This window comes from Tamandua tetradactyla, chromosome 9, assembly GCF_023851605.1.
Source record: "Tamandua tetradactyla isolate mTamTet1 chromosome 9, mTamTet1.pri, whole genome shotgun sequence".
Lineage (NCBI taxonomy): Eukaryota > Metazoa > Chordata > Mammalia > Pilosa > Myrmecophagidae > Tamandua > Tamandua tetradactyla.
Window position 1 is genome coordinate 103,387,077 of NC_135335.1, and position 288,358 is coordinate 103,675,434.

The 288,358-nt window shown below is 38.4% G+C and overlaps 3 protein-coding genes, 2 long non-coding RNA genes and 2 pseudogenes across 18 annotated transcripts; 3 read left to right on the top strand and 4 right to left on the bottom strand.

The window, feature by feature from the left end:
• The first annotated feature begins 34,082 nt into the window (after positions 1-34,082).
• On the top strand, positions 34,083-115,107 carry MAP3K1 (mitogen-activated protein kinase kinase kinase 1). 5 transcript variants are annotated; one of them, XM_077117187.1, is made up of 20 exons: positions 34,083-34,203; positions 82,189-82,339; positions 84,476-84,676; positions 86,386-86,586; positions 86,990-87,106; positions 87,504-87,652; positions 92,743-92,864; positions 93,481-93,562; positions 93,678-93,858; positions 95,852-96,130; positions 100,236-100,357; positions 102,110-102,201; positions 102,465-102,654; positions 102,953-104,234; positions 104,719-104,871; positions 105,557-105,719; positions 106,652-106,783; positions 107,702-107,844; positions 108,516-108,647; positions 112,453-115,107. In XM_077117187.1, exons 2-20 carry the CDS (start codon positions 82,196-82,198, stop codon positions 112,600-112,602), a joined length of 4,035 nt encoding a protein of 1,344 aa, XP_076973302.1. In that variant the 5' UTR covers positions 34,083-34,203; positions 82,189-82,195; the 3' UTR covers positions 112,603-115,107. The 5 variants fall into 5 exon arrangements, with proteins under 5 accessions (XP_076973302.1, XP_076973299.1, XP_076973301.1 ...); XM_077117184.1 differs by lacking the exon at positions 34,083-34,203 and adding an exon at positions 34,974-35,456; XM_077117186.1 differs by lacking the exon at positions 34,083-34,203 and adding an exon at positions 35,578-35,765.
• On the bottom strand, positions 58,451-72,239 carry LOC143647330 (uncharacterized). The gene is made up of 3 exons (XR_013157981.1): positions 72,157-72,239; positions 60,370-60,686; positions 58,451-58,860 (listed from the first exon to the last, which is right to left on the bottom strand). It is a non-coding gene; the product is annotated as an uncharacterized LOC143647330 (long non-coding RNA).
• On the bottom strand, positions 112,468-140,301 carry LOC143647331 (uncharacterized). Of its 2 annotated transcripts, none has more exons than XR_013157982.1 (3): positions 139,378-140,301; positions 130,879-130,986; positions 112,468-115,815 (listed from the first exon to the last, which is right to left on the bottom strand). It is a non-coding gene; the product is annotated as an uncharacterized LOC143647331 (long non-coding RNA). The 2 variants fall into 2 exon arrangements; XR_013157983.1 differs by lacking the exon at positions 112,468-115,815 and adding an exon at positions 124,721-124,927.
• SETD9 (SET domain containing 9) lies at positions 139,944-159,290 on the top strand. 6 transcript variants are annotated; one of them, XR_013157979.1, is made up of 7 exons: positions 139,944-140,100; positions 141,600-141,967; positions 143,278-143,401; positions 144,199-144,314; positions 145,121-145,226; positions 157,773-157,920; positions 158,776-159,290. XR_013157979.1 is itself a non-coding variant. In XM_077117196.1 (7 exons), exons 1-6 carry the CDS (start codon positions 140,003-140,005, stop codon positions 157,394-157,396), a joined length of 852 nt encoding a protein of 283 aa, XP_076973311.1. In that variant the 5' UTR covers positions 139,944-140,002; the 3' UTR covers positions 157,397-157,428; positions 157,773-159,290. The 6 variants fall into 6 exon arrangements, 4 of the variants coding, with proteins under 4 accessions (XP_076973311.1, XP_076973310.1, XP_076973312.1 ...); XR_013157980.1 differs by having other exon boundaries at positions 158,779-159,290; XM_077117196.1 differs by adding an exon at positions 157,357-157,428 and having other exon boundaries at positions 157,773-159,290.
• MIER3 (MIER family member 3) lies at positions 152,112-186,539 on the bottom strand. 4 transcript variants are annotated; one of them, XM_077117189.1, is made up of 13 exons: positions 186,437-186,460; positions 184,957-184,981; positions 181,751-181,896; positions 169,455-169,589; positions 168,005-168,125; positions 167,085-167,170; positions 166,814-166,886; positions 162,517-162,668; positions 159,705-159,786; positions 158,164-158,258; positions 156,332-156,459; positions 156,105-156,247; positions 152,112-156,010 (listed from the first exon to the last, which is right to left on the bottom strand). In XM_077117189.1, the coding sequence occupies exons 1-13, from the start codon at positions 186,443-186,445 to the stop codon at positions 155,553-155,555; spliced, it is 1,653 nt and encodes a 550-aa protein (XP_076973304.1). In that variant the 5' UTR covers positions 186,446-186,460; the 3' UTR covers positions 152,112-155,552. The 4 variants fall into 4 exon arrangements, with proteins under 4 accessions (XP_076973304.1, XP_076973307.1, XP_076973305.1 ...); XM_077117192.1 differs by lacking the exon at positions 186,437-186,460 and adding an exon at positions 186,340-186,359; XM_077117190.1 differs by lacking the exon at positions 186,437-186,460 and adding an exon at positions 184,236-184,508 and having other exon boundaries at positions 184,957-184,983.
• Positions 162,721-166,308, bottom strand: LOC143646377 (leukotriene A-4 hydrolase-like; annotated as a pseudogene).
• LOC143647329 (large ribosomal subunit protein eL8 pseudogene) lies at positions 176,304-177,086 on the top strand (annotated as a pseudogene).
• Positions 186,540-288,358: the final 101,819 nt, after the last annotated feature.

The following is a 288,358-nucleotide window of genomic DNA, read 5'->3' on the forward strand; positions in this document are numbered from 1 at the left end:
TTCCCTTAAACACCTAAGGGAAAAGGCTTCTTTAACAACAGGTTAAAGGGGGTCCGAGGGTAGTTCAGTAGTAGAATTCTCCCCTGCCATGAGGGAGACTGGGGTTAGATTCCTGGCCTGTGCATTTCCCAAACAAACAGACAAAGAAACCAGCAAAAACAGACAGACAAACAAATTCAACAAATGGTGCTGCAGTAACGGGATACTCACATGGAAAAAGAATGAAGTGTGACCCTGTCACACAGCATACAAAGAAGAAAAATTAGAAAGTAACAAACTTTGTCTTAACTGTTACTATGATATAAAATATCTAGAAAATTATAAAACAATGAGGGACTATTAAACAAAGAAATGTAAAAAAACTTTTTAGTCAGTTTTGGAATAGGGTGGATGGCAAAGATCATTTCCTGTATCTTTATCTAGTGCAAAAATGGACTTGAAGACTATGAGAGAAAAATCTAGAAGAGAACATGGACCATAATGTAGAATACACTGTTGCGATGAAAACAGAAGCGGCTGCCCAAACTTGGGGCATTTTAGAGGACGGAGATGCTTTACTTAGATATTTCAAACAAGATACCCAGTTTTCACGTACACCTAGGCTATAATTCCAATTGACTTACTTCTGGTAGCATTAAGTTTTCCCATGTTCTGCTTTTTTTTTTCCTTTTTCCTGATATTTTTCATTGAGAAATCTTTACTTGCATACAGTCCATCCAAAGTATATAGTCTATGACTCACAATATCATCACATAGTTGTGTATTCATCATCATGATCATTCTTTGAACTTTTCATCACCCCAGAAAAAGAATAAAAAGACAGAACTCATAAATATCATACCCCTTACCCTTCCCTCCCATTAACCACTAGTATTTCAATCTACCCAGTTGTTTGGTTTTTGTTAGTTTTTTTTTTACCTCTTATCCCACCTATTATTTATCTATTTATTTTTCCTTATTTTTTTTTTACTCATCTGTTCATACCTTGGATAGAAGGAACATCAGACACAAGGCTTTCACAGTAACATGGTCACAGTGTAAAAGCTCTATAGTCATACAGTCTTCTTCAAGAATCAAGTCTACTGGAACACAGCTCAACAGTTTCAGGTATTTCCCTCTAGCCACTCCAATGCACCATAAACTAAAAAGGGATATCTATATAGTGCATAAGAATAACCTCCAGGATAACCTCTCCACTCTGTTTGAAATCTCTTAGCCACCGAGATTTTATTTTGTCTCATTTCTCTCTTCCTTCTTTGGTCAAGAAGGCTTTATCAATCCTGTAATACCAAATCCCAGCTCATCCCAGGAGTCCTGTCTCATGCTGCCAGGGATATTTACACCCCTGGTAGTCATGTCCCATGTAGGGATAGGGCAGTGAGTTTATCTGCAGAGCTGACTTAGAGAGAGAGGGCACAACTGAACAACAAAAAAGATTCTCTGGGGGTGACTCTTTGACATAATTATAAGTAAGCTTAGCTTCTCTTTTGCAGGAATAAATTATGTAGGATTGAACCACAAGATTCAGGGTTCAGTCTATTAAATTGGTTGTTCCCACTGCTTACGAGAATATCAGGAATTTCCTATATGGGAAAAGTTTAGTATTTCCTCTTTTCTCCCCAGTCCCCCAAGGAGATTTTGGAAAGACTTTTTATTCTCTACCCAAATTATTCCGGGATATAATGGGGCATCACACTAACCAGTACAACCTACAAGATCTCACGCCTATTCAAGATGCCATGTACTTATGATATTCAACGAAACTGACCAAACAAGTTAAATTAAGGAATGCACTACCCAAAATATAAATTTTGCACCAAATAAACTTCTCTCCCTTTGGTCTCACACAGAAGTTGAAGTTTTAAAATATGGCATGTCCTGCTTTTGATCATGCCGTCTTCAGTTTCCTTCAACTTCAAAAACATCACCTCAATTTTACCTGCAAAAATTAGATTATCCAATCTATGCACGGGAGTTAGAGAATCTTCACTTGGCTTTGCACTTATAGTCTCGAGACTTCTTGAAGCTGGGGCCTGATCGAGGCCTTAGGAGTCACTAAACATTGAAGAATACAGAGTTTTGCCACCACTCCATTAGTAATTCAGAATTTTATTTTTCAAAATGATACAAAACTTCCATGACTGCTGGCATTAAAATAGTTCCTTTCTACATTTGCAAGCGCAAAATTCGGAATACGTGTGTCGAAGCTAGGATAATTTTTAGAAAGTGGGTACCCCTGCCTTTCTGGTAATGTCTATTGGGTAGACCCTGCATTGTTCTCAGCAAACGGTTCTTTAAGGCCACACGTTATTTTAAATCCGCTGTGTGACTAGTGAAAGCTATTAGCGGTCGAAAGTTTTCTCACTGATATAAGAACTGACTCCAGTCTGAAACAGCAAGCATCCAAGTAATTGAGTGAGTAGTACCACAGGACTGAGGCCTAAGGTTGATATTTTCATCCACACTCTCCCATCCTCTGCCACAAGTCTAGAATGTAAGACATCAATGGAATTTGAACCTATGACCTACTGAATATGCTGGATGAACCCTTTGTGAAAGGGCTGTTACTCCTCAGCTTCAGGACTGCTTTTGTTGTGTCTGATATGGTGCAATTACTAAAATAAAATTGCTAAAATGTCTTCCCCAAACAATATTACATATCTCCCTGCAAACAAAGTTCATGTAGAAATATGCACATCAATGGTTCAAAAACAAGGATAATTCTACCAATTGTTATGGCTTTAAAGCAATTAATGTTAAGCTCCTGCAATTCTTACCAAAAGGCTTTATAATGTCATTAACTGGCTTTAATAAACTTGCTGAAGGCAGACTGTCTCTCTAGGATATTTTGTATGATACCCAATAAAATGATGAGTGAAACACTCAATTGTTACATTGCAAATCATAAAAATTCACCTGTTTTCAAGCTATGTAAAAACTAATATGAATTAAAAGTCACATAAGTCTAAGAAGGGCAATATTCTGGCTTAAACAACAACAAAAAATAAATGCACCAAAGATTCATATACAATACTAGAACGGGAAACATTCAGCTGAGACTTACTTTAAGAAAGTACATTTTTTTGAGCCTCCAAAGCAGTTTGGTAAATCCGAGAACACTGTCAATCAATCATTCAATCAGTCAATGTTTATTGAAGCCCTGTCATGTGAAAAGCATCATAACAGCTATTGTGAGGGATATAAAAAGGCATAAAGTTTAGGTTTTGTCCTCAAAAGATTTATAACTTAATCAGGAAGAAAAGACTCAAGTACTCTAAAACATAAATTGCAAGGTAAAACACAATACAAGGACAGACATAAGGCAATGCATGATTATAGTCAAATCATATGAAAACAAATACTGCTTTTAGAAAAGGAAGAAATCACTGTAGAACAAAAGTAGATATATGAAAAGTTCACTATTCAACCATGAAACCCTGAAGATTAGACAAACCTAGGAGCCACCAACTAGTTAGGCAAAAAGGTTCCCTTGCTTCAATTTTACAACTAAACTAGTGGGTCAAAACTATTTGGGAGCTTCTTTGGAAAATGCCCATGTTCACCCACTTTGACCATAGACTTTCTCTATGCATTTTTCAAACTTGGCTGTAAAAAATATATATATATTTGGGTGTTTAAATGACTTAAAAATTAAGGTCCTCAATTCAGTTGTAGAAACTGGTTGTAGGACCATGATGCAGGGCGTCCCTTATACATCCTCCTGGGAACAGGAAGTGAGTGTGATGAGAACAGAAAATGGTAGAAGACCAGCACAGATATTTTGGTGTGGACCAGCCAGGCAGCAGCCAAGGGATCAGTTCCTGTGGAAAGCTAGAATATGTATCCCTTGGAATACTGAAAATATGATGCCATTAAGCTCATTTTAAAAACATTGTATTTTCTCTTAAGTCAAGAGTAGAAGGGTAAGTTACTCAAACTCTTTTTATTGTACTATTTCCCATACTATGCTCATTTAAATTATTTACAGTTGTACATCTAGTCCCATAATCAATATTAGAAAACTCGCATCACTCCAAGAAGAAAACCTGAACCCTTAAGCTATCATAGTCCCCTAAAATTTCCCTAATTCCCCCACCTCTATCCCTAGGCAACTACTAATCTACTTTCAGTCTCTATAGATTTGCCTATTTTCATCAGTTCATATGAATGGAATCATACAATATGTGAAGAAGACTGCTTCTTTCATTTAGCTTAGTGTTTTTAAGGTTCATTCATGTTGTATCATCTATCAGTTCTTCATTCCTTTTTGTAGCTGAATAATAATCCATTTTATCAATATACCATATTTGTTTATCCATTCAGCAGTTGACGGACATTTAGGTTGTTTCCACCTTTTGGATATTATGAATAGTGCTGCTATGAGCATTCATGTACAAATTTTTTGGGTAGACAAACATTTTCAAGTCTCTTGTATAAGCACCCAGAGTGAAATTGTTGGGTTATATAGTAACTTTATGTTTAACTTTTTTAGGAACTGCCAAACTGTTTTCCAAAGCTACCATATCATTTTATATTCCCTCCAGCAATGGATGAGGTTTCCAATTTCTATACATCTTCCCCAACACTTGCTATTATCTATCTTTTTTATTATAGTCATTTTAGCAGGTATGAATTGCTATTTCATTGTGATTTTGATTTGCATTTCCCTAATAGCTAATGATGTTGTGCATCTTTCCACGTACTTATTGGCCATTTGTAAAACTTCTTTGAAATATCTGAATATTTTTAAGGGTTTTCTCTGTGTTTGTTTAATACATCTGGATATAATACACATACTGTTCAGACATGAGAAACCATTGGTTCATCACTAATGAATCTACAAGAATTACAATTTGAGGACTATAGAAAGATTACCTTAACATTAAAAAAAAAAATGGAAATGACAACCAAAATATGCTGATAAAATACCTATTAACACTAATGAAGAATCTTCAAATCTCTCCATGATTTTTATTATTTTAGAAGAGCCTCTACTTGCTACATTAGGGCTTCATACATGCAAAACAGAAAGAAGGTGTGCTGGTTTGAAAGGATGTATGGCCCCTAGAAATCCATGTTTTAATCAAAACCCCATTTCATAAAGGCAGAATAATCCCTATTCAATACTGTATATAACTAGATCATCTCCCTGGAGATGTAACCAAATGAAGAGTGGTTGTTAAGCTGGATTAGGTGATGACATGTCTCTACCCATTTGAGTGGGTCTTGATTCGTTTCTGAAGTCCTATAAGAGGAAACATTTTGGAGAAAGGGAAATTCAGACAAAGCAGAGCAGAACGACATAGCCATGAGAAGCAGAGTCCACTAGCCAGTGCCCTTTGGAGATGAAGAAGGAAAATGCCTCCCAGGGAGCTTCATGAAACAGGAATCCAGGAGAGGAAGCTAGCAGATGACGCCATGTTCGCCGTGTGCCCTTCTAGATGAGAGAGGAACCCTGACTGTGTTCGCCATGTGCCTTTCCAGACGAGAGAGAAACTCTGTGTTCGCCATGTGCCCTTCCACTTGAGAGAGAAACCCTGAACTTCATCAGCCTTCTTAAACTAAGCTATCTTTCCCTGGATGGATGTATTTGATTGGACATTTCTATAGACTTGTTTTAATTGGGACATTTTCTCAGCTTTAGAACTATAAACTAGCAACTTATTAAATTCCCCCTTTTAAAAGCCATTCTGTTTCTGCTGCATTCTGGCAGCTAGCAAACTAGAACATAAGGGGATTGCCCTGACTGGTCCCCTTGTTCTTTGGTGTTCTCCCATCCCCAGCTTCTTCATGAAGCAGGCCTCAGTCCCCATCACTTGAAAGAGGATATGAATCATTCTATACATCTGTCTTCTAGCACCCATCCCCCCATATTTCCTCTATATGCCAAGTCTTCAGTTGCATTCTAGGAACATCATATCATATGTCATTAAGCTACACATCCATGTTAAGCACGTTAAAAAATGACCGACAGAAAAAAAATTGTGATGATGAACTTAATCCATTTAGTGTAGTTCAAACTGTGCAATACTATTTTTCTCATTTATCAGTAAAATAAGTCAGATATTAACTTCAAAAAATAACCAACAAATGGTAAGTAAATTTTCTTGAAAGTCACAGTCACATATACAGTACATCCTAGAAAGCAGGAGGGTCAAGACAGGTTCTACCCATTTTGATGAGTGTCATTAAATATTAGACCTACTCCGTGGTAGCTAGAAAAGGCAAGTTTGAAAAAGGACTGTGTTACATATGATGGAATATGGTGTGGCTACAGAAAGGAACAAAGTCGAGAAGGAATGCAATGAGATGGATGAACTTTGAGGACATCATGTTGTGCAAAATAAGTCAGAAACAAGAGGACACATATTGTATGGTCTCTTTTAGAAAACACTTATAAGAAAATCGGGGCCTATATTTAAACTCACATTTATTCCTGAACATTAAAGTGTTATTTCTTGATTCTCAGATGCTGTGCTATTTGTGTATAACCTGGTATTTCCCTGGAGCTTTGGGTACCTGTGTGACACCTAAGACTCAGAGTTGGAGTTCTGCAGCTCTAAAAGTCAGCACTGCTATATAGAACAACTTTAAAGAAACTGAAAAGAGATCAGGTGTCAATTAGAGATAAGAATGAAGCCTCTCAGATCAGGGCTAAGGTAGATCAGAATACAGCGTAAAGGGGGACAGTGTCTGCATTTCAGAACTTCAACTACTGTATGAGACAAAAAGAAGAGAGCTTCATTTTGTCCAAAACATAAATTTTCTGTAGCACACAATCTGACTCAACCTATTTGGATAGTTTATGTAAACAACCCAAATATATGGAGCCCAGAATGGGAATGAGGGCTTATAATTCAGTATAGCTTAATATAATACCTGTATACATCCCAGAGTATGTTGGACAGATAATTAAAAAGTATTGGGCAGGCCACGGTGGCTCAGCAGGCAGAGTTCTCACCTGCCATGAAGGAGACTTGGGTTTGATTCCTGGTACCTGCCCATGTTTAAAAAAAAAAAAAGGTATTGTCAAAGTCCCTTGAGGGACTGGAGAATAAATAAGGAACTATTAAAGTTTCCCACCTGAGAAACCTCTGATATTCTCTCAAACACTAGGGTCTCCCAAGCTAATAGGCTAAATCCTAGATCTTGAGGCTTGCTCTTATGAAACTTATTTCTGTAATGGAGAAGCTATACTTACCTATACTTATGCCTAAGTGTTACTTCCAGAGAACTTCTTTCGTTGCTCAGATATGGTCTCTCTTTTTTGAAGCCCAACTCTGTAAGTAAACTCATTACCAACCCCACCCCACATGGGACATGACGTACAGGGGTGAAAGTCACCCTGGCAATGTAGGACATGACTCTCAGGGATGAGCCTGGCCCAGACACGGGTGGATCAACAATGCCTTCCTGACCGAAAGAGGGAAAAGAAATGTAACACAATAAGGTTTCAGTGGCTAGAAGAGTACAAATAGAGTGGAGAGGCTATTCTGGAGGCTACTTTTAAGCCAGCTTCAGCTAGATATTGCTGATTGTCATGGTTTGCCAAACTCCAACCAGTATGGTTCTTGTTAATCCTAAAGAACACCCAGGGCTCTATCTGAGGCCTACAAAAGTAGCCTGCACTAAATTGACTGTTCAGAAACCTAAAACCTTCAGATGGGTCCTAGGCCAGATAAGTTCTGAAACTCAGAGGTGCCGGTCTCTCCAAGAATATTAACCAGTTTCACCCCCTATCCCATATTGTCAACACCCCTTTCCAACATGAAAAAGTTAGAATGGGCATAACCCAAATATTCCTAAAGATTGGGAGAAGCATCAAAGGAGAAGGAATTTTAACAGAGAAGATAGAATTTAACAAATGAGTATGACTACTGGATCATTAAACTGATAATCTCTGTTTAGTCTCCAGTGTCTTGGAGTAGCTAGAAGGAAAAATCTGAAATTGTGGAATTGTAACCCATAGCAAACTCTGAAATCTGTTTTATAACTACTTGTTAAAATGTACTTTGAAATTTATTGCTTTTTTGTATATATGTTATTTTTCACGATAAAAAAAAATTTTTAAGGAGTATGTTATTAAATGAGGCATTTACTAAGTGCCTTTCTAGAAGCACCAGATGGGTAACATGTTTTCTAAACCAGAGTTAGGAAGTGGAATGTGTAATCAATCCTTCCTCCTTCCCTCAAGGGCTGACCACTGGTTAATGAATTTAAAAACAAGACTAAATAAAAACATATGCATTGTTCTAGTTCGCAAGTTGCTGGAATGTGATATACCAGAAACAGAATGGTTTTTAAAAGAGGGAATTTATTAAGTTGCTAGTTTATTGTGCTAAGCCTGCAAAAACATCCCAATTAAAGCAAGGCTATAGAAATGTCCAATCTAAGGTATACAAGGAAAGATACCTTGATTCAAGAAGGCCGATGAAGTTCAGGGTTTTCCTCTCAACTGGAAAGGCATGTGGTGAACATGGCAACATCTGCTTGCTTTCTCTCCAGGCTTCTTGTTTCATGAAGCTCCCCCAAGGGCGTTTTCCTTCTTTGTCTCCTAAGGTCTCTGGCTGCACGGCTCTGGTGGTTTTCATAGCTTTGCTTCTGGTGGCTGTCTCCAAAATGCTTCCTCTTTTAAAGGATCCCAGTGAACTAATCAAGACCCCACCTGGAATGGGTGGAATCACATCTCCCTCCAATGAAAGGTTAATACCCACAATTGGGTGAGTCAGGTCTCCATGGAGATCACCTAATCAAATTTCCAACCTATAGTGCTAAATAGGGATTAAATGAAATGGTTGCCTCCACAAGTGGATCAGGATTAAAACATGACTTTTCTAGGGACATAATCCTTGCAAACCAGCACATACATCTACCTCTTTACCCCCAAAAATTGAAACAAGAAAAACCCAAGACACTATGATGTCCTATCTTACTTTCCAGAGGGGAGCCAGAGAGCAGTCAATAATTCAAATTAGTCTGTGACCGAGTCATCACAAGCATACCTTGTTTTTAAGCCCCTCTCCCCAAGTTTTTTTGGAAAAGCAAAGCAAAGACTAGTAATTATCACTTTTCTGACAATACGTAATTACTCAAAATTAATTAGCTTGGGGAGGAGGAAGTGGGGACAGACCCATGAGCCATGTCTCACAAGTGCATGAGTTCTAAAAGTTGTTTGTATATTCTAGATCCAAGTCCCTTATCAGATAATGATTTGCAAAAAATGTTCTTCCATTCTGTGGATTGTCTTTTTACTTTCTGTACGGTGTTTTTTATAGCAGAGAAGTTTTTAATTTTGATGAAGCCCAATTGAGCTATTTTTTTTCTTTTGTTACTTGTGCCTTTGATGTCATATCTAAGAAACTAGTACCAAATCCAAGGTCACAGAGGTTTTCCCCCATGGTTTCTTCTAAGAGATTTATGGTTTTAGCTCTTACATTTAGGTCTTTGATCCATTTAGAGATAATTTTTGTCCATGGTATGAGATAGGGGTCCAATGTCATTCATTTGAATGTGGATATCCAGTTGTACCAGCACCATTTGTTGAAAAGACTGTCCTTTCCTCATCAAATTGTTTTGACACTCTTTTCAAAAGTCAGTTGACCATAAATGTGAAGGTTTATTTCTGGATCCTCCATTCATTCCACTGATCTATATGTCTACCCTTATGCCAGTACCACACTGTCTTGATTACTGTGGCTTTGTAGTAGCTTTTGAAATAAAAAAGTGTGAGTCCCCAGTTTTGCTCTTCTTTGTCAAGATTGTTCTGGTGCATATAAACTTTTAATTTATAATGTATTTTACTTTTCATATATTTTTTTCATAGGTGATTTTTAAAATTTTAATTGGAGTTCTAATTGTTTAGAAAATCATGCAGAAAAGTACAGAGTTCCCATATACCCCCTCACATACAGTTTTCCCTGTTATTAACACTTTACATTAGTGTCATTCCTTTGTTAAAATTAATGAAACAACATTACTGTAAGTATCTATAAACTAGAGTCCATAGTTTACATTAAAGTTCACTGCTTGTGTTGTAGTCCTATAGTGTTTTTTTAATTCTAGTAACATAAAATTTGTTTAAACCACATTCAAGTATAACATTCAGAATGTAACTTTAGATTCACAATGTTGTTCTACCATTACCAGCATCCATTACCAAAAGTTGATTTTGAAACAAAGTCCTAGTAATTCTTATAAAAATCGCATTTTCTTCTTTGTGGAAGTATGCTGGACATTCTCTGCTTTGAGTTTATATAAATATCAAAGCTCTAAGAGTTATTTCTGGAGGACCTCTTTTGTGACTCAGATGTGGCCTCACTTTCTCTAAGCCCAGCTCTGCAAGTGAAATCATTGCCCTGCCTCCTATGTGGGACATGACATCCAGGGATAAAAGTCTCCCTGGCATGGGAGATGACTCCCAGGGATGAGTCCAGCCCTGGCACTATGAGAGCAACAATTCCATCCTGACCAAAAGAGGGAAAAGAAGTGTAACTAGTAATGTATCAGTGGCTGAGAGAGTTCAAATAGAGTTGAAAGGCTACCTCTGGAGGTCCCTCTTAATGCAAACTTCAGTTAGACATTGCTACCTATCATAATTTGCCAATCCCCAACCCAAACCATTCCAGTCAATCCTAAAGAACACCTAGGGCAATATATAAGATTCCACAAAGGTTACGTGCACTAGGGTAACTTTCTAGAAACCTACAACCTCCAGATGAGTCCCTGGTCCAGATAAGTCCTGAAATCTAGAGGTCCCAGCCTCTCTAGAACATCAGATTGTTCCATCTCCCTACCCCCTATTAGTAACAGACCCTTCCGATATGAAAAATTTAGAATGGCCATAGCCAAACACCCCTAAAGAGAGGGATGGAAAGATCAAAAGTAATGGTGGAGTTATGCAATGTGATAGGATTTAACAAATGAATATGAATGCTGAATCATTAAATTGATATCTCTTTTAGTCTCCAGTATCTTAGAGTAGCTTGAAATAGAAACCTAAAATTGTGGAATTGTAACCCATGTCAAACTCTGAAATATTTTTTACAACTAATTATGGTGCTGTGCTTTGAAATTTATTGCTTTTATATATATATATATATATATATATATATATATGTTATTGTTCACAAAAAAAGGGAAAAAGTTGATTATGATGATAAAAAATATTTAAGGCTTCTAGCCTACTATATTCTGGAGCAGCTAGAAGGAAAAAAATATGAGAGAATCGTATGGTAGCCCATGACAAACTGGTATTTTTCCTGTAACTACTTGTTGAAGAGTGCTTTGAAAGCTATTATTTTTTAGCTCTTTGCTTTGTATATATGTTATACTATACAATAAAAAAGTTTAAAAGCTCTGCAAATCTGAAAATATATATATATATGTATACAAAGGCTCCTTTTGCTAGACTTAACTGAAACAACTTTCTAAACAAAGCCCTTTTTGTAATGGTGGCACTTCTTCCTTCTTCCTCAAAGTTGGGTTTTAGACCAGGTCTCTGCATTTTTTTTTTAAACTCTTGAGATCTTTAGACCAATCACTCTATCTCTGATAATTCCAGTTGAACTGCTCAAACTGAAACTGAGTGTCTTAATGACAGGCTTTTTAGGAGGCTAAATTGTTTTATTATATGCATTTAAAACATGCATACAGAACCAAGCACAAATTATAAGGGTGCAGCTGTGTTCATATATTTATAATTTATGCAAATGATATTTTGGATATCTATTTTTTTTCTATTTCCTCCAGAGTGTAATTAAAACAAGCAGAATAACTAATCCCCTCCCTCACTGGGCATTAGGTTATCCTTGCTAACTGCTTTTTGTGTCTTGAGAAGTACAAGTTTCCTACACTGCACTGACTATGCCACCAACCCTGAGACCGGCAGCTCTCATCACCTGTGGCCGTCAGATGAAACAGTGACGGCAAATAATGCTTGGTGAATGAGTTTACCTGAAATGAGTGACTGGTTTATTTAAAGATATTGTCTGTTCTGAAAAATAAGACTTTCCAGAAAGCTTACAATAGGTTAAAAAACAGTGGGAAACATTTTGTTAACAAAAAAATCAGTGGGTAAAGGCGACTTGTCCACCGGTTTTGTAATAATGTCCATGCAAGTCACTACTATCCTTAGTGAACGTGAATGCCTGGAGTTTTTAGGTAAGAGTGACAGAACTTTGTAACATGAAAGACCAATCCAAATAAAATAACATGCTATTTATGCACATAATAAATACTTCATTTTATACTATTTTAGAATGCTCTGTTAGTATTTTGAAAATAAATTGAGATATTCAGCTTTTATTAGAAAAATATTACTTTTCTGCACTATCAGTAGATGACTGCTGACTAAATATTTAAATATTTATTGGACAGATGCTGATGTATTTAGCCTGCCTCAGGATCCCACAAATCTCGGTCCAGGACAGCTACAACAAAGCAAGTTTCATTTCCCATGAGAGGAATCATCAAAGGATCTGAAGAAAGGTTCTGTGGTGTCATGGTCAGGTTCATGTGTCAACTTGGCCAAGTCGTGGTACCTTTTTGTCTGGTTGGGCAAGTACTGGCCTGTCTTTTGCTATGAGGACATTTCATAGAATTAAGTCATGATCTGGTCAGCTGCATCCACAGCTGATTCCATTTGTAATCAGCTAAGGGGAGTGTCTTCTGCAACGAGTGATGCTTAATCTAATCACTGGAAGCCTTTTAAGGAAGATTCAGAAGAGACAGGCTCTGTTCCTGCTTCAGCCAGTGAGCCTCTCCTGTGGAGTTCATCCAGACCCTCCGTCAGAATCGTCAGCTTCACAGCCTGCCCTACAGATGTTGGACTCTATGTTCCCACAGTTATATGAGCTACTTTTATAAATTTTATATTTATGAATATTTCTTGTTGATTCTGTTTCTCTAGAAAACCCCTAACTAATACAACTTGGTACCAGGAGTGGCTCTTAAGAAAGAGAATCTTTTTTTTTAATTTTTTATTAATTAAAAAAAAATTACAAGAAAGAAACACAAACATTCCTAATATATGCTCATTCTGTTCTACATATATAATCAGTAATTCACAATATCATCACATAGTTGCATATTCATCATCATGATCATTTCTTAGAACATTTGCATCAATTCAGAAAAAGAAATAAAAAGACAACAGAAAAATAAAATGAAAACAGAAAAAAAAATTTTTACATACCAAACCCCTTACCGTTCCCTTTCATTGATCACTACCATTTCAAACTAAATTTATTTTAACATTTGTTCCCCCTATTATTTATTTTTATTTCCTATGTTCTACTTGTCTGTTGACAAAGTAGATAAAAGGAGCATCAGACACAAGGCTTTCACAATCACACAGTCACATTGTGACAGCTATATCATTATACAATCATCATCAAGAAACATGGCTACTGGAACACAGCTCTACATTTTCAGGCAGTTCCCTCCAGCCTCTCCATTACATCTTGGATAACAAGGTGATATCTACTTAATGAGTAAGAATAACCTCCAGGATAACCTCTCGACTCTGTTTGGAATCTCTCAGCCATTGACAGTTTGCCTCATTTCACTCTTCTCCCTTTTGGTCAAGGAGGTTTTCTCAATCCCTTGATGCTGTGTCTCAGCTCATTCTAGAGTTTTTCTCAATTCCTTGATGCTGAGTCTCAGCTCATTCTGGGATTTCTGTCCCAAGTTGCCAGGAAGGTCCACACCCCTGGGAGTCATGTCCCATGTAGACAGGGGGAGAGTGGTGAGTTTGCTTGTCATGTTGGCTGGAGAGGCCACATCTGAGCAACAAAAGAGGTTCTCTTGGGGGTGACTCTTAGGCCTAATTTTAAGTAGGCTTGACCTATCCTTTGTGGGGTTAAGTTTCATATGAACAAACCCCAAGACTGGGGGCTCAGCCTATAGCTTTGTTTGTCCACACTGCTTGTGAGAATATCAAGAGTTCAACTTCGGGAAGTTTAATTTTCCCCCATTCTCACCATTCCCCAAAGGGGACTTTGCAAATACTTTTCCACTCACTGATCAAATCACTCTGGGATTTATTGGGGCATCACTCTGGACAAACCAACAAAATCTCATGTCCTACCCAAGGTTCCATGTACTTATGTTGTTCAACCAACTATCTACATAAGTTATATTAGGAGATGAACTAGTCAAATATGAATTTTGTACCAAATAAACATTTTTTGCTTTAGTCTCACACATAAGATGAAATTTTAAAATATTATCATCTATTTTCAGCACTCTACAGTAATGACATTCCTTTGTTCTTCCTCATGCAAAAACGTTTTTAAATTTGTACAGTTATTCACTATCATTATACACTCTAGGCATTCCTAGATTATACCATCTCAATCTTTATCGTCTATCTTTCTTTGTGATTTCATTTATGTCCCCAGCCCTCCTCCCTCTATCATTCTCACATTCAGCTTCATTCAGTGAAGAAACAGAATCTTAAAAATGGGTTTTTATGAATGGTTTTCTAAACTGACTGGACTCAAAGGCACTAAGGACTCTGATTCTCATAATCAGAATGGCATTGCCAACCCATGGAGTGAGTTGACAAAAGAGATAGTCAAAATATCACCATTCAATATTTTTAATGCTTCACTTATATGAAGCCAGGCTCTGGGGGATAATGTTTTTGACACCTTTATGGAGTTTTGTGGAAATAGTAAGTTTAGAGATGTTGGCTGGTTATTAGATACACTGCATACATTAATGAATGAAAGGGATGAGCTTAAGTCTTCAAATGAGAAGCTTAAGAGTCATCTGACAGATGTAGATATTTCTGTGAGTGTCCTGAAGGAAAATCTTATTTCCTGTAGCCATAGACGTGAGATCTCTGAAAATCAGACTCAGAATCTTGTTGTTAGAGCAGCAACTTTACAACATAAATTGAAATCTCAATCTTGGATGGTGCCTGCCATTAAAGTGAGGGCATTGATTGGAAAGGAGTAGGACCCTGAAAAATGGGATGGCAACATATGGATTGATAATGATGTCATTGGAGAGGTGGAAACTCTAGGTCATTCTGAGTATCCTCTAGATAACCCCTAATAGTCTGCCCTGAGGTCATAGCCACCCCACCTCCAGCCTGGAGTTGGCCACCCAAACTCCACCTGATGGTGTTAACCCTAGAGTGATTAATCCTGTTTCCCAGATGAAGCTGCATATGAATGCCCTGAAGCAAATGGCTTGGAAGAAACTTTTAATTATTTTCATGACCTACCCTCATCACCCGTCATTTCTTCTAGACTTATAACTAGACTTAAGTCCCAACAGGACCCTAAAGGTGAGGTACAAAGTATCACACATGAGGTGGCACGTTATACTCCAAAAGAACTGTGTGAGTTTTCCAATTTATATAGACAGAAATCAGGGGAATATGTGTGGCAATGGATTTTAAGGGTGTGGGATAATGGTGGGAGGAATATAAGGCTGGATCATGCTGAATTTATTAATATGGGCCCACTAAGCAGAGATTCTGCATTCAATGTTATAGCTCAAGCGGTTAGAAAAGGTATTAAGAGTTTGTTTGCATGGTTGGTTGAAACATGGATCAAAAAGTGGCCAACATTACCTGAGGTTGAAATGCCAGAACTGCCCTGGTATAATGTAGATGAGGGGATCCAGAGGTTTAGAGAGATTGGAATGTTAGAGTGGATTTATCATGCAAAGCCTGCTCTTATATCCCAGGAATGTCCGGAGGATGCAAAAACGTTTTTAAATTTGTACAGTTACTCACTATCATTATACACTCTAGGCATTCCTAGATTATACCATCTCAATCTTTATCGTCTATCTTTCTTTGTGATTTCATTTATGTCCCCAGCCCTCCTCCCTCTATCATTCTCACATTCAGCTTCATTCAGTGAAGAAACAGTGAGAAATAAATTTGTGAGACTAGCACCATCGTCCCTGAACAGCTCTGTAGTTGCACTTCTCTGTAGGTCAGATATTACTGTGGGAACTGCTTTCACTGAGCTGGAATCCTTAAACACAATAGGGATAACCATATCCCAAGTTGGCAGAAGTCAGGTGATAGCACTTAATCACCAAAAACAGGGCAGACCTGACTATTATAATAGACAGCAAACTCAAAGCAGGAGTCAAAATAATCTAACTCACAAGAGATTTGTGGCATTGGTTAGTAAATCATGGGGTACCTAGAAACACAATAGATGGGCAGTCTACTAAATTCTTGCTTGAGCTGTATAAACAAAAGAGCTCTAGGTCAAGTGAACAGAAGTCTGACATGAATTACAAAAACACAGAGTCATGGCCCCTTAATCAATTTCCAGACTTGAGACAGTTTACAGACCCAGAGCCCCTTGAATGAAGGGGAGGCCAGGTCCCTTTGGGGGAGAACCCTGTTACACTGCCACAAATCTATTCTGTTAATCTCCCTCCAAGCCTTCCCCAAGGAGAATGACAGCCTTTTACCAGGATAAGTGTGCATTGGGAAAAAGGAAATGATCAAATGTTTCGGGGATTATTAGATACTGGTTCAGAAGTGACATTAATTCCAAAACATCACTCTGGTCCACCAGTCAGAGTGGGGGCTTATGGAGGCTAGGTGATCGATGGCGTTTTAGCTCAGGTCCATCTCACAGTGAGTCCAGTGGAGCCCCAGACCCATTCTGTAGTTATTTCTCCAATTCTAGAATGCATAATTGGAATGGACATATTGCGCAACTGGCAGAATCTCCACATTGGCTCTTTAACTCATGCAATGAGGGCTATTATGGTGGGAAAAACCAAGTGGAAGCCACTAGAACTGCCCGTACCTAGCAAAATAGTAAATCAGAAGGAATATTGGATTCCTGGAGGGATTTCAGAGATTACTGCCACTCTTAAGGACTTGAAGGATGCAGGGGTGGTGATTCCTACCACATCCCCATTCAACTCTCCTATCTGGCCAGCACAAAAAACAGATGGGTCTTGGAGGATGACAGGGGATTATTGTAAGCTCAATCAGGTGGTAATTCTAATTTCAGCTGCTGTTCCAGATGTGGTATTATTGCTTGAGCAATTCAGTACATCCCTTGGTACCTGATATGCAGCTGTTGATCTGGCAAATGCTTTTTTCTCAATAGCTGTTCATTTAGGACCTCCAGAAACAGTTTGCTTTCAGCTGGCAAGGTCAGCAATATACTTTCACTGTCCTACCTCAGGGGTATATCAAACTCTCCAGCCCTAGTCATAATCTTGTCTGCAGAGAACTTGATTGTTTCTCCCTCCCACAAGACATCACACTGATCCATTATATTGATGATATCATATTGATTGGACCTAGTGAGCAAGAAGTAGCAACTACTCTAGACTTACTGATAAGGCATTTGCATGTCAGAAGATGGGAGATAAATCCAACAAAAATACAGGGGCCTTCCACCTTAGTGAAATTTCTCGGTGTCCAGTGGTGTGGGGCATGTCCAGATATCCCTTCTAAGGTGAAGGATAAGTTGCTGCATCTGGCCCCTCCTACAACCAAAAAAGAGGCATAATGTCTAGTTGGTCTTTGGATTTTGGCAACAACATATTCCTCATTTGTGTGTGCTACTCTGGCTCATTTATCCAGTGACCAGAAAAGCTGCTAATTTTGAGTGGGGACCTGAACAAGAGGAGGCTCTGCGACAGGTCCAGGCTGCTGTACAAGCTGCTCTGCCCTTGGGCCATATGATCCAGCAGATCCAATGGTGCTGGAAGTGTCAGTGGCAAATAGAGATGCTGTTTGGAGCCTTTGGCCCCTATAGGAGAATCACAATGCAGACCCTTAGGATTTCGGACCAAAGCCTTACCATCTGCTACAGATAACTATTCTCCTTTTGAGAAATAGCCTTTGGCCTGCTACTGGGTCTTAGTGGAGACTGAACACTGAACCTTGGCCCACCAATTACCATGAGACCTGAGTTGCCTATCATGAGCTAGGTGTTGTCTGACCCACCAAGTCATAAAGTTGGGTGTGTACAGCAGCACTCCATCATAAAATGGAAGTGGTATATACAAGATAGGGCCAGAGCAGGTCCTGAAGGCACAAGTAAGTTGCATGAGGAAGTGGCCCAAATACCCGTGGTCTACACTCCTGCCACATTACCTTCTCTTTCCCAGACCAGAGTTATGGCTTCTTGGGGAGTTCTTTACAGTGAATTGACTGAGAAAGAGAAAACTCAGACCTGGTTTGCAGATGGTTCAGCACGATATGCAGGTACCACTCGAAAGTGGACAGCTGCAGCATTACAACCCCTTTCTGGGGTATCCTTGAAGGACAGTAGTGAGAGGAAATCCTCCCAGTGGGCAGAACTTCGAGCAGTGCACCTGGTTGTTCATTTTGCTTGGAAGGAAAACTGGCCAGAGGTGCATTTGTATACCAACTCATGGGCTGTTGCTAATGGTTTGGCTGGATGGTTAGGGATTTGGAAAGAACATAACAGGAAAATTGGGGACAAGGAGGTCTGGGGAAGAGATATGTGGATAGACCTTTCTGAGTAGGCTAAAAATATGAAGATATTTGTGTCCCATGTGAATTCACACCAGAGGGTGACTTCAGCAGAGGAAGGTTTTAATAATCAAGCGGATAAGATGACCCATTCTGAGGGTACCAGTCAGCCTCTTTCCCCAGCAACTCTTGTCATTGTCCAATGGGCTCATGAACAAAGTGGTCATGGTGGTAGGGATGGAGGTTATGCATGGCCTCAGCAACATGAACTTCCACTCACCAAAGGTGACCTGGCTGCAGCCACAGCTGAGTGCCCAATCTGCCAGCAGCAAAGACCCACACTTAGGCCCAGATATGGCACCATTCCCCAAGGTGACCAGCTGGCTACATGGTGGCAGGTTGATTAAATTGGACCACTCCCTTCATGGAAGGGGCAGTGATTTGTTCTAACTGGAATAGACATATACTCTGGATATGGGTTTCTTTCCCTGCATGCAATGCTTCTGCCAAAATTACCATCCATGAGCTTACAGAATGCCTTATCCATCATCATGGTATTCCACACAGCATTGCTTCTGATCAGGGAACATACTTCACAGCTTACAAAGTGTGGGAATGGGCACATACTCATAGAATTCTCTGGTCTTACCATGTTCCCCATCATCCAGAAGCAGTTGGATTGATAGAATAATGGAATGGCCTTTTGAAAACTCTATCACGGTGCCAACTAGGCGGCAATACCTTGAAGGGCTGGGGTAATATTCTCCAGGAAACTGTGTATGCTCTGAATCAGCTTCTGCTATTGGTGCTGTTTCTCCCATAGCCAGGATCCATGGATCTAGGAACCAAGGGGTGGAAATGGGAGTGTCACCACTCACTATTACCCCTAGTAATCCACTAGGAAAATTTTTACTTCCTGTCCCTGTGACCCTGAGCTCAGCTGGTCTACAGGTTTTAGTTCCAAAAGGGGGAGTGCTTCCACCAGGAGAAACAGCAATGATTCCATTGAACTGGAATCTAAGACTGCCACCTGGTCACTTTGGGTTACTCATGCCCCTGGATCTACAAGCCAAGAGGAAGATTACATTATTGGCTGGGGTGATTGACCCTTACTATCAGGGGGAAATAGGACTGCAACTACATAATGGAGGTAAAGAAGGGTTTTCCTGGAATATAGGGAATCCCCTAGGGTGACTTTTGGTACTACCATGCCCTATGATTAAAATCAATGGAAAACTGCAACAACCCAATCCAGTCAGGACAACCAATGGCTCTGAAACTTCAGGAATGAAGGTTTGGGTCACCCCACCAGGCAAAGGACCATGGCCAGCTGAAGTGCTTGCTGGGGCTAAAGATGGGTAGTGGAAGAAGGTAGTGATAAATATGAACTATGGCCACATGATCAGTTACAGAAACAAGGACTGTAATGCTGTTTTGTTCATGTTATATTATTTAAGTTTAAGATATCAAGTTTAAAAATGAATATTACCCAAGGACTTATACCCTATTCTGGAGAGATTTAATGTGTTTCCAGTTATATGCAGAACAGTTGAGTATTGTTAGGAGAGAGAAAAAATGTATCTTATTGTTTTCTATTTAGAAATTAGGTGTGGTTTAAGGTGATGAGTATAGCCACCAACTTCACAAGGGGTGGACTGTCATGGTCAGGTTCATGTGTCAACTTGTCCGAGTGGTGGTAACTTTTTGTCTGTTTGGGCAAGTGCTGGCCTGTCTTTTGCTATAAGGACATTTCATAGAATTAAATCATGAGCATGTCAGCTACATCCACAGCTGATTCCATTTGTAATCAGCCAAGGGGAGTGTCTTCTGCAATGAGTGATGCTTAATCTAATCACTGGAAGCCTTTTAAGGAGGATTCAGAAGAGACAGGCTCTCTTCCTGCTTGGGCCAGCAAGCCTCTCCTGTGGAGTTCATCTAGACCCTCCATTGGAATCATCAGCTTCACAGTCTGCCCTGTGGATTTTGGACTCTGCATTCCCATGGTAATGTGAGATACTTTTATAAATGTTATATTTAAGAATATTTCCTGTTGCTTCTGTTTCTCTAGAGAACTCTAACAAAATACATGTGGGGAGCTTTTGAGGGAACATAGCCAGAGATTTTTGGAAGGTGGCTACTGTGGCAGATTGTGGGGATAGTTGTTCTTTGCAGAAGCAATGGGTTTATGAAAAGGACCAACAGGAGCACATCCAAAGGGGTTCTCTGATGTCAGGATCATTATGAAGCCTGATTACAAAGTATCTCTATTGGAATTAGAAATGTTGGTTAGGTTTTACAATTTCTCCAACACAGTGACCTTCAATACTTTTTTACTGCAAACTACAGTAAGGAATACCACTTACAGTGTGACTGTACACACATACACACACACACACATACACACATACACATAAAGCCTAAGAGTCACAAAATACCATTACTTCAGGCAATGCACTCAGATATTTTATTTTCTGTTTTATTATTATTATTTTTAATACTGGTTACAACCCTCTAATATGATCTCTTAATTCTTCAACGGGTCATGACCTGTAGTTTAGAAAACCCTGTCATGACCTTGTTTATATAGTTCAAGGCTAATAACCAAATTAACGTGTTTAATGCTGTTTTGAAGAAAATAATAAATATAATTCCAATTTAGTGTTGCAGGATACAATCCCACTGCAGTGGAATAAGGAATATTCTATCTGCTCTAAATCTTGTTGTGGAACTATGGGGAGACTGACAGCCCCAAATTGCTGGAGTGGTCACCAAGTCCTGATATGTTATCGAGGAACGTATTAAGGAGCTGGGAGGGACACATCTTGATCCAAACATGCCTCACTAATTGTCCCCTTCCTTCTCCTTTATAAAACCACCTGTTTCACTTTCCACTGCTACAACTTGTGATTTGCCACCCACTGGAATTGCTCTTTTCCTTGTTCTACTAATAAACCAAACACCATCTTAAGCTTTTCACTTCCCCTCCTGCCCTGGAATCAAATCACCAATCCTTTGAGGTTTTCCAAAAGGGTGTAAAGCTGGTAGGTGCATATGGGATAAAATTGTGTGCTCCATTTGCCTCGCCCCTTCTATTTTTCCCTTGGACCCTGGAGAAAAAGAGAAATTGTGTGGAACCTAGCAGTGGGTTTTTAGGGGCAGTAAGCCTGCCTCATCATTGTCTTTGAGATAAATCAGACTTGGTCTGTACTGATTGGGAAAGCTAGCATGAATTATGAAGTAGAAAGCAGCAAGTCAGAGGAGAGGAAATACAAGATACAAGCAGGCAAGAGCATTGCATGCAGTGACAGAAACCTGTGGCTTTCAGGACATCTGGCTAAAACCACCATTTTGAGATATTATTTCTAAATCAATTAGTGACATATATATTTCAGAGGGAGAAATGATAGAAATACACACCATATGCTATTAAATAATGTTGCTTTATTTCACCATGCATCTAAACAAAAAGGACACTGATTTTACTTTGTGCAACATGGCTGATGGGCGTATTCTGCTCTTTTGAAGTCAATTAAAATTTTAATCATTTGATAAAAATAAGCTCACCAGGGAAACAAAATAAGCCAGAAACAAAAGAACAAGAATGGTATGGTCACCTTTAAAAAATGTGTATAAGAAAACGGGGGCCTAGATTGCAAGTTTTTAGAGCAGACACATTAAGTCCATAGTGGTGATTATTATTTCTGGATTTTGAGAGGCTGTTTTATATATACAAAACCTAATATTTAGAGATAAGAATGAAGCCAAACAGGTTGGAGTTAAAGTAATTCAGAACATAGGGGAAAGGAACACAGTGCCTGTATTTTAGAACCACATATACTCTTTGAGACCAATGGAAGAAAGGTTTATTTGATATGGAACTGAAATTTTCTGTAGTGCATAATCTAATTCAACCTATCTGTATAGCTCATTTGAACAACTGAAACACAGGAAGCACAGAATAAGAAAGAGTTCCTTTAATCCTGTATAGATTATTGTAATGTCTGGATACATCTTAGTGTATATTAAGCAGACAATCAAAAAGTATTGGCAAAGTTCCCTGAAGGAAGGAAATAAAATAAGGAACTATTAAACCTTACCAGCAGAGAATCCCCTGATACTAGGGACACCCAAATCAATAGGCCTCACCCTCGATTAGGAGGCTTATTCTTGTGAAGATTATGGAAGTAGCGGAGAAGCTTAGACTACCTATAGACACGCCTAAGAGTTATTTCTGGAGGACCTCTGTTACTGCTCAGATGTGGTCTCAGTCTCTCTAAGCCCAACTCTGCAAGTGAAATCATTGCCCTCTCCCCTACATGGGACATGACATCCAGGGGTGAAAGTCTCCCTGGTGACATGGAATCAACAATTCCACCCTGACCAAAAAGGGGAAAAGAAGTGTAATTAATAAAGTATCAGTGGCAGAGAGAGTTCAAATAGAGTCGAGAGACTACTCTGGAGGTTGATCTTATGCAAGCTTCAGTTAGACCTTGATACCTATTATAACCTGCCAACCCCCAACCAGGATCATTCCAGCCAATCCTAAAGAACACCCAGGACAATATATAAGATTCCAAGCACTAGAGTAACTTTCCAGAAACCTACAACCTCCAAATGGGTTCCTGGTCCAGGTGAGTCCTGAAACCTAGCCCAGCCTCTCCAGAACATCAGATAGTTTCATCTCCCTACCCCATATTAGTGACAGACCCTTCCAAAATGAAAAATTTAGAATAGCCATAGCCCAAACACCCTAAAGAGAGGGATGGAATGATCAAAAGTGATGGTGAAGTTATACAGAGAAGATAGGATTTAACAAATGAATATGAATGCTGAATCACTAAATTGATACCTCTTTTACCTCCAGTATTTTAGAGCAGCTAGAAGTAAAAACCAAAAATTGTGAAATTGTAACCCATGTCAAAGTTTGAAATATGTTCTAAAACTAATTGTGGTGCTGTGCTTTGAAATTTATAGCTTTTTTGTATATATGCTTTTTTCACAAAAAAAGGAAGGGAAAAAGTCGATTATGATGGTAAAAAAATATTTAAGCCCTCTAGCCTTCTATATTCTGGAGCAGCTAGAAAGAAAAAATGAGAGGATCATATGGTAGCCCATGACAAACTCTGGAAATTGTCCTGTAACTACTTGTTGAAGAGTGCTTTGAAAACTATTGCTTTTTTATTCCTTTGCTTTGTATATACGTTATACTATACACTAAAAAAAAAAAAGTTAAAGGAAAAAAAAAGAAGCACACACCAGGAAGAAGAGGTGACATTTCACTCAAGGAATTTTCTGAAATTAAGAGTTGAAGAACAATGAGATTTTTATCTGCCATTGTTTATTGGTGATGAGCCAATGCCTTTTTTTATGAGCGTATTTTGTTCACATTTCTTTCAGTTTTGGCTATCACCATTTGTCTCTCTCCAATAGACTTATATGAGGCATACTGGATGATAATACCAAAGAAAGTTTCAAAGATGAAGAAGTAAAACACTGCCAGTTTTCAGGAATTCAAATTTTCTGGGATTATATCCTTTGCAGCTGGAGCTTTCCATATTGGAGTCAGCCCAAAACTTAATTTAGGGCAAAAGTTTGATTAACATTCTTTCCATTATGAGGCCTTTATAAAGCAAAAGTGTTTTTTTGGCATCTTTGTTAGCTTTATTTTTTTTTCCTTCTTTATCCATGAGAATATCTTAAGAAGAAGGAGGAGAAGAAAAAGCTGAAATTTGAAACAAACTTTACTAAGAATATGAATATTTTCTCAGTTTCCAAACTGAGAGAATACAAAACTGGAAGTATTATTTGTATCAGTATTTAGTATCATTATGGCCTCACTGTACACTGTGGATAATTCTGTGGAATAGGTAGAATATGTTATGAAATTCCAGTCCCATGTTCTTTAGCTTGGGCTAGATGCCACAGTGAGTTAGAACATAATGTAGATGAGACAAGATAGCACATTTGGTCCCCATTCGTGTTACTCAGTATCAGTTGAAGAAATTGTTATTCTTGACACTACTAAACTCTAACCCCAGCTAAGTGCTGGGAAATTTTGTGTTACCACTGAAGATAGGACTGGTTGAGGAGTGTAGGCGGTTGCTACACCATACTCAAAAAACCTTGAGTAGATAGTACCCAATGGGCACTCAGTAAATACTTGTTGACTGATTGTTACATAAAGGATACATTTATTCTTCCTGGAAGCAAAGATGTATAGTGGAGAAATACTGAATTTAGAATTAGAAGTTAACCTGCCAATTTTCTAGCTATGTGACTTGGGACACAATAAATAATTTTCTAAGGCTCCATTTCCAATCCTGTAAAACAGGAATAATTATGACTACCTCGCAGAGTTGTATGAAGATTAACTGGGTTGGCCGTTTACAAAAATATCTGATACCGAGGGAGCCCTCAATAAATGTGGGTGAATCCGATCTTAAATTATTCATACTTGGGCACAAGTTTGTTCCCAGTTCTAGTCTTTCCCCCAACAATTTTGATGTATTTATTTTGTTCTCCAGATTATCTAGTATTCTCCCATTGAAAACATGAACTCATGTTTGGCAGAGTACAGAAGCAAGTGAAAATAAATATATCACAATGTCAATAAACAGGATTAAGATCTTCTCTGAGGTGTTAATAAGCTCACAGAGCAGCCCCAGTTTTCTGGGAGTGTGTGGGTAAGAGAGGCAGTGGATCCGATAGCTGCTGCAGCTTTTCACAGAGAACCTAATGAATGGCAATGTTATGCCATCTTCTCAAAAATGGCTCTTGGCAGTTGCCTGCATTAAAACAACCATCCTTGATTAGATTAATGTGAAAAGTTACCATTCAGGCTTATATACATCCCTTCACATGAAATAGCATCCAAGGAAAAAGCAATAGATAAAAAATAAGGGGCTAACTTATTATATGATTCCAATCACAGGAAATAGCCAGAATAGACAAATCCAGAGAGACAGAAAGCAGATTAGTGGCTGCCAGGGGCTAGGAGGAGGGGGAAATTAAGTTTCATTTTGGGGTGATGAAAATGTTCTGCAACTAAATAGTAGTAGTGGTTGCCCAAAATTGTAAATGTACAGATGCAACTGAAGTGTACACTTTAAAATGGTGAGAGTGGTGAATTTTTTGTTATGTGTGATTTACCACAATTAAAAAATAAAGGAAGAAAAGAAATAAGCTAAAGGGGATTCTGAATGGATGCTCAGGCCTCTTAGAAGACTGACAAGCCCAGGATGTGATAGGCCAGACAGTCTGGGAGCTGCCCTTACTCTTCCAGCAGACCAGAGGCTGAGCAGAAACTGTGATATGACTAGCAAGACTGGCTGTGGAGAATAGAAAAATGCAAATGTGCTGACACTCTTCAGCCAGCAGTATGGAATCTAACTCCTGGTCGGCTGTTCAAAGTATGTGTTCAAAGCATATGATTAGCCGTTTTAAGATAAAGATTTGCTTTTAAGAAAAAAGGATGGCAATTTGAACATCAGCTTAAAAATGTTCTTTTATTTCAGAAGTTTTTATTTCCCGTGATAGTCCTATACGATTTTCATCACCAAACATTTCCATATTTGAAAAAAATTTCCATCAAATTAGGTTTCGTCAATATCCTATTTCTAAAGAAGGAGCTGTATCCTTAAAACAAAGTTTTGAGAGCCTGTGAGGTACCAAAGCATTTCAATTTACATGAAAAGTTTATTTCTGTGGTCTTAGTCTGTTTAGTCCAGTGTTTCCTTACCTTCAAATTAGTTGCCATTCCAATGTTTTCATAGATACTAATAGCTATAATAATGCTCACCCATGTAACACTAGTGTATTTGGTAATAAAGGATACATAGTCTTGTGATTTTTTCAGCATTGTGAGCACTTCTCAAAGAAAAGCCATCCTTAGTTTACCTCTGCCTATGTCAGACTGAGATAGGATACGACTTGCTTCGTAGTCTACAAAATCGAAGAAAGCAAATGCTTCTGTTTGAGCTTGCCCATATTGCCAAATTTTCCTGCAACTTGACACAGCAGACTGCCCACTAAATCATCTCAAGCAACAGATGCATCCCACAAGTGCCAATAAATATGTGTGAAGGAGGGGAACTCGGCAGAGATTTCCTGTATTTGAAAATCATTGTTGTTACTTGTTAGTTTCATCTCAGACATCATTTTTATTTATAATTTAATTGGAGATGGAAGTCAATGCTATGTGTGCTCTTAGGAAGTGCCGAGCAGTACTAACCCAACTCCAAAAATCAACATAGTCTCTTTCATTTTCATAATCGGTATTTCTTTTTTTAGTTTGTGTTTTGAACATAACAAAGACACTTCATTTAATTACTTAACATACCGAAAATCATGCTGTGTGCAGAATATACGGCAAGGAGCAATGTCTTCAGTACTTTAACTTTCAATCCCTATAAAGCAAAAGCTTTTCTCTGTGTCTAGGAATCTAATTTCAAGCTTGCAGGCAAAGACTGTTATTTCATAATCAACTCACAGTCTGACCACTAAAGTTTGGGGAAAATAAGTAAATAGAATCTTTCATAAAGTTTTGTGTTTCCAAATGAGAACCTGGCTTTTTAATGGCCACCTTGCTCATTACCTCACCTGAAATGTAAACTTCATAATACATGTGAATTGGTGAGTTTCTTATAGAAACACTTTTATGCTCAAAAGTTAGGTAAGTTATGTAAGCCTAACTAAAACCTAGCCAGAACAAAGTCATGATAATGAGAGGTATGTTTTGAAGAATATATTTAGTTCAATAACTTATTATTTTTTGAAGAACATATTTACCTCAATAATTTATTATTTAAAAGAGGATACATGTTTAAGAGGTACGAATGACACATATGTAAAAAGTGAAAAATTCTCCATTCAACTCCCAGAGGTGCTATTTATTAACCATTTAATTTTTTTTGAAACAAAAATTTAAGTTATATTGGTATTATATATAATATAGTTATGTCAAGATAATATGTGTATGTATAGGCTTTTCACAGATAGGGAGGCTGGGTTAGCATGATAGCAGCTACCTCATGGGGTTATTGTGTGGATTTCATAAGTCAATATATAAAGCACTTATCCCTGTACTGGCACTTAGTAAATGTTCATAATTGTTATTATTAATTTTTAACACCCTTTACACCTGGTAACTTTCTTAAGATCCTCTTCCTACAAATTTGCAGATCTGTTTTATGTACCACAGATAATACACACACTTAGAGGCATTCTTCTTTCTCCTATCCAAACTATTCAAATGTTCAATTCCTTTTGATTTTATGACCCTCATCCCCACATTTATCCCAGGCTACTTCTCAGAGGTCCCTAAAGGGTAGTTTTAATCCTGGGTTTACCATCCCTCATCTTCCTTAAACTTTTCTGAGGCTTCATTGCAAAAATGTTTGCTCCTTTACTTCTAAACTCTTTTCTCCCCACTCCCACTCCCCAGTTCTCTCTGTCTCTCTGTCTCTGTCTGTATCTCTCTCTCTTTCTCTTTCCCTCTTTTCCAGTTATCCCCAACAAGAGAACATTCAAATATATATGAATAATATTCTCACCTTTTTCTAAATGAAAGCACAATTAAATTTGCAAGGGAAGTAGGATAATTTCAAGGATAAGGAACCCCTATTAAGGAGAGAATGGTAGGATTGAAGGCCAAATCCTAATGAACTTTAGACATTTGGTGATTTGTAACCACCTATGCCAACTCTTGCTTATTGAGCATCTACCATATGTAAGGCACTAAGCAGTGGGCTCTAGAGAGGCAAAACTGATGAAGAGGAAATTGCTCCCACACTCCAGGTTCTCACAAGCTGGTGGACAATATCGACATGGACGCAAGTAGCTCTAATGCAAGACAGACTCTGTAAGTTCCACGAAGGAAAAGGCATTGCCTCATTTTCTCTACTCACAGCACCCTAAGGAGGGCCTGCCCCTTAGACCTGGGCAGGAGGGCACTCTGCCCTTGCTGCATTTTTACAGTGCACTATGTGTCACAAATTTGGGAAAAACAAATTTATTAAAGAACACAGAGCAACCCTGGCCACTTGAATCTGGGGAGCAGAGCTCACTCAGCATGGGCCAAATCTTAAATGCTCTTGTCACTAACTCCATTCAGGCCCCAGGGAAACCCTGCTTCACACACCTTGCCCCTTGGCCTGGAAAGTCACAGAGTTTGTGGAAGTGCTGTTGACTATGTGGAAGACAGACAGCACTTTGAACGTTCAAACAGGATCTCACTGGAAGAAGCATTAGTAAGACAAGGGCCAAAATGAACTACCTTGTCAGATCTGTGCCATCAGATAACATGATACTGCACTGCATTCTGATAACATGAATGAAATGTATTCCTGAATAGCAGCATGTCTTGTCCTATAGTCTGAAAGTCCATTTTCTTACGTCTCTTTGTGTCCCATTTCATGGGTTCAGAGGTATCCACATATTAGGACAGTATTTATGACATTTGCACACATAGGCTGAGGAACACTTTGGGGTATTAAGCAACAGGTATGACTTAGATTTATATTTATGTAGGTTTAGACAAAAATACGTGCAATGTGTGTTGCTATCCCTTACACGGGCAACTGTTTGAATGAATATTTAATGCTAGAATTGCAAGTTGTTTCATTTTAATAAAATATTTAATAATATAATTAAATTTTCAAAATGTTAAAAATTTCAGCTTTATTTAAATAATTTCTATTTAAAATTTTGATGTTCATCAGGTTTACATGTTAAATTGAAGACTGATTTTTAATTATAATAGATAATTGCATAGATTCAAATGATAGAACATGACATTATGTGAAAGTCCGAATTATAACACCATAATAAGTAACTCTGTTGAAATAAAAGCTAGGGAATTAATGTCACCAAAAATATTTATTAATTGCATATGTCTTTATTTTATTCCTCACCCAAACATTGTCAGTCCATCAATGGAACACCCAGATATGGTCAATAAAATACAACTGTCTTTGATATTTTGTTATGTCAGGTATATAAAAACATAGTTTTTCATATAGTATACAACTTTGTCTTTATTAAGGTATATACCTTGCTAGGAACCTAGAACATATTTTATTTGAATTTGTCTTAACCTTAATTTTTAAATCATTACAAATATTCCATGGGACCTCTATCTGTGCTCCTTGCCTGAGCCCTGCAAATGTCAGGAATGAGCCTGGCTGAGGGATGGTGTGGTGGTAGCATTGGGAGGGAGTGAATTTAAAGAAGGGTTTCAGGAAGAGAGGGTCCCATAGGTGAAGGCATGGAAGAAAAAGAATATGATATACTACTGATCTGGGGCACAGAGATATGTGGCTGGAGCACTGCCCTCAGGAGAAGGTGGACTAAGGCGAGAACAGAACAGTCAATGGTGGAAAGAAGAGAAATGTGATAGTCTGGAAACTTCATGAGGGCAGAAAGCACGTCTACTTTGGTCTCAGTGGTATTCCTGGGCTTTGCAAAGCATGCAGCCCATAGGAGTTAATGCACTTAATGTTTGTTGAATGAATGATTGGATTCTATATGTGATGTGGAACCATTACAGAATTTAAGGAAAGAGGACAGAAACAGGGCTGTGGTTCAGAGAGATAATTGTCAATGGTGGCTTAAATTTATTTGAAAGGTTAGCTACTGGAAGTAGAAGACTATTTCCTTCTTTGTTCCTAATTTATATAGATAGTGTTTTTTACCTATTTCCTGAGCATGTACATGTAATTTTTTTTTATTATACACTAATCTGGCCTAATGAGGCATCTCACAGAACATAAAACTCATAGGTCTTAGATACTGTGACTCTAGTGCTGTCCTGTCCAATATACCAGCCACTACCCATATGCAGCTATGAGCACTTGAAATGTGGCTAGTCCAAATTGAAATGTGCTGTAAGTAAAATACACACCAGATCTCAAAGACGTAGTGCGCCCACAAACAAAAAGAATATAAACAAACTCAATAATATTTTATATTGATTAAATGTTGAAATGATAATATTTTGGATATGTTATGAAAAATAAAATATATTATTGAAATTAATTTCACCTATTTTGTTAGGTTTTTAAATATGGCTATTAGAAAATTTTAAATTACATATATTACTATTGGACAGCAGCTGCTCCAGTGGATGCCAATTTTGTATACTTGTTTAACAGTTTTGGCCCCAGAACAATTCAAATGAATTGCAAAGTGAAAGTGCAAACGTTACAAAAGATTGAAGTAGTACCAAACTTCTTGGATCACACACAAAGTCTGGTCAATAGAGGATTTGACAGAGTTGGAACAGTGAACTACAAAGGAAGGGAAAATTGACAAGGATACCAATCCAAAGAAAGTAATCTGAATATTTCAGGAGGTTCTTGGGAAAAATGTATTAAGTCTTTGAATATTTTTGCAAAAACTATAGTCCCTATTAAGCCATTAAAGTCAGCTCTACACAAAGGATATCTCATCATACATCAAAAACCAGCAAACAACATGGATCATTCAAAGAATTCAAAGAATCAGTGCAGAGTTATAAGCAGAATTTTGTTACAAGATAGATTAAATTTAATAGGTTGTAGTTTTATTTTTAAATCTAAAATTCCAATCCAACTGTATTTTATTATTTACTTTGAAAACTGGATTCTTATTTTAAGTACATGCAAACAAATGCAATATGTTTAAATGGTTGGTTATGAAAATGGAAACATAAAATAGCTTAAATATTCTACTTTCATTTAAAACATATAAATAATAGAGTTTTGTTTGGGGTTGGTTTGGGACTTTTTGCCAGTATTTGACTGCTTAGTGTTCCACACATCTTTCTCATGCTTACAATGTTCAGTTTTACTTTCTTTGACACCAAATGAGAAGTGATAGTTACTTACAAAGTAAATTATTCTGAAGCTGAGAACTTTTTTCCAACCTTCTACAATCATCACACCCACAACTAATTTGATAGATTTGTTTTCAGTGACTTGCCTTCATTCACTCTTTCGAAGCATTCAACTTAAGTTTTTGTTGGAACAACTTTCTTTTGGCACTCATCTACCCATGCTTATTAATAATCAATTTCCTAAAATTTAATTAAATTTCATAAGGACAGTTATAATAGGCTAATCAGGTTTGGGAGCAAATACAAGTGGTTCCTGCAGGGCCCATGACTCACCAGGTGGAAGCAGATGTGGGCAGGTGCATACCAGCCACTGGCCATGGACATTCATTGGGCCCTGTCACCCCTCAGCAGGTTGTACATAAGGATGATGGGTGTGTGTTAATGAATGCGTCAGCTAAGGGGAGGCTGGCTGACTTTGTACTATAATGTCACCTACAATGCCCTTCTGGGGGGACTGGTTATCTACAGATGACAAGATTTCAGGACTCAGAACATCTAGAAACACCTGGGAAGTATGGTGTCTAGAAAGAGCATAGAGAAACTAAGTCCCAGCCCTACTCTGCAAGCATTTCCTAGTAAGTATTTTTTTTTTTTTTTGGTATGGGCTAGCACCGGGAATCGAACCCAGGTCTCCGGCATGGCAGGAGAGAATCTGCCTGCTAAGCCACTGTGGCCTGCCCCCAGTAAGTATTTATAAAGCATGGCAGAACACCAGCTTTTGCCCTACTCTCAAGTTTACATTCTTACTCTTATGCCTTCCTAAGACATAGATCTCTCAAACAGAGGCATGAATACATATGTACATATTGGTAGATCTGACTTTATTAGAGTCAGCCTAATAACCACAAGAGAAAACTCTTTGTATATTTGTAGTACGTGCTTAATAAATATATGATGAACAATGTACAGTCTGCACTATTTCTGCCACTGCATATTAAGTCTGTTCATTTCAACATCAGAGATATTTGTGCACAACGAGGAAACGCACAAACATTAAACTAGATCCTGCAAATGAATGTGATGTAGGAACTGAAGTGCGTCTTAGGTGATTCCCAGAAGCACTAGAAGCAGTGATCTGTAAAGCACTGCGTAAAGGTTACAAAAATTGTTGTGACATAAACGAAACCACTGCAAGGTTTGTATCCTTGAGTGAGGATGGAAATAGTAACTGGAATATTCAGCTCCAGAAGCAATCTTTGAAGTCTCCTTAATGTCATTAAAGAAATCAAATTAAAGCAACTCAGAGTGTACAGAATAGCTTGATAACTGACCTATATCTCTGTGCAGTAATATAGAGATCCAACAAACACAGAAGCTACAGTCTTACCCATACTTAAAACTCAGAAACCATGTTAACAATTCTACGCAGTTAAATTCTCAAAGAAGATGTTGTATTTAACGTATGGCTTTTCAGTCATGCAGGTCCTTTGATTGTTTTTCTCTCTTTAAAAAGAAAAAAAAGTCAGCTTGTCAGTGTGGATGCCTAACGGCAACCAGAATATTTACATAAAAGATTAAGAGTAAAATGATTCAAAACACCAAAAACTTGGGACAGACCATCAGTCAGGTTTCTTGTTAGGGGTGAGATGGGGAGTGTTTGGTGTGCGGTAGATTGAGATGGTCAGAGAAAGTAACTAGCGTTGCATGTGGTACCCCTCTGCTTTGGTCACAAGGACATATAAAGAGCAAAGGTAAATGTTTTGCTGGAGTCCAGTTTTACCTTTGCAACTGTGCCTAAACTTCAAAATTGGGACAATTTTGAAAGGCTTCACATTTCCACTCAATTTTCTCACTTACCTGAGGATGTGTGTGTGTAAATTTAAAGGTTTTTAGATCTAAATAGGAATGTGGAAAGTTTATCCTTTTCAATTTAGGAGTTAGTGGGTGTGGCAATCCCGGAAGACCTGGGAAATAACTACTGTTTGGGTTGAATGATACACTTGGCTACCATTAAAACAGCATATAATTATAGCCTAAATGTAGACTTGAAATTTTAACAGATTTATCCAAACTTTCAAAATTTGTACCGTTGGACGTAACTACCTAAAACTCTTATGGCAGCTGGTGTAGCACCATTCAAGACACCGAGCTAATATAAAATCAGTACCCTTAAAAAATTCGGCTCCGATATCACATTTATACCTGGAAAGAGGGCTTTCATTGTATGTATTCTCAAGAATTCAAAGGAATTATTACCTAGACAGCTCAGGCTTTTGTCTAAGTATGTTTAGACTAACAAGAAAGTTCTCTTTCTGCATGACACTCCCCCCAAGCAAGCAAGCAAGCAAGCAAGCAAACAAGCAAGCGCGCGCGCACACACACACACACACACACACACACACACACGTCAGGTCAGGTCTGTTTAATTTTTCACAAAACAAATCTTAGGGGCACTCCTTCTGTCTTCTGGGAGATTTCCCAATACAGAGAAACCGTCTTAAGGAAAAGAAGGGAGAGAAGAAAAACAAAACAACTCTACCGAGCTTTTCGAAAAAACATGAACATGTAAACGGTGATTTTTCCATCCCAGGGCACCGTATCGCAGGGATTCTCCTGGGGGTTGGAGTGGTTCAAACGCCGCTGCTGACACCGCCAGGCCAGGGGGTGGGGGGAGGAACGCGCTCCGTCCCCCGACCCCGCGAGTAAGAGGGCCGCGCAGCGAGGGGCCCCCGGGGGGCGGGGAGGGCCGGGGCCAGGCTGAGGACCGCGTTGTCGAGCACTTCCTGGCACAGCGCTAGTTCCTTCTCCAAACGTGCTCTACGTGGTCCTGTACTCGCCTGCCTCTCCCAGCGACTGAGCCGAGGGAAAAAACAAAGATCCGTAGGGAACCTGCCCTTCCGCGTCCAACCGGGTTGGGGATGTCTCAAATCAGTGATTTCAGGATGTGAACAAGGTATTCCAGAAAACTTTGAAGTTTTGCTCTTTATGGTCTACGAGTGGTGGGGGACACAAAAAAGGAAAAATGTTTTTTAAAAACGCAACTTAATACTGTCATGGTCTGCGGCTGCACGTCCGCTGAACGCTGGTTTTCTTTCGCCGTGCAGCAGGCGACAGCCCTGGCGCCACCTGCACGGCCCGTACCGGGCGGGAGGAGGGGCGGGGGGAGCTGCGCTCGAGTGCCCCGACGCCCACTGCAAAGGACAGCGCGAATGACAGAGTGCAAGCCCTCTTCCCTGCGTCCTCTTCAACGCACCACAAGCCCAGGTTCACACTAAGTATTTATTTCGGGCGCTGCAGCCGCTGTCGGACGAGCTCCGAACCAGCCAGCGGGATACTGCGGCGGAGATGACACGGCGCGACAGCGCCGCCGAAACCCCTCCTCTCGCCGGTGCTCCCGGGGACTACCTGGCGGCGCGGCGGGCGCAGCGCTTAGAGCCTACAGCGCCCCCGCTGTAGTCAGCGCCCAGCCCACCTCGCCCCGGCCGCGCACAGCTCACGCCCTCCAATCTGCAGCGCCGCCGCCGGCCCGCCCTCCGCCTCGTCGGCAGGCAGGACCCCGCGCTGCAGCCGGCCCAGGCCACCGGCAGAACGCCCGGCGGGCCGCGCTCACGCAGTTGGCGTAGGCGGCCTACGCTGGCGGCGCAGTGCCCGCCCGTCCGCCCGCCCCCCGCGCTCTCCCCGCCCCCTCCCTCCCTCGCAGGGGCCCAGCGAATGTAGCCCGCGAGAGAAAATGGCGGCGGCGGCGGGGAATCGCGCCTCGTCGTCGGGATTCCCGGGAGCCGGGGCGGCGAGCCCCGAGGCGGGCGGCGGCGGGGGTGCCCTCAAGTCGAGTAGCGGGCCCGCGGCGGCCGCGGGGCTCCTGCGGGAGGCGGGCAGCGGGGGCCGCGAGCGGGCGGACTGGCGGCGGCGGCAGCTGCGCAAAGTGCGGAGCGTGGAGCTGGATCAGCTACCGGACCCGCCGCTCTTCCTCGCCGCCTCTCCGCCGTCCTCTTCCCCGTCGCCGGAGCCCGCAGACGCCGCGGCGAGCGGGAGCAACTTCCATCCTGAGGCAGTGCCGCCGCCCCACGGAGCCTCGAACCGCGGCGGCGCCCACCCTGCGGAGCCGGCGGCCGCGCCGGACAGCGGCGCCCCGAACCCCGCGGGGGCCGAGTCGGGGGAGAAGCGGGCACCCGCCGCCGAGCCGCCTCCTGCAGCGGTCCCCACCGGGTGAGCAGCGCGGCGGGGGGCACGGCGGAGACTTGCGGGACGAGTGGAGGGCAATGAATGAATCCCGGACGCGGTGCACGGCGTCCCCGGGGCTCGGCGCAGGGAGGGTGCAAGCCTCTGGCCGCGACCTGAGGTCTCTCCGCCCCCGGGCATACACCCCCTGACCCCTCCGGCGTCGGGCGAGGCGCCCTGGACCCGGCCTGGGGAACTGGACAGGGGCCCGGGGCGGGGACGTGCTGGAGAGTTTGTTATTGTTTGCGGACATGTGACAGGCGTGCGAGCTGCACTGCAGGCACCCGTGGCGATAAGGTGTGGGGGTCCCGGCTTTCTCTGCGGGTCTCCGGGAACTGGGGCGCTCGGAGGAGCCCGGGGCGTGAGCCCCCGCGCTGCACTCGGGGTGTTTCGAGTCCCGGGCCCAGGGGGGCGGGGAGCTGCCCGGCGGCGGTGGCCCCAGACTGGTGTCCCGGGGTGAGGTCGGAGCCTTCGGGCGGGCGGAAAAGGGGCGGGGTAGGTGGGGAGCGGCGCCGGGGGCTCGAGTGCCGAGGCAGGTACCGCGGGTCGGGCCGGGCCGGGGGCGGCGTGCTTCCGAGCACCGGCCGCAGGGGACTCCCGGTGTCCGGTGGGTAATGCCTGTCAAAACTCGCAGGACTTGCAGTCTCTCCTGGCTTTTTTCTGATTGCGTCCCCCAAGGGCTCCGAGTGTTCTTGGGAACGCGAACTGTCCGGGAAGACGTGAGTGACTTCTGTTTGCAGTTTGCATTTGGCCTTTGAAGTTTACATTTGGCTGAGTGGTGTAAGAGCCGGGACCGGATGTGTCAGCCATTCAGTTTCCAAGCGGTGGTGACTGCACGCCGCAGCCCCTCGGGCGAGGTTCGGGAACCGCGGCGCGGTTGCGGCGCTTCCAGCTCTGTGCAGCTGCGCGGGCCGCCCGCCGACTGCCGAATTCCTGGGGTCACAGTACTGGGAGCTTCGGCTCAGATAAGACCCGTGGTGCATTTGAAGTACGATGTATGTAACATAGTTCAGACGAGCGGTTCATGGCCTGACCCCCCCCCCCCCTTTTTTTTTGGGGCAACTGGAAATTTTTATGTTAAAGGAAATACACTAAGTGTGACAGCCTTCATTCCTGTTTTTGAAAAAGATCTGACCAGTGTCTGCAGAGCACAGAGTCTTGGTGGGGTATTTCGAGTTGCTGCAAATGTTTTTGTGAAAGTCACCCGTTGCCCTGTAGAGAAGTACCAGACCCGTACTATGAGTCGTGTGAAGTTCTGCAGGAGTGTCTGTAATAGATTTGTATTTCTTGTGAGATGAGTTTAACAGTAGGAACCTTTAGTTTGGGTTGATTTTCTAATGTGATTTGGCGCTTTTTTGTGAGCTTGATTATTTAAAATCGCCGTTCGTTTATTATTTGCAAGCGCTTTCCCCGCCCCCACCCCCAAAAAAGAACTAAATTTTAAAATATGCCCAGGACTGTTTCATGTCTAGATTGGAAGAAGGGAGATTTGTGTGCACTTGTACATGTAACTCAATCAGAGTTTTATTCCTCTGCAGTTTCCTGTTCCATGCAGATTGCACTAAAACTTAACTGGGATAATTCTTTGAAGACAAATTGTTACCACCAATGTATTCCAGATAAAAATTGTAAACTTGAGAAATTAATTTTATTTCTTCTCATGAGACTTAACTCTTTGGATACGGTAATTCTTTAGTAATTACTTGACATTCTACTATTGAATTGTGAATACAGTATTAGAGTAACCTTTGTGAAAATAATATACAGAGGTTGTTTAGTGTAGTTCCTTGACTCAAAATAAGAGGACTAAGGTAGAGACAGAACTGAGGGACTGAGTAGTCCATGCTTAATTTTTATGTTTTACAACCTAAGCTTTTTCCTGTCTTTGTTAAGGGGTGAATTAAAATTTGCAGTCTGTGCTACACTGGAGTAGTTAGTATAATCTTTTTTTTAAAAATGATTTCATTAACCATAATGCTATTTGTTCATCCCAAATGTCATCTCTAAATATTTTATTTATGGTAAAATAGTGATTCTCTGTCCTTTTAAAATGCATTGATTTTTCCAATTTCCTTGGTGATGGGATTGAAATTCACTTGGTTTGCTTGGACATAAGCACTCTAATTATAAGCAGAGTAATGAAATTTCAGTTGAACTTTACATTATACTTTTTGACAGTAGTTGCATTCGTATTTTCAGGAGGAAAATCTAATGTTGAGATTTTGAAATATTTTTATTTGAGAAGAGCCCCTCTGTCTGAAGGCCTGATGTATTTTTTTAAAGGAGAATTTTGTAATTTTGATTTCAGAATTTTCTTTAGTTTCTGATCTTGGATGTAGATTCAAAGTTGTAGAAAATACATTTGTGAGCTATAAATGGAAATTTTTAAATCTTCTTCATAGTAAAAACTGAAATCAGTAAAAGTTTTGTGCCTGTAAGTGGCGCCCAAGGGTTTGAAATTTTTCCTTTTATTACCGAATTAGGGGCTTTTTCTTCCCATGTACTGTCTTTGAAGAAAAATTACAGTGTTATTCTCCATTGAACAGGTTATTGTGAGTTTAGTAGATATAATGACTCCATCCTATTTTTGTAACTTAAAAAAAGCAGGCTATCAATTTACTGGCCCCATGAAAGAACAAGATATGCTGTACTTATTAATGTTAGTTTTTGTTTAAAACTAAAGATATTTCATTGTCTACTTTTATATCCTCATATAGCCCTCAGTTTTCACTTCTTTTTAGAAGCTGTTAGGCTAAAAATATGATTCTTAATGACCTTTTACTGGGAATAGCTACGTTATTACCTAAAAATAAGGTTTTTCAAATTAAGTTGGTGATATTATGAAACAGAAGTAGTTACATATGGTAGTCTTATGTGAATTTTTAAGTTTTGTAGTTACGAATTGTCTCCAGGTTCCATTTAAAATTAGGTAAGAGAACTAATGCATTCTTCAAAGATTAACCTTATTTAATATAATTCTGTAAGAGAAATAGCAGAGCTGGAATCGTTGCCAACTTTTGTTTTCTTTTCATATCTGATTTTGGCAAGGGTGACTGGTTAACCAGCATTCCTTAATATATGATTTCCAATACACGATAATAACTCCCATTTTGTTAGATACAAAAAGCAGGAAGTAACCCTGTTTATTGATATTCTTTCACATCTTCTATACCTCCTCCAAACATAACATTGCATTTTTTAGAAATAGTCACTGACTTGAAGATTTCAAAATATGGAAAGACAGGAGTGTTCTTTTGCTTTCAGCAAGAGTAGAACTAGCTGCAGCTTGCCTAAGCTTAGTTTGCTGATCAGTCCTTGACACTGGCTGTGAGCATTCCAAAGAAAGAAATGATGGGGTGGCAAGGTAAATTAATGGGGAATGGAATACCTGTGAAAAAAATATGGGGCATTCAAAAGTGCTCTGAGTTGGAAAGCACAACTTTTGAGTTTTATACCTCGGTCATTGGGCGAAACTTATTGGTGAAGAGAGTGATAGAAAAATGTGCCATGGAAAAATAAGTGTCCAGGGGCTGTTTAAGAGCTGTGGTGTATTGCATCTCTAACCTTGGAATGTTTTGCTTATATCAGGTATACCAACTATGTTCCCTCGGCATGGCTGTTTTTGTCAGTCCTGACTTCTTTCTATATCCTAAGTAAAAAGTCAGAGCCACTTAGAAGTGTAAATGAGAAGAAATATGCAGTATTAGGAATAAAATCCAAGTTCTCTATATTTAAGAAAATTCTTTTAACAATTTTAAACATGAAAGAAATAAACAGGAACCGAGTTAAAAGAAATGGTGCAAAGCCTTGAGGTTTAACCATGTGGCCTTTCATATTGTAAAACTATGAGAGGATTTTAGCATATATGTCTGTGTTCAGTGAGCATACAGATATCTTGGATACCTTTTGTATAGTCAGCTTCCTTGTCTTCTGCATGCCAGGTAAATTATATACGTTATCTCACTTAACTGTCCCTACAGCCCTATAGGGGGAGGCACTGTAATTTCTATTTTCAAAAGGAGGAAACTCAACTGTGATGCGAAAACCCCTTGATCACACAACTAGAACAATAGAGCTAGAATTCAAACCTGGACTTGGTCTGACTCCAAAATCCGTTTCTTTCCACCATTCTGCGCTTTATTTTCTTTTTCAAATTAGTAGTCAAAGTAATTGATGATTTTTAAGGATGACATTGTTCTGCAGGAGTCAAATAGCTTCCTGGATCTCTACCCAGTGCCACAATACATCTGCTTTTTGATGTATATGTAATGCATAGCTTTCTGTAATCTGGGATCATACATGTAATACAAGTAAACTGTATTTAGATCAGTCTATCGTGTAGGCAAAGAGGAGAAACAGTCTTGAGTTCATTAGATTTATTGTTTTGTTATATTAACTCATTAGTGGAAAGAAATAAAGCAACTGAAATTGACATCACTCATCTTAATCACCACACATATAGAGAAGGCTTCTTGTTCCGATATTGATAGACCCTGCCCCTTTGTTACTTTTTTATTTTTCATTCATTTAAGATTTGTGAGCCCCTACAAGGGTGGTGGTCAAGGTGACAAAGGAGAAGACACCAGTGCACAGTCCATGTTTCTGTGGGTAGATTGTTTCATGGTGCCAGGTTAAGTGCTGCAGGAGGGGTGGGGATGCTGAGGAGCACTCAGATTAAAGTTAGGGCTCTGAATTTCACCTACAACATTCCACAGTGTATTTCTCTGGTGAGGGAAATGAAAGTTACCTTCCCAGCTTTGTGAGGAATTAATTGATCTAGGTTAGCAATTTAGAGTGGTGGATTTGTTTTACCATTTCCTTGAACATTTGGTCTACTAGAGTTTTGCCTTTTTTCCTTTGGTGTCTTTCCTTTTTTTGTAGAACAGATATATAATGTAGTTTTGAGTCGCAGTAATGGAAAAAAAACTAGCTGTAGCACAGTTTTGTATATTGCTGCCTGTGCTTTTAAGAGGGATATATACAGAACTGCAAGTTCAGGCATGATTTTTTTTCTTACACTTGCAAGAGAAAATTAAAATGGGGGTGTGGAGAGCAAGAAATTCAGTATCTCCCTCACTGATTTTAAAATTCAGTCTTTATTATTAGTACTGGCTACTCAGAAAACAACTAATGAACTGTAAAATGTGTTCTAGGGCATATGATGATCAAAAAGATATCCTTGTTTCAGTTACTCTGTGGCATGTCAGAGTTGATTTAGTTTGGTATGGAAGGTAGTTCTGTATTAGTGATCGAGTCCTAGGGAATACAAGGCTGATTAGTTTGATTCACTAGATTAAGATGGTAGAGAATGGTCAGGAGGACTGTTTGGTTCTTCATGCCCACCAAGCGTATTTCTGAAAGTATGCTGCTTCTGTCACATGGGAATTTTTAGTGAGACCATTGGAGTCCTCAGAGACAGGAGGAAGTCCCTGGAGCCCCGCGGTATAGTACACAGTGTGTTAGTTTATCACATGTAAACCCAGTGCCAATGGAGATTATGTGGAGGGAGGAGAAGGTCAGTTGAAGCTTTGCTTTTTACTTTTATTTTAAATAATCATTTGACTGGTAAGTTACCAAATAAGCTTCAAACTGGTCTTACAGTATTTTTAATAACACATATCAGCTTGTAACAGACCAGGAACTCTGTGTTACTGTTTGTACCATCTCCCAGCACCTACCCTAGTGTCTAGCACTCATGAATATTAGGGGTCCCGTGAATGTTAGTATGAATTAATTTTCCCAAAATGGTCTTTTCAGATTTCTGTACTTAAAGATTACACTAATTTGCTCTAATGTCACCTTTCCGTGTGAAGCAAGTTTTGAAGGCAAGAACTGCCTTTGCGTGCATTGCTTCATATTTAGCAAGTAGTCATTGATAATATTGGCTAATTTTACATAAGGTAAACCTTACAAGAATTAATTTATTTTTAATGGCAAAATGTATGTTACAAAATAATTGGAGCCATGCTCGAACTGTCAAATACTGAGAAAACAGAGTTCTTGGTATTTGAAAACATCTGGTGATTTGGTTAATGGCTAAACTCTCTCATTTTCTTCTTACCCCAGACAATTCTCCTTTGATGGCCCAATAGCTTCTTTTTGAGCATTAATGTTAGAAGGTCCTCAGGTTGATCCTGGCCTTCTCTCCTTCTGTCTCCTCCATCCCACCCGAGTCTCATTCATTCCCTCGCGTCAGTTGATTACCAATCACAAATGATTTCAGAGTTTATTTCTCTAGATTCAACTGCTCCTAAACGCTAGACCTATAAACCTAACTTCCTGTGTGATATTTCCAACTTGAATCTCTGAAATATGTCCACACTCAGATATCTAAAACCACATTCATGATTTTCTTCCCTAAACTTTGTCCTTCTCCTAACACATTTTCTGCCCAGTAAACAGCACCACCAGTGCTCTGCCTACTCAGCAGAGCCAGGACCTGGGAGTCATCCTTACCCCCACCCTCTCCCTCACCTCCTCTGTGTAGTGCATCATCAGGGGCTGCTGAGTTGACATATCCCAGATCTTAACTCTGTCCACTTCTCTCCATCTCTCTTATCACATCTCTAATCCAAGGCCCCATCATCTCTCACTGTGATCAATGTAGTAGCCTCCTAACTTGCTCCTTATATCCTTCTTTCTCTCTTCCAGTCCGTTCTTCACAATATGTGGCCAGAGTGATAATTTCAAAATATAAAGCTGAACATAACAACTTCCTTCAGAAAAGTAAATAAAATTAAATCAATAAACTTTCAAATGTTTTCTATTTGGATAAAGACCAGAGAAATCTGGTCTGGCCCCTGCCTGCTGGTGCAGGCTCATCTCAGATCACCTTCACACTACTCTCTGCAGAATTGTCTTATTTCATTTCCTCAAACTCATCAGCTTCCTCTTGCCATAGAGCCTTTGCATACATGCTCTCTGTGCCTGGAAAACTGTCCCTCAGACTCCAAGTTAACTCCTCATGGTTCAGATCTTAGCTCATTGATGCTTCCTTGGGGAAGTCTTCCCTGATCCCCCAGACTAGATCAGGCTCTGACTACTGGCTGTTGTAGTAGTGTCCCTACTATCAGTGTTGTGATTTTGCATTTGTGTTATCTCATTTAATTAAATGAATGGCTGCCTTCTCCATGTGATCTGTGAGGGCAGGGTGTAAAGACCAAGCACCAAGCAAAATGCTTGGCAGAGAAAAGACACTTAGTAAATATTTGATGAATACGCGAATGAGGGAAACAATGATGTGGCATGTTCAGACTAGTGGATCATCTGTGCTTCCTGTTTGGCCAAACATAGGCTAGGACCTAGCTGAGAAGGAGTTAAGCTGCAAAAGTCTGGACTACTGATGTTTCCAAATTGTAGGCTTGTGATAGACTCGCTGGGAGACATGATATTAGACATGCTGAGTACCTCGAGTGAAGTAGGAGAGCTTAATGTGGTCTGTAGGAGATAGCTATTCTACATGATTATCTGTGATAGATGAGAAGAATTGGCTATCTATATGTATCTCCTCTAGAGCTACTTTACAGTGTGTATATATGTATAAGTATATACATAAAGGTCATGCATTAATATAGTTATTCCTTTTTTCAAGGTCTCAGGATTTTATCTAAACTTAAGATACCTGTTTTTAAATTCTTGTTCAAAACTCTACATCCCAAATTCGTTAATTTGTTACTGGTAATAATTCAACTTGGGACAAATAGAAGTTCACATTTGCATTAAAGAAAAGATTTGCTCGGCAAGTACTACATGAGATTTCAGGAACTGAGAACCCACATAACAGAAAACGTTTTAAAGTTTACTGGTGATAACTAAACCAGGCAGCCTCTCATCTAGAACATGGTTTTGCTCTGAGAAGTAAGGAGAAAAGTCCCTGAGCAGCCACAGGGCCTGTAACAAAATCTGTGCTTTGAAGTTCTTTGATTTTAAACTTAGAAGAGTTCCAAGGACATTCACTCAGGATTTGTTGACACAACTTAAAATGTTATTCTTGCAGTCCCATCTATTTGGTGTCCTTAACATGCAGCAATTAAGAGCAACCAACTAGAAGGCGTAGTGGTGTGATTCCTTGAAGGCTGGCAGCAAGAGGAGAGGAAGACAGACTTATAAAAGCAAGAGAGAGAGAGAACATTAAAACATTGCAATTGAGGGCCACCTGGTGTTGGGACAGTTAGTTCCACATACCCATCTCGCCCCTAAGATTATACATTTATTGACTCACTGCACTCTTCAACATTGTATCTTGGGCATTAATTTTCTGGTTTGTAAAATGGGTTTGATCAAGATTCTATATATCGTTTTTATTTGCAACAGTAACTGTGGCTTATTGATGAAAGGTTGCAGTGTTTCTGCAACTCAGTGAATTAAAGTTAGAAAGCTTGTAATATATTTTAGGAACATTTCCATTTAAAGAGTTGTGGAAAATATTCTGATCTTTAAAGTGATAGACCTCTAATTTCTTGGGAGTTGTGGTCATGTAGCCTTTATGATACTGAATAAATGAGGTGAACCTTAGAATAACGTGATTCTCTGTGTGGAAAACTCATTTTGCTTTATTTGTTGTCAAGTCAATTTAACATCCTGCAATTTCTTTAAAATACTTAGTAATTAATCCCCTCACTTCCTCACATATGCTCCCTTAAAATCTCATACTTGGAAGTCAGGCAGTAATCTCCAGCTTTGTAACATCAACTAAGTCATTTAATTACTTCAAGGTTTTTGGTTTATAAATAATAAATCCCTTCTTCACGAGGCTCTAATGAGATGGCTACTTGTGAAACATTCTTAATATCTAAATGCTCTAAGATGATATTTACTTGTGTTTTGTAGTGGGCATTTCCCAGTTTTGCCTTTTTCTTTTTTCTTTCTTTTTGGGAGGGGGAGGGGGAGGTTTTTCCTTCAAAATATTTTTAATCGATTGGCTATATATATATATTTGTTTTTTGAATTTCTGCTGGTGCTTCTTGGGTAATAAACCAGATTATTTTCATTGAACCTTAGATTTTAAAATCAATGTAACAGATTCATTTAAATGTTACCGAAATAGTCTTACAGTTTTAATCTAAATTTATTTTGAATTTTGAAAATATGTTTCAATTTTTCCAATACACTAGCACCTCATGGCTGATTCTGTTACTAACAAGGTCCTTATGATATTTCAAGGATTCAGAATTTATAAGAATTAAACTTCAGTAGTAAACTAATGATTTTATATGATCATTTTAATTTATCACAGCAACTGTTGCTCATTATTAAAAAACTGTCTTTTTGAAAGCGCAGAACAATTCATTTTTTAAATTATTTATATTTTTATAATTTAACAAAAAGGATCATGCTATGTCTTCTGCTATATAATTTGCTTTCATCTCAACAATGGTTTTTCTTTTTTTTAATTCTTTTTTATTTAAGAAAACAAACAATACACTTAGAATCACCAAAAATGGGTATCTTAGTTAGCTTAACCATAGACTTATTTAAATAATGTATCCATATAATCATTGTAAAGCCTGTGTTTGCATAGTAAGTTTCATAAACCAATTTAAAAGTAAGGCAACAAGGAAAAAATCTACATATTCAGATAGCAAAGTTCTTAAATTCTAAGTATTGAAAACTAACTTAGATACCATTTGATCAGCTGTCAAAACTGTGAATGGTCTCAAAATATCAAGTAGAAAGTTCTTACAAATATGTGCCCTGCTGTAGCAATATTACTAAATATTTTCCTTATTTCAGGAAAATATAGAGATACAAATATTTTTACCATTAATATATGGAAATCTTAACCACCTAAAATGGGTATCCTTGTTAGCTTATCCATAGGCATATTTAAAAAAAAAATCTAAGCAATCATTCTAAAGCCTGTTTGTACACTATGTTTCATAAACCAATTTAAAATTAAAGCAAGGAAGGAAAAAAATCTGTAAGTACAGATATCAGAGTTACTTGAACTCTAAATATTAAATAGTATCTTAAGTACCATTTGATTAGTGATCAAAACTGTGTGCTTTCTCAAGATACCAAGTAAAAAGTTATTCCAGATATCACCTTTGCTATAGTAGCGAGCTATGATCCTAACAGTATTTTAATAGTTATCTTAATGATGGTGAAGAGGACCTATTTTTTTTTCTTAATTTTATTCACAGTGAATAACAAACATTACTGAATTTTTCAAATGTTTGTCACTTAACTTCCTTCCCTTCCAGAAGGATGATTTTGCGTTTCATTATCTTTAAATCTGATTAATGTTGGTGATTGTTGCAGTTTCATACCTGTCTTGACTACTGCAGGGAAAGATTGTAATAGGGTTTGCAAATGGTGACCTCTTTGAATGTGTCCCACACTCTGTTATGCTCTGGGTATAATGCTATCAATTTAAAACTAAAGGATTTTTAAATGAGAAAGAAAGATAATCTCTGCTACCTATGTCCAGTTTAAATTGCTAAAATTTGAATTGAGTTGGTTTAAATTCAAACTAAGAACATGTTGGCAAAGAGTTAATATTAGCACTTTGCACCCATTTTTTTAATGACTGCATATTATTTCATCATATGGATGTCTCATTAATTAACGTGTTTCCTACTTTTAGGCATTTATATTGTCTGTTTTTTATTGCTGTTGTGATACTCAGTTTCAGTGACTACCCTTGTATTTTCATTTTCATCCAGTTGTGCATTTAGTTCTATAAAAAAATAATCAGAAGTGGAATTACTGAGTCGAAGGCAATTGAAAGATTGTTTCTCATTTTAATTTACATTTCTTAGCTTTTTAGCATCATTGTACATCTTTATCATATGTATTGACAATATTTTGTATATTTCCTTTCACCATCAGAGAGAATGGTTCATCTTTTTCTTATTGATTTGCAAGCATTCTCTGCATGTTAGGAAAATTAACTGTCTGACATTTTTGCAATTGTTTTCCTCCGCTTTGTCTTTTGATTTATGAGTTTGTTTATGGTATTTTTCCATTTACGAAGCTTTACATTTTTTGTTCAAATTTTAATTCTTTCTTTTATGGCTTCGGTGTTGGGTTACATGCAAGTTCTTACAGAGAGACAGTGCTGTGTAGTGGCTAAGAGTACAGATGCCTGGGTTCTCGTCAGGGTTTCACCACTGTCAGTGTAACGGGAAGTCACTTCTTTGCACCTCACTGTCCTCATCATAAAATGGGAATAATAAGAACCGGGAGTGCTGAAAGAACGTTTGTATCGCTCTTAAATAGTATTTGCTTGGTATATAGTAAGTACTACAAAAGTGATAATTGTTGTTATTCCTTATTGCAAAATTATAAAAACTCTCCAATGTATTCTAATAGTAATTTTATGGGTTTTTAAGGACATTTAACAATTGATCCATCTGAAGTTTAAGGAGCAGCATAAGGGTCTAACTTTATTTTCTCCAAATGGCTGGTTAGGTGTCCCAGCACCTTTATAATGGGAAGTATCCCCTTTATTACATACTAAGTTTTCTATTTGTTTGTAAATTTCCAAGTACATTTCTTTATTTCAGATCTTTTTCTTGTTCCTAGGGTCTCAATTCCTAAATAACAGATTTTAAGCTCTGTGCAAAGGTTCAAAGAAATCCATTCAATGACTAGCAAAAAAAAAAAGAGTACATCAGGAAGTTATCAGCTACATCTTTGCTGACTCGTTCTTGTTGATGTTTTGATGCTTAAAGTGTCTTGGCTTCAGTGACAGAAGCATCCAACTGTCTCCAGAATAGAAGGGGTAGCTCTGCCAAACACTGCATTAGCCACGTGTCCAAACCTAACCCTTATTACTCCCAACCTCACTGTCCTCCCTCTCAGATCTCCTTGTCATTTTATCTGCACATTTGGATAAAAGCTGCCACAGACCCCCTAATTGATGTGCTCTTACTCTTTTGGCTTTCTCATTCTCTCAGCAGAGAGCCGTCCTGGTGCTGCCTGTTCTGTGGTAGCCTTAGGACCCACCCACTTCTCTCCACCTCCTTGGCTGCTACCTAGGTTCAGGTCACTGTTGACCCATCCCAGCTTTTGCACAGTCTCGTTCATTCCTAACCAGTCTTTTGCTTTTGGACCTGTCTTCCTCCAGTCTTTTCTCTGCATGACGTCAGGGTGAGCCTTATAAAATGCAGGTGCGAGGTCCCAGGGAGCTGATGGGTCATAGGTAAACAAGCACATCAGGTATAGGTTCACTTCAGAATCCTTTTTGTCTGGACTCTGGGTCCTCTTTCTAGAAAAATGAAAAGGCAGCGTGCCAGGGCAAATGCCTGTCATTGGTGCTGTCATCACTGGTGACCCAGGGAATGGCCATACCTTCAGGAAGCACTTTATTAGCAGCTGCTGTAAGCCAGGCACCAAGGTGCTGGGGACCTAACAAAGAAGTCGTCTCTATTCCGAAGTCACTTACCGAATGGCAAGGGCAGTGCTGACCTCAGTCATGGGAGTGGGAGGGATTCTGGGAGGTGGGAGGGCTACTCCTGGTCTTGAAAGTGGAGGAGTTAAACTGGTGAAAGGGGCCTTTAAGTAGACTTCATGATTTGGCAGAATGTAAAATACTCACAAGCCCAGATGTTTTTTATTGTATAATGGTATGGGGAATTCCAGATATAATTGGGGGAGCTTGGTTTTGGTGGAGAGTAGGATACAGATGGCAATCAGTAACCAAATTTGGGGCAGAATTCTTGGCTGTGGCTGGGGAGAGAACCAGGCAGGAGCTCTCTGCCTCATTATTGCTCCCACTGAACGATCCTTAGATCTCAGTGCTTAGAACAAAATAAAAAGCCTCTAGTTTGACAGGCAACCATGGTGTGCTAGCAAGAGGGTCAGGAGGCCCAAGGACAGAGTTACATCAGAGCTAGTGGTACAAGACAGAGTCGGAAGTCGCAAATCCTGGGAGCTTATTTGAGATTATCCCTGGTGAGTAATCATGCCCTGACAGCTTCCCATAGTCCCAGGGGTTTACAGATTAACAGATTTTCTCATGCAAAGTTCTCTCCACTCCGAGCCCTTGAATTTGCTTTGGAATTGCACATTTACAGTTCAGAAATACTATAGGTATAGTGATTAAGAAGCTGGACTGAGCCCCATCCTGATCAAGATGATGGAGTGAGAGGCAGGCTTCAGGGCTCTATCCCCAAACAGAAGTTTTGAACAATCAGCAAGAACTGGCAGAAACATCTTTCTCAAAGATCCAGAAGACAATTAAAGGACTGCATTGACAGAGTGAGTATTGAATCAGTCAGGATATAGGTTATTTAAAAGCAGTAGAGCCTTGCGGTGCCCTGGCTTGTCCCTCTCCCATCCCCTTACCTGCTTGGAGCAGAACCCACCATGCTCCCAGTGTGGGGGGAGGGGGTCCCTGGTCCCAGTTCCAGTGGGAGCAGAGTAGCCCACGTGCTTGTGCTTGGGAGCATGTATATCTGGCCCAGTCTGTTTGGTGGTGTTCTAGATGATTCGCCACCCTAGAACGTGCCCTCCATGGAGAAGGCAGCTCACAGAGCCCTCCTATAGCATCCTGTGGGAGATCATGCAAAATTCCCACAAAAGTTAGGTTGTACTGCCTTGGACCATGAGAAAACTGTTTCCTAGGGAAGAGGGGACAGTCATAACCTCTAAATGAGGGAATTCCTCAGACCACACATGTTCAAGACAAGACAGGTATGAAAGGGTCGGAGAGGTCCCTACGCTTTTGTGTGGAGCCATTCTCCAACCTCAAGGTATGGAGAAGTTCTAAAGGAGAGCATTCACGCTGGTCCATCTGCAAAGACTAAGAAAGGTGTTTCTTTATTTCCTTCTTTTTCTTTTTTTCTATTAGCTTCTGGCATTCAAGGAAAAGCTCTGTCTTAACAGTAGATGGATACAAGCTTAAGAAACAGACTCCTCAGAGTCTAGATTCCAGCTGTAACACACTAAAATATCAAAATGCATGGGTTTCAGCAAAAGATTACAAATCATATAAAGAAACAGGAAGCAACGGCCCAGGCAAAGGAGAATATTAAAGCATGAGAAACCCGTTCATATTGGCATAATTAAGACCAATAGCATATTGGAGCTGGCAGAAAAAAGAATCAGTGAACTTGAAGGAATATTGAAGGAATATTAGACATGGGGCATTCCAGATAAAGACTTTTTAAAAATGGTCCTAATTATGCCCAAAGAGCTAAAGGAAAATTTAGACAAAGAACTAAAGAAATCAAGGAAATGATAGATGGGCACAAAGATACTATCAGTAGAGAGTTGGAAATTATGAAAAGGAAGCAAACAGCTGAAGATCACAGTAACAGAAATTTAAAATTCCCTAGAGGGGATTAATAGCATATTGGAGCTGGTAGAAAAAAGAATCGGTGAACTTGAAGACATAACAATTGAAGTCATCCACCCATTCTGAGGAGCAGTAAGAGGAAAGATTGAAGGAAAGTGGACAAAGACTTGGGAGCCTTGGGCACCATCGGGTGTAGTGATGTACATGTTGTGGGAGTCCCAGAAGGAGAAGAGTGAGAAAACAGCAGAGAAAATATTCAGAGAAATAATGGCTGAAAATCTCCCAAATTTAATGGCAGACATGAATATACACACCTAAAATGCTCAACAAACTCCAAACAGGACAAAACCAAATAAATACATGCCATACCGTGTTCTAATCGGACTGCTGAATGCCAGAGATAAGGAGAGAATTCTGAAAGCCACAAGAGAGAAGCAGCATGTCACATACAAGGGAGCCTCGATAAGATGAAGTGCCAACTTCTCATCAGAAACCGTGAAAGCAAGAAGAATGGGAGTGCTGAAAGGAAAACATTCCCAACCAGGGATTTTGTATCTGGTAATACTGTCTTTTAAAATAGAGAGGAATTAAGACATTCCCACATAAACAAAAGCTGAGATACTGCATCGCCTGTAGACCAACCCTCTGAGAAATACTGAAGGAAGATCTGCAGGTAGAAATAGAAGGACACTAGACAGTGACTGAATCCACTGAAGATGTAGAAATCTCCGGTAGAGATAATGTCATGGATAAATATAAATACCAGTACCACTGTATGTTTTATTTGTAACTCCACTTTAATTTTCTACAGGATCTAAAAGGCAGTTGTATAAAATTTAATGATAAGTCAATAGTTTTGAACTCATAATGTATAAATATGTCATTTTTGACAAAAATTACATAAAGGTCGGGTATAGAAAAGTATAGGAACTTAGGTTTTGTGTGCTATTTAAGCCAAGTTGGTATCAAAGCAAATGAGATTGCTGCAGATTTAGGATGTTAAATATAAGCTCCATGGTAATCATACAGAAACTGTAAGAGAATATGCAAACTCATAGAGACAGTAGAAAACAGGTTACCAGGGTGGAGGGTGGGGGCATTGTTAATGTTAAATGAGTGTGGGTTTCTGTTTGGGGTGAAGAGAAAATTATAGTAATGAGTGATGGTGATGGTACTGCCATATCATTAGTGTGATTAATTCCACTGAAAGATGTGCTTGAGAGGAGTTGAGATGGGAAGATTATGTTATATATATTTCTACAATTAAAAAAGAGAAACTAAAAAGATAATGACAGTTAAGTGCAATACGTGATAATGGATGGGATCTAAGAATGAAGATCTAAGGATGTACTTTGTGATGTTTCTGTAAAGCAACAACTGCTCTAATAAAAAAAGAACAAAGGAGATAAGGCTCAAAGGACATTATTGGGGTAATTTCTACTATAGGTAAAAATTGGAATATAGACTGTAAGCTATATGTCAATATTAAGTTCCTTTAACTTGAAAACTGTACTTAAGGTGTTTATGTAAGTGAATATCCTTATTCATTGGAAATGTACATGAAAGTGATGTGTTTAAGGTATATGTAGTCGGCTTTCAAATGTTCAGAAACAGGTGGATGAAATGACATGGCAAATTAGAATTGGCAGAATTAGAATTGGTAGAGATCTGGCTATCGAGTGGGCTAGGGGTATGTTTGAGTTCTTCTGCATGGGGTTTGTATTTTGTTGCAACTGTCCTGTAAGTTTTAAATTATTTCAAAAATAAAAAGTTTTCTTAAAAAAAAAAAGAACCTCAGCCCTACAAGTGAGATATGTTAGCACTCACTACCATTGGTGTCCAGGGAAGTCACTTAACTTCTCTGAACCTCAGATTTCTTGCCTCTAAAATTGAGTTAGTTTTGGTAATTAGATAAGTTAGTAAAATATGATTCTTGACCCAGAAAAGCAGCCAGCAAATATAAAGAATTGATAGTACTATTGCAACTAGCTTATGAGTATTCTTTTTAACTTTTGACTGTACAGATGAGCAGGAGGTTAAGAGACTTACTCAAAGTTACCTTGATGGTTACTGTTAGTTTAGCAAAGGCTGTTTGTTTAGATTATGCTTCATCTTGATAGCAATTTATTTTTGCCCTATTTTAAAATTAATTACTAGAATAATGGTAAACTATAAATTTAAAAATTGTGTGGTATGGAATAAAGCATCCCATCCATAGTAGTTAGATCGGAATTCAGTCAGTCTTTGACCTAAGGCACATCTCCTGGGTCTTGTTTTCTTATCTGTGAAAAGAAAAGTCTAGCCTACCTAATCTCCTAATTCCCTGAAGCTCTAGCTTTCCTAAACTTTTATTTGAAAATTATTTCTTGTGCTAAATTTAGCTATAATTATTGAAAGAACAGTTAGTTTTTTGAGCTTACAAAAACCTTTGACCAATCCTAAAGAATGCCTAGGGCATTATATAAGATTCTACAAAGGTTCCCTGCACTAGAGTAACTTTCCAGAAACCAGCAACCTTCAGATGGATCCCTGGACCACATTAATACTGAAATGCAGAGGAGCCAGCCCTTCCGTCATGATGTTCCATGGAACATCAACTAGTTCCATCCCCCAACCCACTTTATTGGTAGCCCCTCCCCAACATGAAAAAATTAGAATGGCCATAGCCCAGATACCCCTGAGAGTGGGAGAAGGATCAAGGGCAATGGTGGAGTTGTACAGAGAAGGTAGAGTTTAACAAATGAGTGTGGTTACTGAACCATTATATTGATATTTCTTTTAGTCTCCAGTATCTTCAAGCAGCTAGAAGTAAGAACCTAAAATTGTGGAATTGTAACCCATACCAAACTCTGAAATCTGTTCTACAATTAATTGTTGTGATGTCCCTTGAAATTTATTGCTTTCTTGTATATATGTTATTTTTCACACGCACAAAAAAAAGTCTTGTGACTGTTTAAAAAAATAAAGATGAGCAGGAGTGAAAAAAAAGAAATTTTGTCTCAAAACTGGCATAAAAATTAAAAGCCTTAGAAATTTTAAACTAAGGTGCCAACTATACCAAGTACTACAGATGAAACACCCTCAAGGTTCAGAAAAGAGAGGGAGATTACTTGTTAAATGACATTAAATGATGGGGAAACATTTACTTTTTGAAGAACATATAACTATATGGGGAGAATATTATTTTGCAAAGTGGAGAAAATAAATTAGGGCAAGGAAGCATGTTTGTGTTTTGCAAATATTATCTACTTAGAGAATAGTTTTGAAAATAATTTAAAATCTAATTTGATGTAATTTTGGTGTTAAAAGCTGTATTTTCTCCTCAATTTTACTTGCATTAGGAAGGGGCATTAATCAGGATAACCTCTAAACTAGTCTACTTCTTCCTATGCTTCCTATGTTTAGAAACACTTTTCCATAAATATTTTTATGTACGCAAACTTTGGGGGGGGGTGTGAAACTTTGAAAATGCATTATTCAGTGATACTTTTGGTTGCATTCCTTCCTAGTTGTGAGAATTCAAATTTAATTATATTTTGACTCATAATTTGAACAGAGTTGGCAATTCCTGGGAAGTGTGAATTTCAGTATGAATCCTTTTTCTTTTGAACCTAGTAATTTTGACCTCAAATTCTAGAAAATTAAGACTTTCCAATAGATCTAGGATAGAATATTTAAATGATTTAATCATTACTATTGCACCAACCTGAAACATAATCACGCAGACCTTTCTTTTCCACTGTTGTGAGAACTGAAGCTGCTCACAACTCATTGCTAAGTCTATGGACATCCACCAGGAATTTCTGTTTGTCTTAGATTCTTGCTAGTGAAGGATGTTTGACCCTTCCTGCTTCAGTCACAACCCATGCAGTTCCCTGGTTGTCATTGTTGTGTTCAGTTATTCAGAGATTCTGGGGCACTTACTATGTGCTGCCTGCCTGCTCACAATTTCAAAACAAGACCATGATAAGAGAGAACAAAATCCTTTTGAATTCATCATTTTTGTCTCCTTAGCACCATATTCTAGCTGATTGGGACTGTTTAGATAACTAATTATAGGTTTTGTCACCAATTAACACAGCTAGATTGTCATCTGATCATTGCAAACTTGAATCTTCCTGCAGTTTTATAACTGAATAGTAGAATATTCCCTCCACTGCAAAATTTGCTAAGAGAATCTAAATAGTGCCAAAGACACATGCGAACAAAGCCATCCCTTCTTTGAACTCAGGTCCATAAATGCAGTTTTGGCATCAAAGAGAAAAAGTTTGTGTCAAGAACTTCTTGCTTTATCTTCTCCCTCTTACTTTCTGGGCCAAATTTTGTTAGTTAGATATAAAGCCATTTGTGTCTACACTCAGCTTTTCTCTGAATCCAGCAAGTTGCTAAAGAAATGTGTTCAAAATTACATGGTGTAATATAATACTTTATTCTTGTTGGACACGCCTCAAAATACTTAATGTCATAGACTTTAATTACTAAAAACAAATAAAGAGAAATTTCTTATCCAAGTAGAGAATATGGTTGATCACACCCTGAGGCAAACTGAGATTTTTTTCAAGTTTTGGTCTCTTATTTCTTCTTTTATTTCTCTCTTCCTCTCTGTCTTCAGCACATACATATAACCCCCCTAAACAGAACACACACACACATTTTGCTAACGTGCTCCATGCTACCAAGTTATTCTGGTACTTACAGTGAATTTCGTGCTATGGCAGTCTTCCAGTGCACTGAATTTTTTTCCTGTGTATCTTTGGTGCTTTATTATAAATAAATCTCATTTTATAAATTATTAAATATTGATAGGGTTTACATTAGTTATTAAATGCTACCTATCAGCTTTGCACTTTGGATTTACCTGTATTTTACTTTTACTCTTAGGTAACTTAACTGCTCCAGTACCACTGGGTTACGTCTGCCGCAACTACATTATTTTGTGTGTATTTAGAGCATATGAACAGACTTTTATGTTGGCCAAAGCCAGGGAGTTTTAAAATCTGTTACAAAATTTCATCCAAAGACAGAAAAATTGATGTTATCAATTACTGATTTTCTAATACCTAGTCTAAGATTGATTTTTGGAAAAAAAAAATGTAGTGAAGGAGATTGCCTGCAATGAAAGCATTGATAACAGCTGTAATGGTTTATTGCTTCAGCCCTTATGTTTTGTCAAAAGCTTCTGCTTCTGGAATATATGTAAAGTGTTGAGAGATTCTTTCCCATCAGTTTAGACAGTTATATGTGTCAAATCTTTTCAGATACAATATTCTGTCTTGTTCTTTCTAGAAATCATTAAAGTGTCCTAGAAATTTCATCATTTTGGAATTCCAGCTCTATCTTCCACAATCCTTTTACCTTATGTAGTTGTTAAAGTTCTGTTGTTTTTCAGGACCGTGTGTGTGGATTTGGGCTCCGGTCCCTGTAGAGGTGGACAGCCATCACCAGCTTTCCTCCAGGAGCTGCTGGGGGGGATGGGAAATGGTGCAGTCCGTGCTCGCAGCCGCTGTGGCTTTCAGATTCTCCCCTCAGCCTAGTAATTATTGTGCAGTCTCTTTTATAACTCTGGGAATTGAAAATATCACCAGGTCTCATCTTGAATTGTAGGCACAAAAGACATCGGTGCTGTGCTACATTTGAAGCCAAGGTGGATTCTGGCATGGACTGTTCAGAGACCTCTAAGAATCATCCCTCCGGGATAAGACTTTCTTGGAAGGGTATTTTTTCACTTGCTAGAGCATAGAGGAAGCCAGTGGGACTTCTTCAGGTAGGCCGGATCAGGAATGGGATATGGAGAGCAGGAGGTGGTGGCGAGCATGACTGAAATCAGTCTCTGGAACCAGTAAACTAAAAATCTCATCAGGTTCCAGTTCAGGGTGGTTAAGGCTGAGAGAGGAAGACTGACCACAAAAGACCTAGGCCTCAATGTTTTTAAATGTTTTCTTAGTTGTTCGTTTTGTTATTCAAGTCTAATCAGACCAGCTACTGGGTAGGCAGTAAGACTACTGTTTTTAAAAATTGCTGGCATGTTAACTTCTATACTTATTAGATGATATTCAGAATCATTTAAATTTCTTTAGAATATCAAACATTTTGAAAAATGCTTTTGAACTTATTAGTTTATTTCAAGATATCTATGGTTGCTTCTTAGAACTAATGAAAAAAATTAGAAACAAAACTTTGCGCTCTCAAGAATCAAGGAGCGCTACTTTATGTGAAAGTGAGACAATGTTAGACAATACTTTAAAGATTGAAATTATTCTGACATAAAATTCCCGTTTCTTTTGCTGTTCCAGTTAAAACAAAAGGCCTAATCAAATTGCAATTCAAGTTCGAGAGACTGAGACATGCCTTATGGACACATTGATTTCCTGTTTCCCCTTTTAGCTATTAGCTAGGGAATTGCCAGGTGTCTTTATTTGGAAAGACCTCTGACCCTGCTTTCTGACTATTCTTGTGGTGTTAGCATTGGGTTAGGCCTATGAGACCTATCCCCTTTACTGTCTTCTGCCTCTGCAGGACACTAAATAAAGTTAGTTTAAACTCTTTGAGTCTGACCTCCTCTGAAATAAAAATAGTGATACTTCTCCTACTTGTAGAATTTGGGGAAATCAAAAGAGCTGATGGATATGGAACGGCTCAGGAGGGTAAATATAAACTACTAGGATTTATGGTCACAGCATTTTAGAATTCAAAAGAGCTATCTCCTGACTCTAGTAACAGAAGGAAAGCATCAGAAAACTTCAGCCATTGTTGGAAGGTTGCATATTTAAGTGCAGTGCCGGATCTGGAATGGACCATGTCTGGCTCATGTGAGACCACTGTGGCATTCTCCCGCTGTACATGCCTAATCTTGAAATAACAGCAATAGTTAGCATTGAGTGAACACTTTCTCTGCGCTTGGTACACTGGGTACATTACATAGATTGTCTCATTTAAGCCTAACACTGTCCTCAGGACATATGTGCTATTTTTATTCTCGTTTCACAAATGAGAAAGCAGAAACTTTGAGAAGTGAATTAACTGGGCAAGGTGGCAACAGAGCTTGGATGTGAACCTGGTGTTTTGACTCCAAGCTTGTGCTTTTAATCTTTATAGATCCTCTTTTATGCAGATGTTTGTTTGTTTAATTAGGAAATACATTTGAGTTTTGCCAAAGTATGAATTTCATTATTATTCAGTTTCTTGTCTTGGCTTTTATCCATCCTGCTTTACGTGATATAAAATGAAGTAAAAATAGAATCTGGTGGTAACTTTTTAAAGGATCAGTGTAGGTTTTCTAAAAATACAGAGAGCATCAGCGAAGAATTTTAACTGTGTTATTAATGAAGTTCTTATAAAGTAAATTGTAAATATAAAGAAATTTAGACTTTAGTACGCTTATGGGGCCAGATAAGAGAGTAGGCTCTCTGTTAGAAATATGAGGTTTCCTTAATGCTCAGATTTTTGCCAGCCTAGAGGAAAATGTGCTTGGTGGGCACATGTGCTAAGAATAACAATTGCTAACAGTTGTGGAGTGATTCACCTTTTACAGAGTGATTTCACAAACTTGATCTCACCATTACCCTTTGAAATAAGCATTATTCACGTATAGCCCCAAAAAGTAGGTGCCCACCCACTAATGTGATGCTGTAAGGGATCCGCTGAAAACTTCTAACCCTCTGCTTTGTGTACTGCACTCACTCTCTCCTCCACATCTTCTCAAGTCATGCGTCAGTGTCATAGAATATGCCGTGACATAGCTTCCTTGGATTTCTCAGGAATTTTGAAAATTTGGTTTTCTACAATTACATGTAGCTGTTAGAACTCTTATTTGAATGGGTCCTGAAAAAAAAAAGTTTTCATTTCCAGTGATTTAAAATGTAAGCTCTTTCAGATTTCAGCATTCTTTTAGTTGGAGTGTTTTAATTGCCAGTACTGCATGTTTCCTAATTTGAGTAAAGAGTATATTATTGAAGGCCAGAGTCCAATGTAAAGTTAGGCCTAATAGACTTAGGTTTATTACTAATCTTATTGATGTTTACTCTCTACTAGTGATATTGGTCAATAGCACCTGTCTATCAGATGTGGAATCTTCATTTTGTGTTTAGTAAGTTTCTTCTTGGATAATTGAGAGAGCTTTTCAGTTCAGAGGAAATCCAGTCATCTCCCTGACCCCAAGCCTTCTCAACAAAGAAGATTATCTTTTAATTTATCTTCATAGGAAGGTTACTGAGGTAAAACTGAAATCTCCTTCAAGGCAAGATAAATATCTTTGTCCCTAAGTGTACCTCTGACATTATATTATTTTTTTTTCCTTCAATAATTTTGATATTGTCAAAATGTTTGATATTGTCTGGTGAACCCTTTTATAGGTGTCACTTAAGGGAACTTATACTATCACTTTAACTCAATACAGATTCATTGATATCCATACTTAGCATGTGTATACTACTGTGCTGAGAACTGAGTTATCCCTATATAAAAGCTATGGGGTGGGGGAGGCAGGTAGGGGAGAAGAAGCAAAAAATTCTAATTCCTGTGGTCTCTAGCTAATTATTGATTACTGCTATCTCATTTCATAACTCTTAAGGGAAATTGAGGGGAGTTCTAGATTCTACCTAGAATTGACAGTATTCCTGTGTATACTATATAAAGGACAGCTGGTTGAATGCTGGGCTATTACTTGTACTTCTTTCAGTGTACAAATGATATAGACAATAAAAAAGATCAAGAGAAGAAAGAAAGACTGTTATGTTTTAAGTCTTTTTAATAAAAATGTGAATTAACATCTCCCCCCAAAAAATATCAGGGACGATTTTAGCCTCAAGTCTTGAGAATAGTTTTTACTTTGTATTTTATTTATTTCCAGCTTTTAATTATAATTATTAGGAGCTGGAGACCCAAGTTCAATTCCTGGAGCCTGCCCATGCCAAAATATATATATATATAGTAAAGTAAGATACAGTTAATGTTGTATCTTATTACAGTAATAATAATTCTGCTTTCAGGATTTAAGTTTCATGGCTTGTCACAATTCTTTCCTTCTGACTTTTCTCATTTGAGCCCTGCATTGCTCAGAATCTTGCACAAATGCTGAAGATTGAGGAATGACCAGATAGTTCCTGTTGGCAATAAATTTTGATTCCGTGGTGGGTCGTCCCAGGTTCATATCTGTACAGATAAAAGGATAGTGGAAGAATTCTAGCTCAGATTTTTCCCTGAGCAGTGCTAATGTTTCCCAGAAGAGGGCAGAGAGGGTCCAGCAAAGGAGCCTGAGATATGCAAAATAGGAGACACAGGTGAGCCCAAGAAGGGGACTTTTCCAAGGAGAAAATGGGCACCAGGTGTCTCTGGGTGAGGAATGCATAGGGCGTCAGTGACTGTCCTGAAATTAGCGGAGTGATGGGAGTAGGAGCCACTGAACTAGGTTAAGAGATGAAAAGGAGGTGAGGAAGGTGGTAAAGGAGGGGAATGGAGAAGAGGTAGAAGCCAGAGGTAAATAAGTGTTTTGGAGTTTTTTATGACTGCCTTTTGTTTTAAGGCAGGAAAAGCAGGGAGAATGCTTCTGTGCAGAGCAGATGGAGCAAAGAGAGGAGGAGGCTTTATCATGTTGTTTAGGGAGGGGCATGCATTTCTGAAGCACTGTATTTAAACACAGAGGAGTCTCAGAGGCCAGTTGATTGGATGGTTGGTGTAAAGGCAGTCTGCTGTTGAAAGCTTGCCATGGTTATGAAGAGTAAAATAAGAGTTTTCTCTTTATTTAAATTGTTACAGCTAATGGTTTAACAAAACCATTCATTCAACACATTTATTAAAAATTGGGTATATGCCAGACACTATTCTGGGCACTGGAATACAGCAGTGAGTAAAACAACAAAAATTCCTGCTCTCGTAAAGATGACAGTCTAACAAAAAATATGGCTGTAGATGTGCTCTGAGCCCATTTCACGGTTTCTGCTAGCACATGTTTTGTGCAGTTGCTGTAAGAATTATATAAACATTTCCTTCGAAGTGACTTTTCCTGCCCCAAATTGTTCAGAGGATGAGTTTTTAACTAAACCCTGTGGGTGTCTGTTACATTTCTCTATCTTGTTTCTAGTTGTCCCTCTCATTGCCTCATAGAAGTACTGTCACCACATTCAACTTGGTCCACATTTGTACCTAATAGCAGGCAGTCTGGTTTTCATGTTGAGGCCATAGGTAGCGACATACTGAAAGTGTTTTCATCTTTTACCTAAAAGTTTCATCTTTTACCTTTGTTCATTTGAATTTTATATTTTAGTCATATTTGTATTTTTAATCTAAAACTATCATTGTATACCATCCTCCTAATCTTGGAATAAAATTGACACTTCAGAACAGATGCCCTAGCTTGCATGCTTGTGCCTTCATTTCAGATGTACCCTACCAGCTGCATCCTCCCTAACTCCCCAAGCTTGGAGAAATCAAATTTGAGGAACTTGGATCAGGAATACTAGCACTGCCTCTTTCTTGGGCGTACCCATTCATTGACCCTTCAGCTAGTTCTTTCCCTCAGGTTTCTTCCCTAATGGGATACAATCACTTGGCTTCTGCTTCTCCCATACCAGGCACAAAAACCTTTTAGGTTTTTTTTTTCCCCAAGTCCTTTCATTCCTACTAATCACTGGGAAATCAACAGGCATTAACAAAATTACTGACCTGGACAAGTTCCAAAGTAATGGGAAGAGTTTTTTATCATTGAAATGTGAATGAGACTTGGCTCATTGTCTTTAGCTTCTTTTCCTGATCATCTTTTAGTGTTTTCCTGGGGATGAAATCTGTAACTTCCCAAGACTAGTGTTCTTTCTTTTTTTAGGTGACCGTTGGTGGATACTTGGCTTACACAAAGGCCCTGGTGAATCTTATTTACACCTTAGAGATCCCTTTGGTCTGGAGGCTCATACTGGAAATGCATTACATCCTCACAGCTTGCCATGTGCGGGTACTGTGCATCTGAGGGTCAGTACTGGTAGAACCTGGGCAGGGAGAGGGAAGATACAAAGATGAGTAAGACATAAGTAGGCCCTGCCCTCCACTAAAATACCCTTGAGAGGAAAGACCAATTGTTCCTTTAATAGTCCATATTTATTGAGTCCCTCCTGTCTACCAAGCTTTCTGCTAGGGTTGGGGGGCATCAGGTTGAGACCTGTTTCTGCCCTCAAGAATCTCACAGTCAGTGGAGACAGGTTAGTGAAAGGCCATTGTAACAGGGAGCTGTTGTGGATTGAGGGTGAACGGAGACTCCCATAGACTCAGTTCGAGGGACTGTGGCCAGTGGAGGAGCAGGAATCGTTTCTACAAGGAAAGAGATGACCCTGGAGCTGACTGATAAAGTGGGAGCTGTAGGGTGTGGGGGCAAAGGAATGTGCCTAAGAGAAACTAGACAAATTTAGTTTTCCTTTTTTGCTTCTATACACCAGATAAGCTCATATTTTATTAGCTGTCAGCTTTGTTTTCACTGCTCAAATTCAAAGTTTTGAGGTTGATAACTTTGGTTTAGTTCATCAGAATGATAATGAATTGAACCCAAGTTATTCTAGGTAAAAAGAATATTCACATGCATTGTATGAAAAACACAGGGTTGGCGTCATGTTTTAAAACAGGAATACTACACTAATGCAGTTTCTATATTACAAGTACAGTCCTTTGTCCTATTTCCATTCAGATTTTTCTTTTATATCTGAATTCATTAAAATCAGATTATGATGTCTTTTGAAGTATATACCAAGCTAAAGTCATCAGTCAAAATCTGCCAGTTTAAAATAAGTATTTATTTGAGTCTACTTAGTTGTAGCTTTTGGTATAGAAAAAGAAATTGGCATATTTATAATGAACTCCAGAATTCCATTGAAATGAAGAAGGAATTATTTAGATAAATAGAGTATAATGTTTCTGACAATATTTGAGATAGGATGTTGGAGTTAATATGCCTTCTCTTTCAAGTGACTAGTGGACGGATGGTATCTTTTATATTAATAGTCACCTAGAGGGCGGGCCGCGGTGGCTCAGCGGGCAAAGTGCTTGCCTGCTATGCCGGAGGACCTCGGTTCGATTCCCGGCCCCAGCCCATGTAACAAAAACGGAGAAACAGAATACAATAAAAAAACAAGAAAATGTTTAAAAATGTTTCCCTTTCTTCCTTCCTTCCTTCCTTCTATCCTTCCTTCCTTCTCTCTGTCTTTCCTTTAAAAAAAAAAAAAAAAAAAAAAAAAAAAAAAAAAAAAAAAAAATAGTCACCTAGGTTGCATTTTTAAGGAAAGAGTGCCACCTATTGAATGAAGATTTTTTTTCTTTCCTCTCGTTGGATTCATAGAATGTTCTGTTCACTTTGGATTCTTAGTTTTTCCAACTGTGTGCTACTGTTAACTCCAGTAGGTAGCTTATGCCAGATAATAAACAAGAAAGTTATTCTTAGGTTGACTCCTGGTCCCATCTTCCAGTGGATTGACTAGGGTGGCTGGTGCTCTTGGAGTTTGTGCCTCCAAACCAGCGTCAACATAAGCATGATTCAGCACATTCTAAGTTCTAAAACTTTCACATCTTTTAATGTACCCACTGCTTCAAAGAATTTAGTTTGTTTTCTTTTAAGCTGGATCTAGTTTAGTGGGGTAGGAATTGGTGAGCAAATGGCTGGGAAGAAATGAACTGTTTTGAGGGAAAAATGAAGACAATTGAGGACTATATGACATTGGTCAGGATTTACTGGGGAGGGCCATGGTGACTCAGTGGCAGCGTTCTCACCTACTGTGTTAGAGACCTGGATTTGATTCCCGGTGCCTGCTCATGCAAAAAAAAAAAAAAAAAAAAAAAAAAAAGAAGATCTACTGGGGAGCCCTCAGTCTTCTGGAGATAATCTTATTGTAGAGATTGGTTTGATCACAACTTGGACAAAGGTCATCTGGCGGAATTCCTGAGGTCAGGTTGCTAATTCAAAAGACCTTTGGTACTTTTTCGGTAGTTCTTAACAATAATAAATTATCTTATCAGCGAAAGAGTGAGATGGTGAACACCTGCAAACACACCATTATCAGAATGAAAGGATTTTCTTTGAGCATTTTACATTTGTAGTATATTGGCACGTTTTTGGTGTTTTGGCTTAGTTTATTGCTAGTTATCAATCATCTCCAGTCTTTTCTACTTGTTTATTGGCCTAAGCAAGTAGAAAGAGATATTTTTAAAGCGGGTGAACTATATACTAGATTGACTTCACCTGCTGAAGTAAACACAGTAACTGTAAAACTAACTCACTGAGGGATGAAGTTTTGCATCCATATCCTGAAGTGAAAAATATATATATAGTGTAAGGTTTTAGAATTCATTCATACTAAGTATTTTTTTTCTAAATCAGATGATGTCAAGTTTTGTGCTCTGAACGTCTGAAGTAATTCACCAAAGATTAGTTACTTTTTTTCTGTTTAAAGTATAAATTGCAGTGAAGTCTAAGCTACTTAGATAATGAGTATTAATTGGCTGAATGGCAAGTATTCTTGGAAAACATAGTTTTTAATAATACGAAAGCAATGTATGGGCTGGCCATGGTGGCTCAGTGGCAGAGTTCTCGCCTGCCATGCTGGAGACCCGGGTTTGATTCCCAGTGTCTGCCCATGTATTAAAAAAAAAAAATTAATTTACTGTGGTTTTGGTTTTTTATTAGAGAAGTTATAGGTTTACAGAAAAATCATGCATAAAATTCAGACTTTCCATATGCCATCTTATTATTAACACCTTGCATAAATGCAACATTCAAAAGCAGTGTTTTTGGCAGTAATTTTGTGTTCAGATTAAGCACTTAACATTAGTATGATTCATTAAATGTTAACATTGTACTCCAGCGCTTCTCCATTTAAGCACATCATAGTTTCTGACACTGTTATACAGGATTATTAGAAAAGTAGGCCATGTGGCTGCAGAGAGTACTGGACTGGGAGTTGTTAATCTGATTGGGACATCATCAGCTACTGAAACTAAGTCATGGGTGGGCCAGGGAGCCACACAGTTTCATTTCACATTTCGGGCTGCAGCTTCATATCTTTTTTACTCATAACACTTAAATATGCAAAATGATTCTGTCTTATAAGGAAGAGATACTTGTGGTCATCCCTTAGAATTTTTTTTTTAATTTAAAAAGACTAGAAGAGTTCGTGTATTTAGTGAAAAACAGCTTTAAAAGCCATGTTTTATGGTCTCTACTCTCTCAGATGTTCATCATGACAGTTGGTTAATCTTTCTGAGAGAGCTTTGTTAGAGCTCTTTGTACATAATATTTGCCCCTTCTAGTTATTAAGTTTGGGTTGTTTTTGTATTCATAAATGTCATAGGTACTGAGTCTAAGATTAGTTTGTTGCAATATTTCCCATCCTGCACAAGGGGGCTGCAGATCTACATATATACCATGCAGATAGTGGCAGGAATATTAAAAAAGGATTCTCACATTTGAAATTATCGAGAGCCGCTGGATTATAGGAGTGACAGAGAATATTTTATACAAGTAAAACTTTGGAAAGTCCTCTTCATATTTAGCAGTTAAAGAGAGTCTGTGGGTCTTTCTGAGCTTTATATTTTTTATGCTGTATTTCCCTGGCAGAAATCTAACATTTGTATAGTGGTGGTAATAAGTGAATCACAATATTCACACCGGACAGCCCTAAAATTTCATTTTGTAGTAGTCCGATCTGATTTTCCATATGCGGATCTTGAGCCTCCATTGCCCGCCCTAGACTCTCCGCTTTCCCTGCCCACTCCCCGGAGGTAAGGGAGCGCAGAGGAGCCTTGTATAGCCTTCACTGTAGCTTTCTCTAGTCTACTTGATTACCCCTTGAAACTAGAAGAAATAGTTGCAATTGCTGCTTTGGTCTGTATTTCAGGAACATAGTTTTAAGAGAAGTTAGGAAGCAACATTGTACAGGAGGAGAACACAGGGCTTTGAAGCCAGAGACCTCGTTTTGAAACCCAGAATTCTCACCTGCTCTGGATTCTTAATCGAGGTACTTAATCTTTCTGCAAGAGTATTTCAGTCACTTAATGGGGATGATGAGAATTACCCTGTAGCCATTTTGAAACTAGTACAGAGGAAGTGCTGAAGAAAGGGCAGCTTCAATAACATTTATTGTATGCTGACTCTGTGCATGGCCCTATTCTAACTGCTTTATCCATGTTCATTTCATTTCAAAACTGTGAGGTGAGAACTGCATGCTTAGAACATACATGGTACAGAGTAAGCACATCATAAATATGAGCTTTTATCTCCATTTTACAGAAGAATAAATCGAGGGGAGGAAATTAGGGAAGTTAACCTTTCCTAAGCACCTTACATCTGTATTAACTCATTTAATCCTAATAGCCATTCTATATGGTAGGTGCTGTTACCCTGATCTACAGTGAGAAAACTGAGACGTGGAGAGGTTAAATAACTTGTGCCACATCGCTAGTAAGTGACAAACCTAGGATTTGAACCCAGGTGTTTTAGCCTCACCACTCATGCCCCTGATCACTGGGGCATACTCCATGACTATGCATGTGATATGACTTCTTACCTCATTCCCCTGTTCTAAAAACACATCCTTCAGGTTGTGTGATCTCTGTTGACTGAGAAGTCCTTTTGGTTTTTTGTGTTATAACCCACGTGACTCCAGCTATAGAATGGGGCCACTTTGAGGAAAGCTACTCAGATTTTGCTGATTTGGCCAGTTGCCCTGTAACCTTCTCTAGCTACCACTGCCACTCTGGATACTGCCATCGCTCCTTCAGCCTTGCTGGGTACTGTTCTGCGTCTGCTCTCACCTGCTCTCCTACCATGCACTGCTGGTACCAACTTCACCCATCCTGAAGATGCACAGGTGTTCCTGCTGTCTCAGGCTCAGGGGTCTTCTGCAGTAAAGTGAAGTGAAGACCTTGCCCCAGGTTCCTTTTTTTTTTTTTTTTTTAATATTTTTATTTATAAAACAACATACAAACATAAAAACATTCTTAACATATGAACATTCCATACATGGTGTACAATCAGTGGCTCACAATATCATCTCATAGTTCTATGTTCATCACCGTGATCATTTTTTTTGAACATTTGCATCAGTCCAGAAAAAGTACCCCTGTGTACCTTCTTAATTTTTTATTCTGGGCTCTCCAAAACCCTAGCCATGTAGGGATTTTTAGTAAAAGGTTTGTCCAGTGCTTTTTGCTTTTTGCTTCTTTGTCTTTTCGCCAGTGGCAGAGAGTGACTGCCCTGGGCCAGGACAAATCTTAGTGATAAAACTCTGGCCTTTGCTAGTAGTTGGATTGGGCCAAGCTTGAATGCCTGACATCTACTCCTTTAGGATGGGTTCATACTAGGAGGCTTACCCATCCTTTTATCAAGTAACCGTTTCCCCCATATTTTAACTCCTGAGATTGGACCCCTAATTGCACTAAACCATGCTAAAGTTTTTTATTTCTTAGGAGGTCTTTTATCAAGACAGCTGGTGATAGTTTCTTCTCTAGATTTTTCTTCTTAGAGGTATTATTGACTTATTGGAGCCAGAAGAGACTGTAGAGTTAATCCAGTACAGATTACTCACAGTATGTTCCGAGGACCTCTACTCTATCAGAGGTGTTCTGCTAAGAAGACTTTCGTGCTAACTAAGTGTGGGAAATGCTCCATTCTTTCCTGGAGAATCCTTTCCCGTAGAGGTCCTTGTTGAAGGTTCTGAGAAGGCCTACAATAATAAACATGTATAATTTCATTTTATCTGTGTTTCCTAAACTGCAGAATCATGTTTTGTATTTTATACAGCATTATTTTCACCAAAGCTGTTTCTTTGTCTAGACTATCTCCATTCAGCCTGTATAAGCTCCGTGCCTGCCAGTCCTGTTCTTTCCTTTAAAATTATCTAGATATCACCTCCTTTGTGGCTCTGTCCACAGTTCCCCTAGATAAAATTAAGGGTGGAGTCTATTCCACCCTTGCAGCTGTTATGGCACATTAAATGCTTCTCTTAAGCATGATGGCACTGTATTTTCTCTTTTGCTGGACTAAGTGCTTGGAGGACTAGAAGACCCAGTCCTGCCTTATTTATCTTTTGTTTCTTTATTCTACTTTATATCTCTGTTGCCTAACCCAGTGCTCAAGACATAGCAGGCATGTGAACATTCATTGGACAGAGTGGTTTTCCAGCATTAGACGCGTACAGAAGAAAAGAGGTGCATTTGTCACGAAATCATTCTTCCTCATTCTAAGCATCCCGGTTAACCTGCCTTTCTCCCAGCTAGAACGAGCTGCTGTAGAAATAGTACAGCTGCTCAACCGTGTTGGAAAGAAATGATTCTCCTAGTAAAGGCTGCACTAAGGTTTTGTGTTCTAATTCAGTGTTTGTACCCTTTTATCAGTTAATCTCAAAACACTAAAAACAATCCACAGGTTTTTATTAATATAGAAGGTGCTTACTTTAAATGTTACATAGTTTTTGAGGTTTTGAGAGGGGAATGCCTGCAGTGACGGACCATTTCCCCATGTCTAGCCTGTTCGTTTGGTCTCCTAGAATACTCAGACTGACCCACCACCATTCTTCATAGTTAAGTGTTCAGTGTAGCCACACACCCATTTGGAGAAGTTCCAAAGAAAAATACATGAGACATTTACACATCAGTTGTCTTTTCAACATTCCCAACTCTAGTTTATCATTAGCACAAAAGGGGAATTCTTTAAAGGAAATACACATTTAGCCAAATACTATTTAAAAAAAAAATAGCTTCCTTTTCCTTGGTTACTGATCTACATTCAACATTTAAGGAAGAGGATGCTCACAACGTCCCATTTATTTTCAAAGGTTTCTTTTTCAAGTATCAAGGACACAACAAAGGAAGGAATAAACCGTGGAATTTTTAGCACTGAATATCAAAATAATATAAGCGTACTTATAATACAAGTATAAGCTTTTCGTGGGTTTTTGTCAGAAAGGAACATGGCTCTCAGGAAATAGTCTGCATTAAACCTGGTAGATTTTCTACAGTTCTGGATGTGAGGGAGAAAAGAAATAGTGTTTGTGAATCCTTTCTTGCCCTGGGAGGATGAATGTATTTAGAGCATCTATAATAGTGATATTTAGAGGTGTTACAAAGGTGATTACTTTGATGAGTGAGAAAAGTATTTTTGAAAAATACTTAAAGTATTAAACATTTTAGTGACAGCTAGTAACCTGTCAGCTCTATTGTTTTATGTATCATCAGTAGCAGAACAGCATTGATTGGTGTTTTTGTTTGTTTGTTTGCTTGTTTTAGCATTGATTGTTTTTATCACTAAGGTTTTCATATATTTTATGAAAGGATGAATCTTACAAAATCACACAACTGATTTCTGTCCAATTTTGACCATTCTCTTTTCAGTTGCCACTTGTCTACGTAAATATTACCAACAAATTTTAGGTCAGATTTTGTGACCTGTCAGTGAAGTTCATTGCAGTTGAGTCATTATAAAACTGGCAACACACATTGGTTTCACTTCAGTCTGAATTGTTTTCTTTTATGCCCACCTGTGAGGAGTGTTAACTCCAAGAGCTGTCTGCCCTCACATTCTCTGCTTTTTCTTCCTTGAATGCTTTTGTTTAAAATAATATTTTCTGATTTAAAATTGCTAGTCATCTAGGGTTTTCATTTCCTTACCGATCTAACTTTATTTTCAATTTCTTTTATTTCCTTTCAGATTCTTACCAGTTTTAATAATTGTTCCATATTATTGATTGCCTTTGCACTACTACCTCCCCCACCCCACTTCCCCACCCCCTAATTGTGTTGTGTGTTTGACTTGTCTGAATTATCTTTCCCTCCTGGCAGGTTTTTAACTTCAGTCGCAGTTTGGCATTTAAGTCGACCTGTCAGTTACACATTCTCTAGTGATTGATATTTAATTTCTCATTTCTTTTGTGGGAAACAAATCCATTTTCCAGATTTGGATAGAACACCTTTGTCCCATTATGAGTGTGTTATCAGTACTGCGTATTAGACTAATGTCTTTGTGGTATACAAATAGCTTGAGCGTGGTGACTTTTAATGGAATCTACCCACTGCATTTCTGAGCTACTTGGGGATACCCAGGACAATGCCTTAAGCATGCTTTTGCATTGCTGCTTCGTGGTCCTGGACCAGACAGGTGTAAAGAGGTGATTTGGAAAATCTTTTTGCATTTTGTCTTTTTCTTGGTTTATCTGGGTCACAGCTCCAGGGACCACAGTCCATTCAGTTTGATATACTCATATATAAGCATGTCTACCTGAGTCTAGCCTTGGTGTTTTACCTTAAGCATGTCAATAACTTACAAGACTATTGGCTTTGAAATTATTTACTCCCAGCCACCTTCTGCGTTCCTTGTATCCATCTGCATCATTTCTTAAATATGTTCAAGAATGTATCTCCTACCCAGCTTTCCTTAGTAATTTCTTTCATCATTCCAGGGACCAGCTCTCTGAAAAATACTTCTGATATGTTTGCTAATATTATAAGACTTTCCTCCAATGCTGTTTTAGCAAATATTCACATTTGATATGAATAAATCAATGATGCCTTATAATCATAAGGTAGTCTTAGAGTTGAGAAAAATTCAGTTCAAGAAAGAAAAAAACCATGAATCTTATTTTCTTTTCATCACTCAATAATGTAGCCTCTATGCATGATAGTGCACTAGTCAGCAGTTGTCAGTATTTAAAGCACATATTATTTTATTTGTTTTTTAGTGATATCTGAAATTTGTAGCACATTGAATTCTAGTTGCCAGTAATATTTTATTTAGCGATCTCTTAGAGTTTATTCAGTATTCTGTAGAATAGCAGTTGCTTTAAATATATGTGTACATTTCCAGCATACACTTAAGAATTTATAAAATAGAACTGCTCAGTTAAAATACAGTTTTCTTTTGCCTCACTTTTCATCTCTAAAGGGAGACTTTGGGGCATATAATTTACTCTTAGACTAGGTCACAATTAATTGACTGCGAACACACACACACACAAAATCCACATGGAATTACTGCTTTCAAGATTGGTTTGATACTGACAAGCTCTTCTGCTACTTGTAAACTCCCTGTTACTACGTTTGAACGGTGTTTAAACAGATTACTAATTTGGAAGTAGGAAAACCTTTGGAATATTCTTCCTGTTCTCTTTGAAGTTGTTTTGCACATCCCGAAAGGAACTGATTTGTGGTAGAAGTTAGGGATTGTTAAGGGCTGTGTGTGTCCCTTATATGTGATGAGTGCAATGTCTGCACAGTGGTATTCCCTGGATTTTTGTTAAATAGAAATGATAACCAACTATCCAGACTTGGGTTCAGTGAGTATTTGTCAGGCCCGTGGGAATCTGTTGCCCTGGGCACTGTGTTCGTAGCTGTAGAACATCCCAGGTGAAAGGCCCTGCCCACAGAGAACTTAAACTTCCTTCGTCTAGACTGGCCTCGCTCAGCCTGTGAACAGGCTTTTGTGGTGTGATTATCCATAAATATGTCCTTTTAATTTAGTTTTGGTTAATTTCATACATATTCAAACAATGTTTTCCAAACCATGTGTCTTGCTTGCTTTGGAAATCAAATCCTTTAATTCCTGCTGAAGAATACTTTTAATTTTAAAACTCAAATAAGATGATATTTTAATAGAAACTAATCCATGATTTATTTATTTATTTATTGCATGGTCATGTATCGGGAATCGAACCTGGGTCTCTGGCATGGCAGGTGGGCACGTGGCCCACCCTAATCCATGATTTTTGATAAATTGATATATAGCATTGCACGTGACAATTTAAAGTACTTTATAAATACGAGTCCATCAGAATCACTAAGGTGGTACTAAACTGCTTAAATTCATTGTTGATAATGAGTTATGATATTGACTGTATTATTTGACCGTCATAGCTTTTCTGTTGACTTTTAAAGAGGGGAATTTATTAAGTTACAAGTGCACGGTTCAAAGGCTGTGAAAATGTCCAAATTAAGGCAAGGCTATGAAAATGTCCAAGTTAAGGCATCCAGGAACTGCCATAGCTTTCAACATAGCTAACTAGAACATGAGCTTTTTTGAAGGTGAGTGTTGTGCCTGTATCCCTCAAAGGACTAAATAGAGGGGGTTTGCCCACAATACTAGAAATAGCCTCCCTCCCCTATAAAACATACTGATAGAGATTCAACATATTGTAAAACTGATTATACCATGCCCACACCCATGTGAAGAAATCAGCAGTCCTTTTTTGGGCTCTAGAGAGGATGTTTACTCTAAATGGGGAAATAAAGTAGTTGCCTGCTGTGCCATCTTTTAGTTCTCAGAGTCTATCGTCACTGAGCGTAACTAAAAGATCAAAACTTTGGGACCCATTTTTGCAATGTGAGCCATTTTTATGTGCTGTTACTTCCTATGTAAGCTTTAGATCTGTAGTAGATGTTCCATTATATAAAGATGGTAGGGTTGCCCTTACCAGTTGTTTCATCTAATCACTCCTTGCTCAGAAGAGAGAGAAGGCCATCAGTTGCCAGTGATAATACATCCCTGGAGAAACTACCTTCCTGGAGAGTAGATTTGTTCCAGTGTTGAGATACAGGTTTTTTGGCATGGTAGTTGTTTGCAAGTGCCTCGTGTCCAGGTCAGAACTTTTAAATGCTTATAAATGTTCATTTTGCTCACATTCTGTAGGAAACAGAGACTCTAAAGTCACGCAGATCTGATTTAAATCCTGTACTTTTCATTTATAGCCTTATCACCTTGGACACGTAATGTAACCTCCCATCTGTTTTCTCACCCGCAGAGTGCGATAGAAGGAGTCCCTGCCATAGGAATTGACTGAGTTAACCCACTTGCAGCCGTAAACGCAGTGTCTGGCCGTAGGCACTGTGGCCACTCTTGTCAGCCTTTATGTTTCATCATACTTGCTTGCTCCCTGTCTTTGCCCAAGTCAGCTCTTCTTTGCCTTTAACCTGATAACTTAAAATTTAACAGTTTGACACTGGGCTAATTTTGTTTTGACAAGCTAGTCCTCCCCTTGTTCCTCTAATTTCCCCTCAGTAACAAAGCTCATGAGTTTGCTGTGTATGAAATCTGCTGGTAGGAAAACTTCACAGGGGGCTTAAATCGAGTGGCTTTGCATAGCATCTGTCCAGAGAATTCACTGTGGTTTCCAGTGTCCCTTCAGATCCCTTGGACACCAAGATTCTCTGTATAGAGTTATTCATAATCTAAACCGTTCTAGGGATTGTAGGTTAAGTCCCATTAATTTCCAGAAGGGTTTAAGTGGTCGTTGTAGTCTTCGTTGCTCCTGCCAGAATGAAGCACTTTACTGATGAGCGGAAGTCATGTGCTGCTTTCATTCTTAGCATAAAAAATAGCTTATTTCAGAAGTTAACTATGCAAAACCTCATAAAACTGCCTTGTAGTCTCATCATATAGATATCTGAATCCTTCATTGCTATAAAAACAAAATCAGATTTGGCGTTACCTACCATAGAGATGAAGGGCACAGGCTTTAGAGTCAGACAAGGGTTTTAAATCGTGGTCCTGCTACTTGCATACTGACCGTGAGTCCCTGGGTTTGTGAGCCGAACACTCCAGGCCTCAGGTGGTTGTGATCTCACAGGGTTGCTGGGGAGGAGAAGTAAGCTAATACATGTACAGAACCTCACACCTTGCCTGCCTATAACCTTCGCTTCTTCTATTACGACATGTCCGGCAGTTATTTTTCCATATTACTAGTTGTTGACTAATGTAATGTTTCCCTTTAAAGATGAACCATTTACACAGTGAACTTAGCAGAATTCTATTTTTGAATGTTCAATTAATGTCTTTTGTGTGTGTGTGTGTGCCAAGCACTGTGCTGAATAGGTATTTTAATTAGGCTCTTTGGGGTTGCAGAGAACAGAGACATGTTAGGATTTAATTCAGTTGAACATAAAGAATCTGTGAAGAAGCTTTTCCTCCTTTACAGTACAAATAAGCAGTCTCTGGAGAACTTGGCTATTCCCCACCCAGGTGCTCTGTCATCTAAAAGCATATCGGGGGACCCAAGTACAACTGTGTTTACATTTATTGCCTCCCCACCTCCCACGCATCTATGTAACTCCATCTTCCTTCTGACGCATTTCTCCCTTTGTCTCTCTCCTCTCATTGCTTCTGCCTACTGCCTTTCTCTGTTTCTGTGCTTCAGACCCATTCTTCCTGCAGTGACCCTATCTATGTATCTTGCATTCAGATTCCGAAAGAGAAATTTGATCAAGATGTATGGTACCATCCCATATGGAGGGTCCTAGCCCACATTCCTGGGCCAGCCAACTCTGAGCTGATAGATGGGTCCAGATGTATAAAGCATGGCACCCTAAGCTTCAGACACCACCCTCTGAAGGGAGTGGGCTGTAGCAGGAGAGGCCTCCTGGCTTCCCAGAAGAGGGCTGCATGTTGGGCACCTTTTGTGGCCTGTGCAGGATGTTTGCTTGGCACTGATGATAGAAAAATGAATAGGATTTTTACTAACCTGCCCAAGAAGAGCTCTTGATATGGTGAGGGAAAAAGATACTTAAACAAATATACTATTTTATGCTTTATTATAATTCATATGTATCATACCAGGAGAGAGTGACTAGCTGCTGAAGGTCTTTACAAAGGCATCTGAGAAGGCACAGGGTATTCCTCGCAGCAAAAAGAAATCATCCACAAAGGCAGAGAGATGTGAAATGCCCTGGTGTGCTCAGGATGGGATGTTCTAGTGCCCTGAGAAGAAGACAGTGATCAATATTTAAAAGGCTCCAGAAAGGAAGTTGAGTTTGCTGTACTGATGAGGGTAGGGAATTAGAAGCAGAACTAGGAGAAAGTGGGTTTTGTAGAAGCCAAAGGGATGGAGCGTCCCCAGAGGGGCAGCACCGTCCCCAGTGTCTGGCATCACAGCAGGTCCACAAAGGGAGGAAATCGGCTTCACTGAGCAGGGGCTGTTGAGGCATCTCATTTTTCAGTAGGTAAATTCTGGAGGCCTAGAAAGATTAGGATTAGAAACCTAACCTCAGGGAAGGAAGGGTCCTTGAAATGCTAGTTCAGTCATATTCATTCTGAAGAAATGTTTACAAACCAAAAAAGCAAGGAACTGCATTTTCTAAATAAATGGGAAAGGAAGATAAAGCCTCATCTGTTAGACTGTTTAAAATTTTTTTTTATTTCCCAAAACTCAGAAATTAAAAAAATAGCCATTATTTAAGTTAAAATAATAGATGTGTTTCTAGATAGCAGATTTGACACAAATACCTCCTGAAAATGTTCATGTTTGACTAGCATGGATAAAGGTGGCTTATGTCAATTCGATTTGGTGAAAACAAAAACAAAACATAGGGCTTCCGGGTCAAGATGGCGGTTTAACAACGTGCGCATTTTAGTTCGTCCTCCAGAACAACTACTAAATAACCAGAAACATTACAGAACAGCTCCTGGGGCCACGTCAGTGACCAGACAAACAGCGTACCCCAGTCTGGACCAGCTGGACCCGCTGCGAGCACCCCCCTAAACCGTTGAGTTCCCAAAGCTGCGGCGGCCAGCACCCCTCCCCCACAGGCCACTTCCCATAGGGGAAAGGAAAGGACTTTACCAGCAGCAGGGACTGGACACAACCAAACGCCATACGTAGAACTAATTAACAAATTTTGACTACTAAAAATAGGCCCCCAGCTTAGGTGAACCTGATCAAAGTGGAGGTTGCTCATTTATGCCCTGGCGCCAAGGGGGAAAAAAAAAAAAGAAGGAAACAGGTTTTTGTGGCTGTGTATCTACAAAGGCTTGACTCCCTCTGGATACAGTGGCAGGACTTTTCAGGCTGCAGCTGCCCCAGGCATAGGCAGAAGTGAGTTCTTTTGGGGGCTTGTCTGGAGCTTGTGCCTTCCCCAGGGGAGGGGTGAAGCCCCACCCAGGTGGAATCCCTCCATCAAGGAATTCAGACACCAGGGCTTGTTAATTTGAAGCCATTAAAACCAGCCTACAACCTCTGCTCTGTCTCCACCATGCCCCCAGCAGGGAGAGTCTGCCAAAGTTAAAGGTACCACATCATCTTATGCTGGTGGGACTTGCAGTCAGACAAGTGCCACACACAGGGCAGGATAAGGAAAACAGAGTCCAGAGACTTCACAGGAAAGTCTTTCAACCTGCTGGGTCTCACCCTCAGGGAAAACTGATGCAGGTGACTCTTTCCTCCTGATAGGAGGCCAGTTTGGTCTGGGAAAATCTGGCTGGGGTCTATAATATCTAAGTAGACCCTCCTAACTGTGTGTGAGGGAAAGGCACCACACAAGCAGGGCAAGAAACAAGAAAACAAGAACTGAAAAATTCTCCTCTGTTAAACGAAACTTAAGCTAAAGGTCCAGATAAAGCTGAATGGAATGTCAAAGAACAGATAGACAACAAATTCATCCAGCAAGAAAACCCTAGATAAAAGAAGTGAAAGCAGTCTCCAGAATAAACTAATTAAGGTAATTAAATGCCTAGATGCCAGCAAAAAAATAACAAATCACACTAGGAAGATTGAAGATATGGCCCAGTCAAAGGAACAAACCAACAATTCAAATGACATACAGGGGCTGAAACAATTACTTCAGAATGTACGAACAGACATGGAAAACCTCATCAAAAACCAAATCAATGAATTAAGGGAGGATATAAAGAAGACAAGGAAAGAACAAAAAGAAGAAACTGAAAGTCTAAAAAAACAAATCATAGAACTTATGGGAACGAAAGACACAGTAGAAGAGATGAAAAAAACAATGGAAACCTACAATGGTAGATTTTGAGAGACAGAACATAGGATTTCAAAACTGGAGGACGGAACATCTGAAATCCAACAAGAAACAGAAACTATAGGGAAAAAAATGGAAAAATATGAGCAGGGACTCAGGAAATTGAAAGACAATATGAAGCACACGAATATACGTGTTGTGGGTGTCCCAGAAGGAGAAGAGAAGGGAAAAGGAGGAGCAAAACTAATGGAGGAAATTATCACTGAAAATTTCCCAACTCTTATGAAAGACTTAAAATTACAGATCCAAGAAGTGCAGCATACCCCAAAGAAAAGAGATCCAACTAGACGTACTCCAAGACATTTAATAATCAGAATGTCAGAGGTCAAAGAGGAAGAGAGGATCTTGAAAGCAGCAAGAGAAAAGCAATCCATCACATACAAGGGAAGCCCAATAAGACTATGCGCAGATCTCTCAGCAGAAACCATGGAGGCGAGAAGACAGTGGGATAATATATTTAAATTATTAAAAGAGAAAAACTGCCAACCAAGAATTCTGTATCCAGCAAAATTGTCCTTCAAAAATGAGGGAGAAATTAAAGCATTTTCAGACAAAAAATCACTGAATTTGTGACCAAGAGACCAGCTCTGCAAGAAATACCAAAGGGAACACTAGAGACAGATATGAAGACAGAAGAGAGAGGTGTGGAGAAGAGTGTAGAAAGAAAGACTATGAGTAAAGGTAAAAAGAAGGAAAATTAGATATGACCTATAAAATCCAGAAGGCAAAATAGTAGAAGAAAGTACTACCCATGCAGTAATAACACTGAATGTTAATGGATTAAACTCTCCAATCAAAAGACATAGTGTGGTAGAATGGATTGAAAAACAGGACCCATCTATATGCTGTCTCTACTCAAAGGACATGAGGCCAAGGACACAAATGGACATTTACACACCAATGTTTATAGCAGCATTATTAGCAATTACCAAGAGATGGAAACAGCCAAAATGTCCATCAACAGACAGTTGACTAAACAAACTGACATTTACATAAGATGGAATATTATGCAGCTGTAAGACAGAATAAAGTTATGAAGTATGTAACAACATGAACGGACCTTAAGGACATTATGCTGAGTGTGATTAGCCAGAAACAAAAGGACAAATACTGTATGGTCTCACTGATATGAACTGACATTAGTAAATAAACTTGGAATATTTCCTTGGTAACAGAGACCATCAGGAGATAGAAATAGGGTGAGATATTGGGTAATTGGAGCTGAAGGGATACAGATTGTGCAACAGGACTGAATATAAAAACTCAGAAATGGACAGCACAATACTACCTAACTGTAATGTAATTATGTTAAAACACTAATGAAGCTGCATGTGAGAATGATAGAGGGAGGAGGGCTGGGGACATAAATGAAATCAGAAAGAAAGATAGATGGTAAAGATCGAGATGGTATAATCTAGGAATGCCTAGAGTGTATAATAATAGTGAAATGTACAGTGTACAAATTTTAAAAATGTTTTTGCATGAGAAAGAACAAAGAAATGTCATTATTGCAGGGTGCTGGAAATAAATGATAATTAATACTTTAAAATGTCATCTTATGTGTGAGACTAAAGCAAAAAATGTTTATTTGTTACAAAATTTAGATTTTGACTAGAGCATTTCCTAATATAGCTCATGTAGATAGTTTGATTGAATGTCATAAGTACTTAGAATCTCAGGTAGGACATAAGATTTTGTTGGTTTGTCCAGAGTGATGCCCCGATGAATCCCAGAGTGATTTTATCAGTGACTGGAAAAGTATTTGCAAGCCCCCTTTGGGGAATGGTGAGAGTGGGGAGAAATTCAACTTCCCCAAGTTGAATTCTTGATATTCTCACAAGTAGTGTGGACAACCAAAGCTATAGGCTGAGCCCCCAGTCTTGGGGTTTGTTCATAGGAAACTTAACCCCACAAAGGATAGGTCAAGTCTACTTAAAACTTAGGCCTAAGTGTCATCCCCAAGAGAGCCTCTTTTGTTGCTCAGATGTGGCCTCTCTCTCCAGCCAACATGACGAGCAGTCTCACCACCCTCCCCCTCTCTGCATGGGAGATGACTCCCAGGGATGTGGACCTTCCTGGCAACGTGGGACAGAGATCCTGGAATGAGCTGAGACTCAGCATCAAGGGACTGAGAAAAACCCTAGAATGAGCTGAGAATTAACATCAAGGGATTGAGAGAACCTTCTCGACCAAAGGGAGAAGAGTGAAATGAGACTAAGTGTCAATGACTGAGAGATTCCAAACAGAGTTGAGAGGTTATCCTGGAGGTTATTCTTATGCATTAAGTAGATATCACCTTGTTGTTCAAGATGTAGCGGAGAGGCTGGAGGGAACTGCCTGAAAATGTAGAGCTGTGTTCCAGTAGCCATGTTTCTTGATGATGATTGAACAATGATATAGCTTTCACAATGAGACTCTGTGAATGTGAAAACCTTGTGTCTGATGCTCCTTTTAGCTACTATATCAACAGAAGAGTAGAACATATGGAATAAAAATAAATAATAGGGGGAACAAATGTTAAAATAAATTTGATTTGAAATGCTGGTGGTAGATGAAAGCGAGGGGTAAGGGGTATGGTATATGTATAATCTTTTTTCTCTGTTGTTTTATTTCTTTTTCTGCTGTCTTTTTATTTCTTTTTCTAAATCGATGCAAATGTTCTAAGAAATGATGAATATGCAACTATGTGATGATATTAAGAATTACTGATTGTATATGTAGAATGGAATGATATCTTAATGTTTTGTTTGTTAATTTTTTTAATTAATAAAAAAACATTTTTTGTGATAGCTGTGATATTAATTGGATAAAATGACAAACCATTGCCCCCACCCCCACCCCACCCACATTTGGTAAAAATAAAAACCCTAGGTGTGTCTGGTCTCTGAAGACTATATTAGTATTATAACAAAACAATAAAAAAAAATGTAGGAAAATGTTGTTTGTTTCTTCCCTGTTTGGTTTCCATTTCAGAGACAAATCAAGTAGATATGATTTCTTCCTGTCAAATCATAATAGTATTTACTTTATATTTCTAAGATCCATAGTTGTAAGTTGTGCCGTTATTTTATATACCACTAAGAAAGAAAGGGAAAAAACCTGTCAATTAAGTGACAGCATTTGATTGTAAGAGGTATTCAGAGCTATCGAAGTGGGGGGAGGTGCACATTTTAGAATTATTGATATATCAATTTATTACTGATGGAGACACGAGTAAGAACACTTTGGTTTATATTTGCAGATTAAGAAACTAAAAATTGTTCTAAATAGCATCTAAAATGCAGGTGTAATCTTAATTAAATACAAGATTATAAAAAGATTCATATGAATAGTGTTTTTTTGGCATGGTCCAGGAACCGAACACAGCTCTCCTGCATGGCAGGTGAGCATTCTACCACTGAATACCCATGTACCCTTAATAGTCGTTAAATGTTAGAAAGAGAAAGACCCTTAGGATTGCTAGAAATGTCAATGATTGATCATTCAGCCATGTACTTTATTTATTACTTACCCATTATGACCCAGACATTGTAGAATGTTGGGTATATAGTGCATAAAATATACGGTCCCTATGCTGATAGAGCTTTACAGTTTATGAGAGGAGGGTGATAGGTCTTAAATAGTTACACAAAGTATAAAAGTGAGTTTGCAAAATATAATGAACATTTTAAAGAAAATGTAAAAAGTGCCATGAAAGAACTAAGTGCCCAAAGAACTAAACTGGAAGTTCTTAATAGAGTTTGGGAAGGTCTGAGAAGTAGAGATTTAAGCTAACACCAGAAGAAGGGGTAGAAATTGACTAGGTAAAAAGTAAGCGGAGGAAGACACGCTTGGTGTTTTTGAGGTAGTGAAGGAAGCTGAAGGATGGGGTGAGGAGTTGTGGCAACCTGAGTTGACGCAAGACCAGCTGATGCCTAGGCTCCTGGACCATGCTAGACGTTTTGGATTTTAGTCTGGAGGATTTTAATGGAGGAAGTGATCCTAATTGCTCTGGGGCACTTAGGCTGTATAGGAGTAAAGTTTCAAAGTCTGTTTCTTGTTCAGACCAGATACATTGGCAACCTGACCTTTGGGGAGTTATGAATGGAAGTTTTCTTATCTTTTGACCAAGCAGTTCCGCTTCTGGTCATTTATTCAGGAGATAATCTTGGATGTATGCAAAAGTTCAGGTACTCATATGTTTATGCCTGTATTATTTATAAGAAAGTGGTTTAAAAGATTATAGTACTTTCAGACAAGGGCAAGGAAAGAGGCAAATTGTGCAGACTTTAAACCACCCTGTCCAGTAATATTTGTTTAGACAAGGGGGAGTCCTCTGCATGTTTGGGGGGGGGGTGCCAGGGAATGAGACAAACACTGAAAATGCAGAACAGAAAAAAAAAAACAAATTTGGGAGAGATACCTGATAAAAGAAAGGCTTTTCATGCAACTCAGGATTTCACAGCTTTGTGAAGCGGTTGGAGAATGGACAGCATCCCATTTGGGTAGTAGAAGGGAGTTCCCCCAAGACACTGGAAAGGGGAAGCTCATCTAGGGCGAGGGCAGAAGCAAGTAAGGAAATTTTCTGATTGGAAGACGTTAAGTTTCCACTTTACATAGGAGGAGTCTTTCTAAGTGGGGAGCAGATGTACCTTGAGTGATATGGTATGCGTGTCCATTCTGATAAGCTATCTCTGTTAGACGGAAACTAGTTTTGTCACCAGGTGTTGCTTATCAGCAACCCTGTAGGATATGCTCAGTTTTCTTGGAAAACCCCTGCAGGTCAGTCATTTTAGTCTTCTGGACAAGCGCTTTTGGGAAACAGGTGTCCAGGCAGTGCCCAAGGCTGAGAGTCGCCTTAGATGAGAGACATCTAAGGACAGAGGGAAGAAGCCCCATTGTTAGGAACCACAGGAGCTTCTGGTCTCACAACTCGAGTTCCTCAGTGTGGCTTACTTTTTGAGAACTAGATTGGCAACCTAACCATACTTTGCAATGTTGTTTCTGAAGGGAAAAGTACTGGCTTTTCAAAGAGACTTGTAAGTGAATTTTTGATATTCAGTCAGCCTATAAATTCTGTTGCCTGTAAATCTGAGCTTTCAGGAGTAAGTTTTGAGTGAGCAGAATGAGTTTTTGAGAAAACATTTATCTCTCTACTCACTCTCCTTCTGTCTTCTCCAGATTCTCCACACACCCTCTCTCTTTTCCCATCCCTCTCCCTAGCCCAATTCTTCCTTCCTCCCCCCTGTGTTTCTCCTTTTCTTTTTACACTTTCCCCTTCGCCACCCTCTCTTCCATTCCTCCCTCCCTCCCCTCTCTTTCCCTCCTGACACCCCTCCTCCCCCTGCACATGCACACACCCTAACATTTATATTTTAGAATATAATCAGAGCATTCAGGACAAACACTTCTAAGTAAATTAATCTTTTTTTTTTCTTTTACTTTTATTTTCTTCTCATATTGCTTTTACCTTTGTTGACAGTGATGCTAGCTTCCTTCTGCAGGTGGCAATTTTGTGTACCTGTGTGGTAGCTATGCTTTGCTGTATGGTCTTAATGCCCATTTGCCTGTTTCCAGTCATATAAAATATTATGTGCTTTTTGCATTCCTAAAAATATCTAGACCAGTCTCAGACACAGATATGTCACGATTTCCATTCCCTTTGCAGTATTGATGCTGCTGTGAAACTAGTGAACCATTTCCTTTTTGGTGTATATATGTGTGTGTGTGTGTGTGTGTGTGTGTGTGTGTGTATTTGGGGGCAGGTACGTGGTCTGAGAATTGAACCCAGGTATCCCGCATGGAAGGCGAGCTTCTTCATGGAAGGTACACTGAACCACCAGTGTACCCTTATATTTATTTATTTATTTATTTATTTATATTATTATTATTATTTTGGCATGGACCGGCACCAGGAATCAAACCTGGGTCTCTGGCATGGCAGACGAGAACTCTGCCACTGCGCCACCATTGCCTGCCCCCTTGTATTTATTTTTAAGTAGAGTTTTTGCTGGTTCTCTAAAGATACTGCTTCGTAGTTCTGATGAGCTGGAAAATTTGCATTTGACATTTTAGTAGGCTCAAGGTTATCATCTCTGCTATTTCCTTGAGTATTTCCTTTTCCTGTCAGTGTAGAAAAATCACTCTTCTGTAGCTATAGACTTTCCAAAATAGTTTCTGAAGTTAACTTAGTATTTTAAAAATTGTTACTTCTCTTAAAATGCAGTTGCTCTACTTCCTTATGAACTAGTTTTTAAAATCCATTTTTATGCATGTTGTGCCATGTTTATATGTATTATATGTATATATAACCATAGTCAGATGAGTATATGAGAATAGTGTTCACTCATTTGGGCCTCAGAAAAGTATTGTAGATCATGGAAGATGTAGTTAGGTTTCACATAGCTTATCAAATATTTATTTAGTGCATTTCAGAAAATGAACATATAGTCCAGATTCTATCTCTATTGACTTTAATAAATTCTTGGAAATACTGGGACAACCATCTGGATGTTTGTCTCATATATTTGAGTATGTTAGGATGGTGGAATGCAACAGTCGAGTAGTATATAATTCACAATATTTTCATACTTTGTTTAAATCATTTGTTGTTTTTAACAATTATTTCTTTTGTTAAATGTCCCATGGAAGTATCCAATAGTTCTATTTGTTCCTGGAAATTATTTTTCCTATATAAATTTCTCATTCTCTTTGTTTCTCCTTCCATTTTAGTCGAGAGATGGAGAATAAAGAAACTCTCAAAGGTTTGCACAAAATGGACGATCGCCCAGAAGAACGAATGATCAGGGAGAAACTGAAGGCAACCTGTATGCCAGCCTGGAAGCATGAATGGCTGGAGAGAAGGAACCGAAGAGGCCCAGTGGTGAGTGGCTGCAGGGCCCCTCTTGAGTCTATTTAATTTCACCTGCTTCCCTGGAAGATTTCTAGAATTAAGATCCAGTAGGAATGGAGAATTAAACATAAGTAGATCCTCTTGTAAGCTCTTTTTTTCTTAATTTTAAATGCAGCAGTTTTTTATTTGTTGATATTAAAACTTGATAGCTAAAACTATGTGCATTAGACAACCCTAACCGAAGTGATCAAGGAACTGAACAGGATTTTGTAGGAGGACTAACACTTAAGGCAACGCTGCCCTCTAATGCCAGCATCTTGTATTGTGCTTCTTTCTATCTTTAAAAAGGCAAATTTTCCATGTATTTTTGGTGTTTTGTCTCTTAACTCCAGAAATCTTCCAGGGAAGCAGTTGAAATTAAATAGGCTCAAGGGGTTAAGATAAATTAAAAAGACGCCCAGGGTTTGAGAAAAGAAAACTTAAATACCTGGACTGGGAAAGGCAGGCGTACTCTGTCCTCTGCCATGGTTCTTCTCTTTTAAAGCTAAGAACATCATGAAATGTGCATCTTCATGCTTTCAAAGGAAAAAATAAGTCCCATTTTTTACAGTGGCCCAGTATCAATCTGTGCCGTCAAGTTTTGTTGTTTTTTTAATTTGCCCCTCCCTCCCCCTTTTTTATAAAAACAGAGATGGCAACATGAGCCTCATTAGGTTTTAGGGAAGAGGTGATGGCAGGAGGAGTAATTGTGAAAGTTGCTGAACAACCGCTTGTTTGAGATTTGAAACTCCTGCACGACACTGGTGCCAAATGATATACTATCCAGTGTAGCTACTCATCCCATGTGCCTGTTTTAAGTTTAAATTTAAATTAATTAAAAATCAGTAAAAATAAAATTTTAGTTCCTTAGTCACATGAGTCCTCCTTCAAATGCTCAGTAGCCACTGTGGCTTATTGCTGTCTTTTGGACAGCACAGACATAGAGCATTTCTATCACCCCAAAAAGTTCTTTTAGACAGCACTGACTGTCAGCCTCTTACTTAAATACCTTGATAACCCCTGAGGCTTTTGACTTCCCTTATCGTTGAGCTCCAGTCTGTCTGCATGCTGTCCCCATTGGTTGTAGATGTAACCCCTGGAGCTATACTGAGTAAATCTAATTGTTCCTCTGCGTACCAGCTAGGTAGCTACCGTAGAATCCATGAATCCTCTCCTTTCCACCAAGCTTCTCCGGTTCTCCCATTTATTCTTCATGTGTGGTAGTAGGATGAGAATTCATCATTATTTTAGTTAAGTCGGAGGATGAAGGTGAAGAAATTAAGGGGTTGTCTTAGAGAAGAGAAAATTCTATCAAAACAGCTTATAGAAATTGACAGTTAGGCACTATAAGGAAGAACTTTGAACAACTAAAGCCATCTGAAGTTTGAATGTGCATCTTCTGGGCTCCTTGAGCTGTTGAGATAGAGTCTGAATCATTTGAGAGTGCCATAGAGCTGAAATCAACTTGATGTTTTTTCTTAAAGAAGCCAAACACTACTCTTTTTTTACATATGAACTAAGAACATCCAGTTATCTAAGACCAAATCTGTGTGGAGGATAGATGTGAAGAGACATTGGTCTTTAATCTTCTCACATATTTTTGGTATTTCTGAGATACGTATCTAAACCATGTATTGTAATATTATACTGAGAAAAATATAAAGCAAAATAGTCTGTCAGACTATTTGAACAGTTAAAATCATCCCCAGTATGGTTTTCAGGGTCCTTCATTTTAAAAATATAAATGAAAAAGAAATCATCTACTGTATTTAGTCGTATATATACTTTATCTAGTCAAATTAACTGTAGAAGTAGTATTTTCCACATCTGTTCACTGTTTTTTGTTAATTTTGAAAGGTAAGATGAGGTAAGGTATATAATAAAAGATAACACCGATACTAAAATTATGTACAATAACATTTTAACTGGTGATGAAGCCCAAATGACCGGAATCGTGTAGTTAAAAATAATCTTTTAAATTAGTGGCTTAAAGTTGTGCCAAATAAAAGTTGAGATATTATCTGGTGTATTTGTGTAATATTTTGTAATAAAAACTCATTGAGTTCATTTCTTATTCTATTACTTAAATTTCTAAGCAATCAGAATATTTTAATACTTTTGATTCAGGTGGTCAGACCAATCCCTGTTAAGGGAGATGGAACTGAAATGAATAACTTGACAACTGAGCCTCAAGCAGGCGGCGAGGCGAGCACCGCTTCACCTGCTCCCAAAGGCCGACGCAGCCCTTCTCCTGGCAGCTCCCCATCAGGTCGCACAGTGAAATCAGAATCTCCTGGAGTGAGGAGGAAAAGAGTTTCTCCGGTGCCTGTAAGTTAATGTTCTAACAAATATGTTAGGTTTCTACACATTTTACACTGCATTAAAAATAATGCAGAAGAGACTGGCCCGTCTGTTAGAACAGCACTTCTCAAAGTAAAGTCTGTAGATCCCTGGGCAAGGGCAGTGAGGTTCATTAAGTCAAAACCCTGTTTGTAATAAAACCAAGGTGCTCTGCCTTTTTCAGTGCAATGATATATGCACACAATGGTACAGAAACAGTTGTGGATAAAAGTGCTGGTGCCGGACGGGCCATGGTGGCTCAGTGGTAGAGTTCTCACCTGCCATGCCGGAGACCCAGGTTCGATTCCCAGTGCCTGCCCATGCCAAAAAAAAATAGGAAAAAGTGCTGGTGCCTTCACCCAGATCAAGGCTATGACAGTAGAAATTGTATTAGTTACTGTCATATACTATCAGTTAAGGAAAAATGCCGATTTCATTTAAGAATGCCTTTGATGAAGCAGTAGAAATTAATTTTATTAAATCTCATCCTTTGATGCATGTCTGCCTTTTAAATAATCTATGCAATAAAATGGGAAGCATGCATAAACCACTTCTGCTGCATACCAAGGTATGATGGTTATGTCGAGGCAAAGCCTTTATGTGGTTGTTATAGTTGTAAGCTGACCTGGTCACTTTTTCATAGAGGAACATTTGTATTTGAAAGAACACTTGACCAACAGACTGATTATTCATACTTGGGTATTTGGCAGATATTTTCCTGAATATAAATTGAGACTGTTGCTTAGAGAAAAATAACTGATGATATTTTAACCAGTGATAAAATTTGACATTTCAATCAAATATTAGAATTTTGGAAAATCCAGAGCCACTACTGGGAGCTTGATAGCTTCCCAATATTTAGACTTTTCTGATAAGATCAATGATGATGATATCAAATGTGATTTTTTTAATATTGTATAATATGTCAGCATTTGGAAGTTCTGCATAACTTAGTGAACCAGTTATTTCCAAATGACCGGTGCGTGATGATGCAAAATCATACATGAATAAATGATCCAAAGTTTAGCTTATACCATTTGGATTTTAATGTGACAGGATAGGAAAAGTTTGTGGATGTGTTTTCAGATCCCACATTACAACTGCTTTTAGGAAACTACTTGTGCAGCTTTGGTAGGATAGCGTAAGAGGAATATTTGTAATTTTCTGAAAAGTCTATTAAAATATTCCTCCCTTTTACAGCTATGTATCTGCATTCATTAGTTCTCTACGGAGTATACCATGGAAGGAGTCCCTTGTCAGTGTTTGTAAGTTACCAACTATAGAAATATAGTTAGTAAAGCCTTCAGCAGAAGCTGGGAAACCGGGCGTTTTCAGTTTCACAACTAGACATATCATTTTTGCCTATTATGTGTATTTTTTTAAGCTTTTTATTTTGATTTACATAAAACATTTCAAAGAACTCACATATTTATAGAAGGTGAAAAAGTACATGGTTGAGTCTGTCAGCCAAAGACTTTTCATTAGTTAGAGGGATAACTGAGATTCAGAAAGTTTACCTGAGATGCATATGTCAGACAAAAGCATTTTGCCTAACTTTGTTCCATTATATTTTCTGTACTGAGATGTTTCTTCAGAGTATAATCTGTGACATGGCTGTCTGCTATGCCCTTTTCTGGGGTAATAGTTTCTTACTGAGATGGGCAACGTCCCCCTAATAAAGAAATCCTCGTGTGCAGTTTCAGAGTGGCAGGATCACACCACCCAGAAGGGCCCCTTCTCCAGACGGCTTCTCGCCTTACAGTCCCGAGGAAACCAGCCGCCGCGTGACCAAAGTAATGCGAGCCCGGCTGTATCTACTGCAGCAGATAGGACCCAACTCCTTTCTGATCGGAGGAGACAGCCCAGACAATAAATACCGCGTGTTTATTGGGCCTCAGGTAGGAATTTTCACCATTTGGTATTTTATTAGTGTTTGGTACTAACTCAAATTTCTACACTATTACAGTCTTAAATTTAAATGAGTTAATTCCCTTTGGCGAACAAAAGTGAGTTTAAAATGTATATTGGCTAGTAAACATGTGTGTTTTTGCTGTGACTTAAATTTTTACTGTGACTTAATATACTTTAGAATATAAATTTAATCTCTTCTCATTGAAAATGACAATGAATTCAGTAGAAAGCTATGGATTTGATTTGCTTGCCTTATAAATAGGCTAATGAAGAACATACATTAATAAAAGACATAGCATATTAAACTTGGAAATATGAACAAGTGATAAACTTAGCAATTCTGGTAGACTTACGGATTATTTACCTGTGGGTTTTCTTTTAACTCTGTAGAACTGCAGTTGTGGGCGTGGAACATTCTGTATTCATCTGCTGTTTGTTATGCTCCGGGTATTTCAACTAGAACCTTCAGACCCAATGTTGTGGAGGAAAACTTTAAAGAATTTTGAGGTAATTTTTTATAAATGCTTTAGAGTAAGATTGCCCACAAATTTTCATGGTGTATTTCCCAAAGTCTCCATGGTCACCAAGCTTAAATAGACAGTGGTCATTTTGAAGGTATAAAGGTTAAATATAAGAACTATTTGATGCTTATAGGTAGTTCTCTTATCATCTGTTGACTAATAAGTTCTCTCTTCTAGTCTGAAAAAAATAAAAAAGTAAGCACTGACCTGCTGTAAAAGTGTTATCCTTAATAAGCTATGTGCGTTCTTTATTTTTGAAGCTCCTAAGTCAGCTTTGTGAAAAATTTATGAAAATCTCAGACAAATAATTCAACCCCTAGAATTCCTTCCTTATGTATAATTATGGCACAAATATCATTGTTACTGTCTTTTTCCAATGTTAGGTTGAGAGTTTGTTCCAGAAATATCACAGTAGGCGTAGCTCAAGGATCAAAGCTCCATCTCGTAACACCATCCAGAAGTTTGTTTCACGCATGTCAAATTCTCATACATTGTCATCATCTAGTACTTCTACATCTAGTTCAGAAAACAGGTTAGTACTTTTAAAGGAACTAAAAGCATTAATTCAGTGTTACTTCTTAATTTTAGGGGTGATTTTTATATATCTATTTGTTAAATTTCTCTAAAATGGTTCAATTATCGAAGTTTGGCTTTCACCTTAAAATCAAGGGTAAAGAATATGAAACGTCATCTGAGTATAAATGTGGACATGTCTGTCCTGAAAACCGTAGTGTTGGAAAATAACACATTAAATATCAGAATATAATAAATGTTCATTTTTGTCATAATTCATAAGAAAAATCAAGTGGTAGTATAAAATTCCTAGTAGCGATAAGTGGCTACTAGTCAATCATTACTGTGTGCCAAGAACCTGCTCTGTTGTCTCATACCGTTCTTAGAACAACCTTATTAGGTAAGTTTGATGTTTTCGCATAAATTATGTGCAAGGCAAAGTGGTTTTCCAAAATCACTTTCAAATTTCAGATTTTTAAATTGTACGTCATCAATTGCTTCTTTCATAGCTACTCGAGGGTTCCTCATTACAGGCTGTTTCACACGTAAGAACCTAAGCATTCTCTTCTAAACAGAGTAAATTGTAATTAAGAAGGATAGTGGCTGTTAATCACAGTTAACACTGAAAATCTGCAGTGCCTCTCAAAGTTATCCACTGTTTGTTTGCTGATAAGAATGGACTCAGAGCGCTGCAGGATCTGAGATATACCCCAAAGTGACAGGTGTGAAATTTTTTTCAAGAGTTACCATAAAAATTCACTTGGTAAAATTCAATTTTTTTCTGTTGCATAGTATTGGTTCATTGACTTCAATGTAAAATAACGTCTGAAGTACCCTCAAGTATAGTCGACACCACAGAAAGGAGTGCTGCTTCCCTTAGGAAGGCACCTCCTGAAATGTTCTCAGGGAGCCCCGGTTTGAGAAGCACCTATCCAAACAATCAAGTCCCATCTCCATCCCCTCAGTCTTTTAAGTATTTTAACAACTTCAGAATTCATGAAAAATAGAGAAGTGATATCATGACGGGGACCCAGTGAAGAGACAATTGAGAGCTTGTTCTTCCATTTTGAAAAAAGTAAATGATTAAATAAATTGATTTTAAGACGGTAGAGTTTTATAAGTTGTTTGACACATAACCTGCCTCCGTGACAGCTGAAGCCAGAAGAACTGGCTCGTTTGAGCAATGACAGAACTGGACCCAGAACCAGAACCGAGCCTGGATCTCTCTGGCTCAGGGCCATAGTCCTGCCCCTCGTCTCTTCTAAATAGATTAAAAACTTGGGCTTTGTTTCTCAAGTTCTCTGACCAACACTTGTTCTAGAGTCTTTCTTCTTTTGGATGAGATTTCCATAGCTTTTTATTCCAGAGAAAAATATTCTAAAAGCGCTTAAAACCAGGTAGCCAAAGATAAAATAGGAAGTTTCTCTCTAAGATGAAGAGAGGTGCCTTCCAAATATGGGCTGGTCACGGTGTAGGGTTTTCTTTATGTCGTTTGGATCGGTGTGTCCATGGGGAAAGCCACGTAATCCATACTCTAGATATCCTAAAATTATGCTGTGTAGCTAAGTAGGCTTTTGTTTCACATGCTCACAGATTTGTATATCTAAAGACTATAATAAATGAAAGCAAAAGAAATTTATCTAGCAGATCTGATTACATAAAATTTTAAATGGTATGTCAGAAACAGTAAAAAGTGAATTAGGAAAAATTAAAAATACCAAAACCAAACCAAAACAAAAAGCTCTGCAAACAGGGAACTAGGGTCCCAATACATAATGGGGCAAAGGGCCTGAAGAGAATATTGTTTACAAAAGAAGTTCAAGGGGCTAGCAAACATCTGAAAACTGTAGGGTCACCTTAAAAACTAAAGAACTACTCTTTAAAAAAAATTACCAGGTTTATTTATAGAATTTGTGGAGATTTAAAATGAGAAAGTTCTTATAAGGCTGAGGTCCACTGTATATAAAGTAGTATACAGCCTTTCTGGGGTTCGGGACCGGGGGAGAGGAAGCAGTTTGACTTGTTTAAACATTTTATATTCTTTGATCCACTACATGTTTAAGAAAATTTATTTAATTTGAGATATGCAAAAGACTGATATATATGGCTCCTTCTCACAGTATTGTAGTGAAAAATTGGAAACAGCTTAAACATCCAACAGCAAGTGAATTGTCAAAGTATACCCATGTTATGAATGTTTCATGTAGGCAATAAAATTATGTTTTAAAAGACTATTGAATGACACAGAAGAGTGTTTATAAGTGAAACAAAATCCAGATTATAGTACTTATATATCATACATGAACCCAGTTTTTATATATGAAAGTAATATAGGTTCATAAAGGTAATCACTGGGTGGTTCTATTATAGGTGACTTCTTTTTTACTGAGTGGTAGAATTACAGGTGACTTTTTCTTACGTCTTTAATACCTTGGGCTTTGTAGGCCCCAAGTCTCAGCCCCAATTCTCAGCTCTTCCTTTGTAGCCTGAAAATAGCCATCGTCAATATATAAACGAATGCAAACAATACAAAAACAGGCAACAGGCCGATTTGATCCCTTTGTCGTTTGCTGAATAAGCTGCTAAAAAAGAATCTCAAATGTAGAAAAAGTGCACACAAAGATGTCTATAATGGTTTCCTAAAATGTGAAAATATGGGAACAAATCAAATGTCCAGGAATAAGTGGCTGCTTAGTTAGTTAGGATCTGTGTAGTCAGTGGAAAGTTATTCAACCAATAAAAATTATGTATAGTAAGAGTGTAATTATAGTGGAGTTTGAGTATGAAATTGTGCATGGATAAGATAAATGGTCTGAACAGTGTTTATAAAATACATGTTTGGAAAAAACATGGGCAGAAAAAAAAATAACCCAGAATATTTTAATTTAGTAAGAAAAGCATTTAAGTAATAATTTGTACGTGGATTTTAGTAAATTCTGTAATTTCATTTTTTTCTTACCAAGTCTAATTTTAGTGTAATTATTTGAAAAGTTAGATGACTTCAATCACTTTTGCCATTAATATTTTTATTATATATTATTGTATGAACCATTTTTGTAATGCTACGCTTAACATTTGTCATTAATGCATGTGTATTTTGGCAGCTTTTTCCCACTCCAAGTATTTCCGTAATTATGTAAAGAGATGGGGCAGATAAATTAGGAGGCAAAGAAACTAGTAAGTGTGCCATCATCTCAAGAACCATGCATTGTGACTTTGCTGACCTGTTCGTTCAGTATTTTGGAGCTTTTTGTGCTAAAAAAAAAAAAAAAGCTGATTATTTTTGCTTTCGGTCACTCAGATGTGTTTTCCAGGAATTTTAGCCTAAGTAGTAGAAGTGCAGTATTGGGCCCGGGGAAAGCCTGAGCTTAGTAGAGAATCTGACTTTTGTAGGGACAGGTAAGCAGTAACATATTCTTCTCAAATGGTATAGTCTAATGACAGCTCTGCCGCAAACCGATTTTATGATTTGGAAAAATTTGTTTAACATCTCAGATCCTTGTCCATGTAAAGGAAATAAAGTAGTCATCATACTATAAAAGTTCAAAAAAAAAGAAAATGAACACCCTTTCCAATCTGATGCACACAAAATAATTACTGTTGACAGTTTCATTAAGCTTTTAAAAATCATATAAAGCAAGGAAATAAACTCTACTCTGCCATTCTGTGCTTATGCAGACACACATACACATATGTACACAGGCACACACGCCCACCCTAATACTTCAATACTTTCCTCATCTTGTTGTTTTTAAAGAGATAGAAAGTCATGCATGTGTTTTGGTCTGCAACCTCCTTAACTTAATCTTATCAAGAACATTTTCCCAATGCTGTGCAAAAAGGCATACTTATTTTCATAGCTTTTTCATCATTTTGATGTGCCACAATTTATTTTGCTGTTGCCTCAATTCATGGACATTTAGTACATTGTTAATTTTTTTTTTAATTTTTTTGTTTACCTATTAAGTGCGAAAAAATCTAATTTTTTATATGCTTATAATATTTTTATAGGCTAGCATCCTTGAAAATAGGATTTTTAGGTCATGAGTATGGACATTTAATATTCTAAGAAATACTAACAAATTCCCTTCCAAAAATTTCAGTTTTTGAAATTTTTTGAAATGAGAACCCGTTTTCCCCTACTATTATCAGTGCCAGTTGTTATCAGTCTGTTTAATTTTTGCCAGTCAGATTGTCAAAAAAAATAAATGAAAAATAACGTATAAATTCATTGATTTAATACTTTGTGCTTAGTAAAATTAAATCTCTTTTCCTTTTTCTTGACTGTTGGTATTTTTTATACCAATGCCTTTTAATTTTTTGCACATTTTACTATTGAAATATTAATATTTTTCTTACTGATTTTAAAAATACTTTGCGTATTAGGAATATACAGATGTATACAATATATTTGCTAATTATATTTGCATATTTTGCAATAAATGGAATCATTCAGTATGTGTTAGGCAATTATTTGCTTTTTTCCCACTATACAGTATGTGGGAACATCATTCTTTGTAATTATTTATGAATCTATTTGATCCTTTTTTAAAGGCCTCATGGTACCTGAGTGTAATACAATTTCTTTATTGGCCCCATTTGATGTTCATTTGGTCGTTTCCGTTTTTTCATTATGCTAAATAATTACACTGTGAACATTCTCATACATATATCCTTATAGATTTGTTTTGTTCCTTATATGTTCCTGGATGTCTAGTTGTTTAATCAGAGATGTGTATATTTAGAATATTGCATATGCTTCTAGGCTTGTTTCTAGGAAATCGGACTTCTTTATACTCCCACCAGAAGTGTCTGAAATGAGCCTCTAAAACCAGAGCATTGACTAGTTGAGCTCTGAGGTCTCTTCCAGTACTTGAAATCTTGAAACTGGTTAAAGGTTGTATGTTTGTTCTTAGTCAGACCTTAATACTGGTTTATTCAAAAGGAAAAATAAGTATCCCTCAAATAGCTATGTAAGACTTTCTTAATCAGAAACTTCTAGTTCGTTTGTTCATATTCTAAACAAGCAGAGATTGTTTTAAGCTTTTGGCATTCGTTTGTGTGTTATATTTTGGGGGGCTTAAGGCTTTTCCTTCCCCTTCCTTGCAGCATAAAAGATGAAGAGGAGCAGATGTGCCCTATCTGCTTGCTGGGCATGCTTGATGAAGAAAGCCTTACAGTCTGTGAAGACGGCTGCCGGAACAAGCTGCACCACCACTGCATGTCAATTTGTATGTGCCTGTTTCCCTCTCTCTGCTGACTCAACACGGTTACTCGATGAGCTAACTTAATGTTACTTAGGATTTTAACATGGCTTGTGGGGAGGTTGGTGAGAGAAGAGAAAAAAATTACATTTAGGCCCTAAGTGACGTTTTAACAAATTTGAGTTTAGGACCTGTTAGGATAGGAGAAGCAAAGAAACACAGTGCAGTAATGTACATGTGGTAATAGAAGAGGTGCAGAGAATTAGAAACACGATTCTGGTCTGAAGGTATATATGGAGGGATGGAGAAGGAAAAGGTCTGAGCAAACATTATAGAGAGGGTAACATCAAAGTAAGGTTTGGTGTGACATTGCCAGGTAAGCAAGTAGGGTAGAACTTTTTTAAAATTAGAAAACAGAGTACATGTTACCATATCATGAAAATGGTATTTGCAGAAGGTACAAGCATCAAAATAATTTAACCAGGTTAAATTATGCCGTTATGACGTTGGCATAAATGTTACGTCAAATTATTTCTGTGTTTCTCTTCATATAAATCCTATATTAGCCTTACGAACAAGGATTACATACCTAATGTTAAAGATTTGCAGTTCTGTAAGTTTTTTGCTTTGTTTAATTTTTTAGGGGCAGAAGAATGTAGAAGAAATAAAGAACCTCTCATATGTCCCCTTTGTAGGTCTAAGTGGAGATCCCATGATTTCTACAGGTAACAGTTTTGAATTAATGATCTGTAGGTGTTTAATTTTTAATAAGTTGTCTCAACGTGGTATTTAAGTTTGTTACTTTCTTTTTAAACATGCTTTATTCATTTCTTATTTTAGCCATGAGTTGTCAAGCCCTGTGGATTCCTCTTCTCTCCGAGCTGCCCAGCCACAAACCATACAACAGCAGCCTTTAGCTGGATCACAAAGAAGGAATCAAGAGAGCAATTTTAACCTTACTCATTATGGAGCTCAGCAGATCCCTCCTGCTTATAAAGATTTAGCTGAGCCATGGATTCAGGTAGGTAATTCTTTGTTCTTCATTTCTCAAGGAAACATTTGTAGTTATTTAAAGTAATTTTCCCTCTACCTCTACTCCTGTTTATTTATAATTGAAGAAAATACTTTTATTTGCCTCCATTATGACACTTATTTCATTGAAACTTTTCATTTTACTTTTGATACTAGTTCTCTTCCACTTATTAAAAAGCTTAAAGTAAACCTTAAAAATTTTTTGGAATCTAACCTTCCATCTCTAGAAATATCTCTTCCTGAGCTGACAGACATAAAAATTCATCCAAGGATGGAAACTTGAATCCTTCAATGCGAACTTGTTCCAGTGTTTAATCCCCATTCCTGCTAAGAATTTTTCTGTCATTTTCTCAGTTGCTGCCATCTAAACTTGGTTTCTCTTTTCTATATAGTAATGACATATAATAGGTGCTTAATAATTACTGAATGGATAAGTGATAAGCATGTACCTTGTAATAGTCATTTTCATTTGTAAGATAGGTTTACTTTTCCTTTTATCTTCTCTTCTGAATAAATATTTTTTCATCCTAAGTCATTCCCTGCTTTTAGTCCATTATTTAGAAAACATAGAATACAAAACCAGACTATGTCTGTAATATACATTGTGAACTAAAATAATTTTTCTGAATCTTGCTCACCAAAACTTTTAAATTTAACAGACTCATTAACTCATTCGGTTCATATATTCCTAGGATTTATTTCCTTTTTCTTTTGGTGACCATTACAGTCTTTGCAGTTATTTCCGTTAATTTAGTTTTTCTTTAAATGTATACTTTTGAGTTATTTTCTCTGAGCATGTCAGCAGTCCATTATGAAGCAAATAAAATCTGCAAACTTAATGAACACTTCTTCTTTAATCCAGTTCATTAATAATATTTCACATAGTGACACCTCTTAATGAGAATTCTCAAGTTGGTAATAAGTTATTAGATACCACTCTTTCAAGACAGCTCTGTAGTTTGTTTTGCTTAAGCATTAGGTTAGACTAGGCTATATGTTCTGAGTTTTTATTAAATATATCATGAAAGAAGACTTAGATAGTGATGTGCTGCTTAACAGTGCTGGACATAAATTCACAATGTTCTACTGATTTATTCTCCTTTACTGTCAGTTTATAGCAGAAAACATAAATAAATGTAGCATAATTTGTTTTCTCTAAAAGTGTGTCTATTCATCTCTAATACCCATCAGATGATAAATTTTCTTAGGTATTAAATTGACTTTTAGCTATTTGGCCCATAATGTCAAGCCCATTTATTCCTTTCTTCAGGGCGTGGTGACTTTGCAGGCCTGGCAGTGATGACTGCTAACGCATACGTGCTAATTGTAGGTGTATCATTATTCTTTGCTGATTTGAACACAATTTTTCTTTAATCTTTTGCTTTTTCAGCTCCATTCATTATAGTCCCAACTATTTTGTCAGGTGTTTTTTTTTTTATTATTGTTCATTTGTTTGTTTTTTACCTTTATGACCAAGATAAAATTCAAATAATTAAAAGCCTTTGACTTTCTACTGTCATCCATAAGGTAAATATTCTCTGTCTTCTTGAATTCTCTGGGGCCTTTTTCAATTTGGCTTTTCTTGACCTTGCTCTAGGTTTTTCTTTGTAAACTATCTTAATATGAATTCAAAACTAGTGTTTTTCACAAGTTTTTTTGTTTTCTCATAAGCATGGGGGAACAGGCAGCAGTTAGGAATGGATATGTATGTATATCCTTATAATTACTTAATGGACCTTACTCTTTGTTTTACTTGAACTAATGAACGTTAGTGAGTTTTGATAATTACTAGTTCAACTTGAGAATAAAGTACCTCCTTGTGATTTTTAAGTGGCCAGACGTCTTTGTAGTTCTGTAATATGATGAAGATTTAAGAAATGACCTTGTTTTCTCTTTAGTAATCAGAATTCATGCTCAACTCAGAATACTCTGAGTTCATTAGTTTTTGTTCACATTGAATTCATTGTGTTTGTTTGATGTAGGTGTTTGGAATGGAACTCGTTGGCTGCTTGTTTTCTAGAAACTGGAATGTAAGAGAGATGGCCCTCAGGCGTCTTTCCCACGATGTTAGTGGGGCCCTGCTCTTGGCAAATGGGGAGAGCACTGGAAATTCTGGGTGTAGCAATGGAAGCGGCCCAAGCGCTGGAGCCACCAGTGGGTCTTCCCAGACCAGTATCTCAGGAGACGTGGTGGAAGCATGCTGCAACGTTCTGTCAATGGTTTGTGCTGACCCTGTCTACAAAGTGTACGTTGCTGCTTTAGTAAGTAGTTTTATTCCATAAACAAATTGTGTGGGGGGGTGGTGGTGGTTTGTTTTTGTTTTTCGATGTTTTATAGCTACTGTTTTTAAGATACAGAAAATTCATTTGCCTCATTTTAGAAAATCCACATTTTATTTTTATTCCACAATGCCAGTAAATTTTAATTTTCCATTTACCCTGTTCGTTTGAATTTTATTTTACTCTGTTCATGTTTTCCTTTATACCATTTACTTTTCCCTCCTAAAATAATTTCTTACTGTTCATCTCTTTACATTTTCCTGAGCAGATGTCTTGACAATCAAAATAAAAATACTGCATGGGATAACAAAGTTATCAAAATTAATTTTTGTGGGTTTTTTTTGACAATAAAGAGAACAGATTTTTAATTTAAAATTTTTTTAAATAAACATCTTGTGTGATTTTTCGTAAATATTTTTTCTTGGCAACTTTTCATAGAAGAGGTTTCTATGATATCGGCTGCTGAGTTTTTCCAATTTCACCTGTTAGAATTTACCTTAATTGGCCAGAATGCTGAGAAGACTTGTGTTTGTAATCCTCTGCTTTCTCCTTTCTGAGTATATCTCTCTTTAGGATAGGGTTCTCGACTCATCACTATTGCCTGAGAGGTGGTTGGGCCAGATACCCATTGTGGTTTTGGGGGGGAATGTAAGGACTGTCTGTTCATCATAGGATGTTTAGCAATACCTTTGCCCTCTACCCACTCGATGCCATAGCAATCTATTCCCAGTTGTGACCGGAATATCTCCAAGTATTGCCAGATGGTCCCTTGGGTCAGTATTGCCCCTATTCAGAACCACTGCTTTAGAATACTTCTTACCTGGTCTGTGTTAAGGACTTATTAGTCTTTTTGCTTCTACTCAATCTTTTTCTAATCTATCGCATAGCACTGTGCCTAATGAATCTTCATTTTGAAAGGTAGTATAGCATGATGGTTTTGAACATGGATTTGGGTCAGAATTAGGTGGCTTTAAAACTTGTCATTCAGACTGGGACACGTGAATAGTCTGCTGGTTAAACTGGAATAAGCCCAAGCAATCTGGATATGGGGTCATGATTATAGAGACCTTAATCAAAATTCTGGTTCTCACAGTGTGACTTTGGGCAAGTTACTTAACCCCTCTTAAATTTTAGTTTCCTCACCTACAAAATAATGAAAATATTTACCTCTGAGGTTTGAAATGAAATTTTATAGAAATCTTTTACCATGATGCCTGGTGTGTTGTAAGAACACTTAATATATAGTATCATTATTTTTAGATACCACTTTGAATATTCCACAGCTGAGAAAATGTTTCGATATTTCTGTTGCTGCAAAAACATTTCCTAAAGCATGTTTATGGAAGTTCAATGGGATTATAAAAAGTTCCCGTCAAAAAGAGTTCTGTTTTCAGTTAAGATTGGTGAATGCTGGATTACACAAGAGTATATACCTGTTCACTTGTGGTTTCTAGGAACTTCAACAAGCCAATATGTATTGTAAATTTATAAAATCAGGGGTTAGAATGTGATATTTCCCAGATTTATTCAACTGTGGCCCTTTTTTTTCTCACGAGGGACCAGTATACTATAGAATATTATAGAATTAAACATGAGCATGCAAAGACCAGTGTTCTTTGTCACACTTTCCCCCTCTCATTTCTTACTGTTTTCCAACATAAGCCTTCAGACATATTTCCCTGCTCAACATAATCCTCTTTTGCCAGTCCCTCTTCTGAAATTCCCAACCAGAAATAGCCTCTCCCTCTGCAGTATTGTTCTTTTTGCATGCACTGAATCCTGCCTTACTGTCTGCTTACTTATTCTTGAGTTTGGTGTGTCTCTCAAACAGCCTGTAAGCAGGTAGAGCCCGGGGACCGTGAGAAGGATGAAATTCTGACTCCTCTGCAGCCACCTAGCGTGCCGGGCTCGGGGAGGCAGAATGAGACAAACAAGATTCCTGCTCTTAGCATTTTCCCCTTCCCCTTTTTTCTCACTTCTCTCCCTCCCTCCTTTCCTTTCTTCCTGCCCCCCATCCCATATTTAATATTTTACTAAACCAATTGAGAGTTATTTGAAGGCATCATGACACTTTATCCTCAAATACTTGGGTTTGAATCTCTTAAGAACTATTATATTCTTTGGTATAACCACTCAGGGAATTTAACATTTATAGCTCGGCGTTATATACTATATAGTCCACATTCAGATATCTCCAGTTGTCCCAATCCCAATGATATCCTTTGGAGCTAAACCTCAGTTGTTGTTTTTTTTTAAACCTCAGATTTTATTCAGACTTCACCTGTTTTCCCTTGATATCCTTTTTCTGTTGTAAGGTCCGAACCAAGATCTCACATTGCATTTAGTCTTCATGCCCCCTTAATCTCTTCCAACCTGTGACACTTCCTCATTCTTTCCTTGTCTTTCCTGGCCTAGACAATTTGGAGAATAGTGATCAGTTATTTTGTAGAATGTCCCTCAGTTTGGGTTTATCTGATGTCTTCTCATGATTAGATGGAGTTTATGTATTTTTTGCAGGATTACCGCAGAGGCAGTGTGCGTTTTATCTAAGTGATGTTTATCTAAGTCTTATTACTGGTGATACCATATGTGTCACTTGGTTAAGGTGGTATGTATTAAGGTAGTTTTCTTTACAGTGTAAAGTTACGATTAATAAATATCTTGAGGGAGATACTTTGAAACTATGCAAATATCCTACTTCTCAAAATTTTGCCCACTGATTTTAGCATTCTATATAGATCTTGCCTGCAGCAGTAATTATTTTGGTGTTCTAATTGTAATTTTCTTTGTTTGCTTCATTACATCTACCTTTCATGAATTGGAATTCTTCTATAAAAAAGAGCTGTTTCTTCTCCCCCATTTATCCGTAAAATAAATTTATGGATTTATTCAATTATTTATTTATTCATTATGTACTCCTGGGTGCCCAGATAGTTTGGTGGTAGAATTTTCACCTGCCATACAGGAGATCTGAGTTCAATTCCCAGCCCATGCACCCCCTTCAAAAAAAATACATACTCATGGGTGTTTATTTTATCCTTTGGGTAATAATCCAGAACTATTAGTATTTTGTTGCTCAAATTATTACAGCTTTGGCCATTGTGAGTTCTTTTGGTTGGTTCCTGTTCTTGGTTTCTTTAGAAAAAAGTTGTTTTAACTTTTCATTTTGAAACTCTTTCAGACTTTTTAAAATTGCAGACACGGTTTGGAGAATTCCCGCACCCTTCTTTTAGAGTCCCCAAATGTTAACATCTTACATAACCACAATACAGTGATATAATATGATTATCTTGTCTATAGACATTGTTCAAATTTTACCATTTGTCCCACTTTTTCTGGTCCAGGATCCAATTCAGAATCATACACTGCACTTAATTATATTGTCTGTAGTCTTCTTTAATCTAGAACATTTGCTCGTTCTTTCTTTGTCTTCATGAACTTGAAGCTTTTGAAGAGTACTGACCAGCTATTTTGTAGAGTGTCCCTCAGTATGAATTTGTCTGATGCTTCCTCATGATTAAACTCAGAATACGTATTATTTTAGTGAGAGTATCATAGAATTGGTGTTGTGTGCCACTCGATACATCGTATCAGAAGGTGCATGAAATTGAATTGTCTTATTACTGATGATGTCAGCTTTAATCAGTTGGTTAAAATGTTGTCAATCAAGTTTTTCCATTGTAACTTTACCATTTTCCCCCTTAAAATTAGACTGTCCTTTGAGGAGATACTTTGAGACTATATAATTGTCTGGTTTCTCGTCATAACTTTTCCCACTAATTTTACATCCACTGATGATTCATTTTTGCCAAATTCATGTTTGCCAAGTGGTGATTTTTAAGTTTTCATTATTCCTTCTGTATTCATTAGTTGGTATTCTACTGTATGGAAGAATTCCTTTCGTTTTTACCCAATTTATTTATTCAGTTATGTATTTGTATCAGTATGGACTCACAGATTCTTATATTAGTCTATGGGTTATAAGCCATTCCTGTAATTATTTTATTGCTCAGATTATCCCAGAATAGCCATTGTGTCAGATGCTTTGTAAATGTAATTAAACTGACCTCCAGTTTTTTCCCTGCAGAAAACATTAAGAGCCATGCTGGTATATACTCCTTGCCATAGTTTGGCGGAAAGAATCAAACTTCAGAGGCTTCTCCGACCAGTTGTTGATACGATTCTAGTCAAGTGTGCAGATGCCAATAGGTAAGGATTGATTGATGAGCAGCTTCAAACCATCTTGTATTAAAAGTGTCTGACCCAGGGCCGTGTGACAGTGGTTCAGTGACAGAATTGTCACCTGCCATGCCAGAGACCCAGGTTCAATTCTCGGAGCCTGCCCATGCAAAAAAAAAAAGAAAAGAAAGTGCCTGGCCCATAGTATCACACTTAGTGAGTTTTTGATACATAGTTATTGAGTGATTCTTTTAATCTTGTTTTCTGTTGTAAGGTTTGATATTAAAATGTAGCACTTAAAGTTCTTCAGAAATAGAGGAAGGAACTAGTGGCAAGTAAAAGCCACATTAACAAACTTCAAGGACCTCCACATTATTATATTGTGATTGACTCTCTTGTATTTTAAACTAACATTCTTAATTTGAAGCCCAGTTAATAAGAGCAGTAGGTAGCATATATGTCTATAAATTATAATGTCTTTTTAGAGATTGAGTTACACAAAAGAATAGGAGTCAGTAAAATCATTATATTTTATAGCCAAAGTCTTATTACCAGGAATAATTATTACCAGGACTGCTTAAGTCTTATTACCAGGGGAAAAAAAAAAAACAGTTCTATTCCATTATTTTCTTTGTAATAGTGTTTTACTCTAATTACAACACTTTTGCAAATAACAACAACGAAAATGCCTTATATTCCTGTAATGTCCTTGAAAATTTACAAGGAACAAGAATAACCCTAATTGGAGGAAAGATTTTCAGAACAGAAGTTGAGATATGGTGACAGTGGAAATAAGCACAGCTATGCTTTTATTAGAGCAGTGGTTTCTCTTTTCTGTCCCCCTTCCATGAAATGGAAGAAAGACGACGGTTGTTTCACAGTGTGCATCTCTTTCTGGCCCTCGGGGTCGGCAAGAAGAGTTGTGCCCTTTGTCTGTCTCTGCCGTTACGCTCATACAGTGCCCTTCAGACCAGCCCTTCTCTTCCCCGAGTCACACAGCACAGATAGAAGAAGGTCTCAGAAATAGGTACTTAGCTCTGACTTATTCTTTCTCATCATGAAGTCTCTTTTGCCTCTATTATTTTCTCTACACAGGCCTTCAGAGTGAAAGTGCTAGAGGTTTTCTCGTTGCTTAGAGAAAATATTGTAATGCCTGAAAAATGATGGGCAAATACATAGGGAAAATAATTTCATTTTTCAGTATTAGACTGTGTTTTTCTGAGAATGTCAGTGTTTTGGTGGCATTTGTTGTGTGCACCACTCTCTGAAATTGTGAAGTTTGGTTGCTTACTTGGCCACTCAGTTAACACCATAAAAAAATACCAGATGAATATTTTTATGCTAAAACTTTACTTTTTAATAATATTTCAAATTAATTCATTTAAGAGAATATAAGGATTTTAGATGTTTTTAGTTCAAGAGACTCTGAGTGAAAATTCAGAAATCATAACGTCTGGGTCTTCATTCTTTCTATTTTAACAAGATATAGTAATGGAAATAAACCTTTTACCTAGTTTGATATGTTAAGTCAGTAAATGCTATCTCAAAGCCATTAGTAAAGATTCTGTGCTTAACATAGAGGATGAAGTTAAGTTTTTGAAATTAGACCTAATAATGAGTATTATTATAGTGACATCATTAATGTGATAAGTGAAGGAAAAGTAAACACTCCTGAAAATGTTTTTTCCACACTTCCTCACAAGGCAGTACATTACTCCCCTCTCACTGATGAGTAGTTTACCCAAAATCCCAGGACTTATGTTGCTTTCCTTTTGTTTTTAGCCGTACAAGTCAGCTGTCCATATCAACACTTTTGGAACTGTGCAAGGGCCAAGCCGGAGAGTTGGCAGTTGGTAGAGAAATACTTAAAGCTGGTAATGACTTCTACTTAAAATTAATATGACATGTTTTCTCATTTTCTTTAGCAACCTGTCTAATGTCATAATCTGTCATGCAGCTGTTCACATGGTTTTGAAGTAGTTTTGTAAATTCTATCAGTTAATCTTAGAAATATGAATTAATCAAAGGGAAATGTAATCAGAGTATTTTTGCTGACCTTAAGACATTTGATCATGTTTTGTTTTAGATTTAAATATCACTATTTTTCAGTCATTTCTTTTTACTTTCCTTTTTGTAGGCTCCATTGGTATTGGTGGTGTTGATTACGTCTTAAATTGTATTCTTGGAAACCAAACTGACTCAAACAACTGGCAAGAACTTCTGGGCCGCCTTTGTCTTGTAGATAGACTGTTGTTGGAATTTCCTGCTGAATTTTACCCTCATATTGTCAGTACTGATGTTTCACAAGCTGAACCTGTTGAAGTCAGGTAGTTTTTCTTCTGAAATATATTGTTGTCCTTTTCCTACCTCCTCCCCCAAGAAGGACACATTTTGGATTTTTGAAATGCTTCAACATTACAGAGCATATATGTTATTAATACTTATATATTTTATTGAAATAAAAAACTTGAGGTCTAGGTTACTTAATTAAAAATTTAATGGTCCTTTATAGAGAGAGGATTTGTGAAGTGTACAAACTATAAACTAAGACCATTTCTTTTCAATATACATATATTTTGCAGCAATTTGAACTTGTCTGGTAATGGAATGTATTTTTTCTTTCAGGTATAAGAAGCTGCTGTCCCTCTTAAGCTTTGCTTTGCAGTCCATTGATAATTCCCACTCAATGGTTGGTAAACTCTCCCGAAGGATATATTTGAGTTCTGCAAGGATGGTTACTGCAGTGCCCCATGTGTTTTCAAAACTGTTAGAAATGTTGAGTGTTTCCAGTTCCACTCACTTTACCAGGATGCGTCGTCGTTTGATAACTATTGCAGATGAGGTAGAGATTGCTGAGGCCATCCAGCTGGGCACAGAAGATACTTCGGATGGTCAACATGACAACTTTTTGCAAGCATCTTCCCCTAACAACTACCCAGAAACCACAGAGAACAGTCCCCTTGAGCGCACAGCCCATTTAGAGAAAACTGGAAAAAGATTGTCTGCTACAAGATTGAGTGCCAGTTCAGAGGACATTTCTGATAGACTGGCCAGCATTTCGGTAGGACTTCCTAATTCAACAACAATGGAGCAACCAAAGCCAATCGTTCAAACAAAAGGCAGACCCCACAGTCAGTGTTTGAACTCCTCTCCTTTATCTCCTCATTCCCAATTGATGTCCCCAGTCCTGTCGAGCCCGCCTTCCTCTGCCCGGTCTGTACCCACCTGCGCGGTAACAGATGTCTCTAAGCATAGACCTCAGGGCTTGGTTCCCTGCAAAATGCCTTCTGCATCTCCTCAAACGCAACGCAAATTTTCTCTGCAGTTCCAGAGAAACTGTTCTGAAAACAAAGACTCAGATAAACTTTCTCCGATCTTTACTCAGTCAAGACCCCTGCCCTCCAGTAATATACACAGGCCAAAGCCATCTCGACCTTCCCCAGGAAATACAAGTAAACAGGGAGATGCCTCAAAAAATAGCATGACACTTGATCTGAACAGTACTTCCAAATGTGATGACAGCTTTGGCAGTAGCGGCAGTGGTAGTAATGCTGTTATTCCCAGTGATGAGACAGTGTTCACGCCCGTAGAGGAGAAAGGCAGGTTAGATGTCAACACAGAGCTCAACTCCAGTATCGAGGACCTTCTTGAAGCATCTATGCCTTCAAGTGACACAACAGTCACATTTAAGTCAGAAGTTGCTGTCCTCTCTCCCGAAAAGGCTGAAAATGATGATACCTACAAAGATGATGTGAATCATAATCAGAAGTGCAAAGAAAAAATGGAAGCTGAAGAAGAAGAAGCTTTAGCAATTGCCATGGCAATGTCAGCATCTCAGGATGCCCTCCCCATGGTTCCTCAACTTCAGGTTGGAAATGGAGAAGATATCATCATTATTCAACAAGATGTAAGTACAGGGTCTTTAAACAGTTAGAGAATGACTTTCGACCATGCTAAATCTCACTCAAAAAATGCTATTAAACTGAGAAGGTTGAAAAACTGGTTATTATACAGCAATGGAATTATTAATTATGCAACTGTGTTTGTATCATTGTTTGAAAAGAAATGTTCCTTGACTATTTTGAAGGCATTTCTAATTGATTCTTTAATGAGGATCACTTTTACATTTGGCATTGTTCACTAGCAAGGGCCACTCAGAGGTTAAGTTTGCAGGTGGTTTTGAGTGTGTGCACAGGTGCTTCAGTGCTGGAATGCTCACCTTACATGCGGGAGTCCCGGGTTCAATTCCCGGACCATGAACCCAAAAAAAGAAGTTTATAGGTGGTTTTGGAAGCCAGATGGAATAAGAGTAATATTTTGCCAGGCTAATTTCATTAAATCTTAACTCTTCTAACTTAACAGTAAAAAGATTGCTTTCATTCAATATGTAGACACCAGAGACTCTGCCAGGACATACCAAAGCAAAACAGCCGTATCGAGAAGACACAGAATGGCTGAAAGGTCAACAAATAGGCCTTGGAGCATTTTCTTCTTGTTATCAGGCTCAGGATGTGGGAACTGGCACTTTAATGGCTGTTAAACAGGTAAGTATCTCTTGAGCTTATAAATGAAGTGAGTAAAATGAAACGTGCGCAAGTAAAAAGAATAGAAGATATGTCCTTGTATGTATACGTAAGTCTTTTCAGGTGTGAGTCCCTAAATTTTAGAGTACATATTTCTGAAACCCCAGAAGCATCATGACTCCTATTATAAGTCAGAGCATGATTGTTCTAAGACACGGTATCATGATGGACTTATAGAAGTTTTTTGTTGTTTGTTTACTTTTTATAGTTTAATAGAGATATGGTTTCATACTCTATTCACCAATCTGTTACTGGTACAGTGCCGACTTCGGATTTCTGTGGCTTACTTTTTATAATGAGCATATTTATCAGGATAAAAAATGATAATTTTTTTTCTTTATAAATCATATTGCTTTTTTCCCCCATGATTGGTTTTTTCCTTATTTTTAACTGTCTTCAGACAATTGGAGTATTAGCAGGGTCCCAAATTTTTGCCCATGTTCTTAAGCTATGTTCTGATTGTCTAAGAATCTGACTTGATTTGTAAAGTAGATATCTATACTGCATCCATTTGAGCATAAATGCCATCTGCTATTAATTTGTAAGCTAATATAGATTTGTCCATTTTAGATCAGATTGTTAATGAAAATGATAAATAAAAATCCGTGGTATTCAAGACACCTGTATACATGTTTATTTGAAACAGGTGACATATGTCAGAAACACATCTTCTGAGCAGGAGGAAGTAGTGGAAGCACTACGAGAAGAGATAAGAATGATGAGTCACCTGAATCACCCAAACATCATTAGGATGTTGGGGGCCACGTGTGAGAAGAGCAATTATAATCTCTTCATTGAGTGGATGGCAGGTATGTTCAAGTTCTAAGTTATAAGTAACAGGTACGTGGAGTTACCTTCCTGCTCGTTCTTAAATTTAGGAAAAAATAAAAAGTTTAGTGATGACTTATTTTTGTTAAATAGTTTGGGTTTTTAAAAAGGAAATAGCCCCTAACATATTAGTAGTATGAATTATAAATACTTTGTTTTATGTTTTCATTTAAATATAAATACAGTGTTTGCTACTAGTACCTTTTATATTTTTCCACTGTTTCTTTTAACATGACTATGTAGCCTTGTTTTTATAAGAGGAATTTTTCTAAAAAAAACCTGATAGATACAGTCCATATTTGTCTAGGTGGCTATCAGTAATCGAACAGACTTAGGGGACTTTTTTGATGTGGCAATATAAAAATAAATTCACTGATAGCACATTACACGTAAACTAGCACTGGAATATAAAGTCGAACCTTGTCATCTACGCAAACAAAGACTGAATTTTATTTTGTTTTATACAATGTATATGATAAAATTAATGACTTGGGATGTGATGATGAATAGATTAAGTGCTTGGCTTAACTTCTTAAATTTTTTGTGTTTGATGGGTACATTAATATTTACAAACCAGTTCTTCAGCACATTATCTGCTGCTGGTCTTCATAACGACGTGCAGAATGTATGTATTATAACATGTTTCTAAATGAGGCTCCTGGGCTCGTTGTGACTTGTCCCAGGTCAGAGCTTTACAGTAATTGGGATATACAGCCTGACATGCCTCTCTCGTCTCTCCTCCCTTTCTCTTTCCCGTCATGTTTCACATTTGAAGTAAGTTATAAATTTAACATTTTAAATGTAAATAAATGTGATCTTTCATGTAGGGCAAGCTTAAGTCACTAAAGTGTGATAAATGATTTTAATTATAGATGAGGTTTATGACAATTACTATTTTATATTTTTTTTGTAGGGGGATCTGTGGCTCATTTGCTGAGTAAATATGGAGCCTTTAAAGAATCAGTAGTTATTAACTATACTGAACAACTACTTCGTGGCCTTTCGTATCTCCATGAAAACCAGATCATTCACAGAGATGTCAAAGGTAGGAGTTTTAATTATCATCTAGTGGCTGCAAAAGAAAACAAATGTAGTTTTAAAACTTGGATCTTTGTTGATGATTTCTAAGCTGTGATCAACTATGGGATTGTTTCTCCTGAATAAATTAGACTATTGGCGTATTAGAACTGAAGGGAACTGTAGTGGGTCAAATAATCTACTTTCCTCATCTAGGGAAGGATATTGAACACCAGAGAGGCTGTGATGTTTCCAGTCTTCCTGGTAGTTGGTGGCAGAACCAAGTAGGAACTCAGATCTCTCATGATGTACTGCCTCCCAGAAAGTTCCTGTTGTCAGTTGTATTTAGAAAAATTGAGATATCATAAACTTTCCCTTTAAAGAAAAATCCTTTAAAATGTTTTGCAGTTCAGTTTTTATTAAGAAAAACTTTGTTTTTTCTTCTGTCATGAATCTTTTTAGCTAGTATTTGACATGCTGTGTTTAAGTCATGTTGTAAAACTAGTATTGTATTAGCTGTGCTTGTCCGTGGTTTGAGTTGGTCTAGGTCAGAAATGCTTCAACTGAGTTTTGTCTTGATATATAAACTACACCCAAATTTAGACTTTGGGGAAAGATTTTTTTAGGAATTATTATATGGAAGTTTTCAGTATGTATTTTTTCTTTCAAGTTTCACTAAATCTCTGCCTTTATCTCCTTATGCCTTAATACTTTGTATTTTAGAATATCTCTCTGAGGCTTTAAATTTATTTTACACTATAGAGATCTTTGTCCTTTTAGCAATAGTGAAGTAAAATGAGATGGAGAATAGATTTCTCTGCACTCTAACATGTAGTCCACTTCTTTTTTTGTGTGTTGTCTTATTTCATTAGTGGCATTTTATTAGGTTTTTATGTCCATGTTTTTGTTCTTAACATACAAGGTCATGTACTGTTTTTGTTGACAGGTGCCAATTTGCTAATTGACAGCACAGGTCAGAGACTGAGAATTGCAGATTTTGGAGCTGCAGCCAGGTTGGCATCAAAAGGAACTGGTGCAGGAGAGTTTCAGGGACAGTTATTGGGAACAATTGCATTTATGGCACCTGAGGTGAGAAGCAGCATTTTGAGTTCTGTGTGACAACATTATACCAAATTATTTCTGCAGTAGTATACATTGTGCGCTTATCAATTATAAGTCCATGATCCTAAAAATAAGTTCTTAATAATATCCTTGATTTCAGCCCCTTAATCCTACCCTCTTCATATTTGTCTTGAGAGAATTTAAGAACAGTTTTAATAGATTTGCCCAAAGGCTATTTCTAACAAAGAATTTTTGGATAATTTATAGTAGCTATTTTGTAGTAAACTCAAAGTGCATATAATAAAAAATTATAAAACATTAAGTGGTTATCTCTCGATTTAAAGAAGAACTGACCACACAGAAGCAGGTCTTATCAGTAGTGGAAGAAGTTTAGCTTTGCGTTGCTCTTCTGAACTTGGCTGGAATGTTGTATTCACAGCTCTTCCCATTAGTACCTGGTGTTGATTCGTCATCGTCGTGCCCCGTAGTTTACTAAGAACTTTGGGGCTGCTTTGAAATGGCTCTTCTTCAGAATCTCACAACTTTCCAAAATAATTTTGTATCACATAGGAGGTTAAGCTTTTTAATGAAATGTGAGACATCAGATAATCCACATAATTGCAAATCCATAACTACTACAAAATGGAGTCCTCTTTTTTAATGGGGCTTATACCAAATTAACTCTCTACTTTGTTTAGGTACTAAGAGGTCAGCAGTATGGTAGGAGCTGTGATGTGTGGAGCGTTGGCTGTGCCATCATAGAAATGGCTTGTGCTAAGCCACCTTGGAATGCAGAAAAACATTCCAATCACCTTGCTTTGATATTTAAGGTAATTATGAAATAAAAATTGCTTCTTTCTACTAAAATTGACAGAAGACAAATTTTTGCAGGCTCCTCTTATCAATCTAATGTGAAAATATATCTTCCTTGAAATAAATACACATACGTGTTTCTCCAGGAATTTATGTGATGTGGTAAGCATTGGTGGCATTTAATCTAATGGAAATAGTACTTTTGTATGGAATCTTTGTAATTTAAGCTTCAGAATTTTTTCCATTTGACTTATCTTCAATTGTATGCTGAATTTACTCAATTGAAACTTTAAAAACCTAAAGCTCTTCCTTATACACAACACACACATTTTAAATCTAATTTACTGCTTACTGTATTTAAAACATTTCACACCCAAGTCAGTTGCCAGATTTTCTCCCTTCTACCTTTTTGACAATTCAAATCCATTCTCTCTGTTTGCACCAGAGGTTGAGATTTTTAGCTTTTGAGTTACACTATGGTGGTTAAAAGCGTGAGCTTTGGAGTCAAACAAACCTGGTTTTAAATCGTAGCCCCACCCATCCCCTTAATGTCTCTACCTTCCGTATTCTCCTTTGAAAACTGGGTATAAAATTAGCACCCACTTCATGGGATTATTGAGGATTAAATAGAGTAAAGCACTTAGCGCACATAGGTACCACTCACCTGCTATAACCTCCCCCCCCACTTTATATATCTTTCTTAATCACCTCTCCAACCATAACTATTTCATACCATCATTCTCTTTTCTTCTGCTCTACCATGCTTCTTCTCCCCTGTTTCTACAGGGTTCAACTTCCGATTGTCACAAGGCCCATACCTAGCTCCCTTGCCTAAGCTTCCTTCAAACGGCCCCTGTCAGCACCTTCCCCAGACTCCTGTCGCTTCAGTATGTACCTGTGTCTGATTTCTGTTGGTCTCACAGTTACCTGTATTCCTATCTTACCTCCCTTGTCACACACCAAGTTTTCCTGAGGTCAGTTCTTACTGATTCATTTTTGTGTCTTCTGTAGAGTCTTGCACAGAGCTTGTCCAATAAATATTCATGGCTAGGATCAATTTGAAAGTTTGCTGTTATTTTCAGAGTTTTTGTGAAACCCTGAAAACAAATAGAATAGAGTTTCAAAGTGGCACTGTATTTTAGCAGATTTCATTCCACTCTTGGTTTATAGATAGAGTTCAGAGAGAATTGTACTGTAGCATTTTTAGTTTCCTTTACTTCCAGCAAATACTTTAGTATCTTTGGAAACATCATAAACAGAGAAACAGCTTTCTCAGACACTTTCAGACCTTGTTTGTAGTAATGTAAATCACCATTGCACCTTTTTTAGTTTTTCACATTTTAGGATTTTAGAATTTGAGTAAATATAGCCTGCTCAGCTGGATCTACAGTTTTCCATATTCTCTCAAATGAACAAGGTTAAGTGAATCAAAATGATCTGGTAGGAAAAGTTTCACTAAATTAATTCTATTTTCCTCCCTCCTTGCTTTACTGGGTGTTTGCTACTCTTTTTTTCAGCACAGAGAGCCATCCAAAGTAAGAAAGACTAAGCCTGGTTAGTCTATCTGATACACCAGAAACACAACTGCACTGAGTTTTTTCCCTTCAATGTTGAATAAATCCTAATTTCTTAGTATCAAACACACCAGGAAGAACTGACTTTTGATTTTTAAATTTTTTATTATTTTTTAAATTTTAAATTAAAATTTGAGTGTGTACGTATCTTTGACCAGGAAGATTTTGACCAGGAAGAGCTGAATTTTTATTTTAAAATTTTTTTTTAATTTTAAATTAAAATTTAAAGTGTGTACGTATCTTTGACCCAGTTGTACCCATCATTAGGAACTTACTCTGGATTTACCTGTAGATACTTGCTAAATTCCAGGATGTCCATTGCACCAGTGCTTGTAATCCTAAAAACCTGAATTAACAAAATATCTAACAATGAGTCAATAAATTATCCACCCACCATAAAACTATACGGAGATTTAAGAAAGCATTGTAAACCTATTGGTACTGATTTAGAAAGTGTTCCACCATATATTAAGAAGTGAAAACAGTAAGTTGTATAAAGGATACCTTTTGTAGACATTTTATAAAAAAAAAATCTAAGTACAAATATATGTTGGTTTTTTTCCTTCTCGCGAAAGGAAACATGAAAAATTTTATCAGTGATTATATTTGGGGATAGGGAAAAGTTTCATTTTTTGTTTTGTATGTTTTCTTTTTTTGAGTGTAGTGTGTAAGATACATATCTATCAGTTCGGTATATCTTGAATTGTGGGCCTTTTGAAGTTTTTCTATATATTCCCTTTGCATGTTTTTTTAACCCAAGTGTTCATGTTACTGCGGGGATGCTAAGGGGTGGGGGTTGGGCTTCCTTGTGATTGGGGGTGAGTACGTGGGTTTAAATTATTTAGCTTCATTCTTAACCTTTTTATCAAAAGTCACTTCTTCCTGGTGTGTTTGATACTAAGAAATTAGGATTTATTTAACATTGAAGGGAAAAAATTCAGCACAGTTGTGTTTCTGGTGTACCGGACAGACTGACCAGGCTTAGTCTTTCTTATTCTGGATGGCTCTCTGTGCTGAAAAAAAGAGTAGAAAACACATAGTAAAGCAAGGAGGGAGGAAAATAGAATTAATTTAGTGAAACTTTTCCTACCAGATCATTTTGATTCACTTAACCTTGTTCATTTGAGACAATATGGAAAACTGTAGATCCAGCTGAACAGGCTATATTTACTCAAATTCTAAAATCCTAAAATGTGAAGGATTCTTAGAGGAAACCTCCCACCCAGTGGGAGAGTTTTTCCGTAGGCTCCCTGATGGCAGAAAGTCCAACTACTTCTACCTCAATTTGTCTGTGTAGAGAATATGAAATAGATGCACATGTACTTCTAAATATCAGAAATCCCAATTGTTAGGCCTAAGAGTCTCCCCCAAGAGAGCCTGTTTTGTTGCTCAGATGTGGCCTCTCTCTCTCAGCCAACACAGCAAGCAAACTCACCACCCTCCCCCTGTCTATGTGGTACATGACTCCCAGGGGTGTGGACCTTCCTGGCAACGTGGGACAGAAATCCTAGAATGAGCTGAAACTCAGCATCAAGGAATTGAGAAAACCTTCTCGACCAAAAGAGGGAAGAGAGAACTGAGACAAAGTGTCAATGGCTGAGAGATTCCAAACAGTTGAGAGGTTATCTTGGAGGTTATTCTTCTGCATTAAATAGATATCACCTTGTTAGTCAAGATGTAGTGGAGAGGCTGGAGGAAGCTGCCTGAAAATGTAGAGCTGTGTTCCAGTAGCCATGTTTCTTGATGATGATTGTATAATGATATAGCTTTAACAATGTGACTGTGTGATTGTGAAAACCTTGTGTCTGATTGATGCTCCTTTCATCTACCTTGTCAGCAGATGAGTAGAACGTATGGTATAAAGATGAATAATAGGGGGAACAAATGTTAAAATAAATTTAGTTTGAAATGCTAGTGATCAATGAAAGGGAGGGGTACAGGGTATGGTATATATAATTTTTTTTTCTGTTTTCATTTTCTTTCTTTTTCTGTTGTCTTTTTATTTCTTTTTCTGAATTGATGCAAATGTTCTAAAAATGATCATGATGATGAATATGCAACTATGTGATGATATTGTGAATTACTGATTATATATGTAGAACAGAATGATCATATGTTAAGAATGTTTGTGTTTCTTTCTTGTCATATATTTTTTTAATTTTAAAATTAATTAAAAAAATTAAATAATAAAAAAAAAAGAAATCCCAATTGTTGAAAGCCTCAAAGCTCTTGCTTTTTCCTCCTGCAGATTGCTAGTGCAACTACTGCCCCTTCGATCCCTTCACATCTCTCTCCTGGTTTACGAGATGTGGCTCTTCGTTGTTTAGAACTTCAGCCTCAGGACAGACCCCCATCAAGAGAGCTACTGAAGCATCCAGTCTTCCGTACCACGTGGTAGCCAACTGTATAAATAAACTCTAAATGGCGACAGGATGCTCAACAAGAGAAAAAACTTTTGGGGGGAATTACGTTGATAATCCGCTGGCCTTCGTGCCCCTAAACAGCTAAGAACAAGGCCTGTGGGGACCCCTTACCTAAGTATGTGATTGACAAATCATGATCTGTACCTAAGCTCGGTATGCAAAAGTCCACAATTTGTGTAGAAACTGTAAACTGTGCCTTTCAAAGAACGTGGCCCTAGGTGAACAGGAAAGCAATGAAATTTGCATGACTAAATAACAGAAGCATAATTTTATTTTATTTTTTGGAGCACTTTTTCAGCAATATTAGCAGCTGAGGGGCTCAGGATCTATTTTCATGTTTCAGTTATTCTTCCATTTCATCTTGTGATCACAAGCAGGGGGTTCTGCAATTCCGTTCAGTTTTTTGTCACTGGCTATAAAAATCAGTATCTGCCTCTTTTAGATTTGAATATGCTATGAGTAGCGGTAAATACATATATTTTTAAAGTTGATAACTTCTTTACCTTCATGTTTTTTTAAATGCCTTGGCAGTTGTGGTTCATTGTGCATTTTACTGTTGGCCCATTCATTTCGTTTTTGGAAATTACGGTTCTGTATTTTCATTTCACCTTCATTTTTGTTTAATATTCAGGGAAAGGTGATCTTTTGAAAGCAGAAAAAAAATAGAACTAGGTGTGAAGTAGACTTCATTGAATATCTTGCCATTGCAAGAGTTTTTTTAATACAGGTTTAATTTTTTTTAATTGGACTATAATAAATGCTACCTTCATTGAGTCAGTCACTGCTCTTATTGTGCAGGTTAAATATAAATTAAGTGAAAATCAACTGTTCTCTGTGATGCAGCTTACAGCCAAGATCAAGATTACTATAAAATTTATTTGAACTTTTTTTAATGTATCCATTTCTTTAGTCAAACTGTAGGAAACTTCACACCATTTAAGTCTTACTCTGTATGTAACAGTCCACTGTTCATCATCACCACTGATAATATGTAACTGCTATTTTCCTTCTGCCATGCATCATCTCCTTACAGTAGGTCTAGCCTACTGGTTAGATAAAGGAAAATTAATTTAATTACTCAACTACCAATGAGTAATGGTGTGTTTTTAAACAGTAAATTTATTCTGAACTTGAAAAATGTGTCCAGGAAGAAAAATGAAATGGAATTTCATTTCCTCATTGTTTCCTTGGGTTTTTGCACAATTATCTAATGGTTTTATTTAGCCTAGAGTTGAATTCACATGCATGGACTCCTGAAGGAAAATGGCAGCTCTTTTATCCTTTTTCGTGAGTCTTTTAAATCAAGTACTGATTAAGTATTTAATATACAACTTTATGAGATGTTAAGTTTTAACTCTTCAGAAGCCAGTTAATTGTTGCAGAGTAAAATAGAATTGGTTATTCTCAAAGACTCAGGATAAACTAAATAAGCTATGTAGAGTACATTTTAAATGTACAACACAAATTGGAAGTAAAATAAGTTACAAGATAAGTTTACAGGGATATATTGCTTGTAATTTTTAAAAGGCAGTTTTTTTTGTTTTTTTTTTATGTGAACGTGTTTCTTCGTGAAATTTTACATTCCTTTGTTTTGGAAGATTGGCAATATTTGAAGAGTTAAAAGAAAAATAGTACCGAAATGTGAAGTTTGGTAGCTCTGTGTTGTACATGATTGTCTTTTTTATTTTCTTTCTTTTTTGACTACTTAGAATTTTCGCAGTTCTACTAAGATTTTTCCCATGTCTCTCATGTGCAAGCTTTAAAAGGATGCAGTCTTGCCATTTTGTGTACTGGAAGATCATTTGTCAGATTAATACTGTGTCTGACAGAAATGTAAACTGTATAAACTGAGGAACCTCAGCTAATCAGTATTACTTTGTAGATCACCATGCCCACCACATTTCAAACTCAAACTGCCTCTAGATGTCAAAATCCATCATGTTTGAGTTTGTTTGCAGTTCCCTCAGCTTGCTGGTAATTGTGGTGTTTTGTTTGTTTTGTTTTGTTTTTGTTTTTTCCAATGCAAATGTGATGTAATATTCTTATTTTCTTTGGATCAAAGCTGGACTGAAAATTGTATTGTGTAATTATTTTTGTGTTCTTAATGTTATTTGGTACTCAAGTTGTAAATAATGTCTACTGCTGTTTATTCCAGTTTCTACTACCTCAGGTGTCCTATAGATTTTTCTTCTACCAAAGTTCACTTTCACAATGAAATTATATTTACTGTGTGACTAGATTCCTAAGATTTCCAGGGCTTAAGGGCTAACTTCTATTAGCACCTTACTATGTAAGCAGATGTTACAAAAAAAAAAAAAAAATCTCTGGGTTAAGAAAATTTGGCTTAAATGTATCCTTTGTTATTTTAACTATATCAAGATATTTTTAATTAAAATTTTTACCCCATTGAACCAATTTTATAGTATTTGTACCTATTTTGGTGTTTTGTCTTTATAGTAAATAAAAGTTTTTGAACAAAGGTCATTTGTTAATTTTTTTAAATCTTGAAATAATTTCAAACTCAGAAAAAAAGTTGCAAGAACATTATAAAGAACTTCCATACATACACCTTTCATCCAAAACCCCATTCTGGTTTCAGCAGCTGCTCAATGCAGTCTTCTGTCACAAGAGAATCCAAACCAGGAGGAATAGCACAGAGGTGACACTATGCTCTTCTCAGCGCCTAGAGGTACATGAGGTCCATTTGTTCCATTCCCAGTGACATTAACTGTGATCATTTGAGGAGGCTTCTCCACCATAAAGTTAGTCTTTTCCCCTTTATAAGTATTTCGTGGAGCAATACTTTGAGACTGCATAAATACCCTGGTCCTCATCCAAAATTAGCTCTTTTGCTGTTAGCTCACTCATAATTGCCAAGTGGCGATTTTCTAGTTCTTACATTCCTTCTTTCTTTGTTAATTGAAATTTTACTGAAAGGAAATGCTTTCTCTTTTCCTATCCATTTCTATAAAAAAGGAGTTGCTGTTGTTTCTTTTCAATTTCTAAGTACATTTTAACAAATAGTTACGGAACAGATTTTAAAGTTTGGTATAGGTTACAGTTCTATTTTTTTTTTTTTCCGTTTTTTCTTCTAGCTGCTCAAAGAAATATCAATACAGTGATTCAGCACTCATCTTCATTTGTTAAATCCTATCTTCTGTTATACTCCGCTTTTTTTTTCTTTTTTTCTGAAAAATAACATAAAAAAAAAGCAAATTCAAAGCACATTGCCAACACTTAGTTGTAAAACAGATTTCAGGGTTTAGTATGGGTTACAATTCCACAATTTCAGGTTTTTACTTCTAGCCGCTCTAAGATACTGTAGATTAAAAAAAAAATCAATATAATAATTCAGCAATCATACTCATTTGTTAAACCCTACCTTCTCTGTATAACCACCATCGCCTTTGATCTTTCTCCCACTCTTTAGGGGTATTTGAGCTATGCCCATCCTAATTTTTTCATGTTGGAAGGCACTGTTGATAATATGGCATAGGGGGATGGAACTAGTTGATGTTCTGGAGAGGCTGGCCTCTCTAGGTTGCAGGATTTATCTGGTCCAGGGACCCATCTAGAGGTTATAGGTTTCTAGAAAGTTGCCCAAGTGAATGGAACCTTTGTAGAATCTTACATGCCCTAGCGTTCTTTAGGACTGGCAGGAATGGTTTTGTTTGGGGGTTGGTAAGTTATGATAGGTAGCAATGTCTAACTGAAGCTTGCATAAGAATGACCTTCAGAGTAGCCTCCTGACTCTATTTGAACTCTCTCAGACACTAATACCTTATTTGTACAATTCCTTTACCCCTTTTGGTCAGGATGGCATTGTTAATTGCATGGTGCTAGGGCCAGCCTCATCCCTGGGAGTCATCTCCCATGCTGCCAGGGAGACTTTCGCCCCTGGATGTCATGTCCCACGTAGGGAGGAGGGCAATGATTTCACTTGCAGAGTTGGGCTTAGAGAGAGTGAGGCCACATCTGCACAAAAAAAGAAGTCCTCTAGAAATAACTCAAGCATACCTATAGGTAGGCTAAGCTTCTCCACTACATACATAAGCTTCACAAGAGCAAGCATCAAGATCAAGGGCTTGGCCTACTGATTTGGGTGTCCCTAATGTTTGTCACAGTATCAAGGGTTTTCCTGGTGATAAAGTTTAATTGTGCCTTAATTTTTTCTCCCATCCCTCAAGGGACTTTGCCAATACTTTTTAATTATCTGCTTAATACACTCTGTGATGTATACAGGCATTACATTAAACTGTACAGGATTAAAGGCCCTCATTCCTATTCTGGGCTCCCTGTGTTTGGATTGTTTAAATGATCTATCCAAACAGGTTGAGTTAGACTACATGCTACAGAAAATTTAGCAAAATAAACCTTCCTTTGGTCTCATAAAGTAGATGAGGTTCTAAAATATAGACAATGTCTTCCTTACTCTTCCTTACTTCCTTACTTCCTTCCTTCTGAATTACCTTAATCCTGACCTATTGGCTTCATTCTTGTCTCTAAATACCAGGTTATATAAAACAGGCTCTCAAAACCCAGACATAACAATTACCACTCCAGACTAAATGTGACTGTTAAAAGAGCTTAGAATCTAGGCCCCTGTTTTCTTACAAGCATTTTCTAAGTAAGACCATACAATATTTGCTCTTTTGTTTCTGGCTTATTTTGCCTCACCCAACATCCCACAGGTTCATTCACAATGTTGCCTACCTCGTAACTTCATTCCTTCTTGGAGCAGCACACTCGCATAAGTATACACCATCATTCGCCAATCTACTTCTCAGTCAGTGCATCCTTCAGCCACTTCCATTCATTAGGCATCATATATAAAGTCCAAAGTCAACAGTCCATCAACACTCAATTTTAAATAATGTCATTGTTCCCAAGAGAAAAATAAACACACCTTCACCAAATAGAAAACCTAAACCTCCCCTTAACTCTTGTCCCTCTCTCCATTATTTACCCCTGTGTTGTTGTTGAACTATTGATCTTTTCCTTTTAAACATAACCCATAGCATGCAATAGGAGTTTTCCCCCTATATCCTGAACTTATATACTCTGTACAAAATTTATACCTTTGAAGTACTTCATGCAAGAATTTATTTATATTCTTAGTTAGTCAGTGGCACACATGGGTCTATACAACCCCTTTCAAATTCACTTTCAATATGGCAATATTAGACCCACTAGTGAACTGCCTTCATTCCAATCTATTTCCTTTTATTTAAGTTCAACCTCATTAGCTCACTGTTCACACATCTCTAGCTTACCTGTATCTCTAGGTCCCCTTTATTCTGTATTATATTGATTTTATAATATATTTTATAATCTGATTTTTCCTTTATATGGTACTGATTCTTGTATTTAGGTATTTGATCCAATTTGACTTAGCTTTTGTATAGGGTATAAGATAGGGGTCCTCTTTCATTTGGCTATTGATACCCAGTTCTCCAATGCACATTTAATGAAAAGACTATTTTGTCCCAGTTCAGTGGATTTGGGGGCCTTGTTAAAGATCAGTTGACCATAAAATTGGTGGTCTATTTTTGCACTCTCACTTGGATTCCTTTGGTCAATACTTCTATCTTTGTGCTAGTACCATGCTGTTTTGATCATTGTGGCTTTATAGTAAGTTTTTCAGTCAGGAAGTGTTAACCCTCCCACTTTGTTCATCTTTTTTAGGATGCTTTTAGCATTTGGAGTCTCTTTCCCTTCCAGATGAATTTGGTAACTAGCTTCTCTAAGTCTTCAAAGTAGGTTAATGGAATTTTGATTGGTGTTGAGTTAAATCTGTAGATCAATTTGTATAGAATTGACATCTTAACTACATTTAACCATCCTATCCATGAGCAGGGACTGTCTTTCCACCTATTTAGAACTCCTTTGATTTCTTTTAGCAATGTTATGTAGTTTTCTGTGTACAAGTCCTTTACATTCCTAGTTAAGTTCATTCCTAATTACTTGATTCTTTTAGTTGCCATTTTGAATGGATTTTTTCCCTTAATTGACTCCTCAGTTAGGTCATTGCTTGTGTATAGAAACATTACTCATTTTTGCACATTAATTTTATATCCCACCACCTTGCTGAATTTATTAGCTCAAGTAACTTTGTTGTAGATTTGTCAGGATTTTGCAAGTTTAGTATCATGTCATCTGCAAATAATGAAAATTTTACTACCTCCTTTCCTATTTGGATGCCTTTTATTTCTTTGTCCTGCCTTATTGCTCTAGCTAGAACTTCTAGCATAGTTTTGAATAATAGTGGTGACAGAGGGCATCTTTGTCCATTCCCCATCTTAGGGGAAAAGCTTTCAGTCTTTCATCATTGAGTACGATACTGGCTATGGGTTTTTCATATATGTCCTTTATCATATTGAGGAAGTTATCTTTGATTCCTACCTTTTGAATTGTTTTTATGAGAAAAGGATGTTGAATTTTATCAAATGCTTTTTCAGCATCAATTGAGATAATCATGTGATTTTTCCCATTTGATTTGTTAATGCACTGTATTACATTAATTGACTTTCTTGTGTTGAAGCATCCTGGCATTCCTGGTACAAACTCCACTTGGTCGTCATGTATAATTATTTTAATGTGTTGTTGGATTTGAATTGCTAGTATTTTGTTAAGAATTTTTGCATCAATGTTCATTAGGGAGATCGGCCTGTAGTTTTCCTTTCTTATAGCATCTTTACTAGGTTTTGGTGTTAAAGTGATGTTACCTTCATAAAACGAGCTAGGTAGTATTCCTTTTTTCTCATGTTTTTAAAGAAAAGTCTGAACAGGATTGGTGTTTGTTATTTTGGAATGTTTGATAAAATTTCCTGTGAAACCATCTGACCCTGGACTTTTCTTTGTAGAAAGATTTTTTATGACTGATTGAATCTCTTTACTTGTGATTGTTTTGTGGGATCTTCTATTTCTTCTTGAGTCAGTGTAGCTTGTCATGTACTTCCAGGAATTTGTCCATTTAATCTAAATTGTTTAGTTTTTTGGCTTATAATTGTTCATAGCATTTTCTTATGATTTTTTCATTTCTTCAGGTTCTGTGGTAATGACTCCCCTTTCATTTCTGATTTTATTTGCATCCTCTTTTTTTCTTTGACATCCTTGCTACCGTTTCATCAAGTTTATTCCTTTTCTCAAAGAGCCAAATTTTGGTTTTTTTAATTCTTTCTATTGATCTTTTGTTCTCCCATTCATTTAACTCTACTTTAACCTTTGTTATTTCTCTTCTCCTATTTTTTGGGGGTTAATTTGCTATTCTTTCTCAAATTCCACCAAGTGATCAGTTAAGTCCTCAATTTTTACTCATTCTTTTTTAATGTAGGCATTTAGGGCATTTTTTCCCTTTGTGGCATCCCATAAGTTCTGATATACTGTAGTCTCATTTTCATTTGTCTCAAGATAGCTACTGATTTCTCCAGCAATGTCTTCTTTGACCCACTGGTTGTTTAAGAGTGTGTTATTTAATCGCCACATATTTGTGAAAGTTCTTGTTCTTTAGTGGTTATTGATTCCCAGCTTCATTCCATTATGATCAGAGAAAGTGCTTTGAATAATTTCAATGTTTTTAAATTTATAAAGACTTGTTTTGTGCCCCAGTATATGATCTACCCTAATGAATGAGCACTAGAGAAGAATGTATATCCTAATGTTTTGAGGTGCAATGACCTATATATGTCTGTTAGGTCTAATTCATTTACCACTTTAAGTTCTCTATTTCCTTGTTGATCTTCTGTATGGTTGTTCTATCTATAGAAGAGAGTGGTGTATTGAAGTCTCCTACTATTATTGTTGAAATGTCTATCTCTCCCTTCAGTTTTGCCAATGTTTGTTTCATGTACTTCGGAGCTTCTTGGTTGATAGCATAAATATTTATGATTGCTATTTCTTCACAGTGAATTGCCCCTTTTATTAATATATAGTGTTCTTCTTTTTCTCTTCTGATGTCTTTATATTTGAAGTCTATTCTGTCTGATATTAGTATAGCTACTCATGCTTTCTTTTGGTTACAACTTACATGGAACATCTTTTTGCATCTTTTCACTTTCAATCTATTTGTATCCTTGTATCTAAAATGAGTCTCTTGTAAGCAGCATGTAGCTGGATTATATTTCTTAATCCACTCAGCCAATATGTATCTTTTAATTGGTACGTTTAGTCCATTAACATTCAAGGTTATTACTGTAAAGGCATTTCTCGAATCCACCATCTTATCCTTTGGATTTTATTTTGAGATCTATATATTCTTTTCCCTCTTTCACTTTTTATCTTTTAAGTTACCCTTACTGGTAAGCTTCAATTCTGTGCTCTCCTCCAGACCTCCCTCTCCTATTTTTTTGTTTGTTTGTTTTTGTTTTTTTGTTTTTCAGCCAGCAGAACTCCCTCTAGCATTTCTTGTAGGGCCAGTTTCTTGTTGAAAAATTCTCTCAGCATTTCTTTGTCTGTGAAAATTGTAATCTCTCCCTCACTTTGGAAGGACAATTTGGCTGGGTACAGAATTCTTGGCTGGAAGTCTTTCTCTTTCAGGATCTTAAATAAGTCACACCATTGCCTTCTTGCCTCCATAGTGCCAGTTGAACTCAGTTTTATGTGGTTTCCCTTGTATGGAGAAGCCATTTCCAACATGGTGAGAGGAGGAAATAAGAGAGGAGGGGCAATTCTGAGCCCACAGCGAGCCAGTTCAGCCAGTAATTGTTATTTTTTAAAATGCATGTCATCAAAATACCAGTTATCAGGGAAAACAATAAAGCTAATGGATACTTACACAGCTGGCCGTCTTTCTACATCATGACTAATCTTAGGCTTGTCGATTTTAAATTTATGCTGTAAGCATAAATCTCAGAGGTTGAATAAGAGTAATGATGAGCTTTTTAAAGTAGGTGATGCCAAGGGACTCAAGTGACTACAGAACCTGAGATGAGATCAGGGTTGAATCTGGTTTTGCCATCTTTGAGCAGTGTAACCCCTGTTCAACTTTCTGAACTTCTGTTTCATATCTATAAAATGAAAGCGACAAGGTGGTGAAGAGTAAGGGAACCTATGAAAATGACCGAGAATAGTGGATGCACAATATATGTCTGTATTAATGAGTGAATGGCCCAGACTCAAATGCCTGTGGGGCTGGAATTGCACCTGGCAGAGCTTTTGAGGCCGACCAGACAGAATGTCATGTTCACAGCCAAGGGGGGCTTTGGTTGCTTATGGAAACGAAAGCCCAGTGTTGGCCAGAGGTTCTTAAGGTTTCAGAAGAAGCTAGTAATCTGGCTTCATGTGCAATTTCCTGATGTTTCAACATTGGAAACTAATTCAAAAATGTTACGAAGAACTGTAGGCCAAACTAAATACATGTGTGAGTTGGATTTGGTCTGTGGCTGGCCACTTTTTAACCTCTGTCTGGGTTCAGACAAAAGAAGGAAGGTAGAAAATTGGAGAAGAATCTCAACTTTGAGAAACTGAACCCACAACTTTTGTCTTCTCTTAAATGAGTTGAGGGAAAAGTGGAGGTGCTGATTATAGATGCTAGATAACTAATGTCTGAAGAGAAAACTGTCTAATGCATACACTAATATGAATAGCTTACCACGTGTTCTAGTTTGCTAGCTGCCGGAATGCAATATACCAGAGACGGGATGGCTTTTTAAAAAAGGGGAATTTAATGAATTGCTAATTTACAGTTCTAAGGCCGAGAAAATGTCCAATTAAAACTAGTCTATAGAAATATCCAGTCAAAGGCATCCAGGGAAAGATACCTTGGTTCAAGAAGGCCGATGAAGTTCAGGGTCTCTCTCTCAAGTGAGAAGGCTCATGGTGAACAAAGTCAGGGCTTCTCTCTCAGCTGGAAGGGCACATGGCGAACACGGTGTCATCTGCTAGCTTTCTCTCCTGGCTTCTGGTTTCATGAAACTCCCTGGGAGGCGTTTTCCTTCTTCATTTCCAAAGGTCACTGGTTGGTAGACTCTGCTTCTCATGGTTATGTCATTCTGCTCTGCTTTCTCTGAATCTCCCTCTGAAATGTTTCCTCTTTTATAGGACTCCAGTAAACCAATCAAGACCCACCCAAATGGGTGGAAACATGTCACCTAATCCAGTTTAACAACCACTCTTGACTAAATCACATCATCCAGGGAGATGATCCAATCGCAGTTTCAAACATACAGTACTGAACAGGGATTATTCTACTTTTATGAAATAGGATTTTGATTAAAACATGTCTTTTCTAGGGGGTATACATCCTTTCAAACCAGCACACCATATAACCTAATTATCCTGCAGCAGCAAATCATGCATATGTAGCATTCAAATGTGCCAGGACAGTATTACAACTAATTTTGTGAGATTTATTTCATTATGATAACTCTGTGTACATGAATTGCACAAAACTCCATCATGACTGAAACCAGTCTCATCACATGGTAGTTGTACTGGTTTAAAAGGATTATGTACCCTATAAAAGCAGTGTTTTAATCCTGATCCATTTTGTGGAGGCGCCATTTATTTTAATCCCTACCCAGTACTGTAGATTGGAAACTTAGACTATCTTCATGGCGATGTGATACACTCAATTGTGGGTATTAACCTTTGATTAGAGAAGAGATGTGACTCCACAATTCCAGGTGGGTCCTGATCAGCTTACTGGAATCCTTTAAAAGAGGGAAACATTTTGAAAAGAGCCACAAGCACCACGAGAGCCCACACAGCCAGAGACCTTTGGAGATGAAGAAAGAAAATGCTCCTGGGGGAGCTTCCTGAAACAAGAAGCCTGGAGAGAAAGCCAGCAGATATTGCCATGTTCATCACCTGCCTTTTCAGTTGAGAGAGAAACCCTGAACTTTATCGGCTTTTCTCGAGTAAAGGTAACCTCTTGTTGTTGCCTTAATTTGAACATTTTTATAGACTTGCTTTAATTGGGACATTTTCAGACTTAGAACTGTAAACTTACAACTTAATAAGTTCCCCCTTTTAAAAGCCGTTCTGTTTCTGGTATATCACATTCCAGCAGCTAGCAAACTAGAAAAGTAGTAAAGTAGAATCAGTGTTGCCCATTCTTTTTTTTTTTTAACATGGGCAGGCACCGGGAATCGAACCTGGGTCCTCTGGCATCACAGGCAAGCATTCCTACCTGCTGAGCCACCGTGGCCCACCCAATGTTGCCCATTCTTCATGGCCCTCAGCTCATACCCTTGCCAGAACTGTGGAGGTAAAATAAGGGTAAACTGAAGTTACAAGGGACAAAGCCTTCATGTTCCCAAGTTCCTATCCCACAATGCTAAAATTCCTATTAGCGTTTATTTCTGAGATAACAAAGTGCTAGTTTCCCTTAAAGACAATTCAGTTAAGATTTCTCAGTATCTATCTAGGTATACTGAGAGGATGAGAGTTGTTTCTGGGGTAAAAGGGAGAGGAATAAAAGGATGAAAAATAAGGAGGCAAGGGGAGATATTAAAAATTTTTGGCAAGGAGTGGCATGATCATACTTGTACTCTAGAAAGATCATTCTAGCAGTATCTTGAAGAAAGTATCAAGTGGGGCAATACAAGAGTTAGGAAGAAGTCAGAAGACAATTGCAGTATCCAAATTAGAATTTAGGAGGGTCTAAGTAAAGGGAGTATCATGGGATTGAGATAAAGAGACAAATTGGAGAGAATTAAAAGGCAGAATTGAAAGATCGTAGAGATGGTTATGGGAAGGTGGGTGGGGGTAGAAAGAGAATGTTGTCAAGGATGCTTCTCTTGTCTTGTCTTGGTAACCCGGGTGGATGGTGGTGCCATTCACTGAGACAAGGAAACCACAGAAAAAGCAGATCTGAGGATAAGATGTGCTTTAGGCATGTTAAATTTAAGGTGCCTGTAGGATATCCAAGTTAAAACTTCTAATAATACTGAATATATACATCAGTATCTGCAGAGATATTTTAGTTGTAAATAATAACTTTGGAAACCACCAGCAAATAAATGGTAATTGAAGCCATTTGTGTATTATTTAAGATTGTATGGGGTGATACGATGGTGGCTCAGTGGCAGAATTCTCACTTCCCATGCTGGAGACCCAGGTTCGAGTCCCCATGCCTGCCCATTTAAAAAAAAAAAAAAAAAGATTGTATTAAGTCACATGTAAATGTAGATTGATCACACAGGAATTTATTATTCTCACATGTGAGGAAACTACAGAGGAAGGGAGCCTATGGCTATTGTGTTAGCCCCTGACATCAACTATGTTCCTGTCTTTTATCTCTCTGCTCCACTCTTCTTAGTATGAGGCTTTCATCCCTAGGCTTCACCTCCAGTCTCCAACCTATAATCCAGGAAAGAAAAGGCAGAAAAAAAGGCAGTGTGTGAATCAAGAATATGCACATTTTCCTTAAAACCCTTAGCAGGTTTTCAGTTGCCTCTCATTTGGCCAGAACTTTCCATCTTCAAGGGTGTCTGAGATGACTGCCTGTCCAGTCGGCAATTTCAAGTGTCTCCCTCAATGGTAATAGGTAAGTTTGTTCCATGAGAAGCAAAGACCAAGACCAGAGCCCTGATGAAGACAAAGAATTAAGGCATTGGCTGAGAGGAAGCAGACCAGATGAAGGAGACAAGAGGTAATGTTCAGAAAACCAGGAGAGCAGGGGGTCAGGGAAATCAAGAGAGAAAAGAGTTTTAAGGAAATGCAGGAATTTCAAAAGCTGTAAATGTCTTAAGATAAGGACTGAAGTCTGAGAAGCTGAATGCAAAGGCCAATTCTAGTGGGGCAGACTGAAAAGAAACAAGATTGTGGATATGTGAAGATGATTACAGCCTATTTTGTCAAGAAGCTTGTTGAGGAGTAAATGTGACATAGAGAACTACTCTGGAGGGGGGGCATATACCCAAATAAGAAAACACAAATGCTTAGCTTGACTTGAAAGGCTCTACTCATGGTCTGGCTTCTGCCCACCTCTCTCACCTCCTAAACTATCACTTTCTCACAACCAACATACCTTACCACTTATATGCTATTTCCAGCCTAGGGTATGGTTTGTCTTGCCATCACACTCTTCTACCAGGAGACTTTGCTTGGCTCACTCCTACTGGTTTTTCAAGACTTAATCTTAATTCCTCTAGAAGTTACTCAACCCAGGCTGAGTCAGATGATTCTCTCCTATAGTGCTTTAGCTACCCATGACTCAACTTCTTTTGGCCCTTCCCACTTATCTCTCTTATACTATGAGACTGTGAGTTTTGCTCCTGTAAGACCAGTGTCTTATTTATTTCTGTGTCCCCCCATGACTAATACACTGGCTGTTACATACTCAACTTAAATTTATTGAACTAAATGGCAAGGAGAAACTATAGACTACTAAACTGATTTCTAATTTCATTAAAATATTTATTACTTATATAACTTATGAGCACAGTTTTCTGACTGTATTCCCTTAGTGGGATATCTTCACAGGAGAAATAATGCAAAGAATAATATGCAAAAAAACATTGGTTGTGGTTGTGGCATTGGTGTTTTAATTCTGAAAGTATACTGTAGAATAGAGGAAATAAGTAAACATATGGATGTTATCAGGAACAAGGGCTCTCACTGTGGAAGAAAGGAGATAGAAATATGAATGGGAGAAGGTGAGGAAGAACCAAATGGTATTAAATTTGAATTGGAGATTAACTCATGATATTTTAAGTATTAAGTTCCTAGTAACAACACACCTGGCTCCTAGATCTCGGCTTCTAAAGCCTACTCCCTAACTAAAAGGAAATAGGACTCCTGATATAAACAGCTGGTACCAGATCTGGGGCAGGAAGGTAGAAAGTAAGCCTAGCATATTTTCTTGTTTAAAAAATGCTCAAAGACTAATGGGAACATGTGAAAAGGACACAGTTGAAAGAGCTCTTTCAGCTCAAATTTGGGGAAATTCGATCATCAAAAGGAATAATAATGGCAATGGATTATAATACACAATAAAAAAAAAAATCCATGAGTCCACAGTGATTACTAGAAAGAAGCAAATGGGGAAAGAAAAGCTGTTCTTTACAGAAGAATGCCAACTCTAATAAATGATCAACTTTAAACAGAAGGAGGGATAGAAGTAGAAACTCATCTTTTTACAAACCTAAGTGTAATAATTGACCCAGACAAGAATCCCAATTGATACTGAAATTATTGGGTGAAAAGCTGTTAGGAAACAGGATATTCTCATGGTCTCAGAGCATCACTCCACCAATTACTTATTACCAATGGAAGCCAAATATGTTTCAATGCAAATCTGTTAGTTTCTACTTTTACAAAGTGGCCACAGATAGCATAAGCAATAGTAGGACAACCTGACATCCTGTGACTGCTGATGTGATGCAAAGAAGCACACCTCGTGTATATATATAAAAGTATATATATATTTAAATATATTGTACTTTTTTTTTTTTTGCCTGGGCAGACACCATGAATCTAACCTGGGGCTCTGGCATGGCAGACAAAAACTCTGCCTGTTGAGCCACCATGGCCCGCATCATGTATATATTTTGCAAAAAGTGTTAAATGAATTGAATCACTAGGAAACAGAAAAATCCTGAACATGGAACATCATGCAAGACAACTGGCCTGAAAAAGTTTCATGTCATGATAAACAAATAAAACCAGGGTCTATTATTGCTCTAGGTTAAAATAGAACAATAATAGAGCAATAAGTGATTTTGATCCTAGATTAGAATCTAAAACCAAATAATTAAAAAAAAGCTATAAAAGACATTTTTAGAACAATTATGGAAATCCAAATATGTACTGTATAGTCTTGATATTGAATTACAGTGAATCATTAAAGATGTAATAATGATATTCAATTATGTAGAAGAATGTGATTATTCTTGAAAACTTGGTTCTGGAAATCATGTTCAAATGGAAAGGCAAAAAAAACCATACATATATGTATGTATGTGCATATATGTATATACATATATACGTGTGTATAAGTATATTTCTGTATATATTCATGTATATACACATACAGAGAATGTTGCAAAAAAGACAACTGGTGAACCTAAATAAAAGATATATGGTTGTTCATGGTGCTTTTGTAAGTTGACATGTTTTTTGGTTCTGCCTCATTTCTTTTTGTATTTTATCTTGATTTCCTTTTTGTTTGGTTGGTTTGGTTTTTGTTTTCCTTTTTTTGCAGCTGAGTTCCCATATTTCAGCAGCAATTCAGCCTATGCTAATTGACCAACAGTGGAAGAATTATTTAGGCAACTAAACAACATCCAGAAGAGGGCAGCAGAGTAAAACTTTTCTTTTATTAAAGGGTTCTCTTTAACAGTGTGTTGAGTTTTCCAGATATCTGAAAACCAAACTTCACCTCACACCTTTCTCAGGAATAAAGGAAAAATCCAGGGACCACTCTGCTGCCTGCCAAGCCGGCCATCCAACCATCATATGCCCAACAATCCATCTATTCACCCACCCACCCAGCCATCCATCCATCCATCCATGCATGCATGCATCATGCTAACCACTGCTCCTCCAAGCTTCCCAAACCCTATTTCTACATGCTAGTCCTCTGCTTAATGACCTTCAATGACTATCACCTGCTAACTCAAATCTCAAGTTTTCTAGTGGTCTGACCTTATTTGCCTAACATCTTTATTTCTTGTTATTCCTAACATATAATTTCTCCTTTACCTGGATCGTTACATTCTTGCTCTCTGATCCAATTGTGTTTGATCCCACTTCTGCACATTTGCATATGCCAGTTGTTTTCAAACTTTTTAGTCTCATAATTTGATCTCATAAGCAGATGAGAATTCCTGCCCTAGAATTTTCCAGTGGACACTTAAGGCTGACATACCAGTTGTGTACTACACAATTCTACAGGGCATCGTTAACATTGTAGTCATAATAGATTTGTATATTTATTACATTTATTTTCCAGTAGATGGCAGTAAAGTGGCTGGAGGAATGGGTGATTTTTGCTAATTCATACAAAGACTAGCAGAGACTATTTTTTCCTTTCTTTTTGTGCAGTATTTTAGGTCCTATAGCACAAAATGACTTCAAAATACTTTGTGTCTAATTTTATCAATATGCAATATATGAGTGTAATTCATGGAATCGGCATAAACTTGAACATTCAGGGAAGTGACTTGTCACATACTTCTCAAAATTTTAATCACAATTCATGGTTCTATACTCAATTCTCAAATGGTTTGGCCTCGGGATCCCAATACACTTCTTGCGAAACTTCCAGGTCACTGTTCAAACTTTGTCATCTCCTTTTCCTGCCTTGATGCTCTCATCCTGTCTTTTGGGTAGACACTCTCTAATTTATATCTCCAGCCATGGCCTCACCTCATAGCTCCAGATGTGGATATTTGACTACTTACCTGACATCTCTCATTGGCATTTAAAATATCACCCTCCCACATCCAATCCATCAGCAAGTCCTGTCAGCAACTCCGCCAAAATACAAGCCCAATCTACCCACCCTTAACCATCTCCACAGCTAACCAGTTTAGTCCAAGCTATCATCGTCTCTCACCTGACTAATGAGTTAGCCACCTAAATGGACTTTCTGGTGCAGTGACTGTCGGCTTAATCTATTCTTCACGTAATATCCAAAGTAATTTTTTAAAAGCATAAATCAGATCCTATCACTCCCCTGCTTAAAACCCTCCAATTGCTTCCTATTACACTAAGAATCCCAACTCCTCACCATGACCTTCAAGGCCCTACATTACTTGGCCTCCTCTCTATTCCTCTGATTTCATCTATCCTTGTGTCTTACTTATTACATTGCAGCCACATTGGCCACCTTTTTCTTGCTTCAACACATCAAGCGCCACCTCATCTCTGTGCCTTTACATTTCTTATCCCAAGAGTCTTCCCTAGATCTTCCTAAGTTTGGTGCTTTCTTGTCATTTAGGCCTCAGTCAATCATGCCATCATTCTATCCAATACTGCTACCCCTATCTCCCAGGTCAGGTCCTAGTAAGAAACAAACAACACATACAACAAATTGGAAGTGTATAAATGTATGGTCAGCATTAGGATAGAACTATAGGGTGGGTAATACTGGGGCACTATTACCACCCCAAGGCAGAAGGCTGAAAAAAGGACCTTTGGCCAGAGTATAGCTGGTGCCAGGAAACCCACACCTCAGTCTTTTCCCTCTGTGCAGTTTCCTAACAGAGCTCCACATTGGTTCACTGACTGAATCTACCAGGAAGGAGGAGGACAAAGAAGTCTGTTGGCGTGGTTCAAGCCAGTTAGATCCCAGACCGTAGTTAGTCCTTTTGGGGGCTAACTCTCTTCTGGATATCTTGCCTTGTTTTCTTCATGGCACTAATTATTGTTTGACATTATTCATGTGTTTACTCAATCTGTCTCCTAGAGTAGGTGCTCAATGAGTATCTGCTGAAAGACTGAGTCACATCTCATTTTGGACTCTAAAAGTTACAATCCTTCCAGGTACACATGCCCTATTTGTGGATTTTTAGGACTCTGATATTAAAGATTATCTTTCCTACATAGTATTTGTGTGGTTTACAGCATAAATTAGCTTAAATGCAAAAATACAGCACACATATTCTTATTCTCATTTGGATAGGGTATTTGGGGAAACTAGAATCAACAACAGAGGGTAGATGTACAGAACTAGTGAGAAGAGGATAATTGTGGACAACAGCACAGCTCCATGTCTACATATGTTAACCTTTTCCTTGTTATGACATATTATAAAATTGTCTGCCAATCTGTTGTTTCTGACTTACTGCATTTAAATGTTTATGTAAACTATTAAATACACAAATGCCAAAAAGGAAAATTAGAAAATATTTTGAACTGCATGACAAATACAACATACCACAATTCCTGGGATTCAGCTAAAGTAATACTTGGATGGAAATGTATAACTTTAGATACTCATATTAGAAAAGATATCAGTTTAAAATTGGTGGCCTAGGTCCTACTTTAAGAAGCTAGAAAAAGAAGAGCAAAGTAAATCAAAGTAAGTAGAATAAGGAAATAGTGAAGATAAAAACAAAAATGAGCAAAATAGAAAATAGATGAATAATAGAGAAAATTAACAGAATTCAAAGCTGTTTCTTTGCCAGTTCAAGAGATGAAGAAAAAAAGAAAGAGAACACAAGTCACCAAAATAAGGAACAAAGGTGGGGTTATCACTATACTGACATTAAAAGGATAATAACAGAATATATATGAACAGACCTATGCCAACAAATATGACAGCTTAGATGAAACAAACAAATTCAATGAAAAATATAACTTACCAAATCTGTCACAAAATAAGACAAAATTTGAATAGCTCTCTGTCTTCAATAGAAATTAAACTCATTAGCAAAGAAAATTCCAAGTCCAGATGGTATCACTGGTGAATTCTACAAAACAGTTAAAGGAGAAACAATACCAATCTTATGCAAAAAGTTTTTTCAGAAAATAGGGGAGAGGGGAAGACTTCCCAACTCATTTTATTAGGCCAGCATAAGTCTAATAAACAAAACCCAAAAACAAAATTACGAAGAAGCCAGGACTTGAATATTAAAAACAAACAAACAAAAAAACACATACTTCAAAATAATAGCAAACTAAAGCAGATGTAAGAACCTGTCACTGAGCATGGGTGGTTCAGTGGTAGAATGCTCCCCTTCCATACGGGAGACCGGGCTCGATTCCCAGACCATGTACTGCCCACTCCCCCCCCCCAAAAAAAAACCTGTCAGAGGTGATCAGAGAGGTATTCATAAATGAGTTGAGTTATCTCAGGAATCCAAAGATAGTTCAACATTTGACAATGTGTTATGATATTACATTACCAGAAAAAAGAGAAACTATATGAGCATCTCAATGGATAACAGAAAAAAAGCACTTGATATTCTTCCCTCATTTTAAATTAAAGACAAACAAAAATTCTGGGGAAACTAGAAAAAGTAGAGAAATTTTTAAACTCCATAAAATATACATACCAGAAAATTACAGTAAATATCCAACTTGATGGTGAAATCTTAGAAACATAAAGAAGAATGAAGTAAACTTATACAAACTAATATTGGCAGGTCAAGAAAATGTATTTTTGAGTAAATAAAGGAAATTTTAGATATTTATAATATAATGTTTTATATAAAAACGCTCAAACAAAATATTATGTATTTTCTATGGGAATATACATAGGTATGTAAACGCATAAAAATAAAACTAGTAGAAAACACATCAATCTGATAACTTTTGAGGACAGAAAGGACCATGATTAGAGGAAGTACAGCATTATAGGGTACTATTAAAGGAGATGTTAGCCTTTCTACCATGTTTTATGGAAACGTTTTTATGAATTACTTAGATAACTAAAAAGTTAAATTTCACAAATTTCAAAAGCACAGGAAATATACACAAAAATACATTTTAAAAATGATAAGCATTAATTTGGGTTGGTCTCTTACTGGTGTTAAAGTGTCTATTTAAAAATTACCAAGGCCCAAACCTGTTAGAGACAGCTTGAATCATGATTGCCATTTTGGTGGATTACAAACACAATCATTTTTCTGGGTCTTTTAAAGCTTAGAACAATTGTGTATGTATTTACATATTTTTTTACATCTCCTTTTTATATCTCCTTTTTATAATTCCTTAGTTTTATTGTGATTTTGGACCTTTGTTAATGATTTGTTTATTATTTAACATATTTTAGTTCTAAGAATTCATTTACAAGTATGTGTGAAAATACATTTATAAGGCCTGGCCCGGTAGCCTCTGGCTGGAAGGCCCCCACCCGAACTAAAACCGTGAACATCTGGGCATATGGCTGTTCAAACTTAGCCAATCAGGACCTGGTTTGACAAACAAAGGACCCCCACTGCACACGGCCCGTGGCTATGCCCCCCCCTCCCCCGCCATGGCCCGTAGCTATGCCCCCGGCCCTAAAGCGTGGGAAACTCCTAACCTACCACAGGAGGCCCCGGAGGCATCATCAGCACCCCCACTAGCTAGCCTATATCTAACCCCGCTGCCCCCAGGGGGACGCAACTTCCCCCGCCTGCACCCTGAGCCCCAGGACCCGGGAACCTCGCCCCGGGACAATAAAATTTTAAACTCGGACTCAGTTTCTCTGATTTCTCAGTCGGCTACCATCTAAACATGACATTTTGGTGCCAAAACCTGGGAGGAGTTTCATGACCCCTCCCGGGGGAACCGACTCCTCCTTGCCGGAGGGACTTGGGACCCCTCCGCCACCCATCGGCTAGCCTGTTCTCTGAGCAGACTTTTACTGATCCATGCCTTCCAAGTCGGTGAGTCACCCTTGCCCATACTTCGGTCTTGTCCCTGCCGTTCGGAGGGACCTGTCCGTAATCACGGCCATGTCAGGAGCCCTTCTCTGACCGAGTCATCCTCCGGGGATGCCTGGAGGGCCTCTCGGTTTCCTGCCATTTCCAGAGACGTGGGGTGTGGAGATGTCCTCACTCTCACTCCTCCCTGCCAGTCCCGCAGGGGGACCCCGTTCCAATAGTCCGGCCACACCTTGGGACACCGCTACTTGATCTAACTATTTCCGGACTTGACTTAAATTATGGGCAACCAGGAGTCTCGCACAGACCCAAACACCCTGCTCAGATGTTTAATCTGCAATCTGGCTACGCTTTCTGCCAACAGACCAGCAAATGGTCGGAGGTCCCATATGTCCAGCTTTCTGGCATCTAAGATCTCGGCCTGATTTATGCACTACTTGCAATACCGCTCAAGTTCTCCTTGTAGCAAAGAAACCCTCACCTGCTCCTTCCCTTACTCCCCCCTCATCCTCAGTTTTTGCGAAGAGCTTGCCTCTCCGCCAGTCCCTCCTACTAACCCCCCTCCCCCTCCCTAGGCCCTGGAACCTCTCGCCTCTCCAGTCAGCTCGCACACCCGGTCACATGACCCTTCAGCACCACCTTCTGCCCCGGCGTATCAACTGCACCTGTCCAATCCTAACATGCGGGTTGGTGAGACCGCAGTTCCCATGGAAGAGCCTAACTGGGACTATCAGGTGGGATAGTCCGTACTTTGGGCCGGCCGTAAGTACCCGCACCAAATGGTTGACTATATATTAGCAGGATTAGAAAAGGCAGCCCAAAAAGTTAACTATGATAAACTCCGGGAAGTTACCCAAAAAGCTTCAGAAAACCCCGCAGTTTTTCTAAATTGTCTTACTAAAGCTCTAATTCAGCACACTAGGCTAGACCCTGAATCTCGAGCCGGAGCCACGGTCCTAGCCACCCACTTTATAACTCAGTCTGCTCCAGACATTTAAAGAAATTTAAAAAGGCCAAGGATGGCCCTCAAACCCCCATCCGTGACCTGGTGACCATGGCCTTTAAAGTCTTTAACAGCCAGGAGGACATGGCTGAAGCCACCCAGCAAGCCCACCGCCACCAAAAAGTAAATTTACAAGCCCAGGCCCTAGTAGCAGCCCTGAGGCTGGCAAAGCTTCAACAACCAGGAAGAAGGAGTCCACCAAAAGCAGCTAAAAACACTCCGCCGGGAGCGTGCTTCAAGTGCGGCCAGGAGGGACACTGGTTCCACCAGTGTCCACACCCCAGGCCATCACCAAGCCGTGCCCAGAGTGCGAACGGCACGGGCACTGGCGCAGCGACTGCCCAAACCGGCAAACTGGCTCGTCCTTGGCACCTCAATGCGGAGCGCCAGCTGGCCAACCGGACGAGGCACCAGTGCTGGAACTCCTCGGCCTGATGGACGACTGATGCAACCCAGACTCAGCGACCCCTATCACCCTTGCCGAGCCCAGGGTAACGCTACAGGTGGCGGGTAAGTCCATTTCCTTTTTGGTGGACACTGGGGCTACCTATTCAGTTTTGCCTTCTCATTCCGGTTTTAGCAACCCCTCCCAGGTCTTGGTGGTTGGTATTAATGGCAAACCCTGCCAACCGCAGCAAATGCCGCCGCTGTCGTGCAGCCTTGACCAACCCCCCTTCTCTCACTCCTTCCTCATTTTGCCCTCATGCCCAACTCCATTACTAGGGCAAGACATTCTCCAAAAATTGGGAGCCTCAGTCCAATTTGACTCCCTTTCCCCTTCCTCTGGGGCAGGACTCTTCTTAGCAGTGCTCATTCCAGAAAAGAAGGGCCTATCTCCGCCGCTCCCACCAGACATAGTTGACCCTGAAGTCTGGGACACTTCAAAACCCATAGTGGCTACACATCATGCTCCAGTTATCGTTAAACTCAAACAGTCTTCCTGTTTTCCATCAAGGGTGAATCCTCCTCCAGGGAAAGACTGCTATCCCTCAGCTCCAACTACTACCTCTCAATACTGAAATCCACCAGTCCCTGCACATCGGGCCAAAGGCACTCCACCGCTTTCTCTATCCGCTCTTTTCCTCCCCCCTTTTGCAACAGGCTATTAGAAGGGCACACAAAACCTGTCTTACCTGCTCTAAGACTACATCCCAAGGTGCCCTCTGACCAGGGCTACCCACTCACCAGTTACAGAGTCACCTCCCTGGATAAGACTGGCAGCTAGACTTCACCCACATGCCCACTCACAAAAAATTCCGCTACCTCTTAACCTTTGTGGATACCTTCTTGGGTTGGATTGAAGCCTTCCCCACTGCCAAGGAGACTGCGGAAACAGCTGCTTCCCTTCTACTCCAGGAAATTATTCCACAGTTCAGTCTACCCAACCCCATCCAGTCCGACAACGAGCCGGCCTTCATCTCCTGCATCATTCAGCATGTAACGCGGTCACTGGAAATCGTGTGGAAGCTCCACATCTCCTACCACCCACAGTCGTCGGGAAAGGAGCCCACAGGCCTCAGTCCATTCGAACTCCTGTACAGTAGGCCATTTCTTCTCCCCAATCTTCCTACCAACCCACCTCCTCTGGCAACGTACCTGCCCTTCCTCTCCCTACTAAGAGAATTGCTCCAGAAGCACGCGGACCAGGCCTTACCAGTCATAACAGGTAATTCTACACGTCTGCCCAGCAAAACCCTACAGCCAGGTGACAGTGTCCTACTTCATGAACTAAAACCACAATCTTTACAACCTAGGTGAACAGGCCCATATATAGTCCTATTAACTACCCTTACAGCAGCAAAACTCTTGGGACACAGCACGTGGATCCATCTGTCTCATCTTAAGCTTTGCCCACTGACCTCATCAGACCGGTGGAAGGCCACCACGCTATCCCCCACCTGAATTCGCCTCACACGCCATCATGGGCTCCCACACAATTCTCCTCACTCTTCTCCTCTTCACCATCTCTAAGCCCCACCGAGCCGACACACAGGTGTGTGCCTGGAAATTCACCACAAAAGAAATCTGGGTCGCAGGATCCACGGAACACGCTCAAATTATTGCCCAAGCTACTTGTCCAGTACAAGGGTGTCAAAAGCCTATTTTCATTATCATTGATCAGGGTAAAAGTCGCCTCGATCCAGGAACAAAGAATGCACCTGCACTATGCTTCCTTTATAAGCAGCAACATGGCTACTGCTGCAGGTGGCCAGAAATATATGGAGGGTGGCCTTACTATTCCTGCAGAATAACCATACCCTGGGCAGGTAGCAAATGCTACCGGGTTAGCCAGTACGGGGGGGTCTGTACTGCTGCAAAACCCGGATTGCTCACTAACCCACCACCCCAACCGATCCCTGGAATTAAAAGTAGCAGACCCATGGAATCCCAGACGGGAAAAGGGCGAAGTGGCAGAGGTCTATAAAGAGCTCAGGTGGTCCCGCCCACAGGGAAAATGGCTCATAGTCAGAAGCTGTTGCCCTATAACCACCAAATCAGTAGATACTCTGCTGGAAATCAAAGATGTAATCCAGCAAGGCGAAACCCAGGTCCAACAAATCTTGCAATCTGCAAAACCCTGAAACCCCTTCACCTGGAAAAATTTTTTGTGCTTAATTACAAGCACACTCAACACCACTCACATTTTTAATGCCTCTACCTGTTTCATTTGGACCTCCTTTGAAAGGCCTTTCTGGGCAGCTGCCCTGTTACCGGAAGCCCTTAATACCAGCATGCAGAATGGGCACGACCAGCAGTTTCACTCCTTTCAAGTCCCTCTGCTCAAAAGCCACTTTTCTAGCTTCAGCATTTGTTATATTGCCGCACAATCAAACTTCACATGTAACACAATTATCACGGTGGAAAAGACACTCCACGTGGAAACACACTTCTGGTGCAACGGGACCCTTACAAAAACCATAAACTCCTCCTCTCCCCTACCCTGCATCCCAGCAACTCTAGTTCCCCAGCTAAACCTCTATGGGGAAGCTGAGCTGTTGTCTCTTCTCCCTGATCCTCATAGTAGGCGGGAGATTTTTCTACCTGTACTTGTAGGATTGCCTCTTGCTTCTGCAGCTGCTGCCACAGGTGTAGGAGAGGTCGCATTAGGCCATAGCTTGACGGCCATGTCAGACCTTGAGGACAAACTGAATGCAGCCATCGGTGCCTCAAACGCGTCCCTCGACTCCCTTCAAAGGCAAATCACCTCCTTAGCGCAGGTAACCCCACAAAACCGAAGAGCACTTGACCTTTTAACAGCCGAAAAAGGCGGCACTTGTTTATTTCTGCAAGAACAATGCTGTTACTACATCAATGAAAGCGGCTTAGAAGAGGAGAACCTCAACGTCCTGACGAAACTGCAAAAAGGCCTTAACGAAAAGCAGGCTGTTGTTCAATCATCCTCCTGGTGGAACTCCCCTGTCCTGATGTGGCTAACCCCAATACTCACCCTAGTTTTAGTTATCTGCCTACTGTTAATGTTTGCTCCTTTTGTTTTAAGGTTCCTACAAGAGCATCTCAAGGAACTCTCTTGGGTGACAGTCAGTCAGATGCTGCTACACTCCTATGCCCCCCTTCCAGTCGAAGCACCTGCCAGCTAAAACCCCCTATCCAATGACGCCTTCACTCCGCAGGAAGTAGCCAGAAAGGCTACGACGCCCTAGTATATAAAAAGGCTGGAATGTAAGGCCTGGCCCGGTAGCCTCTGGCTGGAAGCCCCCACCCGAACTAAAACCGTGAAAATCTGGGCATACGGCTGTTCAAACTCAGCCAATCAGGACCTGCCCTGACAAACAAAGGACCCCCACTGCACATGGCCCGTGGCTATGCCCCCCAGCCATGGCCCATAGCTATGCCCCCGGCCCTAAAGCAGTGAAACGCCTCACCTACCACAGGAGGTCCCGTAGGCATCGTCAGCACCCCCACTAGCTAGCCTATATCTAATCTCGCCGCCCCCAGTGGGGCATGACTTCCCCAGCCCGCATCCTAAGCACCCGGACCTGGGAACCTCGCCCCGGGACAATAAATTTTAAACTCGGACTCAGTTTCTCTGATTTCTCAGTCGGCTACCGTCTAAAACATGACAACATTTTGTTTTTTAAAGAAAAGGTAAGCACATTACTATATGTAAGATTTAACTAGTTCATTTTGATTCCTTGTAACTTTGGAGACTGTAAAGTTACTTTTCTTCAAATATTACTACATCCGGGGAATGGACTGGATTCCATTCAGCTAGTCAGGTAATTCTGGGTTTTATCAAGTTACCTGCTTAGTTTGCCACAGCTGCTATGACAAATACTATACAATGGTTTGGCTAAAACAACAGAAATGGAGTCTCACGGTTTTGGAAGCTGGAAGTCCAACATTATGGTATTGGCAGCACTTGATTTCCCCAGGATTACGTGGTGACCTCCATCACATGGCCATCTCTCTGTCCTCGTACCTATTCCTCTGGCTTCCCACTGACCCCGCCTTCTGCCGACTGCTGGCTTCTGCCTTACTGGTTATAAGGACTGCTGTCACGGAGATGAAGGTCCACTTCGACTGCTTTGGGCCTCACCTAAGCAGGATTTTTCTTATTCCCGAATGAGTCCGCACTTTAATAGCATCTTCAAAGGTCCTTTTTACAAAGCGTTCTCACCCACAGGAACACAGATTAAGATTTAAGCATGTTTTTTTCTGCGGAATGATTCAATCCTCAACATTGCCCAACACAGCAAAGCTTCTCGAATCTGCCAACACCGTATATTGGAGCAAATAGAGATTTTGGCAGATAGTCTATGTTTCCTTGAAGGAATTCTTGGACTAGAACAAATTATTCCAGAGGTCACCGGCATTTGCCTGAATTTTTACTGGGTTTTTACCTTTCAATTTAGACTTTAGGATTCACCCTCACTGTCAAAGAATAGGGAAAAACAGAATTTCCAGCCTCAGGAAAATAGCACCAACATATTTACTTCTTAATAAACATATGATGATTTGAAGATGGTTAAGGGATTCCTGTAGTTTGCCCTCATTTTCTGAATTTGTCTTAAAAAACGTCTGCCTGCGTGTGCTGGGGAGGGGCAAGTTATAAATGTCCTTTCAAATTTCACCTATACAGGAACTACTTCCCACTTCATTCAATGAGGCCAAGAAAACTACAGACCAACATCCCTCAGGTACATAGCTTCAAAACTTCTAAACAACGTTCCAGCACATTTAATCCAATACTGTAGGAAAAGGATAACACATTATGACCAAAGTAACCTATATGGAGATAGAAAGCAGAGGAATGGTCGCTTGGGGTGTACGGGGGAAGGGGAAGGAGACGGAGGAAGGAATTATGAAGGGTCATAAGGAAACCTTTAGTGGTAATGGATATTGTTTACTATGGCGTTCGTGGCGATAGTTTTCCAGGTGAATACCTGTGTCAAAACGCTTCAAATTGTTCACTTCAAACATGTGCAGTTTACTGTATGCCAAGTACCCCTCCGTGAAGCTGTTCTTACCCAGCATCTCATCTGTGCGGTATCGCGCTTCGGGCGTTTGGGAGACTGGCGAGAAACACCGGAGTAGGAACAGGGCATCACCGCATTTTGTGTATTTGCGAATTCTCCAGAATTGATAACTTTTGGGGACACGGACTCACTCCGGGGGAAGGGCCTCTTCTAGGGTAAGGCTGAGAGTCTGGCTCACGAAGGCCCAGGGCGCCGAGAGGCCGCGGAGAGAGGGAAAGGGGCAGACGCTGACCAGAGCAGGGCTGCGCAACGACGGGCGTGGAGCCGGGTGACAGCGCGGAGGCCGGGGAAAGCCGAAAGCAATCCGGCAGTCAACTTTCGTGATGTAGTCCTCGAGGGCAGGATGCCTCCTGAAACACCGTGACACTCGCGCACGACGGCTGGTGTGTGTGTGGAAACACACGAGCGAAAGGAGAAAGGGCCTGGGCAGAAGGGAACCTCCTCCCAGTTCCCCGCGCCTCTGATCCCGCGAGCTGGGGGTCAAGAGAGGGGAAGCGCGGCCGCCCAGCGCTAGCGGCGCCGGGGGTAGGGACGCTGGGGGCGGAGACGGAGAAGGGGCGGGATAGCCCGACCGCGGAAAGTCGCGCGGTTCTCTTCACGACGTCGCGGAACAGCCATGCCGGGCCGCCTGCTGCGGGGCCTGTGGCAGCGATGGCGCCGCTACAAGTACCGCTTCGTCCCCTGGATTGCGCTGAACCTAAGCCACAACCCGAGGTGAGAGGGCGGGGAAGCCGGGCTGGGGTCGCTTTCCTCCAGCCTCGGGGGTATAGGCGGCGGCGGGGCCTAAAGCCTGCGGGATCGGAGGGGAGGGGAGCCGGAGGAGGCGGAAGGGCCTGAGATGGGCGGAACCCGAGGCTGGTGGAGTCGGAGGAAGGCGGAGCCTGAGATGGGCGGAACCTGTGGAGGTGGAGTCTGTGGGGGGCGTGGCCAGGGGCGGGGCCCGGAGCTGGTGAAATCTGGGGCAGGCGGAGCCCGGAGGTGGGCGCGGGACCTTGGGTGGGCGGGACCTTGGGTGGGCGGGGCCTGGAGGCCCATCTCCCAGCGCTCCCCGCGCTCCGGGACCTGCAAGGCTTGGGTCGCCGGCCTGGCCGCCTCTTAAGGTCTCGCCTTCCCGTGTGCGCAGTACCTCGGCGCTTGACCCCACCCTCTATCTTGACAGTAAACAAACTTTTCGAGAAGAAAACTTTTACCGCGTAAAAATGCGTGGCATTCTCTGTGTCAAAGCATAGTTGAATTTCTTTAGAAAAGCCACGCAAAGTCTATTTATACAGCTCGGTAGAAGTGTGATGAAAGCAACCCAACTCGGCTGTGAGGATGACAGCTTGAAATAGTTACCGCATAAAAACGTGCAGAAAGCACCTAAAACTACGTCGCAGTGTTGGGTTTATAGTATGTATTTAGCTCTGTAGGGGAAATGCTAAATCCTACCTGAAGAAAGGGATCTAGCCGAGTGCGTCGTAGTGGGATCAGTGTTACTGTCGGCTTTATTGTGTCGTGCTAATTGTCTGGAAGAAGTCAGTCTTCTGCTCCCTGAATATGCAGGCAGGTCTCCATTGAAGTCCAATTAACAACCAGGGAGCATTCCCAAAGTTTCATATACGGAAACTCGGGAATTCAGATGCATCATTTCCGTAGACTCAGGAGGCAAGAATTGCTTCCTTTTTGTTCAGAAATAAAAATAACACACAATTATGAGAATAAAAACGATGTAGTCTATAGAGAAGTAAGTATTTCTGGGAGAAAATGTGACGAAGTATATATGAGTTTAAATTTGTCTTTGAAACTACTCGCGTATATTACGAGCCTTTGCAATGTGAGTGTATTCATGTGTTCAAGTGGCTGTGGGTGTCGGGGGGGAAAAAGTTGAGCTGTTTCTGCTTCTGAGTCTGCCACTTACCAGCTTTAGGAGCTTGGGCAAGTTCCCTAACATCTCCAAGCTTCACTTTCCTTGTATGCAAAAATGAAATAATATATGTAAGGACCCAATAGCACTTAGCACAGAGTGGCCAATATAAGTATGTGCAGTTAGCTTACCTGCGTACTGTTGGGAGTTGGGTAACTAGAGCTGCCCCAAACAGTTTTTTTCTGTACTTCTTAATTTTATACCCTTCAAATACATAACAATAATAGTTTTTTAAGGCCAGGAACCCAGAAGGCATCAAGCAACTTTTATCAGTTGAAGGGTGGTGAATAGAAACTTTTCCCATTTTCAGGACACTCCGATATGTTCCCGAGGAATCCAAAGACAAAGTTATCTCAGATGAAGATGTCCTAGGAACATTACTGAAAGTTTTCCAGGCTCTATTCTTAAATGATTTCAATAAGCAATCAGATATCTTGACTATGCTACCAGAACCTGTTAAATCAAAATATCAAGACTTGCTGCCAGTACAGCATCAAAGAGTGAAACTACTTGAATACAAACATCAACAGCAAATTATCTTTAAACCAGAAGAAGTTCTTTATAATACGTTGGGTTTCAGTGTTGCCCTAGCAACTAGCTCATTGATTTCTGCTGGAAAAGGTGTCTTCGTTACTAAAGGATTGGTACCAAAAGGCGCGGTAGTATCTATGTATCCTGGTAATGGCATGATTAATATCATTTGCCAAGAGTTTCTTATATATAGATAAATATAAGTTCAACAAAATGCCTAGCCCTGTAATCCTTAGAATAAGAGATTGAATTGGAAATTCAAGTTTCCATAGATTTCTTTAATCCTAATTTAGAAATTTCCTGATTGTAAATGATTTTATGTGTTAGAAACTTTCTGGAATATTAGTTGGGATAAGTGCATTTTTCTTCTAAGAAACTTTTCTAGTCAATGTTTAAATTTAGGAGAATGTAGTATGTCCTACTTTGATAAAATATATTATGTAGAAAGCACTAGACAGTAATTCAGTTTGGCTTGGTTATTTAATTACTAAAGGTAAAAATGGTATGGGTTAAAATATGAAAGATACTATTTAAAACCATAAGTCACTGAATAAAAGCCTTCCTGCTATTTCTACACTTGGAAAGTAAAGCTATTTCTTTGGTCAATGATTAGAGTATGCTCAGTAGAATATATTGTTTGTTAAATGAACATTGTGTTACTGGTATGGTACAAAGTATTTGTGAATGGTGAAGTCAGATAGACTTATGTATTTAAAAAGTCATTCTGCTGCTAATTTTATGTCCCTAAGCAAGGGAATCTCAGTTTCCTCATTCCCTTGTATACAACTAACCTAACTCTGGAAGTACTAAATAGAAAAAGCCAGCAAATAAATAAATATAATAAATAGACTAACATGTACATGGGAAGCACCCAGTAAATATTTTCTCCCTTCCTCCTTTGCAGTGAAAGGAGAAAACAACCTGAATGTCAGACTCAAAAATTCTTGTATATGTCTTCATTATTTTATTTTTTTTTATTTTTGACATGGGCAGGCTCCAGGAATCAAACCCAGGTCTCCAGCATGGCAGGCAAGAATTCTGCCACTGAGCCACCTTTGCACTGCCCTATGTCTTCATTATTGAATTGATTGTTCACAAAATGCATTTCTTAAAGGACTCCTTAATAGATGTATAATCAGACTCTACTTTTTAAAAATATGATTGTGAAACTTAACCTAAAATATGATATTAACATTATTACTAACAAAGATAGTCATATGTTATTTGACTGTGTGGACAGGGTGGCATTGTGCTCAATTTGCTACTGAGCACTGTTGAACGGGAAAAATAGCCAAAGAGAATGTGATGGTCCACATAGGAGGTGAAACATTAGAAATATATGGAGGAAATAAAGCAGATTCCTCCATTTTGTGTTTATGTTCCAGAGAAAGGTCCTTATCATAATGTTTATGATTTTTGCATGTTGCTGTAATATGTCTTTGTCTTATTGTAAATAGGTACAGTATATCAGATGTATGAGCCAATCTTTTTCCAGTCCATTGGGAATTCATTTATTTTTAGATGCCTAGATGGGGTCCTCATTGATGGAAATGACAAAGGAATATCAAAAGTTGTATACAGGTAAGGTGATGCCCAGTTTAGATTTCATTATAGGAAATAGAACCATGTTTACCGCAATGGCGATGAACAATATCTTTGTACTTTTAATAAAAATCTATTAAGGAAGCTGCTGTGTAGCAACTCAGTTGCCCTGTTAACTAAACAAAAAAAAAATTTAAGAGAAATTACACTTATATGGTGTTTTAGTCTGTAAACTGCCAGAATGCGATATACCAGAAACAGAACAGCTTTTTAAAAGGGATTGATTAATTTATATATTTACAGTTCTAAGGCCATGAAAATGTCCAACTTAAAGCAAGCCTATAAAAATGTCCAATCTAAAGCATCCAGGAAGAGATACCTTGGTTCAAGAAGACTGATAATGTTCAGGTTTTTTCTCTCACCTGGAAGGGCACATGGCAAGATCTGCTAGCTTTCTCTTCAATAGCTTTAATGTCCATTCTGTTAGCTCTATCAGTTCTGGTGGCTCTGGTAGCTCTAAAGCTTTTTCCAAAATGGTTCCCTCTCAAAGGGCCCCAGTAAGCAACCCCACCTTGAATGGGTGAAGACACATCTCCTTGGAAACCATCTAATCAAAAGTTACCACCCACCACTGGGTGGGTCCTGTCTCCATGGAAGCAATCAAAAAGCTTCCACCCAGCAATATTGAATGAGGATTAAAGAACTTGACTTTTCTGGGGTATGCAATAGATTCAAACCAGCATATGTGGTTTTAACATTAATTTTGTATGTTTGAATTCTGTTTTAAGATGCAAAAGAATAGTCCCTTAGCTAATGCTTTCACAAAACTGTTTCAGATCTTGCAATGGGAGAGATCAACTTGGCCCTTTAAAAATGAGTGATACTACATGGCTAACATCAGAAATTCATAATCCACTGGCTGTAGGACAGTATGTCAACAATTGTTCAAATGGTATGTTGGCACCATGAAACCGTGAGACTTGATGTAAAATGACAGTGGGTAATTGTGCTCCTTTGCCTTATGACTAACTGTGATAGACAGTTGAGTTTAACATCTCAGCTATTCAGAGCTCTTAGTAACTATGACTTTTTGAGGGCAGATATCACAGGGAGAATTTGGGGAAATAATGATACATGTTTATTGGAATTTTAAAATTTTACTGTTTTCTGATTTTATGGTGAATGTAGGCAATTGATAACCATTGCCCTTTTGGTCATTATTATTTTAGCATTTGTTTTATGGTTGTTAGAGATGATTTTGTTAGTGACTCAGTATAGCTTTATAGATAAATCACTAGATTGGTATCCCCTTTTTGATGCTATGTTTATGAGCCAGCTTATTTTTTCTGGAACTTGTTTTCACAATAAACAAAATTCTGCTCATCTGGCCTAGACCTTAAGATTAGGGAGACATGAATTTGAAGCCTGACTCTTCTACTTAATCTATAATAACCTTTCTAAGTCTATTTCCTGATCTCCAAAAAGTAAATAATAAGGCCTATTTCGATTTATACATACATATATATGTATACATATAGCTATATAAACATATACCCCCACACATATAGCTGTGTAAACATACACACACATAGATGGGTATGAGTTCATCCAGCAGAGTGTGTGGAACATAATAATGATGAATTATTTGGGGCCAGGCTCTCATAGTTTAGAAAACTATTTGTAAAGTGTCATAATCTAATACTATTTTCCATGACCTTGTGTCCTGGCTGTTTCTAAAAATTGTGTGCTTTTTCCTAGAAAGAGCTGCTAATGTCTGTTATCAGGAATTTGATGTGCCTGCAGTTTTCCCTATAGAACTGAAGCAGTATCTTCCAAACATTGCCTACAACTCTGACAAGCAAAGGTTAGTCTTCTAAAAGAGCAGTTTCTGTCCCCTGCCTTATGTTCTTAAATGTATATTTTTTCTAAGAAAAAGCTAATACATTATAGGGTAATTTTTTTTTTTTTTTTTTAGTGGAAAATTAGAAGTAACTCAGATTTTTATGTTTATTATCCCGTAATCAGTTGAAATAGGCTCATTTGGAATTAAAACTTTTCCATTAACTTAGAGCATTCTGGTTATGATTACTCTTTTTTTTTTTTTTTTTACTATGTTTTACTTTGCAAGTATTAACCTTATATTTTTTTGACATGATTCTGTTGTTTTTCCTAGCCACAAAATCTTCAAATATGCTTTTACTTTAATCAGGTTAAATATCATCTTTTTCACTTCATATGAGAGCACCTAGTTGAAGAAAGGGGACACATTGCACTATTATTTCTTTTGCCATTTCACTATTAGGTTAGGAGTCCTGACAGTGAAAAAAAAAAGAGATCCAGGAGAGATATATTTTTAATGTAACATTTTCTATTCATTAAGTAGAAAGTCTACTGAAAATATTTAAACATTTGAAAAATATGGGCAATTCTGTAGAGCTAAGACTTCTTTCTTTATTAACAGTGCTGTAGGAGGATATTACCTGTATATCATTTCATCGAGCTACCAGTGGCTAGCAAACTATAACTTTCGTGGGTCCCATTGAATTAGTCTTTTAAGAGGGATGGTATTTAAAACTTGGGCTATTCCTTGTACTTAATATTTGCTAACTTTTGTGTCTCTCTGTGTTTTGTGTATTTAACAACTAGATTTTCTTAGCCACATAATTTGGGTCAGAATATCATTACCATTCAATAAGTAGAGAAAAAGATAAATGAGTAGGAATTTGAAGGTGTGCATATAAACTGTCTTACTAAGTGTGTCTAAAAAATGTATTTTTAAAAATTTCCAGTTAATTTTTTTTATATTCATCATCATGATTTCTTAGAACATTTGCATCAATTTGGAAAAAGAAATAAAAAGAAAACAGAAAAAAATTCATACATACCATACCCGTTACCCCTCCGTTTCATGATCATTAGCATTTTAGTCTACTAAATTTATTTTAACATTCGTTCCCCCTATTATTTATTTATTTTAATCTATATGTTTTACTCATCTGTCAATTAGGTAGCTAAAAGGAGCATCAGACACAAGGTTTTCACAATCACACAGTCATGCGAAAGCTGTATCATTATACAGTCATCTTCAAGAAACATGGCTACTGAAACACAGCTCTACATTTTCAGGATTTCCAGAATTTTAAGTAATGTTTCCAGTGTCACAGAATTCAAAGTTAGGAATTTTTATTAATTCTAAAACTTCACTTAAAAATCTTTAATACCAATTTGGGGGGCTTGAACATATAAACAACATTTTCAGAAAAGGTAATTAGTTTTATAAACTTACAGATTTGAGGTTTTCTTAAGTGACACAGAACAGACATTCTATTTTAGAAATGTCCATAAGGGATTAGAATTATTTCCTCATGGAAATCAAATATATAAACTAAGATGGTAGTAAGGAATCTGATTAGAAAGAAAGTTAAATCTACAAAACCCTATTGATTATATTAAAATATGAGCTTGTACCTATTAATACTTCTAACCTTTGTATTCACTTTTCTAGCACACTTCGATGTGTTGTTCTTGTTGCACTCAGGGACATCCAGCAAGGAGAAGAGCTATTTTCAAACTACTACACAATTGTCAGCTAACTGTGGATCTGTAATTAGGTTTTCTCGTCAGCTGTTGAGTTAATTCTAAATATTTTTTGTTAATCATTTCTCTGTGTTCCACCTGTAGAACAAATTCCTTAAGACCTAATTGGCGTAAGAATTTTTGTTTTTATTGGTATTGTATTTATGTTTCAATGCCATGATAAAAGCCATTTGCGTCATTACAGTTTCAAATGTGTAAAGCAATTTCAATTTTATTTGGTTCTCTCCTAAATACACAGTGGCTCATTAAATTAAAACGTACTGCCTGAACTTATCATTTCAGTTTTTCTTTTGTTTATTTTGTGTATCTCTGTGGTAGTTTATAAAATTTTAGCCAAGTCCTCAGCAGTTCTTGTACTGTTTACATGTATAAACCTCTGTAAAAACTTTATTCTTACAAAGTAAAGTAAAAAACATCTCTTCTAAGTTATTGCTGCAAAGAAGAAGCTAAGCCTACATATAATTATGCCTAAGAGTCACCCCTAGAGAGCCTCTTTTGCTACTCAGATGTTGTCTCTCTCTCTAAGCCAACTTGGCAGGTGAACTCACTGCCTTCTCCCCTCTGCTGGACATGACTCCCAGGGATGTAAATCTCCTTGACAACGTGGGACAGGACTCCTGGGATGAGCTGGGACCTGTCATCAAGGGATTGAGAAAGCCTTTCAGAACAAGAAGGAAAAGAGAGAAATTAGACAAAATCTAGTTTCAGTGGCTGAGAGATTTCAAACAGAGCTGAGAGGTTATCGTGGAGGTTATTCTTATGTATTTTTAGTTTATGGTGTATTGGAGTGGCTAGAGAAAAGCATCTGAAACTGTTGAACTTGTACTCCAGAAACCTTGATTCTTGAAGATGATTGTATAATTATATAGCTTTCACAGTGTGACTGTGATTGTGAAAACCTTTGTCTGTTGCTCCTTTTATCTAGGGTATGGACAGATGAGTTAAAAAATATGGATTAAAAAAATAAATAAATAATGGGGGGAAAGGGTAAAATAAATTGGGAAGATGGAAATATTAGTAGACAGTGAGAGGGGGAAGGATACGGGGTATTGGATATATGAGTTTTTTCTTTTTCTTTTTTTTTCTGGAGTGATGCAGATGTTCTAAAAATGATCATAGTGTTGAATATACAACTATGTAATGATATTGTGAGCCATTGATTGTATACTATGGATGGACTCTGTGAAGATTTCTTAAAAATATTTTTTAAATAAAAAGTAAAAAAGTATAAAAAAAGAATACCTATTCTAAAATGGAATTTATGTTGTCATCAGTAAATGTGTGTGTGTATGTGTAATTTAAAGATTGTTCTAGCTGAGAAAGAGGAAAATGTGGGGTCATTATATACTATTTTCTCTACCCTCATGTTTTGACATTTCTACATGCCAAAGAAAAAAAAATTAAAAAAGAGCAGAGAGATCCTTTGAGAGATCTTTTAGCATGGTGTTTTCACTTCCCAACTGCTAAACAAATACCATGGGTTGGCTTAACAGTGAGAATTTATTGACTCAAGGTTTTAAGGCTAGGAGAAGTCTGAAATTGAGGCCTCAGCAAAGAGATGCTTTCTTCCAGAAGACTGTCACGTTCTGGAACTGGCTGCCAGAATCCTTTGGCTTTTCCATCACATGGCAATACATATGGAAACATCTTTCTCTTCCAGGTTCTGTTGACTTGCAGCTTCTCCCTATGGCTTCTCCTTCCGTGTCCAATTTCCTTTGCTAATCAGGACTTCAGGTGCACTGGCTTAAGGCCCACCCACATTCAGTATAAGCTCACCTTAACTAATAACATCTTCAAAGGCCGTATTTACAAATGGATTCACATCCACAGGACAAAGGGTTGAAACCTGAATGTGCCTTTTGTAGGTACATGATTCAATCCCAAACATGGGAACATAGCTAAAAACTGGCTTTGGTAGGAGGAACATTTATTCCCCACTTGTGTTTCTACAGTTTAAGAAACACAAGCTAGGCTCTATTAGCACTAATGCCCCAGGCCTCTTTCTCCATCTGTAAGAGGAAGAGAGAGTTCTCTGAGAGTCAACTTTGGTGAACTAGGTAGGCTTAGACTCTTCTAGTTCCTTCCCTGTAGACTTTGTCAGCAGCAGAGTGTCTGGCCTGCTCTCTACCCTTGCTGTAGCCAGCTGGACCATGTTGTTTGAGAGTCTAGTTCAGAGGTGGGGTATTAGTAATGCGACTAGGCCACAGCTCTGAAGCCAACTCCTCCAAAGCTGCTAATAGTTACTTTAATCTCCATTGACCTGACTCCAGCATCTCAGTTCCAGATTTGGATGGGGTAAAAGTTGTTTTCTTTATTGGGCTCCTTAAGCCCTAATGTAGAATCTGCATAACCAGAATTTACTCTGACCATCTTCACTGCTACCTTTTTGATCAAAGCCACCAGGTTTTCTTACCTGGTTTATTGAGAATTAAAAAGCCTCCTAATTGCCTTCTGTTTCTATTTCTGTCCTCCTTCCACCCTCATACACACCCCCTGCACCCCTACCCCTCCTACAGACTATTTTGAGCACAGCACCAAGAGCGATCCTTTAAAAATGTAAGATCTTGACTCAAGTCTGCTCAAAACCCTCCAGTGACTCATTTCACAAAGTAAATGCCAAAGCCCTTCACCTACATGATCTGGCCTCTGATCTCATCTCCTGTCTCCCCCTTGTTCATGCCACACCCCAGCCATACTGGCCTTCTTGTCAGGTATTCCCACCTCAGGACCTTTACAACCTGTTCTCTGCCTGGAATGATCTCCAGATATCTACATTTTTACATAGCTCAATCCATACTTTTCTGCCACCCTCTCAACGAGGCACCTTGCCTAACCACCCTATATAAATTTAAATAACCCACTCCCACCCCTGACAATCCTAGTCCATTTCCCTACCTTATTTTTCTCTATAGCATTTATCACCAATTATCTCCCCTTAAAAGAATATTCAATGGAGTTCAAGTACCTAGAACACTAGTGGCCCAACAGTTGACATAAACCACTGAATGAAGGAATGACTGAAATACAGGTTAGTCCCAATAGCTCTCATTCATTTGCCTCACAGTTAAGAGAGTTTTTGTTGTTGAATCAGGATAATCAAGGTAGTCTAAGGTATAACTTGTGTTAAGAGGCTTCCATTTGGTATTTAGCGTGTATGTAGACACACATCCGTGAGAGGATTTGACTCTTTTTTCCAAGCTTAATTTTTTGTCACCAAGATCCTAAAAAACTAGCTCATCTTGTAGTGAAGCCAATCTACTTGATCAAGACCTGTAATAGAGATCATTATGTAAAATATGGAAACTGCTCCCTTGAACATGTTAGGCAAGCTTCGAAATGCAAAAAACTTAGGCACCATATTTTTGTGGGATCTGTCAGAACAATTATAGTGAAATATTTCCATAAGAAAGAGACCACCAATATTTTGGGCCCACTGTTCATTTTCTTAGGCATGACAATGACACTGGTTATGTAGGAAGATGATTATTCATAGTTTTGGCAAATTAGGGGCCAAAGTGTTTAGGTGTGAAGTATTACAATGTCTATGACAAATAGTTCAGAAAAAAATAGATCAAATATGGCAAAATGTGAACAACTGTTCAATCTGGGTTTCCTTTATGCTCCCTTTCAACTTTTCTGTGTACTTGAAGTTAGTTCTTTTAAAAAATTAAGGAAAAAAGTCACCTTTTGCTTAAGAATAATTTAAGTAATCAATTGTTTAGTGAATACCTACTATGTAAAGGGTCTTGGAGGGATACAAAAAGTAAAGCATGGCTCCTGCCTATGAAATGCTCGTGAGTATAAAGCTTGCCTAGTAATATGACTTGGTCTAGTATAGAAGGGAGGGGTGCATGGCATGAAGATATTTTAAAAAATAAAATTTTAAGGTGGAATAGACATGTTCATTTTTCATACCAAAATATTTTGTTTATAAATGTCTTCATTTCTTACATGCTCATGAAATTCTTTTATGAATTCTGTACCAGAAAACAACTTTGTGCAATATTAGTTATTAGTCTTATCTGTTTGTAAAAACATGCCACATCAAATCCAGGTGGGCACATGGAGTGTGTCTCTATAATAAATATCAGTTATTGCACATTAAACCTGGAAAAACGTGAGAATTGTATTCTGTGCTCCTGTGCAGTTTTGTCACAGAGAACCTAGACAGGCGCAGAAAGAGGATGATGATGATGAACAGTCACTTATCTGTTATCTGTCACTTATCTGTACAGTCACTAGCTGTCCCAGGGACTAGTCTGAATGAGAATGAAGTATATATGATGAAACGTAAAGTGAGATATGTCAGAGAAGCTGTAGGTTTAACAAGTATACCATTGATGGAAATCAATAGCTAACATGGAAAAGGTCTAAATTATAGAGATTGTTCTGCTTTCCTGAGACTTCTCCCTCTCCTGAAAGCCCAAAGCACTACATCGCTCCCATACCCCCACAGCAGGTCTGTGCATCTCCCCAGAGCCCCACAAAATAAGATTCTCAGATGTCTCGCCAACAAAGGAATGTGGTCTGAGATGAGTAACCAAGGCAGAGTCAAGGTTTGCTTTCATTTTGTCCTCCTCTTGCCCTGCCACAAAATCTGGGTATTATGGACAGTCTGATCACTGCATTTTAAGAATTGAAGATTCTTAGCCTGAACAGATGAACTTAAGAAAAGACAGAAAAGTCTCTGAAGCCATAAATATTATGGATAAGGAAAATTAGTTCACCGTTAAGCATATTATGTCAAATAATAATCTGATCAAATTTCAGACCTAATGTCTTCCTAACAGTTATGGCTACCTAGAACAGTGTTTAAAGCATAGCAGAAATTTCCTAAATTAAACTAAAAGTATGATCTTTGGGATGGTTAGAATTTTATTACAAATGTTAAACCATTATAGAAGATATAAAGAAAACTTATTTTGCCTAAAGGACCTTATCACTAACCTATCAAAAACCTCATTTACTATATCTAAAACTAATTTAACAGCAATAAAGTAGCTACGCATTTGGTAAAGCTCAGCATTCATTAGATAAAAAAATCTATTTGTGGCAAATACTCACACGAACCAAGAGAAAAAAAAAACAGATTTCCAGATTTTTATTTCTGGAACTGTACACCAGGTATTAAAGTACAACAAATACAAAATGATGCTCAAAAAAATCAGTGTTTATGTACAAATATTAAAATCAATGCAACAATAGCAACTTCCTCTTGAACATCTGATACTAAAATTTGTTCTGATTGTCACTATTTATGTCAAACTCACAGGGTATTTATTTCAAACTGGAACAACTGGAATCACTGGTCAGCTAAGAGGAATAGTAAGATTTACCATATTTAACAACAAAACTAAGTTTCCTTTTAGTGAAAAAATCAGGTACTTTTAAAAAAACATAGTAATGTCAGTATTTTTAAAAATTTCAATAGCCATTTGTAGGCAATGTGCTTTGAAACTGGGCAAACAATAATATCCTTGGTGGTCAGGTTTATTTGTTAGTTTACATTCATAGTTGAAAAATTCACTAGAGACTTTGGTTAAATTAAATAGTATCACTATGCTCTATTAGATCTGATGTTCTCAAATATTTATGACCCTCAATTTTAAAAATTAAAAAGGAAACAATTGCACAATTCTTTGACCTAATTGTACACACTTTAGTATTTTTTTAAACAGTATTCTACATCTTCAAGTAAATTCAGCAGTTGACCGCGACAAGAGGAAAATAAACATTTTAAAAGCTAGCATGAAAAAGATGAAGTACAACTAACAAAAGTAAAGTATTGCTATAATCACAGCACCAGTTAACACTTCTAAATGAATCCACTGTCCTCTTCAAATTCCCTGTACATAAAAGATACATCAGCCAACACTGCAATTGCTCATCATGGATTTTTGGTTTGTTCATATGAAAATATTGAGGCAAAGGAAAAACAAAAAGAATTCATCACAGTTTGTTATAAGAATTGTGCTTAACACTTGATAATAAAGGCATTATTATTTCTTCATATGATTGCAAACTGGTTATTTTCATGCTCTCAAACGCAATTCTTTTAATAAACAGTAACAAATTCTCTAAGATGCTTAAGCAGAAAGAAAAAACAGTAAATCCAGGTTTTAAAAGGAAATTCAATAAATAGTTATTTTACATGGATAAAGTCAAAGTGGTACAATTTATGAATGTCACATCAAGCATGCACAAAAATGGTATTATACATGGCAGAAGTAGTCAGAAAATATTGAATTAGATCTAAAAAGATAAGAAGAATTTATACATATATACAAAAATCTTGCAAATTATTGCCTCATTTTAACAAAGAATTAAAAGTAAACATTACCAGCTAGCTAGCACTCTCTAAGAGGCTAAAGTCAGATTGGCATTTAAAAATCTTTCAGACTAGCTGGAATTTATTTCTCTCATACCATTTTCTGGATTTTGGTCAAAAATCTTTATTAAATAACTAAAGTGTCCATTCAACTTGCTGATAATCCAAACTTTAGATAAGAAACACTGTTTCCCTCTTATATCAAGATCCCAGCAATGCATAGATAAACTGAATATATTACTGCATCAGCTACTGAGAATGGGCATGTTATTTAAGTGCAACTGGTATTAGCATTCAGTCATCTTTGTGTAAATTATTTTATACAGACCAGCCACTGTAAACCTAGAGTCAAAATTAAAGTTGTAACAATGGAAGATTATGGCCAGAATCTTACTAAATTACAGAAAAGGTACTCATTTTTAGCAAAACAAAAACAAAAACAAAAAACCAGTTCGAAGTTTAGCACAACACAGCAATAAGAAGCTGACAACTTGGATAAAAATATTAAAAGTAACATAGGGCCCAGGCTACCCATCATTTACTGTGTGCATATAGGAACGCTAGACTTTAAATGTATAAATTAGAGACTGATTTTAAGTTATTACTTTAACTACTTTTGTCCACTGGGCTACAAACTAAATTTTATAGTAAATGTGCTACTGCGTAAACACTTCAAAGCAATCTTCATTAAAATGCTGCAAAGAAAAATGAGAATACACATCATCCAAAACTAAGGATGTCATTGCAGTTCACAGTTTGTATAATAAATACCCTCCCTTTCAATCAGTACTAAGGTCACTACATTCTATCTACTTGTCAGCACAACCTTGAAGCAACTTATACTTACAAATACCAGCAATGCAGCCAAACATTTAAGTTTTTTGCAAAGCAACAAAACTAGTAGAAATCAAATTAAGACGGTGGAAAAAAAAGTAAAATTGTTTTAACTGTACTATAAAAGCAAAGCACATTACATCCTTATACTGCATTATATATTGTTTGAATTCACCTTACAACTTAAAGATTCAAAATGGCCAAAGTTTTTGACAATGGCTTCAAATTCATAATGTATGGAATAAAAATAAAACTAAGTTTGAGATGCATCTGAAATATCTATCACTTTTTAAAACTTAAAGTGGTAAATAAAGTACCAATCTATTTTAGATAGGAACTCACATTTTTCTTCCCAAATGTTCAAACTAAACAAAAAAGTTTAAATATACTTCAAGGTTCTACTGCTTTAGCTATAAAATCTAGAAGTTCCTCCTAAATATTAACCCTTTGAACTGCAGTGCCGAAACAATTTAAAAGGTGTCCGAAAATGTAAACCAATGAGTGGGAGCATCTTAGGCTTTGTAGACTGTGCCTCTGCACGTCAACTGCCGCAGGATAAACGCAATTATAATGACCGGTATGATTTTTAGGATTACAATCTTCGACAATGGTGGACAAAACCCCATTTGAATATCGTTATCTTCAAACATCAAATTTTTAGCCAATAAATAAAGTTACACAGAAATCTTCTGGCAGTAAAATGAGCGATTCTGTGTAAAGTAGCCCTGGTCTAGAATTTTGAAACAGGATCCAAGCAAGCGTCTTCATAATTTGCACGCAGTTCCGTGTGCTGGCTTCCATAAAGATGGACTTGCTGTTTTGTAAACTGAAGTGCTCTAGTTGAACAACATGAGAGAAGTTTCCATTTAAAAAAATCCTTGCATGTTTGTGCAGTTTAAAGAAACCTACCCCTGCTTTTATTTAATTAAGAAAATAAAACCAAAAAAATGCTACATTAAGCAGGGGTCAGGATCGGTACCTGTAAACATGGTTATTCCACTGCATCCATTTCGGCAAAAGGAATTTTACACAAAAAGAAGCCACTCCATTCAGTTCAGAACTTCCGTGCTGGTTTTGAGCTGGTGGCCTCTGTCTACAGGTTTTAAAACTGGGAGTGAGGGCAGTGGGGAACAGAAAATTATAGAAAAGTAAGGGAATAGGAAGGAGGTATTGGGGGATAAAGAGAGAAGCAGAGCTTAAAGCTGCACCACAGAGTTCAATCTTAGTTCCCACTCTGCTGATCATAGTTCATTTCCACATTTATGGATTGAAAAATGAAAATACTCTTGATAAATCAAGATATAGTTCTATACATACTGACATCACTGATGTCATAGTGAAAAAAGGTTCAAACTTCCAGTGAAAGACTAAGCAAACCTGACAGTTCCCCTCAAGTTTACTGATACTGCACACCCACTGTTTCTGGGCGCTTCACTCGGAGTGGAGGGCAGTGTGCTGATGCAAAGTGTGAGCACTGATGAAACCATTGGTCTCGTTGGCAGACAGACTGCCAAAGTCAGCTACAGAGACAGCCATTTTGGCACTGGTGATGTGATGTGTATGATTTTCAAAGTCCACACCCAAATTATTTACAGAAACCTCATTCATAAAGGATTCAGGAACAGCAATGCCCATTTTCAATCTCTTCGTTGGTCTCTCTGACTCTTCGCTGCACATGTTCATAGGGTTTAACTCCGAGTGATAAAATCCAGTCTCAAATAAATTAAAACAATCACTTTCCCCATTGTTGGGTAGGGTAAGTAAGTCTTCTGTTACAACAGGCACATGATTTACTTGTCCACGGGGTGTGTTGCCCAGTGGAGGAAAGCTATCATCCAAACAACTCACATCCGTGGGGCTGCAGACGGTTGCTACACTGTTGGTCAAAGCTAAAAAAAAAAAGAAATGGGAAACAGTTTAATTAAGGGTTTGAGGACACAATTTTGCCCCAAGCTGTACTAAAGGAACACCAAAAATGTTTACCTGTCAAGTCACTGGCAGTGAAAGAGTTCAGAATGTTCAGCTGCTGATCAGGAATAGGCTCAGGTCGGTTAGAAGTTAAGGCTGAAGAATTTACTGTACCACCCAGAGCTTCTGTTTCATCTACTAAACGATCCATATAATCCCTGAAAAACAAAACCCACTAATTTTATGATTGCACATCACAATTAAAAACAAAGAGCCACTGAAATCAAGTCCATGATACTTACGTTACCCCAGGGTGATGGTTATATCGTTTCTTTCCAAATCTTGTTTGTTGAGCAAAGTAATCATAACGTTCAGATTTCTTCCACATATAATAGAATGCTACACATTCAGCAACTGTTCTAGTTCTCACCTAACAAAAACAAGGTAGATTTTAAAAAATAAACCAATAAACTAAACCCATTTTTTTTTAGTAATTTTTTTAACATTGGAACTTCATTTCATGGATCTTATTTTCTATCTTCCCAATTGTGAAATTCTGAACACTTTATTAGTAACCTCCAGCATATGTTTTCAAATGTACGCTATGTAATAATGAAGCTACTTTCAAAGGCCCAAGGTATTTTTAAATTGGAATGTATTGTGCTTCCAGAAATTATCTTACACCTTTACTGAAAATTCTAAAATACTAGTATCCTTTACTTTTCTTCTTTGAATTCTCACTGTGATTCTGACTACAGCAGGGGTTGTTACACTGGGATTAACTGATCTGTGAGGGGACTATGACTGAGCTTCATACAGGTCTATTAACTCCCCAAATTACACACAGGTACACTTTTCTGAGAAGGGCCATAGCTTCATGAGATTCTCAAAGGGTTCCATAATTCAAAAGAGGTGAAAAACCCTGGGAAAGGATCAGCACTCTATTACAAATGGAATTTCCTAGCTAAAGGCAGAGTTTTCCCCATCCAATATGCATCAGCTCTTAGTTCCAACAGAGTTTGTAAGACCAACAACAACAAAATTCTAGCCTCACCAACTCGGCACCACACACAGATAGGGGCTTGTCTAACTATATACAGATACAGGCAGGAGTTCAGACATAGACTAAATTCTGTGTCCTAATCCAGTGAACACTCTTCTCTTTTGCTTACTCAGTATCCAACAAAGAAGTTTCAGTATTTCTATCCTGATTAGCAAGCTTGTTATGATATAAGATCACTTATGTAGGGACAAGTTTTTTAAACCAAGAAATATAGTATACCTTTCAATAAACATTATTAACTTAAGTCTTCTCATAATAATATAGGCTTCTTGGGGACAGAGACCTGTTCTGTCTTGTTCACTGATGTATCATCATTAGTGCCTAAAACAATGTCTGGTAAGTAGGACTTAATTACTTATGCAATGAATGGATAGAGTAAATTTCATAAATGACTGCTAAATTGTTTTTTTTATTTAAAAGGTCAACGCAGATTTTCTTAAAAACTGTTTTATATATTGACTAAATTAAACATGTCACTTTATCTTTGAGAAAATCTTAGGCTTTTAATATATACAAAATGTATAAGCTATTGACCCATCTACCCAAATATTTCAGAACCTCTTCCTTCAGGATGGAGAGGAATAATAATAAATGAAGCATATTTCAATGGGACTTAACTATTCTAAACTATTATAATACATTTTTTAGATGCTTCTGGTAACCAATATTTCTTCTTTCAGCAAATTAACTGCAGTTATCACTGCTAAAGAGGAACATTTTTTGAGGCCACAAGCTTTTGAACAGCGAGGAAAGAAATGAAAGCCAAGGAAAAAGGAAGAGTTAGACTTCCTAAAAAATATGGTGACTCCATTCTCAGCAATTAGAATGGTATGATAACAACATATGCCCAAAGACGTGCAAAATTACTATCAGTCATCCCTCAAGCAAGCTATGGCATCTAAGAGCAAATTTCTGTCATACTTACAGCAATATCAGAAGATTAATGGAGTAGAACATTAACAAATTGTTGCTGGTTTTTTTCCTACTCATGGCAGTAGCAGTAACTTATAGTTTCTTACATTCATTTTAATTACTAAGTAATTTCTTTCTACTAATTTGCCTAATATTTACCTTATTCTTCTGTATAAGATGAAAATCTTTTCCAAAGAGCATGAGTGCATGTTCAAAACTGCGGCATTCTTCCTCTGTCCATGCAGTCATTCCTTCTAAAGAAATTTCAGAACAAAATTCAATGGCCTCAAAATTCTTTGACGTGAATCACTGACTTATTTTCAGTATGTTTTCCCTGTAAAAGGCCATAAACTCAGAAAAAAAAAGAATTCTGCATTTAGGAGATTTCAGTTAGGTTTACCAAAAATACTCATTCTATAAATCTTACCAAAAAAAAGCCTAGAATACCAAACCATTAAAGCTGTTTTCTTTTTCTCTGCATGGTAGGGTGAGAATTTAATGTTTTCTATAATTCATGCTCATTGTCTTTTAAACAATGGGTATATATTATTTTTCTATTTGAAAAGAGGCTATTTCCTTTATTGAAAAAAAGACTCTGGTCTTATATCAAGACCATAAGTTCTTATCTAGTATCAATCATATTAAAAAAGTATAATCAGCACATATTTATTTAAAGTTGGTATGTGGAAGGCTAAGCCCAACTGTGGAAATTTAAAGGGAATAAAAAACAGTCCATGCTCTCAAAAGACTAAATCCCCTTCAACTTCCCAGCAGGTATTTCTGGGGGCAGAGAAGGAGACTTCACAGGTCTTCAGAGGCTGTGGTCCCGACATAAGAGTTACTGCAATGCTTCTCTTCACCTCTGAGGCGCCCCACTCAACGACAATGGGAACAAGATCGCAAAGTCATTGACGGTGGTCTACCACAAAGGTGAACAACAATTTGAACTAAAGAAATCAATACTTAGTTTTTGAAAGTCTTGAGGGCTCAAAACATCTTTTTGAAAAAAGCAGCTTTTACAAGGAAACATTTCAGTAGACTTATCTCAACCTACAAATTCAAATGTACTATTTCAGCTTTCACATTTTTCCAAGTCATTTATATAATAGTTATCATTTTCACACTATGTATTACTTAATAAAGTTATGATGCATGCAATCCATTTATATAATGACAAAAAATACTGAAATAAAAGTTAACCATCTTCCCTGACACAAAACAAAACCTAAGCACTGTGAAAATGTTACTTCATGACTACTAAAAATATACTTCTTATAATAAATTCAATGGAATATATTATATATGTTTCTTTTTTTAATCCTTAATTTCCTTTTCATTTCCTGTCTGGTTTAAAAAAAGAAAAGAGAAAAAGAAAAAAAACAACTTCTTTTCAATGAAATCATAAAATCATTCTTTTTAATTACTTTGAATATATTGTCATCTCTGGGGTCTGCTTTGTTCTGTAACTATTTCTTCAAGAAAGTGGAGGTGACAGGGGGGTAACTAATTTGTATTTGGACAATCTCTGGTACGTCTAAAAATAGAGGGCAAGAAAAGGAAAAAATTATTTGCTATGAAGACGAACACAGATCTTATAAAAGTGTTACAGGATTGCTCTGTCCATTATGATACTTGGTTATCTGAATCCCCAAATGACCATCCCCTGCCATTTCCCTCTCTTGATACTAGGTGTTTCTTACCTTGAGATGCCTTTCCATTGCAGCAGTACCTTTCAATTGCTTCCTTGATATTGTGATTACACTTAAGAAGTTCATATAATGCCTAGAAGACAGGTAAAAAATGTTAAATAAAAATTGCCAAAGTTCAAACCTAAAAATCTTTCTTTTAAAATCCTGCATTTAAAAAAAACAGGCATGGCGAAAAAATCTTCACAAATACTGGCTAAAAGGCTCTCTAACTTCAGGGGATTTCAAAGTATTAAAATGCCCAAGCATTCAGTCTATGTAACTATCCTGCAGACTGACTTTGCTACTCCCAGGGTTTGTTCCACCTCTCAGAAGTCATCCACCAGTATCATTCTTAATTGTTTTTGTTTTTTTAAATTGCCAAAACTTTCTGAACTGGGGGGAACGTCCCTATTTTAGATTACTTTTTCTAATTAGGAAAAATTAGACTTATCGTTCTGTCACCTCCTTACCAACTTTTAGAGTTTTAGATTACTTGGAATAAGAGGGCTGGTACTTACTGACTAGGGCTAAGAGGGTTGCAATTATTTCCATTTACAAGGAAAAGTGTTTATTTTAATTAGAATTTCTTCCTATTGAATGTGTTTGAAATTAATGGATATTCTCAATAGCTGCAGATAATTCAACTGAAAGTAAAATAACAATCCACTTTCCTAAGTAAGTTTCAGTGAAGGTAAATATGGCTCAATATTAAAAACCTAATAGTATATTAATAGATGACATAGAAAAACAGTCATCTCAACAGATGTGAAAAGAGTATCTGACTAAAAAAAAAAAGAGCTATACAACACAAAGCATGAACCCTGATGTAAAATTATGGACTATAATAATAATATTATAATATTGTTTCATCAATTATAACAAAGGTACCACACTAATGCAGACTGTTAACAGGAAGAACAGTGAGAAGGAGAGAGGGAGGGTATATATGGGAAATACATAGTTTCTGCACGATTTTTCTATAAACCTACAACTGCTCTAATAAAAACATTTTTAAAAAACCATCAAAGAACTCAATATCCATTTCTAATGGAAAAAAGGTCCAAAACTATGGATTAGAAAACGTCAGAGAGACAATAGAAAAATTATTATATTAAGTTTTCATTAGCCTGAGACAATACAATAAATATGAAAATAACTGATATTTCTCTATATTGGCAATATACAACTGTAAATATAATAGAGATCCCATTTGCATGTTGTACATAGTATAGCAAGGAATTAGTTAATGAGATATATGTGATGTTCAAGAAAACAAAAAAATTGCGTGGTTTAAAAAAGGTCAAATAAATGGAGAGTCAGACCATATTCTTGCAGTGGAAGGTTTAATGTTTTAAAGAGGCTAGTTCTTTCAAAACTGACTTATAGACTTAATGAAATATCAACATAGAAAAAAAAATGGAAGGCAGGTAATAGTGGTACAGTGGCAGAGTTCTTGCCTGCGATGCCAGAGACCTGGGTTTGATTCTCCATGCCTGCCCATGCAAATAAATAAATAAAATTTAAAAATTTAAAAAGCATAGAATTCCTTTTTGAAAGGTGACAAAACTACACTGAAGTTCAGCTACTACAACTTCTATTTGGGAATTTGAGTTTGCGTCTACTACTGCTGGGTACTTTTTAGTCAAGATTACTTACACTGGAGTGAAAGGGGCAAAATGACGTCAGAAGGGCAAAACCAGGGACATTTAAATAATGTTAACAGGCAACACTCCCACCCCTTCTCCTACCCCACACACAATCAGAATGTTCTGCACCTTCAGGCACACAAATGTTCCTGCATCAAATATATAAAATCATAACTGATGTCACCTTTATTTGTGAATTAAGTTCAACAATAATTCACATACTTCTATCATAAAATCTGAAAGTTCAGTTATAAGGAATGTTTAAATATGCGATAATATGACTATGGAATGGAATATATAAAGCCATCAAGAACTGGGTTCTTTAGCCAGAATTCTTACTGGCTAAAGAAAATAAGCTTAAGTGATTAAAAGTATAAAAAATTGTGATCTACATTAAGATCAAAATTATGTGAATGTTAGCCAAAAGGCCAGAAAGAAAAACAAATTCATTTAGAGTGGTCAATCTGGAGGTCTCTGGATTGCAGTGTTTTAAAAAATCATTTATTTTGACGTTTTAAAAATCTATCAGAAAACCTTCTTGACCAAAAGGGGGAAAGAGTGAAATGAGACAAAATAAAGCGTCAATGCCTGAGAGATTCCAGAGTCGAGAGGTTATCCTGGAGGTTATTCTTACGTATTAAACAGGTATCACCTTGTTAGTCAAGATGTAATGGAGAGGCTGGAGGGAACTGCCTGAAAATGTGGAGCTGTGTTCCAGTAGCCATGTTTCTTGAAGGTGATTGTATAATGATATAGCTTTCACAATGTGACTGCGTGATTGTGAAAACCTTTTGTTGTCTGATGCTCCCTTTATCTACCTTATCAACAGACGAGTAAAACATATGGAATAAAGATGAACAACAGGGGGAACAAATATTAAAATAAATCTAGAGTGAAATGCTAGTGAGGGGGAGGGGTGGAGGGTATGGTATGTATGAATGTTTTTGTTTTCTTTTTATTTCTTTTTCTGAATAGATGCAAATGTTCCAAGAAATGCTCATGACAATGAATATGCAACTAAAGAAAAATAATAACAAAATAAATAAAAATCCAAAAGAAAGAAAATCAGAAAAGGGTACCCAATTCACATGTAAGAAGTATATGAATCACAATAGATAGAAAAAATCAAGAGGATACTTCTAATTAGCTGGTGTTTCAAACAGAAGTTGGAAGCATACCTGTTCATTGTCCCTTGTGTGTGTTTCTGGAGAAGTTTTATCCGTTGATTTTTCATCTCCAGTTCTTAATGAGGTCTCAACAAGGTATTCCTTAACTTTGCTCTCCAAAACCACACCAGGACGCCAAAGTAACTGGTCTTCATTTTCATATACTGATGAAGAAAATCCCATCAACACATTAAAAACCATGAAAACAGATACACACAAACTGTTCTTTCTCTTCCTTGATAGTTTATAGGCTGGTAAAAGTAACTAACTCTAAAGATACCAATGATTTAATTGTCTGACAAGTAGAGCCTTTTATTAGCAAAGATTTACAAAAATATTTTTCATGCGCCAACAGGTCCAGTGGCTAGAGTAAGTAACTATTCGGGAGATTGGATTTACTGTCCAATCAGAAGGCTTTCCATTCCTTATAACGTCTAATGGAAAACCCAATAGTGGTATCTTATACTCTTCTTTTTTTTTTTACCATATAAAAAAACAAAGCTCAGCTTTATTTTAAGCAATTTCACTGATAAGACAATAAAAAGCCCAAACTTACAAGATATTTTTTAATTACAATGTGAGCCAAAGTTTCGTATTTTTTATGGATTCCACTTTAAAAAGAGAAATTTCTGAAATCAGCAGTAGGCAGACCCTTAATTCACTTTTTTTTTTTTTTTTTGGCATGGGCAGGCTCCAGGAAATGAACCCAGGTCTCCGGTATGGCAGCCTTAATCCACTTTTAAATCCTTCCCCACGAGCATTGCAGTCACAGGGTGCATGCTTGCTTTGTGCTGTTGGTAGGTATGGATAGCTTGATCACAAGATTTGTCAAAGGCAGCAAGATCCCTGAATCATATTTCAGAATTGTTAACGGCATTGAAGTTGTATACCTCTTGCATTCGCTTTATGTGCCCCAATGGAAGAGGTGCTTTCTAGGGCATCTGTGATAAAAACTCATTCAGCTGATGAGAAGAGAGATCTTTCAAAGTCTGCTGAGCTGAATGAATTAAAATCATCTTCTTTGGCAGTAATCCACCTCTGACTTAAGGCAATACAAGCATTTGTCGGAGTCATATCATAATTGGGTTTTACAGGGGGCAGTCCAGGAGAGTAGAGCCAGGCATTCCAGTCAACCTGATTGAGAATGTCAACCTTCTCCTTAAAGTGGGAATACAGGAAATCTTTCCAGTCATCAGTGGTTATGCTCTTGTAGGAAAACTTTTCAACATAAGCCTTTAAAAATTCTAGGAAAACCTCTGGTCCTCCAAGAAGTTGTTCAAGATAAAAGAGCAAAGCAAATCCCTTCTCATAGGGAACTGAAGAATATGCTATATCAGGGTCTTATCTGTCAGGTCAACCACAAGTTTGGTGAAGGGATGTATATTTCCAAAAGTCTTTACCGAATTCTGTAGTTCTCCCCATCCTCCCAGAGCATGAAAGTGTCTGAACTTTTCACCAAATAATCGTTCACAAATGTGGCGTTCCAAGTACACAGCATGTCCTTCATTTAACCAAAAGTGATCCCAAGTTTTGTTGGTCACTAGATTTCCTGTCCAACTATGAGATGTTTCATGTGCAATAACATTGGAGAGTGACTTATCACCTGCCAGCTCTTATACTCTTCTAATGAGGGAGTAAAAATAATCTATATACATCCTTTAATAAATTCACTAGAATTTTCTCTTGAATTCCCTAAAAGGCTGTATGAAATTTCTAAAAATTAAAAATTGTTAACAGCATAAAAACCAAAATATCTGCCAATAATGAAATATTTAAAGAAGGTATATTTTTCCTTTACTGATTTCTTCCCCAAAAGTTAATTTTTATTTAAAGGAGAAAATGGATTAATCAGATCTCCTTAGGGAAGTTTTGGAAAGAAGAGAGAAGCAAACCTTCCACAACCTCCTAAAGAGGCTAGTACACTAATAAGCAAAATTTCACTAAAACAAGGTTTGTATTTTATGTAACGTACACCCTGCCGATCTAACTCAATGTCTCCACTCTACACAATATATACAGATGGCCCAACCATTTGCCCATTGCTTCAAATACAACCCATTCTTCATGTGTATAATAAACTCTAAATACAGCTAACAAAAATAATTTACTAAGAGCTTACCATGTACAAGGACTGTGGTAAATGCTTTTTCTTTTCATCACTATATAAGGCACAGATTATCACTTTCAGTTAGCAGCAAAATTAAAAATAAAAAGTATAGATGGTACAAGGTGTTACACCAATGTTCCTGCATCAAATATATACAATCTTAACTGACGTTACCTTTATTTGTGAATTAAGTTCAACAATAATTCATATACTTTTATCATAAAATCTAAAATATCATAAAATCTAAAAGTTCAGTTATAAGGAATGTTTAAATGATAGAATTTAAACTTAGAATTTAATTTTAAAAAGTTCGGTGATAGAATTCTCGCCTGCTATGTGGGAGACACGGGTTCGGTTGCTGGCCTGTGCACTTTCCAAAACCAAAAAGTCAACAAATGGTGCTGCATTAATGGGGGATAGTCACACATGGAAGAGGAAGGAAATGTGACCCCCACCATACAGCATACAAAAAAAAAAAATGGCCTGCCTGTGAAGCAGTAAGATTGACTTTTTAAATTAAGTGACTTCATTCATGTATAATCTACAAACAATATAATGTGCACACTTTAAAAGCATTGTTTGATGCATTTTGATAGATGCTTACATATGTGTAATTATTGTCACAATTAAGGTATCAGATATTTCCTTTATCTCCCCAATTTCCCTCATATCCTTTTTCTATTGAGGCCTATAGCCACCCCTCACCTCTATTCTAGGGTTTTTGTTTTTTTAACTTTTTTTTATTGTGAAATATAACATATATACAAAAAAAATGCATTTCCAAGTACATTTTAACAAGTAGTTAAAGAACAGATTTTTAAGTTTGGTGTAGGTTACAGTTCCACGATTTCGTTTTTTCTTATAGCTGCTCCAAAACACTGGAGACCAAAAGAAATATCAATATAACAATTCAACAATCATACTCATTTGTTAAATCCTATCTTCTCTGTTATACTCCTCCTTCTCTCTTTTTTCTTTTTTTGTATAAAAAAACATAAATACAAAAAAGTAATACATTTCAAAGTACAACACAACCATTAGTTGCAGAACAGATCCCACAGCCTGGTATGGGTCAAAATTCCACAATTCTAGGTCCCCACTTCCAGCTGCTCTAACAGAAATATCAATCTAATGAGCTAGCACTCACACTCATTTGTTCAACACTACCTTTCTCTATTCAACTCCACCAATATGACCGACCTTTTAAATTCGTTTCCGGAACCAGTTTAATAAGACTGACTTGAGAGAAGTCAAGTCAGTCTTATTAAAGGGTAATTAAACTGATTCTGGAATCAGTTTAATTACCCTTTGTCACAACTGAGATAGGTAAAATAGTTTGGGTTTACTCCCCAAAAAGACAGAGAAGTTAAACCTTCCCTCTTGAATTTGTAAAAGTGAGGGAATATTACTGCTACTGATTAAGGCTTGACAGGTGTTAAGCACGTATTTGGCTTCAAGGGTGTGTATGACATTTGGATGAGGTATGGACAGTCAGTTTAGGAAGCAGTTTAGGAAAACGTGTTGCTAGTGGTTGCCAAGGCAAATGACTCCAGGATAATCAGACCCTGCTCCTTTAAAGGAAAAGTCCAAATGCTGAAAATATACCAAGTCTACTCAATTCTCAAGTTCAATTAGGAAAGTATACTTGTATTTTATTTCCCACCACTTCTTCCCTCCATACTTTCAGAGCCAACCATAGTTGGCATCTACCAAAAATGTGAGGAAAAACTGATCACACAGTAAGTAGGAGGGTACGGCAGAGGCAGCAGAATCCTTATATTCTACCTCCCACTCTCTTTCAGGGGCTGGGGCATGGAAATTTCTTCTAGCATCTTTTTGTTCCCTCTCAGGATTTTTTTTTCTGAGATCACACTAACATTCCATCATCTCCAGTGATGAGACTCTTCGCTTCTACTGGAGCAGGATGAAGGCCAAGGTTTCCACATTAAGAGGTGCTCTACTATTTTAACAGGTGCTGAGCACATTGGTCAAGAAACACTGTACCAGGAGGGTCTTGATTCTAATGGTTAAGTTTTTACATTTTTCCTAAGTCAGGCCTGAATATCCTGACGCTCCAAGTTATCTCTGACTCTGAACCTACATTTATACTGCTGAGGGTGATAAACAATCATATATTTAAACAAATATATTAAAGGGTAACTTGGTCTACCAAACGGTATCAAAACCAAAAGCCTTCCTTACCTTTCTCATTACCGTCGTATTCTCCAAGGTAAGGGGGAATCTCTGCCTGGTATTGTAAACCGACCATTATTTCCTATAGAAAAATTCAGAAGTAAAATCACTTTCTTACAAAAAAAAAAGCTTGGAAAAAAGAGCCCCAATTCCTTAATCAGTTACCACAAATTAAAAGAAACTTTATCTTGCAACAACAAACCTACCTTAAACTATTTCAGAAATATTAAGTTACTTTAGTACAAATGGTCTACTAGGTTATGATGGTAACTCAACCTACCTTCCTCAAATCTTCAGGTGAGTTACCACTGTCTGTTTCAGTATCTTCAATCTCTGATTCTTTATCCCCATCACATGTAGTATTTGCTTAAAAGAAAAAGATTAAAATTTAAAAATGGCTTTTACTGTCTATTTTTTTTGGCAGGATCTGGAAAAGTGCTTTATAAAGTATATGGTACTTTATAAAAATTTGTTGAGAAATGGAATCAGTACAAACACTAAACCTCTTGGCACTATTCTCACATTTCAATATTAATCAAAACAAGATATGAAAATACTAAGAAAGTGTATAATATCTTTTTAATTAGGATGGGGTACATTAAACAGCTTGGGGAAGTTAAGAGGAAAACCACTACAATCACTTTACAAAGAATGTAAAGCATGGGAATGCTGATTACACAAATCCAAAATGAGATGCACAGAGCTATACATTAAGTTCATCATTTAGTCTTATATTGCCTAAATAGTTTCAATTTAAAGACCTTTTTATTATTAGTGAAACACAATAAAAGGTAACACCAACAACTAAAAGGAAAACAAAAAAGTTAAATGAATCACTAAAAATAAAAATACTTTTTGAGCACTGATAATTTTCAAAACCTGGAGAGCAGGGTCTCCCAACAAAAGAAAAAATTCCTATAAAATTTCATGGTTGAACTAAGGCTGGTTACCCATAGTAACAAATGAGGCTAAGCAAAGAAAATAAAGAGAAAGCCTTGCAAAACTAAGTGAACATTTTAACTTTTAAACAGTATATTAGTTACCCATATTCTGATAAAAAGATATCTTATTCAAATTGTAATAGTATTTTAATTAAGTAAAACACTTCGAATACTCCAACATAAACTAGTGAACTCAATAAAATGTGCTCAAGCTGTATTATCAAGGATACTGTTAACCAGTAGTGATTGGGTTTCTTACATCGTAAAGGTCTAGGGAAGAAATCAGAAGTTTCGTGGGAAGTCACAGATGGCGTGAGATCATCCGCAGAAGACTGAGTTTCCTCATCATCACCTGACAACAGGTCTTTTGCTATTTCCTCCTGGAAGAAGAGGAAGGCAGTGCTAGAGTTGGAAACGATTACATCTTATCAATTAAGAAAGTATATCTTTATAACACATCACATAATTAAAAACTAGTTGAAGCACTCCTGCTTTTGAGAGAAGTAAATTTACAATTCTCTTATAATTTACTTCATGCACACATTTAATTAAATATTTAATTACATTTAATATTTAATAACTACACTATTATACACTAATCCTTATAACAAAAACAATCAGCCTAATTTATGGATGTGCAAAGAGCTTATCCAAAGTTGCAAGTTAATTTTTAGTGGATTTATAACAAAAACATCTGAGTTCTAAATGGTTAACAATTACACTCACTTTCTGCTATAAATAAAACAACAAATGCTTCCAAGCTCCACTCTTTTGACAATTTTAAAAGTCTGACTAACGAATAGCACTACTAATATAATTATGAAAAGAAAGAAACAGGTTTGAATTGTACTTTTTTTGTATGCTGTATGGTGGGGGTCACATTTCATTCTTTTTCCATGTGAGCATCCTGCTACTGCAGCACAATTTGTTGAATTTTTGTTGTTTGCTTTTTCCTTTGTAGGTCTAAATTAATTTTTATGTAACTGTTTAGTCATCCTTGTGCCTGGTACATAGTAGGCACATAAATATTTGCTGTATGAATATGGTCAAAGTATAATAATATCACATTTGCCTGTCAAATTTTTGTCACAGGTATGGGAACAACATAACTTAAGGGAGAGGTTCCAAAAATGTGGATTATTCTTTGTGATGTGCAAGGCAAGGAAAACTTTCAAGAAGGGCAGGCTCAACCTGTCCCAAGGATATATCAGCAGAGACTGAGGCTGTCTGAATTGCCCTTAGCAGGCCCCACATCTCCTCCCATAGATCCCATGTTAGAGATGGCTGTGCCGTCACTGTCACTCCCAAAGCTCAAGAAAATAGAACTTCTCTCCAACCACTTCACATCTAATCAGCTTAGTTCAAAGGCTTCTGGGGAATTTATTAATCAATGCATGCAAGTGTTTACAGGATCTAAAGAAGTTAAAGCAAAATCTAAGTTTAGATACAATGTGTCTAAATGAGAAAGAAAATTTGACAATTTATGAGAATATTCAAGGCTTTGAAAGTATTATTAAGCTACTAGTACTTTTAAAGTGGTATGTTCAAAGCCAAACAATGTTTAAATCAGTCATCAAAAATGAGAAGAGCAACAGGTCAACAGGAAGTTTACACTTCAGAATTATAAAATGCTGTAAATTAAGAGAATTATAATGAAAAAGTCATTATGATAATGGATTCAAATTTTTCTTTTAAATGCTTGTACTTACTTTGTCTAGTGTCATATCTGGTAGTTCATCTGCAAGTTCACTTGGGGAGCTATTTGCACTGGAATTAGCAACCGCGGGAACTGCAGGTTCATAGCCATAGAATGCCAATAAATCTTCCAGAGGCATATTTCCTTCCTATTCACCCAGGACACAAATATTAACTCAGTAAGATGGCACTATGCTGAACTGCAGGAAAACTGTGATGACCTTCATGTTCATAAAGCACATTATCAAAATAGCAGCTCCATCAAAACCAAGTTTTAATTGTTTCTTTTAATACTATTGCTAGAAAATAGGACCAAACACCCACAGCTATCATTACCAAATTAACAAAAACCTAACAATTAACACCTTAGTTTTTTATTTTCCACTTTACTTTTTAAAAAATTCATATTTTCAGGCAGACTTCAAAAAAATTTTTTTCACACTAGTATAAAGATTTGCCCTGAAAACATTTCCAATTAACCAATCAGTCACTTTGGGTAATTTTCAACTTATTTCCTTGCAGTTAGAAGTTAATCACTAGAGAAAACCTTGTGTCTGATGCTCCTTTTATCTACAGTACGGACAGATGAGTAAAAAAATAAGGATTAAAAATAAATAAATAGGGTGCACAGGTAGTTTAGTGGTTAGAATGCCCGCCTTCCATGTGGGAGACCCAGGTTTGATTCCCAGACCATGCACCCAAAATAAATGAATGAATGAATGAACAAAAGGGAGAACAAATGTCAAAATAAATTGAGTAGATTAAAATGTTAGTGAAATAGCTGGACAAAGGTTAAAGTATATTGGGTAGATGGAAATACTAGTGGTCAATGAGAGGGAGGGGTAAAGGGTATGGTATGTATGAATTTTTTCTTTTTCCTTTTTATTTCTTTTTCTGGAGTGAAGCAAATACTACTATGTGATTATACTGCGAACCACTGTACACCATGTATGGAACGTTTGTGTGTTAAGAATGTTCATGTTTGTATGTTGTTTTTGTCAATTAAAAAAAAAAAGTTAACCACTAGACAGTTTTCAAATTAATTAGAAGACACCTCATCAGACACCTCTGCTGAATATTTCCTAAATCGGCAATATTGCTATATTACCAATTAAAACACAATAAAAAGGGTGCAACAGTGACTCAGTGTCAGAATTCTCGCCTGCCATGCCAGGGACCTGGGTTCAATTCCTAGAGTCTGCCCATGAAAAACAAAAAAACAAAAAACCCACAATAAACCCCTGATATGCATACTAAATATGGGACACTTTATGCCATCTCCCACTCCCATAATAATCTAATGAAGTTCATATTATTACCACTATCTCACAAGTGAGAAAACTGAGGCTTAGCTCTGTGTTCAAATCCCAGGACTTCCAGTTCTTAGTGGCTATACTACCTTGGTTAAGTTATATACCCCTGGCTCCAGTGCTGCCTGTGTTGTATCTATGCCATGCCACACTGTGACACCCAGTCCCCTCCTTTTTAGCTATAAAAAGAAACCTAAAATGAACACCTGAAGTTGAAAGTATTATACTCCTTCTTCAAATATTTTAATTCAATTACTAAAGTATACAGAACTATTAATAATTATCATTCAAATAACTTAAAAGCAATATACCCAAGAACCAGTTAATTGTTAAATATTTAAAGATGTTTGTGTCCATTAAGAGATTTCTTTTTAAAGCTTGCTTAATGGCTTAGTTTTCTCTTTAAGCCAAAATATCTGTCATGAAGCAATCAGTTCAAAAATGCTAAAGCCAGAATTTATAAAATATACTCATAAAGTGAGCTGAGGAGACTGTGATGATTTTTAGAGAGTCTCTGGCAATGAATTCGTAGGTACAAAAAAAAGGGGAGACCCATACCCCAGAAATAATGGTAGGGGTGGGGAGAGAACACACAGAGAGGGTGAAGACTGAGCTAAGTCTTGAAACATGAAGAGGCGACTGCCAGATGAGAGCTATGTAGCAGGGAATTATGTTCAACCACCCAGTAACACTGACTGAGCATTAACTATGTGTCAAGAAGCAACTGTGCCAGGTGTTGGAATGAAGGACCGGTCTTGCCTTTCCACAACTTAGTCTGTCAGGGATGAATGATTTAAACAAATATAGAACTGCCAATTAAGGTAAGCATCAAGGAAATAAACAGGGTCCTAAAACATAGGAGGGCCTACTTTTAGTGGAGTAGCAGGGAAAGATAGTAAGTGACCTTCAGCTAAGGCCTGAAGTTTGAGAAGTAGCCAAGTTCTGTGAAAAGTATTCCAGGCAGAGGAAAGATAATACAGGAGGCATGAGAAGGTGGCTTCTCACTAAGCCAAGTGGCCAGAGCATGGTAAGTTGAGAGAAGAAGAAAGGCTTGAGAGGAGAATGGAAATCATGAAGAGTATCATAGTCAGGAACTTTATTCACAGGACAATTGGAAGCCACTGGAGAATTATAAAAAGGGAAACTATTTCTTCTTAAATACTGGGCAACTACATGAAGAAAGGCTTAAGGGTGGAAAAACAAAAAAGAAACAGAGACCACTTAGGAATCGCATGCTAGGATTAGGGAAGCGGCATTAACATGGAAAGAGGTGAACATCTGTGATATACTGAGGGGATTCAAAAGGACTTATGGGCCACCCCAGTCAACATGATGGAGTGAGATGCTTTGGAGCTCTGTTCCCCCAGAGAAGTTTTGACCAAAAAGCAAGAACTGTCAGAAATATTTTTTTCAAAGTCCCAGAAAAGTTAAGGGACTGCAGTAACACAGTGAGTGTCAAATCAAGAAAAAGGCCATTTAAAAGCAGTAGAATCCCCTAGCAGCCTGGCTGGCCCATCCTCCATCCCCTCACTGGCTCTGGACAGAGCCAAGAGCACTCCCAGTGTGGAACTGGGTCTTGGTTCCAGAGGAAGCAGAGTGGCCCTAATGACCATACCAATGGCATGTATGTCTGGTCCAATCTGTCTGATGGCATCCTGAGGGACTTGCTGTACCAGGTCTTCCCTGTGTATAGATACACAGCCTGAGTTCTCCCACAGGCTGTATGGGGGCAAGGTATTGCTGGCTGTAGGACATACATGGCCATGCCCAGGACCATGAGGAAATGGTTTCCTAGGGAAGAGGGAACAGTCATATTCATGTATCCATAGGGACAAATATATGGATAACTTCTTAAGGAGATCAATCTGCAAAGACTGAGAAGATATATTTTAGTTGTTGTTATTAATATTCCTAGCCTTAAAGGAAAACTCTGTCATAACACTAGCTGATTACAAGCTTAAGAAACAAATGCCTCAGTCTCAATTCCAGCAATAACAAATATGAAAATGTTCAGGTTTTAGAATACAAGGTAAAGGATGATATGGTCCTTACTTTAAAACTTTAATTTCTATGTGAGACCAAAGGGAGAGAGACTTATTTAGTGCAAAATTTCTATTTTGGGTAGTACATTATCTAATTTAATTTGTATGATCAGTTTATTTGAATCTCATTAAGTACATGGAATTCTAAAGAGGGCATGAGATCTTGTTATTTGCAAAGTCCCCTTGGAGCACTGGGGAGAAAGGAAGAAATACTCACCTTCCCCATCTGGGGAACTCCTGATATTCTCACAAGCAGTGGGGACAACCAATTTACTAGGGTGAGTCTTTGATCCTAGGGTTTGTCCATATGACACTTATTCCTGCAAAGGAGAAGCTAAGCTAAGAATCACCCCCAGAGAACCTCTTTTGTTGCTCAGATGTGGCCTCTCTCTCTCTATGCCAACTTGGAAGGTGAACTTACTGCCCTCCCCCCCTATGTGGGACATGATTCCCAGGGGTGTAAATCTCCCTGGCAATGTAGGACAGGGCTCCCAGGATGGGTCAGGACATGGACCTGGCATCGTAAGATTGAGAAAGGCTTCCTGACCAAAAGGGGAAAGAGAGAAATGAGACAAAATGAAGTTTCAGTGGCTAAGAGATTTCAAACAGAGTCGAGAGGTTATTCTGCAGGTCATTCTTATGCATTATATAGATATCCCTTTTTGGTTTATGATGTAATAGAGTAGCTAAAGTGAAGTACCTGAAACTGCTGAACTCTGTCTCAGTAGTCCTAATTCTTGAAGATGATTGTATAACTATATACCTTTTACAATGTGACTGCATGATTGTGAAAACCTTGTGTCTGGTGCTCCTTTTATCCAGAGTATGAATAGATGAGGGAAAAAATAAAAATAAATAAATAACAGGGGGGATAAAGGGTAAAAAAAAAGAAAGGCCCAAGTGTCAACCCAATATTGCAATATATGCATGGGACTAAGAAGCATTGGCCCAGGCAAAGGAGAAGACTAAAGAATAAGAAACCATCAACGAAGAGGATTAGACATGGGACATCCAGACAAAGACTTTACAAAAATGGTCTCAAATATATTCAAAGAACTAAAGAAAAAATTGGACAAAGAACTAAAGGAAATCAGGAAAATGATAGATGAACTTAGACTATCAACAGAGAAATGTAAATTATGAAAAGGAACCAAATAAAGCTGAAGACCACATGGTAACAGAAATCAAGTTTCCTAGAGGGTTTCAACAGCAGACTGGAGCTGGCATAAGACAGAATCAGGGAACCTGAAGATAAGACGAGTGAAATCAACCAGTTTGAGGAGCAGAAAAAAAAGAGTGAAGACAATGAGGAGAACCCGAGGAAGCTACGGAACACCATGGAGAATACCAACACTCGCACTGCGGGAGTCTCAGAGAGAGAGAAAGGGGCACAGAGGGTACGCTAAGAAATAATGGTTGAAAGCTTTCCAAACTTAACGAAAAACATGAATATACACATCTAAGACACCCAATGAACTCCAAATCAGATAATCCCAAACAGACCCACATCACACTATGTTAAAGCCAGATTGTCAAATGCCAAAGATAAAGAGAGAATTCTGAAAGCCACAAGAACGTGTCAAATACAGGGTACTCAATAAGAAAATTGCTACAGGGCTTTTGTTTGGGGAGAGGGAAAGTTGTAAAATGAATGATAGTAAGTAATCACTGTAGAAGTGACTACTCTCACTAAATGGTATGCTTGGGAGGGGCTGGGATGGGAAGATAGATGTTGTATGTGTGTTTCCAAAATTAAAAAAGGAAACAAAGAAAAATTAAAGAGATAATAACAATTAAATGCAATACATAATATTGGATTGTATCTAAGAATGGAAGAAAAAAAACTCAGAGGGATGTTACTGGGACATAAGAAAAAAATTGGAATATAGAACATAAGCTTTATATCATGTTAAATTTCTGGAACTTAATAACTGCACTTAAGGTGATTACATAAGTGAATATCCTTGGTTTATAGGAAATGTTCATGGAAGCATTACGTGTGCAAGGAGTATGTGTACAACCTGCTCTCAAATGTTCAGAAGATACCTAGCAGCAAGCAAGAGAAAGAAAGGAGGAGGGAAAGGGAGAAGAGATGTCAAAGGTGGTAAAATGCTAAAACTGGCGGATCTGAGTTATCTGGGGCAGGGCAGGGTTATGCTGGAGTTCTCTGGAGTCTGTATTATTTTTACAGCCATCCTGTGCATCTGAAATTATTTCAAAATTAAAAGTGAAGGAAAAAAAAAGGACTTATTGGTTACTAGATGGGGGGGTGAAAGCGAATGGGGAGGATTAGTTATTGGATTTCTATTTGAGTAACTGCCTAGAGGTGGTAACTTTTTCTAACGTTTCATTTGGAATCATTTAAAACTTCTAAGACAGTTGTAAAATAATACAAAACCCATATAGAGAATTCCAACATATCCCTCATCCAGATACCCTGGTCTATCAGCCTTTAACATGTTGCCATATTTGCCCTATCGTTCAAAGGTGATAAAATTTACGGAGCTAGAAAAGATTAAAACAGGATTTTAAAAGAGAAAATGAAGAGTTCTGCAAGGGACACCAGTTAAGTTTGAGAGTACTATGAAACATCCAAGTAGAAAAGTCAAATCGGCCAGGAGCCTGAAGCTCAGAGGATTAAACTGGGATAAAGATACATATCTGGCATTCATTAGCATCTAGATGATATTTAAAAGCCCCAAGAGCTAATGAGCTCACCCAGGGAGAGGGCAGAGAGAAAAGAGGTGATCTATGCTTTATTAGAAGAGTTTTCTATTTCTATTACCTTATAGACAATGGAGTATGTCTGAAAATTTTTAACTTGACTTGCATTTTGGAAATAGCATTCTAGGGAAATTAGAAGAATGACTAAGGAAGAAAATTATCTGAGAAATTTATTGTAAAAGAATCTTCTATTTATTGACTTACTTGACAGTGTAAATGAAAGAGACATTATTAGTCTAAATGGACTGCAAGATTTCTGTCTCGAGAGGATAGAGACAGAAGCACAAGAGAAACCTGAGGGTGGAGGGCAGGATGGGAGATGAAGAGTTTAAGGTGAAAGTTGAAGCAATGGGCTTGGATGAGATCACCCTGAAAAAAAGCAGACAGAGTAAGAAGACAAAAGCTAGAGACACCTGGGAAATACTTCAATTAAAACGTGAACAAAGTAAAAGAAGCCCATAAATAAGTCAGAGCAACATCGGAGAGTAGAAGTAGAACTGGGAAAAAGCCGATTTACTTAAGTTAAGGAAAAAAGCAGGGATAGACACTTGGATCACATACCACAAAGAGATCAAGTGAGTTAAAGTCAGATAAAAATTCTTTGTGCTCAGCAACCAAGAATTACTGGTGACCTTACAGACTGGTGGCAGCAGCAGCACTGAAACCTAAATGGGAGGGGAGAAAGTATGCATACAGTTCTGAAATGTGAAGGAAACAAGCATGTAGAATTCTATGCTGAAATTTAAAAATAAGGGTTTTTTTTTTCTTCCTTGCCCTACCACCCAAGATGCTGAAAGGAAAGAAGGCAAAGGGGAAGAAGGTGGTCGTGGCACCTGCTGTCATGAAGAAGCAGGAGGTCAAGGCAGTGGTAAATCCCCTATCTGAGAAAAGGTCCAAGAATTTTGGCACTGGACAGGATAGCTAGCTCACTTTGTCAAATGGCCATGCTACATCTGGCAGCAGCAGCAAAGGGCCATATTCTACAAGACTGAAAGTGCCCCCCGCCATCAACCAGTTCACCCAGGCCTTGGACCAACAAACAGCTATTCAAATGGCTTAAGCTGGCCCACAAGTACAAACCAGAGACAAAGCAAAAGAAGCAGAGGCTGTTGGCCTGGGCTGAGAAGAAAGCTTCCGGGAAAGGGGATGATGTCCTCACTAAGACGTGGCCCATGCTTTAAATGTGGGTCAATATTGTCACCATGTTAGTGGAATACAAGAAGGTCCAGCTGGTGGTGACTGCACATGTCGTGAACCCCATCAACCTGACTGTCTTCCTGACAGCCTTGTGTCGCAAAATGGGGGCTGCCTATAGCATCATCAAGAGGAAGGCCAGGCTGGGATGCCTCATCCACCAGAAGACCCGTACCATATCGCCTTCACACACGTCAACTTGGAAGACAAAGGAGTATTAGCTAAGCTGGTGGAAGCTATTAGGACCAATTACAAGTATAGATATGATGAGTTCTGCTTTCACCAGGGAAGCCATGTCTTGGATCCAAAATCTGTGGCTTGCATTGCCTTGCTGGAGAAGGCAAAAACTAAAGAACTTGCTGTTAAACTGGGTTAAATGTGCACAGCTGACTTTCCTGTACATAAAAATAAAAGTTCTCTTTCAAAAAAATAAAATAAAGGGAAAAAGAAATAGAAGAACACTGCTGGAAACTGTCTTAGTGAGGTGTTAGATCAATTTCAGTGACTAATATAATACCTGCCTGATACCTTAAAACATAGACTGCAAAACTGAGGGCAGGACACATGGAATTTAGGAGTCAGCCTGATATGTAGCAGATATTTCTAAGACAGAGGGAAAGAAGGAAGAATGAGTATAAATGATAAGTTTGTGTGTGAGAAACAGGGGATTCCAGGTAGACACATGTGAAAACCCCTACTTTCTCTATTAAGACAGATGCATGATCACCTGTTGAGGGAAAAGATGACCATCTTAGTGGAAACCTTGTAAGTTCAAGGATGACACTGTACAATTCCCTAGAGAATGCTGGTGCTAAAACACAGAAATTGTCTAAATTAAAATTTCTTAGGCAAAAGTGGAAAAACTGAATATAGCTTATGAAGCACTTAACAAATATTAGAGCACAAGAATAAAACACTCAGTCCTTTGAACCATAAAAACAATTTTTTAAAAACTGAATTGGTAAATCTCAAGGTCTCTGAGTTATCTGTGGTAGCTAGCTTGCACCTTATCCCAGTTACAAGGAGTCTCCTTTTTTTTCTCAGGTATTTCATTGAATCTATTTAAGTTTTAAGGGACACACTGGGCTTCAGTCACATTTATAAACTGACTGTTTTGATAAACTGAAGGGTTTATATAAGGAACAGCACAAGATTTGGAGATAGAGGACCCACTACCTACTAGTCATTACTCTTGGGCAAATCACCAACCCCCTTTCACTTCCTCACCTGCAAAGAGAAACATACCGTATTTTCTTGATACTATGATTTCATATACTGGAAACTAGGATGCATCCCAATACCAAAGTACAAATTTCACATAGTAGTATCAACTTCCACCCCAAGGCATGCTATTTCTAAATCAATGGTATACCTTATAATCAAGCTCACACCTGAGACAAGGAAATAATACCAATACCTGTCTGAAATACCTGATGGGGTTGCTGGAAATTACCTTAGTGAGATAAAGATCTATTTCAGTGACTAATATAATACTTGCCTGATACCTTAAAATGTAGGTTACAAAACAACCAACACATAATCTTTCCTTTTTAAAATGTTGGGCAGGGGGCCGGGAACCTATACAAAATTCTAAGTGGCAAAAAAGGTAATTTTTACTTTCTCATTTATCCATGCCTTTCTGAATTTTTGGAATTTTCCCACAATGAACATCAAGAGAAAAAAATTAGTATTAATAAAAGTAGAAATGCAAAGAACCCTTTAAAAAAAGTTCCAGCTTTAAATCTAAGACAATTAATTATATTAAAACCTCTCAAGAAACAGTAACATGAATAAAATTAAAATATATAAAGATATGACATAAGCCTTATTTTTATTGTTTAAAAATTAAAATCTAGTCACATAGTCTATACTCCATACTCTCCAAAGTAGCTTAAGAGCTACTAAAGAAAACTGATTTTGAATCTCTCATTTTCCATTGCATGTGATACATAAAAATTTGTAAGTGCTAAAATACAGACCATATGTATAGTCTACAAACAATGAAGTTTAAAAGTTTTGAAAATGAACATTAACATCAACGCCTCACACTGGTAACAAGCAGGAATACCCTATCACAGTTCAAATAATAAGAGATTAATTTAAAATCTCTTCTAAAAATAAAATGATCCTTATTTTTTATATCCATGTTTCTATTTACTATTTCTCTTGTTCATATTCATGTTTCATTATTCATCAATAAGGAATAGAGACCACATCTGCACAGTTATACAGATATGGGTAGTTAGTTGCTCTTAGAAATAATTCCTCTTGTCCCTTGCTAAATGAGGGAAAGACTAGCCTCTGACTAGATACACACTGTTGGGTCTTCCCCACAACTTATTTAAGGGCTACCTATATTTTTCTATCCCAATTTTCAAGAATGGGATAAAATGCCAAAAAGCAAAACTGTCCAAGTATAGATTAGATATTTTCTGAAAAACATAATTTTTCTGAATCTACAAATTCAGAGAGGTATCATTAAAAAGCAAAGATTTATTACTAGCTATTACTAAACAAAAAGAAAACCATAGACTTGGACTAGGTATTTCTGTGAACAGTTAAATGGTAACTCTTTGTAGTTATTTCTCTGTCTTCCCCAATTTCCTTTAAAATATACTACACACGATGAAAGCAGCTATTAATGCAAGCTCTGCAACTAAACATACAAATCTGAAAAAGAAAATTTTACCAGCCCAGATAATTTTCTGGTGGGAAAATTCCCACCAGAATTATCCACACCCTAGCAGTAACTAAGTTAACACAGTAAATGAAATTTTTAATTCTTATTATTTTACTTGCAAAATAGTTATTTGCAAGGCTAAAGTGTTATCCAACACATTCACATGTGACATTTTCTTTTATCATGTTGTAACTATATTATTGTGTACATTATGACACTATTTGGGACACTTTTGCCCCATGCCCACAGCAGTGTCCAGACTTAAAAATTAAAGATTACAGTACTGTAGAAGTATCACATACTCTAAGAGGTCTTCCCTCAACTTGTACACCAGTTTAAACTTCTTTTACTAAATACATATACACTTTCATAATTCTCACTGCTTGCTTCATCCATAGTTCTTTGCACAGAATATTAAAAACCTTTGTTTCCATTTATGTCCCTACCCCCCATTAGACTGTAAGCTCCTAGAGTTCTGAGATACTGTCAAATTACTCATTTTTGCAATCCTAGGATGTACCACAGTCTTTGGCTTAGTGATAATGTTAGTTGACTGTAACTGTTGTTATTTAAGGCTTATTCACTCATAAGAAAGAAGGAGTTGCTGAATAAGGCTAAAGTAGAGCTAAAAATTCTGGGGTACCTTTTCTCCTAACGCAACATTTTGTCAACAACCCTGGAAGGTGTGACAGGCAAGAAAGACTACTTCAACTATTTGAGTATTTCATAACAATTTTATCTCTATAGTCCCAAATTTGTTTGGCTTTTACAGGAGATATATTTAAAAAGTAAACAGAGCTGGGCGGGCCACAGTGGCTCAGCAGGCAGAGCTCTCACCTGCCATGCCGGAGACCCAGGTTCAATTCCCGGTGCCTGCCCATGCAAAGAAAAAAAGAAAAAAAAGTAAATAGATCTAACTGTGACTGTGTTTGATTAACTGGACAAATGGATAATTGCATTCAGAAAATTTCAGGTCTTCTGGAGCAAGCCTTGGGGTCTTGTCCCTGAAGACTTTGCCTTTTTTTCCCTATGAAGTTACATGAAGGAAGAAATGCAATAACCCACACCTGTATCACAAAGACAATAAGCAGAGGAAATTATATGAGAATGTACTTGTCTTCAAGAAAAAGAGGTGTGAAAATGCACAGGATCAGTATTATTCAATATTACTCCGGAAAATTCTAGTTATTCTGGGCTGAAAATCTGCAAATAAGGTCAATTTACAGATAAGTATTATCTCACATTTTTTTCAAGGTGATGGCCTGTGGAGGCTTCTCTCTCTGTAGTTCTGGTATAAATACATGTTTAAAATATGGTTCATTTGAATTTGTATTGCTTTTGGGCTTAAAAAGTTATAAATTACACTTATCCTGGACAAATTTTTAAAAGATGATTGGGATCTTTAGACAATGCCTGTTCTGACTTCTTCATGTTGAGAAGGGGTGTCCAACACTAAAGGACAGGGGTATGTAATCAGTGATAAAGCTTGGAGAGGCCGGTACCTCTGGGTTTCAGATTTATCTAGCCTAACAACGCTCTTTTAAAAATTTTTTTCCCTTAGTTTCAGGGGGAGAAGGATCAAAGGAGAAAGAGGAGTTATGATAGAGAATATATGATTTAACAAATGAGTATGACTGCTGGGAATCACAATATTGATATTTCTTCTGGCCTCCAGTGTTCTGGAACAGCTAGAAGGAAGAATCTGATATAGAATGGTAACCCAGAAGAAACTCAAATATGTTTTTCAACTACTCATTGAAGTGTACTTTGAAAATTATTGCTTTTCTGTTTTTTCTTTGTATATTGGTTGTATTTTACAATAAAAAGCATTAAAAAAGATGATTGGGGAGTAAGGGATGGACTATTAACTAAAATACATTTGAAATAGAGTTACTTTTTCTCTTTCACTTTTCTTATAGAATTCTACCAGATTATAAGTTATTCAAAGGAAATGACATTTCCCTGTATATCCTATAGTGCTTAAATTCAAGTTTGACCCTCAGTACACTGTAAAGTATAATGGAAAAAGGGCTGGGCTAGGATTCAGAACTGAGTTTAGAGCCTACATTTCTATCTCAGTTTTCTAAATGGTAAGATGACAAGATGTACCCACTTCCTTGTCCTAGCGTAAGCTTAAAAATCAGGTTAATGGATATAAAATTAAACAGAAATGTATTTACTAGGTTACAACACCCCCTGCCAATAATGGGAAAGTTAGTGACATTTTATAAAAAGTTAGGTCAAAAATAAAGATGCTGATCCTATTTTTATTTTACATGGTAATAAAATAATTTTTTTTAAATAGAATTTCTCAATCTTTACTACCAGATTGTGCAAAATACTAAAATAAATTCCTTTACCTTTTCTAAGTCTTCAATTTCGGAATTGAAGTTTTTGCCCTCGTCCATCATTTCCTCTTCTTCCAGAGTTCTTTCATCATCATAGTCGTGGACCAGCATCTCAGCAGTGGGGTCAAAATCATGATCCTCAGAAGACAAAGAGCCAACTGGAACAAAACAACGTGAATCACTTTATACATTCACAAGGCTATTTACAAAAGAAAGTGATCTGTGTTCTTCTGCCAGTTCCTTTTTATTTTTCTGTGGGTTTTATTAAATGTATTTAATATATATTTTACAAGTTGTAAAGAAAGACCATATGGGTCTGAAAAGCTATCCATATCAGCAAACAAAAACAAAACCAGAGTAATTTACAAAGGCTTTTATAAGGGATCCAGTCCATAAGAAAGCAATCATAATAGCTACAAAGTGGTTTCAATGAAGTGGTCCTAAATCAATGTTCTGACAGAAAAGCAAACTTGCTTATCAGTTAGTTTAGCACATTAGTCTAACAACAATAGCAAAATGTCAGAAGGATAAATCTCTATGAATGGAAGTCTTCATAAGAACCCACTACACACTAAGGCTAACAATTCATGAAAAGAAAATATAAATTTTACCCAAAATCTAATCCTCAAAAAAAACACACAAAACAAATAAAAGCCTGGTTTATAGAACAAGTAAAAGTTTCTATGAAGCAGCTATATAGCAATTCAGTCTTGGAAAGCACTGTATCACTTTTCATTTCTATAACAGTATTTTAAGCTCTTCAGCATTAATCAGACAGACACTAAACTGGAAAAGAATGCTTTATTTTAGATTACTAACAAAGGTCTTAGGTTTATGTGAAGGGAGGATATAAAATCATATTTAAAGACCTTGGAAGATGTATGTCGTTGCTATATTCTTGTAAATTGATTTCATCAATTCACACATTTATAAGATTTTAACTTTTTTTTAAATATCACGCACAAATCAACAGGTTAATCCAAAAACCAGAGGAGAAATGGATAAGACCCATAATTCCAGGAGAATGAAAACAAATGTATGAAAAACAGGATTCTCTCCATTTGTTTTACTCTAGTATCTACTTCAATTAGATCTGTGATTTTCAGAGCAGGGAAGGAAAGGAGTATAATAACCCAGGGTGAGGGGAGGTGGTTCGGGAGGGAAAAGTGGAAGGAAGAGGGAGGAAGCAAATTGAACATAAAAAATGTGATCAGTTTTTAGTTAAGCTATTTAATATTTTAGAATTCCAAACAGTATTTAAGGAGCGTGCTATCATCTAGGCTAATCACTTTTCACTATGGATAAACCACAAGCAGAACTCAATGTTTTTGATTTTGAGTCCAGAGACCCTAAAACCAATGGTCCTAAAGTAATATAATTTCTGTGGGACCTAAGTCTTTAAGAGGTTTTCAATATGGTAGTTATTTTTTAATCTGAAAAATGTTACCTGCTCATTTAAAAACCTGTTGAGATGTATATAGTCTAACTTAATTTTTAAGAGAAAATTATTTATTTATTAAATACTTCAAAGCAGACCATGTATCATTACAAATTACTTTTTTTTTTTTTAGGAATTACTGGAAACCTTTGTGGCATGTTAAAGTGTCTGTAACAAAACAGACGGTGACTTTCCACCAACTTGGGGACAATCTGTGTTATATTTTTTTGTTATCCTCATATCACTTGGCACAGCAGGCCACCCCCTTCATATGGAAGATATTCAATAAGGGGCAGAAATTGGAGGGCCTGAGGGCTACTGGTTTTGTCCCTGACTGTCTGTGGGACCAGTGTAAGTCATTTAAACTTTCTGGGACTAGGTCCAGTTCTTCAATTGTAAAATACAGAGGGTTAATTTAAATGACCCTCAAGAGTCCCTTCTAGCTCTAAAATGCTTTAAAAAATCAGCTAATTGATTAAAAACAGGTTATAAAGCTTGGTTTAGATACCAAAACCGCATTGCCTTTTTTCTTTCTTTTTATTTAGATCACAACTTAACAGCAGAAAATGATGCAAAATGGAAAAATTCCATTATCATCCAGATGTTTGGCAATGGTTAGATAAATATTCTTTTCCTGAAATCAGTAATGACAAAGAAATGTTTATCTCAAAATTAGAGAAACTTTAAAAACAATTAAAAAAACAAAAAGACATAGCTATTTTTATAATAGCCACAAATTTCTTCAACTTGGTGTTAATTATTTTATAATACTTTAAATAATAATCAAGTGAGGCCTTGAAAGCCTACTAAACACAAAAAGCAGTATTCCAGGGAAATGGAAGGCACCGTATTGTAATGGAAGACTTGGGAGATAGTCCAGGCTCTGCCATTAACTGGGGGATTCTCAGCAGAGTCATTTAAAAGTCTGTCTCCTAGACAATAAAATAAGGGAGTTAAACTACTTCAGAAATACTTTTTCCTGCAGATTATGAGAAAGAAAAGAGGCAGTCAAAATGGAGACTGGACAGGTATAAGAAACTAGAACAAAGCTGTCCTTACCACACGCAGAAAGGTCTTTACTATGGACCAACTTCAGGGGGTTCAACAAGCCTCAAATGTGCACAATTATGCACATGTAGAGTGTTCTGGGGAGTGAATCCCTTGCTTTCATCAGATTCTGACAGGGGTCCGTGACTTCCAAAAGACTAAGAAACAAACACTGTTGTAGATGATCTAAGACTCTCAGTTCAAAAACCGTATCATCACTTTTCTGTGCAAACTTGAAAGTTCTGTTTCTTTTGAATAAGGTAGCTTTACTTAACTCTCAATTGGCTGTTTAAAAAGAGACGCAATAAAGGGGAAAGGGGAATTGTGGTTAATCTATTAAAAGTTTCCATCTCTTGATTATTAAAGAGTCAGTCTCTCTAAGAAATCAAAATTAAAATCTAAACTAAACTGCTCAAGTTAATGGAAAGTTGATTGGGGATTAACTGTTTCAGGCTTGGAGAAAAAGATACGTGAGAATTAAAGACATAATTTAACAGGGCAGTTATTTGTTACCTGCTTTGTAACGAGGTATTTTTCAAACATGCAAGGAAAAAAAAGAACAATAAAACTGCTCGTTCCTCGAATAACTTAACTACTAAATGCACAGTCAAACTCTTAAAAACAAATCGCGGGATAAATTTTTGTGGAGAAACCTTTAACGACAAATCTTTGAGCCCCCAATATAGAGGGTTCCTGCTGGGACCCACCAAAGAGGTAAGAAAATAGAACAAACCTGGGCTCGAACTTCCAAAAGAAGCCTAGGAAAGAGAAGAAAACGTGCGGTTAGATCGCGCAGCCCGGGAAGAAGCAATGCCGGCAACAGGGCTCAAAGAAGGCGGAGCCCGGCGCTCCTCCGCAGCTGCCAAAAGTGCAAGACGTAGCTTCACTCCAAATGCTCCCGGCCCCTTTCGGGCCCCCTCTTGGCTGCCTCGCCTTCCTCCCCGAGTCCCCAGCGTACAAACTCGCAGACCCGGGACCAAGGCTAGAGTCTAACAAGCAACTCCAAGCCTCCTTTTGGAGCACAGGAAGTTACAAAGTAAAGAAGCAAAACCTAGCGCCGTCGGATCGCAGCATCGGTCTCTCACCTTGGCATCTGGGGAGTCCCCAAAATCCCACCAGGCTCCCAGCACCCCAAACCAACTCCACACAACGCAAAACCCTTCCCTTAAAGGGACTCGCCCTCCGAGCACTGAGTTCGCCCCCTGGGGCCCGGGACCCCTAACTCCGGGACTGTCTTCTGCCCCAAAGCGCAGTAAGGCTTAGCAGACCGACATTGGCCCCCAAACCAAAGCGCGCGCCCCTCATTCTCTCCCCGAGTCCAGAGATGCAGCCCCAAGGTCCCTGGCAAACTGTTTTTCCCCCAGGGCGTGCAGCCCCTTGCCGGGCCCGCCGGCGCGCCCCTCGGCCGGGCCGGCGCCCACTAAGGGGCTTCTGCTGCGCCACCCCCTCCCCCATCTCACTTGTCCCACGGGAGATGGCCGGGGCAGCTTCTCTCCTGCCTCCCCTTCCAGCTCGAAGGAAAGTGGGGCTACCGACCCGTCCTCCGGGAGAAGGCAAAAGAGTCTCGGTTTGTCCCCCTCACTCCCGGGGGCTCTTGCACCTCCCTGGCTGCGGGGCGGGGTGTCCCGCTCACCTCCCGCAGAGCAGGGCGGCCGCGCATCCCGCTTGCCTCCGCGCCCGAAGCAAAGTGGAGCGTGAGGGCCCTTCACGCCGCAACCCGGGCCCGGCGGGCCGGGGGCGCAGCGCACTCTTCCCGCGGGGACAAGACGCAGCCAGCTCCCGGCTTTGCAATCGGCCCGGGAAAGAGGGAGCCGGGCTCCGTCGGTTTCCACCCACCCTGGACCCGGGAGGCAGCGCGGAGGTGCCGGCGGCCCGCGTCAGCGGCCTGGGAGCCGGTATGGCGCCGTCCCCGGGCCAGGGCTCGCTGCCGCCGTCCGTGCCCCCCACTCGGCCCCGTCGCTTAGTCTGGCCGGGGCTGGAGCTGCCGCGGCCTAGTCCCGGAGGGAGACCGCTCCCGCGCCCGCTCCCGCCCCCCGGCCGGCCCCGCCGCGGCCCGCCCCCGCCCCGTAGCTCCCGCCCCACTCAGCCGGCCCCCGTGAGGCTGCGGGTAGCGCACCAGAACCCTCGGATCGGCTCTGGGGTCGCGGGGAGCCGCCGGGGGCCGCCGGACGCCCGCTCCAGCCCGGCCGCTCCTGCCCGGTTTCCCTGCTCACCTCCGCCATATTGGTACCTTTAGGGCGAACGAGCAGCGCTGAGCCCAGTCCCCGGATGGGGCGCCTGAGCCAATCGCAGCCGCCGCCGCGGTCCGCCCGGCACCCGCCCGGCGGCGGAGGCGGCTCGGCCCCTTATAGGGCAGGGCGGCCCGCGACACCCCCGGCGGGCTCACGCGCCCACCGCGCCGGACCCCTCGCCGCGCAGCCCCTGGCGCCCGCCGGCCGCCTCCCCGGCTCCGCACTCACCGCCCTTACCCACCCGACTGGAGGAAAGTTCCGGCCACCAGTGTCCGAATTGGAGGAAAGTGGGAGACGGACGGGTGCGGGACGGACCCACGTCCAGCCACTCGAGGCCGAAGAGCCGGGCGGGTGTAACTGGAAATTGACCCACAGACACTTGGGACCGGCCAGGGTGTGGGGTGGACGGGCTGGAGACTTGAACGGCGGCGGAGGGGACAACTCGACAGACTACCCTAAGTAAGGAGAGGCGAGATCGGTGGAGGAGACTGATGCACGGGGGGAAGCTTTGGAAATGGGAGAAGGGACTGCTGGACCGCAGGATCAGTCAAGAATGAAAGGACAGGGACCAGGCATTTTTGCGGTTTCCCTGAAGAGAAGAGGAGGACCACCAGGAATTAGGGATGCAGCAGGGTTGTGGAGTGGAAGGTGGAAGTGCTCATTTGCCAAACATTCTGGAAGGTAGTTAACAGTACAGAAGATCAACTGGGCAGAAAAATGATGATGAACATACTTGCACAATTCCAAAGAAGATGCAAATAAAATAAAAGCTCTGCATCCGAAGAAAGAACAGTCCTAGGGGTTGTTAATTACCAGATAATCCAGGAGATGACCCAGAGGTACGCACTTGATAGCCCGTTGAAGGGCAGGCTAGCATATGAAAGGTGCTGAATTGACACCTCTACTTCCCTCTTCCCCACAAAAAGGCCAAACATTTGTTTAGGGTCAAACGAGGGGACTAGTCCTGTGAGCAGGTGGATCAGTGGAAGAGGGAGGAAAAGTCAGGGATAAAAGCAACAGGTGTACCTGCTCCCACTCTTGTCGTATGGCTACATGCTCTTCTTCCTTGGGGGAGGTAAGTCTAACACCTGGAGGGTCCACACTTCACAGCTTTGAGTAAAGGACACACACAAACAGGCACTGGTGTGTCCTTGGTGGTTGGTCCACAGAGGTTGGTCCTGCAAGAAGTGAAGGTTGCATGCTGGGTTGCCCTGGCAAATTTGGAAGACATACATAGTCCTCCTAAGGTGGGAGGCCAGACATATCCATATATGTGGCAAAGAAAGCCAGAGAGTTGTGGAAAAGTAAAATCTGCGGTAAGGTGTGTGTAGAGGTGAGGTGAAACACAATCAAATTCCTGTAGTGCATTACATAATTTTGTAGAGAGAAGGGTGAGCTCAGAGACTAGATCTATTCTCCCAACTGGATGCTGTTACATATCTGATACTAAATTGAGATTTAGTATTATTACTCAATACTAAATTGAGAGTTGAGGATTTTTATTGTAATCTCAGAAATTGAGAGAAAACTTTCCATACTTGTAGTCCAAATCTGAAAGTTCTGAATTTTAACTGTGGGGTCTCCTTCAGTTTCCCCAACTGACCACAGGGCTCATACTGAGGATGGGTCTGGAGACTATTTTGTGGGGGGAGAGGAGGTTACTTTAAAAATTTTTGCCAAGCATCTCAAAATTAAATTTCCACCACCAGTAAAATTATTTATTTATGGAAATTTTTAGAGAAAAATCACTTCAACAATTTCAAAAACACCATAAAGACATGGAAAATTACACTTTCCCTGCTGCAAAAGATATCTTATGACCTTTCGTCCAGTCAAATAACTCAAAAACAGCTGAACTTTGAAACCAGAGGGTTGGCACGCGTTGTATGTACTGTCCCCAACGAGGCGTTTACAGTTTCCAACATAAAAAATGACTTGAAATTAAGTGCAAGTGATTAACTTTAGAACTGTGATAGCACAGCACGTGCTATGAACAGAGCCATTAAACAGAGACCTGCATAGCATGACCAGAAACTGACCTGGCTCAGAATTGGGAAGAAAGTGTCTCTTAACAGCCAGCCTCCTTCTTTACACTAGGAAAAATGTTTTCTTGGTAGCACAACTTGGGTAATTCAATCTATAGTGGGGTCTAGATCCCATTTAGCTATGTCTGAGAAATACACTTAGGGCTTGCACTAAATCTGACAGATTGTTTTTGTTTAACTTGTAAAGAATATTTTGTATAGGCATTTTTAACTTTGACTGCTAATCTACTCAATCATAGTACAGAGTTGATGTAATCTGTGTCCAGTGAGTTAAAGATTCATAGAAAAATAAATGAAGCTAAATTAATTACTAGTTTAAGAAAGCAGAGCTACTTTTATCCTTTTGGTGCTACAAAAAATGTTCACCACAGTCTTACAAAACACATTCCTTTTATGATAAAGAATGTAAAGTTTACTGTATGTAAATGGATCTTGCATCTTTTTTTTAACTTTTTTTATTGTATAGTATAACATATACAAAGCAAAGAAATAAAAATGCAGTAGTTTTCAAAGCACTCTTCAACAAGTAGTTATAGGACAGACCCCAGAGTTTGTCATGGGCTAAAATACGATCTCTCAATTTTTCCTTCTAGCTGTTCCAAAACATAGACGGCTAGAGGGCTTGAATACTTTTTTATCATCACAATCAATTTTCTTCCTTTTTTTTGTGAGCAATAACAAATATACAAAAAAGTTATAAATTTCAAAGCACAGCACCACAATTAGTTGTAGAACATATTTCAGAGTTTGACATGGTTTACAATTTCACAATTTTAGGTTTTTACTTCTAGCTGCTCTAAAATACTGGAGACTAAAAGGGATATCAATTTAATGATTCAGCATTCATATTCATTTGTTAAGTCCTATCTTCTATGTATAATTCTACCATCACCTTTGATCTTTCCATACCTCTCTTTGGGGTTGTTTGGGCTATGGCAATTCTTAATTTTTCATATTGAAAGGGTCTGTCACTAATATGGGGTAGGGAGATGGAGCTATCTGATGTTCTGGAGAGGCTGGGCTAGGTTTCAGGACTTATCTGGACTAGAGACCTATCTGGAGGTCATAGGGTTCTGGAAAGGTACTCTACTGTCTGGAACCCTTGTGGAATCTTATATATTGCTGTAGGTGTTCTTTAGGATTGGCTGGAATGGTCCTGGTTGGGGGTTGGCAGGTTATGCTAGGTAGCAAGGTCTACCTGAAGCTTGTTTAAGTGCAACCTCCAGAGTAGCCTCTCAACTCTATTTGAACTTTCTCTTCCACTGATACTTTATTAATTACACTTCTTTTCCCCCTTTTGCTCAGGATGTAATTATTGATCCCACGGTGCCAAGTCTGGATTCATCCTTGGGAGTCCTTTCCTACGTCACCAGGGAGACTTTCCCCCCTGGATGTCATGTCCCATGTAGGGGGTGGGCAATGATTTCACTTGCAGAGTTGGGCTTAGAGAGACTGAGACCACATCTGAGCAACAACAGATGTCCTCCAGAAGTAACTCTTAGGCATGCCTGTAGGTAGTCTAAGCTTTTATGCTACCTACATAAGCTTCACAATAGCAAGCCCCATGATTGAGGGCATGGCCTATTGATATGGGTGTCCGTAAAGTTTGACATAGTATCAGGGGATTCCCTGATGGTAAGGTTTAATAGTTCCATAGTCTTTCTCCCTTCCCTCAGGGGACTTTGCCAATACTTTTTAATTCTAGGATGTTTCCAGGCCTTACAGTAATCTATACAGGATTAAAGGAACTCTTTCTTATTCTGTGCTTCCTGTCTTTCAGTTGTTCAAATGAGCTATACAGATAGGTTGAATTAGATTTGCGCTACAGAAAATTTCAGTTCCAAATCAAATAAACCTTCTGTTGATCTCAAAGAATATCTGTGGTTCTAAAATATAAACACTGTCTTCCTTACCCCTATATTCTGAATTGCTTTAACCCCAACCTGTTCAGCTTTGTTCTTATCTTAAATATCAGGTTATATATATATAAAACAGCCTCTCAAAGTCCAGAAATAATAATCACCACTCTGGACTTAATGTGTCTGTTCTAAAAGCTTACAATCTAGGCCCCTGTTTTCTTATGAGCATTTTCTCAAGGAGACCATACCATTGTTGTTTTTTTGTTTCTGGCTTATTTTGTATCACCAAATGTCCCACATGTTCATTCACTTTGTTGCATGCCTCACGACATTGTTCCTTTTCGTAGCAGCACAACCTTCTTTCATAAGTATAGTTTGAAGTATATACGCTTTCATAAGTGTATATAGTTCACCAATCTATTTCTATGTCAGTGCATCCTTCAGCCACCTGCATTCATCAGGCATCACGTAGAGGGCCCAAAGTCCACAGTCCATCAGCATTTTCAATTTTAGATGATTTCTTTGTTGCGAAGAGACCTAAAACCAATAAACACACCCTCCCCAAATAGGGAATCTAAACCTCTTCTTAACTCTTGTCTCTCACCCCATTATTTACCTCTGCTGTTGCTGTGGTAGTGCTGATGGTTTCCTTTTGAACATAGCTCATAGAATGCAATAGCAGTTTTCCCCCATACCCTGGATTTAAACACTCTTTGTACAAGAATCATATCTTTGAAGTAATTTGAATAAGAGCTCACTCATATTTCTAGTGTGAGTCAGTGGGACACGTAGGTCTATACAACCCCTTTCAATCTTGTTCATCTTCAATATGGTAAAATTACTTCTAGACCCACTAGAGAATCACCTTCGCTCCTATCTATTCCCTTACATTGGAGTTCAACCTCATTAGCTAACGGTTCACTGATCTCCAGCTTCTATGTATCTCTAAGTCCCCTATACTCTGTATTATAAGTCTCTGATTATACCTTTATGCTGGTCATAAAAATGGAATCATACAGTATCTGTCCTTTTGTGTCTAGCTAATTTCATTTTATAATTGGATTGTTTGTTCTTTTATTGTTGAATTGTATGATTTCTTTGTATATACGGGAAATCAAACCTTTGTCCGATATGTGATTTCCAAATATTTTCTCCCATTGAGTTGGCTGCCTCTTCACCTTTTTGACAAAGTCTTTTTAGGCACAGAAGCATTTGATTTTGAGGAGTTCCCAATTATCTATTTTTTCTTTTGCTGCTTGTGCTTTGGGTGTAAAGTTTAGAAAGGTACCTCCTATTAGTAGGTCTTTAAGATGTTTCCCTACATTTTCTTCTGGAAGCTTTATGGGGGCTAGTTCTTATATTTAGGTGTTTGATTCACTTTGAGTTAATTTTTGAGTAGGGTGTAAGATAGGGGTCCTCTTTCATTCCCTTGGCTATTGATATCCAGTTCTTCCATGCCCAATTATTGAAAAGACGATTTTGTCCCAGTTCAGAGGATTTGTTTATTAGCTCAAGTAACTTTGCTGTAGATTTCTCAGGATCTTCCAAGTATAGAATCATATCATCTGTAAATAATGAGAGTTTTCCAATTCCTTTCTTTCCAATTTGGATGCTTTTTATTTCTTTGTCCTCCCTGATTGCTCTAGCTAGAACTTCCAGCACAATGTTGAATAACAGTGGTGACAGTGGGCATCCTTGTCTTATACCTGACCTTAGGGAGAAGGCTTTCAGTCTCTCTCCATTGAGTACAATGCTGGCTATTGATTTTTCATATATTCCCTTTATCATATTAAGGTAGTTACCTTTGATGCCTATCTTTTGGAGTATTTTATCAGAAAAGGATGCTGAATTTTGTCGAATGCTTTTTCAACATCAATCAATATGAACATGTGATTTTTTCCCTTTTGATTTGTTAATGTGCTGTATAACATTAATTGATTTTCTTACATCGAACCATCCTGGCATTCCTGCTATAAACCCAACTTGGTTATAGTGTATAATTCTTTTAATGGGCTTCTGGATTCGATTTGCTAATATTTTATTGAGAATTTTTGCATCTATGTTCATTAGGGAGATTGGCCTGTAGTTTTCCTTTCTTATAGCATCTTTACCCAGTTTTGGTGTTAAAATGATAATAGCTTCATAAAATGAGTTAGGTAGAGTTCCTTTTTCCTCAATTTTTTTGGAAAAGTTTGAGCAGAATTGGTGTTAGTTCTTTCTGGAATGTTTGATAAAATTGCCCTGTGAAGCCATCTGGCCCTGGGCTTTTCTTTGTAGGAAGATTTTTGATGACTGATTGAATCTCTATTTGTAGTTGGTTTGTTGAGATCTTCTATTTCTTCCCGAGTCAGTGTAGCTTGTTTGTGCGTCTCCAGGAATTTGTCCATTTCATCTAAGTTGTCTAATTTGTTGGCATATAGTTGTTCATAGTATCCTCTTATGATTTATTTTATTTCTTCAGGGTCTGTGGTAACACACCCCTTCTCATTTCTGATTTTGTTTATTTGCATCTTCTCTCTTTTTTTGTCAGTCTTGCTAGTGGCCCATCAACTTTATTGATTTTCTCAAAGAACCAACTTTTGGTTTTATTGATTCTTTCTATTGTTCTTTTGTTCTCCCATTCCTTTATCTCTGCTTTAATCTTTGTTATTTCTCTTCTTCTATTTTCTTTGGGCTTAGTTCGCTGTTCTTTCTCAAGTTCCTCCAGGTTTGCTGTTAAGTCCTTGATTCTTGCTCTTTCTTGTTTTTTAATATAGGCATTTAGGGCAATAAATTTCCCTCTCAGCACAACCCTTGCCATATCACATAAGTTCTGATAAGTTGTAGTCTCATTTTCATTCATCTCCAGATAGCTACTCATTTCTCTAGCAATTTCTTCTTTGACCTACTGGTATTTAAGAGTGTGTTATTTAATCTCCATACATTCGTGAATGGTCTCATTCTTTGGTGGTTATTGAGATCCAGGTTCATCCCATTATGATCAGAGAAAGTGCTTTGAATAATTTTAGTGTTTTCAAATTTATGAAGACCTGTTTTCAGCCCTCGCATATGATCTATCCTGGAGAATGTTCCATGAGCATAGAGAAGAATGTATAACCTTGTACAACGACCTATATATGTCTGTTAGGTCTAATTCATTTATCAAATTATTTTACTTCTCTATTTCCTTGTTGATCTTCTGTCTGGTTGTTCTAGCTATTGAGGAGAGTGGTGTATTGAAGTCTCCTACTATTATTTTTGAAACGTCTGTCTCTCCCTTCAGTTTTGCCAATGTCTGTTTCATGTACTTTGAAGCTCCTTGATTGGGAACATAACATCTATGATTGTTATATATCTTCTTGGTGAATTTACCCTTTAATTAGTATATAGTCCTGCTTTGTCTCTTATGATGTCTTTCTATTTAAAGTCTATTTTGTCCAATATTAGTATAGCTACTTCTGCTTTCTTTTGATTACAACTTGCATGGAACATCTTTTTCCATCCATTCACTTTCAATCTATTTGTATCTTTGTGTCTAAGATAAGTCTCTTGTAAGAAGCATATAGCTGGATTATGTTTCTTAATCCATTCTGCTATCTGTATCTTTTGATTGTTAAGTTTAGTCCATTAACATTCAAAGTTATTACTGAAAAGGTGTTTCTTGAATCCACCATCTTATCTTTTTTTATTTTATTTGTCAGATCTATATATTCTTTTCCCTCTTTCTCTTTGTATTATTTAAATTACATTTCATGGTACTCTTCAATTCTGTTCCCTCCTCCAGACCTCCCTCCCCTGTCTTTTTTTTTTTTTTTTTTTTTTTTCAGCTGGCAGAACTCCTTTTAGTATTTCTTGTAAGGCTGCTCTCCTGTTGACAAATTCTTTCAGGACTTCTTTGTCTGTGAAAACTTTAATCTCTCCCTCAGTTTTGAAGGACAATTTGGCTGGGTACAGAATTCTTGGCTGGAAGTCTATCTCTTTCAGGATCTGGAATATATCATACCACTGCCTTCTCACCTCCATGGTCCTAATTGAGTAGTCTGAACTCAGTATTATTTGAAATTCCTTGTATGTAATTGGTTGTTTTTCTCTTGCTGCTTTCAGGGTTTTCTGCTTCTCTTTAACTCTTCAACATTTGACAGACTGATTAGTATGTGCCTTGGGGAAGATATATTTGAATTTATTCTGTTTGAAGTTCTTTGGGTTTCTTTGACTTGTATGTATGTGTCCTGTATGAGGGTTGGGCAGTTTCCCCCATTATATCCTCAACTACTGTTCCTAGCACTTTACTCCTCGCTTCTCCTTCTGGGACACCAATGATTCTTGTACTTGTGTACTTTTTTTGCCTATCATTTCCCTGAGTTCCCATTCTATTTTTCCATCTTTTTTGCCGTTTGCTGTTTTAAGTCTTCGAAGTCAATTATCCTGTCCTGTATATCATTTATTCTTTCCTCTGTCTCTTCAAATCTGGTATTGTGTCCTTCTAGTATGTTTAGTATTTGGTCAACAGAGTGTTTAATCTCTGGACATCTGCTATTTTTCTATTTATTTTTTCATATTCCTCTTTATGCTCTTTTACTGTCTTCTTGATCTCTTTTATGTCATTGCCATCCCCCTTATTTTATTAAGTAGAGTTGTATGAACATCTTTGATTGGTTGTTCCAACTTCTCTATCTCCTCAGGTGTTTTTATTTGGTCATTAGGCAGGGCTATATCTGTCTGCATTGTGATATGCGTAGTGATCTTCTGCTGTCTTTGTGCCATGTAAATATCTTGAGTGATTTACCTTGGGAGTTGATTTCTTTCGTAGTCTAAGACCTTGTGTTTGTGGGATGGTTGTACAGTAGGGAGCAGGGCATGGGGTAGAGCACTCAGTACAATGATTTGTTTCAGGGCAGGTATGGGTGCAGGTTGGGCATGTTACACTGATGCTTATGAACGTGGGCACCCAGCACCCAGGGAGGATGTAGCTGTGCAGGTGCACCAGTCTGGTGTGTGCTGGTCTAAGGCATGGGGCCGTTTGTGCGCACATGTAGAGCTCTAGGTCAGCATTATGCCTTCGTGGATTGGAGACAGATGTGACCCACCTGCACAGATCAGCGCTTTCTTAGAGGTGGGAAGTGAGGCTGAAGCCTGTGCGCATGTGTGGTTCCCAGAGCTGAATGACATGATTGGGGGTCCATGTGCATGTGTGGGCCTGGGAGTGCCATAAATGGATGCACTGAGCTCAGGGAGGGTGCGGTGATGCTGTGCAACACTATGGGTTGGGGGGCAGGGGTAGCCTAGGTATGGAAGTTAGTGCCCACAGCCTTTATGTACTAGCGACAGCCTGCATGGAACAGAGAGAGAGAGGTAGTGCTCAGGAGGGGTGTGGGAGAGGTGGGTTGGGCTGCCTTTGAGGTGGGGTTATGGGGCAGGTCACTGGGAGCTGGTGGGGTGGGGGTGCCTGGAGCGTGTGGAATGGGACCAGGTGATGGGTTCAGGTGTGTGGGGTGTGGGGCGAGTCACCAGTCAGGAGGCTGTGCTGGTGAGGGTAGTGCACCCAAGGAACACGTCCTGACTTACTTCCTAGTCCCATGTTCCTGTTCCTGCACTCCCAGGGGCTCTGCAGCTCTGCGCCAGGCTCCAGCCCTCTGCCTCAATTCCTTGGCATCTGCAACCAGGACTGCCACATTTAGTGCAGAAGGCTCTCCCACATCAGCTGCACTGCCGAATTGCTCGGTCGCCCTCCTGTCCCTTCTCTAACTTTTCCGTGGAGCAGGGCTAATCTCGAGCTACTCTAGTCGGCCATCTTCCCGGAAGTCCCTTGCATCCCTTTAGATAAAAAGACTTCCAGTAATCACTATAGATAAAGAGTTATCTTATTCCAGCAATGGAAATTAAAACATTATGTTTTTTTACTGTCATTCTTATTAGCCTGTTGTTACACAACAGGTAGCATAATATAGAAAGTAAGGCCTATGCTGTCTGCTGGGAATTATGGGGCCATCATAAAAGTCCTTACCTTCTAAAAACTCACAGCATAACTGAATAATTCCTATAGATGGTTGTTTTAGTTTGAAAGAGCTGCCAAAATGTGATATACCAGAAATGGGACAGCTTTTAAAAGGGGGAATTTATTAAGTTGCTATTTTATAATTCTAAGGCCATGAAAATGTCTAAATTAAAGCAAGTCTATAAAAATAATGTCCAACTGAAGGCATCCAGGGAAAGATACCTTGGTTTCAGAAGGCCGATGACATTCAGAGTTTCGCTCTCAGCAGGAAAGGTACATGGTGAGATCTGCTAGCTTTCTCTTCAACAGTTTCCCTGGGGCTCTGTCCTTTCTGTTGGCTCTGTTCGTTCTGGTGGCTCTAAAGCTGTTTCCAAAATGGTTCCCTTTTAAGATGCTTAGTAAGCAATCCCACCTTGAATGGGTGGAAACCCATCTTCATGGAAACTGTCTAATCAAAAGTTACCACCCACAATTGGGTGGGTCACCTCTCTGTGGAAACGATAGGATTTCACCCAGCAATATTGAATGAGTATTAACAGACATGGCTTTTCTGGGGTACATAATAGCTTCAAACCAGCACAGTGGTAGATGGGAGCAAGGCACAAGGAAAACTCAGAGCTAAAATGATGGTAATACCCTAAGAAGAACAAAAGATAATAGATCTTTGCAGCCTTACATAGAAATGAAATAACCTGTGAAAGAGATTATCTATAAATGTGTGATTTGAGATGGTTTACAAAAAAAATATGTAATAAAATCAGAACATATAAATTAAAATAAAAAATGAGGACCAGTGAAACTATTTAGACTAGGAAGTTAGTGCCAGAGAAAAAATTAGAACAAGATTATGCAGACCATGAAGTATAATACAGAATATTGGAGCTAAATCATAAATTTGGCTTAGAGTTGTCTGGCAACCAAAGCAAAAAAAAGGGAAATAAAATCAGTTGATTGATTCTCATTATCTTTGAGGAGAAATATACAAATCCTTCATTGGAAACAAAAATTTTCAGGACATTTTAAAAGAACTGTGTTGCCTGAGCTTCATAGCAATGGTAACATCCAGGCAACTAGCCTCCACTAGGTCCCCAAACACACTGTTGGGTTTTTTAATGCTATTTTTTTAGTTACCATCCATGAAAGTTAAGAGCATGATATTAATGCATGACCTACTGAAAACAATTTGGGAATAGGGCCAAGGTAATACAATACAAATATTTATCCTTCTACAAATTCGTCTAGCCCAAGGGAAAAAAATAAACTACCCAAAGCTAGTGTCTCCATTTCAAATGCCTATAATAGTTGAGCAGGGCACAATGAAAGAGTGAAGCCAGCCAGCGTAAAAACAAGAGGAGGAGGCATTAACAAACTGAAAAGGGTGTATCCTGCCCAAATGGGAAACCACTACTTAGTCTTAGCAGACTGACTCATGCCTTGTGATAATGTGGGCCCAGTGCTGCCACAGTGCTGTTTTCTGAGAACAGCTGGAAAACTGGATTCTTTAATGTGAAATCTCCTTGTTTTAAAAACTTGGTACATAATTAACAATTTTTAAAACTCCACATAGGCCAAACAGATCATGCATAGTAAATCATGTTTAGCCAGTGACCTAGAACATCCTCCTAATATCACCTCTCAATGTGGCTTTTGATAAGATTGTAATGTCAACAATTCTGCTCAAAATGGGACGGAATTACTTGCATTTTTCTCAATATATCCACCTCTCCTGTGTGATAATCAATTAAATATTTTTTGATATAATGACTGGCCAATTACTCTCAGAGAAAGCTAACTGATTGTAATAAGCTTCATCTAAACAAACATAACAGAAGGTATGGTAAATAAAAACAAAAAAGAGAGTTCAAAGATATAAAAAGGGAGCGTATCTTCTCAGTTCAGCCCAAAAGAGAAGGGACTTTGGTCTCTAAATATGAGCATTTTTCTGACCCATAAGTCTTACAGAAAATGGGTGCATCAGGCTATCTTGAACAGAATATCTTCCAGATCAGTGACTTTACATTTCAGAAATATTCCCAAAGGAATTTTGAGTAACTACTTTTTTCCATATATTCAAGTTGGCATCTAATTTTTTTTCATAATTTTAAAAAGTTATAAAGGATATAATTTCTAACATACTATAATGATGATCATTTAAAAATAAAGCCACAAATATACTTTTAAATAAATGAAAATTTAAGCCACATAAAACACTAAAATATATGTGATGGAACCTAAATATCATAGCAATTTGATATGTTCATTATCCTTTAAAAAATACTTGAACATGTTTCTTTTTTAACAGTAGGGAGTTTTACATGATTTCTTTTTCTGCTTGAACTCATATTTCCATTCAATTTCCTCCAAAGAATTTTACCCAAGTGTAACGCATGGAAGTCTTATTCATACCCTACTGTTCTAGTTTGCAAGCTGCTGGAATGCCATATACCAGAAAAAGAACAGCTTTTAAGAAGGGGAATTTATTAAGTAGAAAGTTTACAGTTCCAAAGCTGTGAAAATGTTGAAATTAAAGCAAGGCTATGAAAATGCCCAAATTAAGGCACCAACAAGAGCTTACTTCTGTTCTAGTTTGCTAGATGCTGGAATGCAATATACCAGAAACAGAATGGCTTTTAAAAAGGGGAATTTAGTAAGTTGGTAGTTTACAGTTCTAAGGCTGAGGAATTGTGGAGAGCCGCCTCCCGGGTCAGGCCTAGTGGTCGCGCTGCAGCCTGCTCTAGAGTTCCCCCCGCCCATCGAGTGAGTCAAGATGGCGCCCGCATCCTGTTTCCGCGTATGACGCACGCGCCCACCAACCCTATCTTCCAATCACCTCTGTATACGTGGCACTAACCTATTGGGTTTGGGCACAGTATATAAGAGGTTACCCGGACAGGGTGGGTGGAGACGACCCACAGGGAGCCGTACCTGACGGCCGCACAGAGGTTGTCTCCCCGCGGGGTATCTTGTCCCGCGTGGAACCTGTAACAGAGAATGCAAGCTTAACTCCAGTAAAGGTCTGTGCTCACAACCGTTGCGTGCCTCGAACCCGTGTTTATCACTCGAGTCGGTTTGCCTGCGCCTGTCTCTTTCTCCCCTCCTGTTCCCTTCGCCGGCCGGGGATCAGAAGCCGAACGAGACGGCTGCGGACAAGGAATGTCCCAATTAAAGCAAGTCTATAGAAATGCCCAATCTAAGGCATCCAGGGAAAGATATCTTGGTTCAAGAAGGCCGATGATTGAGAGAACCTTCTCGACCAAAGGGGGAAGAGTGAAATGAGACTAAGTGTCAATGGCTGAGAGATTCCAAACAGAGTTGAGAGGTTATCCTGGAGGTTATTCTTACGCATTAAGTAGATATCACCTTGTTGTTCAGGATGTAGTGGAGAGGCTGGAGGGAACTGCCTGAAAATGTAGAGCTGTGTTCCAGTAGCCATGTTTCTTGATGATGATTGAACAATGATATAGCTTTCACAATGAGATTCTGTGAATGTGAAAACCTTGTGTCTGATGCTCCTTTTATCTACCTTGTCAACAGATGAGTAGAACATATGGAATAAAAATAAATAATAGGGGGAACAAATGTTAAAATAAATTTAGTTTGAAATGCTAGTGGTAAATGAAAGCAAGGGGTAAGGGGTATGGTATGTATAATCTTTTTTTTCTCTGTTATCGTTTTATTTCTTTTTCTGCTGTCTTTTATTTCTTTTTCTAAATCGATGCAAATGTTCTAAGAAATGATGAATATGCAACTATGTGATGATATTAAGAATTACTGATTGTATATGTAGAATGGAATGATATCTTAATGTTTTGTTTGTTAAATTTTTTTAATTAATAAAAAAAGAAGAAGGCTGATGAAGTTCAGGGTTTCTTTCTTAAGTGGAAGGGCAAATGGCAAACACAGTGAGAGTTTCTCTGTTATCTGGAAAGGCACATGGTGAATACAGTCAGAGTTCCTCTTTCATCTGGAAGGGCACATGGCAAATACGGCATCATCTGCTACCTTCTTCTCCTGGCTTCCTGTTTCACGAAGCTCCCCAAGAAGCATATTCCTTCATCATCTCCAAAGGTCACTGGCTGGTGGACTCTGCTTCTCGTGGCTATGTCATTCTGTTCTGCTCTCTCAAAATCTCTCATTCTCCAAAATGTTTCCTCTTTTATCGGACTTCAGAAACTAATCAAGACCCACCCAAATGGGTGAGGACATGCCTCCACCTAATCCAGTTTAACACCCACTCTTGATTAAATCACATCTCCAGGGAGATGATCTAATTACAGTTTCAAACACAATACTGAATAGGGATTAGAAACAGCTGCCTTTACAAAATAGGATTAGGATTAAAACATGGCTTTTCTAGGATTAAAACACTCAAAAATGGCTGATGAAGTTCAGCATTTCTCTCTCAGCTGGAAGGGCACATGGCAAAAGTCAGCTAGCTTTCTCTCCTGGCTTCTTGTTTCAGGAAGCTCCCCAGAGGTATTTTCCTTCTTCATCTCCAAGTCTCTGGCTGCATGGGCTCTTGTGGCTCTCAAGCGTTTTTTTCCCCAAAATGTTTCCCTCTTAAAGGGCTCAGTGAGCAGCCCCACCTTGGAGACACATCTCCAAGAAAACCATCTAATCAAAAGTTACCACCCACAATTGGGTGGGTCACATCTCTATGGAAACAATCAAAAAGCTCCCAACAACAATAAAAAAAGCTCCCACCCAACAATATTGAATGAGGATTAAAGAATTTGGCTTTTCTGGGGCCCACAACAGATTCAAACCAACTTACCTACTATCTTTCTCTACCAAAAAAACTCTGTGAATTGGCATTCAAGGTTAATAATATTCCTTCTGATTGAATTATCAGCACAATTATTTTAATTCAAATTGATCAAAACAGTATACACGTATTGCAAATTTTTAATAAGGCATACTGAACAAAAATCAAAGTTGCATTGCTAATTCATCTCTTAAAAAGATGAATGGGTCCTTTTAAAAATTAGTCTATTTGCCCATGGATGAATATTACTGCAAAATGAGAGAGCTTAATATCAATTCTATTTTAATTTTTTTCTATAGAAATAAACTTTAAGAAAGCATATTAATACAAATAAATAGGTGGGAAGGGAAGGGAAGGGTTTTCTTATTAAAACACTCTATTCTTTAACTTTTGGTTATGTATCATGTTGTGATTTCCCATCAAATATTCTTCTTCATTATCTGTACAATGACATTTGTATTGTCTTTCTTCAACTTTGTTGAAAACAAAGATTTAGAAGCTCCCTGACTTGAAAAAGAATTTGTTACCCTACCCTTATAGTTCTTCAGTATACTTCATTCAATTTTGATTAAGAATACCATAAGTTTCTGGGTCAAGATGGCGGCTTAACAATGTGCGCATTTTAGTTCGTCCTCCAGAACAACTACTAACCAGAAACAGTACAGAAGAGCTCCAGGGGCCACGTCAGTGACCAGACACACAGCATATCCCAGTCTGGACAAGCTGGACCCACTGCGAGCACCCCCCTAGAACTGTGAGTTCCCAAAGCTGTGGCGGCCAACACCCCTCCACCACAGGCCGCTTCCCAGAGGGGAAGGAAAGGACTTCACCAGCAACAGGGACTGGGCACAATCAAACACCAATTGTGGAACTAATTAACAAATTCTGACTACTAAAAATAGGCCCCCAGCTTAGGTGAACCTGATCAAAGCGGAGGTTGCTCATTTTTGCCCCGGCAGCAAGGGGGCAGGACTGACAGAAAGAGGGGGAAAAAAAGAAGGAAACAGAGGTTTTTGTGGCTGTGTATCTACAAAGGCTTGACTGCCTCTGGATACAGCGGCAGGACTTTTCAGGCTGCAACTGCCCCAGGCATAGGCAGAAGTGAGCTCTTTTGGGGGCTTATCTGGAGCTTGTGCCTTCCCTAGGGGAGGGGCAAAGCCCCACCCAGGTGGAATCCCTCCATCAAGGAATTCAGACACCAGGGCTTGGTAATTTGAAGCCATTAAAACCAGCCTACAATCTCTCCTCTGTCTCCACCACACCCCCAGCAGAGAGTCTCCCAAAGTTAAAGGTACTGCATCATTTTATGCTGGTGGGACCTGCAGTCAGACAAGCGCCACATACTGGGCAGGATAAGAAAAACAGAGTCCAGAGACTTCACAGGAAACTCTTTCAACCTGCTGGGTCTCACCCTTAGGAAAAACCGACACAGGTAACTCTTTCCTCCTGATAGGAGGCCAGTTTGGTCTGGGAAAATCTGGCTGGGGTCTATAATATCTAAGTAGACCCTCCTAAGTGTATGTGGGGGGAAGGCACCACACAAGCAGGGCAAGAAACAAGAAAACAAGAACTGAAAAATTCTCCTCTGTTAAACAAAACTTAAGGTCCAGATAAAGCTGAACGGAATGTCAAAGAACAGATAGACAACAAATTCATCCAGCAAGAAAACCCTAGCTAAAAGAAGTGAAAGCAATCTCCAGAATAAACTAATTAAGGTAATTAAATGTCTAGATGCCAGCAAAAAATAACAAATCACACTAGGAAAATTAAAGATATGGCCCAGTCAAAGGACCAAACCAACAATTCAAATGACATACAGGAGCTGAAACAATTAATTCAGAATATACGAACAGACATGGAAAACCTCGTCAAAAACCAAATCAATGAATTGAGGGAGGATATGAAGAAGGCAAGGAATGAACAAAAAGAAGAAACTGAAAGTCTGAAAAAACAAATCACAGAACTTATGGGAATGAAAGACACAGTAGAAGAGTTGAAAAAAACAATAGAAACCTACAATGGTAGATTTCGAGAGACAGAGCATAGGATTTCTGAACTGGAGGACGGAACATCTGAATTCCAACAAGAAACAGAAACTATAGGGAAAAAAATGGAAAAATATGAGCAGGGACTCAGGGGATTGAAAGACAATATGAAGCGCATGAATATACGTGTTGTGGGTGTCCCAGAAGGAGAAGAGAAGGGAAAAGGAGGAGCAAAACTAATGGAGGAAATTATCACTGAAAATTTCCCAACTCTTATGAAAGACTTAAAATTACACATCCAAGAAGTGCAGCGTACCCCAAAGGGAATAGATCCAAATAGACATACTCCAAGACATTTAATAATCAGAATGTCAGAGGTCAAAGAGAAAGAGAGGATCTTGAACAAGAGGATCTCTTGAAAGCAGCAAGAGAAAAGCAATCCATCACATATAAGGGAAGCCCAATAAGACTATGCACAGATCTCTCAGCAGAAACCATGGAGGCGAGAAGACAGTGGGATAATATATTTAAATTATTAAAAGAGAAAAACTGCCAACCAAGAATTCTATATCCAGCAAAACTGTCCTTCAAAAATGAGGGAGAAATTAAAACATTTTCAGACAAAAAAATCACTGAGAGAATTTGTGACCAAGAGACCAGCTCTGCAAGAAATACTAAAGGGAATACTAGAGACAGATATGAAGACAGAAGAGAGAGGTGTGGAGAAGAGTGTAGAAAGGAAGACTAAGAGTAAAGGTAAAAAGAAGGAAAATTAGATATGACCTATAAAATCCAGAAGGCAAAATAGTAGAAGAAAGTACTACCCATGCAGTAATAACACTGAATGTTAATGGATTAAACTCTCCAATCAAAAGACATAGTCTGGCACAATGGATTAAAAAACAGCACCCATCTATATGCTGTCTCTACTCAAAGGACACGAGGCCAAGGACACAAATGGACATTTACACACCAATGTTTATGGCAGCATTATTAACAATTACCAAGAGATGGAAACAGCCAAAATGTCCATCAACAGACAGTTGGGTAAACAAACTGTGACATTTACATGAGATGGAATATTATGCAGTTGTAAGACAGAATAAAGTTATGAAGTATGTAACAACATGAATGGACCTTAAGGACATTATGCTGAGTGTGATTAGCCAGAAAAAAAAGGACAAATACTGTATGGTCTCACTGATATGAACTGACATTAGTGAATAAACTTGGAATATTTCCTTGGTAACAGAGACCATCAGGAGATAGAAATAGGGTAAGATATTGGGTAATTGGAGCTGAAGGGATACAGATAGTGCAACAGGACTGAATATAAAAACTCAGAAATGGACAGCACAATATTACCTAACTGTAATGTAATTATGTTAAAACACTGAATGAAGCTGCATATGAGAAGGATAGAGGGGGGAGGGCTGGGGCATAAATGAAATCACAAAGAAAGATAGACGATAAAGATTGAGATGGTGTAATCTAGGAATGCCTAGAGCGTATAATGATTGTGACTAAATGTACAAATTTAAAAAATGTTTTTGCATGAGGAAGAACAAAAGAATGCCATTACTGCAGTGTGCTGAAACTAGATGGTACTTAATATTTTAAAATTTCAACTAATGTGTGAGACTTAAGCAAAAAATATTTATTTGGTACAAATCTATACTTTGACTAGTGCATCTTCTAATATAACTTATGTAGATAGTTGATTGAACACCTTAAGTACATGGAACTTTGTATAGGACATGAGATTTTGTTGGTTTGTCCAGGTGATGCCTTGATGAATCCCAGAGTGATTTGATCAGTGAGTGGAACAGTATTTGCAAAGTCCCCTTTGGGGAATGGTGAAAACGGGGGAAAGTTCAACTTCCCCAAGTTGAATTCTTGATATTCTCACAAGCAGTGTGGACGGCCAAGGCTATAGGCTGAGCCCACAGTCTTGGGGTTTGTTCATATGAAACTTAACCCCACAGGGGATAGGTCAAGCCTACTTAAAATTAAGCCTAAGAGTCACCCCCAAGAGAACCTCTTTTGTTGCTCAGATGTGGCCTCTCTCTCCAGCCAACACAGCAAGCAGACTCACCACCCTCCCCCTGTCTACGTGGGATATGACTACCAGGGATGTGGGTCTTCCTGGCAGCATGGGACAGAAATTCCAGAATGAGCTGAGATTCAGCATCAAGGGATTGAGAAAAATTCTAGAATGAGCTGAGACCCAGCATCAGGGATTGAGAAAACCTTCTCGACCAAAAGGGGAAGAGTGAAATGAGACAAAGTGTCAATGGCTGAGAGATTCCAAACAGAGTCGAGAGGTTATCCTGGAGGTTATTTTTATGCATTAAGTAGATATCACCTTGTTATCCAAGATGTAATGGAGAGGCTGGAGGGAACTGCCTGAAAATGTAGAGCTGTGTTCCAGTAGCCGTGTTTCTTGATGATGATTGTATAATGATATAGCTTTCACAATGTGACTGTGTGATTGTGAAAACCTTGTGTCTGATGCTCCTTTTATCTACCTTGTCAACAGATGAGAGGAACATATGGAATAAAAATAAATAATGGGGGAACAAATGTTAAAATGAATTTAGTTTAAAATGCTAGTGATCAATGAAAGGGATGAGTAAGGGGTATGGCATGTAAAAAATTTTTTTTCTGTTGTCTTTTTATTTCTTTTGCTGAATTGATGCTAATGTTCTGGGAAATGATCATGATGATGAATATGCAACTATGTGATGATATTGTGAATTGCTGAGTGTATGTGTTGGGAATGTTTGTGTTTCTTGTAATTTTTTTTAATTAATAAAAACTAAAAAAAAAAAACCATAAAAAGACTTTTTTGAGACTTATAAACTATTAATTATACCAGGGTTGGGTTTATTTTTCTGACTTAGAGGCACTTATATAACCTAACACATTCAGAAAAGTGAATAAAAATAGAAATATTCTTAATTTCAATACCCTCTGACCAATACAAGCTTTAAAATAAAATGCTTTCATCTTATCACAGTTTAAATGGAACTGCAGGCTTAGCCCTTTCATTTTGTGTGAAGTATCCGCCCCATAGCCATTTAACAAATGCTGTCCTCTTTGTTGAACCAAACTACCAAGTCAGACTTGCCTTCTTTCAGAAAAAGTTTGACTTTGTTTTTCAATTCTAATGAGTATGCTGATTCTTTTTTTGAGGCATATTAAAACCTACTGAGAAATAAATGACAAAACACCTATTACAAGACAGATTTCAAAAGCAGACAAGTCAAGATTAAAAGTTGTAAGACCTTATAGAAGTTAATTTATCTATTTTACAATGTTATAAAAATAAGAATAAAAATGTAATTCCTCATTACTTAGTTTACTATAATACAAATGTAATGTGCAGCTAAAAACCATGTTATTTATTATGGAAGGAATATGATAGAAGGCACAGTATTCCTTTGGCAAACATGACTTTTTTTTTTTTTTCTGCCTTGGCAGGCTCCGGGACTCGAACTCCGGGATGGCAAGCGAGAATTCTGCCACTGAGCCACTGTTGCACCACCCTGGCAAACATGATTTTGTTGCATTGAACTCTGGTATATGCTTTGGGGATAAAAAGAAATTATGAGTAAAAATTGAAAAATACTCCATTAATTTCATTTATGTTCAAACTTTTCTTATATATTTGATGATAAGGAAATGTTATATTGCTAAAAATAATCATCCCAGTAGTTAATCTGCCAATTAATTTTTAGTAGGAAGTCGAAAAATATTAACTATTTCGTAAGATGAAATAATATAAAAATTTGTATCTGTAATTTTTATTCAGTGTTTAAATATGGAAGTCTTTGAAAACATTTCCATTTCTTCTCAGCTAAAGACATTGCCTACCAGTAAGTATTGAGAAGAATTGAAAATACTTGCTTAAATCTAAATGGTGTTTAATATCTCTTATCAATGCTGGCTTTTTAATTTTGCTCCTTCCAAACACTCCATTGAGAGCAATGCATTTCTGACAATGGTCAAGAGGTAAAAGAAAGAAAGTCATAAAATGAAAATTGCTGTCTCTTTTACTACTTACAATCCACAATATACTATATCGGATTTCAGAAAATCCTGACAAGGACCAAAATGCTCCATTCCCAGCATCATGTTTCACCCTTACTGAAATGTTTGTAAGGCAGTGTTGGAGACTGAAGCAGGTCCCCCATAAGGCATATCCAAGCTCTAACCCCCAGTACTGTGGGTGTGAATTCATCTGTGAATAGGACCTTCAAAGACCCTATTAAGGTGAGGCCAAATTGAATCAAGGCTGGGCCTTACTCCAGTTTGATTGGGGTCCTTATAAGGAGAGGAAATCTTGACAGAGCTCCAGATGACTGAGCAGGAGGAATAAAAGTTACAGGAAGAACGAGAAAGAGTTCACCATGTGACAGAGGCAGAAAGTGATTGCCAGCAAACCACCACCAAAACACTGTAGACTTCGGAGATGGCATAGCCTGCAGATACCTTGACTTTAGACTTCTAGCCTCGGAGCTTTCAGCCAATACATTCCTGTTGTATAAGAATATGAAGATTACTTATTATATCTTCTATCTAAATATCTATTCTCACATCATGTCTATAACTCTATAAAAAAATTCACTTCTCTGAGATTGACCAAAACAGGTGGAGCAAAACAATTTAAACCAAACACTTTGTGGTATTTTGTTATAGCTGCTCTGCAAAACCAATACAGATGGGAAGATTTGATGTGTATTATATGTGGCCTACAAGCTTATTATATTTCTTTGATTGCAATGTATACTCCTAAAAAGTACTGTGACGATTACTTCTTATATCTTTTATCTAAATATATATTCTTATGTCATATCTATAACTCTATAAAAACAATTCACTTCTCTGAGATTGACCAAAACAGGCTGAGCAAAACAACCATATGTACTGATGGTTGCTTCATAGTTGTCTACTGTACTGCATTTGAATGGAACCTAGACAAAGTTTTGAAAAAGTTTAACTTGACAATTTAAGAAATTTGGCACAAAATAACTGGGGCAACCAGTTTGGGAGAGATGGGTTTGAGATGGGATGCTAAGACAAGGATAAACAAGGATCATTAACACCTCCCAAGATATGTATTAGCAAAACTAGATGTATTTAACGGCTATATGAATTATCTTGAAGAAAGAAGACACAGTTTAAGTAATGCCCTACTTATCCACTCAATGGATAGTTGCTGGGTTTAGTTTGAGATGGGGTCTGCCTTAGTCTTGTTTGGCTTCTCAAAGTGTCAACATCTTGCTACAATGAGCATAATTCTAGTACTTAAAGTCATAACTTTTTTTTTTTGTACAGCTTGGCCTGAAAATACAAGCTAATTCCTTCATCTGGTGTTCAACTAAAGAAACACCCAAGACTGGAAGAAAATTGGCTATCTTAGAGGCTGTACGACCCCTTTCAATGTGACACTTTCTTAAGGCTTTTTTTTTTTTAATGTTTAATTTCTTTTAAAATTATTATTATGAAATAGATCAAGACTGGCAAAAAGTATGCCATTTAAATTGTTATTTATTATGTATGGCAGAAAAAAATGTTCTTAATCCATTCCTGTGGATGTGAGCCCATTGTAAATAGGGACTTTTGAAGATTTTTTTTTTAGTCATACTGTGGCCAACTGAATCAGGTTGAATTTTAATTGGGATTACTGGAGCCCTTTATAAGAAGAGTGAAAAATTCAAACATAAAGTCACAGGAAAGAGCAAGTAGCTGGAAGTTAATGGAACCTAGAAGAGAGAGGAGAAAATGCTGCCTTGCCCATTGCCATGTGACAGAAAAGTCAAGGATTCAGGAATCACTGGCAGTTAGCCCCGATGTCACAGTCTTCAGAGAGAAAGACTGTAACACTTTGAGTATGGACTCTTCCTAGCCTCAGAACCCTGGGCCAATAAATACCTATTGTTTAAGCCAACCAATTTGTAGTATTTTAGATCACAGGTTTGCACAAACTAAAGGTAAACACAACATGGTTCCACTTTATAAGCATTTATTGATTAACTATTTGGTACATATTATCTCATAGAATCCTCATAACCACATTTTGAAGTGGGTATCATTGTCCCTATTTTATAAATAAGGAAATCAAGGCTCAAAGAAATTAAAATTTACCCAGCTTGTGAATAGCAGAGCTGAATTTGGCCCACCTATACTTGAATTTAAAGCCCACCCTCTTTTCTTCATATCAAGATGTTAATGAGTAAACCAAGATCCATTACAAAAAAAAAGATAACATTTCATTGTAATCTTGATAATTATGAATGAGACTAAGCAACCTCTTTTTTTTGGTGGGGGAACATGTTAAACTAAGGGACCTAGCTTTTGGAACAAACTGTGACAGTGGATAAAAGGAAAATGTGTATCAGATCAACATTCTACTAACAATAATGCATTTAGGGAAAATAATCCAAGCTCTACAGTACTTAAAAACTGGTGGCAAGAGAGCAGAGATTGTGTCCATCTCAGTCCCTCCTTGCATGCCCTTGGCCTAGGATGGTGCTAGCTCATAGTGCACACTCAGTAAATATTTGTTGAATGAGTGTATCAGGATCTAGCTCAACTATAGCCACTTCCCTGGAGAGAAATGAACCAAGTTGTATAATGATAATGATAAACAGTGCCATTCATCACTGGGAAAGGTATTATAGAGGCAGCAGTCATTTATTTATCGATCCATTTACAAATGATTTCCATCCCAGGCCTTCAGTTGGATTGGACTTGCTCATGCAATATACCAGTCAGGGAACTCCACCATGGACATAGCCATCTGATATCTGGGCAGTCAGACAGCCTTGCTGCTAACCTGTTCTGACCTACTCTGGACCCTTCTCCCTCTTCCGCCTCAAGTACCTAACTCCCCTTGGTGTGACACCACAGACCAATGCCCCTTAGGGCACCATTGCTCCTATGACTCCCTGGAACATGCTACTTTGGCTTTTATCCTCAGCATTCTCTCTGGGTTATGATAGGTAGGTACCTTTTAGGGTCTCCATTCACCCACAGCTGCAAGTTTTGCCTGATGCATTCATACTGGTCACATCAGCTCTACTTGGCTTTCTCATCTGGGAAAGAAAGGGACATATTGCGCTCACTGACCTGGAATCTGTAAGGGAATACATTACAAATCTACACTGCAAAGCAACTTTCCTCACTCATCAAATTTTTTTTTTTGCATGGGCAGGCATCGGGAATTGAACTGGGGTGTCTGGCATAGCAGGCAAGAACTCTGCCTGTTAAGCCACTGTGGCCTGCCCCTCACTCATCAATTTAAAGAAATATATTTTTATTGGGATATTTTCATGCACCATATAGTCCATCCAAAGTATACAATCAATGGCTCACAATATCATCACATAGTTGTGCATTAATCACCATGATTATTTTTAGAATATTTGTAACACTTCAGAAAAAGTAACAAAAAGAAAAAAACCATAAAATCTGTATCCCTTACTCCTCTCTCTCTCATTGATCACTGGTGTCGCAATATACCCAATTTTTAACCCTTTATCCCCCCTATTATTTATTTATGTATTGTTCTTTTTTTTTTTTTTACTTGTCTGTCCATACCCTGAAGAGAGTGTCAATCAATTTCTATTACAGCTTTTGAAACATTTAAACCTTAACATTTATATTTACATGCAAATAAATCCACCCCTCCACTGGTTGGATTTCTCTCCAAAATTACCCTTTCAAAGTTGTATATACCCAACCCTATCTTTTGGGAGAAAAAAGTTTTAGGAACTGGTTTAGGAACTGGTATCAAAAATATGTTACATGCCCCCCTCAGGTTCTCTCCATTCAACCTGCCTACCAGATTTGCAACTTCCACCATAGAGGACCAATTCTATGCATGTAGCTGTATGCAGGGGTCTCTGGCTTATTCTGCCTCTTTTGTACTCAGATGATACACCACCCTGCAAAAGCATGGAATATGGCTTTCTAAGTGTCTGAAAGAGTTGAATGGTGTCTCCCAGGAATGTAGAGGTATTAATTCTACATGAGGCAAACTTTGATGAATGAAGGCATGGATAAAGGAGGGATCCAGGCTGTTACCATTTCTTCACATGGCCTGTCCTGAGTGCCCAGAAGAGTCAAGTGAATGGGTCTGCTGAGCAACCTACTGGGTCCCCTTGTGGTTTTGTCCTGAAACCATCACTAGTATGGTTATGCATCACTTTGCATTTCTCCACAGACTCCTCTGTTTAACTCCAGTTGTTCCACACTCTTGCTGCCATGGATTTGTTCCTCCCTAATACACCTTCAACACTTAGCCCTTGCCTCAGACTCTATTTTCCAGGAAACCCAGACTAGGACACTGGTAAACTTGTCAGCTATAAAGTAAAACTGAAAACTTACCTGTTAATTAGAGATAAACATTGACAAGTAATCTTGGGGCTGATGCTGAGCTGGAAATAATTTTATCAATGATATTCTCCTGCATTTTATATATATATATATATATATATATATATATATATATATATATATATATAGTTCAGAGGAGAAATTTTCACTCTTTATGAAATACAGGATTAGAAAGCGTACCACTCAGTTCCAACTGGAAAGACAAACCATTCTAACTATTAAAATAGGGAAATTAACCCATAAATTGGTTGCACAGATCATGAAGACCTGAGATGCCAAATAGAGAACTGTGAAGCAACCTAGAGATCTGCAAAAGCAAAAAGTTGCTCCCACCACTAAACAACAGAGACAAGGGAAGGAATTAGAGCTCAGAGGCCAGAGTCACTGAGTATGATGGTTTAGAGCTACATGTAACCAGAAAAGATCATGTTCTTAAAGCTAATCCATTCCTTAGAGTAAAAGCGAGACCTATTGAGGGTGGTATATTTTGATTAGATTATTTCAGTTGCAGTGTATTCCAGGTGGGTCTCAATCCTCTTACTGGAGTCCTTTATTAAAAGGACTCCAGATTAAAAGACATAGAAAAAAGCCAAAGAAGCTCAGAGAGAAAAACCAGAGAAACAGAGAGAAGGAGACACAGAAACGCAGAGCAACATAAGCTAAAATGGAGAAGCTTAGAGAGGACACACAGAAGCTGAGAGAGACAGAAGCTAAAACAGAGAAAAATGCAGAAGTTCAGGGAGGAAGCCACGGTAGCCAGAGGCTGGAAGCAATGAAACTCTTGAGAGAAGGAAGAGACCAGCAGATACACCATGTACCTTCCCATGTGAAACAGAAGCTGAGGATGCTAGCAGCCTGTCTTCAAAGTCCAGGTATATTGATACCTTGATTTGAAGATTTTCAAAGTTTCAGAACTGTAAACTTTTAAGTTAATGAATCCCCATTGTAGAAGCCAACCCATTTCTGGTATATTACATTTCATCAGCTTTAGTAAAGCAAAACAGAATTTGACACCAGAAGAATGGGGTGCTGAGATTGCAAATACCAAAAATGCTGGAATGGCTTTACACATGGGTAAGAGGAAGATTCTGGAAGAATTGTGGGGAGTTTGATACTAAAGGTCTAGAATGCTTTGAAGAGACTGCTAATAGAAATTTTGATTCTAGAGGTACTTCTGATGAGGGCTTAGAAATGATGGATGTGTCATTGCAAACTGCAAGAAAGGTGACCCTTGATATAAAGTGGCAGAGAATTTGGCAAAATCAAGTTCTGTTGTCAAATAGAAAGCAGAATTTGAAAGTCATCAGCTTGGATTTTAGCTGAAGAGATTTCCAAGCTAAATGTGGAAAGTGCTGAAACTGAGAAATCAGGATTTAAGGGATGAATTTGATTACTGAATCATTGTATAGTATTCCTTTTTGCTTTCTGGTGTATTGGAGTAGACAGAGGGTAACTCCTGAAATCTCTAAATTGTACTACAGCTGCCTTGATCTCTGATAATGGTTGTATAGCCCTTATCTTCTGCCCCTGTGATTGTAAAAACCTTGTGATTAACCTTCATTTGTACCCAGTTATCCAGATTTTCAACTTTCAAGTCTTGTAATCACTAGAGACAGCCCCAATGTTTATTAATGAAGGTTCTAAATCTAAATCTAAAGTTATCTTGATATACTGAGACTGGATCTAACCAAAGTAGGCCTGCCTGACATGTGCAGTAGCTTAGACTTTAACCTACAAGTCACCTATACCTCATGCCACCTTTTTTTCCTTCATACATTCTGTGACTAAGCATATAATCAATCAGCACATACTCAATAACCAGATCACCTCAATTGCATCAACTGTGGCCACTGTGCTCATTATCCTAAATCCTGCCCATCTTTTTCACTAATAAAACTGTCAGAATTACTGTAGTTTGGGGAGACAGATTTTGGGTTGCAAGGCCATCTGCTCTCTTACTACATGCCTAGTAATTAACTCTTTCCCTCTTTGAAACCCTGGTGTCTCAGGAATTGGTTATTGAGCACATCAGACAAAAGAATCCATAGCCTTTGTCCAGTAACAGTGCTTCCTGTCTTCTCCTTGCACCTTATAGTAAAATGTAGAGGAAAAGGGATAAGCTAAGAACTAAACTCCTTCACACAAAGAAACCAGGAATTGATTGGAAAATTCTGAGCTTCTGGAAGGCAAGTCCTCAGAGAATAGTGCCCCATTTGAGGGTTAAACCCAATATAAATTTAGTCATTCATTTCAGTGTGAGTCAAGATCGGAAATACCATTATCCAGGAAGAATTTGTGGAAAGTCCTATTGTCTGATGGTTGAGACCCTTGTGCTGCATGTAAAACCAAGATTTTTTTGTGAGATCTGTATGAACAGAAGCACTGCCAGCATGGACTAAAAGACAGAAAAGGAACAGATTAAAGGAAAATCGACTTCAAAGGTAGAACCATGGAAGATGAGTCCTGGAGTGAAGACATCTCAGTTGAGAGCACACTCCCACCCATCTAAGTAAAAAGGGTGAATATGCTCCAGAGCTTGCAGAGGGCCAGCCTTCCACCTATTGTTCAGGAAGTGTTACCACCCCAGGGTTCTCAGATGCCTGGGGAACTGCAGAGAACAGTTGGCTGCCCCATTCAGGAAGAGTGCTGCTATCCCAGACTTCAGAGACGATGGAGCACATTTCCTGGGGATTGGGGAGAGTCTGGCCACCACCCCACTCTTATGAGGGGATTGAGCTTGTGTCTCAGAGATTGCAGAGAGTCTAGCCACCACACCATTGCTTAATGAGGGTGGAACTGAGAGCATGGCCATCACCCAAATGTTTGGAGATGTTTGAGCCCTCACCCCAGTGTTTAGAAAGAGGAGGCCCACTGCACAAGTCCTTGGAAAGGATGTGGCTGCTCTTGCATCAAGCCCCAAGGACAATGCACATCATTCTGTAGTTGACTCTCAGATCTTGAAATTTAATAGAATTTGCCCTGAAGTTTTTTGGATCTGTTTGGGATCTGTGACCCCAGTTTTGTTTCCAACTTCTCCCTATGGAAATAGGAACATTTTTCCTATGACTATTCCTTCTTTGTATATTGGAAGCAGATATCTTGTTCTAAGTTTCACAGGTCTACAGCTGGAAGGGAATTGTACCCCAGGGCAAATCACACCTATTTTGGTTTGCTAAAGCTGCTGGAATGCAATAGACCAGAAACAGAAAGGCTTTTTTTTTTTAATTTTATTAATTAAAAAAAAATTAACTAACAAAACATTTAGAAATCATTCCATTCTACATATACAATCAGTAATTCTTAATATCATCACATAGCTGCATATTCATCATTTCTTAGTACAAGAAAGGCTTTTAAAAAGGGAATTTATTAAGTTGCAAGTTTACAGTTATAAGGCCATGAAAATATCCAAATTAAGGCTTCAAGAGATTACCTTCACTCAGAAAGGTTAATGCCCATGATGATAAATACACAACTGTGTGATTATATTGTGAGTCATTGATTGTACACCATGTATAGAATGTTTTTGTGAAGATTTATCAATAAAAATATCTAAAAAAAACAAAAAAAGAAAGGCTGATGCCATGTGGAACAACTCTGGCAGCTGGAAAGGCAAGTGGCTGGTGTCTGTTGGGGTCTTTGGCTTGCCAATGGAATGGTGCATGGCAACACCTGCTAGCTTTCTCTTCTCATTTCATAAGGCTTTCCTGGGGACATTTTCCTTCTGCATCTCCAAAACTCTCTGGTTGTATGGGCTCTGTTAGCTCTTTCCAAAATGATTTTCTCTTAAAGGACTCCAGAAAGCAGCACCACCTTGAATATGTAGAGACAGGTCTCCATGGAAACCACCTAATCAGAGGGTCTCACCTGCAATTGGGTGGTTCACATCTCCATGGAAACAACTTAATCAAAAAGATCCCACCCAAGAATACTAACAAGAACACGGCTTTTCTGGGGTACCCAACGGTTTCAAACTAGTACAATACCCATAACTGATTTTGATGAGGCTTTGCACTTAATACTGCTACTGAAATAATTTAAGCCTTTTGGGATATTGTGATGGAATGAATGGTAATTTGCATATGGAAAGAATATGTCCCTTTGGCATCCAGAAGGTGGAGTGTGATGGTTTGAAGCTGCATGTGCCCCAGAAAAGATCATGTTCTTAAAGCTAATCCATTCTTGCCAGTGTGGACCTATTGGGGGTGGGTCCTTTTGATTAGGTTATTTCAGTGGAGGGGTACAGGGTATTATTCCTTTTACTGGAGTCCTTTATAAGTGTATAAAAGAAAGAAAGAAGACACAGAAAAAAAACAGAGAATCTCAAAGAGAAAATCCAGAGAAACTTATAGAGAAGGGCACACAGAAGCTAAGAGACATATAAGCTAGAATAGAGAAACATGCAGAAGCTTAGAGAGGAAGCTATGAAGTCAAAGGCCGGAAGCAATGAAACCAAACAGAAAAGTGAAACACCAGCAGACATGTCATGTACCTTCCCATGTGACAGAGAAAAGGTGAGGATGTCAGCAGCCTAGTTCAGAGTCCAGGTATTGTCATGGTGATGCCTTGATTTGGACATTTTCACAGCCTCATAGTTGTAAACTTGTGAGTTAATAAATCCCTCCTGTAAAAGTCAACCAATTTCTGGTATGTTGCATTTCATCACTGTTCTAGTTTGCAAGCTGCCAGAAAGCAACACACCAGAGATGGACTGGATTTTAATAAAAGGGTATTTATTTGGTTAATGTATAGTTCTTCAGAGGAAAGGCAGTTAACTTTCAACTGATGTTCTTTCTTACATGGGAAGGCACAGGGTGATCTCTGTTGGCCTTCTTTCCAGGCTTCTGGGTTCCAACAACTTTCCCGGGGCTGATTCCATTCTGCATCTCCAAAGACCTGGGCTAAGCTGAGAGTGCCGAGATGAGGTATGCTGAGCTGCTTGGGCTGTGCTATGTTGATGTCTCTCATTTAAGCATCCAGCCAATTAATCAAATATCATCATTCATTGCAACAGGCACACTTCCCAGTGGACTGCAGATGTAATCAGTGACAGATGAGCTTCACATGTCATTGTCTCATGTCCACAGCAATGGAATTAGGCACCTTCACCTGGCCAAGTTGACACCTGAATCTAACTACTACATGTCCACCCCTTGTCAACTTGGAAAATATGCACATCATCTTAACTGATACTAAAGTGGCAAAAATTCTCTTCTGGCTGTGGACCTATGAATCTCAGAACCAGTTATCTGGTGCCAAAGAGGGACAGTCACAGCACACATTTTTTCATTTCCATAGGGAGAAATTGGAAGGAACACAAACAGTTCAAGACCCAAACAGTTCTGAAAACCTGCAGGGCAAATACAATTGTATTTCAAAGTCTGATAGTCATTTATCCTTCAGCTTTAGAAAGTGGCAGTCCCACCCTTCCCAAGGGCCTATGCAGTGGCCCACCTCTTTCCAAATCAACCTCAGGGGACATTGAGGAGATCACCTTTTTCTCAGCTCCACCCTCTCCAGGCATTGGGACCAAACCTGGGCTCTCTGCCATTTCCGGGGCACACACTCACCCCCTCCATGTGGTGGCAGCCAGGCTCTCCCAAGTCCCCAAAGAGCATGCTATATCTTTTCCAAGGACTGAGGTGGCACACCTCTTCCACTGCAATAAGGTAGGAGACTCATCCTCTGTCCTCAGGGCAAACTCACCCTATCCATGTATACAGGTGGGTCCATTCTCCTGGTCTGAGGTTTCTTGGCTTCAGACCCAAGCTTCTATAGTTTTCACTCAGAAAACTCCAATTTCTCCCTTTTGTGTCCCCCTTTATCCTGATTGGCAGTGGTTCAATTTACACCAACAGTCTTTTCAAACACTCCAGGACTTCTCCATCATTCTCTTCACAGTTCCTCCAAAATCTTCCCCTTATCCATCCAAAAACCTGTTCCAACATGTCTGGTATTTGTAAACTGCAGCAGCACCCCATTCTGGTACGAAATCTGTTCTAGTTTGCTAGCTGCTGGAATGCAACACACCAGAGATGGATTGGCTTTCAATAAAAGGGGATTTATTTCATTAACGTATAGTTCTTCAGAGGAAAGGCCGCTAACTTTCAACTGATATTCTTTCTTACATGGGAAGGCACAGGGCAATCTCTGCTGGCCTTCATTCTGGGCCTCTGGGTTCCAACAACTTTCCCTGGGCTGATTCCTTTCTCAATCTCCAAAGGCCTGGGCTGAGGTGTGAGTGCCAAGATGATGCATGCTGAGCTGCTTGGGCTGTGCTACATTGACCTCTCTCATTTAAGCATCCAGCCAATTAAATCAAACATCATTCATTGTGGCAGGCACACTTCCTAGTGGACTGCAGATGTAATCAGTGACAGATGAGCTTCACATGCCATTGGCTCATGTCTGCAGCAATAGAATTAGACACCTTCACCTGGCCAAGTTGACACCTGAATCTAACTACCACAATCAGCTTTAGAAATTGGAACTATGACAACTTATGAGCTGAAGCTGAAGATACAGATATGCTGGAGATGTAATTAGTGACAGAGGGAGAAAGGGTTCTTTCTCTTCATGGCTTCTCTCTTCCATCCTCCAATTTCCTGCTTGTCTCTCCCATCTCCTGCACCTAGGAAGTAACCAGCTGATCCTGGAGCCTGGGAAATGCAATCTACAGGAGTTGACTGCCTATATACAGAGTAGAGCAGAAAAAGGATATGGGAGGAATTAATGGCACAATATAAGGACTGGCCCAGGAGGGTATAACTTTAATGGCCAGGAAAGTATACCTCAGGGGGAAAAGCCATAATATCATATATTAGCTTGCTAATGCTACCTGAAAGCAGTATACCAGAAATGAAATGGCTTTTAAAAAGGGAGTTTAATAAGTTACAATTTTACAGTTACAAGGCCAAGAAATGTCCAAATTAAGGCACTGACAAGAGGTTACCTTCACTCAAGAAAGGCTGATGCTGTCCAGAACACCTCTATCAGCTGAGAGGGGATGTGGCTGGTGTCTGCTGGTTCTTCTTCCCAGATCTGTTGCTTCAGCTTCTGATGCCAATGGTTTGCTCTCTAAGTGTCTGTGGGCCTTCACTTAGATCCTCAGGGACACGACTCTGGATTCTGGCTTGCTCAGCATCTCATGGGAAAGCACATGGTGATATCAGCTGGGTTCTGCCTATGTCTAGAAATCTGCTCTCTCTCTGTTGGCACTCCAAGCATCTCCAGACATCAGTATCTCTGTTGGCTCTGAAGTAACTGTTCTCCAAGTGTCGCATCTGAGGTTTCTCCAAACTATTTCCCCTTTTAAAGGATTTCATGACCCAGCTTGAATGGGTGGAGTCACATCTTCATCTAATCAAAAGGCCACACCTACAATTGGGTTGCCACATCTCCATATTAATCAAAGAGGTTTCCACCCTACAATTTTCTATCAGGATTAAAGGGCATATCTTTTCTGAGGTACACAACACTTTTAAATTAGCACACACAGTGATAACATAGGGGACATTGGAATAAAATAGATCTGAGTTCAAATGGAAGATTTTCCCATTTATTGACCATGTGACCTTGGATAAGTCATATAACATCCCTGAACCTCATTCAGTTTTCTCTTCACAATCTGTGTTGTGAAGATTAAATGAGATCACTTATGTGAAATGCTTAGCACATTACCTGGCATGTAATAAATGATCAGTAAAGGGCAACTCATGATAAGAAAATGGAAAACAATAGCTGACTAGAAGCTGCTTAGTGTATTAGCTAGGGTTCTCTAGAGAAACAGAATCATCAGGAGATATCCATAGACATTAAATTTATAAAAAGGTCTCACGCAACCATGGGAATGTAGAGTCCAAGGTCTGTAGGGAAGACCACAAGCTGGTAACTCTGAGGAAGTCCACAGTGAACTCTCAGAAAAGGCTAGCTGAACAACCATGGGGGTGGAAGAGTCCCAATAGGGCAGGCTGTGAAGCTGGCAACTCCAACAAAGGGTCTGGATGAGCTCCACAGGAGAGGCTCACTGGCTAAAGTAGGAAGACTGACTGTCTCTCCTGAATCCTCCTTAAAAATCTTCTACCAATTAGATTGTGTCATTCATTGCAGAAGACACTCCGCTTAGCTGATTACAACTGTGAATACAGCTGTTGTAATCATGATGTAAGTCCATGAAATGTCCTCAGAACAATAGACAGACCAGCGCTTGCCCAACCAGACGAACGGGCACCACCACCTGGCCAAGTTGACACATGAACCTGACCATGACACTTAGTATGGATTCTTCCAAAGGCAGATAAAGGTTTGGGTGAATTAATTTATTTGAGAGATGATCCCATTGCAAAGCAGTGGGAAACTGAGGCAGGGAAGGGAAAAAAAAACAATAAAGAAGCATTCCTGCTGTGGGCAATGGGGGCTCAGTCCCACTGAGAATTCCCTTATAAATGTTGTATAGTATTTTAAAATTGTCCCAATGAGGGGTAAGAAAGTTGAAATTGTGTATACCTATCCTTGGTCCTCATTGAAGATCACTGCTGGCATTTGCTGACATGTACTTCTGGTCTGCCCTTCATGATGGCTGTGTTCGTTCTTTCCACCAGAAACTATTCTTAGGCAGAGAGATGCAGTGATCAGGTGTCTACGGGTGCTGTCTGCAGGGAACTCCAGAGCAGACTGAGGAATGTGCGAGGAGAATTGGCAGCATCTGCTGCTGATGTACAGCTGAAGAAGATCTGGAAACCATATTAGGCCACAATCTAGCTTTAAATCAACACAGTTGTATTTTCATGTTTCTCTAGACCAGTACTTTTCAAAATTTTCTGAACAATAGCTACCTTTAGAAATATATTTTTACATTGTGACCCAGTACACATAAGTGTTCACAAATTTATAACTGAAACAAAAGTCTCATTAAATAAGTACTCTAAGTATCATACTCTGATATTTTTCTATCCAATTAGATTTTCTTAAAAACAAAAGGTGGAATCCCCAAAATTGATTTCATGACCCTCTAATGAGCCTCAGTTCATTACTCTAGCTACTCAAAGTATGGACAACTTTAGTGCCAAGGTAAGGAGCTTAAGCCAGGGTGTAAACCAGCTATGTCAGTAAGTACTATGTCAGTATGCACTAAGTTCAGCTAACATTTTTTAATAGCAAGACATTCTCAATGAAAGAAGCAGTGTGTTGATTGATATTTTGGCACAAGCTCCTTACTTATTCAAGACTAATAATAAATAGTTCTTGGGACCACACTTTAAGTAGCACTACCCTAGATTACACTTAAGGGAGCTTTAAAAAATGGGCTTATTTTAAGAGTGAAAAAAACTTTTCTAACATTTGTCCTTTGTTGTTAAAAGATCCCTACCCCTTTATAAGTCCTATTCAGTTATTTCTTGGGATTTCTTGGGAATATCTCTGATGACTTTACCATGCCTTATTCACAGAAGGTGCCCACCTTCCCCTTAGTGCCAAAGGCTAGAGGGAGGGGTGAGGATCATCCCCCATCCCCTCTGCTTAGCCCTGTGAGAAGGGTCACTTGGCCCATACTTTTGGATTCCCTGCTTCCCTGCTCCTGCTCCTGCCCAGCCCTGTTAGAAAACAAGGTTCTAGTTCCACTTCAGTGGACTAAGGAAAGAAGGGAAACTGAGTCCCACACTGCAACTATGAGCTCCCTGTCCAGGTTGCAGATGAGTTTTGTGAAATTCCATCTCCCAGAACAGCAGTTCTCAAACTGGAGTACCCTGAGGCAGTGGCAATTTTGCTCCCCCGCCCCAACCAGGGGACATTTGACAATGTCTAGAGGTATCTTTACTTGTTACATTTGGGGTTACATTAAGGCTACTGGAACACAGCTCAACAGTTTCAGATACTTCCCTCCAGCCACTTCAATACACCATAAACTAAAGAGGAATATCTATATAATGCATAAGAATAACCTCCAGGATAACCTCTTGACTCTTTGAAATCTCTCAGCCACTGAAACTTTATTTTATCACATTTCTCTCTTCCTCTTTTGGTCAAGAAAGCTTTCTCAATCCCTTAATGCCAGGTCCCAGCTTATCCTAGGAGCTTTGTCCCACATTGCAAGGGAGACTTATCCCCCTGGGAGTCTTGTCCCATATAGGAGGGAGAGCAGTGAGTTCACATGCCGAGCTGGTTTAGAGAGAGAGGCCACATCTGAACAATAAAAGAGGTTCCCTGGGGGTGAAGCTTAGGCCTAATTTTAAGTAGTCTTAGTCTATCCTTTGCAGAAATAAGTTTATTGGGGCAAACCCCAAGATCAAGGGTTTGCCTATTAATTTGATTGTACCCAATGCTTGTAAGAATATCAGAAAATTTGCAAATGGGGAAGTTAAATATTTCCTCCTTTTTCCCCAGTGCCTCAAATGAGGACTTGCCAATACTGCTTTATTCATTGCCCAAATTACTCTGGGATCCACTGGGGCATCATTCCAACCTGGAAAAACCAACAGTGTCATACCCTATTCAAGATTCCATGTACTTACGGTGTTCACTAAACAGACCATGCAAGTGAAATTAGGAAATATACTACTCAAAATAAAAATTTTGCACCAAATAAATCTCTCTCCCTTTGGTCTCACACAGAAGTTGAAGTTTTAAAATATGGATGATATCATCCTTTACCCTGTATTTACTTTACCATGATTTACTTTAGTTCTATCCAGATAAACTTCATTCATATCTCTAGTCAAATTCTGATCTCTTTTTCAACTTTTTTAACAGCTCCTATGTGGGGTACTGTTGACTTTCACAGCTTCAGAGCTCTAACTCTGAGTCTCAGTTGTCACATAAATACCTGAAGTTTCTGGGAGTGAACAGATTATATACAAACAGCTCTGTATCTCAGAATTTAGGAATTAACAGTTACAACTCCTGAATATATGTGACTGCTATAAGAGCTTACAATCTAGGACCCTTTACAATAGGCCCCAACCTGACAACCCATGCTCTCATCCTCAGTTCACTGAGTTTTTATATTATAGTTAGTCCATATGAGTGAGGCATGATAATATTTGTCTTTTTGTTTCTGACATTTCATTCAGCTTACAGTCCATAAGGTTCATTCACCTAGTTGCATGCCTCACAACTTCTTTCCTTCTTACTGCAGCTCAGTAGTCTGTTGTATGTATACACCATACATACATTCTTCATTCTTCAGACAATGTACTCTTAGGCCACCTCCACCCATTGTGAATCTAGAACACTGCCACCATAAACACCAGTGTGCAAATGTCCATTCCTGTCCCCACACTCAGTTCCTCCAGGTATATACTGAGCAACAGAGTTGCCGAATCATATGGCAACCCCACCTCTCACCTCCTATGGAACCACCACACTGCCCTCCAAGGGGCTGTACCTCTCAGTTCCCCTACCAACAGTGAATAGGCACATTTCTTTCTCTGTGTTTTCTCTAGCACTCGTTTCTTTCTGTTCATTTTTAAACAGTTTTATTCACATATCGTACAATCCAACCTAAGTAAATAGACATGCCCTCACCACCATAATCTATATGAAGACATTTCCTTTTCTCCACAAGGAATCCATACCCCTCCCCCATTTCCCCAGTCTGTTGACATTTAGTTGCGATATAATGCCTTTGTTACATTCAGTGGAAGCATATTACCATATTGCCATTGACTATAGACCCTATCTTAAATTGATTGTACTTTTTTCTGTATACCATCCATTTTCAACACCTTGCAATGTTGACATTCATTTGTTCTCCCTCATACAATCAAGACCCACCCAGATAGGTGGAGACATGCCTCCAACTAATCCACTTGAACAACCACTCTAGATTAAGTCACATCTCCAGGGAGATGATCTCTTTAGTTTCAAATATCCAATGCTGAATAGGGATTAGAAGAAACGGCTGCCTTTACAAAATGGGATTAGGAATAAAACACGGCTTTTTTCTGGTACAGACAGCATTTCAAACCAGCACCATTCTGTTGCACAATCTGTATCTCTTCAGCACCAAATGTCCAATCTCTACCCTATTTCTATCTCCTGATAACCTGTGTTCTTAACTTCATCTCTCAAAGTTCACTCATTTGTTTCTAGATAATTTCACTCAGCATAATATCCTCAAGAATTGGTATGTAGTTCATGACAGTATTCTGTCTTACAGCTGTGCAATATGCCATTGTATGTATGTGCCACAGCTTGTTTAACTACTCATCCACTAATAGACATATCCATAGTATTTTATGCATTTTCAATGCTATTTTAAATGACATTATTTTTTAAAAATTGATTCATTTTCCAGCTGACTATTGCTTATATCTAGAAATTATATTGAATTTTGTGTAATTACCAGTATCCTGCAACTTTTCTAAAATCACTTATTATTTTTGTGCAGTTTCCATAGGATTTTCTATGTTTGCAATCATATTATCATCTTCCTTTCTAATAAATATGCTTTTCCCCCTTTTTCTTGTCTTATTGCAATGGCTAGGACCTCCAGGTTGATGTGAGTTGAAGGTTTGAGAATGCTTATTCTTTCTTATTCCAATTCTTCCCAGGGGAAAACATTCTGTCTTCACCATTACGGTGATATTGAATTATATCCACCATGTGGGGCATACATAGTGACTTGCTTCCAATGGATAGACTCTGATGGAGGTGATGGTGTTGTGTCTTTTGAAGACTAGGCTGTAAAAGGCATGGTGGTTTCCTCTTTGCACTCTCTCTCTCAGATCATGAGGAAAACCATTAGCCATGCCATGAGTATACTCAAACAGCCCCACGTAAAGGTCCTTGTGGTAAAGACCTGAGACTTCCTACAAATAGACAGGAGCTGAGGTCTTCTGCCATGAGTTATATGAGTGAGTTATTTTGTAAGTGGATCCTGCCACCCAATCAAGCCTTCAGATGACAGCCTGACTAAAACCTCATGAGAGAACCTTAGCCAGAGTCATTCAGCCAAACTGTTCTCAAATCCTCAACACTCGAAACTGAGAGAAGATAAATGCTTGTTATTTAAGTTGCTAAGTTTTGGGGTAAGTCATTACAGAGCAATAAATAACTAATATAACCATTAAGTATCATGACAACTGTAGATGCTTTTTATGAGATTGAGGATTTACCTCTATTACTAGTTTGCTAACAGTATTTATCATGATGAGTGCTGAATTTTTTCAAATGCCTTTCTACATATATTGAGATGATCATACGGATCATTATTTTGGTAATGTGATGAATTACATGTATTGATTTTCAGTGTTAAGCAAACTTTTAATTCCTAGGATAAATTTTTTAAAAACAGATTTATTCATACATCATACAATCTATCCAAAGTATACAATCATTGGCTCTTGGTATAATCACAGAGTTATGCATTCATTACTACAATCAATTTGAGAAAATTTTCATTGCTCTTAAAAAAAAATCCCATACTCCTTATACCTTCCTATTACTGACACACATCATTGGTATGGTACCTTTGTTATAATTGATGAAAGAATATTACAATATATTCTTACAGTCTATAGTTAGCATTAGTTGTATTTTTCCCATATACCACCCTATTATTAACACCTTGTAATAGTGACACATATTTGTTATAATTCACGGAAGAATCTTCTTATATTTGTACTTTTAACCACAGTTATCATCCACAACAGCGTTCACTATTTTATAAAGCTCTTTATTCTATCCTCTAGCTTTCCTTCTACTGTCATGACCCAAAACTTCCCCTTTCAACCACAATCACACCCATAATTCAGGACTGTTAATTACACTCGCAATAATGTTCTCCCATCACCTCTATCCAGTAAGTAAAATTAACTTAGCATATATTAAGTATGTAACATACATCTTTAATATATGTTGATGTATGTTTATACAGTGGAAGACTATTCAGCAATGAAAAGGAACAGACAACTGATAGACACAACAACATCTCAAAGACATTATGTTTCCATTCATATTAAATTAATTCAAATTAGTATTTCCTAGGAAGAGTGCAGAGATTAGTGGCAAAGGGCATAGGAAATTTTCTGATGTGATGGAAATGTTCCATGCTATGAGTATGGCAGTAGTTACATGAGAGTATAGCTCATTGGTCAGTTCCCTTCAAGTGGGTATGTTAAAATTTTTTAAAACATATAAATTAAATATTTACACTTAAACTCTATAAAATGAAACAAAGTGAGAATTTATGTCCTAGTTATGACCACTGAAATAAAAATGCTAAAACAGTAGTAGGTCCCAGGTATCTTTGAACATGGTTGTCTATGTTACAACTAAAGCTGGCAATCTGTTTAATGAACACAGTAAGGGAGAAAACACTGGCCTAGTTAATGGATTTAATCTATTCCCAAGTCTAAGTGGTTGTTAAGTAAAAACTTCCACCGTGCATTGACTCATTAGTGTAGCAAAGTGTGCTCATTGAGGCTGGTTTCCTGGGGTGAAATTCAAACACACTTAAGAGATCCAAACCCAAGTCAATTTTCCAAGGCAGAAACCTACTTAAACCATCCCAGCCTCTGAATGGAGAGTTAAACAGAAACACAACCCATGGCTTTTCTGATGATTTTTCTTCCTGTGCTGACATTATTTCTCCTTTAGGTGTGATAATTGGGAAGTCTTTCTCACCCTGAGCTAGTACACTTCAGCCTGGAACACAGGAATGATACAACTGCCAACAGTAATTTCTAAACAAATCAGACACATAAAAGAGAAGTCATTGATAAGAGGAACAATTAACGTTATCAAGTGTAAATAGCTGTCAGCACAGTGATTCATTATTTATTACCATGTCTAAGCTGACCCTGTTCTCCCTTATCTATACATTTGCAGAAAATGAAGACTGAAGGGAATGAGACTCTACCTCTCACTTGGTCATTGCACTGACTGTGCTGCCGTCCAGGCACTCACAGGGTGGAATTCCAGAATGACTCCTAGACCCTCCATTGTCATTCCAGTGGCTGGAGCAGAGGAGAAAGAATAAGGTTAAGACAAATGTCAGTGGCATTCAACTTTCTCCTTCCTTTTATCTCACTTTTTGGGGTAAAATCTGAGAATCCCACTATCTGCAGTCCTTTTTCCATAGTGAGGAAGCAGACGGGTTAATTCTGCCAATGTGCTAGAGGATGCTTTTTATAGGAAACCCGAGGGAGCTCTGAAATCAAGGGAGAATGCAGAGTCAGGGCAGGACAGCTAAGGTCAGCAAACCCAGGGAAAGCCAGCTGCCAATAACAAGAACCGGGAGATCATAATAAAAGTACAAGATGATAAGAAGGCCTGGCAAGGATATGGAGGAATTGGAACCCTAATACACCACTGGAGGGAAGGTAAAATGGTGTAACTGCTTTGGAAAACAGTCTGGCAATTCTTCAAAAGGTTAAACAGAATTATCATATTGCCACATGACCCAGCAATTCCCCACTTATGCATATACCCAAGAGAACTGAAACCATGGATCCACACAAAAATTGCCACACAAATGTTCATAGCAGTATTATTCACAATAGCTACAAAGTGGAAACTATCCAAACATCCATCAATTGACAAATGAATAAATATAATATGGTATATCCATAAAATGGAATATTATTCAGCAATAAAAAGAAAAAGTACTGATACATGCTACAACATGGATAAACCTTGAAAACCTTATACTGAGTGAAAGAAGCTAGTCATAAAGGACAACATATTGTATGATTCCATGTATGTAAATGCAAAATAGGCAAATTTATAGAGAGAGAAAGTAAATTAATGGTTGCCTAGAGCTGGGGGAAATAGGGATGGGAGTTGATGGCTAGGAGATGCAGGGATTATTTTGGGGGTGATGAAAAAGTTCTAAAATTGATTGTGGGTAATGGTTGCACAACTCTGTGAATATCCTAAAAACCATTGAATTGCATATCCCAAGTGGGTGAATTGAATGTGAATTATATTTCAATAAAGCCAGGTGATGGTTAATTTCATGTGTCCACCTGGATAAATTATGGTATCCAATTGTTGGGTCAAGCAAGCTCCAGCCTGACTGTTACTCTTGTATTATTTTGTAGATGAATTTGTACCCATAATCAATTGATTGCCTTTACAATCAGCAAAGGAGAAGCCCTCTACAACATGGAAAGTCGCTCCATTCAATTAGTTGGAGGTCTAAAAGCCAGAACTGAGGATTTCAGAAGTTAGAAGGAAGAATTTCTATCTCAAATTTATCCATGCCACTTCTCCTGGGGAATTCAACTTCACCTTCATTGGAGTTTCTAGCTTGTGGTCTGCCCTACAGAATTCAGACTTGGTTACTCCCACTATCGTTTGAGCTGATTCCTATGATAGCTCTACCTCCATCTCTATCTACGTCTCCATCTCCTTCTCTGCCTTTCTCTATCTCTATCATCTCTCTATATATCTTCTCTCAGTCATTTTTCTCTGGAAAATCCTGATTAATAAAAGTCATTGCCATCAACAACAACAACAACAAACAGATGACTGGGTCAGGGAATGAAGAAACCAGAAGTTAGCCAGAAGGGAAGGATTGAAAGAACAAGCAAGCAGGTGGCTTGAGGCAGGCCCTAGGGTAGGTGCTGTGTGCTGCTGCTGTTGCTGGATATGTCTCTGCTGCAACATGAGACCCTGAAAGGGTGAGCTGGGGTAGACATCTACTGTGCAGTAACAAATGCTGTTTGTATAACAGAAGCCTACTGTTTTAAAGAATTCCAAAGAGGCTGCTACTACTTTGTGGTGCTTTGGGTGGGAGAGGGAAGTGGGTAGTACGTGGATTTGCTTTTTAATGTCCTCAGGTCAGAAAGTTGAATTACTCATACTCCTCACCTCAAGACATTTTATCCTCATTGATCCATGCAAGGTCTTTTTTTGGATTTATTTCTTTATGTATTCCTTTTTACTTCCATATCCCACCCAAGCAACCATTCTAATGGGTATAAAGAGTATCTTTTGATTTGCATGTTTATATGTGGATATTGAGTAGTATTGTCTTATTTGCATGTATTCTTAAGTTTAGTAAATGTTATTGTATTGGAATCTTACTCTGTTTCTTCTTTTTCACCTCACACTTTGATATTAAGAGCCATCCATGCACATATGTGTGTGTCTAATTCTTTGCTTCCACCACACGTTACCTGTCCACTCTCCTTGGGATTGACAAACAGGTTGTCTCCCTCTACCTGTCACCTCGAATAACGTGTAGCAGCCCTGAGAATGCACCTCCTAGACTTCCAGCTACAGGGAGCACAAGTGACCAAAAGCTCCATCCTGGTCTCTGAAACTCATTGCTGTGTCTCACCTGAGGTCATGTTTCCCACAGGTTGCTCCCAGGCAGTAACTGAGTACAACAGGAATATAAGGTGGCCCATTCTTGGAATCACAGGATTCTTTTCATGGTTGAGTTTGGTTTAAGGATTTCCTGATAGACTTACTGAGTCCTTCTTATGCTGTACCAACCTTCCTCTGCTCGCTCCATTACTTAGAGGCAGAGCTGTTGCGTGGGTTAACAGCACTCTGAGCCTTTCTTGACTACCTCCTCACTTTCTCTCAAAGGCATTTACCCTAATAAAATACTTGTACCTTTAATTCCACCTTGTCGCTTGTTTTTCAGAAGACCCAGACTAGTACATAAGGCTATAATGAATATCTGTTTACATGTCCCCTAATGGTTGAGTAAAGATGCACACCTAGGAGAGAAGTTATAAAGTCAGAGAGTGGGGCCAGATCTCCCCCCTGAATGGTTATTCCCATCTACACCCTACCAGCAGTGCATGGGATTCCTACATCTTTGCATCCCTGCCTATTCATGGTGCTATTCAGCTAATTTCTGCCAGTCTAATAGGCATAGAGTGGTTACTCTTTGTTGTTTTAAATTTCTTTTTTCTGCTTACTAAAATCATTTGATCATTTCTTCATATGCTTAGTAGCTTTAGGGCTTGCTCTTCTGTAAACCACCTGTTATGTACTTTGCCCATTTTTGTGTAGGGATTGCTTTGTATTCTTAGTTCCCAGGAACTCCTTGTGTATTCTAGATATTAAACTCTTCTTGGTTTGGGGGCATTTTGGACATCCTAATTTACCATCTAGTGGACGTCCTTCTCCATGATGTCCTTCATGAAACATAAATTCCTAATTTCAAAGTAATCAAAAGCATCATTTGTTGGGGAGGACAGATGTTATGGTCTATGCTTTTGAAGCATGTTTAAGAAGACTTTGAGTTTCTAACCCCAGAGGGATATTAGATCAAAATGCAGTTAACCCAGCATCTGGTAGTCAAGAGCATGAGTCATGGCCAGTCACATTTGGACTTCATTCCTGGCTAACTAGATTCATGAACATCAGCAAGTTACCTCTCTAACTTTCAGCTTTTCATCTCTAAAGTAAGAGAAGAGAATCCTATTCACCCAGAAACACTGGGATAGGTTAAATAGTTGGTTAACGAAAAATATGAAGAATCATAAAACATGCATTAAACATGTTTTTAAGCTTAAAAACATAGATGTACATTTATTTCTGAATTTCTTTTTGAGAATGACTCTAGTTCACATCTTTGTTTCTTACCTATTTTAACTTCATAACATACTGGCCACAATTTCCACTTTCGGATTAAGCCAGAATTTCTATCATCGAGATTTTTACAAGTTTTTCTACCTTTCTAGAGTTAATCTCATCTATATTTAATTGAACCAGAAGTTTTTATCATATCTTTCCAAAGCATCAGGTTAATTTTCTAAGGAACAATTCTTCCTTTTTACACTCATATTTAGTCAGTTTATGGACCATTTAATTAAACAGCACAATTATAACAAGCACAATAGGCACAGACAGGTTTGGGAACAGGCACAGATTTATTTTCTTAAGTATATGACTCAATGTTTGGGAGCAAAAGTGCATGGGCAAGCTAGAGTCCTTGGCTGTAGATGTTGTACATGCACTTGGAATTGGTCCTTGCAGGTGATGGAGGAAATGGAGATCCTGAGTAATTAATGAGGTGTTAGTGGAGCCTGCTTAAGTGTCTCTTTGTTAACTACCTTTGGCAGGTTGTTCCCAGCACTTAGCAAGTGCTCAGTAATTGTTTATCCTTATTACCATTAGACCAGTGGCTTTCAATCCTGAGGGACTTTTCTCCTCCCTTTGGGATGTTTAATAATGTCTGGAGACATTTTTGTATGTCACAACTGGAATACTGCTATTATCTTGTGGGTAAGGGCCAGATATGCTGCTAAATATCCCACATTGCACAGAACAGCTCCCACAAGAAAATGTCAATAGTACCAAGCTTGAAAACCCTATACTAGACTATGTTCTTCCAGAGAGAAAGAAACATATTTATATCCGTTCACAACTTATCTCTAGTACCTAATATATCACATATGCCCACGGTAAAACATTCAATAGATGTGTGTGGATACATGTATGCAAACCAACTAACTGAGTAAAAGAACTTTGAGAGGAGGCACATCGTCTGAGTTAGTCCCCAAGTCTCCAAAGAGACACAGTTGCCTTCCTAGAAGATTAAACCAAACTACCCTGGACCTGAATCTAACTATTGTATGTCATAGCTGGTCAACTTCAATTGGTTTAATCCTGGTCTGCTTGCATCATTATTGCCTTTCATATTTGCCCACTTATACTTTTTTAAAAATTATTTCGATAATTGGTTTCTGGCTAGATACCTGAACTTTGCTTCTACCTTGTAACTCAATTTTAATCCACTTGCCACCCATCCACCAGTGTTCAGCCACGTGTTCTCCCACCTGTCACCTGTGAGCTCCTGTACTCTCCCTGGCACAGAGGACATTAGGAAAAGGGAGAATGAGAGTTTTAGGGCTGTTTAAAGAGAGGGCCCAATTGAAGAACACAAAAGAGGCCTGGCCAAGGGAAGCAGGAGATCTGAGTTCTCACCCTAGTTCTACTATTTATTAGCAATATCTTGGGTAAAATCCCATACTTACCTTTCCCTAACCTGTGTTTCCATCAATAAAATGAAAATGATAATGCTTTCCAATCTATTTCAAAAAGCAGTTTATAATGAAATGATGACCTAAAGATCATTTAAAGGAAGTTTGACAAATAACCTAAAGCAAATATTTTTGGTAATGTCAAAGAAAGCAACTTCTTAAAATATATTGTTCTCTCACAAACATATCTGACAAAAGTCCACAGAGAACTTTATCATTTGATCCCCATGAAGTTGTAAGGCAGGCACAACTTCATACTATTCCCATAGAGGAATAAATACTATTCCCATAGAGGTTAGTGCTTTGCACAACTGAAATAGCTAGAATGTTCCAGAGACAATGGACCAGGACATAGACAAGTGGTCTTTCCACTATGATATCTGCTACAAAGCAGGTCCTTTGAAGATGCATCAAAAGTGATTTTGATAAATAAAAAATAATCATATTATGGATGTTTTGGCATAAAAGAAAGCTGCCCAGCACACATCCTAGGGGCACTTTCATAGACATGTTCCAGGGCATAAAATTGGGAAATAGTAAAATTAGACAGCATTTTGTCTTTTCCTCACTTCGAAACATTCCACTTTAGAGAGGATTTGCATGTGGCTTGAAATTTCTCTGCTCATTCAAGTTTTGGCTATTCTTTTTTGTAGCACGAGTCTATAGAGCAGCAAGTGCCATAACTTTTCATTCATGCATGACTGTTGCCATTGTCACTCTGTGGGATCCAGCCAGGCCTAGCAATGCTTACAGATGCATGGAAGGGGAGGAGGCACCAGGGCTTGGAAGTTTCTGTCCCCAGGGATAAAACATGAGGAAGAGAGAAGGAATCAGCAGCTGCAGCTGCAGTTTATTCTGGTTCCATGCACAGTGCTCAACTCATGCAAATGTAGAAGATCTGAGCAAGCAGTTGTAGAGGGAATGAGGGTCCCAGCAGATGTACGAAGTACAGGAATGAAGGATTCAAGGTGATCACCCTTAGGATCCCAAGACACTAAACCATGAATCGATCAGCAGTGGGGATATTGGAGTCCAGTCCCTGGGAGTTGGACTAGCTAGGAAAAGGGAGGTCCCTGTGCTTAGAGGAAATCAGGACACTGGCCAGGTTATCAAGAACAGGCTCAAACGCAGAGGCCCTGATACAAGAAATGGGGCATGTGGAAAAAGACTGAGCATATAAGAACAAAGTAGGCACTCCTTAAGGATATCTTTCATAGTTGGCTGTAGCTGAGCTGCTTTTTGGGGAGCAGAAAATGGAGAAATCAGGCTCCGGTCTGGACAAAAGAGGCAATGGAGTAACAATTGTCAGTAGGCTGTGGGATCCATGATTATTTCTGTCATCTCTGTGTGTCCACAGGACCAAGCACAATGGAGTCACTTGGCTCCAGAACATTCTCTCTCCATGTGCTGCCCATGGGGTAGTGTCACAGGTAGTATCACACAGTTATTATTAAAGAGGTAAAGGAAAATAGAGGAAACTCTCTAAATTGAGATTATAAATATTTATACTTCTGCTGCAGTTGATCTTTGGTTGACTTCTTTTGCTCTCTTTTGTCCCCTTTCCCTTGCCACCAGCCCACAGAGTTCTTTCTAAGCAGCTAGCCCCAACCTCCTGAGCCTGTGAGCACTCTGTGAACAAAGCTTATTGGAAGTGTCCAAATGGAAGGCAGGACCAGAGGAAAAGAGTGACAGAAGGAGTCAATTCTAATAGAAGTCTTAATTGGAAGGACACTAAGAAGGAAGTGATATAGCAAAAGATCTCAGATGGTTGTTCAAGAATTTTGTGCTAGGGTTAGGTTACCCTTGTGTATAAATCTTTTAAATGCTGATCTACAAATGAATGAATATTGGATGAACACATCAATGAATGAATTTAAAAATCCATGGATTAATCATTGAGAATAGGAAAATGGCAATGTGCAACCACCATATACTTCTCTCTCTGTGTGTGTGTGTGTGTGTGTGTGTGTGTGTGTGTGTGTGTGTGTGTGTGTGTGTGAAGGAGGAAAAGTTCAAAGGGCTGATGGGTATAATAGGTACACAGAAAGCTATCCTGGATCTTAGAGAGCGATTGATGACAACTTGAAGGAGGGTCACAAATCCCAAAGGCCTCAGAAGTAGTTCACCCCTAGAATGCCGATAGACTATGGCAGCTGCACCCTCACAGCTGACAGCTGTCATGTTCAACTCTCACCATCCCCCATCCAAACAGAGGTGTGGAGCAAAGGCAGACTCAAGTTAAAGAACATTTCATTCAGCCAGTCCTGTCTCTGCCAAGTCCCTTATGTTTACTCCCTGATACTACAAAATAAATAAAGTCCCTTGCAGTGTATGTAAGTAATGCTGTAATGCAAATGAAATTCTGTGCCTCTGAAAGACCAGAGACTCAGTGTACTGCAGAAGAGAATACATTACACAGGCACTGTACCCAGAGTGGCAAACTGGGGCTATACCAATTCGCCTGGGGAGCTGTGAACAAACTTCACATATCCCAGTCATCCTAACCCTGATTCTTATATTCCCTGCCTGGATCATAAACTGCTCAAGAGCCATAAATTAGACTTAAAGTGGTTTGCTGTATCACTAACACTCATTGCAATGCCTGTCACGTAATGTGGGTTCAAATGTATTTACTGAATAAATGAAAGAATTTAGAGATTATTATAACCATAGATTTTGGAGCGTCAAGGAATACTAGAGCTCAACCCATCACCTACCTATTTAATACTGAAAATTAGGTCCAGAGAGATGAAATAATTTGTCCAATATCACACAGTTAGCTAGTAGCTCAGTTAGGCTACTAAAATTACAATGGAACTTAGAGTGGTTAATATAAACATGTTGCTCTAGTTTGCTAGTGCCAGAATGAAATACACCAGAAATGAATGGCTTTTAAAAGGGGGAACTTAATAAGTTGCTAATGTACAGATCTAAGGCTGAGAAAATTCCCAATTAAAACAAGTCTATAGAAATGTCCAATCACAGGCATCCAAGGAAAGATACCTTGATTCAAGAAGGCTGATGATTCAGGGTTTCTCTCTCAAGTAGAAAGGCACATGGCGAACACAGTCAGGGTTCCTCTTTCATCTGGAAGGGCACATGGCGAACACGGCATCATCTGCTAGCTTCTTCTCCTGGCTTCCTGTTTCATGAAGCTTCCCAGGAGGCATTTTCCTTCTTCATCTCCAAAGGTCTCTGGCTAGTGGACTCTGCTTCTTGTGTCATTCTGCTCTGCTCTTTTTGAATCTCTCTCCAAAATGTTTCCTTTTTTATAGGACTTCAGAAACTAATCAAGACCCATCCAAATGGGTGGAGACATACCTCCATCTAATCCAGTTTAACAACCACTCTTGATTAAATCATATCTCCAGGGAGATGATCTACTTACAGTTTCAAACACACGATGCTGAATAGGGATTAGAAGAAACGGCTGCCTTTACAAAATGGGATTAGCATTAAAACATGGCTTTTCTAGGTTACATACATCATTTCAAACCAGCACACATGTAAATTAATCAGTATATGTAATTGTTTTCTGTAAAGGTTTAAACATCAATTTTAGAGAATTGGATAGAAGGAAAGAAAGTAAAGATATACTAAGACCACACTGGCAAATGTGCGGTGTATGGGCCATGGATCTCTCCCACATGGGAATTCTGCCAACTCCGTTTTGGGAAGCCCTACTGCCAACTAGGCTTTGTCTGACAATCCTAAGCCTCCAAAGTAATAGTAGATGTGCATGGCTTCTCAGGGAGATATTATCTCATTAGCAGGAGAAAAGAAACAAGCCATCAATTCTTGAAGATGATTATATAACTTTTACAGTGTGACTGTGTTCTAGTTTGCTAGCTGCCAGAATGCAGTATACCAGAAGCAGAATGGCTTTTAAAAAGGGGAGTTTAATGAGTTGCTAGTTTACAGTTCTAAGGCCTAGAAAATATCCATTGAAGTCTACAGAAATGTCCAATCAAAGGCATCCAAGGAAAGATACCTTGGTTCAAGAAGGCCGATGAAGTTCAGGGTTTCTCTCTCAAGTGAGAAAGCACATGGCGAACACGGTCAGAGTTTCCCTCTCATCTGGAAAGGCACATGGCGAACACGGTCAGGGTTCCTCTCTCATCTGGAAGGGCACATGGCGAACACAGTATCATCTGCTAGTTTCCTCTCCTGGCTCCCTGTTTCATGAAGCTCCCTGGGAGACATTTTTCTTCTTCATCTCCAAAGGTCACTGGCTGGTGGACTCTGCTTCACATGGCTATGTCGTTCTGCTCTGCTCTCTCTGAATCTCTCATTCTCCAAAATGTTTCCTTTTTTATAGGACTTCAGAAACTAATCAAGACCCACCCAAATGGGTGGAGACATGTTGTCATCTAACCCAGTTTAACACTCACTCTTGATTAAATCACATCTCCAGGGAAATGACTGATTACAGTTTCAAATACAATACTGAATAGGCATTAGAAGAAACAGCTGCCTTTACAAAATGGGATTAGGATTAAAACATGGCTTTTCTAGGGCACATACATTATTTCAACCAGCACAGACTGTGTGATTGTGAAAACCTTCTGTCTAATGCTCCTTTTATCCAGGATATGGACAGATGAGTAAAAATAAGGACAATAAATAAATAAATAATAGGAGGGGATAAAGAGTAAAAAAATATTGGGTAGATTGCAATACTAGTGGTCAATGAGAGGGAAGGGTAATGAGTATGGATCATATGAGTTTTTTCTTTATATTTATTTTTTTGATGCAAATGCTCTAAAAATGATCATGGTGATGAATACACTACTATGTGTTGATATTGTGAGCCATTGATTGTACACTATGTATGGACTGTATGTGTGTGAAGATTTATCAATAAAAATATTAAATAAAAAAGGATGCTAATATTAAAAAAAAAAACAGAATGCAACCAGAAGTTTTTAAAAGTTTGAATCTCAACATGACACATGGGTACAAATGACCCTACAAACTCTTCTGGTTCATATTGACAGAAGAACTACATTATCAAGTAAAAAGTAGACCATGTCATGAAATTTTAAAACTTTGCAAGGATGGTATTAATGTTAGTTACAAAAAAGGTTAAAGAGCAGAGTCCCTGCATCATAATTTAAAATACTGGAGTTAAAGAAAAGAAAAGAAACAAATATTGAATGCCAGTCCAGGGCAGGTGCTGCACAGAAGATTCTGCAAAAGTTGCTCATTAATCAGAATTGATTTAAGTGAGGTTCCATTTGGAGACACATCATCTTAATTATGAAGATGCTCAGGACCACTAGAGAACATCAGCAAAGCTACCCATTTCAAGAGAAATGCTACTTATTTCTACTGCCAAGAGTAAGAAATCATTCAACACTGAAACAGTTACTTAGTTTTCATTGGACAAAGGCCAAAATGAAAAACCATAGCTTCTGCTTGCAGGTTAGGTTTGTTTTCTTAACACTTCACACTCCAAGGATCTATAAGTAAACCTGTCTTACAGTTAGAAAGCAGGTTATCTTAAGCAAACATATTACACATCTTTCCTCCCAAGAGTTACACTTACCATGTGGCCACAAGGACAACTCCAAGAGAAGATATTGATGAGGCACAATTATCTTTTCACACTGTGCTATGGTAACTGAAGAACTAGAAGGTAACCCTGATGTGTAGGGGGTTCAACTTTACTGAGCAAAGGGCCTGGTTCATTTGGTTATCCTTTCAATAATAAAGGGCACTTATGAAATTGGGCCCCATGAAACACCTAAACCTCATGTCTGTGAACTCTATCCACCCACCAAGTGGCTTACACTAAAATCAAGTGTTGGCATATGAAATATTTTGAAAATATTTGTGTGCAACCCTAATAAGAAATGTTTAGGGCATTCTCGCCTGTCATGGTGGAGATCTGGGTTCAATTCCTGGTGCCTGCCCATACAAAAAAAAAAAGAAAAAGAAATGTTTAGGGCAGCAGGTTCTTAGTCACCATATTTTCAAAAATATCTTTTGCATGTGCCAACAATTGAGTACAGAACCTGTGTTTTCCACTCCTTCAACCACTTGCACTGTTTATCTTTGAAGCCTGCTGTTAAAGGGCATTAACTGCGAGATTATTCATGCTCCAAAGAGGATCATTTGAAAATGGCACACAAAGTCATCCAAGGGATGGGCTGGTCTTATCACACTCAATACAACATACATTGCAGGTGGAAGATAAGAGTCCTTGCAACTGGGTGTAGCCTACATGGTTGCACAATGTCAGTGAGATCAGAGAGGTGCTACCATGAGAGCAGTGAGTCATTTCTGAAATTTAAAAATATTTACCACTGCCTTGTCTGCTCCAAGATAGCAAGCTGATTTACAAAATCCATCAGTGAATTAAGAGTTTAAAACCTTCAGATGGCAAGACCTGCAGTATTTGCAACTTTCTATTAGCTCATTCTAAGATATATAAAATCACACCTGATCTTTCATATTTTCATCTGATTGTAATAATAAAATTCTAAGGAAATTTCTTTTAACCAAATAATTACTCGTGTAAACTTGAAAATAAAAAGTGTTCTGGTGAGAGGCCCTTATGAGCCTGAGGTCCTCCAGCCTCCTCTTGCTTACCTCCTTGGGAAGTACTAAATATTTACCAGGAAAAGAAGTAATGTAGGTAGAAAGTGTGATCAATTCTCTCAGGAATGAAGTTTGGAAAGCAATCAAGGATGATGCAACGGTCGGGTTCTGGTGTCAAAATGGCCACAGGATTATGCCCAGTTGTCTGGTCAGGCAAGCACTGATTATCATGGCTGGTTGATAAACTAGAAGGCTGGTGTATTAAATCATGCAGTCAGTTGATTGCATCTACGGCTGATTACATCTGTGATCAAATAAGGTGTGTCTTCCACAATGAGATAATCCAATCAGTTGAATACTTTTTAAGGAAAAAGAGATTCTTTCACTGCTTCTTCAGCAGCAGGCCTCTCTTGTAGAGTTTATCCAGACCCTTCAACGGAGCTGCCAGCATCACAGCCTGCCCTGTGGATGTTGGACTCTTTGATTCCCAGGTTTCCTGAGACACCTTTATATCCCATATCTCATATTTACAGATTTCTCCTATTGATTCTGTTTCTCTGGACAATCCTGACTAACACAGATGGCTTCATAAAGGTGATGACCACTGAGCGGAGGTTCTGCAGGATGAGTAAAAGTTCATCAAGAAGCTAAAGGGGGAAGGAGAAGGCTTTCTAGCAGGTGGAACAGTCTGTGTAAAGGCTCAGAATTGATGAACAGCACTATCTGTGTAGGGACACCATCCATGGTTCAGGATTACCTGGATTAAAGTACAGAGAGAATTTGTTGGAGGTGAGGAAGATAAAATCAAAAAGGTAGATGGAGGCCAGACCATCCAGGGCCTTGAATGTAAGAGAAAGAAAGTTAAGGGACTGACATTCACTTTCTTGGAGGGAGTTTCAAATGCCCAGGAAATGTTTAGCCTGGAGACTTAAGGGAAGGTAAGAGCATGGTAAATCTACAGGACAACTTTCATATGTAAACATAAATCTAGCCACTTTATTTTTAAAAATACATTTTCCAGAGAAGGATAAAAATGTTTGAGACCAAAAATATCAATTACCAGATGTTTGTCGTAGATACCTGCAGTCCCTCCTTCCCAGCTGAAAAGTTAGGATAGGCTAACCAATGAAATAGATAAACCTCAAATTTTAGTGACCAAACCCACTGAGAATTTATTTTTCACAAATGCAATGGTCCATTGTGGTTGTTCTAATATGGCAGCAATCTTGGGCAGCTCTTCTCTGAACAGTGACTCAGGAACCAAGACTCTTTCCTTTTAGTGGCTTCATTAGATGTTTTGCATTAGGCTAGCAGGTGAGAAAAGAGAGAGAATTTGTAGGATTGTACAAGAGGTTTTCTTGGACCAATCTAGGGACAATTTGTAATGCTGCTGTTGGATTCTATTGGCCTGAACTTAGTGACATGACCATGCTCAATATCAAGGAAAATTGAAAGCTATCTGTGTAACTAGGAGGAAAAAGGATATAATTTGATGAACAACTAGCCAATTGCAGCCACACTAACATAACCAAAATAGGGAAGTCTTCCACGTGGTAACTGTGTTGTGTCCATGGAGGTAAGAGTGGATAATCCTTCCAAGAACTAGAAAATGAAGAAATGAAACTTAACATAGGTAAAACCAACCCAAATATATGAAATTTACTCAGCTCCCACCTATTAGAGCAGTGAACAGGAGAGACTTAGAAGGACATTGCAAAAGATGGCATTCCTGTCCGTGTCCTATGTACAGGATTTCCTCTTCTCAACCACCCAACTTCTGACCACTTTATCAGGATGGAATAGCTTCATGCTATCCATGAGTGGAACCCAATAGACCTGATAGTACCCAGGCTGAATTCGAGTGATTTGTATCTAATCTTCAAAAACATGGATTGTACTAATAGATCTGAAATCATAGCACAATCAAAACTAATATAATCAAATACATTAATCTGAAGCCTAATCAGTCTAAAGAAAAGGTGTATTAATAGAAAAAGAGGATCTTCAGATAATTTATTAAAAGTCAAGAATTTGACAATCTATTCATCATCACTTAGGAGAAACATTAAATCATAACTTCAGCTAATATTCATTAAACTCTGTGCCTCTGAGGCTTCCAAACATTGCACATATGTTATATCACTTAATTTCATAACAACCATCTCTATATAGGCTTTATTGTTATATCCTTTCAACAGATGAGGAAACTCATGTCATGAAGGTTAAATGTTCTGCTTAAATTTTCAGTTTACAAGTGTCAAAGTTAGGAGTCAACCACTAAGGATCACTGCACTCCTTGCATCCTGTGTTACATGAGAACTGTGGTCACCAAAAAGGTGGGACTTTGTTGCAAGGCAGGAATAATTCACCTGGCTCCACCTTAGCATGTGTGAAATATTTCCCCAACAAATACAAACAGTAATTTATAAAAACAAGATCCTTTCCTGGAACCGTTTATGAGAGAGAGCCAAAGAGAAGCTAAAAAAAGAAAATGCCCTGGGGAGAAGCAAGAAGGACCCACAAACTGATGCTAACGTTCTGGGAAATGATCATGATGATGAATATGCAACTATGTGATGATAGTGTGAATTGCTGAGTGTATGTGTTGGGAATGTTTGTGTTTCTTGTAATTTTTTTTTAATTAATAAAGAATTTAAAGAAAGAAAAAAAAAAAAAAAAGGCCCCACAGGTGCTGAGAGACCGTTTTGAAGCCAGAAGCCAGGAGAGAAGGACTGCAGATGTTACTGTGCGCCTTCCTACGTGACAGAAGGACTGGACGCCGGTTTCCTTTCCTCCAAGAAGGTCTCCTCTTGCTGGTGCCATAATTAGGCATTTTCACAGCCTCCGAAGTATAACTTACAACTTAATAAATCTCCTTTCTAAAAGCCAATCCATTTCTAGTATACTGCATTCTGGAAACTTCAGCAAATCGAAACAATATACCATCCCAAGACTCGGTGCTATCCAGAGTTTTTAGGAAATAACAATTTCATTCTTAATGAGGCCTTGCAAATATTAAAACATACAGCGTATAGCTCATTGTGGAGACCTGCTGGAAGAAAAGAGACTTCGGGTTTCTCAAAAATGGAATGCTCTGTAATTTCTTCTCATCCTTTCGTAAAGAGTACTTAGAAGCAATGCAGACGTCTGTTTCTATATAGTACTAAAAAGTAATAGGAACAGATCCAAGGGCCACACCAGAAATTTGATCATAGAAACTACGAAGAGCCTGGAGAAAAGACTCTGGAGTTACCAACTGTTCCTAAGAAAAGCCCCCCAGTGCTTCCCTCCTCACAGCGGGGCTTGGGCTTCTTTTCACCTTTTCTCAGTCCGGTTATGCTTCAAGTGCGTGACCTAAGTGATTGAGTTTGCCTAATAGATTCCTACTTTGTTTCTAAGATTTTTTTCTTTATGCAAGTATAGGTTAGTGGCAGGTCTGTCATTTATATATTAACACATCTGAATATTCATAAACAGGGGCTCCTTTAGTGTTCTCAAGCTCTGCCTCATGAATAATTCACTTGTTTTACAGCAACCTGTGTTATTCAATTTATTTAAAGATTACAGTCAATATAGGACGCTGCTCAAAAACAGCAACCAGTCCTTTAACTGTAGTGTGCTTTAAATCTTTTTTCTGGTTATTTCCTCCATCACATTGAATCACAAATATAGGGTAATTACTAATAATTCTATCTCCATTTTGCATGTCACCACAATCAACGTATTGATTGCTTTTTTATTATAATAAATGGTTGGCTAAATTGAGGGTTTGCGATTAAGAACATTAAGCTTCGATATTTATTTAATTCAGCTGCACCAATTTGGGTTCTACATGGTAATTTCATAAAAAGCTATTGAGAATCAAAGTAGTTATTTGAATCAAGTTATAAAAGAGAGACTAGTTTTCCCAGGAGAATCAAGCATTTTAGTAAATTGCACCAAGTAGGGGTTTGAGTTTTGCTTTTTGGAGCATACAAATCATTCCAGCATTATGTTCATTTTGATATGTAAATAGAGTGGAGGAAAACTGAGGAAATTCCTCCACTAATTTCTTATTTTAGGGTTTAGGGAAATTTAGGATTCAGAGGAAGCCTAAATGAAGGCTTATTTGTATAAAATTATTTCCTGGGTATCAGCACGGATATATACTGGCTGGTTAAAGACTAAAAACAAGAAATATGGAAAAAGTGTGAAAGAATAATCACTTTTGGTAGAGAATTTGGAACTTTGGCTTACAGCCAGGAGACCCATTTCAAAGGAATGAAAATCCACTGTTTTCAAATCCCTCAGTAGGAGACACTAAGTTTTTGTGTAAACCCCATTTTGTAATTAATAAAAATCAGTCAAACTAGGATGATCAGTGATAGAAAATTGTCACTAACATCATTCAGCATTTTCATCTCATTACCTCTTCTCTCTGAGTGGAGCTGAAGAGCCTTCTCTCAACAGCCTCCTCATTCATTCATTTAAGGAACACGATATGTTCCCATGAGGCTGTCTCTGCCTTCTACCAACCAAGGATGTGGTGGAGGTATGCAGAACCAGCTCTCATATTTTCTTGACTTTAAGGCATAAATATTTCATTTTTTAATGTTTCTGAAACCAGAATGCATTATTAATGTAGTTCTTCTCCTCAGCCCACCCCCATCCCCCCCCCCAAAAGCTATTATTGATCAGATGGTCTCACAATCCATGTTTTCTTAGAATGGAGAAACTATGCTATTATCATTGTTCATGAACTCATCTAGACTAGAAATCCCAAGGAAGTCTAATCAACCTGGGCCACCCAACTCTTTACAAGAACCCAATTCCCTCTTACTCACAAAGCCACTGTGGGGACTAATTCTTCCAGAAACCTTGCCATTATTGCTTCATATTTCAAATCTATGTAAACTTTGGACACTACCCAAGATGAAATTTCTTTGCTTCTCTCTCAGGCTCTCTTCCTCTACCTACTTTGTCCTTCCTTTCTTCCACCTCAATTCGCTACTTATCTTCTCCTTCCTAAATCTGTGCATTGTGCTCTTAGAAAATTCTATTTCCTGTATTCAAACTCCACTGAATTTTAAGTCACAACTAAATAGTCCCCACATCTCCTTGTCTAAACTGAATCCCAAACATTCCTAAAGGAAACTGCTTGCCTAGCAACCCTCTGAACAGTTGCTTCTCACTTTTCCACACCTCATGTTCCTTGAGGTCAAAATATTAGTCTGACATCCTCTTCTGTCATCAGTGATGCGTTCAGATCATTGTACTTTCAGCCTTGAATAAAACTTTCTTTTCCTTTAAGTCCCATAATCTGGCATTAGTATCCCTTCTTCTTTATTTTATTCATTCATTTCTCTCCTCATAATGTTCCATCATTCACTGTAAACTCTGGTCCCTTACCCACCATCTCCCTCTCTCCCCCAGTCTATCCTCATTGAGGGTTAGTTCAGTGTTTATATGAAAGACCTACCCGGCACTTTGGTAACTTGGTGTCTTTACCAATTCATCTCCAATTTTGTCCCCTTCATCCACTCCAATTGCCGTTACTTGGATTTCATCACAACCTAAAATGTTTCTACCTCCAAAGTCTTCATTTCACATGTTGCATTACTTAATCCTTACATTTGTCCATCCAGTATTCCTTCATTGCTTCCCCTATGGTCTCTCTATCACATCTGCCGGGCAAAGCTCCCAGACTGGCATGCTTGTTTGAAAGGATTATGTACCCCAGAAAAGTCATGCTTTAATTCTGATCCATCTTGTGGAGGCAGCTTTTTCTTTTAATCCCTATTCAACACTGCAGGTTGGAAACTGATTAGATTATCTCCACCAAGATGTGGTACACCCAATTGTGGGTATCAACCTTTGATTAGAGAGAGATGTGACTCCACCTATTGCAGGTGGGTCTCGATTAGTTTACTGGAATCCTTTAAAAGAGGAAACATTTGAAAAAAGCTTCAGAGCCATGAGAGCCCACACAGCCAGAGATGTATGGAGATGAAGAAGGAAAACACCTCCGGAGGAGCTTCATGAAACAAGAAGCATGGAGAGAAAGCTAGCAGATGTCACCATATTCACCATATGCCTTTCCAGCTGAGAGAGAAATCCTGAATGTCATCAGCCTTCTTGAATTAAGGTATTTTTTCTAGGTGCCTTACACAGGACACTTCTATAGCCTTGCTTTAATTTGGACATTTTCATGGCCTTAGAACGTGTGAACTCTCACCTTAATAAATTCCCCTTTTTAAAAACCATTCTGTTTCTGGTATATCACATTTTGGCAGCTTGCAAACTGGAACACCTGGTAAACTCAACCCGCTGTCTTCTGTGCGCCATACCCAATTTGCTGGCCACTGATGGGAAAAAGAAAACCTATGCAAATGTATAGAATCAGGCCACTCTGAACTCACTCGAGTACAACCGGGTCCTCAGTAGCTGCCTGGAAATCATTTTGTTGCCTGGGTAGCTTTCCTTACACTCTCTACATAAATTGTTTCAAACTACTTCCTCCTTTTATTAACCTGATATCCCACCACTCCCCACTCTACAGAAATTTCCCTTAAAGGAAAATAGAACCATCACTTGGGAACTCCCTCAGTTTTGTGCTATTCAATACATACATTCACTTACATGTGAACCTCTTCATCCTTCTTTTCCCTTAGGAGAAAATACCATGCATTTTGTCCCTCTACCCTCACTCTGAATCTCTCTACCTTTTCCTCCATCTCTCAACTTTGTACCGCCACTTTTGCCTTCATGACTAAACTTCCTAAAGGCAGTCAAAGAGTCCTTGATATTTGCAATCAAAAATAAATTGTCAACTCCACATACATCTTGCTTTATTTTCTTCCTTTTACAGACAATACTGTTCAAAAAGATGTTTATACTAAATATTTCCATTTCTTATCTGTCATTTATTCCTTGGCTACTAAAGTCTGGGCCTCTCACTAAAATCGTCCCCAAGATCATTAAACCATATTGTCAAGTCCAGTGGACATTTTAAACCTTTATTTGACTTTTATGGCACTTGGCCATATTGACCATGCCATCCTTAATGACACTCTCTTAATTGGGCTTCTTTGAAGCCATATTATCTTGGTTTCCATCCTACTTTTTTCAGTCTTTTCTCTGCCACCTCTTGCTCTGTCCACCCAGTGAATGCAAGTGAACTTCATGGTTCTGTTCTGGCCCTCTTCTTTTTTTACCTGGATGATTTCCACCACACATATCTTCAATATGATCCATATTATGGCAGCTTAGGTTCTCCAAGAAGCATCCTCCAAGATATGATTAGTTGTGCAAGACATTTATTGGAGAAAATAACTGAAGGTTAAAGGAGAGGAAGCAGGAATAAATTGGGAAAACATTCAAACCATGATTCTGTCCGACATCTGTGAAAGAAGAGGTAGAAGACAGGAAGACTGGGTAGGCAGGTTCTCAGACTACCACATGGTTCTAAGAAAGTTTCAGTCAAGTGCATGGGGAATCCTGGAGCCAAAGTTGCCATTTGGGTAGCTCTGTAGCTAGCAGAGAAGCTTTGTTTTGGGGTGAATATGGTGCTGGATCCAAAAGGGGGCTAGTTGGGTCTCAGTCAACTATGCTTCCTATAGCAGGTTCTCTTGAAGAAGGTCTGAGCAATGCACTTTCATGTGTACCACACATATCAATAAATTTAAACCTTGGCAGAAGATCAAAATTTCAATGGAGTTCTTTAAAACCATATGTATCTAAATTCTCCAGAAAGTTCAGTATAGAATTACAATATGATCCTGCAATCCCTCTTCTAGACATACTCAAAAGAATTGAAAGTAGAATTGTATACCAATGTTTATTGCAGCATTATTCACAATAGCCAAAGGATGGAAGCAACCCAAGTGTCCATCAACAGATGAACAGATAAATAAAATGCAGTACACATACAGACACACACAATGGAATATTATTTGGCCATAAAAAAGAAATGAAATTCTGATAAATGCAACAACATAGATGAAGACATCAAGTTGAGTGAAATAAGCCAGACACAAAAGGACAAATACTGTATAATTTCACTTCTACAAAACAAATGAGAATATTCAAATTCATGGAGACGGAAAGTAGATTCCAAATTATCAGAGGTGGGGGGATCAGGGTGAGGGATGTATGGTTAATGCTTAAAGAGTACAGAGTTTCTGTTTGGGGTGATGAGAAAGTTTTGATAATGGATGGTGGTGATGGTAACATAATATTATGACTATAACTAGTACCACTGAACTGTATACTTGAAAGTGGTTAAAATGAGAAATTTTATGTTGTATATATTTACTACAATACCATTATATATATCCTTATAGATCCTACTCCCTGTAAATTTTTATTTAGTTGGTCTTGGATTATTGCCAAATTAATGCACAGACAATTTTGATCCCCAGTCAAGTTTGGGAACAATAATCTATATGTTGATGGCTTGGGAATTATTCTGTGTAGTCCAGACTTCCATCCTGAGGTCCAGATTCATATAATCAATAGCTTGCTGGGTTTTTCCATTTGTATATACCAAAATTAAAGTCAGTATAATCTTCCCCAAGCCTGTTCTTTCTCCTGCATTCCATAATCAATGAATGCTCATACCTTTTACTTTTAAGTGGTTTGAAACCAGGGACAATGGCGTCATTATGAACTATTCCCTCTCCCTTTTCTTCCACAGCCATGTTAATTACCAAGTCCTGTTAATTCTGTCTTCTTGATTTTTTAAAATTTACCTATGTCTCTCTCCCTCCCCCACCACCACCATGTTAGTTCAGGCTATTATTCTTGACTCCATTTTTGCCCCCTCAACCTGGTAATCCTTCTAGAACACAAGTCCAATAATATCACTCCAATGGCTTCTTATGGTTTGCAAGATAAAGTACAAAATATTTTGTACATTATTCAAAACTCTACATGTTTGGGAGTGTCCTGTTTTATCTCTTGCTATCATCCTACCTCCTGCTGAGCTACTTTCAATTCTTAGAGATCCCAAGCCTCTGTAATCTCTTCCTGGATTATACTGTCTGTGCTGATTTGAACCTGTTATGCACCCCAGAAAAGGCTGTGTTCTTTTAATCCATTCCTATGGGACAGATCTATTGTGGGTGGAACATTGTTTCAATTGAGATGTGACTCACCCAGTTCAAGGTGGGTCGTAATCCTTTACTGGAGTCCTTTATGAAAGAATAAAAGGTAGAGAAAGCCGAAAGAGCTCAGAGAGAAACATCAAGAGAACTTGGAGAGAAAAGCCCCTATGATGCTAAGACAGGACCCATAGAAGCTCAGAGAGGAAGACACTGAACCAGAAACTGAAAGCAGCAAGACCTAAGAGAGAAGGACAAGTAGACACCAGCTGTGTGCCTTGCTATCTGACAGAAGAACCATGGATTCCAGCAGCCTGTCTAGAGTGTAACTAAGAAGTTAGCATTTAGGGAGGGGTAAGGGGTATGGTATGTGTTCTGGTTTGCTAGCTGCCGGAATGCAACACACCAGAGACGGATTGGCTTTTAATAAAAGGGGATTTATTTTGTTGGTTCTTCAGAGGAAAGGCAGCTAACTTTCCACTGAGGTTCTTTCTTACGTGGAAGGCACAGGATGGTCTCTGCTGGTCTTCTCTCCAGGCCCCTGGGTTCCAACAACTTTCCCCGGGGTGATTTCTTTCTCCATCTCCAAGGGCCCGGGCTGAGCTGCAAGTGCTGAGATGAGGAATGCCAAGCTGCTAGGCTGTGCTACATTGCGATCTCTCATTTAAGCACCAGCCAATTAAGTCAAACATCACTCATTGCAGCAGACATGCCTCCTAGCCGACTGCAGGTGTAATTGGCAACAGATGAGGTTCACGTACCGTTGGCTTATGTCCGCAGCAACAAGATTAGGTATGCTCACCTGGCCAAGTTGACAACTGAATCTAACTAACACATATGGTATGTAAAATTTTTTTTTCTGTTTTTGTTTTATTTTTTCTGTTGCCTTTTTATTTCTTTTTCTGAATTGATGCAAATGTTCTGAGAAATGATCATGATGATGAATATGCAACTACGTGATGATATGGCGAATTGCTGAGTGTATGTGTTGGGAATGTTTGTGTTTCTTTCTTGTAATTTTTTTTTTAATTAAGAAAAAATTTTTTTAAAAGTTAGGATTTAAGGTATGATTATGATTATGAATTATCATATCGATATTTCTTATTACTTTCATGTATATTAAAGTAGATAGAAGGAAATGCCTGAAATCTTTGAACTATAATCCAGTTGCCTTGATCTCTGATAATGATTACAGAGGCTTTATCTTGTGCCCTTGTGATTGTTAAAAAAATTGTGATTAACCTTCACTTGTACCCATTTATCCAGTTTTTTTGTTTTCTTTTTTTTTACCTTAAAGCCTTGTATTCCTAAAGAGAGCCCCTAATGTTTATTAATGATGGGTCTTGGGTCAGCCCAGAACTAACCCCACCCCAAGGCCAATGTTACCTTAAAAACTGAAATTGGATCTAACCAAAATGGGCTGCCTGACGTGCAGTAACTTAACCCATGTTTCCTATAACTTGTTATAATACTAAAAATCATGCCTACCATCATATTTTCTTGCATGTGTTCTGTAACTAAGCATGTAATCAGTCTGCACATGCTCAGTAATTAAATCACCTCTAATCACATCAGCTAGGGCCATTGTGCTCATTATCCTAAAACCTGCCCATCTTTTAACGCTATAAAACTATTAGAATTACTGCAATTCAGGGAGACAGATTTTGGGGCTGATAGGCCATCTGATCTCCTGCTTTGCACCTAACAATAAACTTTTTCTCTCTTTGAAACCCTGGTGTCTCAAGACTTGGTAATTTGAGCACATCGAGCAAAAGAATCCACCTCCTATATGGAATAAAAATAAATAATAGGGGGAACAAATGTTAAAATAAATTTAGTTTGAAATGCTAGTTATCAGTGAAAGCGAGGGGTAAGGGGTATGGTAGGTATAATTTTTTTTTTCTGTTTTCATTTCATTTCTTTTTCTATTCTCTTTTTATTTCTTTTTTTGAATGGATGAAAATGTTCTAAGAAATGATGAATATGCAACTAAGTGAAGATATTGTGAATTACTGATTATCTATGTTAATTTTTATTTCATTTGTTAATTTTTTAATTAATAAATAAATTTTTAAAAAAATCCACCTCCTTTGTCCAATAACAATTTGGTGATTCTGGTGGGGCCAAAAGAAATCAGGTATCATTCTGTTGATGCCTTAATTGGAACACTTTCATGGCCTTAAAACTGTAAATTTTAAGATAATAAATTCACATTCGAAAACCTATCCATTTCTGGTATATTGCATTCTGCGGCTTTAGCAAACTGAAACATTGCCCCGTTTCCTTTCCTTGCTAATCCCTAAATCTCTCAAGGTTCCATTTGAATTCACTTCTTTTGCAAGCATTCATTGAAATCAGTCTCCCTTTCCATCTCCATCAAGACTGGGTTAGATGCTTTTGCACTCCCATAGTATCCCATCATTGCACTTTCACAATGATTAATGTGATCCTTCAGGCTATGGATGTACCTCCTTTACTGTAATAAGCTCAGAACTTAGTACAGTGCCTAGGCATTCAATAAAAGTTGGTGCATAAATGAATTAACATAGGAGTAAAGCAAATGAACAGTGGTGATGTTTCAGCCTCTAAGCTGAACTGAAGCTCTAAGCTATGTACCATGAGGGCTGTGAGCATAGAAAGAATACAAGCTTTGAATCCCAGTATGGTCATTTTCTGGATAATCTTGGGCAAGTATTTAACGTCTTTGACCTTCAGTTTTCTCATCTGCAAACTGAAAAATACGTGCCTGGTTGTTGTGACGATTAAATGAATTATTATGTAAAACAAGGCACCAATCACATGAAAGGTATACCCTAAAATTTTGGTTTCTTGACTCTCTTTACTTTTGCAATATCTTAATTTTACTCTCCTTCTAATTTAATCTTATTTGCCTTCTTCATTCTTTCCACCTTAGAGCTGGTTCCTTCCTGTACATTAGACCAGCTTCTCACAAGTTATCTATATAACCACCTTCTTCTTTTCTGTAATTTTTTTCCAAGAGCCATTCCTGTACCTCATTGCTGAGGCAGACACCACTAATGGTTTTTGCAGAAACTGTGGCGTCAGACACTACATCAAACTCATAAGTTACTGTACATTCATGAGAGCAAGGGATAGGGTTTGAATTCCCCAGGTGGGAAAATGATAAATATAATTGCTGAAGTGGATACCATTAATGGTTTTTGCAGAAATTGTACTGTCAGATCCTTCATCACATGGAGACTTGAGCTCTCAAGAGCAACAAGTCTAATAAATTCTGATGTATCAGAAGTTCTTAGTTAGGTCTTGGGCATTAAAATACAATCTCATGTAAGTATTTGATGGGGACAAAGCAAAAGCTAGATAACAAAGCTTTCTCACCAAGATGTACTGAGATTTTAAAAAAAGCATTAGGATTCTTGTCAAACATGGAGAGATTAACTAATTAATTAATTCTTCTAGCATTTTCTCAATGCTTTCTATGTACCAGGCACTGTGAATGGTCTAGGATTAGTGAGTTAGTGTATCAGGGTGGCTAACAGAATGGACTATAGATCCAGTCTGTACAAACTCAAATCTTGGTCCTTTTACTATTTGCATATCCTTGGTCAGTTAAGTGCTCTGTGCCTCAGTTTCCTTGACTGTAAATTGAGGATAATGATACTACGTTCTTGATACGACTCTATGGAATGAGTTAGTGTGTTAGGGGTTACTTAGAATATTGCCTGCCAAAGTATGCACTCAAAATGTTTGTCATTATTTTTATGTGAACACAAGGGAGAAATATGCAGTCCAGGCTTGGGGATCAAGAAGAGTTTGTGGAGGAAATGAGGCCTCAACTGAGATAAGAAGGATGAACATAAGAGTGGGAAAGAGAAACAGTAGGAACAGCACTTACAAAGCCCTAGAGTGGAGTGACTAGGACCCAATGTGGAAAACTGTTCAGTAGTTGAGTTGTGTGTGTGTAGGTGTGTATGTGTGTGTGCATGAAGAGGGCCATAGAGAGGATGATGCTGGTAAACGCCATAGAGATAGATGAGAAAAGTAAAAAAGTGTTGGTGACTGCCATCTTGATTTTGGACTTCCAGCCTCCGAAACAGTGGTAAAGGTTGAGTCAGGTTCCCACAAAAGGCATATTCAGGTATTAACCCCTGGTTCCGTGGGTATGGAACTATTGTACATAGGATCTCTTGAAAATGTGGCGTCAGTTAAGGTACGGCCTGAGTTAGGTTGGGCTTTAATCCAGACTCCTGGCGTCCTTTATAAGCAGAATGAAATTCAGATATATATATATATATAGAGAAAGCCACAGAGAGCAGCTAGAAGCTGGAAGTCAACAGAACCAGAAAAGAAAGGAGAAGTTGCCGCCATATGCATAGCCAGGTGACTGAAAAGCCAAGGACCAAGGATCGTCAGCCACCAGCACCAGAAAACCACATTCTTCAGGGAAAAAGCATTGCTTTGCTGACTTTTCAATTCTGGACTTCTCCTAGCCTCAAAACCATAGGCCAATAAATTCCCTTTGTTTAAGCCAAACCATTGTATGGTATTAAGCCAACCAATGTGTGGTATTTGTTATAGTATCCTTGACAAGCTAAGACAGAAGGAATGCCACACATCTGCCTTTGCCTTTCCAGTTATTACCCTCCTCCACCCTGACATTTGTCCCAAAGCTTGAACTACTTTAGTGAACTCTCTTTCTTACTGGCTTTCAGTTGTGTTTGGCCAGTGGGGACCCCAGACAGGCCATCAGAGTGAGGGAGGAGAGTGAGGGTGGTGTGTTACTCCCTTACATCCTTTCCTGAGGGGTCCTCTGAGCCACAGCTCCTTTCAAGCAGCTCTTCTCATCCAACAATCTTCCTCAGCCATAGCAGGGAAAGTATCCCAGCCCAGAAAAATGCCTATGGAAAGATGCCACTAAGCCTGATATTCTATGGCTCCCAGGATGTTTCCAACATCCATTAGATGCTTCTAACCTACTCCAAGTATCATCCCTAAGAAGTAAGATGTAAAGGTAAAACATTTCAGTCTTTTTGCTTGTATCCTCCTTCTTTCTCTTAAAATATCCTGGGTTTGAAAGGTGGGGATTTCAACTTTCACTTTCTCTATTTTATAACCTCCTAGTTTACCAGGCAGATGGCCTCATGGGCTAATCATCTTGATGGAAGCAGTATCCACTTTACACTATGACAAGCCCTATGCTCTCAATGCCACAGGAGAGGCTCTGGAAATGTGTTCCACAGGATAACTTGGCCCCAGGGACTACTTAGGACAAAAATACTTCAGTTTAACATGCTTAGGATATTTTACTCATTACACAGAGATTAGTAGTCATGTTTACACAATGCTGTACACAACTCCTGGCATGTAGGAAGCACTTATTACATGGTACCTATTTTTATTTTGTAAATCAGAGATGATTCAGAGAAGATTATTATTTCTTATGTGTTGATTCTGAAGTACTTTCCCCACTGCACACAAACAGCTACAGACCTACTTGCAAAGACTTTCTTGCTTTATTTTTCTTTCTATTTATGTATTTCATGGTCTTAAACCCTGCATCTAGGACCGTTCTGTGTGGAGTTGTGATCAAAGAGTTGTCTTAATCCTGTTATCACCTGCTGGCTAATGTGTTGGTTGTTTTGGTTCCCCAAACTCTTCAGTTATGCCCTTGAAAAGCGTATCTCTCCAGGGGTTGGCCATGACAGCTGTCCCTGATCTCAACCCTGTAATGCTCTCACTTATATCACTTTCTCAGAGTCACTGGCAACTTAAAGGTTTGCCAGGTATGAGAGCAGTTGACACTACACACCTGGCCTCTAGGGACACTTTTGTCCCTCTAGTCTCCAGTGTTGAACTCATCAGTGTGGGGCTTTTACACAATACAAGTTCTTAATGCTAATGCAACTAGAAAATCGCCAGACTCATTTTATTTGCACAGCTCCCAAGGTTCATAGGAACCAGCTCCTTCCCTTTTGCACTGACTCACTGTGGTAGTGCAAGGTGTACAGACTCTGTGCTTAGGATAGTATTGGAGTGGGACTGTAGTGAGATGGAGCGTTCTAAACCTTGCAGAATCCCCCAATATTGTCTCTTTGGTGTCAACCCTAAGGAGTTCTGCACATCTACTCAGTAGCAGCCCTAGTCTTTGAAGGTGAAAACCTTCTAGACACTGGAAATAACATCTTGTTTCATGGAGCTATTTTTTCTTAATTCTGTTTATTTTTCTTCACTTAAATCATTAACCAGTTATCAGAGCTAGTTCTACCTTTAGTTCAGCTCATCATCTCTCAAAGAGTGATCTTTGACATCAGAGCCACTGGGGATGCTTTGCTAAAAATGACAATAACCTTTACCCGAGCACAGACACAAACACACACACTTAGATGTTAAATACAAAATTAAAAAAAATAAAATCTAAAAGTGCATTAAATGAATTATATCCCAAGACCAACTAGGATTTATTCCAGTTATGCAAGTTAGGTTCAACATTCAAAATTCACCCAATGTTAGCCACCATACCACAGGCTAAATAAGACAAGACATTATTACATCAATTGAAACAGAAAACACATTAAATGAAATCAACATCTATTCATGATAAAAATTCTCAGAATACTTATAAAGAACATCAAAAAAAAAATTCTACAACTAACATCACACTTAATGATGAAAGACTGCATGTTCCCCCCCAAGATTGTGAACAAAATATAGTAATGGAAGCTCCAACTAGTGCAATAAGGTTATAAAAAGAAATAAAAACCTCCATGTTGGACAAGAAAAAATAAAACTGTCTCTATTTGCTATGACTGTCCACCTATAAATCTCAAGAAATCTAAAAAAAGACCTCCTAGAACTAATGAATTCATCCAGATGTCAGGAAAGAAGAACATGCAAAAAATGAACTGTATTACTATATAGTGGCAATGAACACAAGGATACTGTATTTAAAATACAATACCATTTAAAATTGCTCAAAAGCCACTGATACACTTAGGAATAAATATAACAAAAATGTACTGGAACTGTGTGATGAAAACTACAAAATGCTGATGAAAGAACTCAGAGAGCTAAATAAATGGGAAGACATACCATTTTCATGGATTGAAAGACTTAAACACACTAAACACATCAATTGTCTCCAAACTGATATTCAGATTTAATGCAATTCTAATAAAAAATTGGGAAGCATTTTTGTAGATATACACAAGATTATTTTACAATTTATATGGAAAGGCAAAGGAACTAGAATAGCTAAAACAGTTTTGAAAAAGAAGAATAAATGGAAGGAATAGGTTTACCCAATTTCAAGGCTTATTACATAGCTACAGTAATCAATTCTGTGTGGTGGTGAGAGAGATGGACACATAGACCAATGGAAAAGAACAGAGAACCCAGAAACACTGATTTCTGCCCAACTGCTATTTTTCCTTTTTTAATTTATTTATTAAACATAACATACAAACACAAACATTCTTACCATATGATCATCCCATTCTTGATATATAGTCAATAACTCACAATATCATCACATTGCCCAACTGATTTTTGACAAAAGGTAAAAAGCAGCTCAATTCAGGAAAGATAATCACTTCAACAACTTAACATCCATAAATGAAAAATATCAACCTTAAACCTTACAAATCATGTAAAAATGAACTCAAGCTGGTCTACAGTCTTAAGTGTAAAACATAAAACTAAGGAACTTTTAGATTAAACAAAAGAGAAAATCTTCAGGATCTACAGGTAGGTAAGAAGTTCTCAGACTTGGCACCAAAACCACAATCCATGAAAGGAAAAACTCATAAATTAAACTGCATCGAAATTTAAGATTTTTCTTTGTGAAAGACTATCTTAAGAGGGTGAAAATGTAAGCTACAGATTGGGAGAAAATATTTAAAAACCACATGTCTGACAATTGACTACTATCTAGAATATAGAAAGAACTCATAAAACTCAACAGTAAAACAAACAAAAAACCCAATCCAAACAAAATGTTATAGTCACTCTGGAAAAGAATTCAGTGATTTTTTTAAAAACTAAACATGCAATAACAGCATGACCCAACAATTGCACATTTGAGATTTATCCCAGAGAAATAAAACTTACATTCACACAAACTTGTAGTACAGATGTTTATAGTTTTATTCATACTAGCCAAGAACTAGAAATAACCAAGATGTTTTCTAAATGGGTAAATGGTCAAACTATAGTATGTCCATTCCATGGAGTATTACGCAGCAATAAAAAGGAACAAACTATTGATACATGCAACAATTTGGTTGAATCATCAGAGAATTATGCAGAGTGGAAAAAGGCAATCCCAGATGACTGCATAATGCGTGATTCCATTTACATAAAGTTTTTCACATGACAAATTATGGAGACAGAGAACAGATTAATGATTACCAGGGCTTGAGGACAGTGGTAGGGGTAAGGATGTGAAAGTGGCTACAAAAGGGCAATATGAGAGTTCCTTAGGTGATGAAAGTGTTCTGTCATTCATCTTTGTCAATATATTTTAGAATATCTATATCAATCTCAATATCCTGATTGTGATATTTTATGGTGGTTTTGCAAGGTGTTATCATTGGGGATAACTGGGTAAAAGGAAACTTGGATCTCTCTGCATTACTTCTTATAATTGCATGTGAATCTATACTGATCTCAAAATAACAAGCTTAATTTGAAGATAAAAAGTGTTAATTGACCTTAACATTTAATTGTAATTAAAGCATCAAGCATAGATAGGCAAAGCATCTTGGGTATTTTTTTTTATTGTCGTACCTTAACAAACACACATACAAACATTCTTGACACATGAGCAGTCTATACATAGTGCACAAGCAATGACTCACAATAGCATCACATAATTGTGTATTCATCACCATGATCATTTTTTAACATTTAAATCACTCCAGCAAAAATTTTAAAAAACCTCATACATACTATACCCCTTATCCCTCCTTCGCACTGACCACTAGTATTTCAGACTACTCACTTTATTTTAACCTTTGTTTCCCCATTATTTGTTTATTTTCTATCCATAGTTTTTCCTCATCTGTCCATACCCTAGATAAAAGGAACATCAGAAACAAGGTTTTCACAATCATATAGTCACATTGGGAAAGCTTTATCATTACACAATAACCTTTAAGAACAAAGCATCTTGCTTGCAGATTTTTTGAAAAATCTTAATTCATATTAGTCTGTATTGGAGGTTTTTAAATAACTAAATAGTAGGTAATGTCTAGAGCAAAGAAAGATTAACACATTCATTAATTAGTATCTAAAACTGCTCAATATTGGATTCATTTATAAATGCTGATCATTAGTTAGTTTGGACTTACCTGTCATGCCCTTATTAAAGTTACTTTGCATAGAGTCAAGATGCTACTCTGGGGGCTACTCTTACACAAGGTTCAGTTAGACATTGCTACCTATCATAGCCTGCCAAACCCTAACCAAAACCATTCTGCTAACTCTAAAGAATACCTAAGCCATTATATGAGATTCCACAAAGGTTTCACGCACTACAGTTACTTTCCAGAAACCTACAACCTCCAGATGGGTCCCTAGACTAGATAGGTCCTGAAATGCAGGGGGAGGGGGTGGCAGCCTCTCCAGAACATCAACTAGTTCTACCCTCCAATCCCATATTATTGACAGCCCCTTCAAACATGAAAAAGTTAGAATGGGTATAGACAAAATATCCTTAAAGAGTGGGAGAAAGATCAAAGGTGATGGTGGAGTTATACAGAGAAGGTAAGTATTCTAATTTGCTAGCTCCTGGAATGTGATATATCAAAAACAGAATGGCCGTAGTCTATGAAGCATTTTCTATCTTGATGCTACAGATATTTTGTTGTGGGACCTGTCCTGTGCATTGTGGGATATTTAGCAGCATATCTGGCCTCTAACCACAAGATAAAAGTAGCATCCTTTCAGTTGTGACATCCAAAAATGTCTCCAGATATTACCAAATGTCCCATGGGTAGGACGGAAATCCCTCAGGGTTGAAAACCATTGGTTTAATGGTAATAAGGAAACAGAATGGCTTTTAAAAAAGGGAAATTTTATTAAGTTGCAAATTTACAGTTCTAAAGTAATGAAAATGTTGAAATTAAAGCAAGTCTATAGAAATGTCCAAATTGAGACATCCAGGGACAGATGCGTTGGTTCAAGAAGGCCGATGACATTCAGGGTTTCTCTCTTAACTGGAAAGGCACATGAAGAACATGGCGGCATCTGCTAGCTTTCTCTTCATGCTGCATGTTTCGTGAATGCCCAGAGGCATTTTCTTTCATCTCCAAAGGTCTCCAGCTGCTTAGGCTCTATATTTCTTTCCAAAATGGTTCCCTCTTAAAGGACTCCAGCAAGCAACCCCATGTTGAATGGGTGCAGACACACCTCCATGGAAATCATCTAATCAAAATTTACCACCCACAATTGGGTGGGTCACATCTCCATGGATAATCAAAAAACTCCCACCCAGCAATATTGAATGAGGATTAAAGGACACGGCTTTTCTGGGGGCCACAAATTCAAACCAGCACAGTAGGGTTTAACAAATGAGTATGATTGCTGAATCATTATATTGATATATCTTTTAGTCTCTAGTAGCTTAGAGCAGCTAGAAGTAAAAACTGAAATTGTGGAATTGTAGCCCATACCAAACTCTGAAATCTGTTCTACAACTGATTGCTGCAATGTGCTTTGAAATTTATTGCTTTTTTGTATATTTGTTATTTTTCACAAAAAAAAAAGGAAAAAGTTGATTGTGATGATAAATACACAGCTATATGATGATACTGTGAACCATTGATTGTATGCTTTGGATGATTACATGGTACGTGAATATATATCAGTAAAAATTTTTAAAATGACACACCATATAGAAAATGACACGTAGGAATTTAAAAGAATAAAGTAGATTTTTATGTGCTGTTACCAAATGATCCAGATGTACATATACTGATTGAGTGGAAAAGCAAGGTATAGAATAGTATGTATAGTGTGATTACATCTGTGAAAAAATGAAACTATAAATAGGGCTGCAAAAAAAAAGTTAGTTTGCTTACTAAAAAGTTTATTCAGCTCCTTCCCCCAAACACACATGCGCACCCACACGCACATACATTTATTTACTGTGGCCTGGCGTGGTCCCTAGAATCTCTATTTATGACAATCATCCCCAAAGATTCTAATGCACCCTAAATGACAGCTTTAAGTGAAACTTGGCATCTTTACCTATCATTCTAAATTAATGTGGCCAAGGCTACTTATAATTGACCATATGATATCAATGGTAGGATGGGCAGCCCTTGGGCTTTGCTGTCTGTGGATCATTCAAAGGTATCTGGCTCCCCCTGTTTCACAGGACATGCATTGTACTGGAACAGACAGCAGCCTGCTCCTTCCTATGTGTAAAACACTTCAGCTTTGCTCACCTCCCCAAGCTGTGCCTGCCAGTCCATTTCGTTTCACTTGGAGGAAAAAAGCATGGCGACTTCAGCTCAAAATAAGAACCTTTTAAAGAGTATAAATAAGTCAAATTAAAAATAAAATTCATATCCTTGCATTTCCTGATCTCGCAAATGGTAAAGCAATAAGAAGAAAGTCCCCTTTTTAGAAAGAAAGAGGGAAAAAAAGACTCTGGACTCCATGTATTACTTGGGGCGAAGGTCCACAGTTAGGCTAAGGGATACAGTTTCCTCCTAAAATCTATTTAAGGCAAGCAGAGACTTAAAAAAACACACACAAGTTACCTCTGATACCAAATAGAAAGAATTAAAGCCTGTGGTAGACAGCTGCTTGTTTCCCAAAATGGACTGGCAAACACACAGCTGTAACTTTTATGAAATCTGAAGAATTAAATTCAGGAGAGGAAGTCAGGGGTTAAAGTTCCAAGACTTTAGAATGCCAAAGCACTCATTAGAAAGTTAAGAGGAATTTTGATTGTCAAGGCAAATTAACCTATGCCAAGTTAAAATGATTTAAGGTAGAGGTGGGGCAGTGTAACTGGGGTGGGGAAAGGAATACGCTTGGTGTAAACTGCGCATTTACATTATAGGACGTGAATATCTTTTCACGGATGGGATAGATTCTGCTACTGATCAATTAGGCTTTTGTTCTAGTTTGCTAGCTGCTGGAATGCAATATACCAGAAACGGAATGGCTTTTAACAAGGGGAATTTAATGAGTTGCTAGTTTACGGTTCTAAGGCCGAGAATTAAAACAAGTCTATAGAAAAGTCCAATCAAAGGCATCCAGGGAAAGATACCTTGGTTCAAGAAGGCCGATGAAGTTCAGGGTTTCTCTCTCATCTGGAAAGGCACATGGCGAACGCAGTCAGGGCTTCTCTCTCGGCTGGAAGGGCACATGGCAGACACGGCGTCATCTGCTAGCTTACTCTCCTGGCTTCTGGTTTCATAAAGCTCCCCGGGAGGCATTTCCCTTCTTCATCTCCAAAGGTCGCTGGCTGGTGGACTCTCTGCTTCGTGGTGCTGCAGCATTCTCTGCTCTCTCCAAGTCTCTCTGAATCTCCAAAATGTTTCCTCTTTTATAGGACTTCAGAAACTAATCAAGACCCACTCAAATGGGTGGAGACATGTCATCCCCTAATCCAGTTTAACAACCATTCTTAACTAAATCACATCAACCAGGGAGATGATCTCATCACAGTTTCAAATATACAGTATTGAATAGAGATTATTCTACCTTTAAGAAATGGGATTTATATTAAAACATGGCTTTTCTTAGGGGGCATACTTCCTTTCAAACCAGCACAGCTTTCTTCCAGAGGACAAAGGCATAATCTGTATATATATATTTTTTCTCTGTGTAGGAGATAGATAGAGGGGAATGTGCAGGGACCAAGCATTCCTGAAAGCCTCACTTGGTTTATGGAGGCCAGGGGACTTGGTTGCAAACAACAGAAACATTGTGGATAATTTATTATCAGAAGCCTGAAGCATCTAGCTCAGAAAAGAAATATGAGCCAGGAGAGGCTGGGTCACCAGGTCCACACCAGGTCATGCCAACCTGGCAGGGGCCATTGATACTATTCCCATATGCTGACTGTTGGTAATAGCTTTGCCATCTCTGGACCCCGATGGCCGCCACTGTTGCCACCACCACCAGGGAGTTGCCTCCCCAAGGAGTAGAATGAATTCTCAGACTAACTGAATTAGGACCTCTGGGAATGTAGCTTATACATTTGTATTTTAAAATAAACTCCCCAAGAAGACTGGAAGTAGCCACCTGGTTTGGGAAACACTGGCTTCAATGTAGAGCATTAATCTTATTATGACTCACTCTTCTCAAAGCCTTCCTATTTGTTTCCTGTTGAAAAGTTTTCCAGTGGTGTGACGGTTTGAAGTTGCATGGACCCCAGAAAAGGTCATGTTCTTGAAGCGCATTCACTCCAGTGGGTGTGGACCCTTTGTAAGCAGGATCTTTTAGCGAGCAGGATCTTAAGTGGAGCTGTAACTCACGGCATTCAGGGTAGGTCTTAATCCTTTCATGGGAGTCCTTTATAAGAGGATAAGATGGAGAAGGCACAGAAAAGTACCAGAGAAGCTGAGAAAGAAAAGTTAGAATCTGCAGGCAATGAAACCAGGGAGAGATGGACTAGCAGATGTCATGTGGCAGAGCGGCTGCGGACTGCTGGTGGCCCATCTTCAGGGAGAAAGCATCACCTTTTGATGCCTCTATTTGGACATTTTCACAGCCTCACAACTCTAAGCTTTGAAGTTAATAAATCCCCATTGTAAAAGCCGATTCATTTATGGTATGTCTCATTTCATTATCTTTAGCAGACTAAAACAAATGGCTTATCATTACCTATGGAAAATTAAGTTCAGATGTCTGACTGTCACTCAATATTCGGCATGTTCTGGTCCTCTCCTATTTTGCATGTATTACCCTTCTCTCTTATGTATACCAACAGACCAGTTCCACTGAACTGCCTGCTCTTTCTGTAGCTGTTCCACTGCTCCTGTGTCTCTGCTCCCATTTTTACCTGAGGAGATACTATTCATTTTTAAGGTCACCTCCACCACAAGCTGTCCTTGTTGACTACTCAGCTTTCTTTGAACTCTCTTTTGACATCATATTATGACTCATCATAGTTTTGGGCATACGTGTTATTTATAGTAATAGGTGATAAGAATCTTAAAGAAGACTGTATTTTTCATCTTTGCATCATCTGTTGCCTATAGAAATAATAGTAGATATTACATTTAGTAGATATTTAATAAATATATAATTAAATGTCACTGTATTTAGCACCAATAAAATTATGCTTTCCAGAGTTTGCTCATACCCTTGACTCAGAAGTTAAAATTAAGAATGTATGTTACTGTAGAGCAAATATCGCTTACACACAAATCTTTTCTGAGGAGATGAATAGCCATCATAAATAGTAGTGGTGAATTTTAGAGAATTCCAACAAACAGATACCTAGATATTTATTTTTAAGAGGTTAACCACAAAGAAAAGATCGTCCATGTATCGTTCCATAGGTCACAGCTTGAAGACCCAGGATGATGGGTTGGTATAATGTTTTGTGGTTAAGAAGGAAGAAGGATTACATTTTCATTTTCTTCTGTGGGTCGATTTATATCAGAGAGATATTATAAAATTATAAACATAGCGGTGTTGGATGTTTTACTCGGTATGTTAGATGTTTCCTCTACCTTTTTTTCTTTTGGAAGTTACAAAATCAAAACAAACCTAAATGAAACTGGAAAAACAAGCAAGCTAATAAAACTAAGATCTGAATTCCTTTGCTTTTGATCTAAGGGCTGTGACACCAAGATCGGAACTGCATAAATAGAAAGGTAAACAGTGTGGGGTAGGGCTTTCTTACTGTAACAATGGGGCAGGCAGTGAGTTTGGAGGACCAGTACAGAATCCAATTCACAGGCAGGAAAGTATTGCATAACAAGGCCCAATACGGGATGATTTCATGACTATTAATTTATTCAACAAATATTTATTATGCATCTGGCACTGTAGGTCTTGGGGTAAGACACACATAGTCCATCTCCTCATTGAACTTATAGTCAAGTGAAGGACAATTTCCCAAATGATTGTACAAGTGATTATTTTGCTGTAGTGACAGTAATTAACTACAAAGAAAATGTGCCACGAGGTCTGAGATTATGTAACGGGGGATATCATTTGGTCCCATTCCCAACTCAGTTCTTGGCCTCCAGACCTTTGATATCTACCTCTATGATTAATCTCTAATTTGTTTAACCCTTTTCTTTACTCATGATGGTCTTATCTGTTCTAGCACCCTTTTCTGCAGAGTTCTGGGAAATCACTGGGCTTGTGTTACTTCCATGTATCTAGAATTTGGAAAAATTGATCATTCTTTTCTGCATATTATCATACCCTGGATATGGCTAATTAGAAGAATTATGATCCTTGGTGATCCTAGACAAGATTCCCTTGATTCTTATCTTTACAAAAGTGAGTCTGCATTGTCCACACAATGTTGTATAGGAAGCCTCCATTTAACGACAGTAATCCATGGCCCACATTCTCCAAGAGCCCTCTCTGCTCCTACCAGTGGCAATGGAGCATCATATCCCCTCTGAATTGGTACTTCAAGTGAAATACTAATAGCCAGATTCTAATTCTGCTGCATACTCAGGGGTTTGAGAGCATTGTCTCTGCTCAGACACATAGACATAGATCAGTATTTATAATCCTGATTAGGTAAGACAATGCCCATGCACTGAAAAATATCTCGATTTTTGCATTAGTCTTTCTTATTTCATGAATAAGGAGACTGGCTATGACCATAGATTTAATGGTTGCAGATTTCAACCTATGGAGAAGTAGAACTGGGAGTAATAGGAGTCAATAAAAGATGTGATTTATTAATTTATTCATGCATTCAACATTTGGTCACCACTTTGGGAGTGGTATCTTCTCTAGGTTTTATATTAAGGAGATCTCAAGATGAAAAGATATAGTTCCAGTTTCTAGGCAATATGATAGACTGAGCTGTTATAAAAGGATGTCCCTCAAACTATTATACTGCTGTGGAAAAAAAGAGTCTGACAAAAGTTTTTGATACATGGCTAAGCTTGAAAGCAAGTAAGAGAAATCCCCAGGTCTCAGACACACGAGAATCCTTTTAGCAGGATCTGAAGCTAAATCTCTCAAGAGAATAATATTAAATCAATATAGGCCTTAAGAGGCCAAGGACTGAGTTATTAAACCTCTCATGGGGATGGGAGGTGAGGCTGTAGGCTTCCCACAAAAGCCAGGGCTCACAAGGTCTGCTCTGCCCAAGACAGAGAAATGGAAGGACATTGATCACTGGCCAAGAAAAGGAGGCACAAAGAAGCTAATTATCTACTATGGGAAAGAGGCATCCATCAGAAATCAGAACCCCTAAAACTCAGCCACAAAGTTTGGGGAAGAGGATACAAATTCATGCTACCTTATTGAAGAGGGACACCAAACCAAAAGATTAACTCCGCAATTTTTCTGGAATCAGTGAAACCCATAGGGTTCTATAATAGGCATCACAAGACTACCTAGTAGAGGTGTCTCCTTGTCAGGGACCTCAAGAACACCCCCAAGCTTGACGATTTGCTAGGAGGACTCACAGAACTCATCATATAGTCATACTCATGGTTTATTTATTATAGCAAAAGAATTCCAAGCACAGCCAGCAAAGGGAAAAGCACATGTGGCAAAGTCCTGGGGAAAGCAAGCATGAGCTTCAAGAGTCCTCTCCCAGGGAAGTCATACAGGCCTCGCATAATTCCCTCAGCAATAAGTTGTAATAACATGTGTAATATTGTTCCTAGGGAAGCTCATTTGAGACTCGGTACTCAGGGTTTTTACTGGGGAGTAGGCATTCTCTGCCTAGCTTGCACCAAAATTCCTGGCTCCCAGAAGCAAACTATGTATATCAGCATAAACCACATTGTTTGTACAAACAATTTAGGCACAGTGAGCAGCTCTTCTGTTTTGTGACTTGGTGGGAATGCTCTTGAAATCTGAGTTCCAAGGTGCCAACCGTGCTGGTTTGAAATTGTTATGTGCCCCAGAAAAGCCTTGTTTTCTTTCCTAATCCAATCTTGTGGGGGATGCCATGTCCTTTAACCCTGATTCAATATTGTAGGGTGGAAGCCTCTGATTGGATTGTTTCCATGGAGACTGTTCTAGTTTGCTAGCTGCCAGAATGCAATATACCAGAAACGGAATGGCTTTTAAAAGGGAGAATTTAATGAGTTGCTAGTTTACAGTTCTAAGGCTGAGAAAATGTGCCAATTATAACAAGTCTATAGAAATGTCCAATCAAAGGCATCCAAGGAAAGATACCTTGGTTCAAGAAGACCGTTGAAGTTCAGGGTCTCTCTCTCAAGTGAGAAGGCACATGGCGAACACAGTCAGGGCTTCTCTCTCAGCTGGAGGGCACATAGCGAACATGGCATCATCTGCTAGCTTACTCTCCTGGCTTCCTGTTTCATGAAGCTCCCTGGGAGGCCTTTTCCTTCTTCATCTCCAAAGGTTGCTGGTTTGTGGACTCTCTACATCTCATGGCTACATTATTCTGCTCTCTCCGAATCTCTCATTCTCCTTTTATAGGACTTCAGAAACTAATCAAGACCCACTCAAATGGGTGGAGACATGTCATCCCCTAATCCAGTTTAACAACCATTCTTAACTAAATCACATCAACCAGGGAGATGACCTCATTCCAGTTTCAAATATACAGTATTGCATAGGAAGTATTCTACCTTTAAGAAATGGGATTTATATTAAAACATGGCTTTTCTTAGGGGGCATACTTCCTTTCAAACCAGTACAGAGACTGACCCACTAAATTGTGGGTATGGCCTTTTGTTAGGTGGAGATGAGACTCCACCCAGTCAAGGTGGGTCTTGATTAGTTTACTGGAGTCCTTTGAAAGGGGGAACATTTTGGAGATACCTCAGAAGAGACAGAACCAACAGAGATGTAGACATTTGGAGATATATGGTGTGCCAAGAAAGAGAGCAGACAGCTAGACATCGAAGTTTGGAGATGCAAAGCCCAGCAGACATCACTATGTGCCTTCGCATGAGATGCTAAGCAAGCTATAACCCAGAGTTGTGTCCCAGAGGAGCTAAATGAAAGCCCACAGATGCTTAGAGAGGAAACCACTGGCAACAGAAGCTGAAAGCAGCAGAACTGTGAACAAGGACCAGCAGACGCCAGCCACATGCCTTCTCATGGGACAGACATTGGCCTATCTTGAGTCAAGGTATCTTTCTCTAGATGCCTTAATTGGGACATTTTTGTGGTCTTAGAACTGTAAATTTGTAACATAAGAAATTCCCTTTTTAAAGGCCATTCCATTTCTGGTATACTGCATTTCTGGCATTATTAGCAAACCAAAACACCAACCAATGGCCCACTTACAAACAAGCTTTTATAAGGATAGTCTCAGGACTACCCTTATAAAAATACCCACTATTAACTCTTTTCTGCATATCTCCACTACAAAGGCATGAGAGAGTCCCAGCGAGCACAATCAGTGAAGATCACCCAGAGTTAATAACAGACAATTCTCTCTCCTTAAGTGCCAACTGTATATACAGTGATATCCTTCCACAGAATTCTATATTCCACAATACAGAATTGGAGAGAAATGGAAAATGGAAAGGGAGAGAAAAAGATGAGCTTTGTGGAGATCCTGGCAAACACCACCTTATAGGTGCTGGGGGTTAAGAACAGTAGTGATAAATCGTGCCGATATGTTGATAGCATGTGCCTGTGAGGTGACGTGGTGAGATGGCACTTTGCCTCTGTGATCTTCCTACTCAAGACATATATCCTCACTCTCAGGAGAAAAAGCATCAGACAAATCCCAGTTGAGGGGCATTCTGTGAAACACAGTCCTCAAAGCTGTCAGGGTCATTAAAAAAAAAAAAACAGGAAAAATTCTGAGAAACTGCTACAGTCAAGAAGAACCTAAGGAGATGTGATGACTAAATGTAACATCTGGATGGGCTCACAGGACTCAGCATATAATCATATTCATGGCTGATGTATTACAGCAAAAGAATTCCAAGCGTGGAAAATTAAAATATAAAAGGGCATTGTATTAAAACTAAGGAAATCTAAATAAAGCACGGACTTTAGTTAATAATAATGTATCAACCCACCTAATTCAAGGTAGGACTTAATCCTTTAGTGGATCCTCTATGAGAGGATGAAAGACAAATGAAACTCAGAGAGCTCAGAGAAGCTGAGAGATAAACACTCAAAGACATTTGGAGATAGCCATTGAAACCAGAACCAGGAGAGAAGCACCAGCAGATGTTGTCATATGCCTTCTCACATGACAGAGGAACTCCAGATGCCGATAGCCCTTCCCTAGAAAGGGTATTTTCCTATGGATGCCTTAATATGGACACTTTCATGGCCTTGGAATTGTAAAATTGTAACCTAATAAAACCTCATTGAAAAAGTCAAATAATTATAATACTTTATCAGTATTGATTCATTAGTTATGACAAATACACCATACTATTGTAAGATATTAATAGTAAGGAAAACTGGGTGTGGGATCTATAGGAACTCTCTGTACTATCTATGCAATTTTTCTATAAATCTAAAATTAAAAGTTTATTTAAAGAAATTAACGAGCCTCAAGAGGAAAAGCTCCATAAGAAAGAATTAGTGTTTTAACAAAGGTGATTTTTTAATTCCCTGAATAAACAATGATAAAGAATTAAAATAAATCTTTTGTGTTTTTTTTCTCTATGGATACCATCTGCTTATGGCATATAAACAACCCCCTATTTTGGGAGAATCGCCTATCTGTGGTAGATGATGGTAATTGCCAACAAGCATCCATCCTCTCCTTCTGTCTGACTTTTTCTCTTTTTTGCTCATGATAATTTAATAAGACCAGAAAACAATCTCCTTAACTATATTACTTTGCCTATGTATTTGCAAATAAAAAGTCACAGGGCAAAATAATAACAAGGATGTACACTGTGGTTCCAAGTTGAACTCCTAATAGTTAAGCTTTCTTACTATTTTTGTATAAAATAAGTATTTTATTTGTATAAAATAAAATCTAAGCAGCAAAACTATCCTTTTCTTGCTTTGAGAAGCAATGAGTCATTTCCAGATTAAATGTTTATGTTCATGAAGCCAGTTCAGTTCTGATTAAATAAACTGGGGCCCTAACCTTCATAAAGATGCTGGGACACTGTCCATCTCCACTGGGGATCTGATAGCTGCTGTCAAAGCTGTCCTCTCAGTGGTTATTTTCATGAGTGATGACTGTCCAGGAGCATATGCTGTTCCAAGGAAAGTTCTGTGGCCAATGCAGGGATCTTAGTATACCATTATCAGAGTGAAGTATTCCATTACAACCTCAAGTTTATATGGTCCAAATAGCTTAAAATCTGCTCTGCTGCACCAAATGGTCTGAGTTTAAAATCACCCCCAGCTGGTTGGAAACAGACTGGTTTGTTCTGGGGTTTGAATTCCCATTGTATTGTCCTATTATGGATGATCCAGGAGAGCCTCCGTGCCAGACAGTGACTGTGTCCCAAGCACAAGATGTATGGCTTTCAATATCAAAGTCCATGAATATAAGAGTGATGCTGTGTGAACCACATGAATCTTGTACAAAGAGTTGATAATAGAGGGTGTTTCAGTTTGCTAAAGCTACCAGAATGCATCACACCAGAGATAGATCACCTTTTAATGAGGGGATTTATTTAGTTACAAATTTATAGTTTTTCAGAAGAAAGGCAGCTAGCTTTCATCTGATTTCTTTGTCAATGGGAAGGCTCAAGGCAACATCTGCTGGCCTTCTCTCCTGGCTTCTGGATTCCAATGGTTTTTCCTGGGGTTATTCCTTTCTGATTCTCCAAACATCTGGGCTGAGCTGCAAGTGCTGAGATAAGGTATGCTGAGCTGCTGAGTGCTTTTCTGACCTCTCTCTTTTAAGCCTCCAGCTAATTAAACTAAACGTCACCCATTGTGGAGGGTACACCCTCTAGCCAACCACAAATGCAATCAGTCATAGATAAATTTCACATATTGATTATTTAAATCCACAGCAACAGAACTGGGCACTATCACCTGGCCAAGTTGACACCTGAACCTAACTACCACAGAGGATGTTTCAGTTTGTAAAAGCTGCTGGAATGTAATATACCAGACATGGGAGACTTTTAAAAGGGGGGATTTATTAAGTTGCAAGTTTACAGTTCTAAGACTGTGAAAATGTCCAAACTAAGGCATCCAGGTGAAGATACCTTGTTTCAAGAAAGGCAGATGAGTCCAGAACACCTCTGTCAGCTGGAAGGACACATGGCAATGTCTGCTATCTTTCACTCTCATTTCATAAGGTTTCTTTGGGGGCATTTTCCTTATGCATCTCCAAAGATCTCTGGCTGTGTGGGCTCTGTCAGGTCTGGTGACTCTATTCAAAATAGTCCCCTCTTGAAGGGCTCCAAGAAGGAACCCCATATCGAATGGGTGGAGACACATCTCCATGGAAATCATCTAATCAAAAAGTACCACTCACAATTGGGTGGGTCACATCTCCATGGAAACAATCAAAGAGATCCCACCCAGCAATATTGAATGAGGATTTAAGGATATGGCTTTTCTGGGGTACATAACAGCTTCAAACCAGCATAGCAAGATATAGGAGGAAAACTACCATTTTGGTTTGCTAAAAAAGTTGTTTCAACATGTTTGGTATTTGCAAACTGCAATACCCCACTCTCAGTACCAAAATCTACTTTGGTTTGCTAAAGCTGCCAGAATCCAATATATTAGAAATGGAATGGCCTTTATAAAGGGGATTTATTACATTACAAGCTTACAGTTTTAAGGCTATGAAAATGTCCAAATTAAAGCACCAACAAGATTTCTTTCTTTCACTTAAGACTGATGCCATCTGGAACATCTCTGTCAGCTGGGAAGCATGTAGCTGGTCATCTGTTGGTCCTGGTTCCTGGTTCCATTGCTTCCAGCTTCTTAAACCAGTGGTTTCCTCTCTAAGCATTTCACTTAGTTCCTCCAGGACACAACTCGATTCTGGTTTGCTTAGCATCTCATGGGAAGGCACATGACAATGTCTGTTGGGCTCTGCCTTTGTCTAGGCATCTGTTCTCTCTGTTGACACTCCAAGTATCTCCAAACATCTGTGTCTCTGTCAGCTATGAAGCAGCTATTCTCAAGTATCTGCATTTGAGGTTTCTTCAAAATGTTTCCCCTTTTAAAGGACTCCAGTAAATAATAAAGACCTATGTTGAATGCATGGAGTCACATCTTCATCTAATCAAAAGGTCACACCCACAAGTGGGAGCATCAAATCTCCATGACAGCATCTAATAAAAAATTTCTGCCCCATAGTATTGAATCAGATTAAAAGAAACAGCTGCCCCCACAAGATTGGATCAGGATTAAACAGGGCTTTTCTGGAGTACATAATAGTTTCAGACTGGCAAAACTACTATTGTATACTATGGCCTATATTTATCATGAAGACATTACCAGTACCACAGAAATACCAGGGGTAGGTAATAGGTGTGTGTGGGGGGGGGGGGTGCAAGAATTAAGGGCAGTTTTGGATTTTCTTTTTGGTGAGGGTGGGTTTATCTGTTATTTTTCTGTTTGGAGAAATGAAAATTTTCTAAAATTGAGAGTGATGATTGTACAACTAAGTGAAGGTATTGTGAGAAGTGGACTGTATATTTTGGACATTCTCCATGATACCCTATGGGTGGAGGTGGCTGAAGAGTACAATGACTGAGAAACAGAAGGATGAACTGTAGTGTATACATATGATGGAATATGGTGCAGCTACAGAAAGGAACAAAGTCGTGAAGTACGCAGTGAAGTAAATGAACACTGTAGACATTGTACTGTGCAAAAGAAGCAAGAAACAAAGGGATGGATATTGTATGGTCTCTTTTAGAAAATGCTTATAAGAAAATTGGGGCCTAGATTATGAGCTCTTATAGCAGTTACATTTATTCCTGAGATTTAAGTGTTATTTCTGGATTCTGAGATGGTATGCTATATGTGCATACTCTCTGGTATTTCCCTGGAGCTTTGGTACCTATGCGACATCTGGAATCAGAGTTGGAGATCTGCAGCTTTGAAGGTCAGCATTGCTGCATCTAACAACTGTTAAAGAAACCAAAAAAGAGATGAGACTTCAATTAGAGATAAGAACACAGCCAATCTGGTTGGGACTAAGGTAAATCAGAATGCAGGGTAAAGAACGACAGTGTCTGTATTGTAGAACTTTACCTGGTGTATGAGACCAAAGGAAGAGAACTTCATTTTGTTCAAAACCTAAATTTTTTGTAGCACACAATCTAACTCAAACTGTCTGGGTAGTTCATTTAAACAGTCCAAACACATGGAGCCCAGAATGGGAAGGAAGGCTTGTAATTAGGTATAGTTTAATGTAATACCCAGATACATCCTAGAGTATGTCAGACAGATAATTTAAAAGTATTGGCAAAGTTCCTTGAGGGACTGGAGAAAAAATACGGAACTATTAAATTTTCCCACCTGGGGAGCCCTTGATACTCTCTCAAACATGAGGGACTCCCACATTAATAAGCCTAGCCCTTGATCTTGAGGCTAGCTCTTATGAAACTTATTTCTGTAGCAGAGAAACTAAGCCTACCTATAATTATGCTTAAGAGTTACTTCCAGGGAACCTCTTTTATTGCTCAATGTGGCTTCATTCTTTTTAAGCCCAACTCTGCAAAGAAAATCATTATTCTCCCCCCCACCCCCCCACATGAGACATGATGTCCAGGGGTGAATCTCCCTGGCAATGCAGGACATGACTCCCAGGAATGAGTCTGGCTATGTCACTGTGGGACAGACAACATCTTCCTGGCCAAAAGGGGGAAATGAAATTGTAGCAAAATAAGGTATCAATAACTAAGAAGTTTCAACAAAGTTGAGGCTACTCTGGAGGTTACTCTAATGCAAGCTTCAGCTAGTTATTGTTCATTGCCACAGCTTGCCAAACCAACTAACATCATTCCTGTTGAGTCTAAAGAATACCCAGAGCTCTATCTGAGATCCTACAAATGTTTCATGTACTAAATTTACTTTTCAGAAACCTAAAACCTTCAGATGGTTCCTAGGCCAGATAAATCCTGAAACCAAGAGGTACCAACCTCTCCAAGAACATCAGCTAGTTTCATCCCCCTATCCCATATTATCAAGACTACTTTTCACCATGAAAAAGGTTAAAATGAGCATAATCCAAATATCCCTAAAGATTGGGAGAAGGATCAAAGGAAAAGGAGGAGTTATAACAAAGAAGTTAAGAGTTAACAAATGAATAGGACTACTGAATCATTATATTGATATTTCTTTTTAGTCTCCAGTGTCTTGGAGTAACTAGAAGGAAAAACCTGAAATTGTGGAAATTGTAAACTATACCAAACTTTGAAATCTGTTCTATAATTACTTGTTAAAATGTACTTTTGAATTTATATTATATATATATATATAATATTTCACAATAAAAAAATGTTTTTTAAAAAAATGATGCTGTGACCTGGCAGGGTTTGTCACAACCCAGAATAATGGGTCAAGGTGTTAGAAGATGCTGCTTAGTTGGAGATCTTGACTATCACCTATCTGTATCCCACTACAGTCTGTGAAGGAGTACTCTGCATAGAATCCAACATGCTGGATGTGCTCATTAGTGACAAAATGGATCCAGACCTGAAAGTAAGGTATGACCAATGGTTAGAATGCTGAAATGCAATACACATTAAATGGACTGGCTTTCTTTCTGTTTTTTTTCGCATGGGCAGGCACCGGGAATTTTGAACCCGGGTCTCCAGCATGGCAGGTGAGAACTGCCTGCTGAGCCATCGTGGCCCACCCAATAGCTTTTAACAATGGGAATTTATTAGTTTACAAGCTTACAGTCCTGAGACCTTGAAAATGTCCAAATCAAGGTATCATCAAGACAATACATTCTTCCTGAAGACAGGCTGCTGGAAATTCTGCACTCTTCTGTCACATGGCAAGGCACATAGCAGTGTCTACCAGTCTCTCCCTTCTCTTCTAGGTTGTGTTGCTTCCAGATTCTTGCTTCTGTGGCTTTCTCTCTCAGTTTCTGTGGCTTTCTCTTTCAATTTCTGTGTCTTTTTTCTGAGTTTCATTATTTTATAAAGGACTCCGGTCAGAGGATTAAGACCCATGCTGCATGAAGGAAGTCATATCTTAAGATCCTACTCACCAAAAGTTCCTACTTTTACAATGGGTGCACACCCACAAGAATGGATTAACTTTATGAGCATACTTCTTCTGGGGTACATACAGCTTCAAACCATCCCAAATGGCATTGCAGGCTGTGGATATCCATGAAGTCTCCATATCAGAGACCTATTATTGTTACCCCTCAAAACTCCAGGACATCAAATTGACAGTCTTGGTGACTTTTCAGGTAAAAATCCTCAACACAAATATAAATGGATGTATTTTCCTGATTTGGATTACTGAGAGTCCATTCACAGCTCAGGTTTCTTGAGTTAATTACTGATTCCATTGTAGCCAAGAGAAGAGAAGTTTCCTTCAGGGGAATTTGTAAAGGACCCACCACACACTGCATCTTCACTGTGCAGGTACAGTGAAACCTCTGTAGGGACTGGATCTATCAGTGAAGAAAGTGTCTCTTAATGGTGTTTTTTGAAGATTCTACCTTATCACTCATATCCATGCTATTGTACAGCTTCTCCAATTGTCCTGGGTAGGTTCTGATGCCATTGAGCACTATCACATCCTCATTGTTGCAGGATGGGCAAGCTTCAGTCTCAGTCTTCAGTCTCATTCCCCCCCTAATGAAAGTTAGGGGGCCCGCCTCCCTTCCTGCAAGTGTTTCTCCATCTGACTGTAAGGGTTTGGGTTCTGGTAGTTGGGTGAAGCAAATTTCTCATAGGGCCTTGGAGGCCCCCACCACATTCTTCAAACCTGGATTTGAAGCACAGTCTGAGTTCCAAGGCAGTCAGGGAGCCATCGGTGGCAAACCTGACCAAAGTCATGTGGCTGGAGGTATCCAGGCTGTAAAGAATGATGTTGCTACAGTATCTGCCCAATGTGTCTCCAGGGCTGCAGTTCTCCTGGATCTCCACAAAGTCTTTTACATAGCCAGAGGAATTCAGGAGTCCTCAAAATTTAAGTCCTCAAAATGGGTGGTGAGATAGTGTCTGAAGGAGCCCTACAGACACCACTTACAGAGCAGATGGTCTCTGTGCAGAAGTGTTGGATAACCAGTGCTCTCAGTAAAATCCGCTCTGCTCAGTCACTGCTCCTCCACACGGGGCTACAGAATACTTAGCCTTGTATGTAGCATGAGTGGAGTGGTTGTCAGGCTGAACTCTCAAATTACATGGACTTGTTACCAGACAAAGGCCATGGATTCTTTTGCCCAATGTGCTCAATAACCAATTCCCAAGACATCAGGGTTTCAAAGAGAGAAAAAGTTTATTACTAAGCACATAGTAGGAGAGCAGATGGCCTAGCAGCCCAAAATCTGTCTCCCCAAATTTCAGTAATTTGTATAGTTTTATTAGAGAATGATGGGCAGGTTTTAGGATAATGAGCACAGTGGCCCCAGATGATGTAATTAGGAGTGATCTTATTATTGAGCATGCACAGATTGATTACATACTTAGCCACAGAATGTATGAAAGAAATTGGTGGAACAATGTGTAGGTGACTTGTAGGTAAAGTCAAAGCTGCTGTGCATGTCCAGTGGGCTCATTTTGGTTAGGTCCAGTCTTAGTCATTAAGGTAAGCTTGGACTTGGGGTAGGTTAGTTCTAGGCAGACCCAAGATGCTTCATTAACAAACATTAGGGGCTATATTCAGTGATTATAAGACTCTAAAGTGGAAAACTGGATAACTAGATAAAAATGAAGGTTGGTCACAAGGTTTTCACAATCACAGGGACAGAAGATAAGGTCTATACAATCATTATCAGGGATCACTGATCTGCTGGATTACAATTCAGAGACTTCAGGAATTTCCCCCTGTCTGCTTCAACATATCAGAAAGCAAAAAGAAATATTTATATGATGATTCAGTAATCAAAATCATCCCTTAAATCCTGATTTCTTGGTTATAATTCCTCCCTTTCATTTAATAATTATTTCTCAATCATGAAGGGTATCTGGGCAATGATTCTCTAACTGCTTCAAGGATGAAAAGGGGCATCATTACTAGGGGTCAAAGAAATGAACTGATGAAGCCAGTAGATATTCTTAGAGTCCAGCATCTCTGGGTTTCAGAGCTTCTCTGACATTGGAACAACTAGAGGTTTCAAGTCTCTGAAAAACAAACTTAATAAGTAAAATTTTACAGTGCACAGGATATCTTTCTGGGTTTCCAGGAATACTGTTGATTGGAGCTTGCCAAATTGTAGCAGTTTGCAATATCTGGTTGGCACTTGCACGAGAATAACCTCCAGAATGACCTCTTGACTCAATCTAAAATCTCTTAGCCATTGAAACGATATTTCTTTACCTACATTTGGTCAACTAATTCATGATGCCAGGGTCAGGCTCATCCTTGGAACTTATGTTTCATGATGCAGGGCCAATAATGTTTCATGCTGCCAGGGCCAGGCTTACACCCCCTGGAAATTATGTCCCACACGAAGGGAAACTCAGAGTTTGGCTTAAAGAGAGACCACATTTGAGCAACAGCAGAGATTTTCTGGAGATAACTCTTAGGCACTAATCATAAGTGGGTTCAGTTTACTATTACAGAAATAAATTTTATAAGAGCAGGCTTCAAAATTGAGGCCTTGGATTGCTAAATTGGGAGCCCCTCTTGCTTAATAAAACATCAGGAGTATGGAATGTATATATTTTTTAAGTATGGTATGTATAATTTTTTTTTCTGTTTTCATTTTATTTCTTTTTCTGAATAGATGCAAATGTTCCAAGAAATGGTCATGATGATGAATATGCAACTATGTGATGATATTGTGAATTACTGATTATATATGTAGAATAGAATGATCAAAATAGGAATGTTTGCATTTATTTGGGGTTTTTTGTATTTAAATAAAATAAAATAAAATAAATCAGGAATTCCCCATTTGAGGAAATGTAATAGTTCTATTTTTCCAAGTCCCTCAAGGGACACTTTTTCATTTTCTACCCAAAACACTCTGAAATGCATCATTCCATAATATTAACTTGTACAGAACATTAAGATCTTGATCCTTATTCCAGGTTCTATATCAAATAAAGCCAAATTAGGCTGTTTAACTAGACAGATTAAATTAGTGTAAATTTTGGACAAATTAAACATTTTTCTTTCTATCTGACACAAAAGCTTTAAAATATAGACAATGCTATTCTGTACCTTGTATATTCATTTACCTTAGTTTTAATCAATCAATTTCATCACATCTTTAATCAGAGTTTGATTATTTTCAGTTTTGTTTTTTTTTTTAACAATTGCTGTTTGAACTTATGCTGACTTTCAGAACTGGAGAACTAAATCCGAATCTCAGGGGTCATGCAGATACAGTTCCAGGGAACTACTAGGTAATATAAAGACCAAAGCATTTCCAAATTTAAAGATAACAACTTCAACAGTTAAAACTTACAATCTGAGCTTTAATTTATATAAGCATTTTTAAATGAATCTACTTTCAGAAATGAAAACATTAGACAATTATTTTATATTAAGAACCCATAGCAGAGGTTTTGTTCTGTTTCACTTTTACACTGTTACACTTTTAGTTACACGTTTACACATTTTCCAGAGTTATGTTAATTAACAGATAAGCATATATATATATATGTATACATATATATATTTGACCTGCCTTTCTTTTTAAAGTTTTTCCTTGTTTAGATGACCTATAGATGATCATATATACTTTTAGAGAACTATTAGAGCAAAGCAGCATAACTGACAATTTGGGCATTTCTATGATGTGTAGCTTTTTAAAGAATAACTAAAACCATGACTATCAACCCCATACCACACTTTTTAACATCACATAAATTAGTATCAGTATATAATGCAGACAGTGAGAATATTGTCACATTTTTAGGAATTTTATACAATTTCTAAATATATGAATAATATTTTACCTAAATAAATTTAACCAGTAACAGGATAGAAAATTCCTTTTCACCACTGTAATGCTTCCCAAACACTACCTATGCAATAGGTTAAGATATTTTAGCAACCTAATTATACAAGGTGAAAGAACAAATTAGCTACAACAGTTTTTCCCTTAATAGTGAGAAGACATCCTCTGAAGTAAAGGATAAAGTCAACACAAACATCAACAGAAGTATTATTCTTATGTAAAATCTTTGTTTACAAGACAAAGCACTCAGATGATTAAGAAAACTTTTTTTAAAAACTTTACATTAAGAGCAAACTAACAATCCACGTTATTTTAACAGGGAGGAAACTAAACTTCAGTTTTGTATGAATACCCAGCTTGACACAAAAGTTTTATTTTTTTTAAATATATAATGAACAGACTTATTAAAATTTTGACCAGCAATGGTTATAACAAACAAAATTTACCTCCTCAAACTCTCTATTACTTTCTGTATGTGTTCAGAATATGTAGTCCACAATGACTATAAAAAACAACCTCCCTTCCATTCTACCTATAGTTTTATTATCCAGGCTGCACATAATCAAATAAATTTGATAATAAATTCACAAAGACTTTTTTTAATTTTTAACTTCTTTTATTGTATATTATAACCATATATACAAAGCAAAGGAATAAAAAAGAAGTAGTTTTCAAAACACTCTTCTACAAGTAGTTACAGGACTGCTCCCAGAGTCTCTCTTGGGCTACCATACAATCCTCTCATATTTTACCTTCTAGATGCTCCAGAATATAGAAGGTTAGAGGGTTTAAACATTTTTTTATCATCACAATCAACTTTTTTCCTTCTTTTTTTGTGAAAGATAACATATATTTAAAAAAGCTATAAAGTTCAAAGCATAGCACCACAATTAGTTGTAGAACATATTTCAGAGTTTGACATGGGTTACAGTTTCACAATTTTATGTTTTTACTTCTAGCTGCTCTAAAATACTGGAGACTAAAAGAGATATCAATTTGATGATTCAGCATTCATATTCATTTGTTAAATCCTATCTTCTCTGTTTAACTCCACCATCACCTTTGATCTTTCCAACCCTCATTTTAGGGGTGTTTTTGTTATGGCAATTCTAAATTTTTGATATTGGAAGGATTTGTCACTAATATGGGGTAAGGAAATGGAACTATGATGTTCTGGAGAGATTGGGCTAGGTTTCAGGACTTATCTGGACCATGGACACATCTGGAAGTTGGAGGTTTCTGGAAAGTTACTCTAGTACCTGGAACCCTTGTGTTCCAGGCAATAGAGTGCCCTAGATGTTCTTTAGGATTGGCTGGAAAGGTCCTGGTTGGGGGTTGGGAAGTTATGATAGGTAGCAAGGTCTATCTTAAACTTGAACAAGAGCAACCTTCAGAGTAGCCTCTCTACTCTATTTGACTCCCTCTGCCACTGACACTTTATTAGTTACACTTCTTTTCCCCCTTTGGCCAGGATGGGATTGTTGATCCCTTGGTGCCAGATCTGGATTCATCCTTGGAAGTCATCTCCCTCATTTCCAGAGAGACTTTCACTCCCTGGATGTCATGTCCCACATAGGGGGGAGGGCAATGATGTCACTTGCAGAATTGGGCTTAGAGAGACTGAAGCCACATCTGAACAACAAAAAGAGGTCCTCCAGAAATAACTCTTGGGTATGCCTACAAGCTGTCTAAACTTACATAAGATTCATAGGAGTAAGCCTTGTGATCGAAGGCATGGCCTATTGATTGGGGTGTCCCTAAGGTTTGACATAGTATCAGGGGATTCCCTGATGGTAAGGTTTTAATAGTTCTATATTCTTCATCGCATCCCTCAGGGGACTTTGCCAATACTTTTTTTTTTTACTTTCTTCTACCATTTTGCCTTTTGGATTTTATATGTCATATCTAATTTCCCTTCTTTTTACCTTTACTGGTAGTTTTCATTTCATTTCTTTTTTTTTTAAATTTTTTACTAATTAAAAAAAATTACAAGAAAGAAACACAAACATTCCCAACACATACACTCAGCAATTCACAATATCATCACATTGCCAATACTTTTTGATTATCTGCTTAATATACTCTAGGATATTTCCCTGTATTACAATAATCCATACAGGATTAAAGGACTTCTTTCTTATTCTGTGTTTCCTGTATTTCAGTTGTTCAAATGAGTTATACAGATAGGTTGGATTAGATTATGCACTACAGGAAATTTCAGTTCCAGATCAAACAAACTTTTCTTCCTTTGTCTCAAAGACTATGCATGGTTCTAAAATATAGACATTGTCTTCCTTACCCCTATGCTCTGAATTACTTTAATCCCAACCTATTTGGTTTCATTCTTATCTCTAAATATCAGGTTATATATATAAAACAGCCTCTCAAAATCCAGAAATAATGATCACCAGTCCGGACTTAATGTGTCTGTCTAAAAGCTTGCAATCTAGGCTTCTGTTTTCTTATAAGCATTTTATAAAGGTGACCATACCATTCTTGTTATCTTGTTTCTGGCTTATTTTGTCTCACCAAATGTCTCACACATTCATTCACATCATTGTATGCCTCACAGCTTTGTTTCTTTTTGTAACAGCACAATCTTCATTCATAAGTATACACCATCATTCACCAAACTCCTTCTCCATCAGTGCATCCTTCACCCACCTGCATTTATCAGGCATCATGTAGAGGGCACAAAGTCCACAGTTCATCAACATTCTCAATTTTAGATAATTTCACTGTTCCCAAGAGAAAGAAAACCAATAAACATACCCCCACCAAATAGGAAATCTAAACCTCCTCTTAACTCTTGTCCCTCCCCCCATTATTTACCTCTGCTGTTGCTATGGTAGTGCTGATGGTTTCCTTTTGAACATAAGTCATAGCATGCAGTAACAGTTTCCCCCCTGTATCCTAGACATAAAACAGTCTCTGTACAAGAATCATATCTTTGAAGTAATTCTTGGGAGAATGAATTCATATTTCTAGTGTTAGTCAGTGGGACATGGAGGTCTATAGAGCCCCTTTCAATCTTGTTCATCTTCAGTATGGTAATATTACTTATTGGCCCATTACAGAATCACCTTCACTCCTATATATTTCCTTTTACATTGGAGTTCAACCTAATTAGGTAACAGTTCACCCATTTCTAGCTTCTATGTGTCTGTAAGTTCCCTATATTCTCTATTATAAGCCTCTGATTATACCTTTATGCTGGTCATAAAAGTGGAACCATACACTATCTGTCCTTTTGTATTTGGCTATTTTCATTCAGCATTATGTCCTCAAGGCTCATCCATCTTGTCATGTGCTTTAGGACATCATTTTGTCTTACCACTGCATGATATTCCATTGTATGTATATACCATATTTTGTTCATCCACTCGTTTGTTGATGGGCATTTCATTTGCTTCTATCTTTTGGTGATTGTGAATAATGCTGCTATGAACATCGGTGTGCAAATGTCTGTTTGTGCCATTGTTTTCAGTTCTTCTTGGTATATACCAAATAGTGCTATTGCTGGGTCATAGGGCAACTCCATATTTAGTTTCCTGAGGAACCGCCAAACAGTCTTCCATAGTGGCTGTACCATTAAACATTCCCACCAGCAGTGCATAAGTGTCCCAGTTTCTCCACATCCTCTCTAACATTTATAGTTTCCTGTTTGTTTAACAGCAACCATTCTTATAGATGTGACATGGTATCTCATTGTAGTCTTCCCTTAAAGCCAGTTAAATGAGCATTGCTTCATGTGCTTTTGAACCGTCTGTATTTGCTCTTCAGAAAAATGTCTATTCATATCTTCAGCCCATTTTATAATTGGGTTTGTTCTTTTTTGTTGAGTTGTATGATTTCTTTGTATGTATAAGAAATCAAACCTTTGTCTGATAGGTGATTTCCAAATATTTTCTCCCATTGAGTTGGCTTCCTCTTCACCTTTTTCACAAAGTCTTTTGAAGTGCAGAAACATTTGATTTTGAGGAGTTCCCATTTATCTATTTTCTTTTGTTGCTTCTGCTTTAGCTGCAAAATTTAGAAAGCTACCTCTTATTACTAGGTCTTGAAGATGTTTCCCTACATTTTCTTCTAGAAGTTTTATGGCGATTGTTCTTTTATCTTGGGTTTGATCCACTTTGAGTTGATTTGTGTGTAGAATGTAAAATAGTGGTCCTCTTTCATTCTCATGGCTATTGATATCCAGTTCTTTGATGCCCTATTATTGAAAAGATTATTTTGTCCCAGTTCAGAGGATTTGGAGGCCTTGTCAGAAATCAGTTGACCATAGGTTTGGTGGTCTATTTCTGCACTCTTAATTTGATTCCATTGGTCAATGCTTCTATCTTTGTGCCAGTACCATGCTGTTTTTTTTTATTAATTAAAGAAAAAAAGAAATTAACACAACATTTAGAAATCATTCCATTCTACATATGCAATCAGTAAATCTTAACATCATCACATAGATGTATGATCATCATTTCTTAGTACATTTGCATCAATTTAGGAAAAGAACTAGCAAAACAACAGAAAAAGATATAGAATGGTAATATAGAGAAAAAATAAAAATAATAATAATAAAAGAAAAGGAAAAAGAAAAAAACATAAGACACAAACAAACAAACAAACAAAAACTATAGCTCAGATGCAGCTTCATTCAGTGTTTTAACATAATTACATTACAATTAGGTATTATTGTGCTGTCCATTTTTGAGTTTTTGTATCTCCTGCTGATCTCTGTTACCAATGACATATTCCAAGTTTATTCTCGAATGTCAGTTCACATCAGTGGGACCATACAGTATTTGTCCTTTAGTTTTTGGCTAGACTCACTCAGCATAATGTTCTCTAGGTCCATCCATGTTATTACATGCTTCATAAGTTTATTCTGTCTTAAAGCTGCATAATATTCCATCGTATGTATATACCACAGTTTGTTTAGCCACTCGTCTGTTGATGGACATTTTGGCTGTTTCCATCTCTTTGCAATTGTAAATAATGCTGCTATAAACATTGGTATGCAAATGTCTGTTTGTGTCTTTGCCCTTAAGTCCTTTGAGTAGATACCTAGCAATGGTATTGCTGGGTCGTATGGCAATTCTATATTCAGTTTTTTGAGGAACCGCCAAACTGCCTTCCACAGTGGTTGCACCATTTGACATTCCCACCAACAGTGGATAAGTGTGCCTCTTTCTCCACATCCTCTCCAGCACTTGTCATTTTCTGTTTTGTTGATAATGGCCATTCTGGTGGGTGTGAGATGATATCTCATTGTGGTTTTGATTTGCATTTCTTTAATGGCCAGGGACATTGAGCATCTCTTCATGTGCCTTTTGGCCATTTGTATTTCCTCTTCTGAGAGGTGTCTGTTCAAGTCTTTTTCCCATTTTGTAATTGGGTTGGCTGTCTTTTTGTTGTTGAGTTGAACAATCTCTTTATAGATTCTGGATACTAGACCTTTATCTGATATGTCGTTTCCAAATATTGTCTCCCATTGTGTAGGCTGTCTTTCTACTTTCTTGATGAGGTTCTTTGATGCACAAAAGTGTTTAATTTTGAGGAGCTCCCATTTATTTCTTTCTTTCTTCAGTGCTCTTGCTTTAGGTTTAAGGTCCATAAAACCACCTCCAATTGTAAGTTTCATAAGATATCTCCCTACATTTTCCTCTAACCGTTTTATGGTCTTAGATCTAATGTTTAGATCTTTGATCCATTTTGAGTTAACTTTTGTATAGGGTGTGAGATACGGGTCCTCTTTCATTCTTTTGCATATGGATATCCAGTTCTCTAGGCACCATTTATTGAAGAGACTGTTCTGTCCCAGGTGAATTGGCTTGACTGCCTTATCAAAGATCAAATGTCCATAGATGAGAGGGTCTATATCTGAGCAGTACCATGCTGTTTTGACCACTGTGGCTTTAAAATAGGCTTTAAAGTCAGGGAGCATTAATCTTCCTTTTCATTCTTCTGTTTTTAGGATGCTTTTAGCTATTCAGGGTCTCTTTCCCTTCCAGATGAATTGAGTAATTAGCTTTTTCACATCTTCAAAGCAGGTTGTTGGAATTTTGATTGGTACTGTGTTGAATCTGTAGATCTATTTGGGGGAGAATTGACATCTTAACTAGATTTAGCCTTCCTATCCATGAGGACGGAATGTCTTTCTTTGATCTCCTTTTATTTCTTTAAGCAATGTTATGTAGTTTTTGGTGTACAAGTCCTTTATGTCCCCAATTAAGTTCATTCTTAAGTACTTGATTCTTTTAGTCACTATTTTGAATGGAAGTTTTTCTTTAACTGACTCCTCAGCTAGGTCATTGCTTGTGTATAGGAATGTTACTGATTTTTGCACATTAACTTATCTCAAAGTCTTTTGAACCTACATATTTCCTTCCAATAACAGGACTCATGAAGGAGAAAAGAAATAGAGATACTACAAAAATAGTGGAAAAGGGAAGAAATTTATGCCTGGGTTTAGAACACAGGCAGGCATCTACATGCAGAACACACAAATGATTATTTACAGTATGCCTAAAATCTCTCAGTCCAATTCAGCACTACTTTCTAAGATCAGAAAAGCTTCAAATTTGAAATATAATCAGCTTTGATTTTATATCCAGAAAAACACTTAATTTTTTCTCAACATTTTCCCCAACTGCTAAATAATACCAGGAAAGTGTTCACAAAATCAAGTTACAGCTCCTAAAAAAAACTAGTTCAAAGCTCTATTTATTTAAGTGCTACTCTCTTATATAAGTCTTACAAGTGTCATCTCTTCTATTAGGTCTTCTAGGTCATTCTTTATCTATCTGCTTTTTAAATTTTTCCAGCACTTTTATTCCTTTGTTATTACTGTCATATATTATGCCCTAATACATGTATATTCTAACTAGAATATAAACTTTTTTGAACCTACGACTTGTTTTTTCTATTCATGACAGCATTACTAACAACAGTATGCTGATTTACATTTAAAAAGCCACTAAAAATTCAAATTCTTCCACATACTGAGGTGACAAATAGCCAAGTAACCAAAAGTCAGATTCTTTGAAATCCAGGTAATCAAGATTATTTAAAAATCCATTTATATTTCTTACTAAACTTAACTGATTTCTTAAATAGAATATGGTTGAAACATTAGCATATCCTTATTTTATTATACTTTATATACATATAATTATTACCAGATATGTTGCTTAGCTCCTGTAACCTAACATATCTAGTAAGGCTATTTTAAGAGGAATATTGAGAATGTACTTATAATACTAGCTTATTTTATCAGTAAGCTTATATAGATTTAGGAAGAACACACCCAAACAGAATAAAACCACATCTGTTCAGTTCAAAATTTATCATAAAATTCCTATTATCAGAGGTTGAAAAAAAATCTCTTTGTTTTCATAATACTTAAAATACAAATAATTTTAAAAGTTCATTGACTATCTTCCTCAATCCTCTCTTCTTTTTTAAGAAATTAAAGTTGGTTTCCTTTACTTGCAAGCAAAAATGTGTATGAATACATAATGTTTAACTCATTGGGTGGTTGGGAAAATTAAATGAGATTAAAAACACTATGTAAATGGAAAGCACTATACAAACTGAAAAAAAGAATAGATTTTATGACTGATAAAGACAATAGATGTGAACAAAATGGACATGCTGCTTTTTAATGAAAAGCTAAAATTATCTTGGAAAAAAAGTATTTCTTGACCTGGAAAGATGTTTAAGACACATCATTAAGCAGACAATCAGGCTACCAAAGAATCATTAATAACAGAGATCAGCCAACTTTTTCTGTGTAAAAGGTCAGGTAGCAAATATTTGTGGCTTTGCAGGCTGTACAATCTTGGTGACAACTACACAGCTCTACTATTGTAGAAAGGAAGTAGCTGTGGATAATGTACAAACAAATGGATGGGGCTGCATTCAATTAAACTTTGTTTATGGACACAGAAAAAAAAAGTACATTGACTATCAAGTTGTGGAAAATAAACTGCAGTTGTTTAATTCGTCCCAAGCCTAAATCCAGGAATGCATTTCCATAGCTCTCAAAGACCTTTCATTTTACTTACTGAAATGTGGTAATTGGATTTTATTCAGTTACTCCTATTCCAAGGCTAATTATATTTTAATAATAATCTGATTAGTGTAGTTATCATTGCAAAGGTATTATTGGAAAAAATAATATTAACAGATATAGCCTACGCTGTAACATTTTTTCTGCTTACCATTTCTGATCTCCAGGCCCAGTAAAAAAAGAATTCTAAACCACACCTTATCATATCTTTCTGTGCCTCACCCTCCCGCACAACTGCTTTAGGTGATTTGGTCTTAGGGCAAGGGTAGGCTAGACAGACAGAAAGATATCAGGCTTATTGGATTTGAAAGTTTTAGGTGAGGTCCCTGGCATTTTGAGAGTTCCTGTGCTCTTCTTTAACTATTTTCAATTATTAGATCTATTTTATCAAAAGCTATGACCAGGACAATTAGAAAAGATCTTTGGTTTTTTCAGAGGCAGCCCTACAGCAGTTTTCTGCTGCGGTAGGGAAATTTCAGGGGCAGTTTCTTTCTAATGTCCCGGTTTGTTTACAGTAATTGCAAAACTAAGGTTTTGAATCTTGCCATATAGAGAATTTTTTTCTCCTTTTACTCTCTTACTTCAGAAGCACCAAATTATATATTGATATTAGGCACCTAATTATTTCTAAGCAGTTTAAATAGAGCTCTCTAAGAATTTTTTTATTAATTGGCTATTACCACCTGTAGGTATGAGAATATACATTGAAAATGCAGACAGACACAAAAAGAAATTAGTTACATAAAAAACAGAAAACACTTTTGAGAGGGAAAAATAAAAATAAAAGATTGAATACATTATCTATCTTTCTTGAAGAATAATTCTAACTATAATATTTTTAACTTTAACTATAATGGTAGTATTTTTATTTTAAATCATATTGAGGCCAGATTATGCTACAAAAATAAAATATCTTTTTTATAGACTCATAGCCAAAATCTTTTCAATTTTCAATACAGCCCAAACGTTCCTTTTTTAAAAGATTGCTATAATCAGTAACCAATTTGGAACATACCAATCAACAAATTTAAACAGACACTTAACACTTATTATATTTAAGTAACACCAATTAATAACTAGACTGAACACACCAACAAACAGGCATTAAATGCTTATCACACCAATTAATAATTAAACAAACATTAACTCTTACTATGCCCAGGTAACACATTGGCTAGCTTTAAACAGGCTTACTTAATCTCATTAAATATCAATTAATTGTTGGGTTACTCTTTCTTTTTTAGGAGTATAGTCAACAAACAAATCTAGGTTAGGACCTCAAACCCTGTTTGGAACACATACCATCAAATACAACAATTAACAATTAAACAGACATTAAACACTTAGCATACCAATTAACAATTAAACAATACCTAGGTAACACACCAGCTAATATGAAACAGTCCTACTTAATTTTATTAAATACCAATTGACTGTTGGATTAGGTCAGGGCTTTAAACCCTGTATAGTATGGTACCTATTCTAGTTTGCTAGCTGCTGGAACGGAATGGCTTTTAAAGAGGGGAATTTAATAAGTTGCTACTGTACAGATCTAAGGCCAAGAAAATGTTCCAATTAAAACAAGTCTATAGTATCTACTCAGAGGACATGAGGGAAAGGACACAAACAGATATTTGCACACCAATGTTTATAGTAGCATTATTTACAATTGTGAAGAGATGGAAACAGCCAAAATATCCATCAACAGACAACTGGCTAAACAAATTGTGGTACATACATACAATGGAATACTATGTAGCCGTAAGACAGAATAAAGTTATGAAGTATGTAACAGCATGCATGGACCTTAAGGACATTATGCTGAGTGAGGTTAGCCAGATACAAAAGGACAAATACTGTATCATCTCACTGATATGAACTGACATTAGTGAATAAACTTGGAGAATTTCATTGGTAACAGAGACCATCAGGAGATAGAAATAGGGTAAGACACCGGATAATTGGAGCTGAAGGGATACAGATTGTGCAACAGGACTGAATGTAAAAACTCAGAAATGGACAGCACAATACTACCTAACTGTAATACAATTATATTAAAACACTGAATGACGCTGCATGTGAGAATGATAGCGGGAGGAGGCGTGGGGGCAGAAATGAAATCAGAAAGAAAGACAGATGATAAAGACTGAGATGTATAATCTAGGAATGCTAGAATGTATAATGATAGTGACTAAATATACAAATTTAAAAAATGTTTTTGCATGAGGAAGAACAAAGGAATGTCATTAATGCAGGGTGCTGAAAATAGATGATAATTAATATTTTAAAATGTCACCTTATGTGTGAGACTAAAGCAAAAAATGTTTATTTGGTACAAAATTTATATTTTGACTAGTGCATTTCCCTATCTAACTTATGTAGACAGCTTAATTGAACACCATAAGTACATGGAACCTTGAGTAGGACATGAGATTTTGTTGGTTTGTCCAGAGTGATGCCCTGATAAATACCAGAGTGATTTGAACAGTGAATAAAAGTATCCACAAAGAATGGTGAGAAAGGGGAAAAATTCAAGTTCCCCAAATTGAATTCTTGATATTCTCACAAACAGTGTGGACAACCAAAGCTATAGGCTGAGCCCCCAGTCTTCGGGTTTTTTCATATGAAACTTAACCCCACAAAGGAAGGTCAAGCCTACTTAAAATTAGGCCTAGGAGTCACCCCCAAGAGAACATCTTCTGTTGCTCAGATGTGGCCTCTCTCTCTCAGCCAACATGACAAGCAAACTCACTGCACTCCCCCTGTCTGCATGGGGCATGACTCCCAGGGGTGTGGACCTTCCTGGAAACGTGGGACAGAAATCCTGGAATGAGCTGAGACTCAGCATCAAAGGATTGAGAAAACCCCTAGAATGAGCTGAAACTCAGCATCAGGGCATTGAGAATATCTTCTCGACCAAAGGGGGGAAGAGTGAAATGAGACAAAATAAAGTGTCAATGGCTGAGAGATTCCAAACAGAGTTGAGAGGTTATCCTGGAGGTTATTTTTATGCATTAAATAATATCACCTTTTAGTCAAGAAGTAGTGGAGAGGCCAGAGGGAACTGCCTGAAAATGTAGAGCTACATTCCAGTAGCCATGTTTCTTGAAGATGATTGCATAATATGATATAGCATTCACAATGTGATTGTGTGATTGTGAAAACCTTGTGTCTGATGCTCCTTTTATCTACCTTATCAACAGATGAGTAAAACATGTGGAATAAAGATGAATAATAGGGGCAACAAATGTTAAAATAAATTTAGATTGAAATGCTGGTGATTGATGATGGGAAGGGGTGGGGGTATGGTATGTATGAATTTTTTTCTGTTTTCTTTTTATTTATTTTTCTGAATAGATGCAAATATTCCAAGAAATGGTCATGATGATGAATATGCAACTATGTGATGATATTGTGAATTACTGATTATATATGTAGAACGGAATGATCAAAAGTTAGGAATGTTTGCATTTGTTTGGTGTTTTTTGGTATTTTAAAAAAATTTTTAAATTAAAAAAAGAAACAAGTCTGTAGAAATGTCCAATCTAAGGCATCCAGGGAAAGACACTTTGGTTCAAGAAGGTGATGAAATTCAGGGTTTCTCTCTCAAGTGGAAGAGCACATGGTGAACATAGTCAGAGTTTCTCTCTCATTTGGAAGGGCACATGGTGAATATGGCATCATCTGCTAGCTTCTTCTCCTGGCTTCCTGTTTCATGAAGCTCCCCGGGAGGCATTTTCCTTCTTCATCTTGAAAGGTCGCTGGCTGGTGGAATCTGCTTCTCATGGCTATGTCATTCTGCTCTGCTCTCTCTGAATCTCTTTCTTTCTCCAAAATGTTTCCTCTTTTCTAGGACTCCAGAAACTAATCAAGACCCACCCAAATGGGTGGAGACACACCTCCAGCTAATTCAGTTTAACAACCTCTCTTGATTAAATCACATTTCCAGGGAGATGATCTAATTACAGTTCCAAACATTCAATATGAATAGGGATTAGAAGAAACAGCTGCCTTTACAAAATGGGATTAGAATTAAAACTTGGCTTTTCTAGGGTACATGCATCATTTCAAACCAGTGCAGTACCCAAAATCAGAAGGTGTAGAG

What these genes read in the sequence shown, in the direction of transcription:
- MAP3K1 (XM_077117184.1), top strand. Translation starts at nt 34,981, where the DNA reads ATGGCGGCGGCGGCGGGGAATCGCGCCTCGTCGTCGGGATTCCCGGGA. An exon ending in AAGTGTGCAGATGCCAATAG is followed by an intron (nt 100,358 to 102,109) that starts GTAAGGATTGAT and finishes TTTTGTTTTTAG; the next exon opens with CCGTACAAGTCAGCTGTCCA. An exon ending in CTTCATTGAGTGGATGGCAG is followed by an intron (nt 105,720 to 106,651) that starts GTATGTTCAAGT and finishes TTTTTTTTGTAG; the next exon opens with GGGGATCTGTGGCTCATTTG.
- SETD9 (XM_077117193.1), top strand. Translation starts at nt 140,003, where the DNA reads ATGCCGGGCCGCCTGCTGCGGGGCCTGTGGCAGCGATGGCGCCGCTAC. An exon ending in AACCTAAGCCACAACCCGAG is followed by an intron (nt 140,101 to 141,599) that starts GTGAGAGGGCGG and finishes TCCCATTTTCAG; the next exon opens with GACACTCCGATATGTTCCCG. An exon ending in GGTAGTATCTATGTATCCTG is followed by an intron (nt 141,968 to 143,277) that starts GTAATGGCATGA and finishes TATTGTAAATAG; the next exon opens with GTACAGTATATCAGATGTAT.
- MIER3 (XM_077117189.1), bottom strand. An exon ending in AAATTGAAGACTTAGAAAAG is followed by an intron (nt 169,590 to 181,750) that starts GTAAAGGAATTT and finishes CTGGGTGAATAG; the next exon opens with GAAGGAAATATGCCTCTGGA. An exon ending in CAATGGAAAGGCATCTCAAG is followed by an intron (nt 158,259 to 159,704) that starts GTAAGAAACACC and finishes AAATTTCTTTAG; the next exon opens with AAGGAATGACTGCATGGACA.